At 51.2% G+C, this 205933-nt stretch overlaps 6 protein-coding genes and 1 long non-coding RNA gene across 17 annotated transcripts; 2 read left to right on the top strand and 5 right to left on the bottom strand.

Moving 5' to 3' along the window:
* Positions 1-9718: 9718 nt before the first annotated feature.
* Positions 9719-57323, bottom strand: ITGAE (integrin subunit alpha E). Its single transcript, XM_087440244.1, has 31 exons — positions 57306-57323; positions 54930-55090; positions 47768-47859; positions 46472-46539; positions 45997-46114; positions 45656-45787; positions 45167-45282; positions 44375-44526; positions 43464-43617; positions 42708-42858; positions 42165-42232; positions 41059-41194; positions 40397-40539; positions 39907-40047; positions 39019-39243; positions 37801-37931; positions 36307-36437; positions 34885-35048; positions 33580-33708; positions 30217-30290; positions 26871-27003; positions 25335-25433; positions 24710-24789; positions 23626-23703; positions 23058-23121; positions 22865-22972; positions 19158-19214; positions 18226-18321; positions 16958-17053; positions 12620-12730; positions 9719-11244 (listed from the first exon to the last, which is right to left on the bottom strand). The coding sequence occupies exons 1-31, from the start codon at positions 57321-57323 to the stop codon at positions 11152-11154; spliced, it is 3519 nt and encodes a 1172-aa protein (XP_087296370.1). The 3' UTR covers positions 9719-11151.
* HASPIN (histone H3 associated protein kinase) lies at positions 19401-21963 on the top strand. The gene has a single exon (XM_004433265.3). It carries the CDS (start codon positions 19423-19425, stop codon positions 21742-21744), a length of 2322 nt encoding a protein of 773 aa, XP_004433322.1. The 5' UTR covers positions 19401-19422; the 3' UTR covers positions 21745-21963.
* Positions 57324-82263: 24940 nt separating the features above from the next.
* NCBP3 (nuclear cap binding subunit 3) lies at positions 82264-109546 on the bottom strand. Its single transcript, XM_014789672.2, has 14 exons — positions 109340-109546; positions 107330-107395; positions 105311-105416; positions 97057-97182; positions 93997-94125; positions 93701-93777; positions 92862-92970; positions 90173-90272; positions 89786-89889; positions 87665-87968; positions 86166-86320; positions 84530-84691; positions 83252-83414; positions 82264-82781 (listed from the first exon to the last, which is right to left on the bottom strand). The coding sequence occupies exons 1-14, from the start codon at positions 109520-109522 to the stop codon at positions 82673-82675; spliced, it is 1893 nt and encodes a 630-aa protein (XP_014645158.1). The 5' UTR covers positions 109523-109546; the 3' UTR covers positions 82264-82672.
* Positions 109547-118082: 8536 nt separating this feature from the next.
* Positions 118083-145681, bottom strand: CAMKK1 (calcium/calmodulin dependent protein kinase kinase 1). Of its 6 annotated transcripts, none has more exons than XM_087440615.1 (17): positions 145615-145681; positions 138163-138365; positions 137667-138068; positions 136726-136773; positions 136232-136285; positions 135773-135824; positions 135394-135527; positions 134870-134906; positions 133995-134016; positions 132666-132754; positions 129286-129485; positions 127375-127428; positions 126584-126657; positions 124707-124794; positions 124349-124477; positions 122250-122353; positions 118083-120149 (listed from the first exon to the last, which is right to left on the bottom strand). In XM_087440615.1, exons 3-17 carry the CDS (start codon positions 138024-138026, stop codon positions 120077-120079), a joined length of 1518 nt encoding a protein of 505 aa, XP_087296741.1. In that variant the 5' UTR covers positions 138027-138068; positions 138163-138365; positions 145615-145681; the 3' UTR covers positions 118083-120076. The 6 variants fall into 6 exon arrangements, with proteins under 6 accessions (XP_087296741.1, XP_087296742.1, XP_014645159.1 ...); XM_087440616.1 differs by lacking the exon at positions 145615-145681 and adding an exon at positions 138674-145058; XM_014789673.2 differs by lacking the exon at positions 138163-138365 and having other exon boundaries at positions 145615-145656.
* A 619-nt stretch (positions 145682-146300) lies between these two features.
* On the top strand, positions 146301-159659 carry LOC147914917 (uncharacterized). Its single transcript, XR_015554653.1, has 3 exons — positions 146301-148172; positions 148413-148442; positions 156085-159659. It is a non-coding gene; the product is annotated as an uncharacterized LOC147914917 (long non-coding RNA).
* P2RX1 (purinergic receptor P2X 1) lies at positions 150332-166121 on the bottom strand. 2 transcript variants are annotated; one of them, XM_087440619.1, is made up of 13 exons: positions 165600-166121; positions 164642-165039; positions 155818-155965; positions 155482-155553; positions 154951-155020; positions 154599-154695; positions 154196-154276; positions 153794-153935; positions 151983-152110; positions 151458-151548; positions 150979-151044; positions 150551-150652; positions 150332-150440 (listed from the first exon to the last, which is right to left on the bottom strand). In XM_087440619.1, the coding sequence occupies exons 2-13, from the start codon at positions 164776-164778 to the stop codon at positions 150375-150377; spliced, it is 1200 nt and encodes a 399-aa protein (XP_087296745.1). In that variant the 5' UTR covers positions 164779-165039; positions 165600-166121; the 3' UTR covers positions 150332-150374. The 2 variants fall into 2 exon arrangements, with proteins under 2 accessions (XP_087296745.1, XP_004433323.1); XM_004433266.3 differs by having other exon boundaries at positions 165719-166121.
* A 4831-nt stretch (positions 166122-170952) lies between these two features.
* On the bottom strand, positions 170953-205495 carry ATP2A3 (ATPase sarcoplasmic/endoplasmic reticulum Ca2+ transporting 3). 5 transcript variants are annotated; one of them, XM_087440613.1, is made up of 22 exons: positions 205263-205495; positions 195042-195059; positions 194704-194786; positions 193124-193228; positions 192803-192941; positions 192434-192514; positions 192257-192342; positions 190178-190642; positions 188458-188546; positions 188204-188306; positions 187218-187349; positions 186724-186849; positions 185502-185720; positions 184998-185333; positions 182764-182984; positions 181644-181846; positions 180940-181025; positions 176855-176988; positions 176173-176290; positions 175619-175736; positions 175185-175284; positions 170953-172436 (listed from the first exon to the last, which is right to left on the bottom strand). In XM_087440613.1, the coding sequence occupies exons 1-22, from the start codon at positions 205378-205380 to the stop codon at positions 172373-172375; spliced, it is 3144 nt and encodes a 1047-aa protein (XP_087296739.1). In that variant the 5' UTR covers positions 205381-205495; the 3' UTR covers positions 170953-172372. The 5 variants fall into 5 exon arrangements, with proteins under 5 accessions (XP_087296739.1, XP_004433318.1, XP_014645153.1 ...); XM_004433261.3 differs by lacking the exon at positions 175185-175284 and having other exon boundaries at positions 170953-172433; positions 205263-205494; XM_014789667.2 differs by lacking the exon at positions 175185-175284 and having other exon boundaries at positions 205263-205493.
* Between the last annotated feature and the right edge of the window lie 438 nt (positions 205496-205933).

Below are 205933 nucleotides of genomic sequence, written 5' to 3'. Positions count from 1 at the left end.
CGAGAGAAGGGGCCTTTGCTCTTTACTTTCGCGTTATTAAAAGTCCAAGTCAGCGATGTTTCCAAAACCAAGATGAATTCTCCCCTTGAGAGAAAATCGCCTGCTGCTTTTGAGTGATTTTTGCCAGTTTCTACCTAGCCCCATCTCAACTCTTAGAGCCCCAAGGCACCCTGTCCGAATGATCTTCAGCACCATCGCCGGAGCGAATACTCATCAGCACTTACCGCTAGCCAAGCACGGTTCTCAGTGCCTGACTTGCACGGACTCAAGTCATCATCTCAACAACCCCATGTGGTTGGCACTATTATCATCCTTATTTTTCCCTAAGGTTAGATGTGTCCATGAGTGCACCACTCATGAGCATCTGGGCTAGAATTTGAAATCCAGGTGATCAAGCCCCCCAGCCCAAGAAATCATCTCCACTGTCACCATAAGCACAGTGCTTTACAGTTTCCACACCAACTCGAGGGACTCACTCTGTGAGTTCGGCCAAAGAGATAAGTGTCAAGCCCATTTCACGCCTGATAGAACAAGGTCTGAGGTCACCTGAGAAGCTGAGACCGGTACTACGTCTCCAGGCCATCCGCTCGGGGCTCTGTCCTCTAGAGCCTGTGGCTTCTTCTGGACATTCAGTGTGTGGCTCTCACATCCGCAATGCCACTGTGGAGGGAAGCCACTGCTGGGCCCTGCAGAACGTCATCTTCCTGCCTGGTTGTCTAGTGCTCCTCGGAGGGAAACGGCCTCTCTCACGACGCCGCGGGAGCGTGAGGGGTCAGTCAAGAGAAGGGGCGCCTTCTGCAGGGGCTCCCTCTGCCGCCGGGGCCGAGAGCACCACCCTGGCATGCCAAGAACTGACTGGGTGCATTTCAACTCCACTCTCTGGGTTGGGGGCAATGGCTAGTCTTCAGAACAGTCAAAGGCCCCTCCCTGCCCCACCACCAGGCCCCTTCCCTCTCCCCCCATGAAGGAGTCCACCTCACACTTCATTATGATGAGAGTGGGTCCACCTGAAAGAAAGAGACTGGCGGTGAGTGAACCATTGTCATCTGGGTCACAAGCCTTTGTCTAGTTGGATGGTTTAAGGTACCTGCAGTGAAGTGATGGGAAATTATAAAATGAATTTATAAAGGGCCTTTTTCTTTTTACATCATCTCATTTGCTCTTAAGACTCGCCATCATGTTAAGTCTATTTTTCGGTGTGGTTTGGACCCACTCCTGGGGCCATCTAGGACTGCTCTGGGTACTTGGACAATCTCTAGTAAAAACCATGGTGGATCCTCAAGTGTCTTGAACTGAGAGACAGACAGACAGACAGAGCCCTCCCTCTCCCCAGAGAAATGTGCTGGGGGCTCTACTTGGGGGAGAACAGACCCTCTTACCTGTGATTCCAATCTTCTCCTCATACCATTCTCTCATTCTATGAACTGTATAGATCATGAGGGAGGAAGTATGGTGCAATGGGGGTGAGTCTTTAGAGGCAGGAGAACTACAAAATCCCGCCCTCGATCAAGAAAAACTCCCATTCTCCAGGGGATGAGGGAGCTTCTAAGACGGAAACTGTTTGCTGAGGGGGGGTGGCTGCAGGAGAGCAGCCGGCAGCGGCTTGGAGGTGGCACTTGGTCACACTGCAGCCTCCAAAGACACACAGGTTCCTCCCTTCCCCTCCAGCCCGAGCAAGGCCTCCCCCTAGTACTAAAGACTTCCCCTTAACCTGAGAGGCTAACAAAGTCAAAAAACGTTCTCCAAAAAATTGAAGGAAGCAAAATAAACATAAAGAAAACACAAATCCCATAAAATAATACGGTTCTTGGAGTAGAGGTTCAGATGTTACTCATACACATGAACGCGGTTCTAGTTCCCACCCCACAGGAGAGGAGGGCTCACGCAAGGCCTGGAGGTAGGTCGTCTGAATCTGTCCTAAGGCACAAAAGGAGTCGTCCCAAGAGGAAGAGGGCCTTCCCTCAGAGTCCTAAGAATCCTGGATGGCCCGGAGGGACAGGAGTGGGAAAGGCATGGCGTGGAAAGGGTTTCACAAAGGGCCCCACAAAGCAATTTATTCTCTACTTTTCCTTTTGCTCCAGCAGTCCTGCTATGATAAACACATTTCATTAACAGACATTCCTGGTCCATTTAAGAAGTAGCAGATGCATTATTCATGTCATTTCAAAACAGTCAACGGGGAAAAAGGAAGCTCCTCTCTGTGGGAAGCCTTTCCGAGTCCATCAGCTGCTCCCTCAGCTGACCCATCTTAATTGATGGGCTGCTACTCATTACTTAGTTCTCCAAATCTGACCCGGGGGAAAAACTCTACTGAGGTATCAAACACTTAAAAAGAGTCAAGAGTCCAATGCTGGTCCACTGGGCACTAAAAAGGATAAACATTCAAATTCAAGTCAACCAAACCCACGAGGCAGCGACTACTCGAACCCGTCCATCTCAGAGCAAATCTCATCTCGTTCTTCCTCCTGCTCCCTGCAGAGGTTTCCCCACAACCCTGGTGAATCACGTCCATCCCCTCCTCTCCACTCTCAAGTGCACAGGACTGTAGTGCTAATGAAACGAGAAGGAATGGGAAATGCTCATATAATACACTGGGAGTGGCTGTGGCTTCCCATGGTTCCTGGTACACAATTCCTCCGTAGATTCTCATTCTTTATTGCAATCACTGTCCCCTCCTGCCTTTCCGGCCTCACACGCCCCACTACGCACACTCAGCCTCAGCCGAATTGACTAACATGCCTTTATCACATCCTTCATTTTCCAACCTCCGAGCCTTTGCCCAGGCCGGCTTTCCCTCGCTCCCCCATGGCTTCAAGGTTCAGCTTACAAGCGTCTGTCTGTCTCCTTCACGAAGGCCTCCTGGATCCCTCTCCTCTAAATTCCCAAAGGACAGCATCTGTACGATTTAGGGAATTACAGTTGGATACATACCTTTTCTGTTCCTATAAGGCTGAGGGCAGGAAAGGGCTTTACCACTCTTTGTACCACAGGGCCTATATGAAGTAGGTGGTCATCCACGAGATAAGGTGGGGAGGAGGAGAGGGACGGGGAGGAGGAGGGAGAGAGCCAGGAGGATGGGTTGGGAGAGAGGAAGAGTAAGGGAAGGGAGGGAGGGAGGGAAGGAAGGTTGATTCCTGATCACCCTGCCTCTGCCCATCAGCCTGCATATTGGAAGTGTCTGGGGTAGAGTGACTAAGCCTCTATTTATTTACTTTTTTGAAGCCAAGGTTTATTCACTGATTGATTTGTTTAACACCTGGGCTCTGACATGCAAGTGCTGTGATAAGAGAGTTTGTAGAAGCAAAATCACAAAGCCACGTGCTCCTTGGCACTGACGAAAGAGGGTAGCAATCTGCATATGAAGAGCAGATGATGTAACCCTGTGGAACTCACGTTGACTGGAAGCCAAGCTCAGTTCAAATAAATAGGCCAATGCTGGGTCACAGATTCAAAACAGTCAACCACTTCGGGAACTGGACTTCCTGGGGGTTTTAGTTCATCAGCCAATGCAATAGAGCCTCATCTATTTCTCACCGTCCATGAACCCACGACCTCCCGCACCCCTGCCCTGAGTGTAGCAGGAGCAGGCAGTCAGGACAGCTGTAATTCCACATGGAAACACGTTTCCTCTGGTGTGTTCCTCTGCTTCCTCCCCGGGCGATTCTTATGGTTATTGCTGCTCCCAAGGACAGGACTGAAATGTACTTGGTGCGACAGGGAGTCTCAGAATGACTGGGGTCAGTGCGAGCCCCACCACTCCTAAGTTGGTGATCCCTGTAAGTCATTTAACACGTCTTGATCCCATCTCCTCTGGGGTATTTGAGGACTTTGCTACTGTAATGACCCCTCTCTCTCCTGCAACCAGTTTCAGCTTCTCTACCATGCAGTTCTCATCGGCAATACCAGCAGCTGGAAACTGTCCCACAGTAAAAATCCAGAATAAAGACAAACCCTCCCTGTCTCCCCCTTCGCTTTTAGTTCCACCTCAATCCTTTGCTCTCCTTCACAGCAAAATTCCTAAAAAAGAATCGGACTAAGCCTTTATTTTTGAGTGTATATTCATAGAAGATTTCAACAGAGATATTTCTACCAGAGCATTAAGTTAAATTTGTCTCCTGAAACAACTTATAAGTCATCAAGACTCCAAGTCTGTGCTGAGGGCTCCCACTGACAAGTGTAATCTGATGAACACACTCTGATCTCATCACTAGGATCTCACAGGGCTCGGCAAAACAGCAGATGCCCAGGCCCCAGCAGGGCTAGAGCCTCAGAGCCTTTAGCGGGAGGGGCCAGGGAACTCCCCAGGGGCTGAGCTCCACCCGTGACTCTGCCCAGCGAAGTGTAAAAACCACCCACCCACCCGGGGCTGTCACCTATGCCTCACCCAGTCTGTAATGCAGGTTTTGTGGAGAAAACATTAGACCCGGAGATCCAAAAACCTGCTGTTGGGACAATGGCTCTGCCTTCAACGAGCCCCGTGGTCTCGGGCAAGTTGTTTCCTCCTCCACAAACAGAGCAGTCATGAAGACTGGCTGCACAAGGCTTATTAAATGGACCAGAGTATCCAGAGGAGGAGGTCTGTGAAGCTGGATGGAAAACGTTACCTATTTATCTTACTACCCTTTAACTGCAATTGAACATGTCTTTCAATCATGAGGGTAGACATCAAGCCACGGCAGTGTCAGCAGTACCTGTGTCTTGACACCAATAGAAACTGCAGACATTTTCCCCTTACATGACAGCTATGGCAGATATCTCAAAAGGCATTTTAAGCTCACCATTACTCTTAAAGTAGGGTAGTTATTAGACCTGCTTCTTTAATGCATTAATATAGAAGCACATGTACCTCCACATCATAAATTTTAAAAAATATTCTGATCATTGTATTTCAATATAATTGGTTCTTCGTAAACTTATTTTATGTATTTAAAAACAAGCTGATGGATGGGCGGGTGGAAAAATATGTGATAAGGCAAGCATAGTAAAATGTTAACGGTAGAAATTAGGCGGTGGGTAAATAGGTGTTCACAATTGTAAAATACAACTTTTCTGTATGTTTGCACATTTTCTTAATACAATGTTGGGGAAAAAATCTGAGAAGGGGTCCCTAGGCTTCACCAGACTGCCAGAGGAGTCCGTGGTACACAGCAAATTTAGAAACCCCTGACCTAGAGGCACTAGGGTCCTTAGCCAGCTAGCCAGTCCACTTGGTGAGCTCTTCATCCAGGAGGCAAAGGACCCCAAGCCCCAGTGTAGAACTCCAGCAGTTAGGCTGGCAGCCTCTCTCTAGACTAGGAAATCTAAAAGGGTTGCAGAACCAAAGTGGGTCCGTGGCATCTTCTCCCACCCCAGCAGTCCAACCTTAGTCTCAGACCACACAGCTCTACAGAGAAGAAAGACTACCTCAGGGTAGGACACCAGTCAAACCCAGGAAACCAAACCCAAGAGCCCAAAACACCTGTCAGTGATCTGGGCAGGGCTGGTCCAGGCCTCCTTCCCAGGCCCTGGACAGAAGAGGAGGCATCCACAGAGACCACCTTCAACCTGCCCCACCCCTGCCCCCACCACTCTGCCCTCAGGACTGCGACTGGCTACTGGCTCCTAGGAGTTGACCAACCAGACCCAGAGTCCTCCCTCACTCTCCTGGGGGCTGGCACAGCAGTCCTGGCTTCTCTGTAGTACTTAGGAAGAGTTCCTCCTTTAGACAGACCACCAATAATGACTACTGCTTGCTAATGCCCACCAGCAAATCTGCAACACTATTGCTCTGTTCTGGAGGGCACATTGCTCTCTAATTCCATCTAAGTCAAATCACCCTCACTTGCCCAGAGGCTCCGAATTTCAGAGGGAGAAATGCACCTTTTATTTCTATCCCAGAAGATGGTACAATTCAGAAAGAGCTAATGAGAAAATGCCAGGGCCACATTTTAACTGGACAAGAAAGAAAAAATAAAGCATAGAGAAAAAAACAATGTCATCTTATTTCATGGGAAAATACACGGTTTTGCCAACAAAGAAAAGTAAACTAAAGCTACGATTATATACCTATTAAGCAAATAAGCTAACTAAAAATGAAGATCCCAGGACATGTTCATGCCGCTGATAGCCATGTAACATGGTTCAGTACTTCTGGAAAGCTATTTGGCATCACATGACAATTACAAAAATGCCTTTAATTCCACTTTTGGAAAAAGCTGAAAGGGCTTCTTTAAAAATTGTAAAGAGCTATACAAATTTAAGTTATTAATTCCCCAAAGACATGTTAACCCAAGGTGTCACCTCCCCCTCTCCCCCTTACCCTACATTTAGCAACAGCATTTTGTCTCTGACACTAGTTCCTTGAAAATGGTCACAAGTTATCACAAATGGAAGAAGAGATGATCCTATTTAGGTAGAACAAACAAAACCCAAAAACCTATGTACTATATTAACACATATGTGAAGATTTACAAAGGCACAGAATACAGTGGCCTGGAAGGATGCATACTAATCCAGCTCACCTCAGCTTCTAAAGGAAGCGGGGGCGGGGGGGGGGGAGGTTGTAACAAAGGCAAATTTTCACTTTTTACTCTGACTTTACTATGAGAGTGTATCTATGTATTACTTATGTACTTTCCAAAATGTCCTCCCACTAATCAAAACAAAGTCAAGTCAACTGAAGTGGGGAATTGTCTAGTTAGGTGCATCCGGCTACCTCCCAAACTCTCATGTTAGAACAACTCCTCTTCCTGAAGCGATTAACCATCTCCTTGATTCCATTTACTAAATCTTAAAGTAATGGTAGAATTCTGGCACTGTTATGAGGTTATACGTATGGCTAGGAGACCCAAAAACACCTAAATCCTGATCTTCACCAAATATCCTTCCTTGTAAGGGTATTAGAGAAGATGTGCATAGAATAATACACTAGTACAGATAATAAGCCTGCTGGACTCAGCCATACGAAGCACTCCTTTCTCAAAATCTAATTAGGCCCAAAAAGTCTGACAGATTTAGGTCTTTGCATCTGCTTCATTTCATCTCTCCCAAAAAACAAACCCAAAGATCAGACGTTATCACAAGAGAAACAGGTGGTTGGAATCTGTACTCACTAGCCTATGTGTAACAGGGGAAACGAAAACAGAGAAACCACAAGGGGCTCTCCTCCCCATGCTAGTGCCCAGCTGGTCCCATCGTGGTCCTTCTCTTGCCAGGACAGTGGCCATGACCCCCTGTTCTTGGACCTACACAAGCTTTGGCACTTCCTGTTCCCAGGCAGAGGAGGGTGAACAGGAAATGGGAAAGGCCTGGCACTAGAAAGGCATCTTTTAGAAGAAAGACAAGGCCTTGGCCCAAGCCATGGCACGTGAATTTGTAAAATCCAACTGTGTCGCCGTTAAAAGTCTTCCTCCTCAGACTGCTCCCTTACATAGTCTCCTGACTACAACTGCACTGGTCTAACTCCAGTCAGATCAGCACAGTGCAGTCAGCAGCTCACAGGTGGTCAATATAAGTCTTGACTGTTACAATGGGAGTGGGGTCTTATCTGCAATAAAAAAAGCATAAAGCAGGTGCTACAAGTCACCTGTAACAGAAAACCTGGACACAAATCTTGAGCCCAACAGCAGGGAAATACCTAAGCAAACTTACCTCTTTCTTTTCCTTCAAGAGCAAATCCCACTGAAACAACCCAAGAAATAGAAAGGGGGGAAAAGCCTGTGGCAGCACTGGAAAGAGAGAACGGTGTAATAAAGGAACCAAAAGTACAAAGGAATTCCTGAGAGAAATGAAGGAGATGGAATCAGATCAAGAGAAGAGTGGATCATGCCAAACAGCCTGGTGATTTAACACAGGCAAAATGAGGGACTCTGAGAAGTGGACGGGCTCTCCAGCCAAGCCCCAGAAACTGCCCAAATGCAAAGGGGCAGGATGAGACCACGGGCAGGCTGTGCAGCAGGCAAAGGGGGACACAAAGCAATCCCATTAATATCAGGCACAGCAGTAACTTCTCAGAGCTCTACCAGTCCTAGTCAAAGAAATAAGGGTGAAAAAAGGTATAAATATCAGAAAGACTCCAAATTACCACTATTTGCAGATAGGATTGTCTCCTTAGAAAATCTAAGAGAATCAGGGGCTGGCCAGGTGGCGCAGCGGTTAAGTGCACGTGCTCTGCTTCGGCAGCCGGGGGTTCGCAGGTTTGGATCTCGGGCGTGACACACTGCTCGTCAAGCCAGGCTGTCGCAGCATCCCATATAAGTAGAGGAAGATGGGCACAGATGTTAGCCCAGGGCCAATCTTCCTCAGCAAAAAAGAGGAGGTTTGGCATCGGATGTTAGCTCAGGGCCAATCTTCCTCACAAAAAAAAAAAAAAGAAAATCTAAGAATCAAATGAAAGTTTATTAAAAAACAGAGTTCAATAAGATGGCCAAATATTCAAAACAACTAATTGTTCTAAATAAAAACTCTATAATCAGTCAGGGTGAGAAAATATATTTTTCACAGTAGCAGTAATAAATATGATACAGCTGAAAATAAAAGTCTTCGTAAATCAAGACCTCTGAAGAAAATTATAAACTCTTGCTGCAGGGTGTTTTTAAAAATCTCAGCAAGTGGAGAAGGTCATATTTCTGAGTAGGAAATGTCATATTTCTTTCTGTAAAGAAAACAATTCTCCCCAACTTAATCTGTACGTTTAAATTAAAACCCCAAAGGGTTTCTTTTGGGAATTTGAAAAACTGATACTAAGAACTATCTGAAAGAATACAATAAATATATTTTTTAATAAGAATGAAAATGACCTATCAGATATCAAAATTTACTGCCAAGTTACAACCAAAACTGGTATCCAAAACGGGATACCATTTTTCACACCGATCAGGTAAGCAAAATATTTAAAATCTGACGATGCCCAGTGGTGGCAGGGGGAATACAGTGGCACTTCCATATATTCTAAGTGGGAGTGTAAACCGGTAAAAACTTTTTGGAGGTCAAGTTGCCATCATCTATTAAAATTTTAAGTGCACATAACCTGTGAGCCAGTAATTGTGCTAGAAACTTACCCATCAATATACCTGAAAAGCATGCCAGGAAGGAGACGTGTTTAAAGATGTTCTTTTTGTAACAAAAAAAGAAAAGAAATGGAAACCACCTAAATATCCATCTGTAGGGACTTGTTAAATAAATATAACATAGTATACTATAGAGCTGTTAAAAAAAAATGGGGTAGATCTACACGTGTTGCACGGAAAGACATCTGAAGTCTATTAGATGAAAAAGCAAGGAGCAGGACCACACACAATCTGATCCACATATAAAGAAGTTTACACTGGTACATGCATAGGGACATTCCGAAAGAACATATGAAAAACTATTAACAGTGGTTGCTTTCAGAGAGAGAGATTAGAGGTCGGAGAGGACAGAGAGATGTACTTTTCATTTTTCAGATACCTCTGTGCTGAATTTATCATAGCCTTTGCATAAGGCTAAAAATAAAAAGTGTTCCTTCAACTGTGGTACTGGGAAGGAACAAATAGATCAGTGAAACAAAACTCAACTTCCAGAATTTATATATATATATATATACACACACACACATATACATGAATTTCATAAATGCTAACAGTAGAATTTCAAAATATCAATGAGCATTTCAATAAATGATAGAGAGACAACTGTTGTTCATTTGGAAATAATATAGTTAGACTCAAGGTCGTCAAGAAAAGAGAAACCACTCTAGGTATTTCGAGCAGAAACGGATTTAATACAGAGTTAAGTTTCAAATTTGCTCAAAGGGCTGGATAATAAAAACAGGAGAGTTGGGGTCACCCAGAGGTCAGGAGTTGCAGGAGGCTGCCACCACTGCTGGAGCCCACACTGTCACTCTGCTGCTCAGGGGCCTGTACTCATCTCTGCCACCAGCACTGCCAGCAGAAGAGAGCCTTCTCCTATCTGTCCACCTTCAGGTTTCATGCAAGTGCCTCTCACTGGCAAAACCTAAACTCGAAGCCCACTGCAAGGGAGACTGGGAAATGTTTAAAGCCTTCCAGCCCCTGTAATACAGGAGAGCAAGAACAAGTGGAGGAAGTGGTTAAGTATTTCAACAAGTACTGCCGTGAAAACTAGGTATGCTGCTGGAAAAAACAACTCGGGTGAAATCCCCTAATTCACATCTTACACACATACAAATTTCAGAAAAAATTAAAATTCAAAGGAAACAGTAATGAAAGCATCCAAATTAGATAAAGACTGAGGGATCACAAGGATTACTTTCTACGTTATATACTTCTGCACTGTTTAACTTTTTGCAATGACTTTTATAATCCGTGAAAACAAAGATTGTTCCCTTGTAGGGTTGGGAGTGGGGAGATGTAGTCCAGTTTTAACAGCACTGGGCATAAAAATAAAATAAGATACTAAGAGCGAAACCAGCCTATTACTAGGCCCTGATCTTTGTTCCCCCAACTCCCAGGCCAGGTTCCATCTCCTCCTGTGGATGAGTGCTCTCTCCTGGTGACAGTATTTACCAAGGAACAAAAGTCTCCCTGAGCAATTCACCAAGCAGGAAGCCAAGTGAAGACCAGCATTGTATATTAAATAGACATGTGCATACATGGAACAGAAATGAAACTACAGAACAAAGTCCTGGTCTTCTCTCCTCTCTAGTTTCTGTTTTGGTGACCTTTGTTTTTCTGCTTTTTACATTTGCTCTGCAGGTACTTTTTTGTGGCCTGATTTGAAATAACAGGCAACATCTTAGGATCTTGAAAATGCAGACTAGGAATCACTTTCAAACAAGATGTACTTCATGGAACACTATTTTGGGAGACGTTAATAGCAATGCTAAGAAAAAGGCATTCTTAGGCAAATAAGGTTGGGAAGTGCTGTGTAACCTCCTCTTAGGGAAAAAATATATCAAAAAGTATATTATATTTGCACATTAAAGGCACTTCTGCAAAGAAAACCGTTTAACGCCAAAAGCTACCCAAGTTTATTTTTTGCACAATGCACAGACACTTTTGGAACAATGTATGTAAGGTTAAAAAACAATATTCTGCAAACACTTTGTTAGATTCTGCTCTAGGTGATCCTAAAGGAAAAAGTAATCAGTACCACACCAAGTCTCTAGATCGAGGACTGGCTGATACTCTCTCCCAGTGGATGAGATAGCTGGTCCTAATGTTCTGTGAGCAGATTCTCTGATTCCAGCTGGGCCTTCTTGATGCTGTCCAAGTTCAGTTGTTGGTATTTTCTTTTAAAAAAGCCACACTAAAACAAAGGGAAAGGAAGCCCAATTACACGCCCTAAGACATCCATGTTTCAGAAAACTATTTATCTGGTTGTTATCAAAACAGCCCCTGTACTCCTCTGCTTCTCATGCTTCCTCTGAATCTCTCCCTGATGAGCCAGGCCTTCAAGACCCGTCTTGAATGCTGCCTTTCCACAAGCCTTTCCCAGTGTTCATTCCCCAGTCAGAAGAGCTTTTCCACCTTTCTCTGAACCCCCAGAGCACTTTCACCTACTATGCTGAGGATAGAAAGAGATCAGGGATGGCCTCCTACATCAAGAAACTCACAATCTAGTAAGAAGAGAAAGAATTACAATACAGTATGACCATTGCCCCTTGGAAGGGTTTCCAGGAGGCAGCTCACAGGAAAAGCATGTAACTCAGCTCAGAGGACTCAGCAATCTCTGGGCTGAGTTTTGTTTTGTTTTGTTTTTGTTTTTTATAATTTTATTTATTTTTTTTTTTCCCCCAAAGCCCCAGTAGATAGTTGTATGTCATAGCTGCACATCCTTCTAGTTGCTGTATGTGGGACACGGCCTCAGCATGGCCAGAGAAGCGGTGCGTCAGTGCGCACCCAGGATCCGAACCCGGGCCGCCAGTAGCAGAGCGCGCGCACTTAACCGCTAAGCCACGGGGCCGGCCCTCTGGGCTGAGTTTTAAGGGAAGAGTGAGAGCAAGGGGAAAAAGGGGGAAGGGCGTGGGGGGTGTCGATAGCCTAACTGCCAGCACAGAGATGCGAACCGATTGAGTTCAACATGTTTGGGAAAAAAAGCAAGACTTAAGGGTAGAGAGGGTTGGAGGCCAGAGCCCAGAGGGTCTTTTTTTTTTTTTTTTTATAACTTTTTTTTTTTTTTTAATAATTTTATTTATTTTTCCCCCAAAGCCCCAGTAGATAGTTGTATGTCACAGTTGCACATCCTTCCAGTTGCTGTATGTGGGACGCGGCCCCAGCATGGCCAGAGAAGCGGTGCGTCGGTGTGCACCCGGGATCCGAACCCGGGCCGCCAGCAGCGGAGGGCGCGCACTAAACCACTAAGCCACGGGGCCGGCCCCCAGAGGGTCTTGAATAGCAGTGAAAGAGTCTGAACATTAAAACAGGGGAAGGAAAGTAAAGGATTTAAATGCGGGAACACAATCAGATCTGTTTTAGGAAAATCTCTCTGTACTCCAATACTTCTATTAGATTTTTATCTTTTTCTGACAGAAACTGTTTACTCGTTTGCCTAAACAGGTTGTGGTTGAAGGAAGAGGGAAACGTGGCCACAAGGCCCGGAGAGCTGCTCTAAACCAGGGGCTGGTGGCCTAGGGAGTACTGTGCGCAACACCAGAGCCTTGAGGAACAGGAGCAGAACCGACCTTGAACAGGATGACTATAATCACAATCAAAACCAGAAGGCCACCAACACTGCTTCCAATGATGACAGGCAAAGAGTAATACTCCTCATCTTTCAGGAAGATGACAGTGATCTGGAACAAGACAAAGAGATCACCCAATAAGTCAGGTATAGCAAATGAAAAAAAACTCCATGTTATTTTAAGGAGCAAAATACGAGAACTTGGCAACGTTCTGTGTATTAATCAAGACTGATGACAGTAAAGCAGAAAGCTGCACACTTCCCGCTGCGGCATCTGAAATTATCTAATGAGACTGTCGGTTTCCAGTTCCATGTGTAAGGAACTTGGAAGTCACCACTCCATGCTAACAAGTAAAAAGCTGAACAGACTGAAAAGTCAACAACTCGTCTTGGATCCCTAAGAGGGGAGGACCCAAGGCAAACTGCTGCCCCCAAGACTGGAGAGACAGACAGACGGACAGAGAGCAGAGGCTTACCAAGGCGGGGGTGGGAGAACCTGACCTATAACTGAGGAACTGCCAGAAGCTCAGTGTCGACAAGTCTGAGAGTTAAACACTCCGGGGAACCCAGGCATCGGGGGGCCCCCCAACACTGTGAGATTTACCTCCAGGAGCTCAACCAGGTTCCCACAGCAAACACTGGAGGAAGATCCCTTCATGCTTCCCACAGGGGGAGGGGAAAAGGAACCATTTTGAAGTAAACCAGAGCACTCCTTCTTCTTAACAAGGCCTGTCCTCAGAAAGAACTACTTAACCAGGGCCTAACCTGCTGAGGTATTATCAGAGCCTAACTGACCTGGGGGAAGGGAAATACCCAACTTTAGCCCAATCCAGCCACCTTGTCCCACCTAAGGGGATTGAAAAAACTGAGAAACAGCTGTGAAGATCACAGAACAGAGGCATTGGCTCATTAAAAGACTGACACCTAATCACAGGATAAGAGAGTACTTCCCCTCCCCTACACCTCACCACATTACTAAAGCCTATTTACTAAAAGCCTACTGACAGCAGTTCTTTTTACCTGGTACCTTAGATCCAGCTATCAAGAAAAAATTACCAGGAGTACCTAAAGGCAAAAAACACAATTTGAAAAGACAGAGCAAGCATCAGAACCAGACACAGCAAGGATGTTGGAATTATCAGACCAGAAATTTAAAGTAACTTTGATTAATATGCTAAGGGCTCTGACGGATAAAGTAGACAGCATGCAAGAACAGATGGGCAATGTAAGCGGAGAGATGGAAATCCTAAGAAAGAACCCAAAAGAGATGCTAGAGATCAAAAACACTGTAAGAGAAATGAAGAATGCCTTTCATGGGCTCATTAGTAGACTGGAGAGGGCTGAGGAAAGAAATCTCTGAGCTAGATAGTTCAATAGAATCCTCAAAAAGCAAAGAGAACAAAAACTGAAGGGAAAAAAAAAAGCACAATAAAATTATCTAGTGACCAAAATACTTTACAGAAACTATTTTGGTCTCTTATCTAGAAGAGCTAAGTCTGTCAGGAGATTGTGACCTTCTGTTAAGGATTCTCTGACAGTTTAACAGAGGGTCCCAAGGAATTAAGGTCTCTAGATTTTAAAGAACACTGAAAGAGAAAAATCAAGATTCTACATCCAGCTGTGCCACTATACGTCCTTGAGCCCCAAGCTCATCATCTTCAAAACGATGACCCATTTTAAATGATCACTAAGTCCTTTCCAACTCTGTTCTGACAGCTCTTTACGATCTTGCACAAATTCCTCAAGTCTGATAATACATTTTTCCCATGTGAAATATACGACAAAGATACCGGTCTGCTCTTCACCAGACTAACGAGCGTTACCTCAGAGACACGATGATAAATGCAAAATGGCACCCGTGTGTGCTACTTGTGGAGCTCTGCCACGAGAAGACATCCCCAGCACGCTGTCTAAAGGTTCTCTCAATTTCAGGAGTCTGATCTCTCTTCGCACTGACAGGACTCAGCTGGAAGGCTCAGAGGATGTGCTTCCCAGGGGAGACCCAGATATGGCCCTCCCAAGTGGTGGCCAGCATACAGACCATGGCTGGAGCATGTTCCCAGGACTTCAGTGGGGCCAGAGGGCCATCAAGACTTCTCTGCCTGCCCAAAACACTGAGTTCCCTCCATGCAAGTGTTTAAGCACTAAGGTCAGGTTGCTTTGGAGAGAATTTCTGTATGGGGTGGAATGCTGGACAAATTTACCTTCAAAGCCTCTTCCAATTAAGTTAAGGTTGCTTGAGACCCGGCTTCAGGAAAGCAACGAAAGGAAGTCTCAAGGTGATCGTGGTGTACAGGCCAGATCTGAGCGGACGAAATGCTCCTATTTCTCAAAGCCTCTTCCTTTTTTCTTCTTCTAAACCCACAGATTCCTCAAGCGCCCCACAGCTGCTCCAGGAGAGGACAAGGGAGAAGCAGGACACAGGATGTCACCGCTTGTAGCAAACACGGACAGTGCCTGCCCAACAGCCACGCTCTCCTGTCAGATTTTGTTCAGCAGCCACGACGGCTCTAAGCTAATCATGACAAAGCTATTCATTCCCCTTTGCCAGTGACGGACATGAGACCCAGTTCTCACTTATAAGATGCAAGGAGATGTCTGCGGGGAGATTTCAGGAAAATTTTCCTCCCTGGAAAGGGAAGGCACGTGAAGAAAAAATCCTTTTGCTACTGACCTCTTGCTTCTATTTTGTATTCCGCCACGTGAAAATACAGCACTGGGAGAGGTGATAACTCTGTGCTGGCCACAAGGGACGGCATCACCACCACACAGATGGTAGAGCATAAGATTCAAAGGGGCCAGGCCGTTCACCCTGGTCTGCCTCCCTCACTAGACAAGCAACAGACGCCTCTATGGTACAGTAGCGGGAGTCTTCCCTTTCTCGCAGCTGAAATGCACTTGGACGCATGGTTGTTTATACTTACAGGTTCATTGTAAGTCAGGTGCTTAGTGTCAGAAACTACTTAATACTTTGCTTAAGGTATTGAATTTAAAGAGAGGAAAATAATTATGGGGAATCTATGCTACAGAAATAAAAGCATCAGTAAGTAAGAGGGGGAAATACATACATAAGTTATTTAAGAATGTGCATATAAGAAACTGCTAACAGTAACTCCTTTGGGAAGAGGGAATTGGGAGCATGGGAAGAGGGGAGTGAAGGAACCATTATTTTTCATTTGGCATCTTTCCATAAGGCTTGGATTTTCTTGCTATTACTTCTATCTTTAAAAAATCTGAGCAGTGGGATAATAGGGGCATTTCTCTTTCTTCCATATCATGTTCTGTATTAGAAATACTTAAAAATAAAAGAAAATATTATTTCTGACATGTCTAGAGAACTGCTCCTTTCTCCTCCTCCAGGGAGGAAATCAGAGGACCTAATACTTAGCAATCCAGTCTCATGTGCTTGACATTCTCCCAGTAATGATCATGCCTAACTAAAGAGCTCACAGATGGGTCCTCTCTGACGCCAGCAGCACGTCCAGGCGAGCGTCAACAAGAATGACAACTTGGGGTAGCACACGCAGCATTTAGCTCAGGGATCACAGATGTCAGTTTGACTTGTGGTCATACTTCTGCAAAAAGAATCCCAGGAGTTCTAATACTTAGTCTAAGACTTATAATTGTGCATTACAGAGTACTGTAACCACTTACTATTGTAACTAAACATTGATACTACACGCTAGGAAGAGAGTTAATGTATACCAAAAAAATTTTCTCACTTAGGAAATTTTAAAAAACAATACAGGGGGCCGGCCCCGTGGCTTAGCGGTTAAGTGCGCACACTCCGCTACTGGCGGCCCGGGTTCAGATCCCGGGCGCGCACCAACGCACCATTTCTCTGGCCATGCTGAGGCCGCGTCTCACATACAGCAACTAGAAGGATGCGCAACTATGGCATACAACTATCTACTGGGGCTTTGGGGGAGGAAAAAAAGGAGGAGAATTGGCAATAGATGTTAGCTCAGAGCCAGTCTTCCTCAGCAAAAAGAGGAGGATTGGCATGGATGTTAGCTCAGGGCTGATCTTCCTCACAAAAAAAAAAAAAAGCTAAAAAAAAATACATTTTCAAATCAAAGTATATCTAGCTCTTGATTCCAGCCTAGTTATTTCAGCTTAGACTTTCTCAGCTTAGACCTCTTATTCAATTGCCTCATTTCACAGACAGAAAAACTGAGGCAGAAGCTGACTAAGGCAGTTGGCGGCAGAGTCAACATCAGAGGTGATAAGACTGAAAACAGGAGGAGAGCAGCAGCAGACAGCCTGTACAGGGGCTCGAAGGCTAGGCACAGTTTTCCCAGGACACTACCCAGAAAACCAGACAACAGCCAGGGATTACCTTAGTTCTGTGGTTCTCTGCATTCAGCCCCTCATATAGGGATTTGTTGAAAGACAGTTCACCAAGGATCTGCAGTTCAGTTACATCTCTTAGTAACTAAAAGATGGGGGGAAGGGGGGATGAAAGATTCTTTAGACGTGGAGTTACTGTTTTTGGACAGCACTCACCAGCCTTCCCTTGAGCGTCTTCCTTCTCCCGTATTCCTTCTCCCGTATTCCTCAGCCTAGTTAATGGCCTCAGCAACCATGAAGTTACCCAAGCAAGAAACCTGCAGTCATTCCCCAGCTTCCTTTCCCTTACCCTTTACCTTGTGTCACTCCCCCACCCACCCACTGGCCCCAAGTCAGTTCTTGACAATTCCTTTATTTTTTAGTCTCTCTTGCATCTGTTCCTTTTTCTCTATGCCCATTGCTACTTCTTCAGTTCACATCTCATCATTCTCACCTGGATCACTGCAAGGCGTTAACCTAGATCACAGTTCCCACCTTTGAATGAGTGATCGGGAAAGACCTCTCTAAGAAGGCAACATCTGAGTTCAACATATGAAGAAACCACACACATGAAGCTCTGGGGGAAGAGCAGCGTCATGAAGAAGAAACAGCAAGTACAAAGGTCCGGTGGCCAGAACAATATTGGCAAGCTGGAGGGGCAGAAAGGACAGAAAAGCTGGAGTATAAGAATCAGGGAAGAGGAGAGAACTAGGAATGAAGTTGAAGAGGTAAGCGCAGATCAGATCATGCAGTGCCTTGCAGGCCATCGAAAAAGCACGGATTTTAGTTTAAGTGTATTCAAAAGCCACTTTTTTTGTTTTTTTTAAGCAGAGGAGTGGCGCAACGTTTGCTTTTAAAAGACAGATGTTATGTGAATAACGTCTGTAGAGGGCATGGCAAGATCAGAGGCAGGAAGAGGAGACAGAAGGTTAATGTAATAGCCCGGGGAAAAGATGGTGGCTGGAACTACAACTGTAGCAGTGGAGATGCAGAGAAGTGAATGGATTAGGATATATTTTGGGGGTGGAATGACAGAGCTGGCTGCTGGAATAGACATGAGGATGTAGGAAAGTGAGGAGTCACAAGTAATTCCTAGAATTCCTAGTAAGTAAGTGGAGTAAGTTACCCTGAGTAACTGGGTAAGGAACAGGCTGGGTCAGAAGGTGGACCATGAGACCTGTTTTGCACTGTTCTATTTGAGATGCTATTATCTCTTCTAGAGGAGATGCCTGTCAGCAGCAAGACAACTAATCTGGAGCATTTCACAGTCTCAAGTACCTGCTTGGACTGACTCAAGAAGAGCTCTGCAGCCACGGTGACATTTTCTTTATTCGAAGTGATGGCACAGCTTACTGAATGCCATTCTTCCACACGCTGGAAAAGGAAAGTCTAGTTAGTCAACGCCTTTGAAACCAGCTCAATACAAGGCTCACATAAGGGAAGCCATATTACAGAAAGGAAGCCATATTGTAACTTTGAATGACCTCTGATTAACTAACCCAGCTGGATATGCACCCTCCAGGAGACATATATGCTCTGTAGATTTTAGGGCCCCTGCTTGCGTATGTACCGCCCAGCTGCAGTAAGATGATAACTTTGTTCTTTTGGATTCCTTAGGAATAAAACGACCCTGGGACAGAGAGTCTATACTGGTATCCATCATTGATGACAGCTGAAAGGTCTGGTGTGGTGACTCCCGGTCTGCAACGCCAGGGGGTCAACATTCCTGACCCCCTCCTCTGTAGCCCACTAGCCCTACATATTTGCTTCAAGATTCTGTACCCCTCCAAGATGGTTCTTTAGGACGCTAGTCCACCATGTTCCGATCAGCTAGCTCATCGCTTAATAAAAGCCCTTTCTCTACCACCATCTTGCCTCTTGACGGATCGGCTTTTGTCTTGTAACGAGCAGATCGTGCTCTTTGCGCGCTAACACCTTGTCGCGTGGAAAAGCTGGAAGGTTTAACACTTAGCCCACAGAGCAGCTTAAGGTCCCAGAATAGAGGATGTGAGCAGTTTCAGCTCTCACCCTGGCTCAAGCGAAGACGTAATTTCGGCAAACGTGACCCAGTGAAGAGGCTAAGGAGGGGCCTTGGGGCCGCCCTGCATGTGCTTTCAGAGGAAACCTCGGAAAAGTGGTACCCAGGCGTCTCGCGTCACCCGCTACAGGCCCCTCCTCCCTCCCTCGGCCTCTCGGGACGGCCCGCTCACCTGAACCGGATCGCTCCCACAAGCGCGCTCTTGACTCTGGTTACACACCGTGTAAGCCTGAAACGAGAGCCATGCCCGCGACCCAATGAGAAAACCACGCCGCTGTGGTTAACCGCCCTCCATGCGGCAGCGAGCCTCGTCGTGATGCGCAGGCGCAAGGCCGGGCGCTAGGACCCGGCGGGTAGGCAGGCCGGCAGGCGGGCGCGTCCGCGTCTCCAGGCAGTCTCGCGGTGTTTGCATTTGAACGGCTTGGCGGGTGCCGGCTATGGCGGCGTCACTGCCGCGACCCAAGAACCGGCTCTTCCGAACGTATGGGGCTGCCGGCGGCGGGGGGCCGCGGCAGCGGCCGGGCCGCGCAGCCGCGCAGTGGTTCCCGCCGCAAGACCAGAAGCGTTTCTTCAGCAGCAGCAGTAGCACCGACACCAGCGGCGGAGGCCACTCAAGGTCTGTGGCCTCCGACAACCCTGACGACCCCGACTTCCCCGGCAGCCCGGTGCGTCCGCGGCGGAGGCGCGCTGGCCGGCGAACCTGCACGGACGGCCCGAGCCAGATCGCGACCCCACGACGCCTGAGGCTGCGAGCTCGGCCCCCGCAGAAGTGCAGCACCCCCTGCGGCCCGCTCCGGCCGCCGCCCTTCTTCAGTGCGTGCGGCCGGCCCGGGGACGGTCGCGAGCTGGGCACCAGCGCCTCCCTGTTCAGCTCTCCGGCCTCCCCCGGCCCCGGCCCTGGGTCCCCAGCGCCAGGAGACAGTGTCGTCAGTGCCGTTCCCTCCGCCTCTCTGGACGCAGCCTCTGAAGCCAGCGGCCTCCACCTCCCAGCAGACTCCCTGGACCACACACCTCTACCCTGCTCCCCGGAGGCAGCAGCAGGAGGAGGCAGGTTCGCCAGGTTGGCCCGCCAGGCCCGTGCCAGCCTCAGGTCAGCTCTCTTGAGCCTTGTGGACTCAGGAAACCCTGAGGATTCTGAGTTTGGGGCAGATGGTAAGAATATGAGGGAGTCCTGCCGTGAAAGGGAACTGGTGGGGAAGAGGCTGGAGGGCCCAGGTTTATCAAGCATCGGTAAGAAGAGGGCCACAGACCAGGACTCTTGTCAAGAGATTGGGTCTCACGGGGCTGTCCAGATAGACTATGAGGAGGCCAGTGGTGGCAAGGGCTGTATTGTACCTGGGGAATTCAACAGACCTGAGAGAACTCGACCAAGCCAGAAAAGGAAACATCAGGAGACAGTGGACACCTCCCTCCTCCATTACCACCAGTTTAAAGAGGGCCAAGAGATGGAAAAAGATTCTTTCCTCTCCCAGGACCTGACTCATTTACAGAATGCCTGCTCTTGGACCAAAGCCAGGGCTTCCTTCAGTTTGCATAAGAAGAAGATGGTGACCACTGTGTCAGAAGTGTGCAGCAGCTACACCATTGACAGTTCTCTCTCCGGGTCCCTCATATCAGAATATTCAAACCCTCCTGTCACGAACAGAACAAACAGTGCCCTGTCCCCTTGGCACTCCTCTTCCATGTATTTGCTAGCCCCCTTAAAGACACTACATGTCTCAAACAAAAAGCCATCTGATGCTGAAAAGGTTTATGGGGAATGCAATCAGGAAGGTCCTATCCCCTTTAGCTATTGCCTTTCCACAGAAAAACTGGAATGCTGTGAGAAGATTGGGGAAGGGGTGTTTGGCGAAGTGTTTCAAACAATTGCTAACAACACACCCGTAGCCCTAAAAATCATTGCTATCGAAGGACCGGATTTAGTCAATGGAGCCCATCAGAAAACTTTCGAGGAAATCCTGCCAGAGATCATCATCTCCAAAGAGCTGAGCCTCTTGTCTGATGAGGTATGCAACCGCACAGAAGGCTTTATTGGGTTGAACTCAGTGCACTGTGTTCAAGGATCTTACCCTCCCTTGCTCCTCAGAGCCTGGGATCGCTATAACTCAACCAAAGGGTCTGCAAATGACCGGCCTGACTTTTTTGAGGAAGACCAGCTCTTCATTGTGCTGGAATTTGAGTTTGGAGGGATTGACTTAGAGCAAATGAGAACGAAGTTGTCCTCCTTCGCTACTGCGAAGAGCATTCTACACCAGATCACCGCATCCCTCGCAGTGGCAGAGGCCTCCCTTCACTTTGAGCACCGAGACTTACACTGGGGGAACGTGCTCTTAAAGAAAACCAGCCTCAAAGAGCTCCATTACACCCTCAATGGGAAGACAAGTGCTATCCCCACCCGTGGGCTGCAAGTCAACATCATTGACTACACCCTGTCACGCTTGGAGCGGGATGGGATCGTGGTTTTCTGTGACATTTCCATGGATGAGGACCTATTTACAGGTGAAGGTGACTACCAGTTTGAGATCTACAGGCTAATGAGGAAGGAGAACAACAACTGCTGGGGTGAGTATCACCCCTATAATAATGTGCTCTGGCTGCATTACCTCACAGATAAGATTCTGAATCAAATGACCTTCAAGACTAAATGTAACACCCCTGCCATGAAGCAAATGAGGAGAAAGATCCAGCATTTCCATAGGACGATGCTGAACTTCAGCTCTGCCACTGACCTGCTCTGCCAACACAGTCTATTTCAGTAAGCCAAAGGTGCCTCAGTGCCCCAGACTGAGAAGGCACTAGTCTTGAAGCCCCTGGTGCTGTTCCAATCTCCATCCCCAGAGCAGGTGGAATTCCCATTCTTACCTGTTTCCAATCAGCTTTTCAAACAAGAATTTTATTTCCAAGTGGAAACTGAAATGTCTGTTGAAACGTTTAAACTTAAGAAATATTCTTAAAAAATAAACTATACATGAGAACAAGTGCTGACAACTTATAAGCCCTCTTTCTGTCAGTCTATTCTGTTAATTCCTTTCTGTATTTTCATTTTTGAGCCCTAACACTTTATGTAGCCTGAGGAAAAAAAGACTAGGAAAGCCCAAGGCCTCAGCTGTGATACTGATGAGAGCCTGTTGCTGTAGGTATCAGAAGGCTGGCTTTGGGAATCATGCTACAGATGAGGAGTCAACTGAGAGCAAAGAGGTTGTTAGCAAAGCAGAGACCAAGACAGACAGACTGGACAGAGAGAGGAAAGAAAGATGGTATACAATTTATAGGGAGAGGTGCGAGATATGCCACACATTTATCAAGCTCATTTGCCAATCCCAAAGAGAAGCAGAATTTATCAATTTCCAAAGGGAAAATAAATGTCTCCCTGGCTACTAAAAAGGTTTGAATTTTTGCTTATTTTTTATTAAGGGAAGGAAAATTGAAATGTTGCTTTAAGAGCTGAGTGGTTGAGGGGCCGGCCCAGTGGCGTAAGCGCGCGCACTCGGCTGCTGTGGCGGCCCGGGGTTCGCCGGTTTGGATCTCGGGCGCGCACCGACGCACCGCTTGGCAAGCCATGCTGTGGCGGCGTCCCATATAAAGTGGAGGAAGATGGGCACGGATGTTAGCCCAGGGCCAGTCTTCCTCAACAACAAAAAAAAAGAGGAGGATTGGCCGATGTTAGCACAGGCCTGATCTTCCTCACAAAAAAAAAAGCTGAGTGGTTGATATTTTTTTCTGAATGTGTCTTTGGCAATTTACTCCTAAAGTGTTCCCACATTAGCTAATCTTGTTTTTACTCCTTTTCTAGAACTCTAGTTTTTATGCCTTTGAGAATCCATGGTCACTCTGGAAAAAGATGTGATCTTTACAGAGTAAAAAACAGCCTCTGAGTACCTGAGTCTTTGTCACATTCTTCACTGTTACAAGCTGGAGACCTTGTAATTTGATTGGAACACAAATTTGCAGCTGGAATTTGGCTCCAAAACGATTTTCCCCATGTATCTGCAAAATAAAATCAGAGTGGGGAGTCAAAGCTGGTGTTGCTTTGCCACCTGTGGCTTTGCAGTGATAAGCACTCAGCACTTACATTGAAGAGGAATTCTTTGTGGTCAGAAAGCCCCTGGCTTGTGTTCACGTACATCACTGAAGGTCTGCAATTGAGAGGACATGTGTTAGGCTTCAAGGCCCCCTCCTCATTTTAAATGAACCTGAATGCTACCAACTGGATACACTAGGACAGAGGGCCCCAGATCCTTAAGGAGTCAACGCTGAAGATCAAAATGTAAAGTGGTGGTAGGGCAGTTGGGATCAGGTGGAATATCTGACTGTTGTATATCTGGGCTGGTTCTGTGTCTAATTATCATTCCTCAGAGTGGCCTTACTTTTCTCCTTCCTTTCTTCCCAATCCCACAGTCTCTTTTCCCTCCTTAGCATCATGTCAGTACCCTTTTGTAGCAAGATCAGTTGGCACAGCTCCTCCTTTGACTACTAACAGGACTCAACTGTTAGTGCCCTAGAGATCGGTGGGAGCCTGGGTTCTAAGCAGCCTCCTCTCAGGGAAGGGCAGTGCCCACACCCACCCTGACCACCAGTTCCATGCACAAGAGAGATGCCTGAAGCTGTCCCGCAGGGATTGGCCCCTTGGAAGTACTTACTTGGGAAGAACTGCAATGAAGGCATGCCTGAATTGAAGGCTGTGGGTCTCTCTGACTAAAGACCTTCTTTCATTGGAACTAGGAAATAAGAATATCAGTTCACAGCACACCTGCTTTGTACACACAGCTGCCTCTGTGCCTTGGCTTCCAGGGGTCATTGAGGGTCAGATAAGAAAAGACTCTTGGAGGGCCGGCCCTGTGGCTTAGTGGTTAAGTGCGCGTGCTCTGCTACTGGCGGCCCGGGTTCGGATCCCGGGCGCGCACCGATGCACCGCTTCTCCGGCCCTGCTGAGGCCATGTCCCACGTACAGCAACTAGAAGGATGTGCAACTATGACATACAACTATCTACTGGGGCTTTAGGGAAAAAAAAGGAGAAGGATTGGCAATAGATGTTAGCTCAGAGCCAGTCTTCCTTGGCAAAAAGAGGAGGATTAGCATGGATGTTAGCTCAGGGCTGATCTTCCTCACAAAAAAAAAAAAAAAAGACTCTTGGAGATAAGCAATTAAGAGTGCAGAATACTTGCTAGAAAAGTCTTAGAGAAACATTGATTTTAAAAGCGTTTCTCAACTTCGACAATATTGGAATTTGGGGCCAAATAATTCTTTGTGAGAGGCTGTTCTGTATATTGTATGATATTTAGCAGCATCCCTGACCTCTAACCACTAGATCCCAGGAGTGCCCCCCAAGTTGTGGCAATCAAAAATGTCTCCAGGCATTGCCCCTGGGGGGCAGAGTTGCCCCCGTTTGGGAACCCTTTGCCAACACCATACCCCCCGACCCCCAAACAGAAGTTTTGCAGATGACAGAGCTTCTCCAAAGTTAAATGAACTAGAATCAGAACTCCAGTCCAAGGCTCATTCTATCAGACAATACCAATAGTTTTACTTTGTGTGTCAATAAAAGAATGTTTTAAATATCCTTGATAACAAGAAGGGAACGCCAAGTCAGTGCTTTTGTGGGCTCACTGAGGTTCCTCTTCTTCCTGGGCAGTGAGGGAGCCATAGCTCCTACACATGCACGTGGGAGGGAGATTTCTTCCAGGGCCACAGCCTCGGCCTGCTGTGACACAGGCACTACTTACTTGGTGACTGTCACAGTGATGTCGGCTGTCCTGTTTGGAAAGGCATTCTCCTCTAGCTGCCAAACTACTGAAAAGTTTGCCTATTTAAAAAAAAAAAAAAGGTCACTTGATTCCTCTCTATACCACTCACAATTCAAACTGCTTCCTGCTAACTAAACAGACTTAGGAAACAAAATTCATATTCCTCACAGTTTTGTAGCACAGCATGCTTCCACATCCATTATTCCATGTAAGGCTCACAATGTCAATATGAAGTAAGCAGGGAAGACAGCATTATTCCCTTTTTATAGCTGAGGAAACCACTTTAGAGATTTCTCACAGCACACAGATCGTCAGCGGCAGAGCAGGGACTCACCTCAGGACTAATAACTTTGGGCCTGATGCTCCTTCCATACTAACCCCAACTTCACTCTGCCGTACGGGGTGAGCCAACAGTTTGCCTAGGCTGTATCCCCCACCCCATTGCTCCCTACATTCAGAGCGAATTTGGCAGTTCTAAGCACTGCTATGGATTGTACAGTAAGGGGAAGTGTGGAGACCACAACTGAGAGATTCAGATGAAACTGGGAAGTAGAAGACTCCAACTCCAGGGTAGAGAAGAGTCCGCCCATCAAAACAGACTCACAGACGACCTCTTGAGGACAGGATGACCGATCTTGCAGTTCATGACCAGGACAGAAACAGCCGGCTTAGGGTCATCACACTGAATGTTTGGAGAAGGAGGCTGTTAACACAGAAGAAGACCCCATTCTTAAAGAGCAAGAAAGGGAGCTGCTTCCTCACACCAGTTAAACAAACACTCACTGATTTTCCATATGCCAGACACCTGCCAGGAGCTAGGGACACAAATCAATCAGACCTGGTACCTGTCTTCCTCACAAGCTGGGCAGGAGGGCTCAGTAGTAGATGGTTGAGGAATTTAAATACAAGGCCTAAAGGGTGGTTCTGTGAGAGAGGTCCAGAGAAAAAGGTGAATTTCAACTAGGAGGAATCTGTAAAGTCTTCATGGGGAAGGGGACATTTGAACTGGGCCTGGGACCACTGCAAATTTAACCTACTGAGATGGGCTGGAAGGCCAGCGTGAGTCCAAGCACTGCCATGCAGCCTTTCTCAACCATGGTTCCTCATCTGGACCCCTAATACAGAAAATGATTTGAGTGACTATTTTCTTAATTCTCCCAAGGATAGTGCACCACTAGTTCCATTCCAGATGCTTAGGAGACAATTTCATTCTTTTCATATAGTGGATGATGTCCTAGCCCGAATAGCCTAAGACCCCCAGGGACAAACCTGTAGTTTGACAAAGCCAGGTTTACTGACTCATTACAATGCACTGTGGTGTGTCTCCCCAAACACCAGAAAAGACAGAGTTATTAAAGGATTCTGGGTTAGGATGGAGTTCTGGTGAAATGTAAATGAAGCAGTGTTTTGATAGGCTCAGATCAACAGGGCTTTTTTGATAAAGCAGGGCTGTGTGTAAAAGGGTCACTCAATATCAGGTCTGGACCCAGGGCCCCATTTCCCTGGAAACTGTTAAGATGGATGTGGAAAGTTGTGTCCAGAAATGCTTTATCTGAAGCTCCGTGCTTTAGATGGAAATTGAGACTGCTTCTCTTTGTCAAAGTGACTCAGATTCTCCAGTCAAGAGTGAGATGGTTTCATAATTACAGATATAACTTCAGACAGCAGTTTCTGATTGCCTCTGATTTTAGAGAACAAAATTTCTCAGTGTTATGATACTTTACAGCTGCAAGAGAAATATTGTTTCTTGCGAGAAATATTGTTTCCCACTATCTTGCAGCTGGCTTTATATCTGTGATCCCAAGCTGATGAATGGCAGGGCACACTCTTACTTTCCCAGTTTAAGCTAATTTATTAGAGATTATTTCTCTCTCAGCACCCTGGTTATGAAAGCCTGCAGGCAAGGAGGAGTGATTGGGTAGCAAAACAGCACCATTGAAGGTTTTGAAGGCAGAGAATGGCATGATTGGATCCATGGCATGTGGTTGGATTGGAGGGGATTCATCTAGTTAATAATCATTTATTGGATGGACCAGGATGAGGCTGGAGGAAGACCAGTTAGGAGGTTGCCATGAAAAAGCAGGAATGCAGGGAGGGAATACCAGGAGTAGCATGTTTCCAAAACTGCCGTCATGGTTACCTTTTGTATCCTCTTAAACTGTAAGTTCCTGGGGTAATTCAAAGCCATGCTTGTCATGTAGGAATCTTCCCCAGAGTTAATTAGGCTAATGTTCATGGTCAGCTCCTTTGTGAGACCCACCACCAATTCCTGCCTGCACAGGGTAGGCAAATAGATAAGAGTTACCAGTTTATTTCATCTGTAAAAACCTTGATGCAATACAATAGCACATTCTTAACTAGCTTCTTAGATAAACTGCCCAAAGGATACATTTAGTCTAGGTTTTCTTCCCCCGGAACATAAGCAAACACCTGGACTACCAGACCCACCTCAGCTGCTGTGTGAGATGATAATGGCTACCATTTACTTAGCGCTGACTATGTGACAGGGACGGTGCTAAATGCTTCACGTGCTCAATTGCTTCTCAGAATAACCCGTGAAAGAGTAGGGTCACTCTGCATTTCAAAGAGAAGGAAACAGAAGCCAAGAGAGGCTAATTAATTTGCCTGAGGTCTAGCAGCCTCAAAAGGGAGTTGGGAGAAGTGAATCTGAATCTTCTTTCTACCACCAATTCACTGTGCTTACACTAGGCAAGGTACTTCATCACACAAACTCCTCCATTTCCCATGTGTTTATGGAGCACTTTCTCTGTGCCAGCTACGCTGCTCAGCATTGGAGATCAGCGGTGCAGGAGACACACTGTTCCTGCCCCTTTCCTGGCTTCAGCTTTCTCACCCACAACATCATTCAGGCCCTTCCAATCTAAAGGCTGTGTTTTAAAACATGGGTCTGTTCAGCCTGAAGAAGAGGAGACTTGGGGATTGGTGAGAGCTTCCTGCAGTCCACTGAGGTACTGTGGGGCCCCAGAGTGCAGAACCACTATCAGTAATTGAGACCTGCAGGAAAACATATTAACAATACAAAGAAAACTAACCCTCTGAAACATTCAAAGATGGAACGTGCAGCTCTGGGAAGTAATGTGACATGTGTTTTGCTGTGTTTTTGTTTTTATCAGTTGAGAAGGCGATAGATTGATTGGAGGGAGAGAGGGGGCCACGACAGAGCCTGCTGTGGAAATCCACTGAGAGACGGCACATGTCTGAAAGTAGACAGTGGTAGTGGGGATGGAGAGAAGGGATAGAAACCAGAGATGGTAAGGCTGTAATGCGAGCAGAGCAAAAAAGAGGAGTCAAGGATGAGTCCTGCGTTTCCACCTTGGATGACAGAGTCAGGGAGAGAGCACAGGAGGAAGACTAGAGGGCGGAAGCTGACCAGATGAGTTCAGTCTGGGCCAGGCTGAGAGGTGCCCATAGGCTAACAAGGGAGAGATGTTGAAATGTCAGTTGGATATACTGTTGTAGAGCCCAGGAGAGAGATCTGAGAGTCATCAGAAGTTTTAGCAGGGGTTCTTAATTTGAGGGCCAGGGACAGTTTCAGAGGGCCTCAAATGCAAACACTGATGTATGCACACGTGGTCTTCTAGGGAGAAGGGTCTGCAGTTCTCCTTAGATTCTTTTGGAGATTCGTGTCCACAAAAAGGTCCAAAACCACTGAGACATTTGGATGCTAACGATTAGACTCAATACTTTTGAAAAAAGAAGAGACTGCTTGCTCTATACACTAGGGGGTGATGTAGGGCCAGCTGTGTGTGCTGTATCTATTTCACTAGGAGTTGGCTGGGACGGTGGTTCTTGGCTGTAATTAATTCCTTGTTGGAAACAGCTGCATCTGCTGGTTAGGCTGGATTCCAAAGCACTCAAAAGTCTTGAATTGAATCCTTAGTGATTTAGATGATCAGCACTAAGCCATCCACATCTGAAACACAAGTCCTGCAAATGTCTCTGAGGGGGCTTACCAGGACTCAGGGACCAACATTCTTCCCCATGGATGCCAACTCTGGCCAACTGGCCATCAGTACCATGTTACACACACAGCACTAGTAGCCAGGGAGGGCATTTTAAGACCACCACATGTCCAAAACCAAACTCATGATCTCTTCTTCCCCGCCCACCTTCCAAAACCATTCTTCCAAAGGTTCCCCAATCGGTTCTTGGCATCACCACCATTCTAGAATTCAGTATCATCCAACAGAACTTTTGCAGCAATGGAAATGGTCTATATCTGTGCTGTTCAATATCACTAGCCATATGTGGGTACTGAGCACTCAAAATGTGGCTAGTGCAACTCAGGAACTAAAATTTTATTTTTATTTAATAATTTTAATTTAAATAGCCAAATGTGACTAGTGGCTACTGTGTTGGACAGCCCAGTCCTAGATGCTCAGGCTGAAACCTTGAAAGACTTCTTAGACCTCTCCCTTTCTCTCACTCCCCACATCCAATCTGTCATCAAATCCAGTGGGCTCTAACATCAAAATACAATCATTGCTACCACCCTGGCCCACGTCCCCATCACCTCTCACCTGAGTCACTACAATAGCTCCTCACTATCTCCCTGCTTTCACCTCGCTCCCACAGTCTATTCTCAACACAGCAGCAAGAATGATCCTGTCAGGATGCACGACCGTGTCATTACTCTGCCTTCCCAGCTCACAGTAAAAGCCCCTCTGGAGGGCCCAAGGAGCCCCATGTGACCGTCCCCCTCCCTCCCTCTACTGCAGCCACACTGGTGTCCTGGCCGTCCCCCTACCTCAGGCCTGCTCCCACCTTGGGCACTGGCAGTCACTCTTCTCTCAGACACCCACACAGTTCATTCCTCAGCCTCCTCCTGCAGGTAACAACACGTCACCTTGCCACTGTGCCCTTCCCTGACCACTCTATTTAAAACTGCCCTCCACCTTCCCTGCCTTATTTTTCTTCATAGTACCTCTCATCAACATAGAATCTACTTATCACCTTCTCCCCCTAAAAGCACCAGGAGGGCAGCAGTTTTTGTCTATGTTCACTGATGAATCTCCAGCACCTAGGGTGCTTGGCACAGAGTAGATGCTCCATAAATATTTAGTGAATTAAGTAAGTAATCTGGCTAAGAGGTGAGCCAGGGAAGAATTTCCCTCTAACTGAGGTAGTCCTGAGAGCGAGAGGCACGGGGTTATGAAAATAGCATTGTCCTTGGTGTCAAGAGACCTGGGTCCACATCCACCAAATGACCACTGTGACCCCACAGGGGCCCTCAACCACTGAGTCTGTTTCCTAATCTATAAAATGGGAATACAAATCTGTCTTGCCTCCTTCATAGGGAGGACACAATGTCTGAGGACACAACAAGATAATAAATGCAAACGCCCTTTGTGGGTCGTGAGAGGAACGGGGAGGAGATGAGGAATCGGTCCTGGTGAGGGGTTTGCCCAGGTAAGCCTTCAGGAGGAGGTTAATTGCAGAAACTATGATGACTGAATCCAACTCACTGAGAGGTGGTGGTGGCCAACTGTAACTCAGCGACACAAAACAGCTTGTTCCTGCAGGCCTTCTCGTAGGGCAGCTGTAATCAGACAGAGAAGGCAGAGTCAGCCCAAGGATGATGCCATCAGCCTTGCCTCAGGATCTTCTCCTCAGGACACGCCTGTCCTTCCTGCTGACTCTGAGAAGTACAGTTACAGGGAAGAGAAGGCTGACAGGCTGGGGTTGTGTCCACACGGTCAAGAGAGCTGTGACTGAAACATTCCTTGCTCTGTCCTGTGAAGACAGTTGGGAGGCGGGGGGATGCTTGGCCCTACAGCTCAGGTACACCAGGAGCCAGGCCTCTGGCTGAGATAAAGAATGCGGTGGCCCTCGTTGAGTGGCGGGAGTGCCCATCACATTCATATCATGAGAATTAAGTGGCAACACTCACAACTCACTACTTAGAACATTTTGGGAGGAAAATCTATGTGAAGAAAAGCTTCCTGAGTCCTTTCAAGCAGAGGCAGGAACAGCAGGGGCAGGAATGGGGGACACCTAACTAAATATTGTCAAAGTCCAGTCCTTCGAGGTCCTTGTCCCCATGGCTGGTCTCCTCTGTAGGTTAAATAGTCCCCTTGCAATTTTGCCTACACTAAAACAAACTAATTCAGAAAGTCCCATTGAGTCCAAGAGGCACCGTCAAGGTTGAAAAGCCCCAGTTTGGGTTGAAAAATCAAATTTTCTAAAGGAGCTGGGTCTATTTTTTATTATGAAGGAAATACAGCCAGCTGCTTAACTGGGGAACCTCTGCATTTATCTCCCCAGCAGCCAGCGACCCCCTTAGCAGCTTCACGCAAGGACTGTTACCATGGCCTGGAGCTGGGTTGGATCCCAGAGCTAGAAAGTAAACCTCCTACTTCCTGGAGAAGGGAGATACAGTTTGCAGAAGTCAGCGCTTGGAGCTCTGTCTGAGTGGGTCAACAGTTTGGGGCAGGTTTTTTTAGTTTTGTTTTTAATAGAGCCAACCCAGTGAAAGAGAGCAGGGTTAAGCCACCTATGCTCCCAGCTAGAACTCATGCTCTGGAAACATCTACGTGCCTAACCTAACACCAAATCGTTTCTCTTCACCTATTTTATCAGTGGAATAAATTTTTTTTTAATTTCTTTGCCAAACCATCAAAGTAATAATAATTGATGAAGGTAAGAATCATGAATGGATGGTAAACATGATATATACATAATTTCAAGGCACCTCCCCATAAGATACTTATTAATTGCAAAGGGAAATAGCACCAGTAATGGGACAAATCATCATGATGTGCCTCCTGATACGATGCACATAGAAGGACACAACTTGACTTCTACGGTATTCCTGCCAAAAATGCATAACCTGAATCTAGTCAGGAGGAAACAACAGACAAATTCGAGTTGAGGAACAGTCTACAAAATAACTGGCCTGTATGCTTCAGAAATGTTAAGGTCATTAAAGACAAACAAAGACTGAGAAACTGTTCCAGATTAAAGGAGACTAAAGATAAATGATGACAAAATGCAATTAATGATCTTGGACCAGAAAAAAATTTTTTTCCTTTGCTATCAAGGACATTAATAGGCCAACTGGTGATATCTGAATAAAGTTTGTAGATGAGATAATAGTATGTTACCATTGTTAATTTCCTGATTTTGATCATTGTACTATGGTTATATAACAGAATGTCCTTGTTTTTTAGGAAATATATACTGAAGTATTAGGGGGCAAAGAGGCATCATATCTGTAACTTACTCTCAAATGGTTCAGAAATATAAGTGTGTGCATATGTATGTGTAATATATATGGAGAGAGAGAGAATGGTAAAGCAAATGTGATAAAATTTGAAAATGTTACATTTGGGGAATCTAGAAAAAGAATGCATGGGAATTCTTTGGACTATTCTTATACTTTTTTAGTAAGCCAAATATTTCAAAATAAAGTTTAAAAAAAACACTATGCGGGGCCGGCCCTGTGGCTTGGTGGTTAAGTGCGCGCGCTGCGATGCTGGTGGCCCGGGTTCGGATCCCGGGTGCGCATCGAGGCACCACTTCTCCGTTCATCCTGAGGCCGGGTCCCACATACAACAACTAGAAGGATGTGCAGCTACGACACACAACTATCCACTGGGGCTTTGGGGGGAAAAGTAAAATAAATAAAATCTTTAAAAATAAAAAAAAATAAAAAAATAAAAAAAAACACTATGTAACTAGTGATAATCTACTTATTGACAAAACTTTATCACATTAGTTCTCCAAATCTTTTCTGAATCATCTAACTTGCTGTCAATACCTAATTTTTAAAAATTCTTTACAAAATAAATATAGGATTATAAATTTAAACTAAAGTCTCTTGTCTAAAAAATTAAGGTGACAATCTTTACTCATAGGCAACCTGATTCGCTCTCTTCCTGGGCAAATGAGCAATGGAAACAGTCCCCCTGATTATGTTGCTTTCTTATTTCTCTTCACTATTTGTGTCGGACACATCAGGTATTGACCAAAACTGGAGTTAAAGTTTTATATAATTTAATTGATATAGAGCATTTTTGTAAAAATATCGGACAGTTGAAAGTGTCCTATGATTATCTGGAAATATACTTATGTTACCTGAAGCTTTTCTGTGCCAGCATGAACTAGTTTTGGCTTTTTATTTTTATTTTTGGAAACTCAATTCATTCTAACTGACTGTAATTATTACTCTTTATTGCTAATGTTTTACTTCTTTGATCCTGCTGATTTTTCTATATCCCATAAAACTCTGTAAATGAAGATTGACAGAGTATCCTGGGGGCCAGGGCCTGGGTGGGAAAAATATCACCTTAGATATCACAGAATCAGGCAACTGGACCATTTATTTTCTCCCTCTGATTTCTCTTAGTTATGAGAAAAGTTTCTTGTGACACAATCTGCCTGTTAGGGTGCAGGTTTGGTGGGCGAGACATTCAGCCTGAGGCCCTGGGCAGCACCTGGGTAGACGGGTGTGCCAAAGGACATCCTCTCTGCAGTACAGGGCAGGTCGACTCCAGTCCAGTCCCCACACAGGACCCCTACCACACTGTCATCAGAGACCCCTGCCAAGTCAGGAATGTATTCATATGCTTCTTTAAATATGCAACAAGCACCTTTTCTGAAGATAAAGGAACTAGCCTTGGGGTGGTTTGGAGACCTGTGTTACCCACCAATGAGGCCCTGGGCAAATTAACACCATCTCAGGAACTCAGTTCCCCCGTTGGTACAGTGAGGGGCCCGAATGCTGTCTGAAGACCCTCCCCACTCTAACGTTCTTTGAAGTTAGGGGAGCAGGTGCTCTCTGCGGATGGCTCCCAGGAGGGTCTGGTCACAGCTGTGGGTAGAGTCACCTGGAAGATGGCAGAAGGCTCAGTGTAGAGGTCCAGGACAGGGTGGGGATGGTTCCTCTGGCCCTTGGGGGTCTGGAGTTGGTAGCTGACCTTGACACTGATGTTGGAGAAGCAATCCTCCTCACAGAGCTGCCGAGTCACCAAGGGATGCAGGGTTGGAGTTGGACGTGGGGGAGAAAATGACAAGGGGAATACTTTAACTTTGATGTATTCATAATAAGAAATAAACAATGAAAGTGGTGAGCTAGAAGTCTTAAGCATCTTCCAAATAAGCCAGGCTGAAGGGAAACTTCCTTTAACCAAGATGCCAAGGCTTTGGGAAAATCTCCCTTAATCTGCTATGGCCTCAGATCTTATCACTCCTTACAGTTCCCCTAGATCACAAAGGGATTCTGGCCATCAGGAGGTAAAAACAGACTTGGACTTTATTCGGAGGGCAAATGGGAGCCATGAAAGGGAAGAGTCATGAGCACATCTGTGTTTACAAAGATCTTTCCCAAAGCAGCATGGAGGACACATTAGAGAGGCGAAAAGTGAAGAGAAGGAGATTGTTGGGATGCCATTTGCCATTCTCTGTGTAAGCGAGCCTTTCTGCCATGTTAGGAGCTCTGAACACACGAGAGTAGGTGAGCATGATTCCCGGGGAGGAAATATAGCTATGCTTTTATTTAAGGAAGCCATATACTCACTTGAAACTCTTTCTTAACCCAATTAACAATCAGAAAAGATGTGGGAACAGATGTGTAGTCAGAGGCACAATTGATGAGTTTACTGGAATAAGTGATCCTTATAGGGCCAAAGTTCCAAGTCCTGTCAGGCCCTGAGTCCTGACAAATACATGTTTTCATGTCTCTAGGCACCTTTGTCAGGAGTCAACTTTTATAAATGATAACTTTTGTCTGTTTCTACTTTCCCTCATTCAATTTTTGTGATGTTGATTCAATTCACAAAAGGGTCCTCAGCCCCACTGTTATTATCTGGTGAGGTGAGATGACATGTGGGAGAGACCCCTGTTATTCCCAATTTATTCCCAAGAAAAATGTCAGCAATTAGAGCATTTCTCTTTTTGTCCAGCTTCTAGGAAGCTCAGAGATATAGTTAGTGTTCAATTTCAGTAGGTTTTTTAAATTTGGATTTCTGGTATAATTAGCTCCATCTGCTATGCCATTTATGTGGTTCTTGATCCATTATAACTATTACAGTTGCGTAATTTGTATGTATGGGCATGTATCCTTCATTGCACGCACCTCAAACCTTTTCTCAACACAGACCCCTCCGGACTCTCTTCTGAACTCCTCCACTCACCTCTCCCTCTGTGGGGACGAGCAGGAAGGGCTCACAAAGACGGGTCTCACTGCTCCACCTCCTAAGGCAGCTCTGACAAGCTCTCCTGTCCGAACACTGCAGCCTTTTCCTCTGCTTCACCACATCCACATCCAACGTGAAGTTCAGAGATGTCTCTCTGAGGCCTGGGAACGAAGACGGGGTCTCCCTGATGAGGTTGGGATGGGCAAGCCCCAGACTGAGGGCCCTCCAGCCTGCCTGAGATTCCTTACGAGCCCCTTCTGCGCGGTGTCCCCAGGCAGGCCCTTCCCTGGAGATGGGCTCCTGAGTTTCGTGAGAAAGAAGACTTTTCTCATGGTCTTCTGGTACCTAGCTAGGGTCCCTCAGGGCCCCAGCCCTAAACCCAGAGCAGCACATCCCCAGGGCTGAGTCACTCTTCCTTAGGCGAAGGAGGGCTCAGGGAGGAGGCTGGGCTGGAAGGAGAAAATAAGGAGGAGGAAAAATAACACAGAGAACAGAGAGAGAAACCAAAGAGTAAAACCTGAGGATAGCAGAGCTGGAAGCATCTTGTAGTTTACCTGGGCCAACTCCCTTACTGTTCAGAACAGAAACCAGGGCTCAGAGAGTAAAAGACACCTGCCCAGTGTCACACAGCCACTCAGCAGCTGCTATGCAGGCTCTGTGACCTGAATCTTTCAGTCTATACAGCTGGAACTGATAGGCCTGTCATTTTCTACCCCTAGATTTGATAACGGCCTCCTTCTGCGATAAAGCCACCCCACGTGGGAGAGTGCTTTCTGACCTTCAGGAAGCAGAGAGACATCTCAGAGATAAAACCTTGGGGACTGTTGCTGAGAGATTATTCTGGAGGCGAACTCTTGGGTTGGCAGTAATTTCCTGAGCTGTGAAAGCCATGCCCACCCTCTGCCTTCTGGGAACTCTCCCAACCAGTGCCAGGTAAGCAGACAGGAAGAGAGACCAGGCCTCTGGCAGGTCATCGAATCCCACCTGGACTAGGGAGACACGGTGAGGAGGGAAGCAGAGATGAGGCAACTGGGAGAGAAAGAGGAAGGGCACTTTCAGGAGCCCCTACATGCACACGCGTGTGGGCACAGTAGAGGGAGATGGAGAAATGGCTGCCTTTTCCTCAGCCTTCTTTCAGAAACTCAACCTTTCAACCCTGAGGAAGGGATCCAACACCCTTCTTCCCAACAGGGTCAGATAAACCCCTTCAGAGTGTGGACTTAACAGTAGTCACCCGTTTCTGGGGCAGTTCCCATTAAACAGAACCTAATGTCAAAGGAGCGAAGCTTTAATAGAGGGATTTCAAGCACCAGGACCTCATAACAACTGCCCCCCGCCCCAGTCCTCTTTCCCCACCCCATCCTGAAGCCAACAAGGAATGACCACAGCACTGGGTGGGCCAGCTAGGCTGCCTGTTACCTGACTCAGCAGCTGTGCTCGCAGAGCTGATTTCAAAACACAAACCCACATTCACGCTACGGTTGAAGCCAATGGGCAGTGCCTCAGGGGTGAAGGTCATGGACACCTTCAGGCGAACCACAGGTCTTGAGCTACACAGGAAAACAAAGAGGACCATGAGAAGTGACCACAGGACTTCTGGGTCAGTGCTTGGGTGATTCATTCATTCATTGAATATTTATTGACCATCTGCAATATGCCAATGCTATTCTGAGTCCTCAGGATATAGGAGGGAAAGAGAAGTCCCTGCTCTAGTGGGACAACAAGCAAATAAACAGGAAACAGGAAAACAGTATGTACTGGTAATACTACGATAAAAATAGAATCCGATAAGGTAATAGAGTCTAGGGCTACTTAGGTTGGGTGGTCAGGGACGGCCTCACTGATGAGGAGACATTTAAGTTGAGATCTGTTAACAGGAAAAAGCCAGCTATGTGAAGATCCAGGGGAACCGCGTTCCAGGCAGAAAGCACAGCTAGTGCACAGGGCCTGTGGGAGGAACGAGCTTGGTTTGTTGGAGGAACACAGAGGTCGGCATGACTGGAGCACAATCATGAGACAGAGGGTAGTAACAGGAGATGGGAATGGAGAGGGGGCAGGGCTGGGCCATGGAGAGGGTGGGCCGTGGTAGGGAATTTGGACTTTAAGTGTGAGCCGCTGAGGAGTCTGAAGCAGCAGAATGAGGGGTCACTGTGCTGCTCTGTGGAGAATGGAGCACCAGGAGTGGGAGCAGGGAAGAATGCCACGGCAGTGGTCCAGGCGAGAAATGGCAGCGAGAGAGGCAGGCACAGCCAAGAAAAACTTGTTGATGGGGCGGCAGGGGAAGGAAAAGAGGAATCAAGGGTGACTCCTGGGTTTTTGTCCTGAATGGCACCATTGGCTGAGATGCGAAGCCTGGGGAGGGGCAGGTTGGGGGAGAATGGGGGGCGAGGCGTGAGAATAAGAGGTCCATTTTTAGACATGTTAACTTTGAGATGTCTGCGAGCAACAGCCAAGAGGGGCGTTGAGGAGACAGCCAGGTCTGGAGCCTAGTGGAGAGCACGGGGCAGACAGGGCTCCGCCAGCTTATTTGTCGCCATGGCACTGGATAATTCACTAGGGGCGGAGCACAGAAGCTCTGATATTAACAATAACGATAGCCAGCACTGAGCACTGTGACAAATACTTTGCATATATCCTCTCAATTACTCCTCATAACTCTGTGAGGTAGGTGCTATTATTATTCCCATTTAAAGAGGAGAATATTGGGACTTAGAATTCAACAACCTGCCCGAGGGCACACCGTTAAGTGAGAGCTGAGGTTCAAACCCAGACGGGCAGACTCCAGGGCCAGTGCCCTTAACCACCACACTTACTCCCTCCCATCAGTGCCTGGTGTCTTCATGGGGCCATTTAGGGCAGGGCACCTGGGTGAGGCTGGGGCCTGGGACCCCAGAAGGCAGTGTAGACCCCTACCGGAACACAACTGCCCGGCCCAGAGCACCCACAGTGATGTCAGCAAGGCCGTCGCCACTGAAATCGAAGCCACCAGCCATGGACATGCCAAAGTAGTGGAGTCCTGTGGTCACCGCTGAGGCTCTGATCAGCTGTGGAGGGAGAAACACAAGGCATGGGGGAGGAAAACAGGAGTCCTTTTGGTTTTATTCCAATCAGCAGATTAGCCACAGTCCCCACCCCAGGGAGCCCTCAATCCAGGAACTGCAAGGAGAAGGGCAAGTTTTCCCAGGGGAAGTGACATTTGAATGCAGCCTTGAAGGGCAGGTGGGACCGGACAGGGGCAAGTGAGGACAGCAGAGGGTGGGGAAGAGCAGGGTGGGCTGAGGAAACAGCCAGGGGCCAGTGCGGTGGGAACCGGAGGGATTTGGGTGCAAGGAGACCTGATGCGGGGCTGGTTTGTGGGGTGGGCACATCTAATCAGAAGTACATTTTACAGCCACCACTGAAGAGTCCAGGTGGAAGATGAGGAGGAGGCGGGAGCTGGGGCAGGGGTGGTGGGGATGGTGGAGGGCTGGAGTGGAAGAGAGCTAGAACCATTAGGACGTGGGGGCTGACAGGCTGCCAGGTGTCCAGTGTCTGGGATCATCCCCGGTTTCTGGTGTGGAGAATGAGGGGATGGGGCCCAGAGGAGCAGCAGGTCTTGTGGGGAAGAGGATGCTGTCGGTTGGGCAGCGTGAGAGTGAGATGCCTGGGCACCATCCAGGCGAGGGGCTTAGGTGGCAGCTGGACATGCAGGACTGAAGCTTAGGAGAGAAACTATAGTTGGAGGCAGGCACAAGTGCCCATAAAAGATGTAGCAAGAGAGGCTGGCAGTGCAGCCCTGGGGGATGACAGTTAAGGCATGGAGGGGTTGGGTAGGGGACGGGAGCCAGAGAAAGGACAGAGAGAGAGGAAGGAGGGACCTGAGGCAGGACCAGGGTCAGGAATGCCAAAGAAGGAGGGAGATATAGGTCAGGGAAGTAGACAGATATTGCCACAACCTCTCTCTGCACCTGAAGGGTCTGGGGTAAGGCCCTGGCCTGGAACTTCCCACCGGCCTGAGAGGCTTCTGTCCTTCACTGGGTACTCCCAACCCCCTGGGACCTGCCTGGCACTTAGGATTGGAGCTGACTCAGGGCTTAGGCCAACACATCAGAGCCCCAGAGGAGAGGCAGCAGAGAGAGCCCTGCGGGTCACCTGCGAGGGGCTAGTAGAGAGGCCATCCCAGCGTCCGTTGTAGATGTACACGCTGCCGAAGCTGGCGCCATCGCCTGACCCCAAGCCCTCCAGGGGGGCTCCGATGGCCACATCTGTGAGCTTATCTTGACTGATATCCCCCACTGCTGCCACAGCAAAGCCAAATCGGGCCTCAGTGAACCTGGGGTGCCCACTCAGCGTGTGTGCCAAGGAGAAGGAACCATTCTGTAAAGCAAACAGGCAGCTCAGCCCTCAAGACAGGGATGCAGGTTGCCCACCCCACTGCCACCCCAGGAGGCATGCTCACTGGACTTGATTCTAATTCTCCAGCAGGGAGACTGAGGCTCAGAAAAGGCAAGAGACCTTCCCAAGGTCACACAGCGAGATAGTGGTAAAGCTGGGGTCCTCCTGCCTTGCAGGACCCAGAGCCCACCCACCTCTGCTCCCACAGTTATGGGTACTGAACTGGCAATTGGGAGGCCTGGGTTCTAGTCTTGGCTCACACTTGCTATGTAAACTTGTACAAGTCTCAACATCACTGAGCCTCAGTTTCCTCATCTGTAAAATGGGAGTGACAGCTACTTCACATAGTTACTGTGAGAAACAAGTGCGATCACAGACAAAACGTGTTTTGTCAACTGTGCAGCTATTTGGAGTGTTATCATCATCAACATGAGATGATGAGGTGGGGAAAGTGAAGAAGTGAGGTGGGGGAGGGAGTGGAACAGCTGCCCCACCAGGCCGCCATCCACCCAGAGCACCTCCCATCACTGCCTTCCAGTGCAAGGCAGGGCCAGGGCGTCTGTCAGAGTCTGGGAGTCTGTCACTTCTGTGCCAGGCTGACCAGCTACAGCCTCAGCAAGCTTGTGAAGATGCAGACTCTCCCACCTGCTCATTCAGCCGGTACACGTAGACTCTGCCTTCCTCTCCGTGAACATGGTAAAATGGAGCAGCCACCAGCAAGAAGTCTGTGGTCCCATCCATGTCGAGGTCCACAGGGCACAGCTCAGAGCCAAAATAGGACCCCATCTACAGCCCAGGAGGAACTCAGCTCACAGGAGTGCTGGGGAGCACCCCCCCCACCCCTCAGCAAGGCTAGACCCCTGCTCCTGCTCTTCCTGGACCACCAAATTTGGGTCACTCCAGATCAAGCTGTTCACCAGAGTAAGGCAGGAGGCTGGGTGAGCAGCCCAAGCCCCCACAATGGAGGAAACCAGCTGGCGATCAGACGTGCAGAGTAGGACAGAGCCACTGAGTTCTGCCCAGGCTGGGTCCCCAACCCACTGCATGCCCTGCAGCCCATCCCTTTCCCTCTAGGGTCTCCAGATCCCCCATCTGTTCCAATGCGGGGTGGCGAAGGTCCCTCCCCAGCAGGTACCTGCTCTCCTTCTAGCACTGGCACGAAGTTGGCCTCTCTGCCCTCCTTCTGGAGCTCAAATACAGCCCCGCGCTGCTTGTGCCGTGGAGCCCCCGCCACATAGGAGAGGCCACAGGCCTTGTGCAGAACGGCCACCGAGTAACCTGGGGCGGGGGTGGTGTGGTTGTGAACAGGTGTGCCCACCAGGCCTTTGAAATGGCCTGGGCAGGGGGCAAAATAGGAGAGACTTTCTCATCCTTTTAAAAATCAGCATCAGCCAGTGCTCCCACTTACCCACTGTTGCCAGTCACACACACGTGCCCCACCACACAAATGCGATATATACACAGCTCCGCTCAAAATACCCACGTTCATCACACACGCAGTATATGAGGACCGAGCTCAGGGGCGAAGGGTCACCCACCGCTATTATTAACGGCGAGACCCCGCCTTCCCTAGGCGGCTGCCCAGGGTCACCCCGTCCTTCGGGTACCGATCAGGCCCTGGCCCCACCCGGGAGGCCTAATTTTCAGCCTCGGGGACCCTAACCAGGGCCCGTCCCTCTATCCATGTTACCCACCAACGCCCGCCCAGACTAGGAAGCCCAGTGCAGCCCAATGCGCAGCCTCAGTGTCCTCGTCTAGGCCCCGCCCACCCAGGTAGCCTCCAGGCCCCGCCCTCACCCAGGTAACCGAACGGCGCAGCCTCGGCGTCCGCCGCCGTCTGGTTCAGGAAGCGGCCTCGGCGTCTGTGCACGTCGAAGAGCAGCGCGCCCCCGGACCAGTTAAAGGCCCCAACGGCGCCGAGCAGCAGCTGCCCCTGCAGGGAACCGGGGTTGGAGGCCGTCAGAGTGGCCAGCCACGGTGGCCGCGGGTCTACCAGCCAGCGCAGCGACCTGGCGGGGCGTGGGGAGGGGGGGTGTCGTTCAGTCTCCCTGTGCCCACGTGGCCAGAGATGCAGGAAGAAGGTGAGATGGCAAACACTGAGTTCTGCCTTGTACTCATGACCCTGTCAGGGTACCTGTCCCTCCAGTACCAACCACCCCCAGAGCAGAAAGGCGACCCTGGGCCCAGATACTGAGCATTTAAAAAGTATGATTGAGGGGCCGGCTGGTGGTGTAGTGGTTAAGTTTGCACACTCTGCTTCGGAAGCCCGGGGTTGGCTAGTTCGGATCCCCAGGCAGCAGACATATGCACCGCTCATCAAGCCATGCTGTGCTGGCATCCCATATACAAAAAATAGAGGAAGACTGGCAACAGATGTTAGCTCAGGGACAATCTTCCTCACCAAAAAAAAAATAAGTATGACGGTGCTCATCTCCTTCACTACTGGTTGCCCACCCTGGGCCTGGCACACAGGCCCACCTGTGTTGAGTGATGGTGCTAACCATGCTTCCTTTCACCATGCAAAGGACCATGTCCTCACCGTCCTGAATCTCGCCTCATCTGTGGGGAACAGGGCCTTCAGTGGAGAAAAGTCCACGATTTGCTTGGCAAGCCGACCCAGGCCAAAGCCTGTGTTTAGTCTGTATTAAGGGGAACTGCTCAGTCCTTGAGCACAAAGAATAAAATGACTTCTTGGAATAAATATGGCCACTCTTATCTGCCTCAAAGGTCCAGATTGGGCGAGCAAGCAGAAGTGTTTTCCTTTATCCCAAAATGGCTCCTTCAGTGGCATCACCACAGGAGGACAGAGCCCTGCACTGAGAGCCAGGGGTCCCTGAGTCCCTGGGTGTCGCAGGGACCCCGCCTCAGTGGCGAGCCTGCCCGGTGCTGAGTCGGCCACGTACCTCGTCCAGGATCTGGGCACTGAACCCGATCTGTGCCAGCTGGTAGTGGAAGGCATCTCCAACCGCGCCTGGAAGCCAAGAAGCCCAGTGGGACGCTGCTGTGGGGCGAGGTGTAGGGAAGGGTCCGCTTGGCCTCGCCCCCAGAGGGAACTGTGTTGGGTATGATGGGAGGAGCACCAGGCTGGGAGTAGACACCTGGGTCCTGTTTTAGCAAGTACTGGCAGAGTAGTTCACTCCCTCTTTCTGGGCCTCAGTTTCCTCATCTTTGAGCTCCTCATTCCTGGGAGCAGGAACCATGCCCCAGTCATCCCTCTTTCTCCAGCACCAGAAGGAGCTTCTCATCAGAGCTTCATGGAATTTCTGGGAAGTGAGGAGGGCTGGGCAGATTGTTGCCTTTTTTGAGATGGAACGGCTGAGGCTCAGAGACGTGATGGGAGTTGCCCAGAGTGCCACATGGAGGTAGGACTTGGGGGGGCCAGAGCACGAGGCTCGGGCCTCCTACTGAATGCCGAGTGGCTGCCACAAGGTGGCCAGGGCCCTCACCTTCCATGGGAATGATGTTCTGCTGCAGTTTGCTCAGCAGCCCATCCAGTGCCGCGTAGTTGGTCACCTTGAAGGCGTGGGTCTCATCTGGGTCCGAGGCGATCAGCCGCAGTTCCTTGTCAGTCTTGTCCTTCTTAAATGCATCTCCCACCTGCACAGAGGTCAATGGGTCAGTACCATGAGGGCTGGCCAGTTCCCAAGCCCTGAGAGCTCTCCAGGCCCTGGGAGAGGGCTGAGACTCCCTGCTCGGCCTTCAGGGCCTTCTGTCACCTGCCTCCTTCTTTCCCTGCTCCCTGTTCTCCCCTACACACACTCTGGGCCCGAGTTTCACCAATCTACATGTGTTTTCCTGAACACACCAGGCTCTTTCTCACCTCTGCACATGCTGTTCCCTCTGCCTGCAGAGCACTTCTCGCCTCCCATGGGCCCTAGGCCAGCTCCTCCTGTTTGCCCCCAAAGACTCATCCCAGCACCATCTCCCCCAGAACCCCTCCCTGATGTCCTTCCAGTGGGCTCCCCAAGTGTCCACTGCTCTCCCATCACTGCTGGGCGGGTGAGCTGTGACCACCATTGGGAAATGAGCCCTCTGTGGGGAGACCTGCTGGGGGGTCTGGCTGGGAGGAGAAGGTAGTGAGTGAGTGTGAATAAAGCAGGGTTTGGGGAAGCTGCTTACAGAAGCCCCTATCAGGAACCCTGGCTCCTCCCCTTCCCAGGCCATATGGGGCCAGGTGGTACCCCCCTGCTCCTGGCTCTTACCCCAATGGCAAAGCGCTCAACACCTTGCATCTTTGGGGAGTTGATGACAGTCGTGAGGTTGAGGGGGTCCTCGAATATGTCCCCATCAGTGAGCACCACCATGACCTTGGATGCCTTTTCTCTGGAGCTGTGGCTTGACGTGAAGATGTGGTCTCTAAGTAGGGGAGAGTAAATGAAGAGAACTTTGCCAGAGGGATGACTAAGCTCTAGGGGATTTTATTCACTGACCTGTTTTAGAATTGGAGAGGATTAAGGAGTCCTCCCAAATGTGGAACAAAGGCCCCAAGAGGGGTGGTGATGCTGGGCGGAGCGGGGGCTGCAACACAGGTGTTCTTGCCCCTCACCTGCTCCCAAGAGAAAGGTGCTGGACAGCAGCTGAGTCTATTCCTTATGTGTGTGTGTAGGAATAATATTAATAACGTTGGCTGACATTTACAAAGTACTATGTGCCAGGCCCTGTTGTAAGAACTGTACATACTTTAACCCATTTAATCCTCACAAAATCCTAGAAAGCAAGTACTATTATTATTCTCATGTTAAAAGTGAGGAAATTGAAGCACAGAGAGGTTAGGCAACTTGCCCAAGATCTCACAAGTACAAACTGGAGCTGGGATGTGGACCCAGGCAGCCTGCCCCTGGGGACATCCCTGTAAGCATGGCGCTCTACTGCCACTCACAAGAGGAGTCTTTGGAAGAATTTATGGAGGACAGTCTTGGGGTGTCATCCATCAGCGAAGGCTGGATTGAAAGACCTCACGTTCCCCTCTCGGGCAAGGAAGAGCTAGAAGCCTGGTCCTTTCCTCTCCACAGTTGTGTCTAGCCACCCTCTCCAGACATGACGCCCCAGAGACTCAGCAGGGCCATGAGCCGGCACCCAGGAGGTGCTCAGGACGTGCTGCTCTCACACTCACAGGACATGCTGCATGGCGGAGGCAGTCTTGGTGACATTCCCCACTTGGGTGATGTTCTGGACTCTGGCCAGGGAGGCCATCTCATCCTGGCTGTCCTGAAGGTCAAACTCAGTCTGGATCACTTCGCCATATTGCACCAGGGCAAAGCTGCACTGTAGGGTAGGAGCCGAGGTGGGGAGGAGGTGGGCAGAGTTGTCATGCCCAAGGCCACCCATGCCCCTTGGAGAGCTCCCTCTGGAAGCAGTGGGAGAATCCTCTCCTTCCTCCTCGTCTCCAGGCAGGAGGAGATGCTAAAGCAGAGGGAAATCTCTAAGCAGGTGGGGTAGAGGAAGGTGTGATAGTAATGGCTCCCAGTGAATCACAGACTTCTCCCTGAATCCATGTCCCTGTGTATCCCCCTCCCCCATATTGACTATGGGATTGGCCTTGTGACTTGCCTTGGCCAATGGGACATCAGCAAATGTGATATAGTCAGAGACTTGGAAAGTGCTTGCATGCATTGTGTCTTCCCCTCTTGGAATGTTGCAGCCATGAAAAAGTTGGGCTGGCCTGCTGGAGACACATGGCCCAGAGAAGTGAGGCCATCTTAGGCCATCCAGTCCCGGTCAAGCAACCAGATACCTGCAGCTGCAGGAGTAACTCCAGGCAAGGCCAGCAGAAGAACCACCCAGCTGAGCCCAGCCCCAAATAGCTGACCCACAGAATGATGAGCAGATAAATGGTGGTTGTTTTGAGGTGATTTGTTCACAGCGATAGATAACTGATAGACTGCTAGCTCTTAGAGAAGCCCACCTCAAAGCACTTCTCGTAGAAGTTCCTCATCATGTTGGAGATGAAGTCTTTGGCTCTCTGGAAATCTGGGGGATCAATGCTTCCCGAGCCATCCAGGATGATGGCGATCTCGGTGCCTGGGCCAAGACAGGGAGCAGGGCAGGAGTGAGCGCAGCACGTCCTGTCCTGTAGGGCACCCACCCCATTCAAGACCTGAGCAGTCAGTTCTGGGAGGAAGTCAGTGAAGCTCCCAAGGGTGAAGCCTTTGTCTCAGAGACAGAGAGAGAGCCAGAACCTGCTCAGGCTCTGACTTGCTGTGTGAGTCATTCCCATCACTCCCACTTTCCGGGCCTCAGTTTCAGAGGCAGGCAGGGCTGGGACTGGCCAGGCCTGGAGAATCCAGCCACTGCTCCCCATCTCCCAGCCCTGGGCACACCTCACCCCTGGAGGTCACCAGCCTGGGGGTCAGCTCTGAGAGTCTGCAAGCAACCCAGGTCTGCCTCTTCTCACCAACTGCTTCCTCCTCCTCCTCCTCCTCCATCTTCACATCCCGGCGCCGCCTGGCTGTTTTCTCTGTGCTGCCTTTTCTGTTCCTGTTGCAGTCTCCAGCATCCACATGTACATTGGGATCCAGGAAATTTTCTTTAAAATAGAAGAGCTCAGAGTCAGACAGCCTCCCTGTTCCCCCCCAGGCAAGCCCATACTTAGCTCTGCCCTGATTCCCTTCATGGGGGGCCTAGGTCTGCCTTGCCCTCTCTGGGCCTCTGTGTCCCTCTACATCGGCCATGGGCTGTGGCCTCTCCTTGCAGGCCTTTAGAGCTGCCCAGGGCCAGTGAGTGTCCAATCCTCACCAAGGTCGGAGAAGTAAACCTGGGCCTGGGGACGGAGGTCGGGGGCCAGTAGGCTGCAGGTGCCTGTGAGTTCCGAGCTGAGGCTGTGGGGTTGCCGGGCCGTCACCTGAATGCAGATCTAGGGGAGGAGGGGGAAAGAGAAGGGAAAGCCTGGGTCACCCCCTGCCCAGGCCTCCTACTCACAGCCACACCATCACCCCCATACCAGAACCAAGTGCTTCAACCAGACAGGGTATGCAGGGGTAGGAGTCAGTGCCGGGGTCAAAGCTGAGGTTAGGACTGGGGTCACTGTGCTGGGTCACATGGAGTACCCAGGTCAGAGCCACTGTCTGCCCTGGCGTTGGCACCGGGGAGACCGGTGGGCTCAGTCTTGAGGATAACATGCCAGTCAGGACTGGTGTCAACACCAGTCAACCACAGGGGCTAGCACCAGCCTCCCTGAGACCCTCCGCCCTCCCGCCCCCTGCACACTCACCAAAACGCCGTGGTGGTTCCGGACAACTGTCACTCCCCGGTGTCTCCCCTTGGGGATGCGGAAATGCTCTGAAACAGTTAAGTCCAGGTGAGGAGGGGGGGACACTGGTAGGCAACCCTGGAGCCAAGGTCAGAGGGCACAGGGCCACCTGGTCAGGGCCCCATGAGGAACTGCTGGCCACTCAGAGCAGCCCCTAGAAGCTGGATGGGGGGCCTTCAAGGACGGGGCTGGACACACCGAGGGCGCAGTGCCTGTCCCCCAGGCTCATTCACTGACTCCTTTGACAAATGCCCTGTGTCTGCTCTGTGCCTGGCCTTGTGCCAGATGGCGATGGGGATCTAGAAATAACTGAGACCTGCTGGATTTCCTCCAGGTGCTCCTGGTCAGGGGAGTAGAGGAGCACTAGCTGGTGGGTGTGTGCAGCACTGGGGAGGTGTGCAGGATGCTAAGGGACTGGCTGTATGGAGCCATCAAAGACCCATCTCTGGGGAATTTTACTGCCCCACAACCCCGGGGCCAGAAGTGGTAGCTCCTTCCTCTCCCTCCCCAAGGTGGGCCACAGGATCACCCAGTCACCCTGCTGGACCATGTCCCCTTCTGAGGCTGTTCAACACAGTGCCTCTCACGAGACAAGGACTCGGCCTTGCACAGCCGAGGGGTCATCAGCAAATGTGTGCCTGCAGTTGGATTGGGTGGGATGGGTAGAATTTGGTTAATAAGTGAGTTAGGTCCATTCATTTGTTCATTCATTCATTCAAACAGCATTTATTGAGTGCCAGTATATGCCAGGTCCTATGCTAGACACTAGGATGGCCACGGTTAGATTGGGAGGGGTAGGGTTGGATTCCAGTGAGGTGTAGTGAGTTGGGATGGGTTGCGTTGTGGAATCAGGTGGAGTTGTGTTTGTGTCTGTGGTGCCGCCAACACTAGATGCATGACCTTAGTCATACTGGCAACCCAAAGACATCTATGAACTATCGCTTCCTCTTCTCTAAAACGGCATGGTTTTGAAGATTAAAAGTGAATGAAGAAGCACTTAGAGTGCCAGGCACATGGTGAGCACACAATACATTTCAGGTATTGTTTTTGTTGTTAGGATTGGGTCAGGAAGGGTGAGCTTAGGGTTGGGCTGGGATGGGACTGGGCATCAGGATAGAAGGCCTGCTGTGGGTCGTGGTGGAGTCTAGGGTGGAGGGACGGATTAGGTGGGCCTGGGGTTGAAATGGTTTGGGCCAGGTGAGTGGGATCCTAGAAAGGAGGTCCTGGGAGCATTCCCTGGAGCTGGGGCTGACTTACCTACTGGTTGGCAAACGATCTCATCCTGGGTGAGGGAACATCGATACAGGGGAGTTGCTGTCGTCTTGGTTCGAGGGCTGGTGACCAGGAGCCTGAGTGGGAGGGTAGACAGCAAAGTTGAGCTGATTGATGATTCCCTTTTCCTCCCTGCCTGCCCAGGCACAGTCTTCCCATTCCAGGCCCACAGGCTCTCAGTCTCCCTGTCTGGAAAACTATGGAGAAGGCCCAGACCGGGGAAAGGCAGGCTGACTCTGCCTTAACGCGGAACGCAATTATTTGCTCAACCTCTACCTTCAACAGCTCCAGGAGGAAAGGGTTAAATGCAACCCCTCTTTGCTTGCTGTCCCAGCCTGACAGAGATGGGGTGATACTGGTGGCAAATAAAGACTCTCTGCTCTTTGGTGGCATGGTAGGGTACCAAGAATCAACCAGCTGCACATTTGGTTCTGCTAGGGATAGTCCTGTTTTCCCAGTGGCCGCCAGGGGGCCTGCCCCACTTGGCATCAGTGACAGTATTTCCTCAGAAGAGCACTCTGGTGCTCCTCTCCTGAGTCTCCCTTTCTCCCCCTCTCCCCCACTGAGATGTGATTCCCAGTGCCAAACTTTGCCTCCCGCCCCAAGCCCAGCCCATGGAGACAGCAGAGAGTCCAGTGTCAGCCTAGACATTCTCACTACCCCCACTGCCCAGAGAGGATTGGGCTGCTGCAAGACAGGGAGGGAGCTCCCCATCCTAAGGGTTGTGAGTAAGGTGTATTTGGGAAGGGGCCCCAAGGCTGGGCTTGGTCACAGTGAACCAAGTCCAAGGTCTTCATGCTAAGGGCAGTAGGTAGCCACGGATGACTTTATAAAGGGGAAGCACAAGATTAGTCTCTGCTTTCGAAAGGTCACGATGCAGCTATGGTGGGTTGGGGGAGGGGGCAGGGATGAGGTACTGTCTCCACTTCCTCACCTCCTATCCCTCTGCATCTTCTAAAATTATGAAATACATCATTCACTTTATCTCCACGGTTCAGAGAATAATAATAAAGTCTACACCTGTGTGTGTGCCCCACCCAGCTTAACCCACCCCAAGCTGACTTCCACCCTCTGATACGGCTCCTGTCAAGGTCACCAGTGGTCCCTACGTTGCCAAATCCAATGGACACCTCTCTATCCTCATCTTCCTCCACCTCTCAGCAGCCCTGCACATAAGGGACCACGTCCTCCTGGAAACACTTTCTTCTTGATTTTCTCCTACCTCCCTCCTTACTCCTTCTCAGACTTCTTTGCTGGCTCCTTCATTGTCTGACTTCTAGAAATGTCCCTGGAGTCCTGGGGCTGGGTCCTTTTTTTCCTTGCCAGCACACTCTCCCTAGTGATCCCCTCCAGTCCCATGGCTTCAATACACCTATAAATGCTGGAATTCCCACCTTTACATCTGCAGCCCTAGCATCCTTCCACCAGAAGTTAGACCAGCATAGCTGTAGAAAGCAGAATAATGGTCCCCCAGAGATATCCATGTCCTAATCCCCAGAACCTGTGAATATGCTACTTTTTATGGCAAAAGGGATTTTACAGATTTAAGTTAAGGATCTTGAGGTGGGAAGAGTATCCTGGATTATCTGCAGGGTCCAATGTAATCACAAGGGTCCTTGTAAGAAGGACGCAGGAGGATCCGAGTTAGAGAAATATTTGAAGATGCTACACTGCTGGCTTTAAAGAGGGAGGAGGCAGCCATGAGCCAAGGAATGCAGGAAGCTGGAAAAGGGGAGGAAACAGATTCTCCCCTCGAGCCTCCAGAAGGAACACAGCTCTGCTGACACTGATTTTAGTCCAGTACAACCCATTTTGGAGACTTCTGACCTCCAGAGCTGTAAGATGATAAACTTGTGTTGTTTTAAGCCACAAATTTGTGGTAATTTGTTACATCAGCAACAGGAAACTAATACAATAACCAACTTCCCATTGTCTAATAGGCATTGCAAACAGAACGTCCAAAACAGAACGTCCGAAACAGAACCTGTGGTCTTATCCTCCCAAGCCTGTGCCTTTCCGTCTCCCCCAGCAACATGTGGCACCACCAACCACTACGTTCTAAAGCCCGGGCCTGGGGGCAGCCCTGCTTCACCTTTTCACTCATCCTCTGCAAGTCCACCAGTGAACCTGGTTGACCCTCCCTCCAAATTACATCCAGAGAGCATCTCTTCCCTCCATTTTCCCTGCCACCGTCCTGGCCACCGTCATCTTGCCTGGTCTATAGTGATAGCCTCCTAACTGTTATTTTTTGTTTTTTAAATTTACTCTTGTCATTTACACCATGTCACTCCCCTGCTGCAGTAGCCTCCCACGCACTCAGACAAAGAGTCCAGACCCCGTGCTGCAGCCCACAGGGCCTCGCACTATCTAGCACCTCCCTGCCTCTGAGACCCCACTCCTGCTCCTTTGCTCTCCGAGCTCCAGCCCCACACTAGCTGCCTTCTGCTCCTAGACCGCCCCCAGCTCTTTCCTGCCTCGGGTCCTCCTCCTGCCTTGCCGTGCCGTCCGCCTAGAACCCTCAGCTCCCACTCTTCCCTAGGCTGGCTCATTCTCATTCCTCAGCCTCGCTTAACTGTCACCTCCTCATAAGCGCTTTCTCCAACCAGCCCCACCTCCCAACTCAGTTACTCTGCTTTGCATTACCCTGTTTTATTTCCTTCTCAGAACTCATCCCATACTCTCAGTCACATCTATCCTGTTTACATGTTTACATGCTTATTATCTGTCTCCCCCCAGACTGTAAGTTCCCCAAGGATCGTGTCTATCCTGCTCACCAGGTTATTCCCAGAGCCTGGAACAGTGCCTGGCACGGAGCGGGGCTCAGTAAATATTTGCTGAATGACAAGTGAATGACAGCCCAGGCAGCAGGTGACGGGGCTAATCTGGGGTAGGGCTGAGGGGCGGAGAGCTGGTGCAGCTGAGCTCTGTGGGCTCTGCAGCTGAGCCTCCAAATTAGGTCATCTGCTGAGCAATGCTGCCTCTCTCCCCAGACCCCGCCCAGCCTGGGCCTCAGCCCTGGCCCAGCACCTCATTCCCTGATCCCCTAGGAAGGTAGGCTCAGAACTGGGCTCCGCCCCAGACCACATACTGGGGTAGGTGCAGGCCTGGAATAGCCTCAGCTCCCCTTCCTCCTTCAGGCCTTTGCCCAAGCTGTTTCCTCTGCCTACAATGCCTTTCCCTTCCTTTTCCTGCAGAACAGTCAAACACCAGCTCCTCAGGAAGTCTTCCCAAAAGAAGGAGCAACTTGACTCCTTCAAGCCCTCCAGGTGGCCCAGACTCCAAGCCCTCCAGGTGGTCCAGTAGGAACCTACCCCCATCCCTGGCCTTTGTTCTCACCTAGACTATAAGTTCCCAAGAGACTACTATGTACAGCTGCACAGGCTGTGCACTGCAGAACCCAAGGTCGCCATTCACATCACAGTCATGCAGTGCCTTGGCCTGGGGCCCAGTCTGAGCTGCCTCTGCTGCCTACCTCTTTAACACCCTCCTCCATGATGGGTGGCCTCTTGATCTTGAGGTTTGTTCACCGAGTGACTGACAAACTAACTAAACAACTAAACATCCCACCATGAGTTCACAGGCTCAGGGACCCTCTTACACCCTGGGCTGGGTGCAGCCCATCGCCTGCCTTCACCCAGCTCTAACCCGTCTCTGTGCTCAGAGTCTATTCCCATACCCCCTGGGAGAAGGCCTTCTTTATGTTCCACTCCATTCCCCCTGCAGCAGCCTAGCCCAGGATGCTGCCAGCCCTGGCTGTTATATCTTAGGGAGAAACAACATGAGGGAGTGAGAAGGACACATCATCCTCGCACGGGAAGCCCAGCCTGTTCCTCTCTCTGTGGCCCAGGGCGGCCAGCAGTGCATTTCCTGCCCCATGCAGCAGGTCCGTGGGCTCGCGCTCCATCATTTGTGGCAGGAACTCAGAAGTACCTCCCACCACATCCTCCTGTGAGCCCCCCTCTGCCTTAGCAGGTGTTCAGGGGGGTTTTCATGAGCCCCGCTAGGCTCTTCCCCCACCCCTCGACAGGCTCAGAGCCTTCTGGTCCAGGGGCTTCAAACTCCCCTCATCCAATGTGGCCTTTTGGCTTGGCCCCTGGGGGCGGGAGGCAGTTCTAAAAGTAATTTTGGTGACAAAAGGGGAAATTGGAATGCCTGTTGGGGGAAGGGACTGGACAGGAGATGGTCACGAATAACTCAGACTGAAACCCAGCCGTTATGAGCGTGCGGAGCAATCAGAACACTCGTGCACTGCAAAGTTTGGAAACTGAATGCTGACCCAACGCATAAGCCATGATCCAGCAGTTCCACGGCTGGGCACATGCCTCATAAAAGGAAGTGCAGAGCAGTAATATTCACAACAGCCCAAGGAAACTGCCCGACACCCATCATCAGAACATTCACACAATGGAAAATTCTAGCAACAAAAGGAGCATCATTGCCTCAGGCAACCCCACGGATGAAATTCAGACTGTTTGTTGAGGGAGAGGAGCTTGAGGTAGTAAAGCACAGACTGTATGCCTCATTTATAGTAAGTTCAAGAACAGGCAGAACTAATCCTTGGAGAGGGAGGTGGAAGCAGTGCTTAACTCTTGCCAGGGGGTGTGACTGGAAGGGAGCACACGGGCTAGAGGGGCTTATGCAAGGCTGGTAATGTTCCACTTGTGGATCTGGATGCTGCTTACATGGGTGGTTCACTTCGTGAACATTCATTGAGCTGCACGCTTACGATATGTGCATTTTCCTGTGTGGCATATGTCAATAAAAGTTTACCAAAACACAATGAACACCAAGCTTTAAATCATCCTCCTGCAACCAAAAACTTCCTAACAACCTTCTCACCACCCCTCCCTGCTTCAGACCTTTCTGGCCCCCCACCCCTGGGTGCCTGGGTGACAAGGCACTGCCCTCCTCCTCCATCTTTTCTCATCATTCTCAAGCTTCAGCCACTCGACATTTGCTCTGTTCCTTGACCTTGCTCAGGCCAGCTTCCTGGCTCTGACCAGGTTGTTCTCAGCAGGACTTCCCCGTCCCAATTCCTACTCCTCCCCCAAGTCCCAGAGTTGATACACATCCTCTGGCTGAAGGACACATCTGCCTCTATGTCCCTAAAGCACCCTGGACATCCCCAGTAGAGCAGTCATCACTCCTCTTGTCACTGCCTGAGGTGTCTGTTTCCCTCATGAGCCTGGGAGCTCCATGAGGGCATGGACTGTGCCCCATCATTGTCTTATCAACAAAATTTTGCCTGGCACTGAGTAGATGCTCTATAAGTACTTGCTGAATGAATGAATGAATGAATGAATGAGTTGGCCCTGGCCTCCCCACTTTAATGGTTACCAGCCTCTTCGCTGTACAGATGAGGAAACCACGGTCCAGCAAGGGGTCAAAGCCTGCTTGGCTGGCAAGGTCATGGCCCAAGTCCCAGGGCTATGAGGCTGCCTCAGGACCCACCACTGCCCATTCATCCTCCACAAACAGAGCTCCTATTCTGCTCACCTTGGGGAGATGTGGGGCTCTGCTCAGGCAGGAACGCTGAGCACCTACCTGGCTCTGTCCCAAAGCCTGTCTGGACCGTGGGCTCATGGCTCTCGTGTGCTAGGTATGAAGGAAACTCCTGACCAGTGACCAGAAGCTAAGCAGTGGGGGTGGGGGCGGGGAGGGAACCAGCCTGGGGCAGGGCCTGAGGGAGGCTGGTCGTAGACAAGCGCAGAAAAAGCCCTATGAATATCATGAACAAAACAGGGAGTAGAGGGACTGTTCTAGAATAAAAGAGACTAAAGACACACAAGAACAACATGAAACACATGAACCTTGACTGGATCCTGGCTTCCAAACAAAGCAGTTCTAAAGTCATTTTGGTGACAACAGGGGAAATTGGAATATGTGTTGGATATCACGACCCTTCACTCCAGAACTTCCCCTAAAACCAAAGACACGCTTCTACATCAGCACGAGCACAATCACCATCTGATGCGATACGTATTTTACTGGCTTATCGTCCGTCTCCCCTGAGCATCATGGTTTTTGCTTTGCTCACTGCTGTATCCTCAGAACCTGGCCCACAGCTGGCGCTCCATGTGCATATTTGCTGAGTGAATGACCATTGTATTTATAATTCTACAACTTGCTTTTCTCGTGTTACAATATGTTTCAAGATTGATGCAGGATAACCAATGCACGCATTTCATTCATTTCACCTGCTCTTTGTGTTGCATTAGATGATTCACATCTTATTTCTTCCATTTTGCTAATGGTGAACATTTCCAGGCTTTCACTATTCCACACAATGCCGCAATAAATCTCTCTACATGTGCCTGAGACTTTCTCTAGGGTTGATGTCTGGGAGTGGAACTGCTGAGTCAGAGGCCACACGCATCCTCAACTTTACCAGATAAAGCAACGCTATTCTCCGAAGTGGTTCTACCAGTTTACATCCCCACAAGCTCCTGTTTCACCACATCCTTACCAGCAGAATGTTGGCAGATTTAACACATTTTGCTGATCAAATGGGTGTGTACAGATGATATTTTAAAAATATAACGTAATGTTTAATTTGGCCACAAATTGTGCTAAACCCTTTATGTGCCTTAACTCAAATAGTCTTTGCAACAACCCTGTGAGGTGAATCAGCACCCCCATCGTAGGGATGAGAAACTGAGGCTGAGGCTGAGCGCCTTGCTATACATAGAGTGAAGCTGTCTCTGAACCACGGCTACCAGACCCACAGCCCGCCTCTCAACCACCCCTCCTCCCTCCTGCTTCATAGTTTCCATTTCTTCTTTGGTATTTTTTGTCACTGTCCAAAATTTCTATATTGAGCATGTGTTACTTTTGTAAGGACAAAAGAGCCTTAATAAACTTTATTTTAAAGTAGTTTTTTCAGTGCCCCCACCCCTGGCAGTGAAAAGAGAAGCCAGGTGAGGAGAGGACTGGCCTGTTGCTCACCACCTCTCTCCCGCCTTCTTTCTCTCTCCTCTCTCTCTCCTCTCTCCCTCTCTCTCTCTCTCTCCTGCACGCCCTTCTGAAAGTGAAAGGAGATTCTCCCCCAGACTGTGGGGGTGGGGTGCCAAGGCCCTCTCTGGGGCCTTCTCAGGCTCCCCGCAGGCCCGCTCAATGCTCATGCCCCCCTCTGCCAGGCCCTGCTCACCAGGTCTGGTTGGTGCTGGAGTCTTGGTGCAGAAGGGAGCTGAGCACGTAAGGCGCGCCTCCTCCCTCGGGAGTCACCCAGGCCCGGGCCACATCCACGTTGAAGGCCGCCAGAGGAACCAGGCCTGTGGAGAAAAGAGGAATATTTAACAAACGAGGCAGCTGATGAGGCCGTGGCTGGGCCTTTTATGTCCATTATTCCATCAAATCCTGTGGTGTCATCAACCTCATTTTACAGATGAGAAAAGCGAGACCCCCAAGGATCTGTTTTCCATGAGAACAGGACTGGAACACAGGCATGTCTGACCCAGAGCCCCTGATTTTCTTACTAAACCAAGCTGTGTCAGCACCAAGGCCCCCTCCTCCATGAGGCCTTCTCTGGTTCTCCCCCAGAAGCACTTCCCACCTTCTCACACCTCACACTGTGCACTTTCTGTACCTGTTACATAGCACATACTCATCACTGTGTCTTGTACCAAAGTTAAAATAGACTATGAGGCCCAGGGAGAGGGTCTGCATATATTCTATGTACCCTCCATCAAGTGACCCAAGAGAAAACATATGTCCTCAAAAACACCAACACAAGAATGTTTATAGCACATTTATTTGTAATAGTCCCAAACTGAAAACAACCCAAATGTCCATCAACTGGGGAAGGGATAAACTCACTGTGGTATATTCAGACAATGGAATACTACTCAGGAGGAAAAAGGAATGAACAAGTGACACACACAGAAAGATGGGTGACTCACAAAAATCATCAGGCTGAGTGAAAGAAGCCTTACACAAAAGAGTATCTACTGTATAATCCATTTATACAATGTTGTAGAACTAGCAAAACTAATCTATAGTAAAAAATATTGACTGGGGGAGGGGGTAAGGGGATTAACTGGGATGGGACAAGAAGTTACTTTCTAGGATGATGGAAATATCCTATATCCTGATAGGAGTTTGGATTACAAAGGTGTGCCCATTTGTCAAAAACACATCAAATGGCCCACATAAAATGTGTGCATTTCACTGTATACCTCAAAAAAAAAAAAAAAAGAACCGGGGCCGGGCCGGTGGTGCAAGCGGTTAAGTGCGCGCACTCCGCTGCGGCGGCCTGGGGTTCGCCGGTTCCGATCCCGGGCGTGCACCGACACACCGCTTGGCAAGCCATGCTGTGGCGGCGTCCCATATAAAGTGGAGGAAGACAGGCACGGATGTTAGCCCAGGGCCAGTCTTCCTCAGCAAAAAAAGAGGAGGATTGGCAGATGTTAGCACAGGGCTGATCTCCTCACACACACAAAAAAAGAACCATAAGCTAATATTGACCTCTAGTTAATATATATATACTGAAATGTTTAGGGATGAGGTTACTGATGTCTGCAATTTACTCTGAAATGCATCAAAATATAAGATGGCTTAATGGATGGATAGATGGATATATAGAGATGCATATATATGGATGGATATATATAGATGGACATATATACAGATGTACTTTTGTATACATAACATATCTAACATGTATATAAATATGTATGTTATATATATAATAGGTGTGTGATAATGCAAATATAACAAAATGTAGACAATTGTAAGATCTATGTGTGGTATGTGATTGTCCATTGTACAATTTTTTCAACTTTTCTATATGTTTGAAATTTTTCATTAAAAATTTTTGGGGAAATATTGATATTGACAGCTCGCCCCCCATGGAGGCTGTGCCAATTCACCTCCAACAGAACAGGAGAAGGTCTGTTCCTCACCGCACTGCTTGAACTGACTCTGTGCAGACCTTTTCATCCTTGTTTTTTTGTTGCAAAACTGTTTTTTAATTATGAGGAGATCAAGCCTCTTATTATGAGTTTGTTTCCTGCCTATTCATATACACTATCCATTTTATGAGGTATTTATTGTTTTCTTATTAATTTGTAAGAGCTTTTTGCATCCATAAGAAATCGTCAATGTGTTACAGATATTGTTTCTCATTTAGCTGTTTATTTGACTTGCATACGATATTTTCTTCCCACATCTACATTCTCTATGAGGTCAAATTATTTTTCCTTTATGACTCTTGAGTTTTGTGTCATGTTTCCCCATTCAGAGATTTTTTTTTTAAATTCACTCATGTTTTCTTTGATATTTCATTTCTTTCATTTCTTATGCTGGAATCTTTGATTTATCTAGACTTTATTTTTGCATGTAGAGTGAAATAGGGATCCAGCTTTACTTTTTCTCCCCCCAAATGAAATTGTCTCAACATTATTTCTTGACTATTCTTGACTAGCTCATATTATCCCCATAGATTTGAAATACCACCTTTATCATTCTCAGAATTCTCATGCATTTGGGCCTCTGTCGGGACTCAGTTCTGCCCCACTGACCTCACCATCTCTTGCTTGGACATGTTCCTCAGTCTCCTGACCTTTCTCTTCCAAGACTTGTCCCTCTGGATACTTCCTCTCCATACCAGCTGCCAGAAGAATTTTGTGTGTGTGTGTGTGAGTAAGATCAGCCCTGAGCTCACATCTGCCAATCCTCCTCTTTTTGCTGAGGAAGACTAGCCCTGGGCTAACATCCATGCCCATCTTCCTCCACTTTATGTGGGACGCCGCCACAGCATGGCCTGACAAGCAGTGTGTCAGTGCGCGCCCAGGATCCGAACCCCGGGCCGCCGCAGCAGAGCATGTGCACTTAAACACTACACCACCAGGCTGGCCCCGCAGAAGAATTTTTAAAAGCCTGGTCTGACCATGTTACTCCACTGCTTAAAACTCTAATGTATATTTACACACAAAAAAAGGCAAGGAGATGTCCCATCTACAGACTTATCTGTTCAATTACTGTTCAATTAACAACTTTCTGCCATAAAGGCTCTTGAAAAGCTATACCACTTTTTGGATAACACTCCTTTTTTATGATGGTATAATGACTTTTTCATCCCTGAATACACCAAATAAACATGCTATAAGGAATGATATTCTGACATCACACTTTCAGGCAAAAACACGTTCACCAATTTACTTAATATAACAGTTTCTAGCCCAACAATATCATACAAAACAAACTTGCATTGCTTGCCATCTTTGGATAAACCCAAAATGCTTTGTTTTGCAAATAAAAGCAACTGAGGGGCTGGAGAGGTGGCATCTTCCATGACTCTGCGGTCTAGGAGGAGTGCACAAGCTATTTCCATATGTTTTGAAATGCTTTCAGATCTAGTATTTATTTTGCCCTCAAGGTATTTTTCTGTGCTATAACTTTATTTTTAAAGGCAGTTTGAGTGCAAGATAGACATGAGTCTCCAAAAGGTTGAAAAACAATGAAGAAATGGTGTAGAAAGAAAAATGTACCTTTTCAATAATGACTCCCTCACACCCACTCTCCACTACCCACCATTAAGTCTTCATTTTCTCCTTTAAGGAGGACAATAAACCTTCATTACAATAAGCTATATATGTAAACTGTATTTTTATATATATATATATATTTTTTTTTTTATAATTTTATTTATTTATTTATTTTTCCCCCCAAAGCCCCAGCAGATAGTTGTATGTCATAGTTGCACATCCTTCTAGTTGCTGTATGTGGGACACCGCCTCAGCATGGCCGGAGAAGCAGTGCGTCGGTGTGCGCCCGGGATCCGAACAAGGGCTGCCAGCAGCGGAACGTGCGCACTTAACTGCTAAGCCACAGGGCTGGCCCTGTATTTTTATATTTAAATTATTGTTTTTTTAATGTAAACTTGTTTCATTGTTCAATCAATAAATTTTCCATCGGTACAAGTTGTTTGAGTATTGGGTTGGATGGAATGCATCACAATTTTTCCATCGAAATTGATGGAAATTTCACTTGGCAGTAGAGATTTTAGGAATAAATTAAAATCACTAGTCAAAGGATAGGTTTGCAGACTATGCTCTCTTTTATATAAGGAAGAGAAGGAAATATATGCATACAAATATGTTGTTCTTAATTCAGCAGGAAGATATAACAATTTTAAGACTGTATGTATCTAATTACATCACTTCAAAATATATAAAGCAAAAATTGACTGAATTAAAAGGAAAAATACAAAAATCCACAACCAACGTGGGATACTTTAATGCTTTAACAAATCTTTCATATTAGTTATAAAAGCAGACCAAAAAAAATCAGTAAGGATACAGAAGATCTGAACAACACAATTAACAAGCTTGCTCTAATGAACTAACAGAACACTGTACCCAACAATGGTAAAATACATATTTTTTCAAGAGCACATGAAGCATTTACCAAAATTGACCATATGCTGAGTCATAAAGCAAGCCTCAATAAATTTCAATGGAGTGAAATATTTCAGTATATGTTCTCTAATGATAGTGGAATTAAACTAGAAATCAATCACGAAAACTAGAAAAATCTGAACTTCTTGGAAATTAAGCAATGCACTTCTAAGTAACCTAAGGTCAAAGATGAAATACAATGGAAATTTTAAAATTCTTTGAACTGAATGAGAATTAAGATATGACAAATCAAAGCTTGGGGATACAGTTAAAGCAGTGGTTAGAGGAAATGTACAGCCTTAAGGGCATATGTTAAAAAACGAAGAAAGGCTGAAAATCAATTATCTAAGCTTCCATCTCAAGAAGCTAAAAGAATAGCAAACCAAACCTAAAGAAAGTACAGGAAGGCGTAAAAATATGAGCATATATTAATGCAATACAAAACTAACTTACAGTAGAGAAAATCAACAAAGCTCAAGTTTGTAAAAAGAATAATACAACTGATACACTTCTGGCAACACTGATCAAGAAGAAAAAAGAGAACACACAAATTACCAATATGAATGAAAAAGAGGACATCAGAATAGATCCTAAGATGTTTAAGAAATAATAAGAGGATGGTATGCAGAACACTATGCCAGTAAGCTTGACAATTTAAGTGAAATGGACAAATTCTTTGAAATAAAAATTGACAAAAGAAGTGTAATCTGAATAATCTCATATAAAAGAAATTTAATCCATTATTAAAAACCTTAGAAGGAACTCCAGGCCAGATGGCTTCAGTGGTGAACTCGTCCAAACTATTTATTTATTTATTTATTTATTTATTTATTTATTTATTTATTGTGAGGAAGATCAGCCCTGAGCTAACATCCATGCCAATCCTCCTCTTTTTTGCTGAGGAAGACTGGCCCTGAGCTAACATCTATTGCCAATCCTCTTCCTTTTTTTCCCTTTTTCTCCCCAAAGCCCCAGTAGATAGTTGTATATCATAGTTGCACATCCTTCTAGTTGCTGTATGTGGGACGCCCCCTCAGCATGGCCGGAGAAGCGGTGCCTCGGTGCACGCCTGGATCCAAACCCAGGCCACCAGTAGCGGAGCACGCGCACTTAACCGCTAAGCCACGGGGCCAGTCCCTCGTCCAAACATTTAAAGAAGAAATACCGATCTTACACAAACTGCTCTAGAGAATGGAAAAATGAGACAATGCTTTTCAGTCATTTTATGGGGCCGAAATAACACTGATATTAAAACCTGACAACAGCAAGATGTGAAACGAAAATTGGAGACCAGCCCCGTGGCCTAGTGGTTGAGTTCAGCGCACTCCACTTCGGCGGCCTGGGTTTGCGGGTTTGGATCCTGGGTACGGCCCTACACCTCTTGTCTGCCATGTTGTGGTGGTGACCCACATACAAAATAGAAGAAGATTGGCACAGATGTTAGCTTAGAGCTAATCTTCCTCAGCAAAAAATTTTTTAAAAAAAAGGAAAATTGATGATCTCTCAAACATAGATGAAAAATCCTCCACAAAATATTAGCAAAGCCAATCCAGGGACATATAAAAACCATAATACATCATAACCAAGTGGAGTTTACTTCAGCAATGCAAGGGTGGTTTGACATTTGAAAATAGTCACTTTATTCATCACATTAACAGAAAAAAAAGAGAAAAAATCATATGATCATTATGATAGATGCAGAAAAAGGCATTTGATAAAATCCGATACTGATTTGTGATAAAAATTCATAGCAAGCTAGGAATAGGAGGGAATTTTTTTAATTTGATCAAGAATGTCCACAAAAATCCTTTAACAAACATCATTCTTCTTTTTTTCGCTGGGAAAGATTTAGCCCTGAGGTAACATCTGTTGCCTATCTTTCTCTCTTTTTTTTTTATTTTCCCCTCCCCAAAGCCCCAGTACATAGTTGTATATTCTAGTTGTAAGTCCTTCTGGTTCTTCTATGTGAGCTGCTGCCACAGCATGGCTACTGACAGACGAGTGGTGTGGTTCCACGCCCGAGAACCAAACCTGAGCCACCAAAGCAGAGCACGCTGAACTTTAACCATTAGGCCATTAGGGCTGGCTCAACAAACATCATTCTTTTTTGTGTGTGTGTGGGGAAGATCAGCCCTGAGCTAACATCCAATGCCAATCCTCTTCTTTTTGCCGAAGTAGATTGGCCGTGGGCTAACATCCGTGCCCATCTTCCTCTACTTTATATGGGATGCCGCCACAGCATGGCTTGACAAGCGGTGCATCAGTGCGTGCCCAGGATCCGAACCTGCGAACCCTAGGGCCACCAAAGTGGAGCGCACGCACTTAACCACTACGCCACCAGGCTGGCCCCACAAATGTCATTCTTAATGGTGAGTTATTGAAAGACTTCCCCCTAAAATCAGGAGAGACAAGGATGCCCACTCTTACCACTTCCATTCAACATTTTACTGGAGGTCTTAGAGCAGAAAGAAAATAAAAGAAGTATAGGGCATAAAGATCAAAAAGGAAAAAAAACCTGTCATTATTTGCAGATAACAAGATTGGGTAGATTGAAAGATCCAACAGATCCACAGACAAACACTGAGAATTAATAAGTGGCTTTACCAGGTCACTTGATAAAGAGGCAATATACAAACAACCATTGTACTTCTATAGACCATCAATGATCAAATAAAGAAAGAAAAATTTTAAAAGATGCCATTAACAAAAGACACAAAAAAATCAAATGCCTAAAAACAAACATAATTAAAGATATACAAAACCTCTACACTTAAAACTGTAGAACATTGGGAGAAATTAAAGAAAATCTAAATAAATGGAGGAACAGATCATGTTCATGAATTAGAAGTCTCAATATTGTTGTCAATTATCACTATATTGATCTATAGCTTCAATACAATCCCAATCAAAATCCCAGCAAATTATTGACGGGAGGGAGATGTTAACAAGTCAATTTAAAAATTTATATGCAAATGCATAGGGCAAGAATAGTCAAGGCACTCCTGAAGAACGACAAACCTGTATGACTTAAACTATCATTTATCAAGACATTATAAAGTTAAAAATTATTATAAATTATTAAGACAGAATTATACTGGCACAAGGATAGACAAATAGACCAACGGAACAGAGAGTCCCAAAGCATATGGTCACGTCACCTGATTTATGACAAAGGTGACAGTGAAGAGGAAAGAATGATCTTTTTAATAAATAGTCCTGGGTCACTTGGATATCAATATTGAAAAAAATTACTCTTGACTCCTTTCTCACATCATATGCAAAAAAACAGTTCCTGATGGAGTGAAGACTTAAATGTGGATTTATATGGACTGTATATCTAAATATGAAAAATAAAACAATAAAGCTTTTAAGAGAAAACAAAGGACTTGAGTAGACAAACATTTTTTAAACAGGACACAAAAAACACTAACCATAAAGGAGAGAATTGACAAACTGAACTTAATTAAACTTAAGAACTTTTGCTTATGAAAAGACATCATTAAGAGAGTGAAAAGGCAAACCACAGAGTGAGAGAAGATATTTGCAACACAAATATCTGATGAAAGATTCATATCAGAATATGTAAAGAATTCTTACTGATCAATAAGAAAAAGGCATGTAAGCCAACAGAAAAAAGACATTTCACAAAAGAGATTATCCAAATGGCTGATAATCATATGAGAAGGCACTCATTAGACTTCAGAGAAAGGCAAATTAAAACCACCATGTGATACCACAACACAACCACCAGAATGGCTAAAATGAAAAAGACAATATCAAGTGGTGACAATGATGCAGAGCAACTAGAACTCTCAAATATTCCTGGTAGGAGTGTAAATTTGTACAACTCCTTTAAAATCCATTTGGTGGTATTGACTAAAGCTGAAAATATGCATAACTCATAACCCAGCAATTCCACTGTTAGGTATACATCCAACAGACATTCGTTCACATGTTCACAAAAAGACACATACAAGACTGTTCACAGCCTCACTATTCATAACAACCCCACAGTGGAACAACTCACATATCCACCAACAATAAAAAGGATAAATAAATTGTGGTATATTCACGAGCGGAATACTCTACAGCAAAGAATCTACAACAAGGTGGATGGATCTCATAAACACAATGTTGAGTGAAAGACGCCAGGAATAAAATAGAACATACTGTACAATTCCACTTATACAAAGTTTAAAAGACGCCAACTAGTGTACAGTCTTATAAGTCAGGAGAGTGGTTACCCTTGGGGGTAAGGTAATGACTAGAGGGGGTTACAGGGATACTTCTGGGGTGTTGGTAATGTTCTGTTTCTTGAAATGGGTACCAGTGACATGGATTTGACATAATTTGAAAATTCACTGATCTGAATTTGTCCATTTTTCTGTATGGCGTACTTCAAAAAGCATTTACTTTAAAAAATAATAATTTCAAGTGTTTAAGACACATTGAATATATAAAAATTCCATAGGTTCATAATGATATTTAAAAGGAAGAAAAAGAAAAAAAATTAAAACAAACAAAATCAAAACACTGCATTGGTCACCACTGAAAGTAACAAGGGCACCATCCTCTTATTCTGAAAATTGATTATTAAAGGGAAAGTAAGAAGCAATTTTCTTGCCTTTCCTACACGAACTGCATTTCTGGGTCACCAAATAGTCCTAGTTGATGAGAAAAAGTTCTTTACAGAAGAATTATTACTATTGAATGTGGGAGGAATAATAGAATCATAAAGACACAATTTTTCAAGCCATAATAAAATACAATAATTAATTCAGGCCACGATCATCAATGGATGAAACTACTAGATGGAAGTTTGATCGAGAACTTTACCATTAGGCTGACACTCCGAGCCCACTAGTTAACCTTAGTGTCCCCAAGAGGGGCCCTCAGGCTCATGTGCCTCCTGGTATGGCACCCTAGGAAGGATACAGGGTCCTAAGACTCTGCATTTCTTTCTTTGTTTTTGTTTTTTTTTTTGGTGAGAAAGATTCGCCCTGAACTAACATCTGTTGCCAATCTTCCTCATTTTTTTTTCCGCTTGAGGAAGATTAGCCCTGAGCTAACATTTGTGCCAATCTTCCTTTATTTTGTATGTGGGTTGCTGCCACAGCATGGCTGATGAGTGGTGTTTGTCCACACCTGGGATCTGAACCCGCGAACTCCAGGCCGCCAAAGTGTAGCGTGCCGAATTTAACCACTGCACCACGGGGCTGGCCCCAGACTCTGCATTTCTAACAAGTTCCCAAGTGATGCCTATGCTGCCGTCCTCAGACCACATTTTGAGTAGTAAGTCTTTAAAATACTTCAGCCAAGGAAACAAAAAAGGGAAGTAAGATAAATGCAGGAAGCATGGCAAAATCCTCATGACTGTTTAGAGTATGCTCCCAAAACAGTTGACCTGAATTTAATGAAGGCGTTCACACTAACTTCCAGGTTTCAGGAAATTTAGGAAGTAGAAAGACAAATTACACCAAGAGGAAGCAAACACAGAAATCCTGAATGAAGATGGCCCACAAGTGACCAAGCTCTGCAATAAAGCAAAGACCTGACAAAGACACACAATCCAAAAAATGGGTGAGCGGGCCACTCTAGACTAAGAGGCGTAGCAACCAAAGGTCATGTGTGGACCTTGTCTGAATCTGGATTTGAACACACCAACTGTTTAAAAAAAAAAAAAAAGACATTTTGAGACCATCAGGAAGAAATGGATATGGACTGGGTATCAGATGATACCAAAAAATTACTATTAATTTTGTTAGGTGATAAGAACATTGAAACTATATAAGAAAACATCCATGTACTTCAACACGTACTGAACTATTTAGGGGTGAAATGACATGATGTGTGGGATTTGTTTTAAAATAACGCTTCTGAAACATTAACGCACAAATGAATCGCCCATGTGTCTTGTTAGAATGCACACTCCCGGGCCGGCCCTGTGGCTTGGTGGTTAAGTGCGCGCGCTGCGATGCTGGTGGCCCGGGTTCGGATCCCGGGTGCGCATCGAGGCACCACTTCTCTGTTCATCCTGAGGCCGAGTCCCGCATACAGCAACTAGAAGGATGTGCAGCTACGACATACAACTATCCACTGGGGCTTTGGGGGGGGGGGAAGAATGCACACTTCCATTCAGTAGGTGAGGAGTGGGGGTGAGATCTAGTCTGACGACCTCCTAAGTGACGCCACGCTCCCGGTCCCCTGACCAAATTTTGAGCAGCCAGGCTTTAAAATGCATTGGCAAAGGAAACAAAAAGGGCCAGTATATAAATGCAGCAAGTGTGGCAAATCTTGATACTTGTGTCATCTGGGTGATGGGTATATTGGGTTTATTATTGTTATTTTCTTTACTTTTATACATGCTTAAAATTTTGTTATTAAAAACCAACCTTCCAAAGGCCCAAGGAGGAGGTGGACTGTGACGGGGCCCGGGGGGCAGCGTCTGTTCCCCCATCTCTCCATTCCCAGCCTCTCTCCCTGAGCCTGGCCCAAAGCGGGCTCTGTACTTTTTCATTTCCTTCTACACCTCTGCCTTGCCCAGAAGGATTTGTGGTGACTCGTAAAAATACACAATACACTGAGACAAAACTTGTTTCAAAATAGTGGGGCAGGTGAAAAAAAAAAGGACAGAAGGGAAATAATAGAAAAAGAGGGATGAAAAAAAGGAAGGGCTCAGAGTAAACCAGGAAGGAGGCTCAGCTAACCCGTCTATCAACAAGCCCTAGTCCTTTCTATGACGGGCCCACTTTTGTCTCTGAACACAGCACTGGCACACAGTAGGCGCTTGATAAAATTATCTGTTGAATAAATGCATAAATGAATGAATTTTCTTGAAGTCAATATAAGGATGAAAAAAATGAGTTATATCATTCACAGTGTCCACAAAACCGGAAAAAAAAATATATATATATATATATATTCTGGTAAAGCAGGACAAAAACAGAAAACCAGAAAAAATTTCCCTGAGGGTTCTCTTAGCAAAAACACTGAATGAATGGGGACAGGGTGGGATAAAAAAAAGGACACAGAATGAACAAACCTGCACCCCAGTTTTCGCGGAGCTGTTATTCGCACCCTCCCCGCCATCACCCCAAAGCAGAATGCAGGAAATGTATCCAGACCATGAGCTCCTCCTTGTTTGGGGGCCATGGATCCCTTTGCGAATCCCCCCAAGTGCACATTTGCACAAATATTACTCTCCCTGAAGTACTCTGCTCTGAGGCTTTCCCCTCACTTCCTCCTCATCCTCACCGTCACCTCCTCCCAGAGGCCTTCCTGACCTCTAAACCCCTGCCTGGGTGCTCTGTACCCCCACAGCCTCTTATCACAATCTGAAATGACCTTACTCATTTCCTCGTCTACTTATCGCCTGTGACTGTCCCCCCACCACCAGTGAGCCCCACCCGGGCAAACTGTGCGTCTGCTCGTTCACCACATCACCCCACGGCCTGGTACGGTGGCCACACTTGGTAGGTGCAGGATGGGGAAGGGGGCTCATAGACCCCTGTGGCCAACCCATGGACCCTCAAGCCTTCCAGATCAAGACCCCAGGCAGGGAATGCGGAGCACTGTCCTTCAGGAACACAGAGCTGAGATAAAGGATGGCCGGCAGGGAGTCTGGACTCAGGGTCCTTGGCCCAGTTCATGCCGAGCCCTGTGTTTCCTGGTCAGCCAGGCTGGGCAAGAGTGGACGTCAGCAGACTGACCAGGAGAGAACTACAACGTGAGGACGACCAGCTTCTCACAAGGGGTGATTAGAAGGCCTGCTTTCCCTTTTACGTGTCCCTGACAGACATGATTTGAAACCCCTGAGATAAGTCCAGTCTCCTCACTGGGCATCCCTGGCACCTCCTTGCCCAGCCCGACGCCCCCTCTGCCAGGTCTGCTCTTCAGCCGCATGGAGCTCCTCTGCACCGCACTCCCTGAACACTGTCTGCACACTTCCCACCTTCAGGCCTTTGCACAAGCGGTTCCCTCTGCCCTACGTGCCTTGCTCACCACTCTCCCCCTCTGCCCCATCCTTTTGGGCCCTGCTCAGGCACTCCCTGCCCCAGGAGCCAATCCAGATTCTCAGCCCGAGTAACTCACTGGTCCCTGAGCCCCCTCAGCATCCTGTGGTGTCTCTGTCTGGCTCTGACTAAATCCTGTCTGGGTCAGAGTGATCTGTGATTAAGTCTGTCTCCCCCAACTGTGATCTGATCTGAGTCATCGATGACACCCCCTAACCACAAAGCCCAGCTCAGCACAGGGCCAGGCCCAGAAGAGGTGCCCTGGAAATGCCAGAGTGGGCCAGAGATTCCTGTCCTCCTCCAACCCCCTCATTTCCACTTCGCTTTGTTCAACTGAGGGATCTTGGTCTAAGATCCCTGAGGGGGGGAAAGGGGAAGAGACGAGCAGAGAGACAATCACAGCTACTCTCCTGGAGCACCTGCTATCCTCCAGGCACCATGCAGGGTGCTGAAGCTCAGAGAGGTCGAGTGATTTGCTTGTGGCCCATCAGCAAATTGAATAGTTGTGTCTGGGGCCAAGTCTGCCTAAATCCAAAGCCTTTAGTAAACGTTGGAGGCACTGAGGGGTTGGTAAACAGATAGAGGGCAGGGTCACAAATGGCCCCCAGAAGCTTGGCACGGCTCCCAGTGGTGCCAGCAGCTCAGTGAGCTGGGGCAGAGCTCTGGGTTAGAGAGCTGGTAACTAGGTGAGCGAGAAGTCCCGTGGAGGCAGAGCGGCATGAGAACACGTGTGTGAAGGGGTCACGGTATTTGCTGAGCTTTCCCAGTCACCAGCACCAACCCTGAGAGCCAGCTGGTGCCTAGGATCTGCCAGGCACGGGTCACCCTGCTTGGGAAGACTCCCTCCGGGCCCCCGACCTCTGCTTGGGCTGTCCGTAGATCGGGTAATCCCTTCCCTTCCCCTTCCCACCGAGACTCTGAGAAAACAGCATGGGCCTCAGAGGGAGACAGTCCTTTGGGAGACAAATCCTCGCTTTGCCACAGTCGCTGAAGGACCTCCGGCTAGTCACCTCAGTTTCCCCATCTGTGATATGGGACTGTGCAGACTCAGTGGGGCAATGCTCTGCCCAGCGTCTGACACGCTGGAGGCTCAGTAGGTGGGTGCTGACGACAGTGTTATAACCACAAGGGAAGCCTGTCACATTCTCCCACAGCCTTGCCCTCCATCTCAAGCCCCCGTCATGTGCTGTCAGACACGAGAGCCCAGCTGAACCAGTGTGTCACCACGCTAACCACAGGGCCGCCTCCCCCAGGCTGCCCCAGGCATACGTGCCTGCTGAGTCAGACCAAGACCCTTCCTCCATCCTGTCAGCCACCACCTCCCCCCTCCACCCTCTATGTCCCCCATCACACTGGGTGCTTTAAATACACGTTCTTATAGCACTATTCCCAGTTGGTTTGCCCAAATTTACACAAGGAGCCAGCTGTAGAACTGGGGCTAGACTCGTGTCCTGATGCCCAGCCCAGAAGACCCAGAACGGCTTGGAGGAGGCCATGCCTCACAGGCGTCTGCAGGGCGGCTTACCCTCAGCCCACCCACCTCAGTTGTCCACACAGGAGCCTCATCGTCTCAGCCCCAGCCTGGTCACCTGAGGCCCTCCCCTCCCTCACCCTCCACAGCTGACCTAATAACAATGGCCGACAGGTCTTGAGCACTGACTCTGTGCTAGGCACTCTGCTAAGCGCTCGTGGATTTTCCTCCTAAATATTTCTCAGGAGTGTCTCTTCCTCCCCATGCCCACCCACCCCACACCCCTGGATTGGACCACGGCAGCAGCCTCCTCTTTGGCCTCGCTGCCTCCCCTTTCTCCAGGACTCCACCTTCCACACAGCATGCAAGTCTTATTGTCACTACCCTGCTCAACGTCTGCTGTGGCTTCCCACCGCTCTCAGGGTGAGGTCCATGTTCCTCAGCCTGGCACCCTGGACCTCTCTAGCCTGACTGCCTACATGTCCCCCCATATACACCGTATAAGCCAGCCTCCCAGAGAAGGTTGGAGGCGTCGGTTCCCACATGGCCGTACTCCACACGTGGCTTGTCCACAGACACTGCACTTCTCTGACGTTGTACCTCTGCCTGGAAAGCCCTTTCCCCAACCCCCATGTGTGAGACCTGAAGGTATCCTCGGTGGACCCTCGGGCTGGGGCTAGAGGTGTCATTGTGTGTGCACTGCCCGCTTTCTATTCACGCAGGGGCCCCAGGACAGGGATGGTGCGCCCTCACCCCCAGGGCCCAGCATGTCCTGTTTGGTGGGGGACAGGCAAGTCGGAGCAGCGCCAGCCTTCTGCTCCCACTCAGTCCTCACCATGCATCTTCCCAAACAGACTCCTCACACCCCACATCTTTGTCCATACTGTTTCTCCTGCGCAGAAAGCCTGCCCCTCTCCACCCCCACCAATCTGCACTTCCTAAAGACCTTCCCCAGCATCAGGGCCACCTCTGACACTACGGTGCCCCGTCCCCAACGACCAAGGTTTTCTATCACACATTTGCACACAGGTCTGGGGTTGTGCCCTGGGCAGAGGAGGGTCTGACACCTTCCTACTCCCCCAGCATGGCCACAGGCCTCAGACTGAAGGTGCAACAGCAGAGCAGGCCCTGGACTTCTGGCTCCTTCCTCACCACTGTAAGGTTTTATAGGCTGATAGCAAAGTTCCCTTCCTCACACAAGCGATGTAGACTCAACCGCTGAGACCCACGGAGGAGAAGTGAGAGGCTGTGGTCACAGAATGGTGAAGACTGTCCTAGGGACCGTAGGCTGTGTGATAGCAGGGCGAGACAGGACTAGGGGCGGGGGTATCCACAGCTGCAGTTTCAGTATGTCTGCGTATCTGGGCCTGACTCGAGATATCTCTGACAACTGACGTTATCTCATCTGCGCCCAGGGCTGAGAAGTGGACATCACCACGGTGGGTGGCTTGGGAAGGGTGGAGGGGCAGGGTCTGGCCAGGAACAGTCTGGAGTCTCTCCAGCCTAGGGAGGCCCAGCCAGGCACAGGATTCAGGGCCGTGGGCCTGGGGTCAGAGTCTGAGGGGTTCCTCCCACATTCCCTAACATCTCCTTATCACTTTCTCAGACTGTCCTCAGCCCTTAAGACTCATCACCAATCCCACCTCCTCCAGGAAGCTCTTCAGGATCAGTCCATCCCTAAGTCACAGGACCTCACAGCTTGGAGCAGAACTGTCACAGCTTCATTTCTCCCACTCAGACTAGAGCTGCTGGGCCCTGCTCTCACCCCCTTCCCATAGCTTAGCCAAGCTGCGGGCTAAGAGATCTCCTTGCAAGCCCGCTCCATCCAGCTTGCAGAGTGCCCCGGCCTCAGAAGCGGTTTGATAAATGTCTTTCTGCTGAAAAAGGTGCTAGGATGATGGCTGGTCCTTCCAGAAGCCACAGGAGACAGACGAGCAGGAGCCCAGAGTAACACCAGGGTTAGTGCCCCAGGCCGTGGGGTATTCTAGGGCTAAAGGCAGGACAGAGGCCTGGGTTTGAGTCCCGTTTCTACTGGTACTTGCTTGTAACCCTGGAAGTCACTGCCCCTCTCTGGGCCTCAGTCACCTCCTCCGCAATGGGAAGGGGTGGACCAGAGTCTAGTCCAAGCCTCTTCTCCGGACATTCTTGGCGATGGGGGATCAAAGCCATAAGCCATAAAAAGTGTGAGACCCTCTCCACACCCTGCATGTAACTGAAAATACAGGTAAGTCTAAACTGTAAAATAACGAAAAGGAAGTTCAACAAAATGTTGACCTTTCCATGATGACTGTTTTGATGTTTTTGAAACATCAAATTTAAAATGTGTCCAAAGATGTATGCTTTACTGGTGCCCTACACACGTCTGGCAAGCCTCTTGGGTGATGTGGCCCCTTGGTGGATGCTAATTCTGAGTCTCCTCCCAGCGTGGACTCAGCCCTCTCAGACACTGGTGCTCACCTGCTGGCCCCCGCCCATCCTTCAGGGAGAACTCAGGCTCCCAGGAGGCTTGAAACTACATCTGCCTGATGTTCATCTCACTCTTCAGTCAGCTTCTGACCAGTGCAGGAGACCCGGGGAAGCCTGCCCAGATCACTAGGCACAACCACCCTGGCCTCAGGCTTGATCTGAGCAGCCTCCAAGGGCTCGCTAACGGTGCTCAATCTCATCCCTGGGACCTTGGGGGCAGGTGAGACTCATGGCTTGGCTTGCCCCAAGTGTCCATGGGAGGTTTAAAGGCCAGGACAGGACCCCTCAGGTGGTGGGAAGAGGAAGTGCCCCCTCTCCCCACACGCCGGTTCTCATACTGGTCCTAACGTTAGGAACAGGAAGCAGGCTCCCCCAAAGCATTCGCCCTCTACCACACAAACACAGCCCCCACAGTCTCTTGTCCCTTTCTCACAGGGTCCTCACCCTCATCGGCTGAACCCCTGGTCCGTAACAGAAAGGTGCTTTGCCGGGCAGGGTGGGCATCATTGGCCTCCGCACCCTGAGGACAAACTTGCCACAGACCTGAGGACCTCCCAGAGTGGGTGCTGTGGGGAGAGGGCCCGGGGTGGGGAGAGGAGGTGGCTGGAGGAGGAACAGGGCAGAAGAGCTTTGGAGTCTGAAGCCACAGGCCGTCAGCACCGTCAACAGAGCCTCAGAAGCCCTTCTGAGCAAGCCTGGGCATCCGACCCCCTGAGCAAGAGCATCTCCCCAGGGAAGTTCCCACACTTTCCCTGACCTCTGGCTCTGACTGAGCCCCATCAGACAGACAGACAAGGCTGTGCTGAGGGCACAGCAGCCCCTCGGGACGGGGGTGAGGCTGACTTACTGGTCACGTAGAGCAGAGTGTGGAAGAGCCACATCCTAGCTGGAGCAGAGGCAGCGGCGTGGGCCCCGGCCTGCTCAGCTTCCCCTCCTCAGCCCGGCAGCCAGGAGGCGGGGACAGAGGCACGCACACAGGCAAGGGCCCACAGGCAGACAGGCACTCTCAAGCAGACACAGACGTTCCCCCTCATACACGGCTGGCTGTGTTGCTTCCTCAGCAGTCGTCGGCTGGGTCCCAGGAGCTTAGAGACACCTGTCAGCCCTGCTCCATCACCCACACTTGGGTGGAACGGTGAGCCAGGGGCTGGCCTGGGAACACAGCTCTGGATGCCCTTGGCAGACATTTGAGGTGCAGGAGCAGTTTTAATCTGGCTGTTGTTTACCATCCATGAGCAAGTCCCAGTCCCCTGACCCGCCCCAGAACCCACCACCAGACACCTGAGCCCAGCGCCCAGCCCAGGGTCCTTGGTGGGAGTTGCCTCAGTGGCGAGAATGGGGTCCCCCTCACACAGGAAGTGCCCCCACAGCTAGAAACTGGGCCCCTGCACCTGGGCTGTGAACTCAAGGCCCTGAGGCTGGGGAGGGCTGGTGAGTGGACAGACCCATTGCATTGACTGGAATCATTGCCTCAATTCAGCTTTGGCTGCATTCTCTTTAAAACCTGGCTACATGGGCCGGCCCCGTGGCTTAGCGGTTGAGTGCGTGCGCTCCGCTGTTGGCAGCCCGGGTTCAGATCCCGGGCGCGCACCGATGCACCGCTTCTCTGGCCATGCTGAGGCCGTGTCCCACATACAGCAACTAGAAGGATGTGCAACTATGACATACAACTATCTACTGGGGCTTTGGGGAAAAAAAGGAGGAGGATTGGCAATAGATGTTAGCTCAGAGCTCGTCTTCCTCAGCAAAAAAAGAGGAGGATTAGCGTGGATGTTAGCTCAGGGCTGATCTTCCTCACAAAAAAAAAAACAAAAAACCTGGCTACAGGGGCCGGACCAGTGGCGTAGCGGTTAAGAGTGCCCGCTCCGCTGCTGGCGGCCCAGGTTCGGATCCCAAGGACGCACCGATACACCACTTCTCAGGACATGCTGTGGCGGCCTCCCATATAAAGTGGAGGAAGATGGGCACAGCTGTTAGCCCAGGGCCTGTCTTCCTCAGCAAAAAGAGGAGGATTGGCATGGATGTTAGCTCAAGGCTGATCTTCCTCACAAAAAAAAAAAACAAAAAAACCTGGCTACAGCACTATGATGCCAGAACTAATTTAACAGAGCTCCCAGCTACTAGGAGAACGGAAGAAGTCAAGTTCCATAAATCTTTCAGCACACTGCTGATCCAACCCAGCATCCCAGAGGATATGCTGCCAACAGTCCGCAGTCATATTTAAATGCTAACTTCTAGATTTGTCAAATTTTCCCTGTACGACCATCTGTGACAGAAGTTTCTCCTGCACCCTGCTTCCCAGATTGTTGCAAGTGCAGAGCAGTGCTGTCCCCCAGAACTCGGTGATGACGGTCTAGATCTGCACTGTCCAATGTGGCAGCCACTAACCACACATGGCTACTGAGCCCTTGAAATGTCACCAGAGCAACCAAGGAACTGAATTTTTAATTTTATTTAATTTTAATTAATTGACATTCAAAAAGGCAGGAGATTTTACATATCTCTCACAGGACTGTCTGCATCCCCAGGGAGAGCACTTGGAAGTGTTAATGTAAGTGTTAAAACATAGCAGACAATGGTGTTCACTTGATGACTAGATGAAAATCAACTTGCTTGTGTTTCTCACAATGAAAGCTTGCCAGGCCAAAGTTTTGTCAAGATCAATGACACCTCAAACATTTTTGCTTGTCTGCTTTGGTCTGACAAAATACCTATAACCAGTACCATAGTGCCCTGATGCTAGATGGTTGAGTAGACATCACAAGTCACCATTTTTCACACTTTTTCACCCAACAGAGAAGTTAAACAGCTGAAAAAGCGAAGCTCCAGGTCTGATGCTTTGCCTGCCAGATCACAATGAAGCCCATCCTGAGTCAGCTTAACCTTGTCACCGGTGGGAATCCTGGCCTGTCTTCCCACCTCTCCAGGGCTGTGACTCTCCCCTCCCCCACACTTGTGCAGAGTGCCAGGGGCATGTGGCAGAGCCAGAGGGGCTCCTCTCCTCACCACTGGTCCAGAGGAGGAAGAGAGTAGCCCCAGGCCACAGAGCAGATCAGCAGCAGGGACAGGCTAGAACCCAGGATTGCAGCTTGCTCAAGATTTCTGCGAAGCAAGACTTCGCATTCGGAGTGTGAACTTCAGGACACCTCAGGAGGCCAGGAAAGTTGATGACTGGATACTGAACCGGGCACAGGGCCATTTTCTGCATCTTTGGAGACCTAGAATGCTGACTCATCCTGCATCCATCTAGGATGTACTTATCCAAGCTTGATGGTGCCAGCATGGCAGACTCCTAATCATGAGCACGCAGAGGGGCCCTTCGAGCCCACCGGACAGCAACTGCTGTCCCCACAAACCCAAACTCAAGGTCCCACGGGCAGACCAGGCTGTGTTGTGTAATGCTCCCCCCACAGCATGTAGTATGAGGCTGGGCAGTCAGCAAGTTCACACGTATCCAATAGGAATGTGAAAGTGGCTTCCTAACCCATCTTACTTTACACAAATGTTAAGGGACCAGCCTGAGGGTCATTCTACAACATAACTGGACTGAACTCTTCAAAACCTCAATATCATAAAAGACAAAGAAAGGCTAAGGAATTGTTCCAGATGAAAGGAGGCTAAAGAGAAGATACTAAATGCAGTGTGTGATCCTGGATTGGATTCTAGACCAGAAGAAAAACTGCTTTAAAAAACATTATTGGGACAGTTGGCAAAACTGAAACAGGAACTACAGATTAGATACTACTAGAGTGATTAGATAAAATTATACATTTCCTGAATTTGATAACTATGCTTTGGTCATATGAGAGAAAGTCCTTGATGTTAGGAACATACAATAAAATATTTAGGGGGTAAAGGGACATGACGTATGCAAGTAACTTGCAAATATTTCATGGTTCAGAGGAGGGGGAAGGGGGGAGGAGGGAAAGAAGGAATGATAAAACATGGCAAAATGTTCTTTGCTCTACCCTTGAAACTGTTCTGTAATGTTGAAATTATTTCAAAATAAAAAGTTATAAAAATTATGGGATGGAGGAGACGTGTTCAGCATGAGGTAAAAGGACTGTTGTCTTTTTTTTTTTTTTTTTTTTTTTCCCCCAAAGCCCCAGTAGATAGTTGTATGTCATAGCTGCACGTCCTTCTAGTTGCTGTATGTGGGACACAGCCTCAGCATGGCCGGAGAAGCAGTGAGTCCGTACACGCCCGGGATCTGAACCCGGGCCGCCAGCAGAGGAGAGCGCGCACTTAACCGCTAAGCCATGGGGCCAGCCCTAACTGTTGTCTTGAGAGCGAGTCAAATGCACTGATGTCTGCACTCACCCGTGAATGGGGCTGTTCCCATAGTCCTGGCTCAAAGCCTACAGAGGAAATGTTTCTTTTTTTTTTGCTGAGGAAGAGTCACCCTGAGCTAACATCTGTGCCAATCTTGCTCTATTTTGTATGTGGGTCGCCGCCTCCACATAGCCACCAATGAGTGATGTAGGTCCACACCTTCGAACCAAACCCAGGCTGCTGAAGTGGAGTGCACCGAACTTAACCACTAGGCCACGGGGCCGGCCCCAGAGGAAACGTTTCCAATTACTCACCTGCCTCTGAGTCCTAGGGAGCTGGGAAGAGGGAATTTGGAAGAGTGAGGACTTTACTGAGACCAGCGATGAGGACAGCAGTGGAGGACAGAGTTTGCAAAGAGGAACTAGAGGAGACTGAAGAGCAGTAGTAATCACTACCATTGACTGAGTGCTCAGGAGGGAGCGCCAGACAGTGTCAAGGGCCTTCCATGCAAGCCCTCGTCTGATCCTCACAGCCACCCTACTCAGTTATCCCGATTTCACAGATGAGGATGCTGGCTCGGAGAGAGGTTAAGTAACTTGCCCAAGGCCAATGGTTAGTAAGTAGCAGAACTGGGACTCAAATAGGTCTGTCTCCTCCAGAACCAGTACTCTGAACCACTATAAACCCCACTGCCTTTGGACCCATGGGTCTAAATCCCTCCTAGTTCATAAGCTTTTAAAAAGCAGGGACCTCATTCCACAAACATATACTGGGATCCTGGCATTACTGGGTGCCATGGACTGAATTTTCTTCCCCCCAAATTCATATGTTAAAGCCATAACCCGCAATGTGACCATATTTAGAGATACGGCCTTTAGGAGATAATTATGGTCATAAAGGTAGGGCCCTCATCCAACAGGCTTGGTGGCCTCAGAAGAGAACAGAGATCTCTCTCTCGATGCGCATGCACCAAGGAAAGGCCATGTGAGCACATAGTGAGAAGGCGGCTGGCTGCAAGCCAGGAAGAGAGGCCCAATCAGAACTCGACTATGCTGGTACCCTGATCTCAGACTTCTGGCCTCCAGACTGTGAGAAAATAAATTTCTGTTGTTTAAACCATCCAGTCTACAGTATTTCGTTATGGCAGCCCAAGCTGACTAATACACTGGGCTACCTCCTAAAAAAAATCTCCCCAATAAAACACTGAATGGTGTGCATGTGTGTTGGGGAAGCAGGGCTTGGTGGGGACAGAGCAAGGGAAACAACCCTCTTGTCCTTTCATAACTGAGGGGCTAGGAAGGGGGGTGTTGCACTGGGTCATGGAACCAAAGGTCCAAGGGAGTAGGCCTCAGGCCTCTTGCTTGCCCCCACCTCCTTTCTGTCCAGCTACACTCCTGATGCTCCTTGGGAAAGTACAGCAAAGATCCTACAACTCACATTAGTACTAGAAGGAAACCTGGACATCATTTCAGTTGAGTGCTTCATTTGAGAGACAGGGAAACTGAGGCCCAGAGAGGTGAAGGGACTTGCTCAGTCTTTTCCAGTTTGTACAAGAGATCAGAACGAGTCCCCAGGGCTCCAGGCCCAGCCCCAGCCATGATCCTATTTGACTCCTCCCAAAAGACACTCTACCTGAGCTAAAAAGTGCTGCCTTTTGCTCACAGGCCCTCTGAGGAATCCCTGCCAATGACAAGAGGGGATGCATCACAGGATTAAACACATGACTACCCCAAGAAGGCCCTGTCTCCTCTCCTGCCCATGGTGTGGGCCTCTTGCTCTCACTGACCTACACTGGTCCAGGGGTGAGGTGACAGACAGTCTGAGGAAACACGAAGTCTCAGCTACTGAAGACTCTGGGCATCTAGAGAGGGCCTCTAGAATCACTCAGACAAAAACAGGTAAGAGCCCCAGGGCAGGGTACTGACTTTGTAAGTTAAATACCACCCCTACTCCAGACTTTTATCTAAAACACAGCAAAATCCCACTTCACTGCCTCACGACTATGTGAAACAGGCTTCTGAGCCAGCATTCCTCTTAATTGCTCCCAGGAACATCAAAGTTCTGTAAGACGTTCATAGAATTTCATTTTAAAAAAATGCTACAGTGTTTTTTCTTCTAAGATTTATTTTACAAACATGTAAGAAAAGTTTTACTATTGGTCAGATTATGCAATAACAATCTGCCTTGAAGCAAGTATGCTCTTCTCAAGATTATCAAAAACATTCTGTCCTTTTAGTTCTTAAAAGAAAAAAAATGACTTAACTTCTAATTTATTTCTTGTTATATAAGGTTTAAAAGCAAATACTTATACATCAAACTTATTTGCGCAGCAATTAATCTGTGACGCCATGATTTGCTGTTAACTTTAATCCCAATGCCTGTTAGCATTGCCCCGTCACCGCAGGAATGCTCTCTGTGAGGGTGGGAACGCTGCTTTAGGCAGAAGCCCTGCTGCCGGGAACGAGCTGCTGCTTCTGGCCGTCTTTGGACTGCTGCCCCTTCCTCACCAACAGGACCGGAGGCTGAGAAGTGGCTCAGCAGTCCCTCTTTGGGGGCTCTCAGCCACCTGCCAGCTTCCTTTCCTGCTCTCCCGGGGCAGATGAATGCTTTGTAAAAAATATTCTGGACTATCTATACCTGATTCTCTAGCAAATTCTTTATAGAGCTGGGTAAGCTTCAGCTCAGATATGGCCAGATCATCAAAATCTGAATTTTATGGAGGTCTAATTAAGGAGATTTTTTTCTTATGTAAGTACAGTTTATGCTCTTCTGAATAATCTTCCTCTTTCTGAAATCTGGTGGTCTCAGCTAGAAGCAGACTAGCCTGTAGACAAAGATGCCAGAGCTGGGCTGGGTTACCACGATTCATTCATATACCGAACACTTTTCAGGCACTTCTTAATCTGGACTGGCCTGGTGGGAGGATACAGAGATAACAACACAAAGACACCTGCTCATTAGGAGCTCACAGGCTAGCAGGGAAAATAAAACATGAAAATAAAGTGTTGTGTAGACCAGGCAGGAAAACGAGGAGCAGCCTGTTTGAGGACCCCGGGGTCTTGGAGAACGGAGCTATGCCGGCAGCTGGGGGATTTACACACTCATCACATGTTCACGGACGACCTGCTGGGTGCCAGGCGTAGTCCTAGGACAGAGGAAACCGCCCTGAACAAGCCAGAGGTGGGCCCTGCTCTCCAGGAGCTTACAGTCTAGCAAAAAGACAAGCAGGAAGAGGGAATTACAATCCAGTGTACGGGGGTGCTGGCTTGGGAGATACAGAGATGTGGCATTATATACACATTTCACTTAGGCAAACACAATGGTATTTGTCTGAAAAAGTTAAAAGAAAAAGAAGGGAGAAAAGAAAACAATTTTAAGTCATTTGGGCCATTCTGCCTGCCCCTCCACTCACTGAGCAGATAGGCAGGGCCTGAGATGATCTTGTGACTCTCCTGCTCCTGTGGCCCCTCAGTGCCCAAGAGCCTCTTCAATAGTGAGCTGCTCACCTGACTGTGAGTCTAACACCTAAAAATAAGTGGTTTTTGCACAACATGGCCCTAATTGCAGCCCAACCACTTCACCTGGTGCTTAATCAGAAAAAACATGATCTGTTCCCACCCACGCAGGAACCAACTGCACCAGACCTCACGATGCTGGTCTTCAACACAGCACCTTCCTCTGGGTTTCCAAGAGGAATTTTGGTTACACTCCATTTTTCTCTTAGGTGTGACCTTATAACCTAACCCTAGAATGAGCCGAGACTCCCTGGACACATAGCCGGGGCCCATCGCCTGACCTGGAAGTCAAGGGTGGCCTCCTGGAGGGGTCTCTAAGTCCTTGAGGATGAGGGAAAAGAAGAGGCAAGGCTGAGGCAGGAAGGGAGAGGAGCAGGGGAGTGTGTCACAGCACCAAGGAGAGTCTGGAAGGCTGGTGAGATCTAGATGGGACCAGGGGACCAGTAAGCAGAGGGCAGGGAGGACGGGAGAACAAGCCAGAGACACGCCAGAGGCTGGAACCTGACTGGCCTTGTGAGCTGTCAAAGGAGGGTGGAATTTATTCCAAGGGCAATAGTAAAGCTTTGGAAAGGTTTTAAGCAGAGGAACAACAGGAATAACTTTCTTAAGAAAGTTCACCCTGAAGCACATGGAAAGATGCCCAACGTCATTAGTCATCAGGGAAATGCAAATCAAACCACAATGAGATACCAATTCACATCAGAAAATAACAAGTGTTGACAAGGATGTGGAAAAATTGGAACTCTCATACATTGCTGGGGGGAATGGAAAATGATGCAGCCACTTGGGAAAACAGTCTGGCAGTTCTTCAAAAGGTTAAAGATAAAGTTACCACATGACCCAGCAAATCCACTCCTAGGTATATACCCAAGAGAAATGAAAACATATGTCCACAGAAAAACTTGTATGTGAATGTTCATAGCAGCATTCCTCATAACAGCCAAAAATTGAAAACAACCCAAATGTCCATCAATTGATGAATGGATAAATAAAATGTGGTATATCCGCACAATGGAACATTATTCAGCAATAAAAAAAAAATGAAGTACTGATACATGCTACAACATGGATGAACTTCAAAAATATGTTTAGTGAAAGAAGCCAGTCACAAATAGCCACAAAGCGTATGACTCCATTTATATGAAATGTTCAGAATATCAAATCCATAGAGACAGAAAGTAGTTAGTGGTTGCCAGGGGAGAGGGAATGGGGAGTGACTGCTAACGGGTACAAGGTTTCTTTTTGGTGATGAAAACGTTCTAAAATTGATTATGGTGATGATTGCACAACTCTGTGAAGATACTAAATGCCACTGAAGTATACACTTTAAATAGGTGAACTGTGTGCTATGGAAATTATATCTCAATAAAGCTGCTAACAACAAAAGTTCATCCCAGCTGCAGTGTGCAGAATGGAGAGAGAGAGACGGGGCAGAGACCAGTGAAGAGGCTGCTAAAGGGGTGGAGTGGGAGAAGAAAGTGGTTAACCTAAGGGGAGGGATTCATGGGATCAGACTAGAGGAGGCCAGGGGAGGAGACTTTACATCTTGTGGCGGGCTCCACAAGTTCTCCTGGGTAGCTGGTACCTCTCCAAGAGAGAGTGGGAAACTGAAATGAGGTATCTGCAATTATTGTCAAGCAGCAAAAACGTATTTAAAATCTCATACATGTAAAGACCATGAGGAATACAGAAAAGTGTGTAGCCTGCTGCCCACATGCACAAGGAATGCCCAGGATAGAAGCACACTGAGCTGCCCGCCAGGGGACTGTCCTGGCTCTCCATCCTCGCTCTCCAACTCCAAAGAAAGGGCCTGGGCACTCAGGGCACGCGTGAGATGTTGCAAGATCCGAGTGCGGGCTGGCGAGCAAGAGAGGCTAAGGCCAATAGCTTTGGGAAATATACTTAAATTCTTTAAAGATACTTTTCTGGGTTCTGTGCGTTTGTAGGAACTGCAAGGCTGCTGAAGTGGGCATTTTTCTTGGTTAGATCAAAGACTCAGTTTTGACTACACACCACCACCCTTCTAGAAAGTCTTCCCTGATCTCTACCAGGAGACTGGTGAGGGCTGAAAGGCCATGGGACAGAAGGGCCTGAACTACTGCTGGGAAAGGGTCAGGACTGGGAAACACAAAAGAAAGTCGAAGAAGGGGCATTTTCTGAACACTCAGAGATCACGTCAGTTGGGACCCTGACCACAAGAACATCTTTGTCCAACTAGTAGACCCAGAGACTGTAATGGAAATGGGATGGGGTAAGTCTCTGTCGACAACCTCATGCACACCTTCAGTGTCTCCCTGCCCCCCCCGACCTGCAACAAAAACTAGTGCTGGCCAGCCCACTGCAGCCATAGTTTGGGGAAGAGTCAAATACCACTAAGACACACCAACAAAGCCAGAAGCTCTGGTACCAGCCCATTCATTTACTAGACAGGGAAACTGAGGCCCAGGATCGTGGAGCAGAGCCAGGAGTTGGCATCCAGATCTCTGACTCTCAGGCCCCCGTACTTTTCACTCTACCAACTGCCAGACCCTGACTCCTCAAGAACCTGGCTCTCAGCTGGGTACTTCACAGAGCAACAAGAGCTGAGAAACCTCAGAAACCTTAGGTCTCAACTGGCAGAGAAACACAGAGCCATCTCTTTCCTAGAATCCTATTAGGAAGCTGAAACATGTCATGGTTATATGTTCTAATCTTTCTAAAGGGAGGGAAACAAATAGGTTAACCTACAAAACATAGACAATACAGTTTTCGTCGCAGCTCTCAAGACTCACAGCCCTTTACTTCCTCTATTAACAATAGTGTCCTGCGTTCAGTCGCACCACAGTGTAACCAGCATCACTGTGACCATTAGCTCAGCCACAAGTCAAGATCTCTAGAATCCAGGGCTCCACTGGGTACAGAAACACTCCAGACAGGAGACGATCTATGACATCGCAAAAGGGGCAAAAGTTTACTCTCTCTAACTCCTAACTTCTAGTGAATTCAAGTGAAACACTATTTTTAAGCCTGCAGAGGAATACAAACATTAAATACTTCAAAATAAAAATCAGACAGAAAGATAAAATAATCTACCACCCTTTCATGGCAAAATAACCTGAAAAGAGTTTAGAAATAAATGAACTAAAATTTCTAAACTATTATCTTATTTGCCAGTGTTGAAGATGTCTTCAGGTGCTAGAACTTAGAGACAGAAAGAATAAATAGCAATGTATCACCTCTAAAGTGATAATAAACAGGACCCCATCTCAGATGGATGGATTTTTTTCCTACAGTGGCCAAAAAGCAAGTTGAACTCTATGTACAACAGACTATACAATTAGGATCATTTAAAAGTAATGAGACTCCTCTCTTTGCCTTCTTCCAAAGTATATAATATATATTTAACAGCACACAAGAAGACACCACTTGAGTTTCCTTTGTAGCCAACAGGAAGTATTTTCACATATAAAAATTAAAAATTTAAACTTTTAAATCATTAATATTTTTTAAACATAATACAGACTTAAAAATTGTTCAACATTAACCCATGACCCCGCCCCTAGCACAAAAATCCACCCCAAATCCAGAAGTCACAGTTTATTTTTCCTAAAAATCCCACAGCACTGAACTTGATCTTCACTTCAAGCTGATCACTAATAAGAGGCCCCTAACAGAAATCCCCAGGGAGGACCAGAAGCACGATCGACGCTGCGTCTCTTATCTACCTGGGCAGCACTGGTGCACCTCTGCAGTCAGGTCCATGAGAGTCGGCCCCCACACTAGGGTCCTGGAAGGGTGAGCTGGCAGCTTCCCTCATCTTCCCCCTCGAAGGCTGTCCAATTAGCACCTGGGAATTGACTTTTCTTGGGAAAAGGGTGCTGGTAACAGCTGTCAGGGCCAAGGCAATAGTGAGAAGTTCAGTTCTCTGCTCTTTGGATGAACTGTGTAAAACATTTCTTTTAAAAGACACAATGTTAAAAATATTAAGAAAAACGTCTACAAAATCTGGAGGGCTGCCTCTTCCTCAAAGGGTAAAGCTTGTGGGGTGGTGGGAAAAGAATTGAGGGCCCAGAACTATTACTCTGCAGCAAAAGATAGATAGATAGATGCCCTTCAAAACACGTCACATTCTTAAGACGTCTTGCTGAAGTAGCAAGAGCTGAGGGTGACTGTACGAGTAAGAACGGGAGGGGTGCCAACTCCTGCAGGGGGAGGGTCCTACTGTGCGCCCCACCCTGCACAAGCATGTCAGGCTTTAGGGCAGCTGCCATCGGTCCCAAGGGCATCAGGACTCTGCCTCTGAAGCAGAGCTGCTTTCCCGACTAACTTCAATCTGGAGAGATGGTAAGTTATCTAACCGGCTCTTCTTTTGGCGAGACTGTTCTTTCTCCTTAATCAGAGCCCCCCATGCCCTTTGCAGCTCAGAGTCATCTTCCTCAGTGCCGGGCGCCCTGGGATCCACTTTCTTCGTGTTTTTTTCTTTGGTCTTGGGTGCAGATCCTAAGCGAGTCCATAAACTACCTGTTTGGGTGAGAAGGCATTTCAGTTTTGGCAGTCAATGCTGAGAAACGGGGTAGTACTGAGGAAGCAGGGGCACTGCTGACACCTGATGTACAGGAGACATTGGGAGGTTTGTGGGACCTGCGACCAACCTCTTTTCCCTGGCTGCAGTCCCCTGCCTGCAAACTGTGGGAGATACTCACAGCTAGGGGACTTGTGCCCCCTACGCTAGGCATATTAGAATCACCTGGGAGGCTGTCGATGCTACATCTGCCTCTCCCTGGTGAGACTCACCATCCTGTGTAGTGTCATTCTGCCGGAAGCAGGCCATTCCCAGATCATTCCCAGATATAACATTCTGCAGATTGATGGGCCCGCTATACTGTAAACTTGCAGAGATTCTGCCCCACTATCCATTAATTTTTTTTTTTTTGAGGAAGATTGGCCCTGAGCTAACATCTGTTGCCAATCTTCCTCCTTTTTTCTCCCCAAAGCCCCAGTAGATAGTTGTATGTCATAGTTGTACATCCTTCTAGTTGCTCTATGTGGGATGCCGCCTCAGCATGGCTTGATGAGCAGTGAGTAGGTCCGCACCCAAGATCCGAACTGGCGAACCCTGGGACACTGAAGCAGAACATGCGAACTTAACCATTGCGCCACTGGACCGGCCCCTATCCATTAATTTTTTAAACATACTTCATTAATATCTAACAACAGAGAAATATGTGTTTAGAATTTCATAATATAGCCACACTATAAGGTAATTAAAAGCTTTATTTATAAAGACTATAACAATGTGGAAAAATGATTACCATAAAATGCTATTTGAAAAAAGTAGGCTATGTATATGGCAAAGACTGGAATAGCATACATGAAACTAAAAAGAATTTGTGTTACAACCTAGAAAGAAACAGGGTGGGTTTTTTTTCCTATTTTCTAAATTTTCCATGTTGTTATCGTCATGATGATGACGAGGAAGAGAAGGACGATGATAATGATTATAATAGAAGAGGAAAAATAATTTATTTTTGGCATATGCTGTTTCCTGCCTCCTGCTAACAAAGTATTTCTATGCTACACCCATTGTCCCTGCTCTTACCCAATTCCCATCCCCATCAGTTTTAAGTGTTACCAACCTGATTTCTTTTCCCGAGTATCAGAGTAGAGGCCTTTAATGTCTTGCCTGGGAACACCTAGCCTACTATGTACATCAGAAAAGGGCTCTCTCCGAATGACGGGGTTAGTACTAAAAGCCTTTTCTGGAGAATATGGTCTTTTTCCTAATCGCTGGCGTATATCTAGAAAAAGAAAAAAAGTACCACTGTGACAAAGTTGTATGCTTTGCTACCTGTACTGTCAACCTGAGATCTCTACAGAACCTGGTGCCAAATCTCGCCAAGTGAGGATACAGGGTCCAACACAGTCAGGCTTCTAAAAGCCTTGTCTCTCCATAATCAGTCTCGATCCCCCAGGAAATTCAGACACAGAGGCTCTCAGGGGAAAACAATCTCAGCTGACTGCTCCAGAAAGGAATTTCTAAGGCAGAATAACTGTTTGGTTTTTTAAGTAGAACTGAGCAGACGAAATAATTTACAAACATTTCAGCTAATAAGCAATACCGGAAGTTCCCTGAGGGCAAAAGCCACAATCTTTGAACATATAAGTTCTCAAGAAAGTTATTACATTTAACAATAAACGCAATGAGATTGGCAAAAAGCAAACGACCAAGGGAAGATGTCCCAAATCAAATTTGTTTTTCCCCCAATCCCCTCAGAAATCTGCCTGTCCTCTTGCACTCACCCCTAACAATAACAGCAACAAAAAAAAAACACGTTTATTAGCAAGTCATTGTGCTGGGGCTTTCTTATTCTTGCTCATTCTCCCAGACAGCAAGCATCCCCATCTTTCCAGTCCCTCAGGTCTGGGCCCCTTGGCTTTTCTCCCTTTCCTTCCTCACTTCCCACTGCTGAGTCTTTTTTCCTTCACAAGGTTTGACGTTCTCATCCATTCTGTCTCCACTGTCCTCGACCTAGTTCAGGCCTCCTTCCTTCCTTAATTCTCTACCCCACCCTACCCTGCCACCAAGTTATCTTTCTAAAATAGACATAAGATCAGGTTATTTACCACCTCAAAAAACTAGGTTTGCCAACTGAGATCCTATTCCCTCCCCAAGGCCTCGCTCTAAAGCCACTTTCTCTAAGAAGCCTTCCACAATTCCCCCAGTAGACCAACCTCCCCTCTCTGCTCTCACAGCCCACTACTTACAGACTTATCAGACACTTACTCTATCCTGCTTTGGAGTGGAATTATCTGAATGTGCACGCTCGCATTTCTCCATCGGAGTTCTGTGATGACTTTGCATCCCCTCCAAAGACTTCTAACACTTCCAGCACCTAGCCCAGGGCCCGGCACATAGCAGGCATAGCCAAGTACCCACTGTACGTGTATGTGCACGGATAAACTATCTAGTTCAAATTCTTAACCATTTATACAACCACCCAACTTAATTTCTATCATCCTTATGTATAAAGTATACCAATGACATACAGAATAAAATAATTGCTTGGGACAAAAATATTGAAAGCTAGTATCACAAAAGTCTGATTAATTTTCATGTCCTGAAGTTTCAGCGCTTAACCCCAAATTTAGAAGTGATGAGCCAGGACAACCAAACAGGTACACAAACGGCAATGTTATCCAAGAACCTATCCCTGCCCCAATTTGCTTTCCGGAGCTCAGCACGAAGCCCAGAAACACAAGTGAACACAATACCTGATTTAGTGCTGCTGCCGGGTGGCCGTGGACGTGTGTGCTGACGTTTTTCATCTAACAAATGTCGGACATCTGCAAACTTCTCGGGCAGCAATTTGTTACCAATTCGGTTTTTGATATTGCTTGTGGATACAGTATCTGCCCTCATGGAGTTCCTTTAAAAAATAAAAGAGCATAGTTAACCAACTTCAACTGTGGGACGATGCCCATGCAACAATCTCATAAATTTTAGTGAAAACAATTTAAGAAACCCAATCTAATATGGCCAGCATTCACTTACAGTAATTATTTGCTTACAAAAACCATCATCAGCCTGCTATAAAGAGGCCAGTCGGGCGAGCAGGTTCCTGAGTTTCCCAGAGTGGTTTCCTGACATGGCATCTGTAAACCATTGCAGAGCACATAACTGTGAGCCCCGTTCTCCTGGGACAAATGTTAACTAGAGGCCTACAAAGGGCTCAAGGCTTCTGCTCATCCAGGCTGTGATTTCACTGTAGTCAAGATACAACAGAGTCTATAACCCCCTTCTTTAAGGGGCAGACTTCTCTGTCAAAGACATCTGCTACCATGCTGGGGATCAGCATTATTCTGGCAGCATTTGCTATTGGAAAGTTCTCCAAAAACTAAAAATAAGGATGTGAACAAAGCAATACAAACAAACCAGGCTGAATGTTTTTTTTCCTTTTCCCAAATATACCACCAAGAACACCTAGAGAGAGCGCCCCAGACTCCAACTCTTTGAGTTGTGCAAATGCTATCTGCCCTCAGGAATTTGCTCATCCCCACTAGTCATCAAAGAAATGCATATTAAAATAATTGTATTTTTTTAATCCATGAAATTAGCAAAAACTAGGAAGAGTGATACTACCTAAGGTTGGTGAGTATGTAGGTAACAGGTGGTAATGTGAGTAAAATCTTTGTGGAAGGAAATTTAGCAATACCACATTTTAAAACATGCACAATTGTTTTGTGCAATAACTAGAATTCAAGGAATTTATCTAATTAGTGCAACAGTAAGAATATAGAAACCTAAATGCCCATCAATAAGGGATTGGTTAAATAAATCACGATACTTTCAAACAATGGATTACACACAGTTGAAAAAACATCAGATGTCTACAATACATTAAATGGAAAAAGCATATTGCAAAACAATATAAATAGCATGACTTCATTTTTGTACAAATATACCTATAATTTCTCCACGTGCTATGAATATGCATAAAACTAGCAGGAAGGTTATTCACCCAACTGCTTACTATCATTATCTTGGGAAAGGATGAGATTATAGGTGATTTTCACTTTGTATATTGACTATAGTTTTTATAACAAGGATCACTTCTTGTATACTTAAGAGGGAAAATCAGATGCTTTTATTCAAATTCTACAAAGGACTGAAATTAGAATAGATAAAAGTGATTGTAAAATGAAGAAGTTAGTAATTGGTATTTAAAATCAAATTAAAAGCCAGTATTGATAAAAAGGAAAAATATTTTTACCTAATATTTTTCAATTGAGATTCCACTTCATCAGCATACATAGTCATTTTCATGCTTTTCTTTGGTGAAGGAGTGGAAATCATTTTCAGTTCTAGATCATAGTCCATTTCATCAGAGTCTGAGCTGCTGGCACTGGACCGCCTAGATGTGCTCCCCCCCCGGGGCTGTTTGAGAGCTGGGAGCTCCTCATGGTACTCTACCACCACCCTGTCGTCTGCATCCATGTCCTGGTCCTCCTCCTCCTCTTCCTCCTCCTCTTCCTCTTCCTCCTCTTCAATGGGCTCCTCAGGAACATTCACTAGTCCTAAGGAATTTAACCAAAAAACATTAGGAAAAGCACTAAAACTAACAAGTCTGATTTTCTATTCTACATCGATAAACTTTTCCAAAAGATGGGATTCCCATGCCCAAGATTTTATTGGAGCAGTATCTATACTGCTAATCTGGTTACCATTCTGATACCTACAACAGAAAAATGGCTAGGTAAAGTATGATCTAGCAGCCTGATGCACTTTCACAAAGTTATCTAAAATACAGTCAATCATCATTATGCATAGATTCTATATTTGTGAATTTGCCAAATTTACTTGTAACTCTAGAATCAATACTCATGGTGCTTTCGTGGTCATTTGTGGACATGCATAGAGTGGAAAAAATTTTGAGTCACCAGACATGCATGTTCCCAGCTGAGGTCAAACAAGCAATGTTCTGCCTTCTTGTTTCATCTCTCATGCTGTAAACAAGCGTCCTTTTTGCAGTCTATTGAGTGCTACTTTTCCACATTTTTGTGGCTTTTCTTGGTGATTTCACTCCTTAAAATGGCTTCCAAGTGTAGTGCCAAAGCTGTCTAGTGTTCCTAAGTACAAGAAGGTTATGATGTGCCTTATGGAGAAAATACATGTTAGATAAGCCTCCTTCAGGCGTGAGTTATAGTGCTGTTGGCCATGAGTCCAATGTTAACGAATCAACAATATGTATTAAATAAGGTGTCTTTAAACAGAAACACACATCAAACAAGGCTATATATTGATCAGTTGATGAAAATGGTGTGACCAGAGTCTCTGAATGGTTTAGTATTTGCTATTTCAAGGATCATCATGACTTTATAGAACACAACCACCACAAATAATGAAAATCAACTGTACTTTTAAAAGTTCATGGGAAAATGCTTATAAGTGGAAAACGCAGACCATAAAATATATGTCCACAACAATTATCATTTAATATGAAAAGAGACAAATAGGAAAAATGTAAAATGAAATCAGTTGTTATATTAGAGTGCTAGCATTAGGGGCACTTTGCTTTTTAATTTCTTTAATATGAATATAAAGGTTATACGATGAAAATATCTTAGAGTAACCTAGAAATTGGAACAGTGTAACTGTGTAACAGAAAAGTACGTGCGTTATTAAGATGCAGATTTCAAATATACAATTTTGGATAAACGCATTAAATTTTTAAAAATGCATAGACTCCACCTCTCCCTGTCCTGTTACAACGATGAATGTGAATACGTTATTCCCTGTTTGTATGCTGACTTGGTTAGTTTTACAAAGCTTGTAGAAGATTCTACAGATTAGGTTTAAAATAAAAAAAAAAATCTTTATAAAACATAATGAAAATGTTCTTTACAAGAAGCACTACGAGCAAGAAAGAAAGAAGAAATGAAATGAAACCCAAGTCAAGGTATCTCACTTTACTGAGGCATTCACGTGCACATGCCAATAAGTGTAAACACTAGACATAGCAAGCAGCCTATTTTCTTTACCAAAGGAACAATTAAATTAGCTCATCTAATAAAATAATTTAAAACACTTTTTTCATGCAGACTGTGATATTAATAGTAGAAAAATTGGATTCCTAGGGAAAATTAAAATAAAACTTTTCTTAAGTCACATCTGGCCTCTTTTGTTAGAACAGCTTTTATAAAATCATTTGACCTCTTTGTATGGGCAATTTAAAATTAATCGTGACTTGACTTACTTTCCTATATGTTGGCAGAGGGTGAGGGCAAGGAAGAGAGGATGATAAAGTTTGGAACCTTAAAAGACTGTGTTAAGAATAAAAATATGATTTCGGGAGCCAAACATGTGTCTACCCAAGAGCTGAGCAGGCAACTACCGGAATGTCGGTGTTTATAGGATGTCAAGCCAACGTCATCCCCAATCAGGGCTCTCTTCTTGATCACATCCCGCTGAATGCGACGGGAATGATATCTTCGCTTCCTGCAACATTCCCAAAATAAGCACATGATGAAAAACCAACAAGGACCTTGAAATCCACTAATTAATTTCAACTACACACTGACGCAATGTTAGGTGCTAAAACAGAGACATTTTACGTGAAACAAACTCAGCATTTTCACACCGTTTACCACAGTTAAGAATCTTGAATTCTTTCTTCTTGTCTTCCTTTGAGTCCACACATTCCACTGCAGAATATCAACTGAAGGATTAAGAAAAGCTTAGGTACTATTTAAACTATTGTATTTTAAGGTTTTGGACTCACCAAGAATTACTAAGAATTCCTTTCATGCCTCCGTAATTTGGATTCCCATATTTCATGTAATACTGACTTCTTCTGGCTGCTCCAAGTTCCTTTTTGTCATCTAAAAATTAATTACAACAGTTACCTAGGATTTTCTGTGGGTGTGAAGACAATGTTGAAAGGTTCCAAAAAAAATAAATAAAAGAAAGAATGTTTTCCATAGCTTGGATCAGATCAGCACAATCTCCCAACAAAAGGGAAAGATGCACTATAAACATTCCCTAAGTGCCTACTAAAGCAGTGCAGTGTGGAGGGGGTGGACCAAATACAGACATGAATGAGGTTAAGGTGCTGTTAAGGAATTGACTGACTTCATAGAGAAAATACTTAAAAGAAAAAAAAAATACAATATAAAAGGTTCCAAGAAGCATAAGAGAGCTTCAGTTACTACGGGTGTTCAGAATCAAAAATGCTTCTAGAAGAGGTGGCATTTTCACTGTCCTCTGAGAGATGATACTTGTTTCTGAATGACAACACTCCAATAACACAGAATCAGGGTTAAAGAAACAGATCATACATAATTCCATACATTTTGTAAACCATTTTTCCAGTTTATCGTGATGTTCCTCAAAATGGCTTAAAGAAAACAGCAGAGCACCATGTATCTAGAATGCACTCAAACAGCCACTCAAATGAGTAAATGTAGAAAGGATCCCAGCTGTCAAGTTAAGATGCCAGTTAATAGAAAGGAAAGGTGGTCACTGATGACACGCATTTTCGTAACGTAAAGGTCTGGGACAGCTCCTTGGGCACTCACTCACTGCAAAGGACGAACACCAAGGCAATGTATCCAGTGCCATGGATAAACTTAGCAGCACAAACCAGTATGTTCACCCTACAAAAACACATGCCCACAAGCTCCTTGGAGAAATGGCTGATTCCAGATCTGGGGCAGGGAAAGCACAAGTTGAGTCTGGAAAAACAAGATGTTTTATTGTGCCACAAAGTAGGAAAGTGCTCAAAGAATCATGGAGGCATGTCAAAAGAACACAGCTTGAAGGGGCTCTACTGCCCAAATCCAAGACAACATGTGAACCAAAATAACGATAGTAATGGATGATGACCAGTTGAATAAAACAAGATGCCATGAGCCTAAACTGCATAAATAAGTAAATAAATAAATGGGTAAAAAGGGAAAGCTCTTTCTTACAGCAGACTGCCAACTAACAAAGAAATGAGAGTTCAAAAGTCATCAATGGATGCTAAAGCTATTGCACGGAAGTTTGATGAGCAGCAGGCTAGTTACATAATCTCAAAGTATCTCCCCACAAATATTTAAATCACAAATGGAAAAAGGGTAACTTTACAGTGGAGAAACCTGGCGATCATTACCTTAAGTGATAAAATTTAACCTCCCTGGGAATAGGACAAATAAATATCATGTCCTTCCTGATATGATGCATTGAAAATGCCACAACATCACTTCTGTGGTATTCTTGCCTAAAAGGCACAACTCGAATTTAATCAGGAGGAGACATCAGACAAACCCAAACTGAGGGGAAGTCTATAAAATACTGAGCCAACACTCTAAAAATGTCTCAGTCAAGGAAAACAAGAGAGAAGTAGTTCCATATTCAGGGAGACTAAGGAGACACAGCACACTTAAATAGTCCTCGAGTGGATCCTAGTTTAGCGGGAGAGTAGTAGAAAGAATAATCCAAATCTATTTGACAATCATCACCATCACCATCATCATCACCAAGAATTGCTAACACTTACACAGCACTCACCGTGTGCCATGCAGTTTTAATATAGAGAGTGGGGGAGTTACTGGAACAACTGACAAAACCTGAGTGTGGACTATGGATTAGGTAATAGTATTGTATTAACGTTAAATTTCCTGATTTTGATAACTATATCTAAGACAAAGTCCTTATTCTTCAAAAATACATATTGAAGTATTCAGAGGTAAAGGGTTGTCGTTTCCAATTAACTCTCAAATGATTTGAAAAGCCAATACACACACACACGCACATATATATTGTTAATGTGCACCAAAATCATCATGCATAAAAAGCCTTACAAATTGTAAGAGGCTTTTAATTTAATTCCTTAGAGAATTAGAGTTGAAAAGCACTATTAGCAATGTTCAGGAGGATATTGCTGTGACAAACAAAAATATATAATTTTAAAAAGTTTTCATAGTTCAAATGATAAATTGGCTGAAATGCACATGGGGCAAACCAGCTTTAACAGAAAATAACATACTTTAGGCAGAAATCACAAAAGTATACAAATAGCTAATATTCACTTTCAAAGTCTGAAATTCAACTCAGAGAGCAAGCCACCATTTCGTAAGCACAGAATATTACAGGGGGTGTAATATTGGAGGGACTTTGAGACTACTTGATCTAACTTCCGATTCAAAAGAGAAGGATGTCACTCAGCAATAAATCACTTTGATTAAAAATAAAAATCAGGGCTGGCCCCGTGGCTTAGCGGTTAAGTGCGCGCACTCCGCTGCTGGTGGCCCGGGTTCGGATCCCGGGCGCGCACAGACACACCGCTTCTCCGACCATGCTGAGGCTGCGTCCCACATACAGCAACTAAAAGGATGTGCAGCTATGACATACAACTATCTACTGGGGCTTTGGGGGAAAAAATAAAATTATAACTAAAAATAAAAATCAATTCCAAATATCACATTTACCTTTTGTAGCAAATCTCATGAATAACCTATTTCCTTTAGCAAGTTTGTTAGCTGGACGAAGATCGTTTCTTAGCAAAGATTCTTCTTCTACCTGAGATAACGTGTCCAACTTAAGAAAAAAGAGCATTTTCAATATAAAAATTAAAGCCTTTTTCATATTTATTCAGTAGCAAAGTTACCATTGATTAAGACAGCGTTCTACCTTAATAATACTCATTAGCATCACAGCACTAGTTCCTCTGTAGACCTTCTAAGTCAGAGGTCTTCCCTGACCACCCTGTCTACAAGAATAGCCTCCTTCATTCTCTATCTGCTTACCCTCCTTTACTTTTCTTCACAGCACTCACCACTTCCTGACTTTATATTAGGTATCTGCGTATGTGTGAACTGTCTGTCTTCCCCACTAGAATGTAGGCTCCAGAGGGCAAGGACTTTGTTTCACTTGATGCTATATCTCCAGCACCTAAAATTTGGTATATGGTATGCACTCAATAAATATTTTTTAAATGAACACACTTTAATATTTCCAACAATAGTACATACTCCATTAGGAAATATGCCATTACTTGCTTTTTCTTAATTTTACTGATTAAATAACACTTCAAAGTTATTTCTAAATAAAAGCATTTTCTTTCATACAGAAGTGTGAGTACTATTCTAAGATCTCAAGACAAACCATACATTACAGTCACACGAACTTAAAGGCCAAGAGCCTGGTGCACCCTCAGAAGGACTAATGACGAAAGCTACAGGAAGAATAAAACTAAGTCTTTAAGCCTTAAATAAAAAGACAGTTTTTTACAGTAAAACCTTACATATATCTTTGCCCTATTACTAACCTCTACATCACTTGAGTTCTCATCGTCAACTTCTCCTTCTTCAGCCTCATCATCATCTGAACTGTCTTCCTGCTTGTCTAAAATGGAATGTGAGGGACAAGATAACATAACACCATCTCATACAATTTAAAAGTCCAACATTTTCTCCTCCTATTTACTGACGATCCAAAGCATCATAGCTTATTTCAGAAATAACTGACGATGAAATGCCACATAATGCTCTGCACAGAAACACAAACTGACTGTGTAAACAACAGGACTTTTAGCCTGAAAGTCCCTCCTTTGTGTTCAGTTACCTTTTTTACTTTTCTCAGATGACTTGTCCTCATTGGCATCCCTGCTTCTTATCTTATCCAGGGCTGGCAGAGAGCTCATATTGATAAGGGCTCGTGTGGCTGTCATTTCATCCAGCCAAACCACATTACCTAAAACAAAATGTAAAATAAAAGGTTACATCACATCCAAATGGTAAGTTTTCTGAGAGCTGAGACTTCATCATATTCACTGATACAGCCTCATATAGCTACAGACTGGCATCAGTAAATGTACAAACCAACTCATGAAAGGAAGTACAGAAAGTATTAGTAAAATCTCTTTGATGAAATTAGCCTAGAGCTACATTCCCAAACTGGGTTCCACAAAATAATGGTCAAGTATTCCATGAAAAAGAGTTCTGTACATTACAATTGCCTGGCATACAGTGAGTGCTACGTAGTGTTAGCAGGTCTTGATGACGATGATAATTATCAAACAAATCTGGATTATCCTACTACTGCCCCTACAGGGAAGCCTTATGCTGTTCCTTGTCATTTGGACACATTAAATGATGTTCCCCCATTGTCAAGTGTGGGTGATGATGGTATCCATGGAATATAAACAACGGAGGCACGACAGCCACTTGACTTTGTAGCAACTAATTTAATTTGCTTCTTTAAGGAAAAGAATTTAGCAAGAAAAAGGTTATAAGAAGTCTTGTTTAAAACAGCATTTCTCAAACTTATGTTACCCTTATATCTCAGTTTGGGAAATTAAGGTCTAAAGATTCTCACTTTTGTTACTAACATGCCACATGGCCTTGGGCAAACAATTTCCCTTCTCTGTTTCTCAGTTTCTGATGTACCATGTGAGGTAGTTGAACTGGGTAATTATAAGGGTCCCTCTGACTTTAATAGCCTTTAGTTATGGTTTTAATGACTTAAATCAGGAGTCAGCAAACTAACCTGCAGGCCAAATCCAGCCCACCACCTGTTATTTATTTGTCTGTCTATTTATATCTGTACCAGCTTTATTTAGGTATAATTAATGTACAACAAACTACACATCCACCATGTTTTTGTACATAAAGTTCTACAGAAGACAGCCAGGCTCAATCACATATTGTCTGTGGCTGCTTCCATGTTACAATGGCAGAGCTGAGTAGACACGACAGACTGTATGGCCTGCAAAGCCCAAAATAGTTACTGTCCAGTCCTTTATGGAAAAAGATTTGCTAACCCCTGATTTGGATGGTGTAAATTAAGCAAAAAGAAAAAAGGAGAAAAATCTTTTACTCAGTCATGTTTCTTCTTCTTTCAATGAAAACCCTGAATCAACATTTTGTAAGAAAGCAGCTGGGAAAACCAGGCTGCAATCCAGGGTACAACCTAGTAGGTCAGCAAGCTGGCAGTAAGTAAAGCCAGACTAGAAGTGAGTCAAGACAAGAAGCCAGTAGAGTGGTTACCAGAGGGCAGGCCAGACTTGGAGTGAGGAGGCAAGTTAAAAATTACAGTTAGCTTGGGCCGGCCCTGTGGCTTAGCGGTTAAGTGGGCGCCCTCCGCTGCTGTCGGCCCAGGTTCAGATCCCAGGCGCGCACCGAGGCACTGCTTCTCTGGCCATGCTGACGCCACGTCCCACAAACAGCAACTAGAAGGATGTGCAACTATGACATACAACTATCTACTGCGGCTTTGGGGAAAAAAAAGGAAGAGGATTGGCAATAGATGTTAGCTCAGAGCCGGTCTTCCTCAGCAAAAAGAGGAGGATTAGCATGGATGTTAGCTCAGGGCTGATCTTCCTCACCAAAAAAAAAAAAAATTAGCTCAAAAGTTGGACAGTTCACAGGCTAGGGCAAGCAGGTGAAGTTCCAAAGCAAGCAGAGGTGAGAGGTCTGGTACAGTGTCAGAGGGTGCTGGTTTAGCTCTAGGTCAGAGACGCTGAGGAAGAGCCAGCCCTCTGAATAGCTATATGGCAAGTTGCAATGAAAAAGTTAGGCCTTGAAAACGCAGCCCCAAGTCTAAACCGTTGGATCTTCCCCTTTCTTGGGAAATTGTGGGTGTTAAAGAGACCTCAACCATGTACACTAGACTCAGACGCCAGCAACCAACTGCCTAGAGCGCTGGTCACTAACTCTGAGCTGACCTGGAATACCTCATGCAGTAAGATTTGGCAGACTCATTAAGGCACTCTGGTTCTCATCAATGGGCAATTTTTTCTCTCCTAGGCTAAGGGCAGAGCTTAGGCGTAGATAACCACGGATGTTCCTTGACTTATGATGAGGGTTATGTCCTGACAGACCCATCGTAAGTTGAAAATACCGTAAGCCAAAGATGCACTTAATACACCTAACCTACCGAACATCATAGCTAGCCTAGCCTAAATAAAATGTGCTCAGAACTCTTACATTAGCCTACGTTGGGTAAAATCCTCTAACACAAAGCCTATTTTTGCGAAGTGTTGAATATCTCTTGTAATTTATTGAATACTGTACTGAAAGTGAAAAATGCTTACAGTTGTAAGCATATCGGTTGTTTACCTCCATGAGCACGTAGCTGACTGGGAGCTGCAGCTTGCTACCGCTGCCCAGCACCATGAGAGAGTATCATATGGCATATCGCTAGCCCGGGAAAACATCAAAATTCAAAATTCGAAGTACTACAGTTTCTACTCAATGTGTATCGCTTTCACAGCATCTTCAAGACGAAAAATTGTAAGTTGAACCATTATTAAGTCGGGGACCGTCTGTAGTCTGAGCCATAATTATTCACCATCTGAGATGGCAAGAACTAGGGGCCAGCCCGGTGGTGCAGTGGTTAAGTGCGCACGTTATGCCTCTGCAGCCCAGGGTTCACAGGTTCAGATCCTGGGCGCCAACCTATGCACTGCTCATCAAGCCATGCTGAGGCAGCATCTCATATAGAAGAGCTACAACTCTACAACTATGACACACAACTATGTACTGGGGCTTTGGCGAGAAAAAGGAAAAAAAAAGAGGAAGATTGGCAACAGATGTTAGCACAGGGCCAGTCTTCCTCGAAAAAAAAAAAGAACTCAGAATCATAAACAAAAATATATTCAACAGAAAACTTGAGTGTACTTACAGGAGGTATCATCCAACCATTCAATGTGAGCTGGAGGATATTCTTTAAAATACGAAAAGATATCCTGGGTACTCATCTCATCTACTCCACAAATGTAGATTGTCTCCAGTCTCACTTTGGGGATCGCTAGAAAAACAACACACAGAAAAGATGATAGAATTTTCCCACCCACCATTGAACATCCCACCAGTACCCCTTTATAATAGTTCAGATAAAATGTATTTAGAAAAGAAGTATGCTGAAAGAGATGACAATTATTTCAAAAGAAAACGAGACAGAGCAGTTAGGTAAACTATTATAATTTTTATCACAGACCAACAGCATGTAGCAAATGATTTAATTCAGAACAGGCATATTAGGCTGAGAAAGATTAAACACATGGCGTTGGTAAAATACATGATACGTTTCCCAAAATTAACCTATAGTAATTTGTAAATTAAAGCAATCCCAAATTCAACAGGATTATTCATTGAACTTGACAAGCTGATTCTAAAATTTTTTAAATGTATGTCAAAGAGAAATGTGCAATAGTGAAGACAATTGAGAAAAGAAGAGACACTGCCCCTGGATATAAGCAAAGTATGACACTAGAGTAAAGAAATCCTACAAATCAATGAGAAAATGACAGTCCAAAATAAAAATGAGCAAAGGACATGAGCAGGCAATTCACACAAAAGGAAATACAAAAGGCCAATAACATACAAGAAGATGGTGGACCTCATCACTAATCAGGAAAAGGCACATTAAAACAAGATACCAGCTTGCACTGACCAGATTTTTCTTTACATTTGTATCTTTTAGCATCAACTGTTGGCAGTGTGGGAGGAAAAGAGCCCTCTGCTGGTGGGAGTGTGAAGTGGCACGGGCACTCTGAAGGGCAAATGGGGAGTGTCTATGACAATTGTGATTGAGCCCACATGCCCTACAGGCATAGGAATTCTACTCCTCAGTATCTACCCTAAACACATGTGGGTTTTGCAGAATAGCTCACACAGAGATGTTCACTGCAGCCCTATTTCTAATAACCCAGTAGTTATCAGAGTAATAAATTATGGTTTATCCATATTAAATGAATCATGGTTTATCCATATTATAGAACATTATGTAGTTAAAAACAATAATTTATTATATACCATGGAAAGATTCTAAGACATACTATCGAGTGAAAAAAGCAAAATGCAGAAAATACATACAATATGACGACATCAAAAAAATTAAAACATAAACACCACCATACATTTTTTTTTTTTTTAAAGATTTTATTTATTTATTTATTCTCCCCACAAAGCCCCAGTAGATAGTTGTATGTCATAGTTGCACAGCCTTCTAGTTGCTGTATGTGGGACGCGGCCTCAGCATGGCTGGAGAAGCGGTGCGTCGGTGCGCGCCCGGGATCCGAACCCGGGCCGCCAGCAGCGGAGCGCACGCACTTAACCGCTAAGCCACGGGGCCAGCCCCCACCATACATTTTCTAAGGGTACATATTTGTGTATACAAATACCTAGAAAAAGGCCTAGTGTGATTCACTCCACATTAATAATAGTTGTTACCTCTGGGGAAGAAGAAAGATTGAAGGCTGTGGTCAAAAAGGAACCTCAGCCTTACCAAGATTGTGTTAATTTTTCATTAAATACTGTAAGTACAATATCTCATTTAATCTTTTTAATTGTGAAATATGCAAATATATCAATAATACAAAAAAATTTTTAAATACTTGTATCTCCACCACCTAGCTTTACGCCTAATTTCTTTAAAATATTTGAGGGAAATAAAACACTACTTATACAACTGGGGCCTATGTAACTGCTCCACATCCCTTCTTCTCCCTCCCTTCTCCCAAGTAATTCTGTTACGAATTCAATGCCCATTACTCCCAAGTATGTTTTTGTATGTCATATACTACTTTTATTTAAAACAAATGAACTTAAAATATATGTGAATACTCGCAGATAAAATTTTTTTTTTTTTTTTTTTGTGAGGAGATCAGCCCTGTGCTAACATCCGCCAATCCTCCTCTTTTTTTGCCGAGGAAGACGGCCCTGGGCTAACATCCGTGCGCATCCTCCTCCACTTTATATGGGTCGCCGCCACAGCATGGCTCGCCAAAGCAGTGCGTCGGTGCGCGCCCGGGATCCGAACCAGCGAACCCCGGGCCGCCGCAGCAGAGCGCGCGCACCCAACCGCTTGCACCACCAGGCCGGCCCCAGATAAAATTTTTTTAATAGTTATTTTGTCATTTTGAAGAGTAAAAGATAGGTTTAATGGGAGCCCTGTAAGTGTGACCAGACTAAGTCAGGTGAGCACCCTTCTGCCAGCCAGACTGATGAAGACAGAGATACCATCAAATCTCTATTAGCGGCCAGCAGTGGAACAGTGAACAGAGGCCCAAATGAGACGGATGTCCACAACAGATACCCAGAGTAATTCTAAAATGCAGGATGGGAAATTCAGTTTGGCCCAGGGAGCCTTCTCAGTTCTTCAAGCTAAAAGCCATGACTTTGGAAGAAACAGATCCTATGGGAAGTAAAGAGATGGTCCTAAAGAAGGTTAAAAACAACAAGGAGAGCTCCTGGTGATAGCAGAGGGAACAGAGCGAGGATCAGGGAGAAAATATCTTGTAGGAGATTTGTTGATCTGCTAACAAGGATTTAATCACAAATGAGACAAGTAGAGAAAATAAAGACCAAACGAAATGACAAAAAATAAATACCAATAACATCATAGCATTGTTCTAATAAAACATTACAACATTAAAAAAAATCTACAGGTGAAGAAATAGCTTAAAAACAAAAGGGAAAAGAGTGTAAGGAACAAAACTTCTGGCCTCAGATGTCTATATTTTAACGTAGAAAGAACGGTATATACATCCAGAAATGGGTAATGGACAATCTTATTCAAAAGAAGCAGGTAAAGATATAAAAAAGAGATGCAAAAGCCGTATCACTGCACAGACAAACTAGTCAATCAGCTGGAGGGTAAGAAAGGTTCATTCTCAAAAGAGAACCAAACTGACTGACAGTGGCAAGATCCACTAGAGACGGAAACTTCGTTAAGCTCAAGATCTGATAGAAGACTGCCCAAGACCACTCAATACTTCCTTACCTTGCTGACAATGTCACTACTTAAAATAAAACAAAGCCACAAAGAAGGCATCTAGATTTATGCCCAACCAATGAGAAAGGGCTAATTGCTGGGGGGCAGTGAAGAGACGCACTGGGGAATGAGGACTAGACATTTACTGAGTGCTGACTACAAGCAAGGCAGTGAGGTCATCTTGGACTTTCTAATAAGAAGACAATGAATGACAGGTAGTAGGACATAAAACTCAAGTCTTCAGGAAAGCAGATGTTTTGAAAATCCAGAGAAAAAGTAGCCAATCCCAAGGCCTCAGATCAAAAAACTGGGGAGACACTGTATAATACAGTAACTCAGAGCATGAGAGGTGATCCCAAAGAAAGAGAAGACAGCAAAGCTGAGGTGAGCACAACTCACCAAGAATATGGGAGATTATTACTAATTACAAATTACTAATGACAAATGTAAGAGAATGAAAGCAAGAAATGAAAGAATCTGAAAGACTAACATCAGGCTATCCAGTTACATGGAAAATGCTGATGCTGGACTGTCAACTGAAAAGGGAAAAAGCAGTATGACTACAAAGGGAATAAAAAAAAGTTCACACCCAGAAAAAATTAGAAGCAAATACACAAAATGTTGACAATGACTGGGCTTGAGTGGTGAACTGTGGGCAACTTTTCTTCTTACTCTACTTTCCAAATTTTCTTTGGTGAACATGAATTGCTTGCATAACATCTAATGAAGAAAAAGTTATAGTTCAGGGGCCAGCCCAGTGGCGTAGTGGTTAAGTGTATGTGCTCTGCTTTGGCAGCCCAGGGTTTGCAGGTTTGGATCCCAGGCATGGACCTACGCACCGCTCATTAAGCCATGCTGTGGCAGGTGTCCCACATACAAAATAGAGTAAGACTGGCATAGATGTTAGCTCAGGGACAATCTTCCTCAAGCAAAAAGAGGAAGACTGGCAACAGATGTTAGCTCAGGGCCAATCTTCCTCACCAGGGGAAAAAAAAAAAGTTATAGTAATTCAGAGTAAATAGGCTCATCAAAAATGCTGATGGCTTTTTTTTTTTTTTTTAAGTGTTTGGAGCAACATCGTTTTGGGAAGATGATACAAGAAAAATGGCAGAACTGTTGATCTATTTTGCTATCTATTTTACTAATTGACAGCAGACTAGCTATTATTAAGTAAGAACTAAAACCCAAGATGGGTGACAACAGCATAAGAATTAGTTTTAATAGATTTAAATCTCCTAGTCCAGCATTACATCCCAATGTACTGTGTACTGACTCAAACACTAAGCTGCATTTTCAGAATTAAGTAGAAATTAGGTAGATAATCTCTAAAAAGTCACAGAGAAGGCATGAAGTACCTTAAAGCCTTGAGAAGGGCTAATCCTGTCTGATTTTCATAAAAGAGGAAAAGAGAAATTCCCAAACCACAGACTGAAAAGATTAATGTCATTTTCTGACATTAAAAAAAAATAGCTTATCAGACAGAATCTATGATCCCTTAAGATCAAGTCTTTCCCCTAAGAAATGACACGAGTTCACTAAGAAGCAAGTCACACTAACTTCTTTTCTTTTTTTGATAAGATTACCAGGACAAGAAATTCAAAGAATACCACAGATGGTGTTCTACCCTGAGTTCATTAAGGCATACAACCTAGTTCCTCATGACAATAAAATGAAATGTGGGCCTGATAATAGAATAAGACCTATAATTCATGGACCTATGCTTCATGGCATGATACAGGATTATCCTGTTCAACATTTACCAACAACTGGATAAAGTACAGAAGCCATGCATACCAAAATGAGTAGTACAGCTAAAATGGTGAAAGGTAGAGTTAAGATGAAAATTAACTCAATAGGCTGAAATGGAGTCTTGAAATCAATAAGATGTAATTTAATGGAGATAAATAAAAAGGAGTAATTTCTTTAAAGCGCCTCAAGTACAAGATGAGAAAGACTGTGTTGATGGGTGCAATTCCTGGGGAAAAGACCTGGGTCCTTTGGTTGACCAGAAGATGAATACAACACTATGAAATGGCTATGATAGAGACTATAGTAATAGTCCTGCCATACTCTCCGTGAATCCAACCATATTTGGAATCTACATCTTACCTTATGAAGGACATTTAGAAACCGGAAAGAGTCTAGAAGAGGGAGACCAGAAAGTCATGTCACATAAAGAAAGTTAAGGGATGGGCTACCCATTCCCTCACCTGAAGGGTCATTGTGCGAATGAGGAACCGACTTAATGTTGTTCTAAGAGTCACACAGTAACTAACAGACAGAAATTACTAAAAGCAATTTCTGCTCAACATGAGGAATCTAAAAACAGGACTGACTGCCTCATAAATAGTCCTTGTCCCATCACTAGGAAACGTTCAGGCAGAGGCCAAAAGACTATTGGGAACTTTGCCAAAAGGCCTCCAGCGCTTGGCAGGAGGTTGGTCTAGATGACCGTTAAGGTCCCTTCCAACCATGACAGCTTTGATCTTGGGGATAAGGACACCAGACCTGCTTGACACTTGCTACTCACTCAAGAGCAGCAAGTCACTCCTGATGCAGAATGGTCTAGTGCAGCCTATTCCAACTATGTCCCTGAATGCTGGCAGAGAGGTTAGGAACATAGGCTTCAGTCAGATCAGCCTTCAAATCCCAGCCTTGCTACTTCGAGTTTCTCAACCTCTCAGCACCTTAGTTTCCTCATCAGTAAAACAGAAATGATAAATACTTTCCCCTCACAGGGCTGTTGAAAGGATAAGTTAACCACATAGCAGAGTGAGTGGCACATAGTAAGCATTTATCAAATGGTATCTTTTATTATTGCTGGTATTAATAATAAAAAGAAGAAATAGCTTGACACCTGGTACGACTGCAGGAGTCAAGATGCTTATTCCAATGTCCCCATTCTCCAAAGAGGCTGGGCCACTTAGATGACTGCTTGGAAGACGGAGAACACCAGATGATGAAAATAATAACTAACGTTTACTGGACACCTATTATGTGCCAGACATCACTCTAAGAACTGTAACATTTGTTAGAGCCTCCCAACAACCCTATAAGATAAGAACTACTGTTATCTGCCTTTCCAGATGAGAAACTGAGGTTCCTAGAAGATAAATAATTTGCCCAAGGTCACAGAGCAAGAAAGTGACAAGTCAGGATTTGAATACAGGCAGTCAGGCTTCAGAACCCATGCTTTTAACCACACCACCAATGATTCTCAATCCTGACTGTACATTAGAATTACCTGGGGAGATATAAAAATAATAACTATTTCTGAGACCTATCCAACCCCCCAATTCTAATTTAAATTGATCCGGGATAGGCAACAGGGTTCTCCAAAGTTCAGAAATATTAACCTAGGCCATGCTGCCTCTTGGATGAAAAACAAGTCCTAATGAGCAACTCGCCACAGGCACATCTATTGCTTTTTAGGAATATCTTTAGAACCATGAGATCAGGATTGCTTTTCCAAAAAAAAAAAAAAAGTTTTTTTTGCTTAATTAAAATTTAACTCTGAAAGTGACCCTATTCAGGTAGGTTTCACATTCCCATTTTACAGACAAGGAGACTGAGACCTAAAAAGGTTCATTCACAAAGACTGAGACTAGATTCCAGGAGGACTTAGCACCCTAAAAAGCTCCAAGAGAGGTGGGAGAGAAATTTGAGTGGGTAATTAGGGATGCCTCACAGAGGAAGTGACATCTGAACCAGACAAAGCCTGGGGACAAACAAGGGCAAACCAGCAGAGTGAAAGGCATAAACAAGATCAGAGGCAAGATGTCACAAGGAATGCTCACAGGACTAGAGGTAAACAGGTGTGGCAAAACTATGGTGCTTTCAAGGCGGCATGTGAGAGAGGCCTCAGAGGTCTAGCTGGGCCCAGACTGTGCAGGCACACGCATGCCGAGCTGCACAACGAGCAGGCCAGCGTCCTTGGCCTTCACAAGACTTTTCCTGAAACACAAATCCACTCAAGCAGACTCCTGGAAACCCAGCCTGCAAAGGAAGCAAGGTCGTATTTCCAACTTGAACTCATCATGCAGAAAAAGAGTAAAGCAGTGTCCAGAGTTGAACTCCGCATCCAAGCTACTCTGCCCAGTGGGAGGGACTGAGGAGATTTGGGTCTATGGTCTCATATCACGTATTGTAAGGCAACAGCGCGAAGTAGTTAACAGCAAGGCTTCAGAGTCAGATAAACCTGGGTGCAAATCCTGACTCCACTTTTACTAGCTGCATAACGCTGGGCATTTGCCAAACTTCTTTGAGCCTGTTTCCTTCTTTGTAAAATAGGGATAGAAATACATTCCTCATAGGGTTATTGTGAGAAATGAATAAGAAATGAATATGTAATGTGGTAATTAACACAGTGCCTGGTAAGAGAGGAAGTTCTCAACAAATAGTAGCTATTCTTTCATTCATTCAACATGTTTTTATCAACCAAACAAGCCTAGAGAAACTCACACAGCAAAGCAGAGATCTTTAACATGCATTCAGAGGGCTACCTATTACGCCCTTCACAAATACCCAAATTTGTAAATACAACAGAGCAAGCCCCTGTGCATTCACTGACTTCTCTTAGAGCAGAATACGGCTATGAACTCACTAAAAAGGTGATAATTTTTCCTTTTATTTATAAATTGCTTTGGAAGACTAGGGCAGATTACTATATATGATAATTCAGGGTAAGTTCTAGCAAGCAAAATACCCTAACAAAACACAAAAATAGATCACAAGCCTGTATCAACAGAAATGTTAATGGCTTTCCTCCATCAATTCCAGTATTGCTCTGAATCTCCTAAAAGAAAGTCTCACTGTGACACACTTACACTACATTTAAAGGCAAAGGAAAGTTAACACTTCTACGATAAACGCAGAAAATGAGTAAGAGTCCATAGAAGCACAGGTTCTAATCTTAGCTCTGCTACTAACTGGTGACTTTCTCTGGGCCTCCTCAGACAAGACAATCTCTTCTTTTTCCAGCTTTAACATGTGAGACACAGCTAACAGCAGCTCAACTCTAAACAGGTCACCTCAGAAATGGAGCCTTCACAAGTCCCTTCCTTTGGGAGTATTTGGATGAGGACTAGACACGCAAGGCCAGGCTAGAAGCATAAGCCCATAGCAGGAAAATGTGGAAAAATTCCCCCCAAACACCCTGTACCTTTCTTCATCATGTCTCGGTCCAAGGCTACATTTCTTTGGGCAAGATTTACTTCTGATCGAAAATGGAAGCGCTTGGCTCGCTGTTCTTTCTTTTCAATTGCTTCCTAGAAGACATAGAAGTCAAAGAAGTAAATGGAAGAGGAAAGTTAAAACTCAAACACAACATGATGCACCAGTGACAACCCTAAAATAAATCGGAAGAAATAAGCAACATTAGGCCTTTAATAATTTTTGCAGAGAACTGGATATTCATGGTCAATGACTGCGAGGGCATACACTTATAGTGATGTAATTTGTAATAATCTCCATGATGATTCAATACCTATCACTATGTCTGGGGCATAGCAGGAATTCAATGAATATTTGTTGATTCAATGAGTAATGAATAATCCTTTGGCTCTCTGACATTTCATTTACTATTAGCAACCATGCAAAGAAATTACAACTAAACAATCTTAACATCCCAATTTGCCAGGTGGAGAAACTGAGGCACAAAAAAGTTAAAAGGTTTGCTGGAGGTACTTCAGCTAGAAAAGGGGCAGATCTTCTGATCTCAGTGCTATTTCTAGAAGCCCCACCACCACCCCCATTTCACATAGTCTGTGTGCATGGTAATCACACCTATCACATTATGTCTGCCTGAGCAGTCCACTCCCTAAAGCTCTTTCCTCATTTAAAAATAACATTGAAGCAAAGAAACTCTCTCCTCTATTCTAGGCTTGTGTCCATGGAATTGCCAGTTTTCATCTTTAAGTGACAAGAAGCATTGACGCTTCACTGAAAAACAAAGTAATCAGCTTTGTAAGTTTTTTTCCAAAAACTAAAATAAACCCAGGTCTGACTGTGGGTTTCTGATGGCTCTTAGGAACCCTTCCCTAATTGTATACTGACTTTGCCACACTAATTGAAGGTCTGAGTATAGAAAGCTTGTGGGGATTGGTAAAGCAGCAACACTTCTGTTATTTCCCAATAGCTATGCTAATTTTCTTCACTGAAGTCTTCCCAGTGCAAACAACTAATCTACCTTCCTTTAGTAACCACTTAAGTACCAATTCTAGGGCTACCACCCCTTCTCCCATAAATTTGTTTTATACAATGGCAAGCTGTACAGAGTCTACTTCTTTTTCAATTACAAGAAGAAAACATCTTCAATTTATTCTATTTTCTTGTCTGTCTAAAAGATGATCAGTTCTTTCTTTTGGCCTTTAAGAAATCTGAGACAAATTGAGACCCAGATAAAATACAAAAAAGGTAAGCATGACATATTTACTTTTATTTTTGCTTCCACACATCTAATATAGTAATATAGTACTATTATTCAGACTTATAATTCAAATTCTGTTCCGAATTTAAATGCACACATTAAAATTGAAAAGAATGTCTAAGTTGCATATCACCAATTAAAACAACAAATGTGTATTAACTGTTCATAATAAGGAAAATTATAGGTTTGGCTCTGTGAGGAGTTACAATGAAGCTGGTAATCTAGTAATAGCAATCACTAGATAAAAGGCAATACTCCTAGGTACTGAGAATAATTCAGCTGACTTGGCCTTCAAAGTTTAGACAGCCACACAATTAGGAAATCCTATTTTTGAAAGCCTGCAACCAGTGAGGAATAAAGACATTTACTAAAGGCCTACTATGTGCCAGGCATTTTTCATGTTTTGTTTCATTTACGTGGAAACAGCATACACATTTTTAAATAACGGACATAGCATAAAAAAAGCATTCCCAGTGCAGAACTTTCTCTTGGATGTGGTTAAGCACAGGCATCTAGGTAGGGTTATTTTATCTTTTCATGGATGTGAGAACATACAAATGCTGCCCGGATATTTTCAGGATGCATGAGAGCATCATTGTGTAAAAAGAAATTTAAATTAAATAAAAATTTTTTAATCCAGCAACAAAAGAAAAAAGGAGGTAAAGAATAATTGCTGTTCTACAAGTCTTAGGACCAAGTTCATTAAGTTCACCTGCTTATCAAAACGAATAAATAAATCATGGTCTGTCTTACCTTGGAGGTGACATCGATTCCAGTGATGAAGCTGCCAGCCTTGTTTTCATATCTTCTGCTTGTGTCCTAACACGAGGGGGAAGGGTAAGAAATGCTGATGGCAACTGAGGAAAAACTTGATAAAAGACAGCCTGACAACCGATTCCTTTTGGATAGTCATTCTTTTCAGCAATCCTTCCCCCACCCTGACAACCTCTTATTACAAGGAAGCCTGTCTCAGTGACTCCATGGTAGCAATCCACCTCTCTAACGAGAAGTCTTTCCTAGATCAGAGCCTGTCCAAAACCTTAAGTAATTCCATCTACTAAAGGTGTCCATGTAAATGAAAATCTAAAGGCTTCCACGAAAAATGTCTGGGATGAGGCACGGTCATTTGTCTCCCCAGCCCAGACTGAACAAACTCATCATGCTGGGCCACCAGGTGGAGCACAAGTCTTCACCAAAATGCAGCAAGTCCAGACTCACCTAGACCTCCTGGGGAAAACACAGTACAGGGCTGTGAAAAGATGGGACTGGGAAGCCGAGGACTCGAGTGGCAGCTCTGAGGTTCAGTGATTACACGACACCGTACAATTCCTTTGGCCTCTCTGGGCCTACGTCTCCTCTGTGGTGTCTGCCTACCTTCCTGACCTCTTTTACTGCTCTCCCATTTGCACTCCAGAACTTTCCGTTTCTCCAACAAAACAATCTTGTTCCCATCTCAGAGCCTTTGGGCTTACTGTTGCCCCTGCCGGGACCACTCTCTTCCAAACCTGCACACGGTTGGCTCCTGTTTGTCCTTTAGGGTTCAGCTTAAATGTCACTATTTCAGAGGACTTCCCTGACCATCCTATCCCATTCGGCTTCCTGCTCTGCACACCCTCCCTGACTTCTACATTCTCAATCTCATTAACATGTTTCGTTTTCTTCATAGCACTTATCACTATGGGAAATTATTTTTTTCCTTGTGTCCCCCAGCTGAAACATAAACTCCAGGAGGGAGTCTGATCTTGACCAAGTGCTTGGGGCTGTGCCTGGCACACAGTGGGGGATGCAACAAATGCATACTGAACTGAATGAATAAAGAGATGATAATGTCTACTTCACAAGTGCAGTGACATTTAAATGATCTAATGTGGTAAATGGTAAAACGCCACTACGTTAATTGTTGTCACCAGAGTCATTATCCTTTGCTATCTCTGTATATCATTTGTGATCCTACCTTCACCTTTTTTCATAATTTCAGTCTAAAAGCAAGACTTGCTGACATGCAGTAAAAAGTCGTTCGTGTTGGGCGAGAAATTAAGTAAATGAGAGGAGCCATGGAGGCCTGAGACCAGCCCTAAGAACCGGACAGAGGACCACCAAACCACAAGCAAAACACCTCTCACCATCCCATTGTGATAAGAGACGGACCAAGCACCACTGCCGGTTCGCTGCTGTTTTGGTTTCATTAAGGGTCAGATGCTGGGGCCCCCGGCGTAGGTGCCACACAGCAGTGGAGCTGCGCGGGGACAAGACGACCCTCGAGTCACCACAGAAACACCGAGTTTCTGCTGCTGACAAGTCCAGCCCTCCCAAGAGAAACCGCCAATGCAATGTTTAACAGACACAGCCCCACCAGCGCTGGACCCGCAGGGAGACCTGGATGCCGGCGCCTGCCCACAGCTCCTTCTGGGCCGCTCCTGGTTCTGTTCCCGCCCGGGCTCCCCCTTTATCTCAAGCCCCAGACAATCCCCGCCCCTCCTCACCCACCCCTCGCACAGACTGGCTCCAAGGGGCAGCGGAGGGGGTGTCCTCAACTGCCCCCCAGCTCTCCCCCACCTCCTCAGCCCCTCGACACCATTTCCGGACGCCCCGGCGTCCTTTCTCCCGCTCCCCGTCTCTCCTCAAGCCCGGGGCCCCCGCCCCCGGGCGCTCGCTCGCCTCTCCCGTCTCCTGACTTCCCCCGGCCCGGGCGCCCGCCGCCTCCCCTTCCGGCCGCTCCGGCGCGGGGCAGTCTCTCGGCGACCTCCCCCTCGCCCCCCGTACCGGGATCAGTTCCTTCAGCGAGCGCCGCACCGGCACGAGCTCCAGCTCGCCCTCCTCCACCTCCATGGGCTCCGGCTCGCCACGCTCCAGACTGGACTCCGCCTCAGGCGACGGGAGCCCCAGGGCCGGCCCCGCCGGGGCCTCCGCCTTCACCGACACTCGCAGGCCCCGTACGGCCGCCATCGCCGCCCGCCGGCCGCACCACTGAGTACCCCGCCCCGCACACCAGCTGGCTAGAGCGCCGCCGCCACTGGCCACAGTGCTGCCGCCGCCGCTATCTAGAGCGTCGCCTGCTTCGGCTAGAAGGCCCCCTTCAGCGCCGCCGCCCCCTGGTGGCGGGAGGAACCCCGGACGCCTGGAGCGGGGCCTAGTGAGGAGGAGGCGGGACCGAGTGAGGGCGGGGGCGGAGCCTGCTGGAGGGGGCGGGGCCTGAATGAGATCGGTTTGGTCCTACGCCTCGAGCAACAGACCTGTAATAAAAGCTAACTTTAGTGAATGATCCTCACGTGCCAGTGACTGTTCCAAGCGCTTGAATCTTTACAGCAACCCTGTGAAGTAGGTCCTATTATTACAAGGAAACTGAGGCATAGAAATTTACCAAGGTGATAGGCAATTTAAGGGATAAGACCTGGATCTGAGCCTAGGCAGTCTGACTCTAAAGCCCAGAATGAGCCTTGGTCTATCACCTCTGGGCAGTCTGTAGGTTTACAACGTACTTGCCTTGCCAACCTTTGACTCTTTTGAGACTCCCAATAATTGGCGCATTTTACATGGACAAAAATTGAGACTCCAAGAGGGTAGTGAGCTGCCTAAAGGCCAGAACTTGAACCCCAATTTCCTGATTCTGGAGGGCTTGGTCCACAGTAGACTCCTGAGCATGGTTTCTTGCAGACATTCCTAACAGGAGCCTGGCTGGGAGAGGGGTAGTGTCCTCTAGGCTTCCAGTGGGCACTGCTGGTCAGTTTTTGTTTTGAGTCCTGATTTTGCACCTTCCTCCTTGTGTTGCCTTGGGCTAGTTCTGAGCATGTCTTCCCATCTGAGGAGAGCATAGGTGGAACTCTAGGGTCTCTGAGGCCCTATGAGCTCTGACCATGAAAGAAGAAATAATGACAAACCAAGGAAGAGCATGATTAGCATCAGACACACCTGGGTTTTCCAGCTGCCTCTGCCTCTTACACCATGTGTGACCTTGGGCAAGCCACTTAACCCTTCAGAATCTCAGTTCCTTCATCAGTAAAATGGGACAATTATACCCACCCGCAAAGGAGGTTATAAGGGTAAAATGAGATAATTACATGTAGATACAGGATCCAACAGAAGGGGTACAGAATATCATAGTTTTTCTTAAATTTGGACTAAATCACAGGACACACAAGACAGAGCTCTTTAGAGGGCTGGTTTTCCTTGATGAAAGGGACATAGCGTAGTTACAAAACTGGATTGAATGCATGGAATGCACTTGCGTGAATTTTTAAGAACCTTTCAAAGAAAGTTCACACTTGGTGTGGCCAGCCTTGGGTGACAGTCACAGACCCCACCATTATACTTGTTTTCTAGGCCTGTGGGGGTGGGGGATGGGGAGAGGAGGAAGCAGTCCTCCTCAGCTATGGACACCAGGCCAGCAGAGAAGGCTGGGCGGGCCCCTCTCCCTGCAGGGCAGGAGCCTTGCTGCTTGAGGATTCAGGCTTCAGTTCAGCACAGTGCAATTCAGTGCAGCCCCCTGGGGGAGCTCTGGCTGGTGGGAGAATTAGGAATCCAGAGCGAGCCAGGGCACCAGGCAGGCACCAGGGTTCCTAGACTCCTGTCAGGATAGCCTTCGTGCCTGTCCCTTTTTAGTCACCTAACTCACCCCCACTCCCCTTCCTGTCCTCAGTGCAGCCTGTTGAGGTGGGGCCACAGAATTAGGAGTGGTAAAGAAGGATTGTCAAAGAAGTTAAAAAACATGACTCTCAAACATAAAATGAACACATGTCAAAGCTTTCATTCATTCATTAATGAATGAGGACATCAGTAAGATGTTAAGACTAGTTCAAAAGAGCATTTGAGAATGAATATAGACTTGGTCAGCCAAGGAATACTGAAATGAACTTAACACAGCTTAATGCCCCACAAGGCAAGAAACTGTAACCTTTAGGTTTCCCTTTTCTACCAGACAGAAAATATTTGCATTGCTATTGGACACGAATTATTTACTCATTATGAATTTTCTATAAATTAACCTCTACACTTACAGAGTTATAAAATACCCTAATCAATAGTAAATCAGAAGTCCAACTAAGGTACACATCCCTGGAGAATCAGGGGATGCCCAGGTGGAATAGGCTTGTTGGACAACCCCTGGCACTACAGTGAGAGGACACCGTGGAGTTCTTTTCCCTATTTCCAAAATCTGGATAATTTTTTATTAACAGAAGAAACCAAGAGAGTGGGACATTAGGACAGACTGGAGAGAGAGTTTTACAAAGGAAGTGGTCCAGCGTCCAATGCAGCCGCAAGTTCACAGTGGAGCTTGCTTGGGTCTAGAGGTTTGTTGGCTGTTGGTGACCTTGAGGAGACCAATGTCCATGAAGGGGAAGGTAGATTAGTGGTGGAATTTGAGGCAGTGTGGACAATTCTTTTGAGCGGTTTGTGAAGATAGAGGCTAGGGGACAAGGGAGGATAGTAACAGGGTCTTCTAAGATTCTTTTTTTTTTTTTCTTTGACTGAAATTGGCCACTCCCTCTTCTTTCTCTCATCCTCTCCCATCCAGAGAAGAGGAGAATAAAAATAATGGAACCCTAGCTCTCTTGGGGTAACAAAGGGAAGCCATTAAAAGGTAATACAAGCTCCTCAGGTAAAAACAGATGCTACCTGAGGCCTGGTAACATGGTCCGCTGGCCTGGGTGATGCCCTGCTGATTCAAGCAGAGACGTTCTTTAATGCAATTTTAAATTGAGCACACACAACCCCACACCCCACACCCCCCAGTTCATGTCTATCCTCGGATCGTGTGCAGGTCCGTGGTTAAGGAATAGTTTCCACAGTTAAAGGAAAGGTCATGAGGCAGCTGATGCTGGTGGGGGAGTTGTATCCATGCCCTCACCCCCTACACAGCTAAATTCTTGGAAGGACTATTTCCCTCACTTTCTCCGTCTGACTTGACCACTCAGCATCACAGACACTGAGGTTCACTCCCTAGTTCTTGAAACCACACACACTCTTCCGTTATAATACCACACTTGGTTTTCCTTTCGCTCCCAGGCTGCTCCTCTTCCAGTGCCTTTTCAGGTTCTTCCTCTTCCCCCAACATGAACAGTTCCCCAGGGCTCAATCTTGGACCCTCTTTCTTCTCGCCCCATGCTCATTCCATAGGCCGTCTCATCACACGCATGGCTTCCAATCCCACTGCCATCCACGCCCTGAGGATCCCCACGTCTGCATCTCCAGTTGTCCCCTCTCCTCTGAGCTCCAGACCCACATGTACTACTGCCTACCGGACATCTTCCCTTGAATGTCCCAAGGCACCTCAGACTCAACTTGCCTAAGACTCAGGATCCTCCCTTCCGAGCCAGGTCCATTCCTGCGTTCCCTACCGCCCTGATCAGCACGATAGTCAATCCAGGTGTGCAAGCCTGGAAGCTAGGAGCCACCCTCAACACATTCCTCTCCCACCCCCATAGCCAGGCCACACATAGTCTTGTCAGTCTGGCCTCCTACATATCCCTCATGCCCATCTGCTTCTTTCCATCCCAGCCACCATCATATCATCTCTTTTCTGGACACTGCAGTGCCTCCTCCCTGGTTTCTCTGTTTTCCTGGTTCCTCCACTCCCATCCCTCCTCTACACTGTAGCCAGAGTGATCTTTTCAGCACATTATCCAACCCTGCCCTCCTTTCCAGCCTCACCTTGCACTGCTCTCCCCCTCAGTCCCACCATAACTACTTCAGTCCTTGGAAGCACCATGCTCCATCCTACCACAGGGCCCTTGCACAAGCTGATCTCGCTGCTTGGAGCTCTCTTTCCTCCCCTTTGGCCTAGCTAGTTCTTCCTCAATTTCAGATGTTATCTGGAGACTCCCTTCCTCTGGGAAGCCTCCCCACTACTCTCAGAGAGCCACTACCATGAGCCTTTCCTACAGGGCGCTCAGATCAGTTCAAAATCATCTACACACGTGCATGGCAACTTGATTAATGTCTGTTGTCTGCCATGGACTGTGAGAGCCATGAGAGCAGAAACAGTGTTGATTTGGCTTAGTGTCTAACTCAGTGCCTGGTTATAGAAGACCCTGGACAAATATCAGATGCTTGGATGGATGGATGGATGAATGGATGGATGGATGGATGGATGCACATAGCAAAAGGAAATGAGACTTTTGCCCACATTAGGTTTAGAAATATGGAACACCAGATCTACCACCCCCCTTTACCAAATTCTAGACCAGGGCTATTCATGTCAACACTCAGTGTTCATTAAAATCACCTAGGTAAGGGTACATACTTGCAACTAGTAGATAAACAAGTCCTGGAGATTTAACACACAGTACAGTGATTATAGACAACAAAACTGTATTATAAACATTAAACTTGCTAAGAAACTAGATCTTAATTGCTCCCACCACTAAAAAAAATGATAATTATGTGAGGAGACACAGGTGCTGGCTAATGCTAAATGGCGATCATATTGCAATATAAATGTATCAAATCAATACGCCTACCTTAAACTTATACAATGTTATACGTCAATTATATTTCAATTTTACAAATAATAAAAAATTTTTTAAATCACCTAGAAAGCTGAAAAGAGTACATACTGTATGATTCCAACTATATGACATTCTGGAAAAGGCAAGACTATGGAGACAGTAAAAAGATCAGTAGTTGCCAGAGGTTGGGGGGTGGGGGAGTAGGAGTCGGGGGAGCAGAAGTGGGGGTAGGGGTGGAGGGAATGTGAGTTGGGGGAGGAGGTAGGGGTGAGGGAAGGATGGCATGGACGAGTGGAACACAGAGGATTCTTAGGGCAGTGAAACGATTCTGTATGACACTGTAATGGTGAATACATGACATTATACATTTGTCAAAACTTACAGAATGTACAACACAGAGTGAACCCTAAAGTAAACTATGGACTTTGGTTACCAATAATGTATCAATAGTATCTCATCGGTTGTAACAAATGCACCACACTAAGGCAAAATGTTACTAATAGAGGAAACTGGAGGGCAGAAGAGGGGGTTGAGAAGGTATATGGGAAGTCTGTACTTTCCACTCAATTTTTCTGTAAACCTAAAACTCTTTCAAAAAATAAAGTCTATTAATTGAAAAAAGAAAACTCCTGACACCCAGACTACATCCCAGACTAATTAAGTCAGAATCTCCAAGGGTGGAGCCCAGGCATCAGGACGTGTTTAAAGCTCCCTAGCTTTAGGGATTCTAGCATGTAGCTGGATTGATACTGAATTGGGAATGGGAAGCAGAGGACCACAGCAGGGAGCCCTCTCTCCGCTTTGGGGTGGGTTTCCCCCGGAAGTGGGTGGATGCTGGCACAGATTGCCTGTAAGAAGGAGAGGAGAGCACCAGAGGGCAAGGGGGTTCCCTCCTGTGAAAGCTCCAGCAGCTTGGGGATGGTCCCCTGGACTCTAGGGGAATGTTTAACCATCCCCTTCATATGTTGCAGATCCCCATTGTTCTGGTTTATTCCTTCAGTGTAGACCTGGGTCTAGGCCACAGGGGGAGGGTCTGGGGGAAACCAAAGGGCTGGGGGGTCAAAGGGCTCTCAATGCAGAGAGCATCAGCCAATTGCATGGACCATGGCTAGGACAAACAGCGACCCGTTCTGCAGGCGATGGGACAGAGTGAGCCGCTCAATAACAACCCGTGCAAAGGGCGTCTGAAAGAGAAGGCGGGAGGGACTGGAAATCTGGGTTATAGCTACAGGGGAGGCCTGAGCTAGTTTGAAGCCTGAGGAGCAGGAACAGAAGACCAGAAAAGGCCAGAGATATACGGGCCAGAGAAGGGGCTTACTAGGGATCAGAGGGACAGCCTCATTCTTGTGATTCACTTGAGAGACGCTCTTCGCATGGTCTGCATCATGGTGGAACAGTGAGTGAGCAGATATAAGTTGTGAAAGTGACCTAGCCAGTGGGTAGGTTGCAATTCCTGGGCCCTGGTTCTAGTCTTGTAGGAGATGAACCAGACTCTAGACCACATGCCAAGAGTGCTTCTGAGGCTGTGGACCAGGGAATGCTTCCTGGCAATGGTGACTAAGATGGCGGGGGCCTAGGCAGTGGGGAGGGCAGAGAGGCTGACCACAAAGCTGGGATGGGCTAATGACAAACTGGTCAGCCCAACCTGGATGGGGACTGGCAGCTGCCCTGGAGAGAAAGGACCCAGACTTTATTTGGTGGCTCCTCCTAGCTGGAGACATGGATGTGTCTGAGAACCAGAAGGCAGAGCCAGGTCTGTGTGTGTATGAGGGAGGAGATCGGGGGCAGGAGATGGTCCTTTAAGGCATGGACACTCAGTCCAGCAGGAGGCTGGAGCAGTGCAGGTAGTCCTTGTAGGGTAGAGCTCTGTTTTGCAGGTGAGACAGCCAATGGGCCCCTCCCCAGACCCTCCTGGTCTCCTCCTGGGCTTCAGTTGACCCCCAGGGCCCACTACCACCCTCTGCATGGCTCCCCTGGCCTCCCTTGGCAGAGTCCCAGTGGCTCAGGAGGCAGCCCCAGAGACAGGCTTGCTTGTCTGCCTGAACGGAGGCTGTGTGGGTGTACCGGCCTGTTGGGAGTGGGGGTAGGGGTGGAGGTGGGGGGTAACTCCGTAACCTGTGAGGTGTTCATAGGGGTCCCAGTATGTGTCTGGGTGTCTCCCTGAGAAAATTGGAACCCTCAGTGGCCCTGACCAACTCTCCCTTCTCTCCCCAAGGCTGAGATCATATAGGATGAAAGGGCTTGGGGGGATCAGAGACCAGGCAAAGTGCCTGTGGGATCCAGAGTCCAAAGATGTTCTCTGCAGGGAATCAGGACCTCCCAGGGCTAACCTTGGACTGCCCCTAGCCTTCTGCTGGATGCTTCTGGCCTGGGCCAGCTCTCCCGTGTGGTTAGGTCTGGAAGTGCAGCCTCCCTCTCTGATTTTCCCAGATGCCCTTCCCCGTGGGTAGGGCTCTCCGTTTTCCCGGAAGCTGGTGTGGGAAAACCTGGGTAAACTGCGTGGGCAGGAGACCTTGGCTCTGGCCTGGCTCTTCTCTGACTCGCTGTGTGACTCCGAGTGAGTCACTGTTCCCTGGGCCTCAGTTTTTCTACCACAGTGCCTCCTAGAGTGGTTGTCCTCTTGGGCAAATGACATCATGCACCTGTGGTCCTACTCAAAGCTCTTATGCATGATGATCTGGCCTGTCAGACCTAGGCCCGAGGTTTAGTGACCAACACCTGGGATGAACCAGCCTGGGGATTTTTCTGACTACAGAATAGGTCTTGGAGAAGGGGGCCGACTTTGACAAGCAGAGGCAGGAGTAGGAGAAGGCAGTGTCCTGGAGGAGTGCGTGGGCCTGAAGAGCCACGGGGAAGGGGAATGAATGGAGTGGGGTGGTTGGGGCATGGGTCAGGGGATCATCCAGAGAGGCCAGTGAGGCTGATGGCCACGGCCTTGAACGCCAGGCTGAGCACTGTAGGGAGCACGGAAGGGTTCTGAGAGGGGTGGGAATGGTCAGGTGGGTGCCCAGAGATCACTCTGGCAGCTGGTAAGAGGATGGATTAGAGGGCTGAGGACCAAGGCCAGGAGACCAGTGAGGAAGTGAGATGGTAGTGGGATCCAAAACACAACAGGATGCCCAGGAAACAGCAGGAGTGAATTTGGTCTCCATTTCTCAGATGGAAAAACTGATCACCATGCAGGGCAGCCTCTGGCTCAGTCTCCTTCTGGTTGTTTTCCAGTTTCACCCAGCTGGGAGCTCCACAGATGGGCAAATACCAATCATGCAGGACGTGCTGAGCCCGTGGCGTCTAAGGCTGGTTCCAGGCAGCCCCAGAGGCAGAAAGTTCTTGTTTTTCTTCTAAGGATCTCACTTGCTGAGTACTTACCATGCACCAAGCACTGTGTCAGATGCTTGGCATGAGGACTTCATTTAACCTCACAAGAACCCCCTGAGGAGAAGCTGATATTATCTGCATTCTACTGATAAGGAAACCGAGACTTCTCCAATGACTTACCAAAGGTCACACAGCTATTAAATGGCAAAGCTTCGATTCAAGCTCAAGGCTGCCTGACCTCAATGAGGACTATTTTTATCTTGGCCATGGAGGGCCCTACTACGAGCAGGACGCTACAGGGTCCAAAAAGCCCATACCAGTGTCCAAGACCAAGGGGGCACAAGGAGGACACTGGGCCCGTGTCACAGGGACTCCTGTGAGGCTCCACTGGGACCTCACCCCATGAGGAGTGGTGACAGCTCCCAAGGACCAGACATCGGCCTCCCTGGGCCCTTGTGAAACAGGCAGGGTATCCTCATGGGCAGGCCACCGGCCCCCAAACATCCTGTTCTTTTCAAGGAGGGGCCATGGGACCTGCCCAGGAGACTGAGCAACATCCTAGACTGGCTCCTCGCCCTCCAGAGCCAGCCGTTCTCTCTCCCTCCCTCCCTCCCGCTCACTCTCCCACCCCACCCCCCAGCTCCTCCCACTACTGTCCTGCTCAGACCCTTCCAGGAAAGCTAGAAAAGCCAGCTGGTCCAGCTGGTGAGAAAGAACACACAGCCAGATACAGAAAATGTACACATAAAAAAAATTTTTTTTAACTCAAGAAAGGGCTTTTATTGTTTTTAACTCACTTCCTGGGAAGTTAATTTTTAAAACACTCTTATGGAGTTTCCTCATCACTTGTGCTACATTCAAGAACAATGACGCCAACCAAAACCCTCAGCGATGGGGTGAGCACCCCATCCGGGCTCTAACACAGGCAGTAAAGCTGGGCCCACCTCTGAGCTCTGTGAGGGCAGGTCTAATCAAAGCAGCCTCCTGAAACCCCCACCCTACAGGCCCCAGTGCAGAGATGCTCAAGAAAAACGTGCAGATCTGTCATCGGCCTCCCATGAACTCTATAAAAGTGTTCTTAAAAACAGTACCGAATTATCCTTAAGCCCTGGGTTACAACGCCTTAGTGCAGAGGAGCCAGGGAGAAGTGTGGACCCATTGACAACGGGCCGCATTCTGCTCATAGCCTTAAATAGACATAGAAACTATATTACAGATGCATGTGCCAGTGCAAGACATGCGAGTGTGCTGTGTGCAGCAGATGGGCACGCACACGCGTGTGTGTGCGGAGGCGCGATGTACACCCACAGGCACAGAGATGCGCAGGACAAGGGTGCTCCTCCAGCCAGCCTCCCTTTCCTTCTCAACACAAGTCCTCCTGCAATATGAAACCCACACAGGCGACTGAAATCCCTTGTTTTGCCCATCTTTTCAGGGGAGGTAACTGAGTCCTGCTTTATTTTCCTTTGGGGTCAATCTCTTGAGTATTTGGTCAGTAAACAGCAAACCAGCCAGCCAGGTACTGGTCCCGGAGAGGAGGTGAAGTCTGCTCCAGCACGGCTGGGTCGATACGCGTGCTCCAGCGCTCCCACTCTGAGCAGGCCAAATGGCGACAGCCCTTGGGGGAGGCAGTGGCCGGAGGCCCACCTCCCTGTGGCCGCCTGCCAGCAGGCACACCCCACCAGGGTCCTGCTTCTGGCACTGCCTCCAACCTGGGCGGTTAGTCCTTCCTCGTAGGAACATGAAGGCAGCTTCTGGGGCCAGATGGGTAGGCCAGCGTAGGATCGGAGATTGGATTCCAGTCACTTCAACATCTGCAAGACCACAGCCCTGTGAGGCCCGGGCCCTCGGTCACTGGCAGCCCCTGGTGTCTCTGTGCAGCCACGGCTGTGGAGAGCCATGAAGGGGGGGAGGGAGATGGGCAGGGAGGTGTGGTGCTCCCGGTTCAGGCCTCTGCTCAGAGCTTCAGTTCAGCCCATTCTCTGGCTAGTGCCGAGCATGAATCACAATCCAGGAAGGTCAGTCTAGGCCTCCCGGGCTCCAAATAATGGTGAGGTGTGCTGGAACCACCCAAAGCTGTTAGGAGAGCTGGTTAGAAGTTGCCAAGCAGGGCTTTGCACCCACCCCCCCAAGTTAAAAACAAAAGTAAAAGACAACAAAAAAGGAATCTGAATTCTCCAATACTGGCCCCGTCCCAGCGAGGCCCAGGAATACCCATCAAGGGCTCAGAGCCTCCATATCAGCATTCTCGGTAGATGAGAGCTCTGGCAGCACCCCCTGTGGTGGGCAGGGTCCACCCCTCCATGTGCGTTTGGCAGCTGAGCCAGGCCCGCCCGGCCCCCAGCGGGAGGTCTCTGCAGTGGTGGGAAGCCAGGCCTCCACCTGCTATCTTGGTTTCCTGCCTCCTGCCCCCGGGGCCTTGCCAACCAGCAGGTGGGGTTTCTAAGGCACCACAGGCACCTAACTTCGCCACAGGATGGGTCCCGCCAGGGAGAGCCAGGCCTCAGAGACAGGCCTTTGGGAGCCCTGGCCTCCAAACCCCAGATGACACACGTTCCAATCCTGTCCCTGGACATGCGCGCAGAGGTCATGCTGCACGACAGGGGGAGGGGGGCCAGGAGAGAGGCCACAGTCCCCAGCCCCCTGCCCGCAGGGGCGGCCGTCGGCATGAGGGCAGCAGGCCTTTGGAGGCGCGGGATGAGCGTGCTGCTGGGCGGCCCTGGGCGCATGCAGGGGCTCAGGACGCAGCCTCATCTTCTTGGACGCCGGGGAGCTCCGGGCTCTTGCCCCCTTCGCCACACCCGTCTTTCCTGTTCAGGGGACACCAGGGGCAGAGGGACCTCCGGAGTCAGAACATGCACTCAGGAGGACACCCTCACACACACTCACACAGGCGTCCGTACCCACAAGCTCTCAAATCCCCCCTCATCCACTTCCCCAAGCTCCCCTCACGGCCGCCCCCTGCAATGTGGGCCCCTGCTGGTCTCCCCACCCCTGGTGTCAGCCCACAACCCTCCATAGCTCCCTATTGCCTGGAGATGAAGTCCAGACTTCCCAGCCTGGCTTCCGGAGCCTCTCATGATCTGACCCAGACAACCTCCCCACGTCCTTGAGTACCAGCCAGGCCACAGGCCTGCCCTGCTGGCCTAGATGGGCCCCCACAGTCCCGGGCAAAGGGGCTTTGGTTTTGCATTTTCTCTGCCTTGCTCACAGGGCAGAGTCTACCGACCAGTCTTGGGATTCTGTCACATATTCAACAGACTCCTGTATCAGATTTTTCCCCTACAACCCTTCTTTTTAAAATGACCAATGAATGGGTTTTGATATCCTAAAAAAGGATCAATTGCATTTAACCCTATTTTAGAGTTTCAACAACTACCCCAAAGCATAAAAAAACAGATTCTATCGAGGACAAATGTTGGGACTCCATGACGAGGTAAAACCTGCTTTTCAAAATTCAACTTGGGTCACAGAATTATAGAATTTTATAGCTTGAAAGTATGACGCCCAATCCTCTCACAGTCCAGATGAGGAAACTGGCCTGTCCCCCCACTGACATGTCCATAGAGGGACAATGACCGCCTTGCTCAGTTGTATTCCTAGCGCCCAGCCCCCTGCCAGGCGTGGGCTGGGTGCCGATGCGTCTTCTGCCTGTGACTGGCCTGTCCCACCACTAGGGGCACCACTAGGGGGTGCTGAGTCACAGGCGCTGAGCTACAGTGACCAGATGTCCCAGTTTGCTGGTCATGGTTCTGGTTATGCCTGTTGTCCTGGCATAGTCATAGCTTCCTCTTTCACTCTCAGAGGTGGCTCCGTTTGGATGCTACGTGATCCCCTACACTAAGCCCAATTCCAGCATCGAGGCCTGCAGACCAAGAGGAGCCGAGGGAACGCCCTCCCCCAGCCCTGGCCACCTCACTGAAGAGACAGGGAATGGGAAGTAAGCCTCTCCCAGGCCCCACCCCTCACCCCCCACTGGCCAGGAAGTTTGTCAAGAGGAGGGCAAGAGGTTGGCATATGGACATCCCTGACTACAAGCAACCTCTGGCAGGGAACAGACGCCAGCTTGTCCACACTTCTGAAGGGCCCACTTATGAGAGGGTGAACTCACACAAAACCAACATCTGGGCCCCTGGATGGCACAAGAGAAACTACTCCTTCCTGAGAGGCCGAGGTAACTGGACAACGTCCAGCACTCCCTGTGGGGAGCCCGCCTCCTCCACACAGCGGACCAGGGCCCAACCCATCCTCCCCGCAGCTCCCTGCAGAGGCCAGAGGAGGGCGCCAGCATCCCAGGACCACACTCTGGACCAGGATCCCCGCCTGCACCGGTTTTCTCTGCAGGGCTGTGCACAAACTCCAGCAGGCTTTGTTGGCATCCCAAACTGACTTTTATTTTAGGTGAAGAAGGTGGAAAAGCTGGGGACGAGGCTGACAGAGGTTTGGGGAATTGCTTTTTTGACCTCTCCTAGGAGGTGTTGAATGCGCATGCCTGGTTCCCAGTGGGGGGCCTTCAGCAAACGGGGTTCCTCTTACCTGGCCCCATCAGCCAGCCTGTCCACACTGACTTGCTGGACAAGCATTTACAAAGTGCTGACTGAGCACACGGCCTCAGCAATGGCTGAGGTAGCACGGGCCACTGGAGAAAGCAGCTAACACTCCGGGAAGAGTCAGCAGAAGTGCCCCTCCCTCCACAGATGTAAGGCCTGTCTGCACAAACCTCTACCGGGCTGCCATGGGCTGAGAACAGAGGTGCAAACAGGGCCCTACTCTGAGACCTGGCCGAGGCCCCAGGCTCTGGGCTCAGCCTGTACAGCCCGAAGGCAGTGAGAGTGGGGGGGTAGGGGCGTGCCACAGTCCCCACCCCAGCCCAGGGAGCACCCTGCAGGCCCCCGCCCACCAGTACTTACGATAGTAAGCTTCCCGGTGCAGACATGGATCGCTCTTCCCTCCGTGCTTGGGGTTCAAACGGGTTCCCAAAGGAACGCTTTCTCAGCATGGACTTAACCAGGATCTGGGGAGGACATGCCAGCGTGAGGGATGCAAGTCCCCAGGCTCCCAGACACACTGGCAGCCTCCACTCTGACTCCCTGAGGGAGCAGCTGCTGGGTGGGCCCAGCTGAGGCTGCCCTTCAATAGACAGAGAAAGGAAGAATCTTCCAAGCAGAGGAAATGGCAAGAGTGGGGGGAGGGTGATGGCTGAGGGTGAATTCCGGGGATGGTGAGGGGCCCGGTGCACTGGTGCACAGAGGCCAGGAGCAGACCGTGAAGGGTCTGGAAGGCCAGGCGGAAAGCGGGGCCCCCTTTATCCTGAGGGCATGCAGAGTGCACTGAAGGGGCAGGATGGAGTGGAGGCGAGGCTGTGCCAGGCTGTGCCAGGCAGTGGGAGAGGAAGCTGCGCATGGCCTGGGGGAGATGCTGGGAGGAGGGGAGGCTGCTGCACCCTGGCTCTCTGACTGTCCCCCCTCCCACAACAAGGACAGTCCCATGCCCCTGGCCACACACACACAAACTCACCGACTCCGCACGCACAGCACCAGGGGTGCATTCACTTGTTCATTCATTCATTCATCCATTCATTCAATCAACGACTATTTACTGGGCGCCCACCGTATGCCAGACACTATTCTAAGTGCAGGGGCCACACTGAGGCAAAAGTTCTTGCTTCATGGAGCGTATATTCTAGTTGGGGGGTCAGGCAATAAATAAGACAAGTCAGTAAAATATATAAAATGTTAGTTAGTGGTAAGGGCTAAGCAGAAAGACAAAAAAAGGAAGGGGGATAAGGTGTGACAAAGGGGAGGCTGGAATTGTAGGTAAGGGGCCAGGAAGGCTCGCTTCTCCCTGAGAAGATGACTTTGGAGTATAGACCTAAAGGAGTGAGGAAGCGAGCCCTGCAGACATCTGGGCAGGAACATCCCAGGTGGAGGGAAGATAAGTTCAAATGTGCTGGGGCAGCAGCTTACGGGGCACGTGGTTGGAGCCAAGCGAACGGAGGGAGGAGAGGACATGAGGGGGGCGGAGGGAAATGGGGGCAGGCAGGCTGTGCAGGGTCTTGCAGGGCAGTCAGTGGCTCTTACTCTGAGTGACACGGGAGCCTGAGTGAGCAGGGTCTGAGCTGAGAAGTGACATGATCGGGTCAGCAGGAGCACCCTGGCTGCTGAGTTAAGCATTAACTATAGTGGGAGTGAGGGTGCAGGCCACTCCAGTGGTTCAGGAGAGATATGACGGGAAGTGGCAGGAGGGACTCTGTGGGAGCTGGCAGGTTCAGGGACCCCACAGAGCCCTGGAGCTCTGTAGAGCACAGGATCAGGCAGGACTTCAGCTGGCTGGCCCTAGCAGGGAGAGATGAAGTGCACGGGCCAGAGCCTCCCACAGCACGGGCCCAGCTCTCTCTCCTGCCCTTGTGCTTACCCTGACTCGCTGTGATACCTCAGTGCAGGGCAGGCCGTGGCTCTCAGTGTCCTCAAAAAAACGCCAAATGGCCATCAGGGACTACATTAATGACTTCCAACTGTTAACGTGGAACATGTCCAGAGGAAGATGAGAAAAACGAAAGTGTGAGAGGAAAATGAAGGGAGTGTACAGATGGAGTCTAACTAATGTAGGGGCTCTGGGGCCCCTTCTCCAATTCAAAGGCTTCCTAGGCCTTTCCACTCCTCTCCTTGGCACCCAGTACAGCACTTGGAACACAGCAGAAGTTCAATAAACACTAGGAAGGAAGGAACGCTTCCTCAGCCACAGTGAGTGTTGACATCCATGAGGGCAGGATATTTCTTTACACCATTCACTCTTCTCACCAAGCCTCCTGGTCTCCCTACCACGTGGCTGAATGATGCGACCTCTTTCCCCATGGGCCTCCAGCAGAACAGTGGCCCCCGTGGCCCAGCATCGGGGCTGGCAAACCAGGCGGCCCTCCGTCCCCTGACAGGGCCCAGCACAGAGCAAATCTCAGGCAACGGCCAGGCCCTCCCAGGACAAGGGAGCCTTCTGCCCCTCACCCTCTTACCACCGTGGTCCAGCTGGGGATGAGCTTGATCGAGTTCTTCACCTCCTCCTCAGTCACCTCCACCACGCTGCAGTGCTCCTCCTCTGAGGGAAGGGGCTCCTCCCCATTTTTGGTCACCCAAGGGTGCAACTGTGGAGTCAGGAGGGCGGGGAGGGGTCAGGGCCACAGGCAGACAGCCCGCCAGCAAGGGACCCCGGGACACTCTGCTAGCAGTCGCCTTGAGGGGGTCCAATGCCCACAAACCCCAAACCCAAACCCAATACACATATGTCCCAGTGTAAGGCTCTCCAGAAGGGGAAACTGAGGCCTGTTTGCTGTGTCCCAGCCCAGCCCAGCCCAAGACCTCTGATTCCCCAACCTTGATATCTGGCACCCCAATTCTCGTTTCAGGATTCTTGTCTAGCATCTTCAGGATTAGGTCCTTGAGCTCCTCACTGACCTTTGGCCTAAAGAGGGGAAAGGAAGGAGATGCAGGAGAAACAGTTGATGATCCTTCCCTTCCCACCTCTCCACCCACACGCTGCTAATTGGGGTTCCCTGAGTAGCGCACACCAGGGCAGAGAAACACCTGACCCTCATTTCTCAGAGAGCAGGAGGGACACCCCCAAAGTACGAGGGCGGAAGGAGAGGGTTTCAGAACAAGTATATGGATATCCTTCTTGCCTGAGTAGAAAGTGAAGCAGTCTCCCTCAGGGGGCAGAGGGCACAAACAAATGGAGTTCCATGGGTGCTGGACCCCCTCGGGTGGCAGAGATGGTGGGGATAATGTGAGAAGAGTTGCTTTATGGGACACCAGGGGCCTTCCCTCCCACTCGCCATCTTGTTCTGTCCTCCGCCTGGGAGGTGGCCAGGGAAGATTCTCATTTGACGGAGGAGGAAACCGAGGCCCAGAGAGGTTAGCGAGTTGGCACACTGCCACCCAGAAGAGTGACAGCAGGGAGAAGAGACTCGGGGGAGGGGGACCACATCTCAGCCCCACGTCAGCCTGGACTGTCTCTGCCCAAACTCCAGGCTTCTTTGCTACCAACATTCTTGGGGAGCCCGTCCCTCAGAGCCTGGGAAGAAGGAACCCACTCTGGGGACTATTGACCTTGGCTCTCTCTGCTCTCCTAGATACTTAGTCCCTTTTCATTTAAACAGGGAGAAAGCTATCTCTGGCAGGGGATACAGCAGGAGGAAGGGCACAGAGACAGGCAATTACAGGAGAGGGACGAAATCCAGTTGGCTAGTGCTGCGGGGCAGGGGGCGATGTGGCGGCAGACCCCAGGGGTCCTGGAAGGCCAGGGCCAGGGTGTGGCCTCTTCCTGTGGGCTTTGGAAGCCTTGGAAAAACTTTAAGCCGGAGATATGGTGAGATGTGTTGAGCTTTATCAGGGTCAGCCCGGCCTGATTGTGGTGGCTGGACTGGAGGGAGGCTGGCAGCAGGCAGGCCAGAGAGGAGGTAGGATAAGGCTGAGGCCTGAACTAGGCAGGGGCGCAGGTGGCAATGGAGCCAAGAGATACGTACAAGGTGGACTCAATAGGGCTTGGGGACCAGAGAGGAAGTGGGTGCAAGGGGGCAGGAGTCACTGAGGACAACTCCCAGGTTGGTTTCTGACCTACCCTGGACACTTAGAACAGATGGGAAAAGGGCCCTGAAAAATGAGGAGCCGGGGGCTCAGGCTGGCTGCCACAGTAGCCAACATCATAACCAGAGGAACCATGGATGAGCAGGGAGGCCTCTCCAAACAGTCCCTCTGGGCTCAGAGGCCTTAGTCACAAAGGAAGGGGCAGGGAAGAGGAAGTGGCTTTAAATCCCAGACCCACTGATAACTCTCCTCTGGATCCTCCACTTTTCCATCTGTGAAATGGGGGTGCACACTGGCCTCTTGAAGCCCTCCTCTCCCACGTGGGGAAGGTGGAGTTTCCCCATGGGTCCAGGGTCTGCGTGGGGTTGATGCCATTGATGCCATGGAGGCCTTGAGTGAAGGAGCAGTGTGAATGTGTGACTTGGGGTCATCCCTGCCCAGCTCCTGGCCTCAGAGTTCCCATCTGTGCAATGAGATCCTACCCAGATGTCTCAGAGACCCAGCTGCACGGTCCCACCCCTCCATCTGCTCAGGGGCCCCTCCCAGGAACAGCACCCCCCGTCCAGATCTGCACGCTGGGGCGGGGCCCTGAAAGGGCAAAAGCTCTGATGCCAAAACTCAGACACGCCTCCCCGGGGGGGACGGGAGTCCCCTGACAGACAACTCACTCCTTGGGAAACACCACGGCCTCATTCTTGATCTTCCTGTGCAGGGCCAGGATGTAGTCATCGATGAACGGGCACTGCGGGGGGAAGCAGACATAGGATGCAGGCCCGGGGCCTCGGCTCACGCTGGGAGACCAGCCCTATCTCTTGGTGGGGCTGGCGTGGGGGCAGCTCTGGGCTCCCCATTAGATGGGAGGGACCTCATCTAACCTCTTTGGGGCCTGGCACACAGTAGGTGCTCAACAAACATTGACCGAACAAATGAGTCACTGAGGGAACTGTGAGGCTGGGTGTACCTGCCAGCTGCACGGCAAGGCCTTCACTCCCAGGGCCTGGAGTTCGGGAGCACGTTCACTGAGACCCCTCCTGCCCCTCCACGTGGTAACTAGAGTGGGAGCACCTGAGGACAGGGATCTGGCCCACGTCAGTGTTGGGTGCCCCAAGGCCCAGCCCAACGTGGAGCAGGAGTCAAGGGCAATTTGTTGAATGAATGAACCACTGAGTGAATGCGTGAATGAATGAATGAAAGAATGGCATCAAGGGACAGAAGGAGCGTCCGGCTGGAGGTGGCAACACCACCATCTACACCTCCCCTGGGATGTCTCCTGTCCTGGGTCTCCCTCACATGAATCCCCTCCCAAGGAGACAAGAGAAAAACAGGAAAAGCCTTTTTTCCCTTGGTCTTTTCTGACCCAGGTGGGCTCTTCTAAAAGTCACTTTACTAAGGACACAAAGGAAGGGCCTGCACCTGTCATTCATCCTGGCTCTGCTCTGCCAGCCCACCCCGCACTCACCTTCCCATAGACAAAGCAGTACAGCGTGACCCCAGTGGCCCACACATCCAAGGCCTAGAAAGAAACAGCCCACATTAGTCCCCCAAAAGGAACCGACACCTCTTGCCCACCCAGCTGCAGTGGGCTGTGGGGCAGGGCATGCAGGGAACCTCCTTCCTCTGTCAGGTATTCACTCAACAAACACAGCCAGGCACTTGCTCCGTGCTGGACCCTGTGCTGAGCACTGAACAGGGCTCCTGCCCTCCAGCAATTCCAGGTCTCCTTGGAACAGGCCCAAACCAGACTCTTTCCAACTCAACAAGTGCAAAACCTCCCTCACCTACAGGTCCCATTTGCTGCACCCAAGACACGGATGCAGCCCAGAAATGATGGTGTGTATTGAACTTATACCCACTAAACCAGCTCTGGCTTCAAGAGGTCATCTCTTTTCCTAATAATCCTTTCTGAAACTGGAAACAGGCCCTGCCCGTGCCGAGGCCCTGGCTCCCCCATGCCCTGGGTTCTCACGTGTGCTCTCTCTACCTTTCCCATCCTGGAACCCCACCTCCTCGCCAGGTATCCGCTTTCTCTCTGTGTGAACGGTTCTCAAATCTCGACCTACATATTTCTGCCACAGGCGCCACCTCTGAAGCTAATCAGGGAACACCAAACGCAAACCAACATCACACTACAAAATAACAGGCCTGTTCTCTTCAAAAATGTCAAGGTCAGAAAAGACAAAGCAAGTCTGAGGAACCCCTCCAGATTAAAGGACCCCAAAGAGACATGACAGGCAAAGGCAGCGACTGACCCCGGATCGGATCCTGGACCGGAAAAAGAAAAGGCATTAAAGGGCAGTATCGGGACAACTGATGAAATCTGAATAAGGTGGATTAGATAATAGCCTTTTATCAATGATAAATTTCCTAATTTTGATCATTGTACTGAGGTTATGTAAGAGAATGTCCTTGTTCTTAGAAAATATCCGCTAAATCATTTACTGATAAAGGAGGATACTGTCTCCAACTTAACTCTCAAATGGTTCAGAAAAATGTAATATGTATACGTATAAATACAGGGAAAGATGACGAAAAGATAAATGGGACACAATGTCAATAACTGGTGAATCAGGGTAAAAAGACATATGGGAGTTCTTTCTATTATTCTTGCAATTTTTTCTGTAAGTTTGGAATTATATCAAAATTGAAAATTAAAAAAAAATCTCTACCTACATCCCTGACCTCTCTCTCGAGCTCCACATGCACACAATGTCCAAATGCCTCTCGACCATCGTCTCCGTGGCAGTGTGGGGCAGCCAGCACTCCACAGGTGAGAACAGGCAGGCGCCCACACGCCACACTGCAGCTCCTGCTCGGAAAGCTCTGCTCACCGCCTCTGTCACTTAGGAGAAAGACTAAACTTCCAGACCCTCTAAACTCTGCCCAAACCTCACCGTGCCCCTGCTCTGTGCCCCTCAGTTCTCTTGCACATTCTATGGGTTCCGCCTCCTGCTCGAATTCTCCCCATTCTTCAAGGTCTCTTTCAAACCCTGCATGTCCAAGGAGTCTGAGGGGAGCCTCCAACTTCCCCCCAAACGTGAGCTCTCCTGCCCTTTTCACCATCTCCAGAAGGGCAGGGAGCAGGGTTCTGTCTGTTCCACAGCCCAGCCCAGAGCTCAGCACAGAGCAGCTGGCAGGAAACATCTGCAGGGCAGACTTGGGGCCATTTTGCTGGAAAACCAGAGGAAGCCAAAGCTGGGGAGTTTGTTGGACTCCAAGAAGAGACAAACACGAAGGGGGGGTGGGGGGCCGTGTTCAGTGTTCACTCCCAAGACACAAGGACCCTGGCATCCTCAAGTTGGAAACAAGGCCCCACTGCAAGCCATCACACCCCTCCACGAGCACCCCAACCAGCCCAGGCTCTGGGAGCCACCTTGCCACTGAAGCTCTGGCCGGAATCAGAAATGGCCTCGGGGGCCATGAACGCTGGGGTCCCAGCCGTGCTGGACAGCCGAGCGTCGTTCCCCTCAAACTGGTTGCTGACACCGAAGTCAGCAATCTTCACGTGCCCATCGTCCCCCAGGAGCAGGTTGGACGGCTTGATGTCCCTGTGGATGATCTTCTGGTAGTGCACTGCAGAGAGAGGCAGCTCGAGCGCTGGCCTGGGGGACCGCCGCCCAGTCCCCCCCACCTGCCCTCGCCTGGCCACGGAAGCCCGTCTCAGACTCCAGGACAGAGGGAGCTAGGACATCCCAGCCCCTGCATACAGTCATCTCATGAGGACCTCAGAAGAAAACTCCAGAGCCCTCAGTTCCACTATGCAGTGAAGACACTGAGGCCAACCCAGGCTGCTAGCAGCAGAGCCAGGATTGGACTCTTAGGAATCTTTGGGCTCCAAGTCCAGTGCTCTCTCCATGGCAATCAAAGCAAGTGCTGCCGAGTGGAGTCAGAGGAAACTGGGGGAGGAGGTTCTCCACAGGCAGTCTCTGGCTCTCCCATGTAGGTGCTGTCTGCAGCCCCAAGCCCATCAAAACCTTTCCCCAGTTCCATTTCCCATCCAGCCTGTCAGAGATGTCCCTGCTCCTGGGACTGAGGGTGGTGTTGTGGGGTATCCTGCAGAGGTACTGCCTCAGCCCTAGGGTCTCTGGGCTGCTGGAGTTTCAGAGAGGAGGGTGCCCCAGGCCTTCGGACTGCTGGGATGAGCATGGCTACGGTAAGGGTCGGCCCTCCCTAGTAGGCTGGGGGCTCACCCTGCTTCCTAGGTCTGGCACTGCTGGGAAGAGACGGGCAGTTGAGGCTGAGATGGCCAGAGATGTCTCAGCCAAGAGAAGGCACTGACCCCATCCCACAGCCATCCACTTATGGGTTCACCCCTCAGCAAATACCTTCCCCTGGACCAACAGACCCCAGGATGTTGGAGACGAGGGAAGATGGGAAGGGAAGGGGGGAAGGGGAGAGGAGGGGGAGATAATGGCTGCGGCAGAGGGAGTGAGTGTCATATAACAACAACAACACAACCCATGGCCCTGCAGTGATTGTCTCCTGGCACAGAAGAGCGTAGAGGCTTGGGGGACTGTGCACTGGACCGTGGACAGTGGGCTCAAATTCTTATCTCAATCCCTGGCCTCTGCCTTGGACTCCCAGCTCTTTATCCGCATAGATATCCAGCAGACATCTCAACATGTATCTCCATATTTCTCAATAACATGTCTAATTCAGAACTTGATTTCTCTGTCTGCAACACCCCCACCCTCCACAAAACAAACAAAACAAAACAGAAACCCCTGCTCCTCCTCTAGCCTGTCCACCAGGCTAACGGCGTATTTTACCAGTTGCTCAGGCCCAAAACCTTGACTCCTCTCTCTCTCAGACCCTATATCCAATTCATCGGCAAGTCCTGTGGGCTCGACCTCTGAGATATATTCCAGCCCCGACTGCTTCTCACACCTGCACTGCTGCACCTGCCCCAGCTGTAAGAATCAGGCCTGGGCTCCCCGACCACACAGCCTCCCCGGGCAGCCTCCACTCTCCCTTCTCGGGACCAGAATCACAAGGCAGTTCTTCAGCGCCCAGTGCCTCCATTCACCTGCCTCTCCAGCCCCTGGGGCTGACCAGCCCACTCCAGGAAGCCCTACGCCTGGAGTCTACGCCTATGATTAGCTGGGTCTTGACGAGGTTTTACGCAAGAGCCAGCTGGGATTAGCTTGTTTTTTTAGGGGATAGAGGACGGGAGACAACAGGCCCTCAGCTGAGGAGAAGGGCCCAGGAGAGGAACGGGGTGGAAGCCAAGCTGGTCTAGGGTTGTGTCCACCGCTGTCCACACCCAGGGTGAAATGCCCCCTTCCGACACCTCCACGCCCTTGCTGGGACTTTCTGCAAAGTCCTCCCCTCTCTGTGCCTCAGTTTTCCCACATGCACAAAGACAGCATTAATCTGAGGGCACTGGAGCCTCTCAAACGACATAAAGAGAGTCCTGGTTCTGCCACCAGAGGGTCCTCACCCTGTTCCCCCAGGGAGAAAATATGCTCCTGATAAACCAAGCTAAGATTTTAGAGAGATGGACAGCACCCCTGCTCCCAATCCAGGCCAGAACCAGAGGTGTCTGGGGGCCCTCCTCTCCCCATGACCAGTTAGTCAACCGGGGCTGGCCACCCCACCTCCTTCTCATCTCCTCCCCACTGTCACTGCCCTAATCTGGGCCTCACCATCTGTCGCAGCCTCCTCCCTAACCAGCTGGCCGCCTCACGCCCTCCGATCCAGCCACCACACAGCTGCCAGACAGAGCTTTCTCAGACACAAATCTCTTCACGCCCCTCCCCTGCTCAAAGCCCTCAGGGGTTCACAGTGCTGACAGGATGGAGTCATGACAGTCCTCTGTGGAGGCCTTCCCAGCCCTCCTGGTGTGGCCTGAACATTTTCCAGCATCATCTTCCACCATCCCCCACCCCCAAGCTTCAACCAGATTGACTTCTCCCCATTCTCAAATAGTACATGCCCACTCCCCTCTGTGCCTCTGCCATGCAGTTCTCTCTGCCTGGTGTACCCTCTCCCAGCCATCCCTCAAACCTGGCCAACGCACTCCTACGCATCCTTCAGGACCCTGGTCACAAGTGGCCTCCTCCAGCAAGCCTCTCCTGACCCCTTAGTGCTCTGACAGCCCCTGTGCTTCCCCAGCCTTGGCAGGCACTGCACTATATTATCTGCCTGCTTAGGTTCCTGTCTCTCCTACTAGGCTGTGAGATCCCTGAAGTCACTTCTCCATCTTTGCCATCTGCATGCCCCTAGTCGGCACTTAGTAGGTATTCATACATGAATAAACGAATGAATAAATGAATTCCAGAGATAGAGGCTAAGTTAACATCCTCCCTCCTGAGCTCTCATCACCTTAGGGCCCCTCACAGTAAACCCACTCTGCCACCTCCCACAGGCTCCATTTCAGGACAGCCTCTTCCTCCAGCAGCTGGACAAAATCTCTTCCTTCCCACATCTCTTGAGGCCCTGTGCAGAGGCTAAGCTTGGCTAGGAACTTCGCAGAGGAGAGACAGAGATAAAACCCAAGGCGCAGACCGACGTGGTGGTGACCAGGCACCGTGAACGCCAAAGCGTGCCCCACTGACGTCTGCCGCCACCCACTACCGGGTCAGGGGTTTTTGGCCCCACCCAAAGGTCCAAGCCGGGGTTGGGGGGGCGAAGCTGATTGGCAGATCAGCGCCGAATGACAGGAATTGATCAGAGCTGGCTCAGCCTGGGCTCCGCCCCCTCCTGTGTCCCTCCCCTGTCCCCAGGCCCAGGGGCAGGCAGCCCCTCACTCACAGTACTCAAGGCCCAGGATGATGTCCCGCAGGTAGAGGCGAGCTTGCTCCTCGGGCAAGGGCTTGTCGCAGGGCACCTCCATGACTGGCCTGGGGATGGAGGGGACGGGGGGGGGGGGGGGGGTTAGCCAGAATCAGAAGGAGTAAAGGCATATGGCAGCTGAAGGGGAACAGGGGCTGGGCCATACAGACAGCCTTGGGACCTCCCAGGTGCCCTCTATGCTCAAAGGGGTCCCTAGAACCCAAGATATTAGCTGCTTCTCCCATATAAAGAAAATTAAAAAACATACATAGACGTGAATATCCCTTTTCAATTATTATAATTTCAAATGAGCTTTATCTTAATTTCTGATTGACTTGGTATTCCTTCTTCTAAGTACTTAATTATCTATAATCAAACAGTTGCAGAGATGCCATTTAGAGCAGTGTTTTTCGAACTGTAGGTCCAGACCCAATAGAGGGTCATGAAATCAATTTAGTGGATGGCTACTGCTTTTTTTTTTTTTAATGAAGTAGAATATATGAGAATGTAATAAGGGTATATAGTGTTTTGTAAAAGTTTGGGTTCAGTTACAGATATGCATGCAGTGTAAAACTTATATTTCTTACTTTGAATGGAGGTCCAAAACCTTTGAAAGCCTCTGAGTCTTAAAAGGATACCACTCCCTGCCCCCACCCCAAATTGGTCTTTAGGAAGCCCCCCAGGCAGAGAGACAAGCCACAGCCTGGATTCGAGGCCTCAGCAGTTCAAGTCTCCAGTCCACCCAGCCCCATGCCCACTACTCCTTGTCTTCTGCTCTGCAAATACCCTGAGAAGGTCAAACAAGGCAGACATGAGTTAGAACCCCACGTTTCACCAGTGACTCATTGTGTGACCTTGGGCAAGCCACTGACCCTCTCTGAACCTCAGCTTCTCCTCTTGTAAATGGGAGTGAATGGAGTGCCAACCGCCTGATTCACAAACTTGTAAAACTGAAAGAACCCTTAGTGATTTGAATACAGGTAAAAGTTGAGTCCCATTTCTATGCTTTGTAAGAGAAATAGTTCTTTCTTCTCTCTCTCCTCCATCAAAATCTTCTTTCCAGTTCTTCAGGGCTCTCTTCCAGAGGTCTCCCTGCCTATTCCAGCCTCACCAACCCCACCAGCCTTCAAAGAATCGTCCTCCTGGTCTCTCGTTTCCTCTCCCCCAGACCAGAGCTCCCCAAGGGCAGGGCCTAGGCCTCTGCTTTCTCCTAGAGTAGCTGACCCTAAGACGAGGGACACAGGAGGGAAAGGAAGGCAGATTAGACGGGATTAGACTGGATCTGCCTGATGAGGATGGGGAACTCACCCCTTTCTCAGGAGGTCAAACACTGAAAGAAAAGAAAAGAGAAGTAGGTGAGGTGCAGCCAGGCTGGCAAAGCAGCCAACGCCAAGGTCCCTCCCTGTCCTGGAGGGTCGGGGAAGGGCCGGTATCCAGGCAGACTTGAGGAGGGACAGGACAGGGGTTCCAGGCAATCAGAGGAAGTACATGCATGAGAGTGGGTCTACTATGGACCTGCCTCATCTGATTCTCAAGTGCCAGGTGAGGACCATCAGCACGGACCCCTTTTACAGGGGAGAAACTGAGGCTCAGAGAAGGGGCAGAAATTTTCCTAAAGGTCATAGCAGATAGGCAGGTAGGAGAGGGAGTGGAGCCTTGGCCTCTAATTCCCAAGCCAGTGTCCCTTCTGCTCCGTTTCCTGAGAGCCTCCAAGCCCAGCCCTGAATCAGGTACCAAGGACTTTAAATAATAACAACATTACTATTACTGATGATAATAGCTAACAGTGTCTTGCATATAATAACTGGTTTACTCCTAACATTAACCCTATGAAGTAGACACCATTATTATCCCCATTTTACAGCTGAGGAAACTGAGGCACAGAGCTATCAGATAGAGTCTAGGAACCCACATCCCATAGCCTGCTTCCTGCATCTGTCTGATCCACTCTCTCTCTGATCAGCGGAGTGGGGTCTTGGGAATATTTGTTGAGTCTCCCTGGACATTCTGAGCCTGGTTCAGCAGGGCTGGGCAAGGGATCCAGGGTTTGAGAATGTGTGTTTCCTCCCTGCCCCCAGGAGGTCACTGCGTTCGCACGGTCCATCTGAAGGTCATGTCTGTCCCCAGGGAACCCTTGGGCCCACCCCAGGTAAGCTGCTTTGGGAATGAGCTGGGTCACTCACCCAAATAGAGATTGTCCTCAGCTGGGTCATCCAGGACCTGGTCAGAGGGAGCAGACATGGGGATGGAGCTTAGGGAGGCATGGAGTGGGGGTCCCAGGATTCCTTGTCCTCATCAGCCCCAGGATCCCCAATGTGCTCTGCAGCCACCCCAGACAATGGAGCAGGAACTGTGCAGGCACCAGACAGATGAGGCCTCAGAAATCACTGACCCCCAACCCTGGCCCACCATAGGGCATCCAGCCCTTTGCCCCTCCTGCCTTGATGGGGGGCTCACTTCTTGCCTATGGGGCAGCCCCTCACCCTCAGTAAAACCTTGAGAACATCCCAGACCAGCCTGAACTGACTCCTGAAGCTTCCCTGCAGCCCCCAACCCCAAGTCCGGCCCTGCCCTCCTTGGAGGCCTCAGCCACATCTCCCTTAGCAGGATCCCTGGGTCTGTGCTGAGTGGCCCCAGCACCAAAGGCTGCTCCACAGGACTCGGGTGCAGGTCCTCACCCGCGGGTCCCCACCTGCTCCCCACCTACCTCGATCAGCTTGACCACATTCATGTGGTCCAGCTTCTTCAGAATGGCAATCTCCTGGTACACCCGCTCCAGGGGCAGCAGCTGCTTGGCCGGTCCTCCCTGGGCAGCCTGGGACCCTCTTGGGGGAGGGCGACCTGTGACCAGGAAGGGGAGTCAGGCCTCTGTTGCAGAAGGCTGGGCCTCACCCTGGCCCTGCAACCAGCCTCAAACAAGAATCTTGCAAGATCACAGTCTTGTCCCCAACACACCAAGCACATTCCCACCACCAGACCTTTGCTCATGTTGTCCCCCCTCTACCCCCTATGCCCCCTACCGAGGTGTCCACCTCCTCTGCCCCCAGGCTAGGAGCTCCCAAGCACAAGACCCGATAGATACCTACGTGGAAAGCCGTACTGCTTCAGCAACTTCTTTTTGGAAAGAACTTTCATTGCCTGAGGAGGGAGGGGCAGAAATGTCACTCATGTGCAGCCACCAGGGGCTAGAACAGGCTGGTTACATGTGGATTGAAGTCCAGAAGGGCACACTGGGCATCTGCCACTGGCACTGAGGGTACGGCCTGGGTGTGGTTAAGCTGGGTTAGGAGGAGGCCATAGCTGAGTCTAGATCTTACCCTTATTCCCCCAGTAAGCCTTTCTGGAGCTCTCCCCTCAGAGGCATCCAGTCTCTGCTTACATATTCCCAGAGTCAAGAAGCTCACTCCCTTTGCATACCCGTAGGGACAGGGAGCTCACTCCCTTAAAAGGTAGCATTGTCCTCTGTCTTCCCAGCACAGCTTCTGCCCTCCCTCCAGCCTTCTAGGCCCAGCTTGGGCAACACCTCCCCCCATCCCCAGACTCACATAGTGCCTGTCTTCACTTTCATTGTAGGCCAGCCTTACCACGCCGTAGGCACCCTGCAGATAGGCACAGGTCAGCCTCGCCCGGACAGGCACCCTCCCCCAGGACTAGATCAGAAAAAGGGGAGTCTGAACAGCTCCAGCCCCCTCCTCCCGCATCCCATCTCCACCCCCCCACTAGTGGGGAGGGGACTCCTGCGCCCTGGTAACTGACTCCACCTGGCTCAATGCAGCTCCATGCCTCTCCCCGTCCCTCCTTGTCTTCCATCAAAAACTGCAGAGTCGAGAATCAGGAGTCATCTCCCACCCCCTACTCCCTGTCCCTCCACCCCAGTATTTCCTACAGAGACAAAACTTTCCTCACTTCCAAGTCTGGGCCTTCCTGGCTCTGCCTCACATTCCCAGAGAAGAAGAAGGGATTATGCCAAGCAGAGGATCCTGACAGGCTTGCCTCCACAAAGCCCCAAGAGAAGTTCCCTGGCCTGCCCCAGTCCTACCTTGCCGATCTCACTCTGCAGCTTGTACTGGTTGAGCTGCACACAGTCCTGGGGGGAAAAGAGGGGAGCATCAGGTAGAGCTTGATCCAGAGGTGTCATTGCTCCCACCTCAGGAGCCTGTTCAGGGCCCAATCCTGGCCCCAGACCCCAGGTCTCGTTAACCTTTCACGTTTGGATGGGGAAACTTGATGGTTTCAAAGCTGCCGAATGTGACAAGAAGCCTTGGATAATGTTTGAAAACATGAATGGTGAACCATGGCTATGTTCTGCTCCCCAGCGAATGGTGAAGAAAAAATGCACTGATTCCTGCCTGGATGCTGGGATGTAGGAGATCCCAAACTGCGGGAAACTCATGAGCAAGTATTTCCAGAAGCAGCTGAATGCAAGGTCTAGATTGCATGGACAAGAAAGATGAGGAGAGCCTCAGGGACAGGAGAGCAGAGACCTGGCTCAGGTATTAAAAGCTCAGCCTCTGAAGGCTATAGACTGCTCAGTATTTGGGTTCACACTCAGATCTAAGTGGCAAGGACAGAGCCAGTGGGAGCCCAGGGGCTGGAAGCACGCTGGCAGCTCTGAGTCAGAGCAGGCTGTAGCGGGTAGGATTAGAGGTGTGGGGCTCAAGCCGAGGAAGCCTTGGGGGCGGGAGGACATGTTGTCTGTCTTCAAATCGCTAAGATGACTTCTGGAGGGACAAAGGAGGAGCCTATTTCCAAGGCCTGACCCGGGGGTGGGAATGGTGGGACTTATAGGAGGCAGTGGTTGGCTCAGATGGAGCTCCCCTGGGTGGGAAGAGGCCACATTGGTAGGTAGTGAGCTCCTCAGCTCTAGGGGTATGCAAACCAAAGGCTAGACAGCTCTATGGCAGGGAAAGGAGCAGAAAAGGGTCTTCATACAGGACTGCTGAAAAGCTCATGAGCACCCCCTAGCTCTTCCCCACCAACCTCTGCATCCGAGATGGCCACATGGTGGGACTCGATGGTGGGCCTCCGCCAGGCCCGTGGGGAGATATGGCTGGCAGGCCCAGTGGCGTAAGGCCCAGCCTGGACCTCCAGGCGGCTTCCCGCTGGCCGTTCCTGCAAGGAGAACTTCCTAGCTGAGAGGCTGGGCCGGGCTGGGGCGGGTCTTGAAGCACCACCAGGGATCACGGAGGCAGCTCTGGCCCGTGGTGGAGGGTCCACACCGTTCCTGGCAGGCTCTGGGCTGCCATCTGCCTTTTCCAGGTGGGCCATATCGATGGCTGCCACTCGCTCCACCAACTCAGCCCGAGGGTCCTGGCAACAGACCGCTGAGCCCCCCTCCATTGCCGCAGTCAAGGGGGTCCTCTGTGCAGCCTTAATGGGAACCTGAGAAAAGAGGGCAGAGAAGGCTCACCACGGAGCAGGGAGGTCAGATTTCCAGGCCCCTCTCCCATTGTAGCCACAAGCGTGTGGGTCTCACCTCCAAGCTTTTGCCTTGCCTGTTCCTTCTGCCTGGGTTGCCAACATCCAAACTCAGGTCTGCCCCTACTAACTGAAGGAATTCCAGGAACTCATCTGGCTCTGCTGCACACCGGCCCTCTAGATCTCAGTATCCCCATCTAAAAGAGGCACGGTCACGTCTGCGTTGCTGGCCTCACAGGGAAGCAGGGAGAATCTGATATTCTGGAGTCAGGACAAACAGACATAGGCATAACAGCAGAGGCCCAGCAGCGATGGGAGAAACAGAGTCCAGGGTCAGCTCAGGCTCCCACCCGCAGACAGCCCAGTGACTCACCAGCTCCACCCGTGAGAGCAGAGCATTCCAGTGCTGCTGCCTGGAAGCTGAGCTGGGTGCTGGTAACGCAGAGGCCTCCCTGGCCCTCCAGGCCCACCCATCTCCCCCAGGGAAGCCTCCCATGTTCCAGCCCCTCCCCCCTCACTGCTTCTAGGAAGATTTCCCTGGGGCTCCAGCCTCTCTCACCCCTTCTCACCTCCTCCAGGGAGTCCTCCCCATGGCCACAGGAGAAGTGTCCCATAATTGCCTCCCCTGCCCCAGCAGAGCCTGCAGCCCAGGACAGGGTCCATTAGGGGCAGAGGCTACTGCTTTATTAGCCGTCAAGAGAGATTTCACTGCACTCAAAAGTCAGTCTTGGGGCCAGCCCCGTGGCTTAGCAGTTGAGTGCGCGCTCCGCTGCTGACGGACTGGGTTCGGATCCCCCGTGCACACCAACACACTGCTTCTCCCGCCATGCTGAGGCCGCGTCCCACATACAGCAACTAGAAGGATGTGCAGCTATGACATACGACTATCTACTGGGGCTTTGGGGGAAAAAAATAAATAAATAAAAATTATAAAAAAAAAAAAGTCAGTCTTATTTCTCCTGGTTTTCCTTCCCATTTATTCGTGTGGCCAAAATTTTGTCACATCTGCTCAGGATCAGATGCTCCCACTGGCCTGGCCCTACTGCAGTCTCAGTCCCCAACCAAGCCCCGGGCCAAGGCATAACCCCAGCTTGAACTCCAAACCAACTTCCAACCTCCAACCTCCAGCCCCGGCCCTCACCCTCGGCCACAATCCTAGGGTGAACCCTGACTCCAGGCTGAACCCTGACGCTCAGGCTGGGACTCTGTCTCTGCCCCAGGCTGAGCACTGGCCCCAGCCTGATGCCCTTCCCCATTCCTGGGCCAGACCCAGCATCTTCTCAGAAAAAGGAAGTGAGGGGACTCCTGACCCTCTTCCCTTCCTGTCTGATGGTAAGTTCCTCTGTCCTCACACTGCAACTTTGAGAACACAGGTCTCCGTTTCACCCCGCGTTCCCCCATCACCTTGCTTTGACAGATGTCAAGGAGACAGGGCTCGCTGGAGTCCACTGGCCACAGAGAAGCCTGGGCTGTCTTCCAGTCCTGCCTGCCAACCTACTGTGGGGGCCCTAAGCGGGCTCCCTCCCGACTCTAAGCTTCAGTCTCCCCATCTGTACTATGGATGCAAGACCTTCCCAGATTCCCTAGGGCCACAGCAAGGCTTGGAGATGGATTGTGGGTAAGGGCATGGTCCGGACCCCCTGTGCCTGCACACAGTATGTTAAATGAGTGGAAGCCTGGAGGTGGTGCTGATGTTGACATGCAGAAAGGAAGAGGGAAGGGACCCAGCTTGGCAACAGGAAAAGACACGGAGGCTGGACCTAGAGGAGTGGGGGAGGGTGATGAGGCTAGACCATAAAGGAGGCCTCTCTGGAGATGAGAGACGAGTGAGTGGGGCTGGAGCATCAGGGAGGCCTCCCTGGAGGATATGAGAGTGGGCAGTGAATGGGGTTGGAGCATAAGGGAGGCCTCCCTAGAGGAGGCGAGGGAGGTAAATAGGGCTGGAGCATCAGGGAGGCCTCCCTGGAGGAGGTGAGTAGGGCTGGAGCATCAGGGAGGACTCTTTTTGAAGAGATGAGAGAAGGCAGTGCATGGGGTTGGAGCATCAGGGAGGCCTCCCTAGAGGAGGTGAGGGAGGTAAATAGGGCTGGAGCATCAGGGAGGCCTCCTTGGAGGAGGTGGGGGAGGTGAGTAGGGCTAGAGCATCAAGAAAGCCTCTCTGGAGATAAGTAGGGCAGGAGCACCAGGGAGGCCTCCCTGGAGGAGGTGAGTAGGGCTAGAGCATCAGGGAGGACTCTTTTTGAGGAGATGAGAGGAGGCAGTTCATGGGGTTGGAGCATCAGGGAGGCCTCCCTGGAGATGAGAGGGGGTAGTGGAGTATCAGGGAGGCTTTGGGAACGAGGCCACCTGCAGGAAGGAGGAAGCCAAGGCTGAAGGGGGCCCTCCAAGCCTGGCCGGCCCTGCCACTCCTCTCTGTGGGTGGCCCACTCCCTCACACTATGGGCGCTTTTCCTTCCACCAGAATACCAACTCCATAGATAAGGCTCCTGTCTGCCTTGTCTCCACTGGTGTCTGCAGCAGTGGCTGGCACATAGTAGGAGCTCTGTAAATATTTCCTGAATGAATGAGTAGTTGCCATAGTGATCACGACAACCCTGTCCCCATTAGACAGATGGGAAAGCAGCCTCAGAGAGGGGACCCCAACAAGCCTAAGGCCCCAGCCCACGGCAGGGAATGAATCGCAGTGGCAGGCCCAGGGCCGGATGGAGAGACTGAGAGCCACTGCAGGCTGAGGCCACAGGCTGCCCTTGCCCCTAAATTTGCATGTGATTTCCCTGAGGCTCTTATCTCAGCCAGAGGCCATCCTCCTTCAACTCCCTCCTCCCTTTTCTCAGACAGGGAAAGTGAGGCCCAGCAAAGGGCAGGGATGGACCTGGGGTTACACAGCAAGTCAAGGCAGAGCCTTCCCGCTCCAGCCCCCGGCCCTGCCCAGTTACCTGGTTTGGGCCCAGGCTCTGAAACCAGGCTGCCAGGCTCCGCCCCTTCCTGGCCGTGACCCAGTGGGCAGGTGAGGGCACCTCTGTGCTTGGGTTTTCGTCATCTGCAGAATGGGGTTAACAGCAGCCTCACCTCCCCAGGCGGTGGTGAGGAGGAAAGGAGTAAACGCACCACTGGGCTCAGAACTGGGCCTGCCACTAAGGAAGCCTCGTAAAAGTGAGTTGTTGTTGTGCTGCTGTTGTTGTGATTGCCTGGGACACGCTGCGGCCCAGATGGATGCGCGGGAGGCACAGCGGCTGTGAGGGCTGACGTCAGGCCCCCCACCCCCCCTCCTGCCTGGATCAAATTCAGGTGACTAAGCACGTCTGCGCGGGAGGCGGCCCCGGGGAGGCCCCAGGTTCCTGCCTCGTGTCCAGGCGACAGGGCCTGGCGCCTGAGGCTGTGCGTGTGAGGGCATGTGTCCACACGTGAGAGAATGTGTGCAGGCAGGGCTGGGGGCCTGGGTGGGTGTGTGTCTGTGTGTGTGTGGGTCCACACATAGAGCAATCTGCATGGAAACAAAACTCTGCCGGTGAGGTATACATGCATGTATAAGTGTGTTCAGGTGCACTGTGTGCCTTTAGGTCTCATGGTACATGGGCCCCAGAATGGGGGGCGGGGCCTACACCCCCTGGCAGCCATGGGAACCTGATTGCAGAAGGTCAAGTTTGAACTTCCCACACGATCACCTCTCCAGCAGCCTGCAGCTGCCCGTTGAGCTGGGCTGTGGGTCTTGGGCAGGACCCACCCCTCTCTGGGGGCTCACCCAGGGGCTCTCTCCAGGCCCTCCCCAAGCTGAGGCCTCAGCAGATGCTTTGTAGAAACAGACTCAGCAGGTAACTAGGGCCATATGGGCAAATAGAAGGATGGAGAGACAGGCTGGGACCCAGGCCCAGGGCAGAGCAAGGACTCTCTGGGCATGGGGAGTCTCCCAGGGACAACCTAGTGCTGCAGCCAAGAATGGCCAGACTCAGGCCCTCCTCACTGGGAAAAGCTATCCCAATCCTGTCCTCCCAGACTGGGGCTGTGTTGCCTTGGACAAGTCACTGAGCCTCTTGAAGCCTCAGTTTCCTCATATGTGAATTGGACACATGGCTACCATCCTGCCAACTCCCAGGGCTATGGAAGGACATGGATGAGACTGTGGGCACTGAAGCAGTTTGTGCCTGAGTGGTGTGAGGCTGGGATGTGTCTGTGTCAGGAAGCCACTAAGAGAGCACCTTGAGGTACAAAGTACAACCCCATATCTGCCTAGGATGGCCTGGCATAGTACCCCCTCAGGCTCCTCCTCCTAGGCTATGCCCACCCCCCATCCCCAAGTGTCTGGCTACTCCCAAGGGATGCAGACCCTGGCTCCAGATGCCCGGCTGACCTCGCCTCCTCCTCAGGACATGCCCCATCCACCTGGGCCCCTCAGAGGTGGCTCAGAGCAAGACAGAGCAGGCAGATCCTGCTCTCATTCAAGCTGATCCAAACAGCCCCTCCTGGGATGACTTCAGGCTCCGCTCAGGACTCACTCTGAGTTCTGAAAGGCTGCTGTGAACCTCAGGGCCAGGCTGAGCAAGGGACCAGCCACCACCCAGGTAGAGAGACGTGGCCCTGACCAGCAGAGGACTGGCCAGAAGGGAAAGTTGCAAGGAGGTGGATAGCCAGACACAGAAGGTGGCCCTGACGTCGCTGGGCGGCCTCACGGGAGGCGTGTTTATGCTCCTGACAAGTGTCTGGATGGCCCTGGCAACGGGTGCCCTCCGAGCTCCCGCCTCCGCCCAGGATGACTCAGTCCCCTTGAGGGAGGCCCAGGCGTCTGGAGCCAAGTCATGCTTGAGGACGCCTGCTGTGAGGACGCCCCCTCCCACCATCCCCAGGGAGGCCCCAAGCACCTCGGTGGGCTCCGTGCCTGAGTCAACACAACAACTCTCAGCGCATCGTCAGCACATCGAGGCTGATGGTCTCCAGGCCTCACCCTCTACCTCTGCCCCTCCTCATTCTCCATGCCAGGTCTGCGCCTCCAGCCCGACTCTTTCCAGCCAGCTGCCTCCTGTCTTCCATGTTCCTGGGCAGCTCAGACCCAGCAGGGCCCAATTCAATGCAGCATTTCCCCCAAGTCTGCTCTGCCTCCTCTGTCCCCATCACAGAGATGGTACCACCATCCTCCCAGTTCTCCCAGGCCAGAAACCCAGGAGCCCTCCTTCTCCCCATCTTCTCCCTTTCTCCCATCCTTGCTCCCCACAACCCAACACTTACTGTCTACTCTGGCTGCACCACACTACTCACAGCTTCCCAAACTGCAGATTCTGTTCTGCTGCCAGGCCTTTGAACAAGCTGTACCTTCTGCCAGGAACACACCTCCTTCTCCTTTGCTGCTGGAGGACAGCTCAGACACCTCCTTTGGGAGTCCTCCCTGATCTGCCCACTGCTGGGTGAGGTCACCCAGTTGAACCCCTTAAAAAGTCCACCTTCGGACCTCCGCTTTCCTTTCCCATTGCTTGCGCCACACAGTCTCCCCACCTCTAGGCTCACACCCTGACCCACACCACCCTATCCTCCACCAGTTGCGAGAAGGAATTCATTCTAACATGCAAATATGGTCACAGTTCTCCCAGGCCTGGCCTTCCAGGAACTTGGAATCTGGAGGACAGAAGGGCAGGAGACCTGACCTCAGACTGGGGCCTCACAGGCTGGGGAGCAGCCAGAGACACAGACTCCTGGGGTACAAATCCAGAGTCACCCATTCATGCAACATATACTCGCTGAGCACCTGCTCTCTGTGCCCAGGCTCTGTGCCAGGTGCCCAGAGATAAAGCAGTGAACCAAAAACATAAAGTCCCTGCCTTTACACACTTTAATTTCTAGTGGGGGCAAGATGGAGCAAACAAGAGAGCTCAGAATTAATAGACAATATGTCAAGTGGTATGTGCCATGGAGAAAAACACAATTGTGTAAGGGAAATCAAGAGTGAGGGGCTAGGGGATGCTATTTATGCAGTGTGGTCAGGAAAAGCCTTTCTGATACAGGATTTGAGCAGAAATCTGGAAGAAGTGAGGGAGTGAGCAGTGTGGACATCGGGGAAGAGCATTTCAGGCAGAGGAACCAGCACTACAAAGGCTGTGAGGTGGGACAGTGCTCACTCTGAGGAACAGCAAAGAGGCCGATGTGGCCGGAGTGGGGTGTTCTGCATAGAGAGGTACCCCGTGGCAAGCAGAGTTACTCCTGGATGAGAAGGCCCTGTCATTCACTGTGCCTGGCTTCAGGGATGGCTTCCTGGAGGAGGTGGCATTTAAGCTCTTTCAGGACCACTGAGTAAGGATTTCAGAAGGGGAGAAGGTGGAAATTCACACTGTGCATGACAGAGAGCCGTTTCCTGGCTGGGACTCAGGCCTTGGCTTTGGGGGGCTTTGTGGACAGAGACCAGGAGGCCTCAAAAGCCAGAGGAGGGTTTTGAGCAGGGGAGTGACTCAGTGGGATGAAGTTTAAAATGATCCCTCTGCCTGCTGTGGGGACTGAGGGTGAGAGAGCAAGGAGGAGGCAGGGGGTCCCCAGAGTGTGGACCTGGGACACAGTCTGGCACACAGTGGGTGCTCAATCTGTATGTGCTGAATGAAGGAGGGAGGGCTGTGGCAGAGGCCAGTGCATCTTCCCGGGATCCTCAAGGACACAAGCCGTGCGCTCCTCCTGCACTCCTGGGCCCACCTGGCAGATATACGGCCCCCTACGCACCCACTGAGGCACAGTCCTGTGCCCTGGGACATAACCTTCTCCACACACCCCTGTACCCTCAAGACACACACACGTACCCCTCCCCGGACAGACGCACGCCGATGTCCGCGTGACCCGCCCTCACACACCACTCCATCCTGTAATGCACCCCCCTCACGCACACAGGCACACTCCTGTGTCCACGTGACACACGCACACCCGCCTCCAAACACCACACACAGGTCCCCGCGCACGTGTGCATCCTCCGAGCCACCAGTTCTGTGCCTACGGAGCCCCAGAAGCCGCAGCGCCCGCCTCCGCCGCCCCCCTCCACCCGCGCCCAGCCAGGGGAGGACTGCGCAGCTAAAGCCACGCGCCGCATCTGTCCCATTCATCCCCCCGCCCCCCAGCTCTGGAAGGAAGATTCAGGGGAGGACCGTGTAGGAGGAGCGCTCTGCGCAGAACCACACGTGGGTGCACCCGTCTGGGTCCACTCTGCATAGACACGGCCTCCCACCCAGAGCTGGGGCGGGGGTGGGTAGTGCGCCTGGTGTGGACGCAGTCCCGCAGACTAGAGCTGGGGAAGGGACGCAGATACGCGGAGCCCGCACAGGTGCGGTCTCGGCTGCCAGCGCAGACAGAAGCAGGCTCCGGGAGGCACCGCGTAGACCCGGCCCCGCAGACAGAAGGGGGAGGATCCCCGCACCGACGAGGTCCCGGCTGCCCTCGTAGACGCAGCCTCGCAGACCATCCCTCTTGCCTGCGGGCTCCCAGCAGACGTCCAGGCGTTCCTTCCCTCCCGCTCCCCGCCCCAGGTCCCCTCCCCGCTGACCCCTACCTCGGCGCCCGGCGACGGCCTCCGCGGCCCGGCGGGCGGCCAGGCTCGCTCCCGCGGCGCGCGCCCCGCCCCGCCGCGCCCGCCGCGCCCGGGTCCGGGTCGCCGAGCTCAGTCCGTCGGCGCCGCGGCTCCAGGCAGTGCTCGCTCCCCCGCCCGCCGCCGCGCCCGGCCCGCGCTCATTGGTCAGACCGCGCGGCCCCCCCGGCGCCGCCCAATCAGAGCCCTGGACTCCCGCCCCGCGCCTGGAGGGGAGGGGCCGCGGCGGTCGGCGGCTCCGCGGAGGCCTCCCGGTGCGGCGGGGCCGAGCCTCGTCACGCCCCCGACGCCCCGGTGCTGGCTGCCTGGGGTCCCCCGGAATCCCTGCAGGCCGTGGTCTGGGCTCCACAGCGGGGCCTGGAGGGCACAGGTGCTTACCCCCCAAACCCTTTGTCCGCCTCCATCCCGGCCTGGCAGGGGCAAGAGCGCTCCCGGGGGGTGAGGCGTGGTGCGTACTAGGGGAGGGGCACGGCCGTGAGGGCTGCGGCCGAGGCCAAGGGCCGGGAGAGAGGCCTTGAATGGCGGACTCAGGAGTTTCGCCTTCTGCTGAGTGGATGGCAGGGGGGACGGGAAGCCGTTTAGCACAGAGGGCTGGCGGCATGGTCAGATTCGTGTGTGGGGAAGGGCTCTGTGAGCAGGCGGCAGGAAGGGCCTGGCTGGGGCGGAGGGAATGGAGGAGACTCCGCGGGCCGGCCTGACCTTCCTGGTGGCTGTTCCTGGGGACTCTGCCCCCCACTTCTCCCCTGGCGGGCTCACCAGCTCTTGGTTCAGTTACGCTAAGTTCTCCACCTGCGAATCCTCTGCCACCTCACCCCACCACTTGCCCAAGACAGAACCCCACATCACTCCCCCAGACCTGGCCTCCTGTGTCCCTGTTTCAATCTGGAGCCAGAAACCTGGGAGTCGCCGTAGCCTACCCCTTTCCTGTCCCAACCAGTTGATCGCCAAGCCCTGCTGCCTCTTAAATCTCTCTGGAGTCCATCCACTTCTCTTCACCTCTCTGCCCCTCCTGTAACCCAGGCCGCCAGCATCTTGTACCTGGATGGCTGCAGCAGCCTCTTCCTTGGCCTCCCACCCCCGTCCAGTCTCACCCCTCCCACTAGCGTTTCTCCCCCGGCAGCCAGAGCACTCTTTCAGAAACACAAGTCCAACTGGTCAGCTCCTGCTTAGGAATGTTCCATGGCTCACCAGTACCCTGAGAATATGTCCAATCAAGCCCTCCATGACCTCAGTCCTAACCACCCGCCTGTCTAATCCTTTCAGGGCTTGGTTCAATGTGCCTCTGCCAGGAACCCTTCCCCATGACCTCCTCCCTGGCCAGCGTGGGTTAGCTGCACCTTCCTGGTACTCAGCATCTGTTTACCTGCCTGTTCCCCCTCTGGACCAGGAGCTCCTTGAGGGCAGAGACTGTGCCTGATTCATCCAGCACACAGCCTGACACATCGTGTAGGTGCTCAACAGATGTTTGTTGAATGAATAATTAATTGGATAAGGCAATTGGGGGGTTGGATGTGTGGGGCCAGAGTTCGGGAAAGAGGTTTGAGCCAGTGAGGCAGTTTTGGAAGTTGTCAGAAAGGACCCGTAGTTGTAAGCAGAGCCATGGGAAAGGGTGAGATACCTCAGAGCAAATACAGCAGCGGCCAAGGACAGAACACTCGCTTTTAAGGGGGAAAGATTTCTGTACCGGGTAGGATCAGTTTTGACGTAGGTAACAGAAATCCCACATAAGAGCCTCAGGGAAGACAGTCCTGGACTGATATGTCAGCTCTGCTCCACAAAGACCTCCCCAATGTGGCTTCTTCCACTCACTGCTCCAGCCACCTCCGGGTATGACTCTTGTCCTCATGGTTCAGGGTGGTGGCTAGAGCTCCAGCTATCACATATGCATTCCAGGCAGTGGGATGGGGACACGGATGAAGACGAAGAGGGGAAAGGATCCACACTATCACTCTTTTAAAGAAAGTTCCCAGAAGGTGTCACATGACACTTCCACATACATCCCATTAGCTAAAACTTAGTCATGTGACCAGACTCAGCTGCGAGAGGAGGCTGGGAATGCAGCTTCCATTTTAGGCAGCCACATACCCAGCTAAGAACCAAGGGCTGTATCACTGTAGAGAGAATAGATATCCGAGGACAACTAGCTGACTCTACCATTGAAAGAGAGGATAGATGGAAGGGCGGGCACTACTGTGTGCCAGGCTCTGTATTAGGCACTTTACATATCTTATCTTCCCTCAACCTGAGTGGAGGCTATTATTATCCCTGACTCACAGAGGGGGCTTGGAGAGTTAAGCAATTTGCCCAAGGACACGCAGTGACCCTTGGCGGAGCTGCAATTGAAAACTGTCTTTTCCCTGCACACCAGGCTGGCTGGAAAATCAGGAGAGGGTGGGTCCTAGGAACTACTGGAAGGAAATCTTTCAACAAAGGAGGGCTTGGTCCACAGTGTCGGAGGCTGACGGGCCAACCAGGATACAGGCTGAAGTGTCTGCTTGGATTTGGCAACAAGGACACTGCCGGTAACCTTGGCAAGGGCATCTAGGAGAAGCGGGGGTGGGGGCTGAGGCCAACTGCAGAGGGTGGGACGCAGAAGGAAGTGTGGACTGGTCTCTCTGGAGTGGTGGCAGGGAAGGGAGGGCAGGCAGAGCTGCAGGGAGCATGGGCTGGGAGGAGGCAAAGCCGAGGCAGCCTCTGCTGGGAGGTCTCTGGGTTGGGTGGAGGGCTGGATACAAAGGAAGAATCCTTTTCTGCTCCTTCAGGAGGGAAGGCGGCAGGAGGTGCGAAAGCAGGTAGGTCTGGAGAGGGAAGGGAGGGAAGAAGAGGGAGAGCCCATCTTGTAAAATGTGAAGGATGATTCTCGGCTGGGGAAGAGGGCAGAAAGCTAACGGCCTGAGGGAGAGGGGAGGGGCTCGCCTGTGCTGTCCAGTATGGTAGCCACTCGCCACGCGTGGCGATTTACGTTAACTAAAAGTGAATGAAATTAAAAATTCAGTTCCTCCCTTGCACTAGCCACATTTTAAGTTCTCAGTGGCCACATGTGGTTAGCGAGTACTACATCGGGCAGCACAGAGAGAATGTTTCCATCGTTGCTGTTGGACAGCACTGGTCTAGACAGAGCCTAGGGATGGGGGTGCCCTGAGGCCTGCCTGGCTGTAAGTCCAGACTGGAGGGCATGCCCACAGCAGGGCCCCCGGAGAATCCTTCCACACTGTCTCCATTTGAGACCTTCCTCCCCTCTCTGGGATTCCCTCAGATCTCCCTCCTGGGACAGCCAGCCCCCTTCTCAGGCCTGCTTTCATGAGGCTGCCCCTGAGGTTCTCTGCTCCTCCCAGTGCCAGGCCTGTCACGGCGTGAGGGGTTTGTGGAGGATTGGGAAGAGCTCCAGTGTTGGGGCTGGGCCAGGACAGTGGTCCATGGACAGAAGTGAGCTGACCCCCAGCACTGACCCTGCTGGGCTCAGGGCATAAGTGTTGGCTCGCCACCACCCACCCACCGACAGAGCCTGAAGGACCTCAAAGATCGCTCAGCTCGGCCCACCTTGTACAGATGGGGACACCGAGTTTCAGAGAGGGCTGGGAAGAAAGTGCAGAAGGCAGAGGTTTGTCCTCATTCCTTTTATTATACTCCACCCCTTGCTTTCCCCAGACTGTGTGTTCAGACAGAGCCGGGCAGGCCTTGGGAGCTGGGGCTGGGCCACAGGCAGGGAGCCCAGGATTCGGCTGAGGTTCCCCCACCTGCCAGAGGTAGCTGAGTAAGGATTCATGGCTAGAAGGGGCTGTCCTGGCCTGACACACTTGGCGAGAAGCATATCCCCGTGGAGGTGATGGGGTATGGATCATGTGTCTGTGCCTGGGGGTGTAGGTGTGTTCAGATGGTTGTGTTTGCAGAGCCCAAGCTGTTCAAATACACACTGTGGATGGGAGGGGGGTGCGCATGAGACACCATGTGGCTTGTGAGCACACCACACACCTGCTCGGTGCCCGCACCTGCCAGGTGATGCAGGCCCAGGCTAAGCCTGAGACTGAAGCAGGAGCGGTTCTTCAACTTAGGTTCTTAAAATGGCCTAGGGAGTTTGCTAGCCTTGCAGGTCACGTGGCCAGCCCTGGAGATTCTGGTTCAGAGTTCTGGGGTGGGCCCAGGGGCCTGCATTGTTGATAAGCCCCCAGGGAAATCTGAGGCCAGTAAGAAACAGGGCTTAAGCAGAGCTGTCCAGGAGAACTTTCTTCGAGGCTGAAAATGTTCTATTGTCCAATATGGCAGCCACTAGCCACCTGTGTCTATTTAGCAGCTGTAATGTGGCTAGTTTGAGGAATTCAATTCTAATTAATTTAAATTTAAATAGTCACCTGTGGCTAGTGGCTGCCATATTGGAGAGCACAGGTGTAGAGACGCTGAGGCAGTGGGATGGATGAGGGCCCAGAGGAGAAACACAAAGCAGAGGAACAGGAATGTGAGTGGGCCTCCGCCCAGCCCCAGCCCCTCCAGACCAGGAGTGGCTGAGGCTGGAGTGAGGCTCCCTTGTGGGGTGCGGAGTTGGAGCCAGAGCCCAGAATTGAGCGGGTCTCTCCCAGTGTCCACCCTGAGCTGCTGGCAACCTGGTGTCTGTCTGTCTGAGAGGGCGAGAGAGCTCCTGGGGAGAGCCCTCTGCCTCGGCTGGGACCCCACCAGGGCCCCGGCCCGAGGCCTTACGCTGCATCCAGTCAGGAGTCGGGGGCCGAAGGTCAGGATGTCTTCATGTTCTCTTGCAGGCCCAGGGTGGAGCTGGTGACCGTGGGGTCACGCTCGCCCTGTGTAAGCATTGGGGGGATAAAAGTCAGCCCCAGGGAAGCAGCGGGGACCCCAACACAGACACGTGGGCCTGAAGCCTCTGAAGGGCAGACTCGGGGAGTTCTCTTACCGCCCCTGACCCCATGTCCTCCGCGTACTTGAACTTCTTCTGCTTGTAGTAGTGCCTCTTGGGCAGGATGTGGAGCAGCAGCAGGTCACAGAGAACCGTGGCCTGGGGGCGGGGTAGGGGGGCGAGGGTGGGAATCTGGGGGCAGATTCCTCCGTCCCTACTGACCTCGGGGGCCTGGCTGAACCCTGCCCTATCCAGACCTCAGGTCCTGGAGGGGGATGAGGCACTGCTCTGTCCCGCCTCTGTCCTGCCTCAGCTCTGGGCCTCAGTTTCCCCAGACACACTGTGGGTCTAGGGTGGTGGTGGGGGGCTCAGCAAGGATGGAAAATTACAGCCAAGTTTTGGGGCAAGAGACTTGTTGCTGCTACTAAGATGTGGAAGAGGGGGGACTGACCTTGGCACAGTGATGCCGTGACCCTGGCACTTACCACTCCGAAGATGCCAATCCCAGAGCCAATGGTAGTCATTGTGGGGATGATGTCAAACTTCCCAGCCTGGTGGCAGGGCCCAGGGGAGAGAAAGGTTAACCATCAGAAGGGGCCTCGTGGAAAAGGCCTTCCTCAGAAGCCCTAAGGACAGGCCTGGGGCCAGCGGGCTTCCCCCCTCCACTGTTAGCTGGCCCATAGCCTGCTGCCCACGGGCCCACTGCCCTGGGGACCCATCCGCTGGTCAGGAGCCCTGGGTTTTGACATTGGCTCTGCATCCCTGGACACAGGGAGACAGTGGGGGGGGTGAGGTCACAGGCGGGAAAGCCCTGCCCCCACGGTCCCCGGGTCCATCTGTTCTTAGAATTAGAACCCCCAAGTGAAGCCGATCCAACTTCCTGTCTCTACAACTACAGACACGCGACAGGCACTCGCAGGAACCGAGAATGTGTCTCTGGCTGCCCCTCACACTGGACACTCACCTTGCCATCCACAAGGATGTCAAAGCGAATCCCAAACACCTTGAAGAGGTGCCGATAGTTGGTCCCGTTCTCCACGAAGTGCCTGGCAAACCTTGGGAAGGGGCGAGGTTGCAGGAGAGGGTGAGGGAGAACTGTCTCAGGTCCGGAGTTCTCAGAGCATCAGGGATGCAGGAGCCCTTAGAGCTCCATGTGGACAACCCCGTGCCCCCAACATTATATAGAGGGAGAGTCATAGGCAAGATCCCCGCCTCATTCAAGGAATGCTGTATTCAACCCTCACCCTGGCTCCCAATGTCAGTAATTTCCCCAGCCAGCCCTGGCCAGGGAGGCCTCAAGGGGACCGAGAGCCAGGGCCAAGGTCTTGTTCTCTGCGGGCTCCCTGCTTGACCAATCGAGGAGGATGGGAGCAGCCCAGCCTCCTCTGCTCCCCTCCTGGGGATACTTGCTTGGCCTCAAGGGGTTCTGGGAGTGGAAAAGCCCAAGGGCCCCCAAGGAAGGGTGCAGTGGTGGGGGCCTGGCGGGCACCTGAAATTGAAGCCTGGAGACAGATTTTTCTCCTCATACAGCCCATGGAACTCGTAGATGGGTTTGCAGTGTTGCACGTGCCAGTCCAGGTCACAGTTCCAGTCGATGGTGATGCCTACCACCCCGCCCTGCCAGGGACACAGGGTTCAAGATCCAGGGTTTTAAGATCAAGAGACTCCTGTCTTACGGCCAGTGCCAGCAGTCTCTTGAAGAGGGAACTTGTTTTTTGTTTGAGAAGAGACACTGAGAAGCTGCTTCAGGGTTGAGGTCCTATCACCACCTCTGGCCCCACTGCCCGCCCATCACAGTCCAGCCTTCTGACTGGTTCTGGAATACACCAAGCTCTTCCTACCTCGGGGCCTTTGCACAGGCAGTTCCCCCAGTTCCCCACAAGGCTGGCTCTTTCTCATCCTTTGGTCACTTCCCCTGAAAGGCCTTCCCTGACCAGCCCCCAGTCTGAAATATGTTCCCTCTGTGTTTTCTTCTGGAACATTTGTCACTCTGTAGTCGTATATTGATTTTGTGTGATTATTAACCCATCTCCTTCAAGATCGTAAGGTCCACGAGGGTAGGACTGTCTGTCTCCTTCGTCACTGACTCCTGAGTTCCCAGTGGGAGTCACAGTGTGGGAGGCACATAAATAGCTGTTGAGTTAAAGAGTGAGTGTGTAAAGACATGGGCTGGGAAGAGAAAGCTTGAGAAAGCAAAGCTTCTCTGGGCGCGGCCAGGCTCAGGGACCGGTGGGGGTGGGCTGAGCAACAGGAGAGTTGGGAAGTGATCAGGGCAGGCACGGAGCTGGGCAACTGGGGGGAGGCTGGTACCTGAAGATGATGGTGATGGGTAAGAAGTTCCCAGTGGGGGCGGCAGGGAGATTTTTAGGAACAGGGAAATCTAACTTTAGCTTTCTGGTTGTGTGCGTTGTTACAGTGTACACCCCCTCCAGGGGTCTGCAAACTGAGGCCCAAGGGCCGAATTTGTTTACCCATGTCTGTGGCTGCTTTTGCTCTCCAGCAGCTGTCCTGAGTAGCTGGAGCAGAGACCACGCAGCCTGCAAAGCTGAAAATACTTACTCTCTGGCCCTTTAAAGAAAAAGTTTGCTGACCCCTGTTCTAGATAAATGTGTTGTGAGAGAGTTTGTGCATGTGTGCGCGATATCACAGAAAAGGGGCTGATTGCCAGCCCTGAACCGGCGGCTGCAGGAGCAGGCTGGTAGCGATCACGTGGGAACACGTAACAGGCGGCCACCTGCCAGGCGGTACTGAAGCACTGTCCCACGCGGGGACTCACTTGATCCTCAAGACAACCCTACGAGACTGGCACTATCATCGCGCCCACTTGATAGGTGCAAAAACTCAGACACATGGAAAGTCAGAGACCTGTCTGGGGTCACGCTGCTCATTAGGGGCAGTGCTGGGATGTGAACCTAGGCAGACAAGCCTGTGCTCCTTACAAGGCACCCCTTCTCTCGGAACCCCAGAATTCCGGAATTCTGGGCAGGGCACAGGATTTCTCAGGACCATGGGCCATGGGATTCAAGCTGCCTTTATCTAATATTTAAAAACCGGTGGGACCTCAGACGTCCAGGTGACAAGTCTGCCCACATCCATTCATCCTGGGCACGTCCTGTGTGCCAGGTCCATGCCAGGCCCTGCTGAGGACACAGGCCTGACCCTCAGGAGCCCCCAGTATTAGGGAATAGATTCGTATATATATATACCTGGCCTACACCAGGGAGGGTCTGGGGAGGCTGAAAAGCCTTTATTGCCTGATGGTCCTGAGGCCCAGCCTTCCCCACTTGCCTGGCACCGTACCTTCTCGGCCAGGCTACTGAAATTCAGGCCTGACTCTTGTACCACGTAGCCCAGCTTGAAGATGGGACACAGCGGGTGCAGGGTCTTGTGGTAGAGGCAGGTCTTCATGTAGGCAGTGGTCACCTCCTCCACCAGGTTGCACCTGTGGGGGCAGAGGACATTGGTGGCAGCGGCATGCCAGCTGGGAGGGTGCCCACCATGCCCTGAAGCTCTGGGGATGCCTCCCGGGATCCAGAAATGCCCTTCCACAGCCCTTGGAGACTGAGGCAGCGCCCCCAGGGGCCTGGCCCCAGCTTCTGCCTCCAGAGGGAAATCAGCAGGAGTGGAGGGCGACGAAGAGTTGAGAGCAGCTGGAGCAGCCTTGGGGAGCTGCCTGCGTCTCTGCCCACCCTTCCCACGAACCTGTTGACCTTGAAGCGTGGAAAGCTGATGCTGTTCTTGATGAAGAGAGTGAAGTTCTCGGCCTCTCGTAGAAGGGCAGGGCTGGAGGAGACCACACTCACTCACCGCCCCCTCCCCCTGAGGCCCTCCCGGTGCCCACCAGAGCTTGGCACGGTGTGCATGGGGGTGTGATAGCCTAAGGATCCTCCTGTGGCCTGGGATGGGTGGAGGGGCAGGTGTGCTATAATGGTGGACTCTCAGGCCCCTTGACCAGGGGCTGGGGGATCTTTGGCCTGGGCCGCACGGATGGGGTGAGGGTAGAGTCAGAAGAAGGGGGACAGATCCTTCCCAGAACACAGATCCAGATGCCCCTCTGTCTGGGCTGGGGACCTCCGCCCAGCTCTCTGGAAGGACAGGGCGTTACCGTGGGACGTTGTCGTCCACCTCCACGGGGCACCAGCCGAAGATCTCACACGTCTGCACGGTGTCATTGAAGGCCACGCACTTGCCCGTGCGGATGCCTGGAGCAATGGAGGAACCCGTAGGTGCCCACCTCAAGCTGGGAGTGCAGAGGAGGCCCCCAGGTCCTGCCCCTAGGAGATCCCAGTGATGGGGCACCCAAGAGCAGAAGCCTGAGGACAGAAACGTGGTTGGGTCTGGGACAGGGCAGGCCAAGGTCAGGGTGGCAGGAGGGGAGAGAGCAGGAAGGACTTCCTGGCGAGGAAGCTTGAAGCTGACAGGGGCTATGAAGGGGGACAGGAGGAGGTGGACCTCACCTTGGGCCTTCCTTTCTGCCTTCCCTGGAGTGCAGCCGCTGTCATCCCTGCACGTGCCCCCTTCTGGGTGCTGGGGGAAGGGAGAGCTGCTGGCCCCAAGCCCCTTGGGTGGGGTCCCGAGAAGAGCCCCTCCCACCCCCAGGGCCCTAGGGAGCGTGGGGCAGAGTCTCAGATCCCTTTGGGGTGACCCTTGCTCACAGCCTCCTTCCCCCACTCCCCTCCCAGGACCCCTCTGGGCTCATGCCAGGCTGACCACTGCCGATGTCAGCTGGTGGGCAGGGGGTGGGGGTTGGGGCTTGGGGGTTGGGAGGGCACTAAGGTTCAGCATCCTGCTTGGCACACAGCTGGGAGGGAAGGCCCAGCACTGTCCATGGTGAACCGTTACTTTGTGTGAATCTATGCCTGAAATTCTACCATTGTGGCCCCCCGCGGGAAGCCTATCCAGCTTCACCTCCAATGCCTAAGGGGATCTCCTCCTCCGTGTTATTTTCCCTGTTGGTCCGAGAAGGGGGGATGGGCAGCAGTCCTCACCTCTGCACAGTAGCCTTGAGCCTGCTGGGGGGTCGCGATGAAATTGGTCATGACCACGAAGGAGCTGTCTCCCTGGAAGTGAGGGGCAGGGGGAGGGGAGGGAAGGGATCTGAGCTGGAAGAACAGCCCCGAGAACCCACACATGGCCCCAGCAGACCCCTAGGACCCACATAACACCCAGCAGCCTCCACACCCATGATGTCAGAGTGGGGGATGTTACGAGGCTGCTTCTGCCCCTCATTCACAGTTAGGAAACTGAGGCCCAGAGAGAGAGAGGAGCTGGACTGGTCCACAGGGAGGTGGGACAGAGCTTCACCCAGCTCTGAGCCAGCTTACCTGGGCTGGGAAGACGTAGTCAGCCACGTCCCAGACCTGGGAACCCAGGTCTGGGAGCTGCGTCACAGCCAGACCCTTGAGTTTCACAGATACGCTGCTGATGAGGCCGCTTGAGGTCTGGTAGCCCTTCTCGTAGACAAACACCCACCTGTTGGGGGATGGAAGGCAGAGCTGGGCAGGGCCATTCCAGGATGACACGTGGCTCTGTGGGCCGCTGCCCCTTCTGGCACCAGCTGGACATCTCAAGTCCTTTCCCTTCCCTCCCAGATGCATCTTGAGCCACTCTCTGCTCCTAAAGCTGCGTCTTGGGCTGGAGGCAGGAGAGCATCACTGCCTCCCTCCAGCTGGCCTGTGCGGGAAGTTCCACCGTTCTTTTCACTATGGAATTCCCAGGGAGGAGACCCACTGAAGGACACTTTCAGATCCTTTTCAAAGAGCAGGATCTGCTGGGCCCAGAGGCGAAGCTTCTTGGACCACAATCCTCATTCCCAGAGCGCTCCTTCCTTCCTGAGGTCCTCCTACCAAGAAACAGCAGAGCATGAGGGCTGAGCGCTTGGCCTTCAGTGCCCGAGAGCCTGGATTTGGAGCCCAGCTACACACGCGTGGAGTGTGTGATTCTGGGTGAGCTATTCAATCCCTCTCTGCCTCAGTTTCCTCATCTATAAAATGGGAATAACAATAATAGTACCAATAGTACTTGTTGTTGAGAGTTAACGCATGTAATAGCGCTTAGAATGGGGACTGGCACCGAGTGAGCGCTATATAGACATTAGCTGTTGTTATCTCAGCCATGCTGGAGCCCCTGGGAGGGGAGCTGGAAGGGAAATGGGGCAGGTGGCCCTCTGACGGGCTTGCAGCATCTGGTCCTGGTTGAGGCCTTGTGGGAGTGGCTCAGGCTGGAGGCCTCCCACCTTTCTTGGGAAATTCTGGCCTTCCCTTCCCAGCATTGAGAACCTCTGTTCCTTTGGGTTCTCCACTTTCAATCTGGGCGATTCAATGGGGCTGACCTCCCTCTTAACTCCAGGGTCGGAGCAGGGGCACATGACCAATGCTTGCCAAACAGTGTTCCATCACCCTAGCAACAGTGATGGGTCTAAGGTTGAACACACCACCTGGGGAGTTTCAGCAATGAGGCCAAGATTTTTCTGGGAATTACTGGGAAAGAGACATTCTCTCTGCTGAGTGGCTAAGCAAGGTGGCTAGAAGACCAAAACTATGGTTAGTCATCTTTGCTACCTCATGGAGAAAGCAAGCCTGAAAATGAAGCCAACTTAGAAGAAAGCCAGGCCAGGAGGTGCAGAGGGGCAGACTCCTGACAATGTTGTTAGAGTACCTAGATCCAGCCATACCTGAAGCATGTTGAAAAATCTACGTCTGGACTTTTCAATTACATGACCTAATAAGTTCCCTTCCTTTATGCAAGCCAGTTTGGGTTTAGTTTCTGTTGCTTACGCTGAGAATCCTGAATAACACTTCTCTCCAGAGTTTTCCTTCAGGAAAGACTCTTCATGGAGATTCAGTGTAACTCTGTGTGTGTGTGTGTGTGTGTGTGTGTGTGTGTGTGTGTGTGTCCATGGTGCCCGTCAGAGTGTGTAGCTGTGTATCTCCAGGGCAAATCTGTGAGCACACCTGTGGCAGTATCTGACCGTGGGGAGGTGTGTTCATGCCTCCGTCACCCCTCACCCTACCCTTAGCCCACTTGTCCAAATAGAGCTCAAAGCCCCTCTCCTGTCCCCCTGAGCTCAGGCCTAGTAACAGAATTCTCCAGGCCTCTTAGTCCCAGCATCACTGCTAGCTCTCTGGGGGCTGTCTCCTTGCTCCAGGCCCCAGGAAGGCAACCCACCAATGTCCTCTCCTCCTGTGGTCCTCTCCTCTCCTTCTCCAAGCCCCTCTTCTGGCCGGCGCTGGAGCCAAGCCACCCCTTTCAAGCCTAAGCGTGGTCACTGCTGCCCCCTGCAGGTCCCAGATGGCAACAGGTGAGGCATGACAAAGGCTCCCAATTCTCAGTGTCCTGAGCCTGCAGCCTGCCCCCTGCCCCATCAGGGAGGGTGGGGTCATCACCCATCCCCCCACTCTCCTTAGGTTTCTTCCTCCAGGAAGGCCTCTGGCTCCATGTCCAAGTTCGAAGTTGCTGTTAGGGGGTCGTGGGAGAGCTGCTCCGTATTCTGAACCCCCCTCAGGAGAGGTCGCTGGCCTCACCCTTGACAGCCCCCACTCCTGAGGTCCCAGCAGCATTTCTCTCTTTGCCCTATACCAACTCCTCACAATATAGATGGGAAAACTGAGGCCTGGGGGAGTGTCCTTCCCAAGTCAGAGGCAAAGCAGGGCAGACTCCAGGCTCAAGGCTCCCAGCCCAGGACTCTGCCCCCCTCCAATGAGCAGCCTGGCATCAACGTGTCTGCCGAAAGCCACACCAAGGCTGCGTGCTGGGGCTGATGCAGCCATTCTGGGCCGTGTCTGCCCCATGGGCTGTCAGTCCTGGTGGTCAAAGGGAAAAGTCAAATCTGGCATCAATGACTTCGGTTCTGATAATAATAGAACGACCATGGTGCCAAGCCCGCCCCTCTAAAGCCGTGCTCGCCTTGACCTGGCCTTGTGGTCACCACCCCGGGACAGCCACCAAGGGGGCCTGATGCCAAAGACACCGGCATCTTCAGAAACCCTGCCTCTTCCAAAAATTCTCATTCCCATTCTTTCCTCCTTGTCCTCAGCAACACCCTGTCCTGAATCCCTCTTCTCCAACAGCCCTTCATGGAAGAAGCCTCATGTTAGAGTGGCCGAGAGTGTGGCCTCTGGGGTCACAGAGGCCGAGCTTCAGGTACCAGCACTGCAACTCACCAGCTGTGCGGCTTCAGGCTAAAGACGAAACCTCTCTGAGCCCTGGCTTTCTTGTAAAATGGAGGTGATGGCACCTACCTCAAAGAGGCTGCTCGATCAACAAATATAAGCAGGGCCACACAACGCACTGAGCTCTGGGCTGGGCCCCAGCAAGAAGAAGTCTAGGTGTTTGTTTGGGGGACATTCCCATGAGTTCTCCCTGAGGAAATTAGCACAGTGCCTGGCATGCACATAATAATAAATAATCCTCCTATTGGTCTCTGGTCCTCCTTCACTAATTCCTCTTTAAATGTCCGTCTGCCCTCCTGGCTTCCCTTCTCGGCCCAGGTGGAACCTCGTGTGTGCTATCACAGACACACTAGGTCCCACGGATTTCTGTCTCCACTTCCGCACTCTCCTCCGAGATTCAATTCCATACGTTCACTCAGTCATTCAACAAATCTTTATCGAACCCCTGTTATGTGCCAAAAATTGTTCTAGTCACTAAAAATATAGAGATGAACAAAACGAACCAATACTCTGCACTCAAAGAACTTATATAAATGTCTACATCTCCCACAGCTTGGTGACACACATTCCTTCCCAGTGCCCTGGCCCCCCGCCCCAGACATCTCACAGGTCCCTCAAATTCAACTCGACCCTTTGGAAAACAGTCTGGCAGTGACTCAAAAAGTTAAACATGGGATTACCACATGACCCAGCAATTCCACTCCAAGGGATATACCCAAGAGAACTGAAAACATACATCCACACAAATACTTGTACACAAATGTTCACAGCAATATTATTCATGAGAGGCAAAAAGTGAAAACAACCCAGATATCCATCAACCTATGAATGGATAAACAAAGTGTGGCATTTCCACACAACAGAATATTATTCAGTCATAAAAGGAATGGAGTACTGGTACCTTCTACAACATGAAAGAAGCCAGACGCAAGGGCCACATATTGCAAGATTTTATTTACATGAAAAGTCCAGAACAGGCAAAGTAGGATGTGGATAGGGGGAATGGGGAGTGATTGCTAAGGGGTAGGGGGCTTCTTTTTGGAGGAGTGCAAATGTTCTGGAATTAGACAGTGGTGATGGTTGCACAACTTTTTGATTATACTAAAAACCACCAAACTGTATATTTTGAAAAGGTAAACGTTATGGCGTGTGAATTCTATCTCAAAACAAAAATTCCATCGGACCAACCTGCACGCCTCGTCTCTCCACAGAACTTGTTCGTGAGGGAGGATGGCGCAGTATATACCCATTCCCCCAGGCTCACAGCCTGGGCATCATCCTCACGTCCTCTGTCTCTATCACGCCCACATTCTTTGGGTCACTTCATCCTTCCTGTCCTCCCTTGGCCTTCATCCAGGGACCTAGAGGGTCCACACTAGGTTCTTGTGTGCAGGCTGAGACACGAGAGGAGCTGGGACAGATGCTGAGGCAGCTCTGGCCTGGGGCTAGGAGGACAGGTCGTGTGGCCGGTGACACAGGGGGTAACTATGGGCCACAGGCAGGAGCTGACCAGATTGGGCACACGCTTTTGGGCAGAGCAGCCCAATAGGGCCGGGATGAGACCAGACTGCGGGCCGGGAGGGACTGAATTCAGAGCTGGAGTGCACCCTGGGGGTCAGAGGTTACTCAGCATGCAGTCTGCAGACAAGTGAGGCTGATGGTTTATGTTTTTCAAGTTTTTGAATGATTCGGCAACTTCTAAAAACCAAGAGGTTCCTTTCACCCATAAATTCCAATTTCCCACTGCTCTTGAGAAGTCAGAAACTCTGGCTGTGCTGGGCACATGTCCCCCTGCAGCGCTGATGGGCAGAAGCTGCAGCGCCACCCCCAGTGCAGGGCCCGCCAGGGTGATCATCTCTGTCTTCCATGCTTGCTGCGTCTGCCTTGGCACAGCCTCATCCTCTCCTCTCATCACTGCTGCCTCTTCACAGCTGTCTTGCCTCTGGCCTCCATCCCTACCCCACACCTGCCTGCCCCAGGCCTTCCCCTGCTGGACCCTTCCACGGCTCCCCACCGCCTGCAGGAGAAAGTCCATGTTCCACAGCCCGGCATTCAGAGGCCTGAGCCAGTGGCCCTGCTCACCCCTCCACTTCCTCTCCTTTGGCTCCTTTCATGCTCCCTAGCTGTTCTCTTGCTGTTCCTTCCCTGCCCCAGGACCTTTGATCACACTCTGCTTTCTAGCAAGAGTGCCTGGATCAGGGTGGGCACACAACCAGGCTCCACCAATGAGGGCATTCCCTTTCCTTGGCCACAAGTACTGGTTCTGGGATGGGCACATGACCCATCCCCAGCCAGTAAGAGTTGGACCTGGAACTTTTGCCAGGAACTCTGGAGAAGGAGACACTTGTGTGCCCTGGGAGTGGCTGAGCTGGTGAGATGTCAGCCTGGAGCTGCTGGTCGCCACTTTGCCACTCTGAGGCCAGAGAGCCTGCCTGAGAAAGAAGCCTGCAGAGAGGAAAGCAGAGCTGAGAAGAGGAGAAGATCCTAGCTGGCTTCCCTGGGAACCCAAGTGGGACCGACCTGAACTCCTCGTCTCCCGTAGAACTTGCCCTTCCTGTGCCCTCCTCGTGGAGGACCCACCTGGGCCTGAAGCCTGCATTGACCTTTCAGTTACGTAAACCAATCAACACTTCACTAGGAACCAAAGGCGTTCTGGCTAATTCATCCTCAGCTCTCCCCTCCCCCTCTGCCCACTCTGTACCCCACCTCGGTCCCGTGGAGCCTGACACAGCACTAGGCACAGAGAATGTGCTGTAGAAATGTCCTGGGATGTGTTTCTCCCGGCAATCATTTGTATTTATCCTTATCCTTGATTGGTGTGCTCCAGGATCCATTTGGAAATCTCAGAAGCATGTGATTTCAAGGGCTTTGTGGGGGGTTCACAGGGGAGCCTGAGGGAAATCCAAGAGCAGGCCTGCCTAGCCTAAAGCCCCCAGGCCTTTGCTCAAGGCTGGTTCCACCACTGTGTCACCTCCTCCAGGAAGTCTTTCCAGGCTCTCCTCCCCAAGCAGCATTCACAGATCCCCTTAGGACCCTCCTGTGTGCTACAGCCAGTCCTCTCTCCTCCCCTGAGCAGACCCCTCCAGGTGGGGACATGTCCCAGCACGCCCCTTGTATGGGCCTGCTAGGTCATGGGTGACAGCCCACTGCCTGCACACCTCCAGTTACAGAGAACTCATCACTGCTCAGGAGACAGGTCTAACTGCAAATTAACCATCTTAATTTGAGGCAAAAAGAGCTCGGCCTTAGCTCAGCCCATCAGGGCCTCAGGCCCATCTGACCCCTCCACTTGCCCTGGACTTCCTGGAAGAGTGTGACCGAGAGAGAACACAGCCTCGGTTTCCCTCCTTGGAGTCTGTTCGGGTTCTCAGCATCGCAGCCTCTCTGCCTCTGTCTCAGTAACTCACTCTCCACCTCTAAGTCTCAGAGCCTCTCTCTCCATCTGAGAGGTTGCGCTCCAATGCCTGTCCCTCTGTCCAGTTCTGTCTCTGTGTCTGCCCCTCCCCGGTCTGGGCTGTGCCCCTGTCTCTGGAGCCCGGGAGTCTGGCTCCTCTCCTATGCTCCCCTCTGTCCCCCTGCAAGCCTGACAGGACCAGACATTCAGACAGACAGGCAACTTGGGAAGGGGGGGGTAACTAAATGAAGGGGTCCTTCCTCAGGAAAGAGCAAATCGTTGAGAATGTGTGCAGCATCTTTAGAGGGTTCCCCACCAGCCCTGCCCCATGGAATAGATGGGAAACCGAGGCCTGAGACAGTAAGACCAAGTCCAGTCTGGTTCTGGTCTGCAGCTGTGGGCTCTTAGATGATGGTCAGTGCAGCAGTGGGCAGTGGCCAGACGAGGGCACCAGAGACAACAAGAGTCACAGCCCAAGCCAGAGCCAGAAGCCTGAGCTGGAGGATGGGGTTGGGGGGTGTTGCAAGGAACTCTGCCTTCCTCCCTCTGCTATGTGACTTGGCAGGTCAGTGCCCCTCTCTGAGCACGTTTCCTTTCCAGGATATCAAGGCAGACTTTGGAGCCACACAGCTGAACTCAAATCCTGGTTCAGCCTCTTTCTAGCTGTGAGATGCAGGCTAAATCACTGAGCATCTCTGAGCCTCGCAGACGCAGAGGAGGCCACATCCATTTGGAAACTGAGTAGACTGTCTTGGGAGGGAGGAAGGCAAAAAGAAGGTAATGAGGTCTCCGTCACTGGAAGTATGCGTTCAGGACTGGATGGCGGCTCGTGACATATGCTGCAGCTGGGGTGGGGTGGGAGGACTGAGCCTTTCCTTCTGACAGTCCATGACCAACATACAAGCGGGCCCTGTGCTGACCAGTAAGCAGAAATAGGGAGCCATAGGGGCCACGGTAAGGACAGCATTCTCCCAGCCTCTCCGGGCAAGGGATGGGCTGGGCCTTGGTAGACAACATCTCTCTTCCCTGGAGGGTCAGGAGTGTGGCTAATGGTGGACTTTTAGGCCTGTCCTGTGCCTGGCATCACACCATCAGTGTCCCATTAGAAGGGTTCCCAGAGCTCTTGTGAGGTGGGAAAGGAGAAGGCAGAGCCGAGGCCTGGGGGTCAGGAGGCCTCCGTCCTAACTGGGACTTGGTGCTGACTTGCTGTGTGACCTGGAAATCCCACTGCACCTCTCTGGGCCTCAGTTTCCCTCACAAGCTCAAATAACATTGCAGATGTCAAATTGGTTTGTGGACAGGAGGGAGGCAGAGGCTGGAAGGTGTCAGAGGGCTGAGTCCTGCCACCAGCTCTGAGACCTTGAGGGGTGGGGCAGAGGGAGGGCTGTTTTGGATGCCAGACGCCCTGGGGGGACCAGGACTATGTGGTCACTGTTTGGCCTCCTGGTCAGCCCACCCTAGGCTCCAGTCAGAGTCCTGGTTTGGTCCCACAGCCAAAATGAGGACACAGAGACCAGGGGGGCAGGGCCCTCAGAAGCACACAGCAAAGGCAGACCGGGGCTGCTGGGTGCCCTCCGGCCCCAAAGCAGAGGCTGAACCCCCTTCAGTGGCCCTGGGGCCTCCAGGAGCCCTCTGCAGAGTCACTGTGAGTGGACATGATGCCCCCACACACACATGGGCACACACATCAGGTACCCAGCCGCCTCAGCCACAGGACACGCACATGTGGGCACCCAGCCCAGGGACACACCCAGCAGCCACACCCATTGGGCACACACCCAGACACATGAGGGCACCTGCACCCACACAGAGCTCTGGGTACCACACAGTCATCCACACACCACACACACGTGTGCTCACACAAGCACACACGTGTGCAAGCCCCTGCCGGGCTTGTCTCTGCTCTCAGGACAGCCAGACTGATTTCAGGAAGATGGCCTTTACGTGGTCCCCAGGACAGCCAGACTGCAGGGGAGTCTCACCCTACTTCTGCCCCTGTACTCTTGGGACAGTGAGATAGGTCCAAAGAGGCCCAGAAAGGAGCTGTCACTCTGACCTCCTACCTCTGCCTGACATGCCACCATTAAGGCTCCAGGTGTTCCGAATTTGAGAGTTTCTCTGCTCCGGAGATCTTGACTATCCCAGGATGCCTCTAATTTAGGCAGGGCAGGTGGGAGCAGGGCCCCCACTGTAAAGTGGGATGTGGCCTCCACCTCTTAGGACTGGCCTCGCTTGGCTGGGAGGTCAGAGGTAGAGGGACTCTGGCTGGTTCGCTGGGGCCATGGGCACTCACCACTTAGAACCGTTAACAATGAGCCAGTTCCTCAGAACCCAGCGGCTTTGCCTCTTGTTCACCAGATGACCCAGAGCAGGGCTTCCCCTCTCTGCCTCAGTGTCCCCATATTGACAGTGAGTTAGCAGGCTTCCATTCCTTCCAAATAGCACAATGGTTTGTCATGAAGGATGACAACCGACGGAGAGAAAGAGAGGCTTTCTGGGGTCATGGAGAGCATCCCAGAGCCTGGAGGACAGAACCAGGTCGGGGGCTGTACAAAGGGTGGCAAGGAAGGGGCCTAGACTCACCCAATGACGTAGGCCAGAACCACCAGCTGGATCAGGCGGAAGACGACGCCCACCTTCTTGTTGCGCACGAGCACCATTCGAGGAGTGTCGTACTCGAAGAAGAAGGCAGCCAGCTCATCCTGGAGCCGCCGCGCCATGGTGGCCAGGCTGGGGGGCTGAGAGCCGAGCCCTCTGCACAGCCTTTGCTCTCGAGGGGAGCCGGGTGTCAACACCCACGTCTACAGCAGAGATTCTAGGGGCGTCCCAGCCCCTTAGGCAGGGCAGGGCAGGGCAGGGCAGGTGGGGCTAGAGGTCAGGAGTCAGAGGTCAGTGGGGGCACTTGGGCTGGAGGGAGAATCCTTGGGTGGTCAGAGCAGCTCTTGTCCCCTGGAAGGCAATGAACTGTGGGCCAGCCGTGCCTGTGGACAAATAAATTCCCAAAGATAGATGGGGGCGGGACTGGTGGGGCCACCCAGGCCCAGCCCCACTGCCCCTCCTGGCTCCGCCTGGGCCCTGCTGGGCCTCCGGAAACAGGAGCTATTGGCAGGAAACCACAGGCCACCCGTCACAAGGCAAAGATAAAGCTGTCAGCCCCCTACGAACCTGGTAGAACAGGGCTGGGGGCTTGGGTCAGGGCTTGGATGGAGTGGCCTCAGGTCAGAGCCCACCCCAAACCAGGGACCCATCCCCATATCCAAACCTCCTCCCCACCCTACCTCTGCCCCCAGGTGGGGAGCACAGTCCCTGGAGGCCTGCAGCCTGGAGGACAGAAGAGGGAGGAGGGCCCTTCCAGTCCAGCTGCTTGACACTTTCTGAGCCCACAGCAGGACCCCCACCCCTGTCCTCGAAGCCCACCTTCCATCCAACAGTCTCTCTGAGTCCAAGCCTGGCCTATGCCCCATCAACCTCAGTGTCTGGCTGGCATCTGCACCCCCCCCCCACCCCTCCTCTCCCACCACCTGTCCTGCCTCAGCCATACCTCCACCTCCCTGAAACGCGCAGAGGGAGGCAGGCGCCCAGATAAGGCAAGGGCCACGTCTGTTACACAGTGCTGTCGGGCTCCCCAAGACCCAGCGGGAAAGCCTCACGTGAGCCCACCTCGGTCACCATTCCTGGTTCTGCCACTCGCTGCCCGCGGGGCTTGGGTAAGTGCCTCGGCTCTCTGAGGCTGCTTCCTCATCTGTGAAATGGGGACGATAAGGGGACTTTCCTCAGAGGTGGAGGCCCTTGGGGGATGGGTCACAACAACACTGAAGACAGAGAACTTGAGGCCACTCCTGAGCTTGAGGTACAGGCCATCTGCAGTCCCTGTCCTCAACCCCTGGCCCTGAACTCAGGGTCCCCAGGGCCTGGGGTGGGGCAGGGGTCCCGTGTTAGCTCTCCAAGCCCCAGAGCCAGAGGCCTCCTCCAACCCCCCGCTTCGTTTTGCTGATGAAGAAATGAGCTCAGAGAGGAGGAATGGGTTGCCCAAGCTCACCCTGGGCGGTCCTAGAGGCCCCAGCTTGAAGCAGAAAGGCCTCCCTGGCCAGGCCTCAGCCCAGGCTGGGTGTCCCCGGGGCTCCCTCTGGAGGTGGGAGGTGGAAGCTGGGTGTCCTCGGAGCCACCCCTCCCGCCCAGGCCAAGCCGCCCCACCCCGAAGGCTGATAGGAGTCTTCTTCCTGACAGGCCTTTAGCTGGGAAATCGCTCTGGGCAGGGAGCCAGGCCCCGGGCTGGGAATCCCAGCTGCCTGTCTGAGCAAAGCCACTTTCTGGATGGCAAGGGGTCCCCACCGATGGGAGGCCCACAGTCCCCTCCAGCACCCCAGCCAATCTCCCCATCAAACAGATCAGCCTTACCCTGTGCAGAGTTCCTGCTAATCTCAGGCTCAACTATTTCACCACCTTCAAGAGGGTCTGGCAAGAACCACATCCTGGGATTTTCTAAGGAAAAACCCAGAGATGCTGGGAGCCAGAGCTGTGGTGGCCACATCCCCTTGGCCTGGTCTTGACCCCAGACAAAAAGGCCTGTCTCCTTCCCAGCTGACCCCATAGCCCTTGGATAGCAGGCCCCAGGACATGAACTGCTTGCGATGGGGAGGGGGTGGGTGTTGACTCTGTGTCTGAGCCATCTCTGTGTCCTATGACACCCACCCTTCTCCCAGCACTAAATAACCAGGGGAAGGGGGAGGGGGAAAGGAAAGGACAGGGGAAGGGGGAGAGGGAAAGGAAAGGAGAGAAGAAAAGAGGAGGGGGGTGAGGAGGGAAGGAGGGAGGGAGGGAAGGAAGTCAGGCAGTCATTTTCCAATCTGTGTCTGTCCCTTTCACACCATCACCATATGCTCCTTCTTCTCCTCCTCCAAGGAGCCAGGCTTGCTGCAGGACAGATGGACCAACGGATAGACGGATTTGCTTGCAGCACACACGTGCTCCTGTTATAGTCTTAGTTCTGACCCTGACGCTCAGAAAACAGACTGGCATGGAGGACTGTCTCATTTGGGATGTTGTCACCTCCAAAGCATGCCCCAAAGGAAGAGAAATAAAAGCAATTACATTTCTCTTCTCAAACTTCTTGTCTTGCAAATAACTATGCAAGACTAAGACAGGCAGCTGACAGGGACAATGTCTCTTTCACTGGTTCTAACCTGAATCTTTCCATCTGAGGCCTGTGCTTTCCTGCCCTTGGCCCCAACTCCAGCTTCCCAGGGATAGACACTTGCATTTGTTCTAGGCATTTTGGGGGACAGGGGTGGGCAGGGCAGGGGTCAGAGTTTACAGGAGACACAGTGCTCTCACATGCTGGAATTGAGCAGGTTTTCTTTACAGCGGCCCTCTGAGGTAGGGACTAGAATCCCCATTTTACAGATAAGGAAACTGAGGCTCTGTGACCTTGCCCAAGGTCATACAATAAGTAGCTCCCATGTCTGCTGGTGGCCGGGAAGGAGGCTCCCCAAGGTATAAGAGCTTGGCCCAGAGCCCACCGCAAGACTCCAGCACTTTCGAGCCTCCAGGCCTGCCTTATAAGCCCAAAGGCTGAGTGGCCAGCTCGGGCACTGGGCCGGGCCTTGTAGGGAGACAAGGCAGTGCTGCCAAACGCTCGGCCCCAGGATGGCCTCCCCTGCCTGGCTAAATTTAGCGGCTCTGTGGAGCGTGGAGGGGGCCCATGCCAGTCCTGGAGGCCAGCCTGAACCCTCAACGGGGTCGGCACAGGCTCCAATGGGTCTCCCTGGCCACTCAGAGTCCCAAGGCCGCAGGGGTCACATCCTTGCCGGAAGAGTTCAGTCCAACCCCCACGCCATCTGGGCCTCCCTTGGTGTCTAGGGACTCACCCAATGCCACGCAGCCCTCAGATGCTGGCTGGAACACGGCCCTGGGCCAGCTTGACAGAGACTGTCAAGGGGAGGTGGGGGGCAGGCATCTATGGGGAGGTCACAGTAGGGGTCCGCAGGACTGGCTTCTCCCCATTGCCCGGACCTCGTGCTGCTTCTCCCGCCTCTTCTATCTGCTCACCCCATCATGGGCCATGGCCCAGCTGAAGCCCCTCCTTCTAAGCGTCCGAGGCATCACGGCCCCTGGTTGTCCCTCATCCTATCGGACTGTTTCCTGTTGGTCCCTAGCCTCCCTCTGCCTCCGGAATGTGGGGACTCCACGGGCTGGCCCAGCCCCTTGCCCCTCAAACACTGAGCCCTGGCTTGGGAGGCCCGTCGCCTCCCGATGATGCTGAAACCACTCCCCCCACTCAGCAGCCCCAGGCCCTCACACCTCCTCCAGCTCCCGCCTCCTTCTCTTCTTCCAAATCAACCTGTATTGAGGGATAATTTACATACAATAAAATGTTCCTGTTTTAAGCACACAGTTTGATGAATTCTGACACATGTATGTAACCACCGCCCAATCCATCACTCTAGATTGTTCCCTCCTGCCCCTTTGCTGTCAATCTCTCCCCAACCCCCAGCCCCAGGCAATCACTGCCCTGCTTTGTCGCTATAGACTTGTTTCGCCTTTTCTAAAACTTCACGTAGGTGGAATAATTGCAGTTTGAGCTCTTGTTGGGTCTGGCTTTATTTACTTAGCATGAGGGTTTTAAGCTCTATCTGTGCTATGGATGTGCTCCTCTTTACTGCTGATGAGTATTCTGTTGTATGCACATACCACAGTTTGTTTATTCTTCCCCTGCTGATGGACATTTGGGTTGTTTTCAGTTTGGGGCTACAATTAATACAGCTGCAATGGACACTCAGGTTCAGGTCTGTGAGGATGTATGTCTTCATTTTCTGTTTTTGCCCCTCCATTTCTCCCAGTGCAGCCCCAATGGGGTCCCTCCTACCCCTGTGAGGGGTGCAGCATGGGGGGCGTAGGCCAGGCCTCTGGAGGGGGCAGGAGGAGGCCATGGGCACTGGGCAGCTGCCACCCCTGAGCCAGGGAGAAGTGTGCCGGGCTTGCCCCGGAATTCCCTCTTGGGCGAGCGGCTGTGAGGTAGGAAACCGCTGTTTACCTTGGCTGCCCCATCTTGGCCTGTCGGGCTCCACGCTGTGGGCTGGACAAGGCTGGACTTGGGCAGACCTGGGTGTGGGTGGAGGTAAAGCGGGCCCTGCGACGAGCCCCAGAGGCTGCTGGGAGCACTGGAGCCCACCTGCCTCCTACTCAAGGCCCCCCAGGCCCAACTTAGTGCCACACCCTGCCTGCCAGCCAAGTCAGACCGCAGAGGGCCTCAGGCTCTGCATCTGTAAAACAGAGCCCTTCCCCCTGCCCGTGCCATCTCACAGAGCTGGGTGAGGACCCTTGGAGGGGAGGAGCATGAAAAGGCTTTGCCATCTGAGAGGTCTTATAGATGGACCTTGCAGGAGGGAGAATCCTTCTGCCCATCCCTGGCTCCCTCTGTGAGCTCTGTGCCAAGTCCTGTCCCCCATCCCCAAATAAAACCTGGGTGCTCCTAAGGGTTGGTCCTGTCTCCTCCAGCCATGGCTGGCTTTATGGGCGTGTGACCTGTGACGTTGCACACGGCCCTGCACTCAGAAGCCCCGCACTTGATCTAATGCACTGCTGTCACTGTTAAGAAATTCTTAACTTTTTTTTTTCAGTGAGGAAGATTGGCCCTGAGGTAATATCTGTCGCCAGTCTTCCCCTTTTTTTGCTTAAGATTGGCCCTGAGCTAACATCTGTGCCAGTCTTCCTCTATTTTGTACATGGCTTGCTGGCCCAGCATGGCTTGACGAGTGGTGTAGGTCTGCGTCCGGGATCTGAACCCGCAAACTGGGGCTGGCCCCAAGAAATTCTTAACTTTTGAACAAAGGGCTCAACATTTTCATTTTGCACTGAACCCTGCAACTTAACATGGTTGGTCCCTGCCTCTGGCCCTATGGGCAGGGCCTGAGTCCCCTTCCCGGGGCAGCTGGGGAGAGGATCAGATACAGAACCTTCATGAGTGAGTCTTCCCTTCACAGGAAACAAGGGAGACACGGGACGTGGCTAGTCCCTTCCCAGAGCCCCTGCTCCCAGAGGGCAGGGCCACCTGGGCAGGTCAGGAGTTCATCTCAAGCAGCCTCGCAAAGGCCCCTGGACAGTGTGAGCTGAGGGAAGCCTCAGGAGGTGCATTTGAGTGGTGCCTGGGGCCGGCCCCGTGGCTTAGTGGTTAAGCGTGCGCGCTCCGCTACTGGCGGCCAGGGTTCGGATCCCGGGCGCACACCAACGCACTGCTTCTCTGGCCATGCTGAGGCCACGTCCCACATACAGCAACTAGAAGAATGTGCAACTATGACATGCAACTATCTACTGGGGCTTTGGGGGAAAAAAAAGGAGGAGGATTGGCAATAGATGTTAGCTCAGAGCCAGTCTTCCTCAGCAAAAAGAGGAGGATTAGCATGGATGTTAGCTCAGGGCTGATCTTCCTCACAAAAAAAACAACAAAAAAAAAGAGTGGTGCTTGGAAGGACAACAGGTGGATGCTGTCCTGGGGTGTGAGGAGGGGAGAGAGAGAGCAAGAGAGAAACCTCAGGGAGACACAGGAGCCATAGAAGAGCCAGGGCTGCGGGCCCCTCTGCGGGGTGCAAGGGGCCCCTGATATCCAGGCTCCAGGCCCAGCCCTGCTGTGGGCCAAGTCAGGACCCCTCCCAGACTGTTTCCTCAGGGTAGACATGTGAACTGTAACACGTGTAAAGGGCTTTGAACACGTGCACAAACTGTCCAGTCTTGTCCATGCGAGTCAGCCCCTCTCCTGAGCCTTGTCTCAGAGGAAGACCACGACCCCTGGCTGGCGATGTGGGAGCCCCATCTTCGCTCACGTTTCCTGGGGTGGGGCCCAGGTGGACACGAGTGGGCACATGAGGGACCGCTTTCCAGGAAAACAGACACCGATGGTCTTTCGCTGCCCCAGGCACTTGACCTTTATTTCTCTACCAGACGGCATGTCAGGGGGGTGATGGGGCCCTGCCGCCGCCCAGACCTCCCTTCCCGCGCAGGAAAGCAGAGAATCTCTGTGGGCACAAGAGGAGCACCCCGACTCTGCTCCTCTCACAGCCCCCCTAGAACCTGTGAGAGAGGGTAGAAGGCGTGGGGGAAGGGGCCACAGAATGTGAAGCCCATTTGTCTGCAAGGCAGGCCAAGTGGGCTTTTGATTCTGGGGACCAGGACAGGGACGTGGGTCTTGATTTACATATAAAATAATCACTTTGTACACTGTCTGGGAGGCCAAGGACACAGTCATTTACTCACTGTTTTCTTCTACGCCTAGCTAGTTTTTGCCAAAGGGGCAAAAGCTGAGTTAAGAGGACATTTCTGTCCAGCAAATGCTCTTTTCCTATGATCTGACATGATCCACGTGGACATGCGTTCCTCCAGCAAGGAGGGAGGGAGAGGAAGTGCCCTTGGGTAACTGGCCATTCTTAGTGGCATCTTTTTGGCTCATGGGTGTGTGCAGTTGGGGGCAGAGTGAGGTCAAGAGTCCAGGGGACTCAGAATCACCCAGCTGTGCAGACCGCGAGATGACCGCACACTGGGTTGGGGTGGGAGGGCACAGTGGTCAGAGACCCAAGGATGTTTGGGCACATCCGGCCTCTGCTTGGCAGAGCAGGCAACACGGAGACTGCATGTCTCATTTGCTTAGGACAGAGAGACCTGAGTGTGGGAGTGCACCGATCTGAGGCAGGAAGGCTGGCCATCTCCCAGGAAGGGGGTCCTTGCTCAGCCCCCCTCCCCACTCCTATGTCCCCCTCTGACCCTTCAACTCCCTGCACATATAAAAAGAAACAGGCTCAAGTCCTCATGAGCTGACTTTGTGCAAGCAGAGCAGAGTGGGGGGGCTGCCTGCCCTCGCTGTGCACAGCTGGGCCCAGATGTTCCCCCCTCCACCCCCAGCCGACCAGGCCCCAGACCAGACACTAAGAGAGAGGTCAGAGGGGCCCCCAGGGAGTCCTCTGTCAGTGCAGAGGCGCCAGTCACCAAATAAATGCTCAGCCTCCAAGTGAGGGGGTGTAGGCTCTGGAACGTGCTCGTGGATTTGGGGGTGGAGGGCTCTGCGTCTCTGGATCTGCCGCCAGCTCTGGCTTCTGGGCAAGCCCCTTCCAGCTGCAGCTCCTGGGCCAGAGCTTCAGGGGCGAACTTCCCAGGAGAGTCCCAGAGACAGGAATTACAGAGCTCCAAGGCAGATGGCAGCAGGGACAGAGACCCCGGGCCTGGGCCTGGGCCTGGGGGTAGCTGTTCCGGCCTCGGCAGGGCCCAGTGAGCAAGCGGGCGAGCGTGGTGGCGGCACAGGGAGTGGGGGTGGATGCTGGGGCACCATCAGTCTGAGGTATGCACGGGAGACTCCACTCTGCTTCCGGCACTCACTTCTGGTCCTTTTCTTCTAGAAGAAAAACCGAGAGCATGTTAAGATGTGTGTCTGACAGCACACATCCAGGCTGGTTCCTTCCGGCCCCTTCCAACCTCCATTTCTTCCAGGACAGCCCCACTCTCCCACAGCATCCCTCAGTCAGCCCCCAGCCCCGGTACCCAGCTGCCGCCCGGACACATTCCCCTGGATGTCCTCCAGGTCTCCTTCACTCCACGTGTTTCATCGTCTCCAGCCCACCCCTATGCATATTCTTCTCTTGGTTTTCAGTTTGGGAACCACCATCTACCATCAGGAGGTCCAGAAACCAGGGCATCCTTGACTCCTCACTCATCCCATATACCCAGGCCTGCTGATTTTACCACCTACATCTCTCGAGCTCATCTCTTCCTCCGCTGCCTTCCCTGCCCAGGCCTCAAGGCTTCTCAGCTCTGCCCTCAGCCCCATCGGAGCTCACCATCACCCTCCTGCCCCTGGCATCATGTTAGAAACCCAGCCTATCATCTCCTTTGATGGCTCCCCACTGCCCTTAGAATAAACTCCAAGCCCACCTCCCCCTGTATCCTGGGCTCTCCCGGATCTGTCCCCACTTAGCCTCTCCAGGCCTCCCCTCCCCTCAGCCCGGTCCCGCAGGCCTCTGCCTGACAGCTGCTCAGCCACACCTGGGCAGAGCCAGGAGGTGGGGCAGGAGGCCCCCCCGCAACCCCCGGGGGCTGACCCGGCATCCACAATTCTCCCCACGACACATCCCTCGTAAATCATGGGGGAGCCATGAGCATCAGGCCTCAGCAAAACTTCCCTACAAGGCCACTAGGCTAGCTTGGGAACATAACGCCCCATCCAGCTTTAGGAGGCCCAAGGGACTGCGGCCACACGGGCAGAGCTGTCTGGGCTTCCAGTGGGCATACTCCACCCCACCTCTCAGATGTGGCCACAGAGGTCCAGTCTGAGTCTGTCCTGTGGGCTCCATAGCCACTCCTGACAGCAGGGCACCACCCTTTCAAGCCAAACCTCTCCAGAACCATGGTCAACATCTCAGGTCAATGGTGGAGGTAGAGGGGTTGCCCGGGACCAGCTCACCCTGGGCTGGGACTCAGTGTCTCTCCCCAGACCAGCTCAACACAGCTTCCCAGCCTCCGTGCCTTTAGTCTCACCCCCTCCTGTCTGTCCTCCATGGGCACCCAGCCCCCCGTCATGCTTCCACCCTTCTGCAGCTCCCACTGCCCTGAGGAGAAAGTCCAGGGTCCTTACCTCGGCATTTGAGGCCCAGCATGCTCTGGCCTCACCTCTCTCCCCTGCACTCTGAGCCCTAGTCCCACTAGAGACGCCAAGCCATGCTCACCCAGCCCGCCTCCACCAGGTTCCATCCTCCCCTTTCAAACCTCTGCTCAAACCCCACCTCTTCTAGAAGCCACCCCAACTCCGGCCAGCCCTTCCGACCTGCCCCACTCTGCTAGGGTCTGCTCCCTCCACCCAGGCCTGGAATCCTCTACTGTCCAGCAGTGCTGGACAGTGCCCAAGACAGGCATTTCCCCACTGGCTGAGAAGTTTTCTCACTTTTAAGTTTTCTCACGAAAATGTGCTGAACCCCTTGGCAGTTGTGGTCATGAGCGAAGGCTCTCGAGGAAGACAGAGAAGCTGCCCATGTCCCCAGGAGGCCTAGCTTTGCAGGTGAGTTAGTGTGGGCAAGGCTGGCCAGCAGATTTCCTTGGCTCTCGTGGTGGAGTTTTAGGTGACAGACCCATTTCCATTTCCCCCTCTTCACGTCCCTGGAGTGTCCACAAAGGGTGGGCCACACAGAACCATGCAGGGGGCAGAATGTCTTGTCCGGCTCCCCCCACCCCACCCATGGGTCCAAGGGGCCTTGCTGTGGCTGAGCACCCACCTCTACCCTCGGGGAAGCCCCCCCATGTGTGTGGTCACCCTCTGGACAGGACAGACCTGTGGTGGGCCAGCTTCTCCAGAGAGAGAAGGCCAACTTGTTTTGGCCTTTTGTTTTTTTCTTTTTTTTAATTTTATTTATTTATTTTTTCCCCCAAAGCCCAGTAGATAGTTGTATGTCATAGCTGCACATCCTTCTAGTTGCTGTATGTGGGACGTGGCCTCAGCATGGCCGGAGAAGTGGTGTGTCGGTGCGCACCCGGGATCCGAACCCGGGCCGCCAGCACCGGAGTGCAGGCACTTAACCTCTAAGCCACGGGGCCGGCCCCTGGCCTTTTGAATAAGATGAAATACTCGCTGTGCCCTTGAGGGCTGGCGAGTGTGGGAGATGGTGGCCGACTGATTGCCTTGGCCCCTGTGGTATGACAGGCATGTGATCTATTTATAGCGCCCCCCCAGGCACCTTCCCCTGGGGCCAGGACACATTCCTGCCAGAAGTGGCCCTCAAGGACCCAGCTGCTCCAGCACAGGCCTTAGCCATTGCTGGCCTAACCCGGGTCCTCCGTAGCAGCCTGGCTGTGGGCTGCTGCCTTGGTCAAACTCCCACGAAGCGGAGTCTCTTGCCCCAGCTTCCTCCCACTCTGGGCAGCTCTGACAGCGAGAACGGTGTGCTTCCCTTGCCCCCGGGAGGTTCAGAAGCACCCACTCTCGGAGGCCCCCTGGCAGAGGCAGGCAGATGGACGCCAGGTCCTAGCCTGCTCCTCTACACACTGCCCCCACTCCCAACTCCTGCCCTTCTGTCCTCCACTCCTGAGTTAAAGCAGACCCAGAGCTGTGAACTCAGAAACAGAGAACCCCTCTTCCACCCATCCACGAGGTGACACCAGAGGCCAACCCGTGTGGTCTGGGGTCCGGGAGGTGGTCAGCGGCTGCCCACTCCATGCCTGGGAGACTGTCCTGAGAATGCCTGGATAAAGACAGGCTGAGTTCAGAGAGGTCAAAGGCCAAGGCCCAGAGGAGGGATGCGCCCAGCCATGCAGGGATGGTGGCAAGTGAGGAGAGTGAGGCGGCGTGGCCCTACGCGGTGCTCATGCTGGCTGCCCAGTGAGCCCAGGACCCTGACCCCTGCAGCACAAGACCCTGCAGGCACCATGGTCACAGCCCCCAGAGCCCCTGCATGTCCTCTGTTTGGCAATCCAAGAACACCTCCCCGAGGCTAAAGCTGCCACCGGCCCACTGCAGCCCAAGAGCAGAGCTGGGTGGGGAGGCAGGCCAGAGGCGAGCAGGGCGGGGAGGGTCTGGGGCCTCCCACTCACCGTCCATGTGGTTCCGGGACAGGTACTTGAGGGCCTCGTCCAGCAGGATGACCGGCAGGGATATCTGGAGCACCACTACCCACTGGCGCCCGCTCAGTGGGGTCACCTGGAAAATGAGCTGGAGGGGGCAGTTTGGTTAAAGGAAGGACTGCCCAGTGCCCCTGCATTCACCCACTTCACATACCCAGCTACAGGGGCTCTTCAAGAGCAAGTCCAAGATGTCCCTCGAGGTCCCACCTCTGATCTCTGTCCACCCTGTTCCCTCTGCGTGAAGTGCCTTCCTCTGCCCTCCCCCTCAGGACCAAATCCCATGGGTCCTGCTGAGAATGGGAAAGAGCTCAGTCTTTCCTCCTGCCCCAGCCTTGGGAGACTCTCTACCTCTTCTTTCCTCAAGTCTGGGGGCTCCCGAAGGATAGGACACGTCTGGAGGACGGTGGCTGGCCTCCCCTCTCCCAGTCCTCCAGGAAGTTTCCATCGCAAAGGGGCCCAGAAAGGCCAGAGGATTAGGACGCTGTCACCCCAGAGCAGGGGAGTGGGGTAGGGCGGCGACTCACGGGCAGGGGCGGCACCAGCAGGATGAGGAAGTGCAGGGCCATGGACATGGCCACGGCTGCCAGAAGCCAGGGGTTCAGCCAGGGCGGCATCCGCAGCAACGACTGGTTCTCTGAGACGCTGCCAAGGGCACAGGGCGCTCACCTCGGGCCAGGCTGCGGGCAGGCCCTGCTGCGGGCACCCATCCACCCCCCCATGTGGAGATGCAGGGGGTGGCCTGAGCCTCAGCATTTCCTTAATTGGGCCTACGGACCGGAACGCTTCTGGGAGGCCAGTGCAGCCCAGAGGGGTGTGTCACTGCGGCCTGCTCAGCCCCCAAGGCCGTCTCCTAGGGCTTAGACCCCCTTTCTCCATCCCTCAGACCCAATCCTGGCCCCTCTATTTCTCCAGACCCCAATCTTGGCCCACTTTGTCCCCTGGATCCCAATTCTGGGCCCCATTGACTCTCAGAACCTTCTTCTGGACGCCTCTGCCCCTCCGACTCCAATCCTGGGCTCCCTGACCCTCAGCCCCAAATCCTGGACACTTCTGACCCTCAGACCCCAATCCTGGACACCTCTGACCCTCAGACCCCAATCCTGGACCCTCTGACCCCAATTCTGGGCCCTGCCTGACCCTCAGCCCCGACTCTTAAGCCTCAGCCCCACCCCTCACCCCAGCTCCAGGCCCCTCTGCCAGGCCCACCTGTTGAGGGCGTTGCACATTTCAATGGTCACCAGCACAGACAAGGCCATGGTTGTGGGGAAGCGTGACTCGAAGACCTTGCAGTCGATGTCAGCAAAGAGCGGGTTGTCCTCGGAGCACTTCAGGAAGTTCCTCTGAGGGCACCGCGGTGGAGTTGGGTGGGGTCGGGGAGAACGGTGGTCAGGGGAGGGGCCGGTGTGTGAGGAGAGGGAAGCCTCACTCCGCCTGCAGCCCACATCTGAGGACTCAGAACAACCAGTGGGCAAAGCAGTGCCATGGGAGGCTCCAGGGAGGGGTGCTCACCCAGGATGTGGGCGGAGGGGCTGCACTGGCCAGCGAGAAGCATTTGCACCAATGGGCAGACTGTTCTGGGGCAGGGGAATGGAGGGACAGAGGGAGAGCAGTTGGCATTAGGCTGGGGAGGACGGCAGGGGACCCTGGGATCAGGGGAGGGTCTAGGCTTTACCCTGAAGGTGCACGGGGGCCCTGAGCATCAGAGGTGCAGGAGTGGGGGTGGTGATTAACTGAGACCACTGAATAAGGAAATGCATAGGAAAACCAATAAGCAAAATTATGCTTGAACAGAATTCACCTGTGGTTGGTAGACAATGAAGGCTACACATGCCCTACTCACTATTAATAAAGAAGATCCCATTCACACCTGCCTCCATCTCTGCACTGAAATCGACCTCTACCAGACCTGCTTTTTGCTTCTGACATGGAGCATGAACTGCCAGGTGCAGTCTTGCTACACAGCTTCATCATAACAAGAAGCTCTCAGGGCTGGATAACGGAAGTGGCCCTCGCCCCTGCAGCCCCAGGGGACAGTTTTCTTCCTGCTTAGAAACCTTGCTCACAGAATCTGCTGTGATAACATGCCGAACTGAGGACATGCGTGAGAACTTCTGTCTTGTTCTCTTCCGCATCACGGGGACGAGTGCGAATGTGCATAACCGTTAAACAGCTCCGCTCTCCAAAAAGATAAATCTGTCCTCTGGAGTCTCATCTTTTAAGCTCTTTTAAGGCAAGAACACAGAGATCTTTTAAGCTAAGGGTTTAGAAACTGGGGCCACGTGCTGTAAAAATAACTCTCAAAGAGAAAGCTGTAAAATGACCGGCTGTCTGATCTGTCCAGTAAACACATCCCTGTTTTCCCACAGTGTGTAAATGCCGGTAAGGCGACTGTCAGCCAGAAGGGGCCGCTGGCACTTCCCTCTTCTTGCTCATGCAGGAGGAAAAATTATAGAATATGGCTTGGCTAGATTTCTTAGTTTAACAAAGAGGTGGAGAATCTCATCTCATCTAAATCAACAGTGAGATTTTTCTCCAAAAGCCAAGCTACAGTATTTGGGTCAAGTGCACGTTTTTATTTGGTGCCGATCACAGAGTAGAGGAAATGTCCTGAACTTTGAACCCACTCACAACCTAGAGGACCAAATGCTCCTGTCACTTGTGCCACCACCGTCAGGCCCCACCTCCCAGATCTTAACGGCCTACGCGTGTACACACACACACACACGCAGCGCACACACCTCCCACTCGGGCATGTGCATGCTTAGATCCTTATGCACGTGCACAGGAAGGCAATATAAACAGGATCATATCAACAAGTTTCAATAGATAGACACCCGGCCCAGTTCAGACCTCCTGGGTCTCACCAGTGAGCACCTGCCACACGTGCATTATGGCCCAGGTTGTGGGTCACAGTGCAGCCTCCTGATTGTTTATTAGAAGGTGCTCAGGGTTGGCACGTCTGTCTCACAGGTTCATCAGGAGCCCCTGTGGGGGTGGGGGCCTGTTTCTTTGGGTGAAGCCGCTGCTCTGCCTACTCCTTCCCTTTGCCTCCCTGGCTATTTCCTTTTTTTTTTTTCTTTTGGTGAGGAAGATTGGCCATGAGGTAACATCTGTGCCCATCTTCCTCTATTTTGCATGTGGGATGCTGCCACAGCATGGCTTGATGAGTGGTGCATAGGTCCCCACCCTGGATCTGAACCCGGGCACCCAGGGCTGCTAAAGCAGAGTGCGCGAACTTAACCAGCCACCAGGCTGGCCCCCAACTATTTCTTATTTACCTTATCCTGGGAGCAAGGCCTCCTCTGGGTTTCATTCACTTAATTAACACTTACATAGCTCTTGCTATGTGGCAGGGTTTGGTCTAAGCACTTTATAAGTACTGACTCACTTAATCCTCTCCATAACCCTAGGAGGTAAGGACTATTATTAACCATTTTACAGATGAGGAAACCAACAGAGAGGTTAAGTAGCCTGTCCAAAGTCACACAGCTAGTGTGTGGTGGAACTAGGGTCTGAACCCAGGCAGCCTGGATCCAGGCTCCATGCTCTCTGCTCGTAACCACTCTCCGCCCTTTGGCAGCTTCCTCCAGGAACCATGGGGCTCTGGGCTCCTCTCCTGAAATTCCAACAACTGGAGATGAAAGTTCTACCTCAGGTCTAACCTTGACCACCTCCGAGTCCCACAGCCCCCTGCCTTTTCTCCACGGAAGCACTTCTCACCTCGAAATGTGACTGCCCATTTCCGTGGCTCTCTCCCCCACCAGAGAGTAAGCTCTTTGCAGAGACCACCTGCTGGGTCACTGTCACAGCTCTGGTAACTTGTGCCTGGCACACAGTTGGTGCCTAATAGCCATTTCTTGACCAAGTAGATAAATGAGAAAGGGAATGACCTGAGGAGTTGGGAAGGTGACACCAAGGGGACTGGGGACTGATGAGTAGTGGGTGTTGGGTGGGTTGTCTAGCACGACCCCCAGGTGCCTGGCTTGGGTGACCACACAGGAAGCAGAACCGAGATGGGGATGGAGGAGAAGACTGTTTGGGGGAAAGGTGATAGGGTTGATTTTGGACTTGGAGAGTGCAGCGGGCCTGTGGGACATCCCAGAGGAGGCTCCAGCTGGATACATGGGACTGGGCTCAAAAGAAAGGTCAGGGAGAAGGTCCTTGGAGGTTTGGGGTCCACAGTATACAGAATGGTAACAGAGACAGGCCTGGAGAAGGCAGCAGCTAGGCAATGAGCATCCCCACTCTGCACCATGCTGCTCCCACAAGAGCTAACTGAGCAGAGGCACCTGAGGCTGGCCTGACCTCTGCCAAGCGCTGAGGGCACCAGCCTTGGGATGGGAGCCTGGGCCCACGCTCTGCACTGTAGCCAGAAGGGAGAGCCCCTTGTACTTGAGGGCTGGTGGGTGCCAGGAAAGCGCCCCTGTGCTGCCTCTACCTGGATGTGAACCTGCAGAACCCCTGAGAGAGCCCTCACATTGCCCTTGGGGTGGGGAACACCGTGCAGGGGAGAAGCCACCTGATCTGCTCCCCTGACACTCCCAGGGATGGGCAGCAAGTCAGGGTCCCTCCCTCGAGCTCTCCTATCTACAAGAAAGCAGCAAAAGCAGGCACCTCAGAGGAAGAAAATTCTGCATCCCTGCAGCTCTCGGCTTTAAACGAGAAACAACTGGCTTTGCAGGCATCACCGTGAAGGCTCTTTCAAGGAAAGGAGATGCACTGGCTGCTCAGACAGAGGAACAGACTGACAGACAGCAGCTGAGGGGGCTCCTTGCTTGCTTCCAGAGCTGAGCTAAGCCAGCCCGGTGGTGAGCACCTGCCAGCCAGGAGACTTCAAGAGGTCCGTGGGTCCCTTCCCCAAGAAAGATGTTGGCTATGGGAAGTGGGGGAGCGTGGAAGATTCCTTCCCTCCACCCTTGATCTCCTCTTGACCCTCTGCCTGAAGTCCCACCATTTAGGGGCTCATATCTTGGAGCCTTCAACGTTTGGGGGTTTCCCAATAAAGGCACTCCTGGGCAGTGATACCCCTTGGTCCCCCCTAACTAAGTGACTGGGAGAGGAAGTAGTGTCTTCCCTGGCCCAGGGGCTGGGCTGCCATCTCTAGGTTTCTTGTGGCTTTGGCAATTGGCTCTTAGTGATGGATACCCATATGTGTGCATGGGGGTGGGGAGGGACAGCGTGGGCCAACCACGGGGTTCTGGGCCCCTTTCCCTTGGAACTCCAGCAACAACCCGGGCTGAGAGCTACCTCAGAAACAACCCCAACAGGCTCCCCGGCCGCCACTTGCTCACCAGCTGGTAGAAGGTGACGTGAGGTCCTTCGGCATCATACAGGAACCACCAGGTGGCGGCAGCCACTGTGGCCAGGCCAACGTACACTGTAGGGAGGGCAGGAGGAAACCAGCTGTACTAGGCAGCTGTGGTTTTCTGGCATCCATTTCTCCTTCCTAATAATGCCCTGAATTTCCGTCAGGGAATCACCTTCTCCCTCTCCAAGCCATGTGGTTTGCAGCACCTGCCCTCGGTGCCAGCAGTGGGCCCTGACAGGCAATCAGCATCTGCCACACTTCTGACCACAGCAATTGGCTAGGAGATAAGCAGATGACCCATGTGGGCCAAGAACAGGCCTGAGACTTTTATCATACTACTGAGGTATGTAGTATGTAGTAGTATGATAAAAGGCTCTCTTTTCTACTGAGTTTGAGGTTGTAATGGAGCGAGCATGAGGGCTGGAGCTGCAGCAGCCATTCTGCCACCCCAAGGGGCACTTACCTAAGAATAGACTGAGGCAGAGCAAAAACATGCCAGTGATACTGTCTGTATCCTGGATCCAGCCATGCCTGAGGCATGCCCTAGTCTTTTCTGTTACATAAGCCCATATAGTTTCTTTTTGCATAAGCCAGGCTGAATCATACTGTCTACAGTTTGCAAGCCTAACTGATATACGGGTCTTAGGAAGCTCCTGGAACCCCACTGAGGGCTGGGACCCCACTCACCTCCAATAGCCAGATATCGGAAGAAGAGCCAGCCACTGATGAGGGCCTCACGAGGGTTCCGGGGCAGCTTCTCCATAATGTCCAGGTCTGGGGGGTTGAAGCCCAGGGCCGTGGCAGGTAGGCCGTCCGTCACCAGATTCACCCAGAGCAGCTGCACAGGGATCAGGGCTTCGGGCAGGCCCAGAATGGCCGTGAGGAAAATGCTGGAACCAGAGTTATGGGCTCTAGCCCTCAGAAAATGGAGGGTCCAGCTCCTACTCAGACCCCCAGCCAGGGAGCTCACCCACTGTCTCCCCAGCAGCCCCACCTTGCTCTGCTAGTTCTGACGTGTGTGCACGAGTGAGAGGTGTGTGTACACGGCTCTGCCTTACATTGGGCCACCCTGTCTCCCCCAGTCCCAGCCCTGGAGCCAGGACATATGTGCTCTTCAGGCCTCTCCTCTCTAGGGCATGCGCACACACATGTGGACAGTGCACGCCCAAGCATACACACATTTGCTCACAAACGTGCAAAAACCTAGCACAGGCCACACAATCCCACAAACACAAGTAGACACCTACACGCTTGCCCTGACGTGCAGAGATGCAGAACTCACACACGTCCGGCAGAAAAGTGCTCATTGGTCCACACAGGCATCTCTCACATGTGAACCTGAATGTGTACACAATTACATGCTGGCACAAATCCTCTGCACTTGTATCCACGCCCAAAGATGACCAAGAGCACACATGCACACGTGTACACACACCTCACTCAGGCATGCACACCATGAGTAACACAACTGTGTGCACACATACATGTGCACACACGAACACATTACTGCCCAAAGGTGGGGACAGTTTTCCCGCCTGGCTTGACTCTGAAAGTGGGAAGAAGGTTATGGCTGGAGGGATGTAGGGGACTTTTCAGGCACCTCCTTGGGGACTGGGGTGCACCATGGCCTCTGGAGAATGATGAGGTGTCCTCGCCCCTGCCCACCCTGAGGTGGGACCCTGGAAGGCTCCAGCCAGGGCAGTGCCCATGTCCCTCCATCCCTGCAGCCCCAGGAACAAGCATCTCCCCCGTCTCAGGGACTCAGAGCTGGTCCAGAGGGCTGGGAGGAGGGAACGCAGGGCCTCACCAGACGACCTCGCCGACATTGGAGGAGATGAGGTAGCGGATGAATTGCTTCATGTTGCTATAGATGGCCCGGCCCTCCTCCACCGCAGCCACGATGGAGGCAAAGTTGTCGTCTGAGAGCACCATCTCTGCCGCCGACTTGGCCACGGCTGTGCCAGAGCCCATGGCAATGCCGATCTCTGCTTTCTTCAGGGCTGGGGCATCATTCACCCCGTCTCCAGTCTGGGGGCCAGGTCAGGTAGGATCACATATGAGAAACTTCCCTTTCACCTCTCTGACCCCCCTCAACTCAGCCTATCGCAAGTTCAGGAGATGTCCCCAGGAAACAGACAGCTGGACAGAACAAATGGCGAAGTCAGGAATGAGCTTAGAAATTGGGATGGGGGTGAGGCTAAGGAGGAAGCAAGAGGTGCAAACAGGACAAAGTTGGGGAGAAGATCAAGTCTAAGGTCAGAGAGGATGGTGAGGTGGGGAGGGGGATGAGGGTGGGCCAGCGATGAGGGCGGGGATGGAATTCAGGTTGGATGTCGTGTAGAAGATGAAATTGAGGTTAGGGGCAAAGTTAAGGTCAAATCAAGGCTGCAGCCCAGGTCAAGAACCAGGCAGGTGCTGTAGTCAAGGTGAAGGTTGAAGTCAAGGTGAAGGTCAGGGTCAAGACCAGACTCAGGCTCAAGATTAAAAATTAGATTAAGAAAGAGGTCAAGTCAAAGTCAGAGGCCAAGTCAAGGTTACTGTCCACAGCAGCAGTGATGTTACAGTCGGGGTTGGAGCTGCAGTCAAGGTCAAGACTGGAGGCCAGATCAGTTGAGGTCGCTATCAAGTACCGGGTTGGGGGGTGTCAAGGTGATGTCAAGGATCAGGTCAGGGTCCAAGTCAAGACTGGAACCCATATGAGGATTGAGCTCAAAGTAAAGAATCAGATTAAGATGGTCAAGGTCAACATCAGGGACCAAGTCAGCAGGAAGGTCAAAAATAAGTTCCAGAACCAGGTTACAGTTGTAGTCACGTCAAGCTTGGTGCCCAGCTCAGTATCCAGGTCAAGACCGGGCCGCAGGTCAGGATTAAGGTTATGGTAAAGGACTGGAGGTCAACAGAGGCCAGGTCAGAGGGGAGGTCAAGGTCAAGGATCAGATCCGTGTTGATAAATAGGTCAGCAATCAAGAATGACACAGAAAAAAACTGGGCCCAAGCCAGATGTCCACTCAAAGGTGAACGGATAAACTGCGATATACTCACCCAACTTACTCAACAATAAACATGCAATCATCTACTGATACCACAACAACAGGGATAAATCTCAGAAGAAAGAAGCCAGACACAAAAGAATACATACTCTATGATTCCATTCATACGAAAATCTAGGACAGGCAAAACTAACCTAAACAATCAGAATGGTGGTTGCCTGTTGTGGGAGAGGGGCCTGATGGGGAGGCAGCGGGAGGGAACTTCATGGGTCAATGGCGATGTTCCTCTATGTAGATAGGGGTTTGCCTGACACAGGTGTGTGCATTTACCAAAACTCATCAAATGAGTGGTACGCTTAAGACTTGTGCATTTCATTACATGCAAGTTTTACCTCAAAAAGGAAAAACAGAACCACAAACAAATACTGCTCTCTAGAGTATGGATCCTAAAGTATCTGAGGGTGAAGTGCAACTTACTTTGAAATGCATTTGGATTAAGGATGGACAGACAGATAAGTATGTGATAAACCAAATATAACAAAATGTTATTTGTAGAACCCAGATCGTGGATATATAGGCGTTCACTATAAAATTATTTCAAATTCCGTGTTTAAAATTTTTTGTAATAGGGGCCGGCCCCGTGGCTTAGCAGTTAAGTGCGCGGGCTCTGCTACTGGCAACCCGGGTTCGGATCCCGGGCGCACACCAACGCACCGCTTCTCCGGCCATGCTGAGGCCGCATCCCACATACAGCAACTAGAAGGATGTGCAACTGTGACATACAACTATCTACTGGGGCTTTGGGGGAAAAAAAGGAGGAGGATTGGCAATAGATGTTAGCTCAGAGCCGGTCTTCCTCAGCAAAAAGAGGAGGATTAGCATGGATGTTAGCTCAGTGCTGATCTTCCTCACAAAAAAAAAAAATTTTTTTGTAATAAAATGTTGGAAAAAATAAGAATGAAGCAGAGGCAGGGTACACAGGTTGCTCTTTCCAAGCCCTGCAGCAAGCGCTCCCCCACTCCGCCCCCAGCCTCCCGTCCTGTGGCCTCACCATAGCAGTGATCTCGTGAAAGGACTGTAAGTTCTCCACGATTCGGGACTTGTGTGCAGGTTCCACACGGGCAAAGCAGCGGGCCGTGCGGCAGGCGTGGCGCTGCTGCTCGGGGCTGAGGTCATCGAATTCGCGGCCTGTGTAGGCCTTGCCTGTCACGTCCTCCGTGTCCTCGAAGATGCCAAGCCGGTGGCAGATGGCCACGGCAGTGCCTTTGTTGTCTCCTGTGATCATGACCACACGGATGCCCGCCCGGTAGCAGCGTGCGATGCAGGCAGCCACCTCGGGCCTCGGAGGGTCCAGCATGCCCACGCAGCCCACGAAAGTCAGGTCCGTCTGTAGGAGGGGGCAGATGCAAGTGGGGCCTGGGCCCAGCCTGCTGCCTGCCCAGCCACTGTGGGCAGACCCTGGCTCCCAGCCCTGGGCCCATCTTCAACCTGCTGCCTGCCCGGCCACTGCGGGCACACCCTGGCTCCCAGCCCTGGGCCCTGCCCCCACACCCACCTCGTACTCCACAAACTTGCTGCAGTCGTCCAGCTGCATGTCCTCCTTCCTCGGGGGTGCATCTCGGGTGGCCAGTGCCAGGCAGCGCAGCGTGTCCGAGCCTGAGCCCCAATCACGGATCTTGGCCAGGATGTGCTCCCGGGAGGTGGGGTTCAGGGGTACCGTGCGGCTCCCCACGCGCACTGAGCTGCAGCGCTCCATCACACTCTCAGGGGCCCCCTGCAGTGTGGGGGAGGGGAGACGTAACTCCAACAGTCAGGACTCCTCCCCTCCCTCCTGCCCAACTGAGGAAATTGAGACCTAGATACGGGGAAAGGCCACCCAAGGGAACACACAACACGGCATGGACCAGAATCTGTTCTTTGAAAGCTCAGAGTGGGAACCAGGTGGGCCCCACTGTGAGAAACCCTAAAGGGAATGGGGGTGGATTACAGCCACCCATGAGGTAGCACCCTCCCCCCACCAGCCTGCAGCTGAGAAGGCCTGCTGCAGCATTTTGGGGATGGGGGTGGGAATGGCGGGCCTCCTGCAGGCCCCGCCTCCCTGTCAGCCTGGTGCTGCCGGGATCCCAATTCTGCAGGGGGCTCAGCAGTGGGAGGCAGGCTGAGCCCCGCCTGGGGACCAGAAATAGAGCCACGCTGAGGGTATGGTGGGTGTGGCTCTGGGAGGGGGGTCTTGAGGGTGACAGGTTCACCCTGAAACCTTTTCATTTCAAAAGGGGCTAAAACCTCCAGTGAGGGGTGAAGTCAGGTCTGTGATTCCTACTTCAGGTTCAAAAGCAGCAACGGGGGGTGCTGTGGGCAGAGGACTGGACAGGAGCTGGTTCCTTCCCTCCCTGGGACTGTTTCCAAAATACAAAGCACCACAGATGGGCACCAAACACCTCAACACCGCCCGTCAGAGGCAAAAGGGCTTCCAGGACCTTCCAGCCTGACCCTGCCATTCAGATGGGGAGACCGAGGCCCATGGAAGCACATAGTCGACTCCAAGGCCATGTGACAAGTCAGTGCCTCTCAGCCCAGAGCTAGGGCCACGGCGAGGGGCAGGGCTCAGTGCCTGGCCCTGGCTTTATCTCCACCAAGCCTGGAGCCTGCTCCCAGGTCCCCAGGGCAGGCTGCCCACCCTCGTTCTGGATTCATCGCTTTGACAGTGGGCCTCACACCTCCCTTGTCTCACACCTCCCACAGCTGCAGGGGCCCCAGGCTGGTCAGGCAGGTCCCACCTTCACGAACATCTTGCTGCCCTGGGCTGCGGCGCCAGGGCGGGTGGGCGTGCAATACACCGACATGGACTTCCGGTCTCGGGAGAACTCCAGAGTGAACTCCTTCCGCATCAGCTGCTTGATGACCTGCGGGGCCGGGGCGGGTCAGAGCGTGAGGGGTAGAGGCAGCAACTCCTGTTGCTCAGTCCCATGAAGAGCCGCTTGCTCCCTGGGGGATGGTGTCTGTCCTGCTCTGACCCTGGCATTTGAGGCCTCCATCTCCCTTTCCAGCCCCAGAAATGCCAAAAAGGTGCCATTTCCTGACCAAGCTGTGCCCTCCCCAGCCCCAGTCCTTGCCTACACTCGGCCTTTTCCTCTCTAGCCAGGTCTTACTAGGGTCTGAGGTCCTGCCCCTCCCAGAAGCCTCCCAAGACTTCATTCTCCTCGCTCCCTGCTCCGACACCTCAGGAGCCCCAGCCATTCGGCCTGTGGCCTGAGTCCCCCACCCTGCTCACCGTGTTGCAGGCGCTGGCTCGCTCCACCCGGGACAAGGCCTGCAGGTCGGTGTCGAACACATTCATCTTCTCCACCAGGCAAGTCAGGGCCGTCTCCGTGGCCTCTCCCACCTTCTCATACACGCCCTTGGCCTAGTGGGGCCCAGGGTACAGGGAGTGAGGGGCAGGGCGGCCCCCACTGGGCCCCTGGCCTCGCCTCCCACTCACTCCCTGTCCCCTGGAGCTCCCTTTGCCAGAGTTACCTGTAACCTCCTTTGCACCAGCCCAGCTGACCTGGGGTCTGGCACTGATGCTCACCCTCCCTTCCAACCCTCCCTTCTCCCCTGACATCAATGGCCACGCACCCTCCCTGCCCTCTGCCTCACTCTCTGCCTGCTCCTTCTCAGCCTCCTTCACCAGACTCCTCTTTCTAAACCCTGCTGTCTGGGCCCTGCTCCTTCCCTCCCACCTCCTCTCCCTGAGGGCTCACATGCCCCGCCTTTACCACCTTTCAGGTGCCCTGATTGCCAGTGCCCAGCCCAGCTGTGAGCTCTCTCCTAAGTTTCAAGCCCACATGTCCAATTGCTGCCTGGTGGACCGTGTTCCCTGGGGACCCTCAGGCCACCTCCTACTCTTCCTATATTTGCCACTGCAATGACAGTCCCAGCCAGGACAGCAACCAGAAGCTACCCTGACCGCCTCCCTCTCTTTCGCCTAAACAGTCACCAAGTCCCAGGATCTTCAGCTCCTAAATCTTCCTCCAACCTATGCCTTCTCCCCTCTCCCTGAGGCCCCAGCCAGGACTTAACCTGGATGACCCCACAGTGCTCCCTGGCTCTGGAAAAGGAGGAGTGGTAGTGGGCGGTGTGCCGGGGTGGCAGTGCTCCTGAGGTGTGGCATTCCAAGGAGGCAGGGACTGCCAACCTGGGAGCTTTGACACTCTGGGAGAAGGGTCTGTCCTGGGCGCCTGGATACTAGGGAGGTCATGAAAGGGAGTTGGGGCCCACCTCATTGTAGTCCAGCGCGGAGTCGTTGCACAGGGCACAGATAGTCGCCAGCTCCACCAGCCCGTCGAACTGCCCGCAGCGCACACGCTGTTCCCCCTGCCGCCTGCGGAGCCGTGCGGTCAATACAAGGGCCCGGGCCCGGGCCCTAGGAACCCAGCCTCTTGGTCCCGCCCGCAGGAAGCCTCGCCCACTGACAACTCTCAGCGCAGTCCTGAGTAGCCCCGCCCACCCACGCCCCCTCGCCCAGCACTCACACTTCGCCCTCAGGGGCGTACGTGGTGCCAGAGATGGTGAACTCGTGCAAACGGCAGGAGCCCGCTTCGGCCTCGGCGACCACGAACATCTGGGGAGCGCAGGGGCATGCTCAGGCGGGCCCTCCCTCCCTCCCTCCTCCCGGGCAGCCAGTCTGACTAAAGCCTGACCCCAGCGTGGGGTCCTGTGGGCCCCTAGAGGAGCACCTGGCCTTCCCTCCCCGCGGGGTCTGGAAGGTGCAGTCCAGAAAACGGAGTCCGGGCTGAAGCGGGGCCTCTGCTCTGCCCAGGTGTGTCCAGCTCGGGCTTGTCCATTTCCTCTGGACCCCTGAGGGGTTTATGGCAGATTCTTCAATGTCCTAGGGGCATGGTCAAGTCCTCAAGGCTTGACAGAGCCCTGAGCTGGGGCGGGAAGCCTGGGTCCTTGCCCATCTCGTTGTGCGACCCCTGGCTGAGCACCTGAGCCTCAGTTTCTCCATGGGTAACTGGGGAGAAAGTGGGATCCGAGTCCAGCTGCCCCCCTTGCCCTTCAAGAGGATGAGTTCCTGGCCTGCAACGGAGGAAACCCACCGCCCGCTCTGAGGCACAGACCCCTCCTCCCCAAAGGTGTCCCCAGAGAGTGTGCTCCTGCCTGCAGGGCCTGCTGGGTCACCCAGCCCCTGCCTGTGTACCTCGGGGACACAAGGCTCACCCCTCCCAGGGCAGCCCATGTCCCTGTCTGTCAGCCAACTCTGCCAGGGAGACAGTTCTTGCTCCCTGGAAGCTTCCTTGCTGCACATTCCCAAGCCAATAGCCAGCCCAGCCCCCAGCAGGTGCTCCATAAATCCATCCCTTCCTTCCCACTCTCCTCCCTGCCCGGGGGGGACAGTCCTCCAGCCGGCACAGCCCCTGAAAAGTCAAGTTTCTCAGCCCATCATCCAGCGTGTTAAGCCTCTACAACTCCTCTACACTGTTTTTCGAATCTTCATTTCAGTCAAGGAACACTGTTCAAATGAAGTTCTACTAGGGAATTGAGCAGGTCAGGAGCTGTAGGCAGTGAAGCTTGCTGGTGCCCCCTCCCCTGGGCAGCCTCGGATGGGCTTCTGTAGGGCTTCAAGGTCTCAGATACAGAGCCTGGGTTTCCAAGGGCCAGCCTGCTCCCAGATCATGGGAGCAGGGATAGGAGTGACGGGGGAACCTGGGAGGGTGGGAAACCCACAACCTTCACCATCACCCCACCCATCCCTCTGCTCCATGGCCTGCTGGAGTCTCAGCCAGAATCCTGGGAGCATGTGGACACCAGGCCCAGGATCTGGGATCGGGTGCCAGGGAATGAATAATTCCTGCTGTGACCCTTCCCAGGTCACTGGAGCCGGCGTATCTGGTGACAGGCATCGACTGCAGAGAGTTACGGTGAAGCAGGATAGAACCTGGGTCCAGGCCCACCTTGGCTCAGATGCCAAGGCTGTGTTTGACCCTCTCCTGTGTCCTTTATGGTTACCTGGCTTGCACACCCAAACTTCAGGTGAAGAAACTGAGTAATGGGCAGTGACCTGCCAGGACCCTACAGTGACACATGTCCAGCCAGGCTTTACTGCTCTGCCCCATGAAAACGTGGATCTGCCCCCCAGCACAGGGTGGCCCACAGGTTCTCTCCTCCATCCCCAGACCAGAGAGGGAGCCTAACCTGCCGAGCATCACACAGCAACACCAGTGGAACCCCAAGCTGGCTGCAGCCACTCACCCGACAGACAGACATCTGATTGGTGGTGAGCGTGCCCGTCTTGTCGGAGCAGATGACCGAGGTGCAGCCCAGGGTCTCCACAGAGGGCAGACTCCGCACGATGGCATTCTTGCGTGCCATGCGCCGTGTGCCCAGTGCCAGGCATGTAGTGATGACAGCTGGGAGGCCCTCAGGGATGGCGGCCACAGCCAAGGCCACGGCAATCTTGAAGTAGTAGACGGCACCACGGAACCAGGAGCCGCCGTGGGCTGGGTCGGCGAAGTGGCCGATGTTAATGACCCACACGGCCACGCAGATCACAGAGATGGCACGGGACAGCTGCCGCCCAAACTCATCCAGCTTGTTCTGCAGCGGCGTCCGCTCTGGCTCCACCGCTGCCATCTGGCTCCGGATCTTACCCAGCTCCGTGTGCAGGCCCGTGGCCACCACCACACCCACTGCCTTGCCCGACGCGATGTTGGTGCCCTGGCCAAGGCGGGGGACGAGGGAAGGGCTGCTTAGCACCCCAGCCAGGGCCCAGGACCCCAGCCTCTTTCAGGCTGGGGTCAGGCTCTTATTCCCCTACTTGGCTTTCTTTTTCTCCGTGTCACTTAACGCTCCCAGACTTACGCATCTATGCAGTATTGAGTTATTGCTCTCATCCCCATGACAGTGTCAGCTCCATGAAGGCAGGGACTTGGTTCAGCGCCGTATCCCCGGTGCCTAGCACGGGGCCTGGCACAGAGGAAGCACCGGGCCAATACTGACAATGTCATCAACTGGCACAGCACAACACCAACCCATCAAAATGCGAGTCATAAACAACCAACACCCCTGTCACTCCTGTGTGGCTGACTGTGATCCCAGGTAAACAGTCTGTAAATATTTACTGAAGAATCCAGAAGACTTGAGCTTAAGCCCATCTATTCCCAAGGCCCCAGTAAAATCCCTAAGTCCTGGTGTAATGGCTGTCCAGCCTTGAGGCTCCGTGGCCCTTTCTGTAAAATGGTCCAACAGAGACCCAAGACACAGCTGCTCCGAGGAGGCCAATAACTAGGTACTCGCTCAGGCAGGTGCGCTGTGCTGAGGTTGGAGAGAAGGTGGGTGCTGGTGGCAGCCTCAGCTTCTTATCTTCTGCCCTGAGCAACGCAGCTCCTTCCCCCAACCCTCGCAGGCCCCTCAGCTAAGGAAACGACCTGCAGTCAGCCAGAGCATCCTTAGAAAGCTGCTAGTGATAGCTGCGGATGCCCAAGCATGTATGTCCCTTTCAGTCCCCTCCCCACTCCAGTGCAGCCTGTCCAAAGCCTCTATGCATCTAGGCAGGGCGCTCTCCTCAAGCAGGGCCCTGGGTGAATATCACTTTCTCCATTTCTGTTCACTTCTGGGAGGTTTTCTAGCCCCTTATAACTTGGCGCCCTGGGCCACTGCCAACTGGCCTGAGCCGTCCTTGTGGCCTCCGTGCTCGGCTTCAGGCTGTTTCTGGGCAGCCTGTGAGCATCACTGGTTAAGACCCTCTGAGGCCACAGGGGCAGATCACTCCACCAGGGCCGAACCCATCACTCTGCCTGAAAAGAGCCAGGAGGGGCTGGCGTCTTGCCTTGGGGGTCAGCTTTCCCATCCAAGAAATGGACTGTTCCTGCCATCTTCCACCACTTCCCTCCAGAGGATTCTCTGTTGAGTGATATAGGCAAGCTCTGCCCCTGTCTAGATTAAGGCAGGATAAGCCTGCAGGTAAGAGGAAAAGCCCTGGAGTGGGAACATCTGAGTTCACATCCCAGCTCTGCCACTCACTGGCAGTGTGACCCTGGGCTACTTACTTAATCTCCCTGTGCCTGTTTCCTTGAGGGAAAATGCAGATAACAAGAGTGCTTATTTCAAAGGCATTGTGAGGATTAAATAAATTAATACATGTAAAGAGCTTAGAACAGTGCCTGGCACACAGCCTTCAGTAAACAGAAGCTATTATTATTACTATAAACTTGTATGTATTGTCAATAACTGATGAGGTTCTTTCCTGTAGGGCTTTAACTGATTAATCTAAATGTTATTGTTTTCCTTATCATTGTCCAGGCCAAGGCCCCAGCCATCCCAGGGACTTACAGAAAACACCATGTTCTTCTTGTCCTGGTTCACAGCTCTGGGATCAGGGATGGCATCCGTGTGCTTGGTCACGGACACGGATTCACCTAGTGGTGGAATCGGACATGAGAAGCCCCAGGTGAAGACAGCCCCAGCTCCTGGCCCAGGTCCCGCTCAGCCCTGGCCCCTGGGCCTCACCTGTCAGGATAGACTGGTCCACCCTCAGCGTGGTGGACTTGATCTCGATGAGGCGGAGGTCAGCGGGCACTTTGTCTCCCACTGTGGAGGGAGATTGGCTTGGCTGAGTGTGGCTTTCAGCACGACCCCCGGGGAAAGCGAGGAGGGCTCCCAGGAACCAAGGCTGGGTCTGGGAGGCAGGGGCCTGAGCTGTGGTCCCTCAGGTGGACAGGGCTATGGTCTCCTCATCTATCCAACAGGGTTTTGGCCAAAGAGCTTTGGAGGGATCTGATAGCCACCCCCTCTGCATATACAGCCAGAAAGATGGGGGCACAGGGAGGGATGGGCTCGCCAGCGCCACATAATAAAAGAAGGAGGCCCCCAACGTACCAGCCACTTCCACGATGTCTCCGGGGACGATGTCCCGGGCACGGATCCTCTGCACACCCTTGCGGTCCGAGCGGATCACCTTGCCCATCTCAGGCTCATACTCCTTTAGGGCCTCGATGGCGCTCTCGGCGTTGCGTTCCTGCAGAACACGAGGCAGAGGGTCTCTCCCTGCTGGCCCCAGCAGGCCACCCCCTCGGAGTGACACCCTTGGGGCCTGGGATGGAGCTGGAAGCAGCAAGACCTGCAGGACTCTAGCACCAGGTGGAGCTCCCCTAGCAGCCGGGAGAACCCAGGGCCCGGCCCCACCCCCGTGCCTCCCACCTGCCACACGCCCACGATCGCATTGGCCACAAGAATCAGCATGATGACCAGGGGCTCCACGAAGGCTGTCGTGGTCTCCTCGCCCTCCTCGAACCAGGCCAGGACCTGCCGGGATCAGAGCAGGTGAGATTCGGCTATGCTGCAGGCCAGGGTCTGCTCACCATTTCCTCTGTCCCCTGGGTCTCGCGTGCTCCCCTGCTTTGGAGGGGGTACCCTTGGGAAGCCCTGGGCTTACAGAAGGCTGCTCTGAGAAGGCCATGGCTTAAGACACCCAGCCTCTGCAGGCAGTGACCACCACAGCCCATGTGCCACCGGCCAGCTTTCAGGGACATGAGGCAGTTGTACAGCTGCCCGCTGGAGGTCTCACTGCCTGCCTAGCCACGGTTCTCCAGGGGTGGGGCCCCGACCAGCAGCAGCCACACCCAGGAACTGGTGAGAAATGCAAGTCTCGGGGTCCTTCCCAGACCTCCTGAGCCAGAAACTCTAAGGTGGGGCCCAGCAGCCTGTTTTAACAAGCCCAGGTGGTCCTGCTCAGGCTCACACTCACGGTCCACTGGCCAGAGGAGCATGAGTCCAGCCAGAGCCCAGGCCCGGAGGCAGGAGACCCGGGTCAGGTCCCGTTCCCACCTCTTGGCCCAACTGGGTACCTGTCACTCCCCTCCATGGGCCTCAGTGTGTTCATCCGTACCATGGAGGGTACCGGCACCCTTTCAGCTCAGCTGTTTTAGGCACCTGCATGGATAGACTTTTTTTCTCTGTAAGAGTCCTCAAGGACTCTTAAGTTTCCACGAGGACAGTGGCCAGGAGGGCCAGGCACAGCTAGCTGGACCCCTGCTGGCTGGAGGGAAAGAGTTGGTCCCACAGTCCACGTCACCAAGATGAAGTCTCCCCACCAGGCCCTGCATCCACCCTCAGAGTGGCCAGTTTCCCTGCATTACCCTTGGGTCTCTGCTGCTCAGCCGCCGATGACAACCACTGTCGTCCCCTGCACTGCTTCACCCCAGCCCCAAAGCCCTGCGGGTCCAGGAGGGGTCCAGGCAGCGGGAATGGGGGAGAGCAAAGGGGAGCAGCAGCGGCTCTCCACCAGGGCAACTTTGCCCCCCGGGGCATTTGGCAATGTCTGGAGACTTCTGATTGTCACAACTGGGGAGTACCACTGGCATCTGGTGGGTAGAGGCCAGGGATGCCACTAAATATTCTACAGCGCATAGGCCAGCCCCCAGGACAAAGAATCATCTTGTCTGAAATATCAGTAGTGCTGAGGCCTAGAGACCCTGTGCTAAGACAGGAGGGGCGGGTTACTTGTGCTTCTGCAGGCTCACTCTGACAGCCAGGGTGTGAGATGGCTTGAGGGACAGATGGGAGCCGGAGGCCAGTGTGAGGGGCTCTGAGGGTTCTGGCAAGGGAAGCTGAAGTCTGAGCAGGGCAGGGGGCAGGGAGGGACCTGGGGATGCCCACAGCTGAGGGGACAGCCTTGTGGTCCGGAGGCTCGGCCTCTGAGCAGTGCCCCGACCTAGTTCTCCCTGCCAGGTTGCCTGATGCTGAGGGATGCGGGCCATGGCGGGCGGGGCCCTACTTACGAAGGAAACCAGGGCGGCCAGCAGCAGGATGCGCACCAGGAGGTCCTCAAACTGCTCCAGCACCAGCTCCCACAGGGACTTTCCTGCGAACGGGAGCACCGTGTGAGGCCTGGGCCCCTGCTCGACTGACCTGCCCCCATTCAGCGCTGGGATGGCCTCAGAGACCCCCTGGCCCATTCTCTCCCTCCTGTTTGAAGAGGGAGAGCCCAAGGCTCTGAGAGGCACAGGTGGGTGATGCTGGGGGGCTCAGCGAGGCCCCACTCTGTTGGGGAGGGGAGGATACAACCTGACAGCGAATGGCCCAAAGATGTCACCGCCTGCCCTGGCCCAAGCCTCACCTTCCTCGGTCGGGAGCTCTGCAGGATCCAGGCAGCCATGGGAGCCATGAGGAGACAAGAGACGACTGGGTTATGCCCTGGAGGAGTCTGAGCGCCCCTCCCCTCTTTGCCCACCCAGACCACCACATGGTCTAGACATTTTCCCCACAGCTCTCTGGGGTCACAGAATACATGGTCTGAGCCCAGATGCTTCCACCCCATACCCCCAGCCCACTCTGGCTGAGGAAGGTCTGGTGCGGCCTGGCTCACCTTGGGACAAGACCAGAGCCAGAAGGCCCCTTCCAGACCCTCCAGGCCAGCCCCTCCCTCATTGCACTTGGGGAGACCGAGGCCTGGAGAAGAGAGGGGGCCCCCGAGGTCACACAGCAAGTCAGTAGTTCTCTCAGCTCCTCTGCATGGCTCTTTGTCTCAGATGGCTGCCCAGTCCTGTTCCATGTCCCCCACCCCCAGGGCAAGGTAGCCCCTCCCTCAAATTGAGAACATTGGCTCAGGCTGCCTCTGACACACCTGCTCCTCTGGGACCACCAGGACAAGGTCCGAAGCAGGGCCAGACCTCTGAGCCCCGCCCGCCCGGGGACTTCCCCTGGACATGACCCCAGCAGCCAGCATCGCAGCAGTGAAGAACTCTGCCGAGGTTCAGTTCCTCGAGGCTGACTCTCAGCGTGTCCCCTCCCGGGCTCTGCACTCCAGGCAAGCTCAGTGAAGACCCCCAGCCCCACTCGCACACCCAGTCCCAGACCACACAACACTCTGAAGAACGATGTTTGCAACATCACCAGGACCTGCTGTCCCTTTACGGGCTCCATTTTTACCTCCCATGTTTCCTAAAGCACCCTTTGTTCCAGGCGGAGCTGGGGGCCTCGGTGCCTGGAGTCTCTGTATCTCCCCAGCAGCCTACAGGGCAGGCAGGGCGGGAATTCCGACCCTGTTTCTCAAGTGCAAGAACTGGGGTTCAGAGTGGAGAAGCAGCTTGAACAGGGTCACACAGCAAGTAGGCGTGTCTATGTGGGTCTGTGGAAGGGGCGGGAGCGGGGACCCCCACGGGCTTCTCCCTCCTAGGGCCGAGCTCAGGTCCTGCTGAGGCCCGTCTCGAGGCCCTCCCGGACCGAGCCCAGCTGAGCCCTGTCTCCTCTTGTCCCTTGCTGCTCAGAGGACAGTCTCCGGCCAGCAGCCTGGGCATCACCCGGGAGCTTGTTAGCAATGCAGACTGAGTCCCCACCCCAGGCTGGCTCTCCCTTCCTCCTCCTCCTCCTCCCTCCTGACACGGGCCTTGCATCTGTCCACCTGTTTTTGGCTTGAGTACCCGCAAGCATTTTTTCCGGTGGGAGCACTCTCCCCTGACCACCTGCTGGGAAGGTCTGGGGTCTGCATCTGGCAGCTGAACCACGGAGAGTATCAAGCAGCCCATTGGACTGCAGGAATCCAGGAGGGAAACATAACCTAAAAATACACTTTCTAGCATTTTCTCCAAAGTCCTATTTTAGGCAATGGCTGACATTTTCCGTGGAAAATGTAATCTCCAGTGTCCTGCGTTGAGATTAAAATCAAACAGACTTTTCCCTTCTGATCTATTTAGCTGAAGCGAACAGGAAAGGCGGGCGGAGGGCCAGGCCTGGTTTCTGGGCCAATTCTCCAATGGAGCAGGGTCCTATGGAGGTCATCTCGGCCATGCCCCAGCCTCTGTACAGACCAGTGCCAACCTCATCAGCCTGCTTCTACCGTGCTCTACCCAGGAGACTCCTAAACCCCTCTCCTCTGTGGGTATCAACAGGGTTCGTGACCAATGGGAAAGTTCATTTCTAAGTCTCATCTGAATCCCTCCTGCTGTCTCCCCAACTCCTCCCTCTGTCAGGCACATAGCCCCTATGTGCATTTTTTCTAGGCAGGGGCAAGGGGGCGGGATTGAAAAGCATGTTAAGGGGCACACGTACCAGCTCCAGTCCCCGCACGCTGCCCTCTGCTTACCTCGCCTGGTCTCTCAAGTTCTCCTTTCCCTACTCTTCCCCGGGTCTCCCCTTCTGCTCTCTGACCCACAACCTGACCCAGGATCCGCTCTTTGGTGGTCATTACGCTGTTGCCCAAGCACTTCTGATTCTCCCCACCTTGTGGGCACACAGTAGGACTGCACTTCTCGGCCCTCGTGTGAGTTGCAGAAAGAAGGATGTGTGTCAGTTCCAGCTGCGGCATTGAACTGCTGGTGGAGCCTTTAGAAGGGCGCTGTCCAATAGGATCTTCTGTGATAACAGAAGTGTCCTACAGCCGTGCTGTCTGATACAGCAGCCACTCGCCATATGTGGCTATTGAGCACTGCGAAGGTGGCTAGTGTGACTGAGGAGCTAAATTTTAAATTTTACTTAATTTTTTTTAAATTTTATAGTTTCCCTTTTTTTTTTGAGGAAGATTGGCCCTGAGCTAACATCTGTTGCCAATCTTCCTCCTTTTTTTTTCCTCCCAAAGCCCCAGTAGGTAGTTGTATATCCTAGTTGTACATCCTTCTAGTTGCTCTATGTGGGACATCGCCTCAGCGTGGCCTGATGAGTGGTGCATAGGTCCACACCCAGGATCCGAACCAGCGAACCCAGGGCTGCCAAAGCAGAGCACACGAACTCAACCGCTATGCCACCGGGCGGGCCCCAAAATTTTACTGAATTTTAATTCATTTAAATTTAAATAGCCACACGAGGTAGCATCCTGGATGGCGCAGGTCTGGAGCTCTTTGTCCCTCTGCTACGGCAACCGGCAACCTGGGAGATGGTGTCTGCTCTGTGAACCTGAGGCACAGAGTGCAGGAGATGCAGGGCCCTCGGATGACCCGCCATTGCCATACATGTGTACAGTGGGAGCAAGAAATGACCCGTTGTTTTAAGCCATTGAGATCCGGGGGTGTTACTGCAGCACAACCTAGCCGATCCTGACTGATACCCCTTCTCCCCAGACCTGGCCTCTGGCGCACAGCTCCAGTTCCTCCCCCACCCACTGCCTCTGGGTAGGCTCAGCCAGCCGTGAGCTCACAGCAGATGCTCTGCCCGTCCCTGCCCATCCCCTCTCACGCACTGCACATACATGCACGTGATTCTAGTCCTGCCTGAGCAGCTGGCTCCCCATGGGGTCCTGGGCATCATTTGGAAGATGGGGTGCCCACCCCCACCTGGAAGGGCTGCTGTGAGGATTATCATTATTATTACCAATATTAATAGTAGCCTCATTTACACAGAGCATCTACTGTGCACCAAGCAGCGTGCCAGGTGCCTTACCCACATTGTCTCCAGAGATAAAGGGGAAGGCATTGTGAGCCGAGCACATGAGAAGGCGCTCCACAGGTAGACTGATTACAGCAGGATTAGTAGTGTTGAGTGTGCCAGACGCCATGCTAACTCCTCATGTGCATTACTCGCTGGTGATTCTCAAACAACCTGAGAGGGAGGATCCAATTTCTCTTCGCATTTTACAGAGTAGACAACTGAAGCACAGAGAGGTTGAGTGACTAGCTCATGGTCACACAATGGGGAAGTGGCAGGGAAGGGTTTTGAGCTCAGGCTGTCTGGCTCTCAACCCCCGGCTCAGGACCTCCTGCTCTAACTCCCGAGCTGTCCTGCCTTCCCACCCCTGTCCCCCTGCCTCCCCCAGCCAAGGTCGCCTGAAAAAACCTGGTGTCTCACGTCCTGATTGTTGGACTGGATGCCCTCATCCCATGCCCCCGCCCGCCCCTCTGTTGGGACCCCAGCGCCACCAGCCAAGATCACCCCTGTCCAGTGGCTCTGCTGTCCTCACAGGGGGTCTTTTGGGGGTTACTAGGCCCTGCCTGCTCAGGCCTGGTTTGCTTCAAACGCCAGTCCGGCCAAGACTCTGGACAACCTAATTCTCCCCTCACGTAACTGAGTCCCAGGGGCTGGGAGAGCCCCCCATTTCCCAGGCATCCCTGGAAGATGCTGGTTCCCCCTGCGGTCCCCAGGCTGTACGTGGGGCTGCTGACCAGTTCCCCTTGAAATGGTGGCACTGGGCCGTCAGCAGTGCCAGATGCCCCATTTGTTAAAGGGGACAGTGCCCTGGCCCTGCCCAACCCTTGGTGCCATCCACCCGGCAGCAGAGGCAAAGACAGTGACACGAGGTGCTGCTACCTCCCGGATCCCAGCTGGGCCGGCCCAGGGGCATGGAGCCCCCCACTATTCTTCTGGAATGGTGGACCCCTGGACCTCACACATGGTGGCCTCTCCCTGCTGACCCCTGCTCTGGGTCACCATTGCCAGACTGAGCTGGCCCATGCCCCCAGATGCCCGATGTGGGGCTGGCCTGGGAGGGAGCCTGTGGGTCCTGGGGGGCAGAAGGGGATGTGATCAGAGAAGCTTCGTGGCTTAGAGCAAGGAGTCTGATCCACAGGGCTTGAGGTCAAATCCTGCTCTATCTCCTGGTAATTCTGTGGCTACGGACAAGTCACTTAAGCTCCTCTGTGCCTCAGTTTCCCCATCTGAAAAATGGGGATAATAAGAGTAACTACCTCATAAGATTAAACTTCCTGTGAAGATCGAATGACGTGCTACACATAAAGCACTTGGGATATGCGTGGCACATGGGGAGTGCTCCATAAACGTCAGCCGTAATAATAGTTACGAGAACACAAGTTCCAGGACTTTGTGAAGTGCAGGGTCCCCAGCACTGGGAACAGTGCCTGGCACATGGTAGATAGATGCTCAATAAAGACTTGTGAACAAGTGAATGGCCTGCCTCTGCCCCGCTCAGACCTTCAGTGGCTCTCCTCGGCCTGCAGAATAAAGACCAACCTTAGCACAGCCTTCAAGGCCTTCCTGGATCTGCCCCAACCTGCCCTTCCAGAATTACTCTCACATCTTAGACATACGTCCGTCCATCTGCCAGCCAAGCAAGACGCCTCAGGATGGCCGCTACCTCCCATTTTCCTCAAGCTTTTCCCCCTCCAAGATTTTGCTTGGGCCCTTCCTTCTGTGCTGGGTACCCTTCCCCATTTCCTCATCTAAACCCCAGCCTTCCCGGAAAAGGGCCCTGGCCCTATCACCCTGCCCTTCTCTTACCAGTCGTCAGTACTGGGGCTGCCCCCACCTGCCTGGAGCACCTCCAGGGCGGGGAAGGGCTGAGTCATCCCTGGGTCCACACAGAACTGTTTACTCAGTTGCCCTGAGGCCAGGGCCCTGGGATCACAGCCCGGAGCTGGAGAGAAGTGGGTGCAGGGCCAGGGCTGCCCCCAGGCTCCACGCACCTCTAATCCCCTCCTTGACTCCTTCCTTCTACAACACTGGAAACTGGTATTTCAGCTTCTAAATGTTGGTTCCAGCAGGGAGAGGCAAGTGCTTACCAAGGTCTTCCTCAAAGGTAAATTTACAAAGTAATTAAATCCTCACTTGCAGAGTCAGGGAGAGGCCGAGGCTGGGCAGACCCCGCCCAGCCCACCTGGCCCTGCCTTGGTCTCCAGGGTCCACCTAGAGTGGACAACCTGGCCCTGCCCTGCAGGGGACCTGGGGAAGCGGCTCCCCGCTCTGCAGGGGCCTACGGTTTACCTGGCTGACCTGGCACTAGAATCCCTGGCGAAAGGTTTGCTTAGCACCTGTGTGCCCAGCAGTGCTGGGGGCAGACATGGTCCTGCCACAGGGAGCTCCTGGTGTAAGGGGGACAGGGTTCCGCGGGGGCGGGCCTGATGCTGTTCCTGGGAGGCGGCGCTAAGGCTGCCCAACAAGGGCAGGAAAACTAGGGTGAAGACTGAAAGACCCATTGCTTCTAAACCCCTGCAGGCAGGCATTACCCACTCAGATCCAAGAGTCATTTCACACCCACAGGGCCCGCAGGGGATCTCAGGGTCCCATCTCTGCTCCACTGAGGAGGGCAGAGAGCTGCCCCAGGCCACCTAGCGAGTCAGGCCACTCAGATCTCACCCCCTCCTCCCGACCCCATCGCTCTTGGCCTGGTTTCCATGGGCCACACATGTGGGTTTCCGAGTTCCACCGGCCACCAGGAGCCTGGGCTGAGGGCAGGAGATACGGCCACAGCCAAGACTCCACTGGCAGGAATCTAAATCCAGACCATCCCTCCCACCTGGCAGCTCTGGGGCCTTTGCACCCACTTCACAGATGGGCAGCATGAGGCCCAGGAAGGCAGGCTCCAGCTCTCCTGAACAGAGACCACCCCCAGAGACCTCCTGGGATCTTGCCTGACCCCCACATCACGGGGCTCTCCGGGGCCTTTAGATGTTGGCCCGCTTGGCAGGACATGCCCAACCCAGTCCTGTCTCCTGCTTTGGCTCACGTTCAGCAAAGGCGATGGGCAGCCCCTACACAGACACAAGGAAATCAAATGGCTCCTAAATATACGAAAAAATGCCCAAGCTCACTTGTAAACAGAGAAATGCAAAGTAAAACTATGAGAGGACACTTTCCTATCAGATTGGTGCAGATTAAAATGACCTATACTGCACCACGTTGGAGAGGTGGTGGGGACAGAGGCAGGTCAGTTGGTGCAACTTTACGGAGAACAATTCAGCAACAGCCGTCAATATTTAAAACACACACACCCTTGACCCAGCAACTCCACTTCTAGGAATTTATCCTTTGGTGATATGCACAAGTGCAGGGACAAGGATATGCCTTGTAACTTGTGTGTGACAGCAGAGGCTGCGAACAACTCGAATGTCCATCAAAAGCCGGGGTGAAAACAGGCTGGCCTGGTGGCGTAGTGGTTAAATTTGTGTGCTCCGCTTCGGCAGCCTGGGGTTTGCAGGTTCGGATCCTGGGCGCGGACCTACGCACCACTTATCAAGCCATGCTGTGGCAGCATCCTACATATAAAGTAGAGGAGGATGGGCACAGATGTTAGCCCAGGGCCAATCTTCCTCAGTAAAAAGAGGAAGACTGGCAACAGATGTCAGCTCAGGGCTAATCTTCCTCATCAAAAAAAAAACAAAACAAAGAAAGCCGGGGTGAGGAAATGCTGGAACAGCCACAGGATGAAACCCTGCGTAGCCACTAGGAAGCCCAAGGATGCTCCACATGGCACCGTCTCCAACAGTGATTGTCATGTGGAAGACAGGGGCAAAAAAGCACTGGCAATTCACTCCCTTTCATGTAAAAAAGATCGTCGATCCCAGATCCAGATGTGTATTTGCACAGAGTATCTTGGGAAGGAGACACAAGATGCTAGAGACACGGAGTGGGGGGTTGGCGACAGGGCTGGGGATACTACTGTATACCTTTGTACCTTTTGAATGTTGTACTATGTGCACATTTTTATTCAAAAAATAAATTAAAAGGATGTAGAAAGCTCTCTGAGGAAGCTGAGTCCCGGGCACCTCTGGGACCTGCAGAGAAAGGTGGGCTCACGAGAGACGCTGGGCCGGGAGCGTCCTGCTCACCGCCCTGTTGGGGCCTCAGAGGACACATCTCTACGCCCGGTGTTTTGTGTGTATGGGGGACTTCCGGCTGGCTTACTCACTGAAGGCACTGCTGAGGTCCTCTCCCCAGCTCTGAGTAGGGAGGAGGATGAGAAGGGGGAGGGCGGGATCCCCAGCCCCTGCCTCCCTTCCTCTCTCCCCCCAGCAGAATTTGCAAACTTCAGGACTTAAGCAAATGACTTCCTTGTGGTTTCTAGTGCTAACGACCTTGCAGGTGCACAGACTCCTGGGGTGGGGATGGCACCAGTCCCTGGGGTGTTCCCTCCACCTGCAGGTCCCGCCCACCCCACCCCCCAGCTTCTGTCCCAGACCACGGCCCAGCCCCTTCTGCTACACTCACAAACAACCCTATGACATGGGTCCTAGTGTAGCCGCACTTAAGATGAAGAAACTGAGGCACAGAGAGAGAGGCAAAGTGGCTTATCCAGGATCACACAGCTATGAAGGGGCAGAGCTAGGGTTCAAAACCCCATCAGCCGCACACCAGAGGCTGTGCCAGGAGAAACTGCAGGAGACCCATGTCTCCTCCTCAGGCCGGGCTGGGCGGGGAGAGCTGAGGCAGGAAGGGGCAGCTGGCTCCCCTCTCCTCACCTGACGACTTCCAGAGCCCTGGAATGCTTCCTGAGGAAGAAGCCGATCTGTGATCTCCCTTCACAGGAGAAGGGAGCCCTCTGGGGCCCCGCAGGGGCTGGGGGCAAAGCTGGGATAGCTCCTGCCTAGCTGACCCCAACTCCTAGCACAGGCACCAACATCGGGGTCCAGAGCCTGTAGAAACTGGGACCCCCTTGTACAGACAGGGAAAGCGAGGCCCAGGGAGGGGCAGGCACCCAGGACCTGCTCCACCACTCACTGTGTGACCTTGGGCAAGTTGTCTAACCTGCTGATGCCTCAGTTACCTCCTCTGTAAAATGGGGATGACAACAGCTGTTTCCACAGAGTTGTTTTGGGGAAGAAATGAGATAAGAGATGAAAAGCGCTAAGAACAGTGCCTGGCACATAGTGCTCCATGAACATTACCTTTTATTATTACTACTATCGAAGCACAGAGGAACCAGGCGAGCCCATCAGTGGCCCCCTAACTTTTCCTACCACCTCCCCCAATGCACATCCACCTTTCTGTGGACCTACACATCACACTGACATCCTTATCCATCACCTCACAGAGATCCTCAGTGGTCTGGGCACCCTAACACCCCCTTGCCCAGACAAAACAACATGGGGGAGAACTAGGGCCTCCCTCCTTCCCCTCAGCCCCTCCTCTGCTGGACCAATGAAGACATGGGGGCCAGAAAGGATGGGATGTTGGCCAGCGTCATACGAGGCAGAATCTGTGTGATTCCGGAGGCAGAACCAAGGGCTGGGTCTCCATCTTCCCTGGGGAATCAGGACTCCCAGGCTGGAGGCCACAGTGGCACAGGGGACCTGTGGAACCCCAGATCTGCTGCCCTGACCTGACCCCCACCCCAGGGTTGGGGGACAGGCCCCGCTGCCCTGCTCTCCTGCAGTGACACCCTCCCTGCCAAGTCACTAACAGGGGATATTAAATAATATTTATCTCCTAGTTCCTCCCACAGCTCAACTAAATATAGCAACTAATTTTTTTAAAAAAGGATTTCTGCTCCAGAAAGATAATATTTATATAAGAGGTGGTTGTCATAAACCAATGCAAACCCGAAGCTGCCTTTCTGACAGCCCTTAGTAATTTTCAAGCCAGCCCTGAGCAGTGACACTCAGGCCAGAGCACCTTCCCCCCTGGCTGCCTGGGAACCCTGAAGGGGGAGCCCCCAAGTCCTGAAGGGATGCGGGTCCAGGCTGCACTCTGGGGATGGAAGGGACATTTCTCTCGGGGCCCTAACACTGGGCCCAGTGCCCTGGGGGGCAACGGGGTGGCAAGTCCTGCCTGGAAGCGACTTGGGGAGGGGACCTCTACATCTTCTACTCTCACAGGGCCTCCAAATGTGCCAGGGCCACATCTGGACAGTTCCCGGCACTTGCTGTGCCCTTTGGCAGATGGAGAATCCCGGACTCTTCTGAAGATGAGGAAGAAGTGATACCTCTCCCACCCAAACAGCAACAGCGTGAAGGCTCCCTCCCTGCCTTGCTCCAGGTCACCCAGGAGGGAAAGGCCTCCCCAGGCAACCCCTGAGTGAGGCCTTGAATCTGCCACCCCCAGGGAGGTGGGTCTCCCGCCTCAGCAGTTCAAAGCCCCCACCGACTAGGCCAGCCACATCCGCCCCGGGTTGCAGAAAGAGGAAGACCTGGGGGTGGGGGTGGGGGCACCAGGGCTGCCAGCTGACAAGCTGCATCTTCTGGGCGTTTTATTGAGTCCTCGGGGCCAGCTGGGAGGCTGGGCCTCAGAGTCCCTGGCTGGTCCCTCGCCAGCCATCTCAGAGCGCGCACCTGCACGATGATGCGGGCAGGTTGCAGCGCGGCGCGGGGATCCGGCGCTGACCGCTGATGGGGTGGGCTAAGGCTTGCATGAGTGGATGGGGACGGGGGTGGAGGTGGGAAGCCCGAAAGGACCGCACAGGTCCCTGGGCCAGGAGGAAGGAGAGCGGGGAGGGGGAACCAGGCGTCCGGTCTCGGAACCCGGAACACGGGCCCCGCCTCCCCGCCCGCGAAGGTGGCCCCGCAGCCCCGCCGGGTGCCCCAAGAGCATCTGCAGAGGTTTCCGGAGCCCTCGCTTCCTGCCCGCCGGCGGGGGCCGAGAGCTGGGAGGAGAGGACGGCTCCGCGGCCGCGGTGCAGGAGGGGAAACTGAGACTGCGGCGCGCGCGGCCCCCGCTTCCCCGGCCCGGCCCGCGCTCTCACCGTTGAGGCCGTAGCGCTCCCGCGCGCCGGTCACCTGCTCCGGGCTCAGACCGCCCTCGGCCGTCACCGAGAAGCCACGCAGCACGTCGGCGGCCGGGAGCAGGTGCGCCGCCTCCATGCCGCCCGCCCGGCCGTCTGCGCCGTCGGCACCGTCAAGGCCGCCTCTTCGCGGGGCTACTGCGCGGGGCGCGGGGTGCTCGGGCCCGGGCGGGCGCCGCGCGAGGCCATGTCCGCGCTGGGACCTTCCCCGACGGCAGTGGCGGCGGCGGCCGAGGCCCGCGCCAGGATGCTGCGCCCCGGGCTCCCTCCCCGGGGCGGGGCGGCGCGGGGCCCGCCCCCGCACTCACACCCCTTCCGGCCGCCCTCGGAGCCCGCCGCCGCCCCGCCCCCGCAGCGCCCCGGGGCGCAGAGGCCGGGCTGCCCGCCCATTCTGCAGAAGGAGGAACTGAGGCTGCCTGCGGGGCGCGCGCCGAGCCTGGGGGAGCCGAAGGCGTGGGGCCTGGAGCTCGGGGCGCCCCCAGGGGCCGAGAGCTGGGGAGGGCTGCGGAGCACGGGTCTCTGAGTTGCCTTCTTTTGAGCCCCCTGGGTCCTGGAAAGTTGCGAAATGGAGGTGTCCATAGGAGGGCGTCCTACCCCCAATTCGAATTCTGCAAAGTATGACCCCGGGTCTA

Source organism: Ceratotherium simum, chromosome 16 (genome assembly GCF_057802395.1).
Source record: "Ceratotherium simum simum isolate JZ-2026a chromosome 16, ASM5780239v1, whole genome shotgun sequence".
In the NCBI taxonomy this organism is placed as follows: domain Eukaryota; kingdom Metazoa; phylum Chordata; class Mammalia; order Perissodactyla; family Rhinocerotidae; genus Ceratotherium; species Ceratotherium simum.
This window is presented reverse-complemented; position numbering and strand designations above follow the sequence as displayed.

Coding starts and splice junctions, on each gene's coding strand:
- HASPIN (XM_004433265.3), top strand. CDS start 19,423: ATGGCGGCGTCACTGCCGCGACCCAAGAACCGGCTCTTCCGAACGTAT.
- ITGAE (XM_087440244.1), bottom strand. Junction 46,115..46,471: donor GGAACCACCACGGCGTTTTG/GTGAGTGTGCAG, acceptor CTCCTCCCCTAG/ATCTGCATTCAGGTGACGGC. Junction 23,704..24,709: donor ATCACTGTGACAGTCACCAA/GTAAGTAGTGCC, acceptor CTTATTTCCTAG/TTCCAATGAAAGAAGGTCTT.
- NCBP3 (XM_014789672.2), bottom strand. CDS start 109,522: ATGGCGGCCGTACGGGGCCTGCGAGTGTCGGTGAAGGCGGAGGCCCCG. Junction 97,183..105,310: donor CCGAGACATGATGAAGAAAG/GTACAGGGTGTT, acceptor TTGTTTTTCTAG/CGATCCCCAAAGTGAGACTG. Junction 89,890..90,172: donor GGAATTCTTAGTAATTCTTG/GTGAGTCCAAAA, acceptor GGAATGTTGCAG/GAAGCGAAGATATCATTCCC.
- CAMKK1 (XM_087440615.1), bottom strand. CDS start 138,026: ATGGAGGGGGGCTCAGCGGTCTGTTGCCAGGACCCTCGGGCTGAGTTG. Junction 136,774..137,666: donor TGGCCATCTCGGATGCAGAG/GTTGGTGGGGAA, acceptor TTTTCCCCCCAG/GACTGTGTGCAGCTCAACCA. Junction 135,825..136,231: donor AAAGTGAAGACAGGCACTAT/GTGAGTCTGGGG, acceptor CTCCCTCCTCAG/GCAATGAAAGTTCTTTCCAA.
- P2RX1 (XM_087440619.1), bottom strand. CDS start 164,778: ATGGCGCGGCGGCTCCAGGATGAGCTGGCTGCCTTCTTCTTCGAGTAC. Junction 154,696..154,950: donor GGCAGAAAGGAAGGCCCAAG/GTGAGGTCCACC, acceptor CCATTGCTCCAG/GCATCCGCACGGGCAAGTGC. Junction 150,653..150,978: donor GGATTGGCATCTTCGGAGTG/GTAAGTGCCAGG, acceptor CCCCGCCCCCAG/GCCACGGTTCTCTGTGACCT.
- ATP2A3 (XM_087440613.1), bottom strand. CDS start 205,380: ATGGAGGCGGCGCACCTGCTCCCGGCCGCCGACGTGCTGCGTGGCTTC. Junction 188,547..190,177: donor ATCAGATGTCTGTCTGTCGG/GTGAGTGGCTGC, acceptor TGCGCTCCCCAG/ATGTTCGTGGTCGCCGAGGC. Junction 181,026..181,643: donor CCGATATCTGGCTATTGGAG/GTGAGTGGGGTC, acceptor CCCTCCCTACAG/TGTACGTTGGCCTGGCCACA.